This window comes from Scyliorhinus torazame, chromosome 5 (genome assembly GCF_047496885.1).
Source record: "Scyliorhinus torazame isolate Kashiwa2021f chromosome 5, sScyTor2.1, whole genome shotgun sequence".
Lineage (NCBI taxonomy): Eukaryota > Metazoa > Chordata > Chondrichthyes > Carcharhiniformes > Scyliorhinidae > Scyliorhinus > Scyliorhinus torazame.
This window is the reverse complement of record NC_092711.1, coordinates 9,595,541-9,882,136: the sequence shown is the minus strand read 5'-3', so window position 1 is coordinate 9,882,136 and position 286,596 is coordinate 9,595,541. Positions and strand designations below refer to the sequence as shown.

At 49.7% G+C, this 286,596-nt stretch overlaps 2 gene segments (V, D, J or C); one reads left to right on the top strand and one right to left on the bottom strand.

Moving 5' to 3' along the window:
* Positions 1 to 58,143: 58,143 nt before the first annotated feature.
* On the top strand, positions 58,144 to 212,637 carry LOC140418169 (T cell receptor alpha variable 38-2/delta variable 8-like). The segment is given in 5 exon segments: positions 58,144 to 58,160; positions 73,826 to 73,875; positions 116,139 to 116,188; positions 152,828 to 152,877; positions 211,840 to 212,637. Coding segments are annotated over 3 exon segments (417 nt in total).
* A 41,594-nt stretch (positions 212,638 to 254,231) lies between these two features.
* Positions 254,232 to 284,521, bottom strand: LOC140418168 (T cell receptor alpha variable 38-2/delta variable 8-like). The segment is given in 7 exon segments: positions 254,232 to 254,842; positions 254,998 to 255,065; positions 276,582 to 276,687; positions 282,416 to 282,521; positions 283,645 to 283,751; positions 284,091 to 284,224; positions 284,389 to 284,521. Coding segments are annotated over 2 exon segments (606 nt in total).
* Between the last annotated feature and the right edge of the window lie 2,075 nt (positions 284,522 to 286,596).

Sequence of the window (286,596 nt, the reverse complement as noted above, 5' to 3'; positions counted from 1 at the left end):
TCCGTCCCCCGCTCTCTCTCTGTCCGTCCCCCGCTCTCTCTCTGTCCGTCCCCCGCTCTCTCTCTGTCCGTCCCCCGCTCTCTCTCTGTCCGTCCCCCGCTCTCTCTCTGTCCGTCCCCCGCTCTCTCTCTGTCCGTCCCCCGCTCTCTCTCTGTCCGTCCCCCGCTCTCTCTCTGTCCGTCCCCCGCTCTCTCTCTGTCCGTCCCCCGCTCTCTCTCTGTCCGTCCCCCGCTCTCTCTCTGTCCGTCCCCCGCTCTCTCTCTGTCCGTCCCCCGCTCTCTCTCTGTCCGTCCCCCGCTCTCTCTCTGTCCGTCCCCCGCTCTCTCTCTGTCCGTCCCCCGCTCTCTCTCTGTCCGTCCCCCGCTCTCTCTCTGTCCGTCCCCCGCTCTCTCTCTGTCCGTCCCCCGCTCTCTCTCTGTCCGTCCCCCGCTCTCTCTCTGTCCGTCCCCCGCTCTCTCTCTGTCCGTCCCCCGCTCTCTCTCTGTCCGTCCCCCGCTCTCTCTCTGTCCGTCCCCCGCTCTCTCTCTGTCCGTCCCCCGCTCTCTCTCTGTCCGTCCCCCGCTCTCTCTCTGTCCGTCCCCCGCTCTCTCTCTGTCCGTCCCCCGCTCTCTCTCTGTCCGTCCCCCGCTCTCTCTCTGTCCGTCCCCCGCTCTCTCTCTGTCCGTCCCCCGCTCTCTCTCTGTCCGTCCCCCGCTCTCTCTCTGTCCGTCCCCCGCTCTCTCTCTGTCCGTCCCCCGCTCTCTCTCTGTCCGTCCCCCGCTCTCTCTCTGTCCGTCCCCCGCTCTCTCTCTGTCCGTCCCCCGCTCTCTCTCTGTCCGTCCCCCGCTCTCTCTCTGTCCGTCCCCCGCTCTCTCTCTGTCCGTCCCCCGCTCTCTCTCTGTCCGTCCCCCGCTCTCTCTCTGTCCGTCCCCCGCTCTCTCTCTGTCCGTCCCCCGCTCTCTCTCTGTCCGTCCCCCGCTCTCTCTCTGTCCGTCCCCCGCTCTCTCTCTGTCCGTCCCCCGCTCTCTCTCTGTCCGTCCCCCGCTCTCTCTCTGTCCGTCCCCCGCTCTCTCTCTGTCCGTCCCCCGCTCTCTCTCTGTCCGTCCCCCGCTCTCTCTCTGTCCGTCCCCCGCTCTCTCTCTGTCCGTCCCCCGCTCTCTCTCTGTCCGTCCCCCGCTCTCTCTCTGTCCGTCCCCCGCTCTCTCTCTGTCCGTCCCCCGCTCTCTCTCTGTCCGTCCCCCGCTCTCTCTCTGTCCGTCCCCCGCTCTCTCTCTGTCCGTCCCCCGCTCTCTCTCTGTCCGTCCCCCGCTCTCTCTCTGTCCGTCCCCCGCTCTCTCTCTGTCCGTCCCCCGCTCTCTCTCTGTCCGTCCCCCGCTCTCTCTCTGTCCGTCCCCCGCTCTCTCTCTGTCCGTCCCCCGCTCTCTCTCTGTCCGTCCCCCGCTCTCTCTCTGTCCGTCCCCCGCTCTCTCTCTGTCCGTCCCCCGCTCTCTCTCTGTCCGTCCCCCGCTCTCTCTCTGTCCGTCCCCCGCTCTCTCTCTGTCCGTCCCCCGCTCTCTCTCTGTCCGTCCCCCGCTCTCTCTCTGTCCGTCCCCCGCTCTCTCTCTGTCCGTCCCCCGCTCTCTCTCTGTCCGTCCCCCGCTCTCTCTCTGTCCGTCCCCCGCTCTCTCTCTGTCCGTCCCCCGCTCTCTCTCTGTCCGTCCCCCGCTCTCTCTCTGTCCGTCCCCCGCTCTCTCTCTGTCCGTCCCCCGCTCTCTCTCTGTCCGTCCCCCGCTCTCTCTCTGTCCGTCCCCCGCTCTCTCTCTGTCCGTCCCCCGCTCTCTCTCTGTCCGTCCCCCGCTCTCTCTCTGTCCGTCCCCCGCTCTCTCTCTGTCCGTCCCCCGCTCTCTCTCTGTCCGTCCCCCGCTCTCTCTCTGTCCGTCCCCCGCTCTCTCTCTGTCCGTCCCCCGCTCTCTCTCTGTCCGTCCCCCGCTCTCTCTCTGTCCGTCCCCCGCTCTCTCTCTGTCCGTCCCCCGCTCTCTCTCTGTCCGTCCCCCGCTCTCTCTCTGTCCGTCCCCCGCTCTCTCTCTGTCCGTCCCCCGCTCTCTCTCTGTCCGTCCCCCGCTCTCTCTCTGTCCGTCCCCCGCTCCCTGTGCGTCCCCCAGTGTCTGAGTGAGTGTGTATAACAGTGAATGAGTGTGTCATTGAGTGAGTGTGTGTAAGATTGAGAATTGGTGAGAACTACTGTGTGTGAGTGTGAGAGAGTGTGTACGAGTGAGTGTGTTTAAGTGTGTGTGAACAGTGTGTTTGTATCAGAGTGACTGAGTGTGTAAGAGTGAGTTTGTGAGTGAATGGGAATGAGCGTGTCGGTGAGTGTGAGTGATTGGTGTGTGAGTGAGTGATTAGTATGTGAGTGTGAGAGATTGGAAGTGTGGGTGAGTGTGTAAGAGTGAGCAAGTTAATGTGTGAAAGTCAGTGAGTATGTGTGTGTAAAAGTGTGTGCGTATGTAAGAATGAGTGAGTAATTGTGAGTGTGAGTGAGGGTGTGAGTGAGTGTGTCAGAGTGAGTGTGAGTATGTAAGATCATGTGTGTGTGAGTCAGTGAGTGTGTAAGAATGAGTGTTTGTGTAAGTGTGAGTGTAAGAGGAGTGTGTAAGTGTGAGTGAGTGACTGAGTAATTGTGTGTAAGTGAGTGTGAATGACTGCCCATGTCTGAGAGAGAGCGATTGAGTGTGTAAGAGTGAGTGAGTGTGTGTGAATGTGTCAGAGTGAGTGAGTGTGAATGTGTAAGAGTGAGTGAGCGTGTGAGTGTGAATGGGGATGTGAGTGTCTGAGTACGAGTGAGTGAGTGAGAGAGTGTGGAAGAGTGAGTGAGTGTGAGTGAGTAATTGTGTGTAAGTTAGTGTGAATGAGTGAGTCAGTCTGTGTGTGAGTGTGAGTGAGTGAATTCAAACTGAATTTAAATGACCTGTGAATTTAATTTCACCCTCATACTTATGTCTCGGCCTAAAACACAGGCTTCCTTCCAGAATTATACCCGCTTCAAGTTAAGGGACTTTAATTCCGGGCAATCGAGATTACTTTACAATTAATGGGTCCATTTTAAAAGTGACCCCACTATCGTTAATTTTGTGAATTCTGCCGGCAACCTGTGCACAGGGAGAGCCCAACAAATGATGACCACTTTCAAAATTGAGTTCAGAGTTTCTGATCTGAGATTTCTCTCTCTCTCTCTACCAGATTGCAGAGTGAGTATGTGTTAGCGTGTGGGAGTGAGTGTGTCAGAGTGACAGTGTGTCAGAGTGACAGTGTGTCAGAGTGACAGTGTGTCAGAGTGACAGTGTGTCAGAGTGACAGTGTGTCAGAGTGACAGTGTGTCAGAGTGACAGTGTGTCAGAGTGACAGTGTGTCAGAGTGACAGTGTGTCAGAGTGACAGTGTGTCAGAGTGACAGTGTGTCAGAGTGACAGTGTGTCAGAGTGACAGTGTGTCAGAGTGACAGTGTGTCAGAGTGACAGTGTGTCAGAGTGACAGTGTGTGTCAGAGTGACAGTGTGTGTCAGAGTGACAGTGTGTGTCAGAGTGACAGTGTGTGTCAGAGTGACAGTGTGTGTCAGAGTGACAGTGTGTGTCAGAGTGACAGTGTGTCAGAGTGACAGTGTGTCAGAGTGACAGTGTGTCAGAGTGACAGTGTGTCAGAGTGACAGTGTGTCAGAGTGACAGTGTGTCAGAGTGACAGTGTGTCAGAGTGACAGTGTGTCAGAGTGACAGTGTGTCAGAGTGACAGTGTGTCAGAGTGACAGTGTGTCAGAGTGACAGTGTGTGTCAGAGTGACAGTGTGTGTCAGAGTGACAGTGTGTGTCAGAGTGACAGTGTGTGTCAGAGTGACAGTGTGTGTCAGAGTGACAGTGTGTGTCAGAGTGACAGTGTGTGTCAGAGTGACAGTGTGTGTCAGAGTGACAGTGTGTGTCAGAGTGACAGTGTGTGTGAGAGTCAGTGAGTGTGAGAGTCAGTGAGTGTGAGAGTCAGTGAGTGTGAGAGTCAGTGAGTGTGAGAGTCAGTGAGTGTGAGTCAGTGAGTGTGAGAGTCAGTGAGTGTGAGAGTCAGTGAGTGTGAGAGTCAGTGAGTGTGAGAGTCAGTGAGTGTGAGAGTCAGTGAGTGTGAGAGTCAGTGAGTGTGAGAGTCAGTGAGTGTGAGAGTCAGTGAGTGTGAGAGTCAGTGAGTGTGAGAGTCAGTGAGTGTGAGAGTCAGTGAGTGTGAGAGTCAGTGAGTGTGAGAGTCAGTGAGTGTGAGAGTCAGTGAGTGTGAGAGTCAGTGAGTGTGAGAGTCAGTGAGTGTGAGAGTCAGTGAGTGTGAGAGTCAGTGAGTGTGAGAGTCAGTGAGTGTGAGAGTCAGTGAGTGTCAGTGAGTGTCAGTGAGTGTCAGTGAGTGTCAGTGAGTGTCAGTGAGTGTCAGTGAGTGTCAGTGAGTGTCAGTGAGTGTCAGTGAGTGTCAGTGAGTGTCAGTGAGTGTCAGTGAGTGTCAGTGAGTGTCAGTGAGAGTCAGTGTCAGTGAGTGTGAGTCTGACTGTGTGTAAATCAGTATGTAATAATGAGTCTGTGTGTAAGAGTGAGTTAGTGAGTGAGTAAGCGTGTGTTAGTGAGTGATTGTGTAAGGTTGTTAGTGAGTGTGCAAGAAAGAGTATGTGCATAAGAGTGCGTGTAAGTGAGTGTGTAAGAATGAGTTAAATCTAACCCCTCGATTAGATTGCACATTGTATCGCACTGCAGTGTATCTGTAAACGGTGAGTGTGTGCAAGGGTGAGTGTGTCTAAGAGTGAGCGAATCAGCGTGTGAGTATGTCAATGAGAGTGACTGTGTAAGTGAGTTTGAGTGTGTGAGCGAGTTAGTGTGTAAGAGTGAGTGAGTAGGTGAGTGAGTGTGCAAGTGTGTATAATGGTGGGTGTGAGTGAGGGTGAGTAAGTGTGTAAGAGTGATTGTTTAAGAGTGGGTGAGGGTGTGAGGGAGTGAGAGTGCGAGTGTAGGAGTGTGTGTGAGTGAATGTGTAAGAGTAAGTGTGCAAGTGAGTGAGCGTGTAAGAGGGCGAGTGTGTGTGTGATTGAATGAATGTGTAAGAGTGAGTGCCGGCGTGTGAGTGAGTGTTTAAGTGTGAGAGATTGAGTGTGTGTAAGACTGAGTGAGTGATGTGAGTGTGAGAGTGAGTGTGTAGGAATAAGTGAGTTTCCGTGTATAAATGAGTGTGTATGAGTGAGTAACTGTGTAATAGTGAGCGAGTGTGAGTCAGGGTGTGTAAGAGTCAGTTAGCTAGTAAGTGAGTGAGAGTGTGTTAGTGAGTGATTTAGTGTGTGGTTGAGTATGTGAGTGGGTAAGAGAGTGAGTGTGTAAGAGTGAGTCGATGTGCGTGAATGAGTGTGTGCGAGTGAGTGTGTGATTGAGTGAGCATGAGGTGGTGAGTGTTCGAGTTAGTGCATGCGTGTGAGTGAATGCGAGTTAGTGAGTGTGCGTAAGGATGTGTGTGACAGAGACAGTGTGTAATTCAGTCAGTGTAAGAGTGAGATTTAGTGAGTACGAGTGTGCTAGTGAGTATGCGTGTCCAAAAGTGAGTGTAGGTGAGTGTGAGAGTGAGTGTGTGAAAATGTGTGCATAAGAGGGAGTATAAGAGTGACTGAGTGTGACTGTGTGTAAGAGTGAGTGTGAATGATAGTTAGTATGTGTTAGTGAGAGAGTGTGAGTGTGTGAGTAAGAGTGAGTTTGAATCAGTGAGTGAGCCTGAGTGAGTGTGTAAGAGTGAGCGAGTTAGTGTGTGAGTGGGTATGTGAGTGTGAGTAACTGAATGTGTAAGTGAGTGAGTGAATATCTGAGTGTGTGTGTGTTAGCGTGTGAGAGTGAGTGTGTCAGAGTGAGTGAATGAGTGTGTGAGTGAGTGTGTGTGAGTGAGTGTGAAGGCGAGTAAGAGTATGTAAGAGTGAGTGAATGTGTAAGAATGAATGAGCGAGTATGTGAGTGTTTAAGTGTGAGTGAGTGTGGAAGAGTGTGTGAGTGAGTGTGGAAGACTGAGCGAGTGTGTAGGAATGAGTGAGTTTCCGTGTACAGGTGAGTGTGTAAGAGTGAGTGAGTGTGTAAGAGTGAATGAGGGTGTGTAAGAGTGAGTGTGTGTGAGTGATTGTGTAAGAGTGAGTGAGTGCGTAAGAGTATATTTGTAAGAGTGTGAGTGAGTGTGTATGAGTGAGTTAAATCTAACCCCTCGATTAGATTCCACTCTGTAACTCACTCCCGGGTATCTGTTATTCTATATATAAACTATCCTGAACCCCTCGATTAATTCCAGTCTGTAACTTGCTCCCGGGTATCTGTTATTCTATAAATAAACTATCCTGAACCCCTCGATTAGATTCCAGTCTGTAACTCACTCCTGGGTATCTGTTATTCTATATATAAACTATCCTGAACCCCTCGATTAATTCCAGTCTGTAACTTGCTCCCGGGTATCTGTTATTCTATAAATAAACTATCCTGAACCCCTCGATTAGATTCCAGTCTGTAACTCACTCCTGGGTATCTGTTATTCTATATATAAACCATCCTGATCCCCTCCATTAGGTTCCAGACAGTAACTCACTCCTGGGTATCTGTTATTCTATATATAAACTATCCTGAACTCCTCGATTAGATTCCAGTCTGTAACTCGCTCCTGGGTATCTGTTATTCTATATATAAACCATCCTGAACCCCTCGATTAGATTCCAGTCTGTAACTCACTCCCGGGTATCTGTTACTCTATATATAAACCATCCTGAATCCCTCGATTAGATTCCAGTCTGTCACTCACTCCCGGGTATCTGTTATTCTATATATAAACTATACTGAACCCCTCGATTAGATTCCAGTCTGTAACTCACTCCTGGGTATCTGTTACTCTATATATAAACTATCCTGAACCCCTCGATTAGATTCCAGTCTGTAACTCACTCCCGGGTATCTGTTATTCTATATATATATATATATATATATATATATAAACTGTCCTGAACGCCTCGATTAGATTCCAGTGTGTAACTCACTCCTGGGTATCTGTTATTCTATATATAAACCATCCTGATCCCCTCCATTAGGTTCCAGACTGTAACTCATTCCTGGGTATCTGTTATTCTATATGTAAACCATCCTGATCCCCTCCATTAGATTCCACTCTGTAACTCACTCCCGGGTATCTGTTATTCTATATATAAACTATCCTGAACCCCTCGATTAGATTCCAGTCTGTAACTCACTCCCGGGTATCTGTTATTCTATATATAAGCCATTCTGAACCCCTCGATTAGATTCCAGTCTGTAACTCACTCCCGGGTATCTGTTGTTCTGTATATAAACTATCCTGAACCCCTCGATTAGATTCCAGTCTGTAACTCACTCCTGGGTATCTGTTATTCTATATATAAGCCATTCTGAACCCCTCGATTAGATTCCAGTCTGTAACTCACTCCCGGGTATCTGTTATTCTATATATAAGCCATTCTGAACCCCTCGATTAGATTCCAGTCTGTAACTCACTCCCGGGTATCTGTTATTCTATATATAAACTATCCTGAACCCCTCGATTAGATTCCAGTCTGTAACACACTCCCGGGTATCTGTTATTCTATATATAAACCATCCTGTACCCCTCGATTAGATTCCAGTCTGTAACTCACTCCTGGGTATCTGTTATTCTATATATAAACCATCCTGATCCCCTCCATTAGGTTCCAGACAGTAACTCACTCCTGGGTATCTGTTATTCTATATATAAACTATCCTGAACTCCTCGATTAGATTCCAGTCTGTAACTCGCTCCTGGGTATCTGTTATTCTATATATAAACCATCCTGAACCCCTCGATTAGATTCCAGTCTGTAACTCACTCCCGGGTATCTGTTACTCTATATATAAACCATCCTGAATCCCTCGATTAGATTCCAGTCTGTCACTCACTCCCGGGTATCTGTTATTCTATATATAAACTATACTGAACCCCTCGATTAGATTCCAGTCTGTAACTCACTCCTGGGTATCTGTTACTCTATATATAAACTATCCTGAACCCCTCGATTAGATTCCAGTCTGTAACTCACTCCCGGGTATCTGTTATTCTATATATATATATATATATAAACTGTCCTGAACGCCTCGATTAGATTCCAGTCTGTAACTCACTCCTGGGTATCTGTTATTCTATATATAAACCATCCTGATCCCCTCCATTAGGTTCCAGACTGTAACTCATTCCTGGGTATCTGTTATTCTATATGTAAACCATCCTGATCCCCTCCATTAGATTCCACTCTGTAACTCACTCCCGGGTATCTGTTATTCTATATATAAACTATCCTGAACCCCTCGATTAGATTCCAGTCTGTAACTCACTCCCGGGTATCTGTTATTCTATATATAAACCACCCCGAACCCCTCGATTAGATTCCAGTCTGTAACTCATACCCGGGTATTTGTTATTCTGTATATAAACTATCCTGAACCCCTCGATTAGATTCCAGTCTGTAACTCACTCCCGGGTATCTGTTATTCTGTATATAAACTATCCTGAACCCCTCGATTAGATTCCAGTCTGTAACTCACTCCCGGGTATCTGTTATTCTATATATAAGCCATTCTGAACCCCTCGATTAGATTCCAGTCTGTAACTCACTCCCGGGTATCTGTTATTCTATATATAAACTGTCCTGAACCCCTCGATTAGATTCCAGTCTGTAACTCACTCCCGGGTATCTGTTATTCTATATATAAGCCATTCTGAACCCCTCGATTAGATTCCAGTCTGTAACTCACTCCCGGGTATCTGTTATTCTGTATATAAACTATCCTGAACCCCTCGATTAGATTCCAGTCTGTAACTCACTCCCGGGTATCTGTTATTCTATATATAAGCCATTCTGAACCCCTCGATTAGATTCCAGTCTGTAACTCACTCCCGGGTATCTGTTATTCTATATATAAACTGTCCTGAACCCCTCGATTAGATTCCAGTCTGTAACTCACTCCCGGGTATCTGTTATTCTATATATAAACCATCCTGTACCCCTCGATTAGATTCCAGTCTGTAACTCACTCCCGGGTATCTGTTATTCCATATATAAACTCTCCTAAACCCCTCGATTAGATTCCAGTCTGTAGCTCATTCCCGGGTATCTGTTATTCTATATATAAACTATCCTGAACCCCTCGATTAGATTCCAGTCTGTAACTCACTCCTGGGTATCTGTTATTCTATATATAATCTATCCCGAAGCCCTCCATTAGATTCCAGTCTGTAACTCACTCCAGGGTATCTGTTATTCTGTATGTAATCTATTCCGAAGCCCTCCATTAGATTCCAGTCTGTAACTCACTCCTGGGTATCTGTTGTTCTATATATAAACTATCCTGAACCCCTCGATTAGATTCCAGTCTGTAACTCACTCCTGGGTATCTGTTATTCTGTATATAATCTATCCCGAACACCTCGATTAGATTCCAGTCTGTAACTCACTCCTGGGTATCTGTTATTCTATATATAAACTATCCTGAACCCCTCGATTAGATTCCAGTCTGTAACTCACTCCTGGGTATCTGTTATTGTGTATTTAATCTATCCCGAAGCCCTCCATTGGATTCCAGTCTGTAACTCACTCCAGGGTATCTGTTATTCTGTATGTAATCTATTCCGAAGCCCTCCATTAGATTGCAGTCTGTAATTCATTCCCAGATATCATTTATTCTGTGTATTAACCAGCGATATGCCGGACTGAGATGAGGAGGAATTTCGTCACTCAGATGGTGGTGAATCATGGGAATTCTCCATCCCAGAGGGATGTGGAGACTCTGTCATTGAGCCGGTTCTAGACTGAGGTTGATGTATCAGCAAGAGGCACGGGGATAGGGCAGGAACATGGTGTTGAAATGGAAGAATCTCCATGATCATATTGACTGGTGGAGCGAGCTCGAAGGGTTGAATGGCCCAGTCCTGCTCCTATTCCTTGTGGTCTGTTATTGCCAATTATTTCTCTGTTTATCTATTTACGATTATCCAGAAAAGTGGGATGGGAATGAATTCTGCATCGTTTGTGATTTGGATATTGGAGTAATCATCACTTGGGGTAAGTTCTGTTATGTTGAGAATTCCCGATCTTCTTTCAAAATAAAACCCTTCCTTTGGAAACATTGCCTCATTCCCTCTACTTGCTGTAAATATCCTGGCAGCTTCTGTTGTGGAAATTGGAGAGGAACATTTATTACGTTTGTAACCCCATACTGACCCTGTCTTGGGGGTGTTTGATGGGGACAATGTAGAGGGAGCTTTTCTCTGTATCTAACCCCGTGCTGTACCTGTCCTGGGAGTGTTTGATGGGGACAGTGGAGAGGGAGCTTTACTCTGTATCTAAACCTGTGCTGTACCTGTCCTGGGAGTGTTTGATGGGGCAGTGCAGAGGCAGCTTTACTCTGTATCTAACCCCGTGCTGTACCTGTCCTGGGAGTGTTTGGTGGGGACAGTGTAGAGGGAGCTTTACTCTGTATCTAGCCCGTGCTGTACCTGTCCTGGGAGTGTTTGATGGGGAAAGTGTAGAGGGAGCTTTACTCTGTATCTAACCCCGTGCTGTTCCTGTCCTGGGAGTGTTTGATGGGGACAGTGTAGAGGGAGCTTTAATCTGTATCTAACCCCGTGCTGTACCTGTCCTGGGAGTGTTTGATGGGGACAGTGCAGAGGGAGCTTTACTCTGTATCTTACCCTGTGCTGTACCTGTCCTGGGAGTGTTTGATGGGGACAGTGCAGAGGCAGCTTCACTCTGTATCTAACCCTGTGCTGTACCTGTCCTGGGAGTGTTTGATGGGGACAGTGCAGAGGCAGCTTTACTCTGTATCTAGCCCTGTGCTGTACCTGTCCTGGGAGTGTTTGAGGGGGACAGTGCAGAGGCAGCTTCACTCTGTATCTAACCCTGTGCTGTACCTGTCCTGGGAGTGTTTGATGGGGACAGTGTAGAGGCAGCTTTACTCTGTATCTAGCCCTGTGCTGTACCTGTCCTGGGAGTGTTTGATGGGGACAGTGTAGAGGGAGCTTTACTCTGTATCTAGCCCTGTGCTGTACCTGTTCTGGGAGTGTTTGATGGGGAAAGTGTAGAGGGAGCTTTACTCTGTATCTAGCCCTGTGCTGTACCTGTCCTGGGAGTGTTTGATGGGGACAGTGCAGAGGGAGCTTTACTCTGTATCTAGCCCTGTGCTGTACCTGTCCTGGGAGTGTTTGAGGGGGACAGTGCAGAGGCAGCTTTACTCTGTATCTAGCCCTGTGCTGTACCTGTCCTGGGAGTGTTTGAAGGGAAGAGTGTAGAGGGAGCTTTACTCTGTATCTAACCCCGTGCTGTACCTGTCCTGGGAGTGTTTGATGGGGACAGTGTAGAGGGGGCTTTTCTCTGTATCTAACCCCGTGCTGTACCTGTTCTGGGAGTGTTTGATGGGGTCAGTGTAGAGGGAGCTTTACTCTGTATCTAACTCCTTATTCATGGGTCACTAAACACTAGCGTGCGGGTACATTAAGCAATCAGGAAGGCCAATGGTACGTTAACTTTCATCGCTCGGGGTTATTAGTATTGGGGTTAAGATGACTTGCTGCAATTGTACAGAGCCTTGGTCACAACACACCTGGACCATTGTGTGGAGTTTTGTTCTCCATATCTAAGGAAGGATATACTTGCTGTAGAAGGAGTGTAACGGAGATTCACCAGACGAATCCCTGGGATGGTGAAGTTGTCTGATGAGGAGAGATTGAGGAAAATGTACCTGTGTTCCCGAAAAATGAGAGGTGATCTTGAAACATACACAATTCATACGGGGCATCACAAGATAGATGTAGGTCAGATGGTCTCTCTGACTGGTGAGATTAGACCCAGGGGGAAGGGGCACAGTCTCAAACCATAAGACCATAAGACATTGAAGCAGAATTAGGCCACTCGGCCCATCGAGTCTGCTCCGCCATTCAATCATGGCTGGTATTTTTCTAATTCCCATTCTCCTGCCTTCTCTCCATAACCCCTGATCCCCTTATTGATCAAGAACCGATCTATCTCTGTCTTAGAGACACTCAGTGATTTGGCCTCCACAGCCTTCTGCGGCAAAGAGCTCCACATATTCACCGCCCTCTGGCTGAAGAAATTCCTCCTCATCTCTGTTTTAAAGGATCGTCCCTTTAGTCTGAGATGGTGTCCTCTGATTCTAGTTTTTCCTACAAGTGGAAACATCCTCTCCACGTCCACTCTATCCAGGCCTCGCAGTATCCTGTAAGTTTCAATAAGACCCCCCCTCATCCTTCTAAACTCCAACGAATACAGACCCAGTGTCCTCAACCATTCCTCATACGACAAGTTCTTCATTCCAGGGAACACTCTTGTGAACCTCCTCTGGACCCTTTCCAAGGCAGCACATCCTTCCTTAGATACTGGGCCTAAAACTGCTCACAATACTCCAAATGGGGTCTGACCAGAGCCTTGTACAGCCTCAGAAGTACATCCCTGGTCTTGTATTCTCGCCCTCTTGACATGAATGCTCAGAATCAGGGGTAGAACATTGCAGACTGAGATGAGGAGGAATTTCTTCATTGAGAGGGTGGAGAATCTTGGAATTCTCTGATCCAGAGGGTTGTGGAAGCTCAATCATTGAGCATGTTCCAGACACAAATCGACTGTGTATAATACAATAGGAATGTGTGTGTGAGAGTGCGTGCGTCTGTGCGTGCCAGGATCTGTTTGAATGGTGGAGCAGACTCGATGGGCCACATCGCCTACACATGCTCATATTTTCCTTTGATACTTAAATGCGTATACACACACAAGTTCACAGATACACACACACACATGCGCGTGCACACTGACTGATACATACACGGCAACAGATACATACACACGCACACACACATGCGTGCATAGACACATGCGTGTACACACACATTGGTGCACACACATACATATATATTAGACATTTAAGACCATTTGATAGAATGCTACACATCCCAGTTTGCCAATGACACCAAACATTAGACAGCGTTGTAAGCAACATAGCTGGAAACATCAAATTGCAGGGAGATATTATCGTTTTGGCGGTAGACTGAACTGGTGGACGTGTTTAAGTGTTGGGAAATGTTTCGATGATGTGCTTTAGACTTAAAAAGGATAGAACCGTGATCTTTATAAACGATGAGAAGACAGAAACAGTGCAAGTTTAAACTGTACAGATATTTCACAGCTAGATTCACACAATACAGACAGCAATGTATGGTAGATTTTGGAAGTGCCACAAATGTTGCCAAGTGCAGTGCGAGGCGTACCTCAATGTTCCAGTCTTACTGAGAAACTGTCAGCCCACCGGACAACATTTCTGTATAATAGGATTGAAGCACAAGTTCAAATAGTTTTGTTTCAGAGTTTAAAATACCCAGTCATTTTTCTGTGCAGCTTTCGGAATCTGTCAGTGGAATTTAGGTTATACAGGCAAGTGTTAACAAGAGTATTGGGAACTGATTAGAAGTTTGATGGAGATATTCCTGCATTATGGAAATGTGTGATATCTATTTAGGGTTGGGGAATGGATTGATCAAAGGATGTAGCTTTTTGTTATCTAGATCAGACTGACAGCCTTGAAGATTCACAACTTCCATGTGCTGAGAGAAAGGATTGATTAACCAAGGCCGATTATTCAAATACTTCAGACAAGTGACAAAACAACAATAACAGAGAATATACAAACAGAGACAAGCAGACACCTTTAATCGGAGCTTAAACTTCATGTTTAAATGTGAAGGGCTGAAATAAACAAGAGTCCACCCTGGGATTCGGTGCAATTTGAGTTCTGCTTTTCCAAAAAATAAAAATAACTGTCTGCAATGAAAAATTGCTAGGACAGGATAGAGGGATTTTGACTCTGTATTTAAGCCCAGACAGCATTTGGGTTGTGAGTGTTTGATGGACAGTGCAGATAAAGCTTTACTCTGAAACACTGGAATTTAGTTTAAGGGTGATTTAATCACATGCTTCAGAATAATAATTGATATTGTACATCTCGTGTGTGTCTCAGTGTCAGCTGTGAAACATGTACAGCACAATCTCATCCTGTTTCTGTGTGTCTCTCTGAAATTCGCTGGTCCTTTCCTGAATTACCACTGACTAGATTTCAAAAGGGCTCCATTGCCTGTGAAGCAGTTTGTGATACCCAAAGGTTATGAAAAGTGCTTTAGAAAAGTCTGTCCGCAAGCTGTTGTGAGGATGTTCAGAGACGGTGTGTAACTTGGGTCACACACAGGCCAGATACACCTCTCCAAGTTAAAGGTGGAGAATGGATCTCGCTCCATTTGAAAGATGTATTGACCCAGCCTGTCTGAGTTTGTGTCTGTGTGTGAGTTTGTGTTTGTCTGTACACGTGTGTGTGTGTCTTGGGTGGTGGGAGGTTGTGTGTGTGACTCATTACGCGGCACGGTAGCACAGTGGGTAGCACTGTGGCTTCACAGCTCCAGGGTCCCGGGTTCGATTCCCGGCATGTTCTCCCTGTGTCTGCGTGGTTTTCCTCCTGGAGCTCCGGTTTACTCCCACAAGTCTGAAAGACGTGCTGTTAGGTAATTTGGACATTCTGAATGCTCCCTCTGTGTACCCGAACAGGCGCCGGAATGTGGCGACTAGAGGCTTTTCACAGTAACTTCATTGCAGTGTTAATGTAAGCCTACTTGTGACAATAAAGATTATTATACATGGTAGTCCCACAGGCTCTTACCCTGGGTACATGGTAGTCAGCACTCCAAAAGGGTTAATTGTAGTGTCCACAGCAGTATGGTGTAATGTAGTATTAACTGGGACAAGAGCTTACAGTATAAACAGTGACGGGGTCAACTGCAGTGATCACTGGGAAAGGAGCTAATGTGTTCTCAATAGAGATATGGATGAGAACGGTTATATATCACAAGGTAATATTCACAATGACATTCCCTAATGCAGTAATATTTCTGACACAGTGTAGAGCAGCATTTACAGCGACTGATGCTGCTGGGAAATAAATTGATCCAGGACTTTGTATCGGATTATTAAAATAGGTTATTGATTGAGGTGGTCTAGTCGCTAAGGCAGGCTCGATCAGCTGAATGGCCCATTCCTGTTCCTATGTACCTCTCCTGGGAGTATTTGGTGAGGACAGATGTAGAGGGAGCTACATCTGGACAATTTTGGACGCTAAGAGCAATTTAGCTTGGCCAATCCACCTAACTTGCACATCTTTGGACTGTGGGAGGAAACCGGAGCACCCGGAGGAAACCCACGCGCACACGGGGAGGATGTGCAGACTCCGCACAGACAGTGGCCCAAGACGGAATCGAACCTGGGACCCTGGAGCTGTGAAGCAATTGTGCTATCCACAATGCTACCGTGCTGCCCCAGAGCGTTTCTCTGTATGTCACCCTGTGCTGTACCTGTCTTGGGAGTGTTTGATGGGGACAGCCTAGAGGGAGCTTTACTCTGTATCTAACCCCGTGCTGTACCTGTCCTGGGAGTGTTTGATGGGGACAGTGTAGAGGGAGCTTTACTCTGTATCTAACCCCGTGTTGTACCTGTCCTGGGGCTGTTTGATGGGGACGACGTGGAGGGAGCTTTACTCTGTATCTAAGCCCGTGCTGTACCTATCCTGGGAGTGTTTGATGGGGATAGTGTAGAGGGAGCTTTACTCTGTATCTAACCCCGTGCTGTACCTGTCCTAGGACTGTTAGATGGGGACAGTGTAGCGGGAGATTTACTCTGATTCTACCCCCGTGCTGTACCTGTCCTGGGAGTGTTTGTTGGGGACAGTGTAGAGGGAGCTTTACGCTGTATCTAACCCCGTGCTGTACCTGTCTTGGGAGTGTTTCATGGGGACAGTGCAGAGGGAGCTTTACTCTGTATCTAACCCGTGCTGTGCCTGTCCTGGGAATGTTTGATGGGGACAGTGTAGAGGGAGCTTTACTCTGTATCTGACCCCGTGCTGTACCTGCTCTGGAAGTGTTTGATGGGGACAGCGTGGAGGGAGCTTTACTCTGGATCTAACCCTGTGCTGTACCTGTCCTGGGAGTGTTTGATGGGGACAGTGTAGAGGGAGCTTTACTCTGTATCTAACCCCGTGCTGTACCTGTCCTGGGAGTGTTTGATGGGTCTTTATGAAAAATCCCTGGCCACAAAAACAAAGCTCTTTTTAAAGTTTCACTTCCTATTTTGCATGTTGTTCACAGACAGATTTCTTCAATGAGCTGCTCTATAAATTTGGATTCAATTTGATTTTTTCTCACTGTGAGATGTAAAGCTTATTCCTCAATCAATACAGGGTCATCGGCAACAACATCTTTTTATTAGACAAGGAGGTTCAATGGGATTTTTCACTGAAATCCACTGATGTCAGTTCATGAGATTAGAATTTATAATGAAACAATTTGGATTCAATGAAAACGGTCAGTTTGATAACCCCAACTGCTTTCTGTTCACTCGCCCCTCACTCTCCACTCTCACCTTGTTTTTAATTTGGGGAATTCTGCAGGCAGCTTGTGCACCGGAAGAGCCCAAAAACGGTGGCACTTTCAAAATTAAGTTCAGAGTCTCTGAAGATGGATTTCTTTCTATCTTTCTACTTGAACATGTACAAACTGACAGCAGGCATATTTATTGCACAGTAAGATTCCACAATCAGAAATGTGATCATAGTGAAAAATTCCCCCACGTCCCCTGTGGAAAGGATGATTTAGCTCCCTCATTCCCACGTTTAAGTTTAAGACTTTTAACTCATGACCTTCAAACATTATGCAGTCCGTGAGCTACTTTTTAATAAGTGTGGTCACTGTTGCTGTGTTTTTTGAAAATATTTTCATTCCGATGAGGACGGACATAACAACATACAAACAATCAGTCAGTCACAACACAAACAAAATACTATTCTCCTCATTTGACATTTATTCCTTGATTTCCATTAAACCTTTCCCCTCTTCCCTCCCCTTCCCCACTGGCAACAAACAGATATGTAAATAGAGACAAGAACAGCTTCCATCTCGTCCAGAAACCCCCATCTGAGCCACAAAGGGCTAACTTTAGTTTCTCAAGTTTAATGAATTCCGCAATATCCCTCAACCATGTTGATATTTTTGGCGGATCTTCTGACTTCCCTTCCAATAAAATTAGCCTCCGGGCGATCAATGTGGCAAAGGCCACCACATCAGCCCCGTCCCCATCCATTAGTCCCGGTACTTCCAACACCCCAGAAATTGCCTCATGTGGTCCCAGTAATATTTCCACCTCCACAACTTTTGTTTGTGTTTTAAATAGCGAGAGCCAGAAGCCCACGAATTGTGGACGTGACCAGAAGATGTGGACATGGTTAACTGGTCCTCCTTTACACTCTCACATTTATCTTCTCCCTCTGTGAAGAATCTGCTCATTCGGTCCTGTGTCATATGGCCCCTGTGTACATCCTTGAATTGTATCAAGCCCATCCGAGCACATGAAGATGTTGCATTGATCCTGGTATAATCTCACTCCATCGTTCCCATTCCAACGCCACATCCAACTCTTCCTTCCACTTTTGTTTCATCTCTTCAATCGCTGCTTTCTTTCTGTCCATCAGCCACCTGTAAATGTTAGTAATTCTCCCATTACCAACTCAGCTGGGAGGAGCAATTTATCCAGCACCTTGTTCTCTGGTAGGCAAACGAACGAGGACAAATCCCTTTTCACCAAGTTTCATCATTGAAGATAATTAAACTTCACCTCCCTCTGCATTTTATGTTTCTCCCTCAATTCTTCAAATCTACTTTCCAACAACAAGTCTGTAACCTGTCTCAGCCCAGCTTTATGCCACTGTTTAAATATTGTATCCAGTCTTGCCGCCGGGGTGAATCGGGGGTTTCCATAAATAGGGGCTTGCACCGTCAAGTTTACCAAACCAAAATGGTGTCTCCGCTTGCTCCAGATGTTGAAGGAAGATGCCAGCACCGGGCTTTGTGTAAACCTCCCCGGGGGAAATGGGAGCGGAGCCGCAGCGGAAGTCTGCAAACTAGCCCCTTTACACGATGCTTCCACCACCTGTACCCATTCCGCTTCTTCCTCTCCCCACCATTGCCCAATCTTCTCCAAATTCACCGTCCAATAACAATACAAAAGATTGGGAAGCACCAACCCTCCCACCCACCCATTCTTTTTAAATGTGAGCTGGTATTTTTGAAGAGAAATCCAATTAATCTCCTTCCATTTACTGATGGAGAAGTGATCTGCCGCATTTTCTATCTGTTTAGAGCAGGGTGTCTGTGTGAGGGTAAGTGTGTTACTGTGTGTGTGGACTTTTCTCTATCTGTCTATCTGCCAGTCGCCCTGGTCCAAGGTTCTATTTCTCTCTCCACAGATGCTGCCTGACCTGCTCAGTATTTTCCGCATTGGTACAAGAGCGAGGAGGTAAGGCTGAAGTTATACAAGACATTAGTTAGACCTCAGCTGGAATATTGTGGACAGTTCTGGGTGCCACATGATAGGAAGAGTGTGAACACACTGGAGTGAGTGCAGAGGAGGTTCACAAGAATGGTTCAGGAATGAGAAACTTCAGCGATGAGGTTAGATTGGAGAGGTTGGGTCTGTTCTCCACGCAGAGAAATGGCCAAGAGGAGATTTGATAGAGGTGTTCAAATTCTTGGGGGTGCCGGACAGAGTAGACAGGGAGAAATGGATCCCACTATTAAGAAGCTGAAGAACGAGATGGCACAGAATTAAAGGGAATTGGAAAAGAAGCAAATGTGGGGCGAAATTCTTCGGAAATGGCGCGATGTCTGCCGACTGGCGCCCAAAACGGCGCAAATCAGACGGGCATCGCACCGCCCCAAAGGGGCGGAATGCTCCGCATCTTTGGGGGCCGAGCCCCAACATTGAGGGTCTAGGTCGGAGCCGGAGGACTTTCCGCCCCGCCAGCTGGCAGAAAATGCCTTTGGTGCCCCGCCAGCTGGCGAGGAAATGACATCTCCGGGCGGCGCATGCGCGGGAGCGTCAGCGGCCGCTGACAGTTTCCCACGCTTGTGCAGTGGAGGGAGTCTCCTCCGCCTCCGCCATGGTGGAAACCGGGGCGGAGGCGGAAGGGAAAGAGTGCCCCCACGGCACAGGCCCGCCCGCGGATCAGTGGGCCCCGATCGCGGGCCAGGCCACCGTGGGGGCAACCCCCTGGGCCAGAACGCCCCGCGCCCCCCCCAGGACCCCGGAGCCCGCCCGCGCCGCCTTGTCCCACCGGTAAGGTAGGTGATTCAATTTAAGCTGGCGGGACAGGCATTTTAGCGGCGGGACTTCGGCCCAACCGGGCTGGAGAATCGAGCAGGGGGGCCCGCCAACCGGCGCGGCGCGATTCCCGCCCTGCCGAATCTCCGGTGCCGGAGACTTCGGCAACCAGCAGGGGCGGGATTCACGCCAGCCCCCGGCGATTCTCCGACCCCCCCGCCCCTGATGTGAGAAAATGGAAACAGTATAGTGTAGAGAGAGCCCTGCTCGATATCTGACCCCGTGCTGTACCTGTCCTGGGAGTGTTTGAGAGGGACAGTGTAGAGGGAGCTTTACTCTGTATCTGACCCCGTGCTGTACCTGTCCTGGGAGTGTTTGAGAGGGACAGTGTAGAGGGAGCTTTACTCTGTATCTAACCCCGTGCTGTACCTGTCCTGGGAGTGATTGAGAGGGACAGTGTAGAGGGAGCTTTACTCTGTATCTAACCCCGTGCTGTCCCCGTCCTGGGAGTGTTTGATGGGGACAGTGTAGAGGGATCTTTGCTCTGATTCTAACCCCGAGCTGTACTGCTCTGGGAGTGTTTGATGGGGGCAGTGTAGAGGGAGCTTTACTCTGTATCTAACCCCGTGCTGTACCTGTCCTGGGAGTGTTTGATGGGGGCAGTGTAGAGGGAGCTTTACTCTGTATCTAACCCCGTGCTGTACCTGTCCTGGGAGTGTTTGATGGGGACAGTGTAGAGGGAGCTTTACTCTGTATCTAACCCCGTGCTGTACCTGTCCTGGGAGTGTTTGATGGGGACAGTGTAGAGGGAGCTTTACTCTGTATCTTACCCCATGCTGTACCTGTCCTGGGAGTGTTTGATGGGGACAGTGTTGAGGGAGCTTTACTCTGTATCTGACCACGTGCTGTACCTGTCCTGGGAGTGTTTGATGGGGACAGTGTTGAGGGAGCTTTACTCTGTATCTAACCCCGTGCTGTACCTGTCCTGGGAGTGTTTGATGGGGACAGTGTTGAGGGAGCTTTACTCTGTATCTAACCCCGTGCTGTACCTGTCCTGGGAGTGTTTGATGGGGACAGTGTAGAGGGAGCTTTGCTCTGTATCTAACCCCGTGCTGTACCTGTCCTGGGAGTGTTTGATGGGGACAGTGTAGAGGGAGCTTTACTCTGTATCTAACCCCGTGCTGTACCTGTCCTGGGAGTGTTTGATGGGTACCACTGTGTATAATCCAATAGGAATGTGTGTGTGAGTGTGCGTGCGTCTGTGCGTGCCAGGATCTGTTTGAATGGTGGAGCAGACTCGATAGGCCAAATCGCCTACACATGCTCATATTTTCCTTTGAGACTTAAATGCGTATACACACACAATTACTCTCTATCTAACCCCGTGCTGTACCTGTCCTGGGAGTGTTTGATGGGTCTTTATGAAAAATCCCTGGCCACAAAAACAATGCTCTTTTTAAAGTTTCACTTCATATTTTGCATGTTGTTCACAGACATATTTCTTCAATGAGCTGCTCTATAAATTTGGATTCAGTTTGATTTTTTCTCACTGTGAGATGTAAAGCTTATTCCTCAATCAATACAGGGTCATCGGCAACAACATCTTTTTATTAGACAAGGAGGTTCAATGGGATTTTTCACTGAAATCCACTGATGTCAGTTCATGAGATTAGAATTTATAATGAAACAATTTGGATTCAATGAAAACGGTCAGTTTGATAACCCCAACTGCTTTCTGTTCACTCGCCCCTCACTCTCCACTCACCTTGTTTTTAATTTGGGGAATTCTGCAGGCAGCTTGTGCACCGGAAGAGCCCAAAAACGGTGGCACTTTCAAAATTAAGTTCAGAGTCTCTGAAGATGGATTTCTTTCTATCTTTCTACTTGAACATGTACAAACTGACAGCAGGCATATTGATTGCACAGTAAGATTCCACAATCAGAAATGTGGTCATGGTGGAAAATTCCCCCACGTCCCCTGTGGACAGGATGAATTAACTCCCTCATTCCCACGTTTAAGTTTAAGACTTTTAACTCATGACCTTCAAACATTATGCAGTCCGTGAGCTACTTTTTAATAAGTGTGGTCACTGTTGCTGTGTTTTTTGAAAATATTTTGATTCCGATGAGGACGGACATAACAACATACAAACAATCAGTCAGTCACAACACAAACAAAATACTATTCTCCTCATTTGACATTTATTCCTTGATTTCCATTAAACCTTTCCCCTCTTCCCTCCCCTTCCCCACTGGCAACAAACAGATCTGTAAATAGAGACAAGAACAGCTTCCATCTCGTCCAGAAACCCCCATCTGAGCCACAAAGGGCTAACTTTAGTTTCTCAAGTTTAAGGAATTCCGCAATATCCCTCAACCATGTTGATATTTTTGGCGGATCTTCTGACTTCCCTTCCAATAAAATTAGCCTCCGGGCGATCAATGTGGCAAAGGCCACCACATCAGCCCCGTCCCCATCCATTAGTCCCGGTACTTCCGACACCCCAGAAATTGCCTCATGTGGTCCCAGTAATATTTCCACCTCCACAACTTTTGTTTGTGTTTTAGATAGCGAGAGCCAGAAGCCCACGAATTGTGGACGTGACCAGAAGATGTGGACATGGTTAACTGGTCCTCCTTTACACTCTCACATTTATCTTCTTCCTCTGTGAAGAATCTGCTCATTCGTTCCTGTGTCATATGGCCCCTGTGTACATCCTTGAATTGTATCAAGCCCATCAGAGCACATGAAGATGTCGCATTGACCCTGGTATAATCTCACTTCATCGTCCCCATTCCAACGCCACATCCAACTCTTCCTTCCACTTTTGTTTCATCTCTTCAATCGCTGCTTTCTTTCTGTCCATCAGCCACCTGTAAATGTTAGTAATACTCCCATCATCAACTTAGCTGGGAGGAGCAATTTATCCAGCACCTTGTTCTCTGGTAGGCAAACGAACGAGGACAACTCCTTTTTCACCAAGTTTCATCATTGAAGATAATTAAACTTCACCTCCCTCTGCATTTTATGTTTCTCCCGCAATTCTTCAAATCTACTTTCCAACAACAAGTCTTTAACCTGTCTCAGCCCAGCTTTATGCCACTGTTTAAATATTGTATCCAGTCTTGCCGCCGGGGTGAATCGGGGGTTTCCATAAATAGGGGCTCGCACCGTCAAGTTTACCAAACCAAAATGGCGTCTCTGCTTGCTCCAGATGTTGAAGGAAGATGCCAGCACCGGGCTTTGTGTAAACCTCCCCGGGGGAAATGGGAGCGGAGCCGCAGCGGAAGTCTGCAAACTAGCCCCTTTACACGATGCTTCCACCACCTGTACCCATTCCGCTTCTTCCTCTCCCCACCATTGCCCAATCTTCTCCAAATTCACCGCCCAATAACAATACAAAAGATTGGGAAGCACCAACCCTCCCACCCACCCATTCTTTGTAAATGTGAGCTGGTATTTTTGAAGAGAAATCCAATTAATCTCCTTCCATTTACTGATGGAGAAGTGATCTGCCGCATTTTCTATCTGTTTAGAGCAGGGTGTCTGTGTGAGGGTAAGTGTGTTACTGTGTGTGTGGACTTTTCTCTATCTGTCTATCTGCCAGTCGCCCTGGTCCAAGATTCTATTTCTCTCTCCACAGATGCTGCCTGACCTGCTCAGTATTTTCCGCATTGGTACAAGAGCGAGGAGGTAAGGCTGAAGTTATACAAGACACTAGTTAGACCTCAGCTGGAATATTGTGGACAGTTCTGGGTGCCACATGATAGGAAGAGTGTGAACACACTGGAGTGAGTGCAGAGGAGGTTCACAAGAATGGTTCAGGAATGAGAAACTTCAGTGATGCGGTTAGATTGGAGAGGTTGTGTCTGTTCTCCACGGAGAAAAATGGCCAAGAGGAGATTTGATAGAGGTGTTCAAATTCTTGGGGGTGCCGGTCAGAGTAGACAGGGAGAAACGGATCCCACTATTAAGAAGCTCAAGAACGAGATGGCACAGAATTAAAGGGAATTGGAAAAGAAGCAATTGTGGGGCGAAATTCTCCGGAAACGGCGCGATGTCTGCCGACTGGCGCCCAAAACGGCGCAAATCAGACGGGCATCGCGCCGCCCAAAAGGTGCGGAATGCTCCGCATCTTTGGGGGCCGAGCCCCAACATTGAGGGGCTAGGTCGGCGCCAGAGGAATTTCCGCCCCGCCAGCTGGCAGAAAATGCCTTTGGTGCCCGGCCAGCTGGCGCGGAAATGACATCTCCGGGCGGCACATGCGCGGGAGCGTCAGCGGCCGCTGACAGTTTCCCACCCATGTGCAGTGGAGGGAGTCTCCTCCGCCTCCGCCATGGTGGAGACCGTGGCGGAGGCGGAAGGGAAAGAGTGCCCCCACGGCACAGGCCCGCCCGCGGATCGGTGGGCCCCGATCGCGGGCCAGGCCACAGTGGGGGCACCCCCCCGGGGCCAGAACGCCCCGCGCCCCCCCCCCTAGGACCCCGGAGCCCGCCCGCGCCGCCTTGTCCCGCCGGTAAGGTAGGTGGTTCAATTTACGCTGGCGGGACATGCATTTTAGCGGCGGGACTTCGGCCCATCCGGGCTGGAGAATCTAGCAGGGGGGCCCGCCAACCGGCGCGGCGCGATTCCCGTCCTGCCGAATCTCCGGTGCCGGAGACTTCGGCAACCAGCAGGGGCGGGATTCACGCCAGCCCCCGGCGATTCTCCGACCCCCCCGCCCCTGATGTGAGAAAATGGAAACAGTATAATGTAGAGAGAGCCCTGCTCGCTATCTGACCCCGTGCTGTACCTGTCCTGGGAGTGTTTGAGGGGGACAGTGTCGAGGGAGCTTTACTCTGTATCTAACCCCGTGCTGTACCTGTCCTGGGAATGTTTGATGGGGTCAGTGTAGAGGGAGCTTTACTCAGTATCTAACCCCGTGCTGTACCTGTCCTGGGAATGTTTGATGGGGTCAGTGTAGAGGGAGCTTTACTCAGTATCTAACCCCGTGCTGTACCTGTCCTGGGAATGTTTGATGGGGACAGTGTAGGGGGACCTTTACTCTGTATCTAACCCCGTGCTGTACCTGTCCTGGGAGTGTTTGATGGGGACAGTGTAGAGGGAGCATTACTCTTTATCTAACCCCATGCTGTACCTGTCCTGGGAGTGTTTGAGAGGGACAGTGTAGAGTGAGCTTTAAGCTATATCTAACCCCGTGCTGTACCTGTCCTGGGAGTGTTTGATGGGGACAGTGTAGAGGGAGCTTCACTCTGTATCTAACCCCGTGCTGTACCTGTCCTGGGACTGTTTGATGGGGACAGTGTAGAGGGAGCTTTACTCTGTATCTAACCCCGTGCTGTACCTGTCCTGGGAGTGTTTGATGGGCCAGTGTAGAGGGAGCTTTACTCTGTATCTAACCCCGTGCTGTACCTGTCCTGGGAGTGTTTGATGGGGTCAGCGTAGAGGGAGCTTTACTCTGTATCTAACCCTGTGCTGTACCTGTCCTGGGAGTGTTTGATGGGGACCGTGTAGAGGGAGCTTTACTCTGTATCTAACCCCGTGCTGTACCTGTCCTGGGAGTGTTTGATGGGGACAGTGTTGAGGGAGCTTTACTCTGTATCTAACCCCGTGCTGTACCTGTCCTGGGAGTGTTTGATGGGGACAGTGTAGAGGGAGCTTTACTCTGTATCTAACCCCGTGCTGTACCTGTCCTGGGAGTGTTTGATGGGGACAGTGTTGAGGGAGCTTTACTCTGTATCTAACCCCATGCTGTACCTGTCCTGGGAGTGTTTGATGGGGACAGTGTAGAGGGAGCTTTACTCTGTATCTAACCCCGTGCTGTACCTGTCCTGGGAGTGTTTGATGGGGACAGTGTAGAGGGAGCTTTACTCTGTATCTAACCCCGTGCTGTACCTGTCCTGGGAGTGTTTGATGGGGGTGTGTAGAGGGAGCTTTACTCTGTATCTAACCCTGTGCTGTACCTGTCCTGGGAGTGTTTGATGGGGAGAATGTGGAGGGAGCTTTGCTCTGTATCTAACCCCGTGCTGTACCTGTCCTGGGAGTGTTTGATGGGGATGTGTAGAGGGAGCTTTACTCTGTATCTAACCCTGTGCTGTATCTGTCCTGGGAGTGTTTGATGGGGACAGTGTAGAGGGAGCTTTACTCTGTATCTAACCCTGTGCTGTACCTGTCCTGGGTGTGTTTGATGGGGACAGTGTAGAGGCTGCTTTACTCTGAATCTAACCCTGTGCTGTACCTGCCCTGGGGGTGTTTGATGGGGTCAGTGTAGAGGGAGCTTTACTCTGTATCTCACCCTGTGCTGTACCTGTCCTGGGAGTGTTTGATGGGGACAGTGTAGAGGGAGCTTTACTCTGTATCTAACCCTGTGCTGTACCTGTCCTGGGAGTGTTTGATGGGGAGAATGTGGAGGGAGCTTTACTCTGTATCTAACCCCGTGCTGTACCTGTCCTGGGAGTGTTTGATCGGGACAGTGTAGAGGGAGCTTTATTCTGTATCTAACCCCGTGCTGTACCTGTCCTGGGAGTGTTTGATGGGGACAGTGTAGAGGGAGCTTTACTCTGTATCTAACCCCGTGCTGTACCTGTCCTAGGAGTGTTTGATGGGGACAGTGTTGAGGGAGCTTTACTCTGTATCTAACCCCGTGCTGTACCTGTCCTGGGAGTGTTTGATGGGGACAGTGTAGAGGGAGCTTTACTCTGTATCTAACCCTGTGCTGTATCTGTCCTGGGAGTGTTTGATGGGGACAGTGTAGAGGGAGCTTTACTCTGTATCTAACCCTGTGCTGTACCTGTCCTGGGTGTGTTTGATGGGGACAGTGTAGAGGGAGCTTTACTCTGTATCTAACCCTGTGCTGTACCTGTCCTGGGAGTGTTTGATGGGGTCAGTGTAGAGGGAGCTTTACTCTGTATCTAACCCTGTGCTGTCCCTGTCCTGGGAGTGTTTGATGGGCCAGTGTAGAGGGAGCTTTACTCTGTATCTAAACCCGTGCTGTACCTGTCCTGGGAGTGTTTGATGGGGAGAATGTGGAGGGAGCTTTACTCTGTATCTAACCCCGTGCTGTACCTGTCCTGGGAGTGTTTGATGGGGACAGTGTAGAGGGAGCTTTACTCTGTATCTAACCCCGTGCTGTAACTGTCCTGGGAGTGTTTAATGGGGACAGTGTAGAGGGAGCTTTACTCTGTATCTAACCCCGTGCTGTACCTGTCCTGGGAGTTTTTGATGGGGTCAGCGTAGAGGGAGCTTTACTCTGTATCTAACCCTGTGCTGTACCTGTCCTGGGAGTGTTTGAAGGGGACAGTGTAGAGGGAGCTTTACTCTGTATCTAACCCCGTGCTGTACCTGTCCTGGGAGTGTTTGATGGGGAGAATGTGGAGGGAGCTTTACTCTGTATCTAACCCCGTGCTGTACCTCTCCTGGGAGTGTTTGATGGGGACAGTGTAGAGGGAGCTTTACTCTGTATCTAACCCCGTGCTGTACCTGTCCTGGGAATGTTTGATGGGGACAGTGTAGAGGGAGCTTTACTCTATATCTAACCCCGTGCTGTACCTGTCCTGGGAGTGTTTGATGGGGACAGTGTTGAGGGAGCTTTACTCTGTATCTAACCCCGTGCTGTACCTGTCCTGGGAGTGTTTGATGGGGACAGTGTCGAGGGAGCTTTACTCTGTATCTAACCCCATGCTGTACCTGTCCTGGGAGTGTTTGATGGGGACAGTGTAGAGGGAGCTTTCCTCTGTATCTAACCCCGTGCTGTACCTGTCCTGGGAGTGTTTGATGGGGACAGTGTAGAGGGAGCATTACTCTGTATCTACCCCCGTGCTGTACCTGTCCTGGGAGTGTTTGATGGGGACAGTGTTGAGGGAGCTTTACTCTGTATCTAACCCCGTGCTGTACCTGTCCTGGGAGTGTTTGATGGGGACAGTGTAGAGGGAGCTTTACTCTGTATCTAACCCCGTGCTGACCTGTCCTGGGAGTGTTTGATGGGGACAGTGTTGAGGGATCTTTACTCTGTATCTAACCCCGTGCTGTACCTGTCCTGGGTGTGTTTGATGGGGACAGTGTTGAGGGAGCTTTACTCTGTATCTAACCCCGTGCTGTACCTGTCCTGGGAGTGTTTGATGGGGACAGTGTTGAGGGAGCTTTACTCTGTATCTAACCCAGTGCTGTACCTGTCCTGGGAGTGTTTGATGGGGACAGTGTAGAGGGAGCTTTACTCTGTATCTAACCCCGTGCTGTACCTGTCCTGGGAGTGTTTGATGGGTACAGTGTAGAGGGAGCATTACTCTGTATCTACCCCCGTGCTGTACCTGTCCTGGGAGTGTTTGATGGGGACAGTGTAGAGGGAGCATTACTCTGTATCTACCCCCGTGCTGTACTTGTCCTGGGAGTGTTTGATGGGGACAGTGTAGAGGGAGCTTTACTCTGTATCTAACCCCGTGCTGTACCTGTCCTGGGAGTGTTTGATGGGGACAGTGTAGAGGGAGCTTTACTCTGTAACTAACCCCGTGCTGTACCTGTCCTGGGAGTGTTTGATGGGGACAGTGTAGAGGGAGCTTTACTCTGTATCTAACCCCGTGCTGTACCTGTCCTGGGAGTGTTTGATGGGGACAGTGTAGAGGGAACTTTACTCTGTATCTAACCCCGTGCTGTACCTGTCCTGGGAGTGTTTGATGGGGACAGTGCAGAGGGAGCTTTACTCTGTATCTAACCCCGTGCTGTACCTGTACTGGGAGTGTTTGATGGGAACAGTGTAGTGGGAGCTGTTCTCTATATCTAACCCCGTACTGTACCTGTGCTGGGAGTGTTTGATGGGGACAGTGTAGAGGGAGCTTTACTCTGTATCTAACCCCGTTCTGTACCTGTCCTGGGATTGTTTGATGGGGGACAATATAGAGGGAGCTTTACTCTGTATCTAACCCCGTGATGTACCTGTCCTGGGAGTGTTTGCCAGGGACAGTGTAGAGGAATCTGTATCTAACCCCATGATGTACCTTTGCTGGTAGTGTTTGACAGGGTTTCAAAATCTCAAATAAATGTCATCTATTAGTTTCTCCATCTGTCTGTTTCTGCTTCTCTCTCTGTCTGTGTGGGAATATTGTCAACAGAAAATCCACGACCAGCAGTCAGCCATTTTAAGTTACTTAATGGTGGCCATTTTAGGTGAGCACAGCACAGTCATTTCTGACATTTGTACACGTTGGTGTAACAAAATCCTGATGGAAAGTGTCTGATTTAAACAATGATTTGTTGAAAAATGTGGATGTAGAAAGGGAGCTGGCTGTCCTTGTACACCAGTCACTGAAAGTGGAGAGGGGGGTGCAGCAAGCAGTTAAGAAGGCCAATGATATGTTGGCCTTCATTGAAAGAGGGATTTGAGTTCAGAAGTGGAGATGTCTTTCTGCAGTTACACAAGGCCTTGGTGAGACCACACCAGGAGTATTGCGTACAGTTTCGGTCTCCCTAACTAAGAAAGGATATAGTTGCCAGAGAGGGAGTGCAGCGGAGGGTCATTCGGCTGATAGGGAGGTTACCGGGCTGTCCTTCAAGGAGAGATTGGTTTGACTGTGGCACAGTGGTTAGCACTGCTGCCTCACAGTGCCAGTGACCCGGGTTAAATTCCGGCCTTGTGTGACTGATTATGTGGAGTTGGCAGTTTCTCCCCGTGTGTGCGTGGGTTTCCTCCGGGTGCTCCGGTTTCCTTCCACAGCCCAAAGATGTGCAGGCTAGGTGGAATGGTCCTGCTAAATTACCCCTTAGTGTCCAAGAAAGATTGTTTAGATTAGGTTAAGGAGTTGTTGGGATAGGGCGGGTGACTGAGCTCACATAGGGTGCTGTGTCAGAGGGTTGGTGTAGATTCGATGGGCAGAATGGCCTCCTTCTGCATTGTAGGGATTCTGTGATTGTGCCGGTATTCACTAGAGCCGAGAAGGATGAGAGGAGATGTTGGCCGTGCTAAATTGCCCCTTAGTGGCCCAAAGGGTAGGTGGTGTTACTGGGGTTATTTAGAGAGGGTGGAGGCGTGGGCTTGTGTAGGGTGCTCTCTCCGAGGGCCAGTGCAGACTCGATGGGCCAAATGGCCTACTCCTGCAATGTATATTCTATGATTCTCTGTATCACATTCCAACAGCGCTGTTCAGACTACACACAGGGATGGTGATTTCCACGTTGTACTGCCTCTGCCATGTCTTGGGAGTGATCATGGAGACAGTGTAGAGGAAACCTTACTCTGCATCTAACCCCGTGTTGTACCTGTTCTGGGAGTGTTTGATGGGGACAGTGTAGAGGGAGCTTTACTCTGTATCTAACCCCGTGCTGTACCTGCCCTGGCAGTGTTTGATGCGGACAGTGTAGAGGGAGCATTACTCTGTATCTAACCACGTGCTGTACCTGTCCTGGGACTGTTTGATGGGGACAGTGTAGAGGGAGCTTTACTCTATCTATCCCCGTGCTGTACCTGTCCTGGGAGTGTTTGATGGGGGACAGTGTAGAAGAAACCTTACTCTGTATCTAACCCCGTGCTGTACCTGTCCTGGGAGTGTTTGATGGGGACAGTGTAGAGGGAGCTTTACTCTGTATCTAACCCTGTGCTGTACCTGTCCTGGGAGTGTTTGATGGGTCAGTGTAGAGGGAGCTTTACTCTGTATCTAACTCCTTATTCATGGGTCACTAAACGCTAGCGTGCGGGTACATTAAGCAATCAGGAAGGCCAATGGTACGTTAACTTTCATCGCTCAGGGTTATTAGTATTGGGGTTAAGATGACTTGCTGCAATTGTACAGAGCCTTGGTCACAACACACCTGGACCATTGTGTGGAGTTTTGTTCTCCATATCTAAGGAAGGATATACTTGCTGTAGAAGGAGTGTAATGGAGATTCACCAGACGAATCCCTGGGATGGTGAAGTTGTCTGATGAGGAGAGATTGAGGAAAATGTACCTGTGTTCCCGAAAAATGAGAGGTGATCTCGAAACATACACAATTCATACGGGGCATCACAAGATAGATGTAGGTCAGATGTTCTCTCTGACTGGTGAGATTAGACCCAGGGGGAGGGGGCACAGTCTCAAACTATAAGACCATAAGACATTGAAGCAGAATTAGGCCACTCGGCCCATCGAGTCTGCTCCGCCATTCAATCATGGCTGATATTTTTCTAATCTCCATTCTCCTGCCTTCTCTCCATAACCCCTGATCCCCTTATTGATCAAGAACCGATCTATCTCTGTCTTAGAGATACTCAGTGATTTGGCCTCCACAGCCTTCTGCGGCAAAGAGCTCCACATATTCACCGCCCTCTGGCTGAAGAAATTCCTCCACATCTCTGTTTTAAAGGATCGTCCCTTTACTCTGAGATGGTGTCCTCTGCTTCTAGTTTTTCCTACAAGTGGAAACATCCTCTCCACGTCCACTCTATCCAGGCCTCGCAGTATCCTGTAAGTTTCAATAAGACCCCCCCCCATCCTTCTAAACTCCAACGAGTACAGACCCAGTGTCCTCAACCATTCCTCATACGACAAGTTCTTCATTCCAGGGAACATTCTTGTGAACTTCCACTGGACCCTTTCCAAGGCAGCACATCCTTCCTTAGATACTGGGCCTAAAACTGCTCACAATACTCCAAATGGCGTCTGACCAGAGCCTTATACAGCCTCAGAAGTACATCCCTGGTCTTGTATTCTCGCCCTCTTGACATGAATGTTCAGAATCAGGGGTAGACCATTGCAGACTGAGATGAGGAGGAATTTCTTCATTGAGAGGATGGAGAATCTTGGAATTCTCTGTTCTAGAGGGTTGTGGAAGCTCAATCATTGAGCATGTTCCAGACACAAATCGACTGTGTATAATACAATAGGAATGTGTGTGTGAGAGTGCGTGCGTCTGTGCGTGCCAGGATCTGTTTGAATGGTGGAGCAGACTCGATGGGCCAAATCGCCTACACATGCTCATATTTTCCTTTGAGACTTAAATGCGTATACACACACAAGTTCACAGATACACACACACACATGTGCGTGCACACACTGACTGATACATACATGGCAACAGATACATACACACACACGTGCAAAGACACATGCGTGTACACACACATTGGTGCACACCCATACATATATATTAGCCATTTAAGACCATTTGGTAGACTGCTACACATCCCAGTTTGCCAATGACACCAAACATTAGACAGCGTTGCAAGCAACATAGCTGGAAACATCAAATTGCAGGGAGATATTATCGTTTTGGCGGTAGACTGAACTGGTGGACGTGTTTCAGTGTTGGGAAATGTTTCGATGATGTGCTTTAGAATTAAAAAGGATAGAACCGTGATCTTTATAAACGATGAGAAGACAGAAACGGTGGAAGTTTAAACTGTACAGATATTTCACAGCTAGATTCACACAATACAGACAGCAATGTATGGTAGATTTTGGAAGTGCCACAAATGTTGCCAAGTGCAGTGCGAGGCGTACCTCAATGTTTCAGTCTTACTGAGAAACTGTCAGCCCACAGGACAACATTTCTGTATAATAGGATTGAAGCACAAGTTCAAATAGTTTTGTTTCAAACTTTAAAATACCCAGTCATTTTTCTGTGCAGCTTTCGGAATCTGTCAGTGGAATTTAGGTTATACAGGCAAGTGTTAACAAGAGTATTGGGAACTGATTAGAAGTTTTGATGGCGATATTCCTGCATTATGGAAATATGTGAGATCTATTTAGGGTTGGGGAATGGATTGATCAAAGGATGTAGCTTTTTGTTATCTATATCAGACTGACAGCCTTGAAGATTCACAACTTCCATGTGCTGAGAGAAAGGATTGATTAACCAAGGCCGATTATTCAAATACTTCAGACAAATGACAAAACAACAATAACAGAGAATATACAAACAGAGACAAGCAGACACCTGTAATCGGAGCTTAAACTTCATGTTTAAATGTGAAGGGCTGAAATAAACAAGAGTCCACCCTGGGATTCGGTGCAATTTGAGTTCTGCTTTTCCAAAAAATAAAAATAACTGTCTGGAATGAAAAATTCTTTGGAGAGGACAGAGGGATTTTGACTCTGTATTTAAGCCCAGACAGCATTTGGGTTGTGAGTGTTTGATGGACAGTGCAGATAAAGCTTTACTCTGAAACACTGGAATTTAGTTTAAGGGTGATTTAATCACATGCTTCAGAATAATAATTGATATTGTACATCTCGTGTGTGTCTCAGTGTCAGCTGTGAAACATGTACAGCACAATCTCATCCTGTTTCTGTGTGTCTCTCTGAAATTCGCTGGTCCTTTCCTAAATTACCACTGACTAGATTTCAAAAGGGCTCCATTGCCTGTGAAGCAGTTTGTGATACCCAAAGGTTATGAAAAGTGCTTTAGAAAAGTCTGTCCCAAGCTGTTGTGAGGATGTTCAGAGTCAGTGTGTGACTTGGGTCACACACAGGCCAGATACACCTCTCCAAGTTAAAGGTGGAGAATGGATCTCGCTCCATTTGAAAGATGTATTGACCCAGCCTGTCTGAGTTTGTGTCTGTGTGTGAGTTTGTGTTTGTCTGTACACGTGTGTGTGTGTGTGTCTGGGGTGGGGTGGGAGTTTGTGTGTGTGACTTTTTACGCGGCACGGTAGCACAGTGGGTAGCACTGTGGCTTTACAGCTCCAGGGTCCCGGGTTCGATTCCCGGCACGTTCTCTCTGTGTCTGCGTGGATTTCCTCCGGGAGCTCCGGTTTCCTCCCACAAGTCTGAAAGACGTGCTGTTAGGTAATTTGGACATTCTGAATGCTCCCTCTGTGTACCCAAACAGGTGCCGTAATGTGGTGACTAGGGGCTTTTCACAGTAACTTCATTGCAGTGTTAATGTAAGCCTACTTGTGACAATAAAGATTATTATACATGGTAGTCCCTCAGGCTCTTACCCTGGGTACATGGTAGTCAGCACTCCAAAAGGGTTAATTGTAGTGTCCACAGCAGTATGGTGTAATGTAGTATTAACTGGGACAAGAGCTTACAGTATAAACAGTGACGGGATCAACTGCAGTGATCACTGGGAAAGGAGCTAATGTGTTCTCAATAGAGATATGGATGAGAACGGTTATATATTACAAGGTAATATACACAATGACATTCTCCAATGCAGTAATATTTCTGACACAGTGTAGAGCAGCATTTACAGCGACTGATGCTGCTGGGAAATAAATTCATCCAGGGCTTTGTATCAGATTATTAAAATTGGTTATTGTTAAGGTGGTCTAGTCGCGAAGGCAGGCTCGATCAGCTGGATGGCCCACTCCTGTTCCTATGTACCTCTCCTGGGAGTATTTGATGGGGACAGATGTAGAGGGATCTTTACTGTGCATCTAACCCCGTGCTGTACCTGTCCTGGGAGTGTTTGATGGGGACAGTGTAGAGGGAGCTTTACTCTGTATCTAACCCCGTGCTGTACCTGTCCTGGGAGTTTTTGATGTGGACAGTGTAGAGGGAGCTTTACTCTTTATCTAACCCTATGCTGTACCTGTCCTGGGAATGTTTAATGGGGACAGTGTAGAGGGAGCTTCATTCATTATCTAACCTCGTGCTGTACCTGTCCTGTAGTGTTTGATGGGGACAGTGTAGAGGGAGCTTTACTCTGTATCTAACCCTGTGCTGTACCTCTCCTGGGAGTTTTTGATGTGGACAGTGTAGAAGGAGCTTGACTCTGTATCTCACCCTGTGCTGTACCTGTCTTGGGAGTGTTTGATGGGGACAGTCTAGAAGGAGCTTTACTCTGTATCACCCCGTGCTGTACCCATCTTAGGAGTGTTTGATGGGGACAGTGGAGAGGGAGCTTTACTCTTTATCTGACCCTATGTTGTACCTGACCTGGGACTGTTTGATGGGGACAATGTGGTGGGAGCTTTATTCTATATCTAACCACGTGCTGTACCTGTCCTGGGATTGTTTGATGGGGACAGTGTCGAGGGAGCTTTAATCTGTATCTAAAACCGTGCTGTCCCAGTCCTTGGGAGTGTTTGATGGGGACAGTGTAGAGGGTGCTTTACTCTGTATCTAACCTCGTGCTGTGCCTGTCCCTGTGATTGTTTGATGGGGACAGTGCAGAGGGAGCTTTACTCTTTATGTAACCTCATGCTGTACCTGTCCTGGTGTGTTTAATGGGGACAGTGGAGAGGGAGCTTTACTCTGTATCTAACCCCGTGTTGTACCTGTCCTGGGAGTGTTTGATGGGGACGGTGTAGAGGGAGCTTTACTCTGTATCTAACACAGTGCTGTACCTGTCCTAGGACTGTTTGATGGGGACAGTGTAGCAGGAGCATTACTCTGTATCTAACCCCATCCTGTACCTGTCCTGGGAGTGTTTGATGGTGACAGTGTCGAGGGAGAATTACTCTGATTCTAACCCCGTGCTGTACCTGACCTGGGAGTGTTTGATGGTGACTGTGTATAGGGAGCTTTACTCTGATTCTAACCCCGTGCTGTCCCTGACCTGGAAGTGTTTGATGGTGACTGTGTACAGGGAGCATAACTCTTTATCTGACCCCATGCTGTACCTGTCCTGGGAGTGTTTGATGATTCCGTCAGAGAAGATTCCTGGCCACAAAAACAAAGCTCATTTTAAAAGTTTCACTTCATATTTTACATGTTGTTCACAGACAGATTTCTTCAATGAGCTGCTCTATAAATTTGGATTCAGTTTGATTTTTTCTCACTGAGATGTTAAGCTTATTCCTCAATCAATACAGGGTCATCGGCAACAACATCTTTTTATTAGACAAGGAGGTTCAATGGGATTTTTCACTGAAATCCACTGATGTCAGTTCATGAGATTAGAATTTATAATGAAACAATTTGGATTCAATGAAAACGGTCAGTTTGATAACCCCAACTGCTTTCTGTTCACTCGCCCCTCACTCTCCACTCTCACCTTGTTTTTAATTTAGGGAATTCTGCAGGCAGCTTGTGCACAGGAAGAGCCCAAAAATGGTGGCACTTTCCAAATTAAGTTCAGAGTCTCTGAAGATGGATTTCTTTCTCTCTTTCTACTTGAACATGTACAAACTGACAGCAGGCATATTGATTTCACAGTAAGATTCCACAATCAGAAATGTGGTCATGGTGGAAAATTCCCCCACGTCCCCTGTGGAAAGGATGAATTAACTCCCTCATTCCCACGTTTAAGTTTAAGACTTTTAACTCATGACCTTCAAACATTTTGCAGTCCGTGAGCTACTTTTTAATAAGTGTGGTCACTGTTGCTGTGTTTTTTGAAAAATTTTTCATTCCGATGAGGACGGACATAACAACATACAAACAATCAGTCAGTCACAACACAAACAAAATACTATTCTCCTCATTTGACATTTATTCCTTTATTTCCATTAAACCTTTCCCCTCTTCCCTCCCCTTCCCCACTGGCAACAAACAGATCTGTAAATAGAGACAAGAACAGCTTCCATCTCGTCCAGAAACCCCCATCTGAGCCACAAAGGGCTAACTTTAGTTTCTCAAGTTTAAGGAATTCCGCAATATCCCTCAACCATGTTGATATTTTTGGCGGATCTTCTGACTTCCCTTCCAATAAAATTAGCCTCCGGGCGATCAATGTGACAAAGGCCACCACATCGGCCCCGTCCCCATCCATTAGTCCCGGTACTTCCGACACCCCAGAAATTGCCTCATGTGGTCCCAGTAATATTTCCACCTCCACAACTTTTGTTTGTGTTTTAAATAGCGAGAGCCAGAAGCCCACGAATTGTGGACGTGACCAGAAGATGTGGACATGGTTAACTGGTCCTCCTTTACACTCTCACATTTATCTTCTTCCTCTGTGAAGAATCTGCTCATTCGGTCCTGTGTCATATGGCCCCTGTGTACATCCTTGAATTGTATCAAGCCCATCCGAGCACATGAAGATGTCGCATTGACCCTGGTATAATCTCACTCCATCGTTCCCATTCCAACGCCACATCCAACTCTTCCTTCCACTTTTGTTTCATCTTTTCAATCGCTGCTTTCTTTCTGTCCATCAGCCACCTGTAAATGTTAGTAATTCTCCCATTACCAACTCAGCTGTGAGGAGCAATTTATCCAGCACCTTGTTCTCTGGTAGGCAAACGAACGAGGACAACTCCTTTTTCACCAAGTTTCATCATTGAAGATAATTAAACTTCACCTCCCTCTGCATTTTATGTTTCTCCCTCAATTCTTCAAATCTACTTTCCAACAACAAGTCTGTAACCTGTTTCAGCCCAGCTTTATGCCACTGTTTAAATATTGTATCCAGTCTTGCCGCCGGGGTGAATCGGGGGTTTCCATAAATAGGGGCTTGCACCGTCAAGTTTACCAAACCAAAATGGCGTCTCCGCTTGCTCCAGATGTTGAAGGAAGATTCCAGCACCGGGCTTTGAGTAAACCTCCCCGGGGGAAATGGGAGTGGAGCCGCAGCTGAAGTCTGCAAACTAGCCCCTTTACACGATGCTTCCACCACCTGTACCCATTCCGCTTCTTCCTCTCCCCACCATTGCCCAATCTTCTCCAAATTCACCGCCCAATAACAATACAAAAGATTGGGAAGCACCAACCCTCCCACCCACCCATTCTTTTTAAATGTGAGCTGGTATTTTTGAAGAGAAATCCAATTAATCTCCTTCCATTTACTGATGGAGAAGTGATCTGCCGCATTTTCTATCTGTTTAGAGCAGGGTGTCTGTGTGAGGGTAAGTGTGTTACTGTGTGTGTGGACTTTTCTCTATCTGTCTATCTGCCAGTCGCCCTGGTCCAAGATTCTATTTCTCTCTCCACAGATGCTGCCTGACCTGCTCAGTATTTTCCGCATTGGTACAAGAGCGAGGAGGTAAGGCTGAAGTTATACAAGACACTAGTTAGACCTCAGCTGGAATATTGTGGACAGTTCTGGGTGCCACATGATAGGAAGAGTGTGAACACACTGGAGCGAGTGCAGAGGAGGTTCACAAGAATGGTTCAGGAATGAGACACTTCAGTGATGAGGTTACATTGGAGAGGTTGGGTCTGTTCTCCACGCAGAGAAATGGCCAAGAGGAGATTTGATAGAGGTGTTCAAATTCTTGGGGGTGCCGGACAGAGTAGATCGGGGGAAACTGTTCCCACTATTAAGAATCTCAAGAACGAGATGGCACAGAATTAAAGGGAATTGGAAAACAAGGAATTGTGGGGCGAAATTCTCCGGAAACGGCGCGATGTCTGCCGACTGGCGCCCAAAACGGCGCAAATCAGACGGGCATCGCGCCGCCCCAAAGGTGCAGAAGGCTCCGCATCTTTGGGGGCCGAGCCCCAACATTGAGGGGCTAGGTCGGAGCCGGAGGAATTTCCGCCCCGCCAGCTGGCAGAAAATGCCTTTGGTGCCCCGCCAGCTGGCGCGGAAATGACATCTCCGGGCGGCGCATGCGCGGGAGCGTCAGCGGCCGCTGACAGTTTCCCACGCTTGTGCAGTGGAGGGAGTCTCTTCCGCCTCCGCCATGGTGGAGACCGGGGCGGAGGCGGAAGGGAAAGAGTGCCCCCACGGCACAGGCCCGCCCGCGGATCGGTGGGCCCCGATCGCGGGCCAGGCCACCGTGGGGGCACCCCCCGGGGCCCCGGAGCCCGCCCGCGTCGCCTTGTCCCGCCGGTAAGGTAGGTGGTTCAATTTACGCTGGCAGGACAGGCATTTTAGCGGCGGGACTTCGGCCCATCCGGGCTGGAGAATCGAGCAGGGGGGCCCGCCAACCGGCGCGGCGCGATTCCCGCCCTGCCGAATCTCCGGTGCCGGAGACTTCGGCAACCAGCAGGGGCGGGATCCACGCCAGCCCCCGGCGATTCTCCGACCCCCCGCCCCTGATGTGAGAAAATGGGAACAGTATAGTGTAGAGAGAGCCCTGCTCGCTATCTGACCCCGTGCTGTACCTGTCCTGGGAGTGTTTGATGGGGACAGTGTAGAGAGAGCTTTACTCTGTATCTAACCCCGTGCTGTACCTGTCCTGGGAGTGTTTGATGGGGTCAGTGTAGAGGGAGCTTTACTCTGTATCTAACCCCGTGCTGTACCTGTCCTGGGAGTGTTTGATGGGGACAGTGGAGAGGTAGCTTTGCTCTGTATCTAGTCCCGTGCTGTACCTGTCCTGGGAGTGTTTGATGGGGACAGTGTAGAGAGAGCTTTACTCTGTATCTAACCCTGTGCTGTACCTGTCCTGGGAGTGTTTGATGAGGACAGTGTAGAGGGAGCTTTACTCTGTATCTAACCCCGTGCTGTACCTGTCCTGGGAGTGTTTGATGGGGACAGTGTAGAGGGAGCTTTACTTTGTCAGACAAGAATTGAAGTGCATAAGTTGGGAACATAGGCTGGCAGGGAAGGACACAAGTGAAATGTGGAACTTGTTCAAGGAACAGTTGCTACGTGTCCTTGATATGTATGTCCCTGTCAGGCAGGGAAGAGATGGTCGAGTGAGGGAACCATGGTTGACAAGAGAGGTTGAAAGTCTTGTTAAGAGGAAAAAGGTGACTTATGTAAGGCTGAGGAAACGAGGTTCAGACAGGGCATTGGAGGGATACAAGATAGCCAGGAGGGAACTGAAGAAAGGGATTAGGAGAGCTAAGAGAGGGCATGAACAATCTTTGGCGGGTAGGATCAAGGAAAACCCCAAGGCCTTTTACACATATGTGAGAAATATGAGAATGACTAGAGCGAGGGTAGGTCCGATCAAGGACAGTAGCGGGAGATTGTGTATTGAGTCTGAAGAGATAGGAGAGGTCTTGAACGAGTACTTTTCTTCTGTATTTACAAATGAGAGGGGCGATATTGTTGGAGAGGACAGTGTGAAACAGATTGGTAAGCTCGAGGAAATACTTGTTAGGAAGGAAGATGTGTTGGGCATTTTGAAAAACTTGAGGATAGACAAGTCCCCCGGGCCTGACGGGATATATCCAAGGATTCTATGGGAAGCAAGAGATGAACTTGCAGAGCCGTTGGCAATGATCTTTTCGTCCTCACTGTCAACAGGGGTGGTACCAGGGGATTGGAGAGTTGCGAATGTCGTGCCCCTGTTCAAAAAAGGGACTAGGGATAACCCTGGGAATAACAGGCTAGTTAGTCTTACTTCGGTGGTAGGCAAAGTAATGGAAAGGGTGCTGAAGGATAGGATTTCTAAGCATCTGGAAAGACACTGCTTGATTAGGGATAGTCAGCACGGATTTGTGAGGGGTAGGTCTTGCCTTACAAATCTTATTGAATTCTTTGAGGAGGTGACCAAGCATGTGGATGAAGGTAAAGCAGTGGATGTAGTGTACATGGATTTTAGTAAGGCATTTGATAAAGTTCCCCATGGTAGGCTTATGCAGAAAGTAAGGAGGCATGGGATAGTGGGAAATTTGGCCAGTTGGATAACGAACTGGCTAACCGATAGAAGTCAGAGAGTGGTGGTGGATGGCAAATATTCAGCCTGGATCCCAGTTACCAGTGGCGTACCGCAGGGATCAGTTCTGGGTCCTCTGCTGTTTGTGATTTTCATTAATGACTTGGATGAGGGAGTTGAAGGGTGGGTCAGTAAATTTGCAGACGATACGAAGATTGGTGGAGTTGTGGATAGTAAGGAGGGCTGTTGTCGGCTGCAAAGAGACATAGATAGGATGCAGAGCTGGGCTGAGAAGTGGCAGATGGAGTTTAACCCTGAAATGTGTGAGGTTGTCCATTTTGGAAGGACAAATATGAATGCGGAATACAGGGTTAACGGTAGAGTTCTTGGCAATGTGGAGGAGCAGAGAGATCTTGGGGTCTATGTTCATACATCTTTGAAATTTGCCACTCAAGTGGATAGAGCTGTGAAGAAGGCCTATGGTGTGCTCGCGTTCATTAACAGAGGGATTGAATTTAAGAGCCGTGAGGTGATGATGCAGCTGTACAAAACTTTGGTAAGGCCACATTTGGAGTACTGTGTACAGTTCTGGTCGCCTCATTTTAGGAAGGATGTGGAAGCTTTGGAAAAGGTGCAAAGAAGATTTACCATCCAGGATGTTGCCTGGAATGGAGAGTAGGTCTTACGAGGAAAGGTTGAGGGTGCTAGGCCTTTTCTCATTAGAACGGAGAAGGATGAGGGGCGACTTGATAGAGGTTTATAAGATGATCAGGGGAATAGATAGAGTAGACAGTCAGAGACTTTTTCCCCGGGTGGAACAAACCATTACAAGGGGACATAAATTTACGGTGAAAGGTGGAAGATATAGGAGGGATATCAGAGGTAGGTTCTTTACCCAGAGAGTAGTGGGGGCATGGAATGCACTGCCTGTGGGAGTAGTTGAGTCGGAAACATTAGGGACCTTCAAGCAGCTATTGGATAGGTACATGGATTACGGTTAAATGATATAGTGTAGATTTATTTGTTCTCAAGGGCAGCACGGTAGCATTGTGGATAGCACAATTGCTTCACAGCTCCAGGGTCCCAGGTTCGATTCCGGCTTGGGTCACTGTCTGTGCGGAGTCTGCACGTCCTCCCCGTGTCTGCGTGGGTTTCCTCCGGGTGCTCCGGTTTCCTCCCACAATCCAAAGATGTGCGGGTTAGGTGAATTGGCCAATGATAAATTGCCCTTAATGTCCAAATTGCCCTTGGTGTTGGGTGGAGGTGTTGAATTTGGGTGGGGTGCTCTTTCCGGGGGCCGGTGCAGACTCGGGGGGAGGGGGGGGGGGGGGGGGGGGGGCGAATGGCCTCCTTCTGCACAGTAAATTCATTGATAATCTATGATTAATCTAGGACAAAGGTTCGGCACAACATCGTGGGCCAAAGGGCCTGTTCTGTGCTGTATTTTCTATGTTCTATGTTCTAACCCCCGTGCTGTACCTGTCCTGGGAGTGTTTGATGGGGACAGTGTAGAGGGAGCTTTACTCTGTACCTAACCTCCGTGCTGTACCTGTCCTGGGAGTGTTTGATGGGGACAGTGTAGAGGGAGCTTTATTCTGTATCTAACCCCGTGCTGCACCTGTCCTGGGTGTGTTTGATGGGAACAGTGTAGAGAGAGCCCTGCTCGATATGTAACCCCGTGCTGTACCTGTGCTGGGAGTGTTTGATGGGGACAGTGCAGAGGAGCTTTACTCCGTATGTAACCCCGTGATGTACCTGTCCTGGGAGTGTTTGCCAGGGACAGTGTAGAGGAATCTGTGTCTAACCCCATGATGTACCTTTACTGGTCATGTTTGATGGAGTTTCAAAATCTCCAATAAATGTCTTCTATTAGTTTCTCCATCTGTCTGTTTCTGCTTCTCTCTCTGTCTGTCTGGGAATATTGTCAAAACAAAATCCACGATCAGCAGTCAGCCATTTTAAATTACTTAATGGTGGCCATTCTAGGTGAGCACAGCACAGTCATTTCTGACATTTGTACACGTTGGTATAACAAAATCCTGATGGAAAGTGTCTGATTTAAACAGTGATTTGTTGGGGAATGTGGATGTAGAAAGGGAGCTGGCTGTCCTTGTACACCAGTCACTGAAAGTGGAGAGGGGGGTGCAGCAAGCAGTTAAGAAGGCCAATGATATGTTGGCCTTCATTGCAAGAGGGATTTGAGTTCAGACGTGGAGATGTCTTCCTGCAGTTACACAAGGCCTTGGTGAGACCACACCTGGAGTATTGTGTCCAGTTTCGTCTCACTAACTAAGAAAGGATATAGTTGCCAGAGAGGGAGTGCAGCGGAGGGTCAATTGGCTGATAGGGAGTTTCCCGGACTGTCCTACAAGGAGAGATTGGTTTGACTGTGGCACAGTGGTTAGCACTGCTGCCTCACAGTGCCAGTGACCGGGGTTAAATTCCAGCCTTGTGTGACTGATTATGTGGAGTTTGCAGTTTCTTCCCATGTGTGCGTGGGTTTCTTCCGGGTGCTCCGGTTTCCTTCCACAGTCCAAAGATGTGCAGGCGAGGTGGAATGGTCCTGCTAAATTACCCCTTAGTGTCCAAGAAAGATTGTTTAGATTAGGTTAAGGAGTTATCGGGATAGGACGGGTGACTGAGCTTACATAGAGTGCTGTGTCAGAGGGTTGGTGTAGATTCGATGGGCAGAATGGCCTCCTTCTGCATTGTAGGGATTCTGTGATTGTGCCCGTATTCACCAGAGCCGAGAAGGATGAGAGGGGATGTTGGCCGTGCTAAATTGCCCCTGAGTGGCCCAAAGGTTAGGTGGTGTTACTGGTGTTATTTGGATTTGGTGGAGGCGTGGGCTTGTGTAGGGTGCTCTCTCCGAGGGCCAGTGCAGACTCGATGGGCCAAATGGCCTACTCCTGCAATGTATATTCTCTGGTTCTGCGAGCTCTGATTGAAATGTATCACATTCCAACAGCGCTGTTCAGACGATTCACAGGGATGGTGATTTCCACGTTGTACTGCCTCTGCCATGTCTTGGGAGTGATCATGGAAACAGTGTAGAGGAAACCTTACTCTGTATCTAACCCCGTGCTGCACCTGTCCAGGCAGTGTTTGATGGGGACAGTGTAGAGGGAGCTTTACTCTGTACCTAACCCCGTGCTGTCCTGGGAGTGTTTGATGGGGAGAGTGTGGAGGGAGCTTTACTCTGTATCTAACCCTGTGCTGTACCCGTCCTGGGAGTGTTTGATGGGGACAGTGTGGAGGGAGCTTTACGCTGTATCTAACCCGGTGCTGTACCTGTCCTGGGAGTGTTTGATGGGGACAGTGTAGAGCGAGCTTTACTCTGTATCTAACCCCGTGCTGTACCTGTCCAGGCAGTGTTTGATGGGTACAGTGCAGAGGGAGCTTTAGTGCGAATATATCATCGTACTGTATCTGCCCTGGGAGTGTTTGATGTGGACAGCGTAGAGGCAGCTTTACTCTGTTTAGATCAGTGCCCTGTACCTGTCCTGGGAGGGTTTGATGGGGAGAATGTAGAGGGAGCCTTACTCTGTGTCTAACCACGTGCTGTACCTGTCCTGGGGAGTGTTTGATGGGGACAGTGTAGAGGAAGCTTTACTCTGTATATACCATGGTACTGTAGCTGCCCTGGGAGGGTTTGTTGGGGACAGTTTATAGGGATGTGTAATCTGTATCTAACCCCATGATGTACTTTGGCTAACAGTGTTTGATGGAGATTCTGAATCTTGAATTAATGTATTCTGTTAATGTCCCCATCTTCTCTGTCTCTGCAACTCTCTATCTTTCTCTCTGGGAATCTGTCTAAACAAATCCACGATCAGCAGTCAGCCATTTTAAGTTACTTAACGGTGGCCATTTTATGTTAGCACAACACTGAGACAATTCAGACAGTTGTCCAAGTTAGTGTCAAACAATAACTGAAGGAAAGAGTCGTATTTAAACAGTGATATGTTGGGCAATGTGGATGTACAAATGGAGCTTGTACACCAGTCGCTGAAAGTGGAGAGGGGGGTGCAGCAAGCAGTTAAGAAGACCAATGATATGTTGGCCTTCATTGCAAGAGGGATTTGAGTTCAGAAGTGGAGAAGTCTTACTGCAGTTACACTGGGCCTTGGTGAGACCACACCTGGAGTACTGTGTACAGTTTTTGGTCTCCCTACCATGGAAGGATATAGTTGCCAGAGAGGGAGTGCAGCGGAGGGTCAGTCGGCTGATAGGGAGGTGGCCGGACTGTCCTAGGAGGGGAGATTGGTTCAATAGGGCCTGAACGAGCCCTGTTTCTCCAACCTAACCCTGGAGATCAAATCCCACATTCCTGGTGATTTCTCCCCTCTCAAAGATGGAAAGATATTGACTAAGTTTAAAGCAGAAATTGACTGATTTCTAAATCCCATTGACATAAAGGGATATGGGGATAGTGTTGGGGAAAAGACATTGAAGTAAAAATATTTTACAGCTGGATTCACAGAATACAGACAACAAAGTATCTTCAATTTTGGAAGAGCCACAAATATTGTCAAACATTTGGGAAATGATTGGAAACAGTTTGGACTGAGATCTCCTCAGTGACCTGTGTGCAGACCCCACCCCCGACTTACTGTGAGGAATGTCCCCCTCGGTGTGTTTCCTGTGTCTGCTAAGGAAGACACTTGTCCTGTCTATGGTTATGTTAATTCAGCAGTCAACAACAGATTCTGTCCTGTCGTTATTTCTGTCTTTGTTTGACATTTGTTTCCCTCTGAATTTCTGGCATGTTTGGAATGACTATTCGTCTGTCACCCGAGGAAGGCTTTCCATAGAATGAGTAAAAACCAGCAAGAAATCACAGAATGTGAGTTAAACACAACTTCATTTCTGCCTCCATTTTGAGAGAAGATTGCTGGCCACAAAAACAAAGCTCATTGCAAAGTTTCACTTCATATTTTACATGTTGTTCACAGACAGATTTCTTCAATGAGCTGCTCTATAAATATGGATTCAATTTGATTTTTTCTCACTGTGAGATGTAAAGTTTATTCCTGAATCAATACAGGGTCATCGGCAACAACATCATTTTATAGACAAGGGGGTTCAATGGGATTTTTCACTGAAATCCTCTGATGTCAATTCCTGAGATTAGAATTTATAATGAAACAATTTGGATTAAATGAAAACGGTCATTTTGATAACCCCAATGTCCTGACTGCCTCACGTCCTGGCACCCTCACACCATCACACCCTCATGTCTCCTAACACTCACATCCTGACCCACTCGCGTCCCCGAAACCTCAGATCCTGACCCGCTGTGTACCTCTTTCTGTGTGTGTGTCCCTCACTCTGTCTGTGTGCCCACCGCTCTCTGTCCCTCTCTGTATCCCTCTCTCTCTCTGTGTCCCTGTCTCTCTCTGTGTCCTTCTATCTCACTCTATCCCTCTCTTTCATTGCGTACCTCTTTCTATCTGTGTCACTCTTTCTGTGTCCCTCTCCCTCTATGTGTCCCCCTCTCTCTGTCTCTCTCGCTGTGTCCCTCTCTTGCTGTGTCCCCCTCTCTCTAACTGTGTCCCTCTCTGTCCCCCTCGCTCTCTCTGTCCCCCTCACTCTTGGTGTGTCCCTCACTATCTAGCTGTGTCCCTCACACTCTCGCTGTGTCCCACTCTCTCTCATTGTGTCCCACTCTCTCTCATTGTGTCCCTCTCTCTCTCGCTGTGTCCAACTCTCTCTCGCTGTGACCCTCTCTCTCTCGCTGTGTCCTTCTCTCTCTCGCTGTGTCCTTCTCTCTCTCGCTGTGTCCTTCTCTCTCTCGCTGTGTCCTTCTCTCTCTCGCTGTGTCCTTCTCTCTCTCGCTGTGTCCCCCTCTCTCTCGCTGTGTCCCCCTCTCTCTCGCTGTGTCCCCCTCTCTCTCGCTGTGTCCCCCTCTCTCTCGCTGTGTCCCCCTCTCTCTCGCTGTGTCCCCCTCTCTCTCGCTGTGTCCCCCTCTCTCTCGCTGTGTCCCCCTCTCTCTCGCTGTGTCCCCCTCTCTCTCGCTGTGTCCCCCTCTCTCTCGCTGTGTCCCCCTCTCTCTCGCTGTGTCCCCCTCTCTCTCGCTGTGTCCCCCTCTCTCTCGCTGTGTCCCTCTCTCGCTCTCTGTGTCCCTCGCTCTCGCTGTGTCCCTCGCTCTCGCTGTGTCCCTCGCTCTCGCTGTGTCCCTCGCTCTCGCTGTGTCCCTCGCTCTCGCTGTGTCCCTCGCTCTCGCTGTGTCCCTCGCTCTCGGTGTGTCCCTCGCTCTCGGTGTGTCCCTCGCTCTCGGTGTGTCCCTCGCTCTCGGTGTGTCCCTCGCTCTCGCTGTGTCCCTCGCTCTCGCTGTGTCCCTCGCTCTCGGTGTGTCCCTCGCTCTCGGTGTGTCCCTCGCTCTCGGTCTGTCCCTCGCTCTCGGTGTGTCCCTCGCTCTCGGTGTGTCCCTCGCTCTCGGTGTGTCCCTCGGTGAGTGTGAGAGTCAGTGAGTGTGAGTCTGACTGTGTGTGAATCAGTATGTAATAATGAGTCTGTGTGTAAGAGTGAGTTAGTGAGTGAGTGAGCGTGTGTTAGTGAGTGATTGTTTAAGGTTGTTAGTGAGTGTGTAAGAGTATGTGCATAAGAGTGCGTGTAAGTGAGTGTGTAAGAATGAGTTAAATCTAACCCCTCGATTAGATTGCACATTGTATCGCACTGCAGTGTATCTGTAAACGGTGAGTGTGTGCAAGGGTGAGTGTGTCTAAGAGTGAGCGAGTCAGCGTGTGAGTATGTCAATGAGAGTGACTGTGTAAGTGAGTTTGTGTGTGAGCGAGTTAGTGTGTAAGAATGAGTGAGTAGGTGAGTGAGTGCGCAAGTGTGTATAATGGTGGGTGTGAGTGAGGGTGAGTAAGTGTGTAAGAGTGACTGTTTAAGAGTGGGTGAGTGTGAGGGAGTGTGAGTGCGTGTGTAGGAGTGTGTGTGAGTGAATGTGTAAGAGTAAGTGTGCAAGTGAGTGAGCGTGTAAGAGGGTGAGTGTGTGTGTGATTGAATGTGTAAGAGTGAGTGCCGGCGTGTGAGTGAGTGTGCGAGTGAGTGTTTAAGTGTGAGAGAGTGAGTGTGTAAGACTGAGTGAGTGATGTGAGTGTGAGAGTGAGTGTGACGGAATAAGTGAGTTTCCGTGTATAAATGAGTGTGTATGAGTGAGTAACTGTGTAATAGTGAGCGAGTGTGAGTCAGGGTGTGTAAGAGTTAGTTAGCTCATAAGTGAGTGAGAGTGTGTTAGTGAGTGATTTAGTGTGTGGTTGAGTATGTGAGTGGGTAAGAGAGTGAGTGTGTAAGAGTGAGTCGGTGTGCGTGAATGAGTGTGTGTGAGTGAGTGTGTGATTGAGTGAGCATGAGGTGGTGAGTGTTCGAGTTAGTGCATGAGTGTGAGTGAATGCGAGTTAGTGAGTGTGCGGAAGGATGTGTGTGACAGAGACAGTGTGTAATACAGTCAGTGTAAGAGTGAGATTTAGTGAGTACGAGTGTGCTAGTGAGTATGCGTGTCCAAAAGTGAGTGTAGGTGAGTGTAAGAGTGAGAGTGTGTGTGAAAATGTGTGCATAAGAGGGAGTATAAGAGTGACTGAGTGTGGAAGTGTGACTGTGTGTAAGAGTGAGTGTGAATGATAGTTAGTCTGTGTTAGTGAGAGAGTGTGAGTGTGTGAGTAAGAGTGAGTTTGAATCAGTGAGTGAGCCTGAGTGAGTGTGTAAGAGTGAGCGAGTTAGTGTGTGAGTGGGTATGTGAGTGTGAGTAACTGAATGTGTAAGTGAGTGAGTGAATATCTGAGAGTGTGTGTGTTAGCGTGTGAGAGTGAGTGTGTCAGAGTGAGTGAATGAGTGTGTGAGTGAGTGTGAAGGCGAGTAAGAGTATGTAAGAGTGAGTGTGTGAGTGAATGTGTAAGAATGAATGAGCGAGTATGTGAGTGGGTGAGTGTTTAAGTGTGAGTGAGTGTGGAAGAGTGTGTGAGTGAGTGTGGAAGACTGAGCGAGTGTGTAGGAATGAGTGAGTTTCCGTGTACAGGTGAGTGTGTGTGAGTGAGTGTGTAAGAGTGAATGAGGGTGTGTAAGAGTGAGTGTGTGTGAGTGATTGTGTAAGAGTGAGTGAGTGCGTAAGAGTATATTTGTAAGAGTGTGAGTGAGTGTGTATGAGTGAGTTAAATCTAACCCCTCGATTAGATTCCACTCTGTAACTCACTCCCGGGTATCTGTTATTCTATATATAAACTATCCTGAACCCCTCCATTAGATTCCAGTCTGTAACTCACTCCCGGGTATCTGTTATTCTATAAATAAACTATCCTGAACCCCTCGATTAGATTCCAGTCTGTAACTCACTCCCGGGTATCTGTTATTCTATATATAAACCATCCTGAACCCCTCGATTAGATTCCAGTCTGTAACTCACTCCCGGGTATCTGTTATTCTATATATAAACCATCCTGATCCCCTCCATTAGGTTCCAGACTGTAACTCATTCCTGGGTATCTGTTATTCTATATGTAAACCATCCTGATCCCCTCCATTAGATTCCACTCTGTAACTCACTCCCGGGTATCTGTTATTCTATATATAAACTATCCTGAACCCCTCGATTAGATTCCAGTCTGTAACTCACTCCCGGGTATCTGTTATTCTATATATAAGCCATTCTGAACCCCTCGATTAGATTCCAGTCTGTAACTCACTCCCGGGTATCTGTTATTCTATATATAAACTATCCTGAACCCCTCGATTAGATTCCAGTCTGTAACTCACTCCCGGGTATCTGTTATTCTATATATAAGCCATTCTGAACCCCTCGATTAGATTCCAGTCTGTAACTCACTCCCGGGTATCTGTTATTCTATATATAAGCCATTCTGAACCCCTCAATTAGATTCCAGTCTGTAACTCACTCCCGGGTATCTGTTATTCTATATATAAACTATCCTGAACCCCTCGATTAGATTCCAGTCTGTAACTCACTCCCGGGTATCTGTTATTCTATATATAAACCATCCTGTACCCCTCGATTAGATTCCAGTCTGTAACTCACTCCTGGGTATCTGTTATTCTATATATAAACCATCCTGATCCCCTCCATTAGGTTCCAGTCTGTAACTCACTCCTGGGTATCTGTTGTTCTATATATAAACTATCCTGAACCCCTCGATTAGATTCCAGTCTGTAACTCACTCCTGGGTATCTGTTGTTCTATATATAAACTATCCTGAACCCCTCGATTAGATTCCAGTCTGTAACTCACTCCTGGGTATCTGTTGTTCTATATATAAACTATCCTGAACCCCTCGATTAGATTCCAGTCTGTAACTCACTCCTGGGTATCTGTTATTCTGTATATAATCTATCCCGAACACCTCGATTAGATTCCAGTCTGTAACTCACTCCCGGGTATCTGTTATTCTGTATATAATCTATCCCGAACACCTCGATTAGATTCCAGTCTGTAACTCACTCCCGGGTATCTGTTGTTCTATATATAAACTATCCTGAACCCCTCGATTAGATTCCAGTCTGTAACTCACTCCTGGGTATCTGTTATTCTGTATATAATCTATCCCGAAGCCCTCCATTAGATTCCAGTCTGTAACTCACTCCAGGGTATCTGTTATTCTGTATGTAATCTATTCCGAAGCCCTCCATTAGATTGCAGTCTGTAATTCATTCCCAGATATCATTTATTCTGTGTATTAACCAGCGATATGCCGGACTGAGATGAGGAGGAATTTTGTCACTCAGATGGTGGTGAATCCTGGGAATTCTCTATCCCAGAGGGATGTGGAGACTCTGTCATTGAGCCGGTTCTAGACTGAGGTTGATGGATCAGCAAGAGGCACGGGGATAGGGCAGGAATATGGTGTTGAAATGGAAGAATCTCCATGATCATATTGACTGGTGGAGCGAGCTCGAAGGGCTGAATGGCCCAGTCCTGCTCCTATTCCTTGTGGTCTGTTATTGCCAATTATTTCTCTGTTTATCTATTTACGATTATCCAGAAAAGTGGGATGGGAATGAATTCTGCATTGTTTGTGATTTGGATATTGGAGTAATCATCACTTGGGGTAAGTTCTGTTATGTTGAGAATTCCCGATCTTCTTTCAAAATAAAACCCTTCCTTTGGAAACATTGCCTCATTCCCTCTACTTGCTGTAAATATCCTGGCAGCTTCTGTTGTGGAAATTGGAGAGGAACATTTATTATGTTTGTAACCCCATACTGAACCTGTCTTGGGGGTGTTTGATGGGGACAATGTAGAGGGAGCTTTACTCTGTATCTAACCCCGTGCTGTACCTGTCCTGGGAGTGTTTGATGGGGACAGTGGAGAGGGAGCTTTACTCTGTATCTAACCCGGTGCTGTACCTGTCCTGGGAGTGTTTGATGGGGACAGTGTAGAGGGAGCTTTACTCTGTATCTAACCCCGTGCTGTACCTGTCCTGGGAGTGTTTGGTGGGGACAGTGTAGAGGGAGCTTGACTCTGTATCGAACCCCGTGCTGCACCTGTCCTGGGAGTGTTTGATGGGGACAGTGCAGAGGGAGCTTTGCTCTGTATCTAACCCCGGGCTGTACCTGTCCTGGGAGTGTTTGATGGGGACAGTGTAGAGGGAGCTTTAATCTGTATCTAACCCCGTACTGTACCTGTCCTGGGAGTGTTTGATGGGGACAGTGCAGAGGCAGCTTCACTCTGTATCTAACCCTGTGCTGTACCTGTCCTGGGAGTGTTTGATGGGGACAGTGCAGAGGCAGCTTTACTCTGTATCTAGCCCTGTGCTGTACCTGTCCTGGGAGTGTTTGAAGGGAAGAGTGTAGAGGGAGCTTTACTCTGTATCTAACCCTGTGCTGTACCTGTCCTGGGAGTGTTTGATGGGGACAGTGTAGAGGGGGCTTTACTCTGTATCTAACCCCGTGCTGTACCTGTTCTGGGAGTGTTTGATGGGGACAGTGTAGAGGGTGCTTTACTCTGTATCTAACCCCGTGCTGTACCTGTTCTGGGAGTGTTTGATGGGAACAGTGTAGAGGGAGCTTTAATCTGTATCTAACCCCGTGCTGTACCTGTCCTGGGAGTGTTTGATGGGGACAGTGCAGAGGCAGCTTCACTCTGTATCTAACCCTGTGCTGTACCTGTCCTGGGAGTGTTTGATGGGGACAGTGTAGAGGCAGCTTCACTCTGTATCTAGCCCTGTGCTGTACCTGTCCTGGGAGTGTTTGAAGGGAAGAGTGTAGAGGGAGCTTTACTCTGTATCTAACCCTGTGCTGTACCTGTCCTGGGAGTGTTTGATGGGGACAGTGTAGAGGGGGCTTTACTCTGTATCTAACCCCGTGCTGTACCTGTCCTGGGATTGTTTGATGGGGTCAGTGTAGAGGGAGCTTTACTCTGTATCTAACTCCTTATTCATGGGTCACTAAACACTAGCGTGCGGGTACATTAAGCAATCAGGAAGGCCAATGGTACGTTAACTTTCATCGCTCGGGGTTATTAGTATTGGGGTTAAGATGACTTGCTGCAATTGTACAGAGCCTTGGTCACAACACACCTGGACCATTGTGTGGAGTTTTGTTCTCCATATCTAAGGAAGGATATACTTGCTGTAGAAGGAGTGTAACGGAGATTCACCAGACGAATCCCTGGGATGGTGAAGTTGTCTGATGAGGAGAGATTGAGGAAAATGTACCTGTGTTCCCGAAAAATGAGAGGTGATCTCGAAACATACACAATTCATACGGGGCATCACAAGATAGATGTAGGTCAGATGGTCTCTCTGACTGGTGAGATTAGACCCAGGGGGAAGGGGCACAGTCTCAAACCATAAGACCATAAGACATTGAAGCAGAATTAGGCCACTCGGCCCATCGAGTCTGCTCCGCCATTCAATCATGGCTGATATTTTTCTAATTCCCATTCTCCTGCCTTCTCTCCATAACCCCTGATCCCCTTATTGATCAAGAACCCATCTATCTCTGTCTTAGAGACACTCAGTGATTTGGCCTCCACAGCCTTCTGCGGCAAAGAGCTCCACATATTCACCGCCCTCTGGCTGAAGAAATTCCTCCTCATCTCTGTTTTAAAGGATCGTCCCTTTAGTCTGAGATGGTGTCCTCTGGTTCTAGTTTTTCCTACAAGTGGAAACATCCTCTCCACGTCCACTCTATCCAGGCCTCGCAGTATCCTGTAAGTTTCAATAAGACCCCCCCTCATCCTTCTAAACTCCAACGAATACAGACCCAGTGTCCTCAACCATTCCTCATACGACAAGTTCTTCATTCCAGGGAACACTCTTGTGAACCTCCTCTGGACCCTTTCCAAGGCAGCACATCCTTCCTTAGATACTGGGCCTAAAACTGCTCACAATACTCCAAATGGGGCCTGACCAGAGCCTTGTACAGCCTCAGAAGTACATCCCTGGTCTTGTATTCTCGCCCTCTTGACATGAATGCTCAGAATCAGGGGTAGAACATTGCAGACTGAGATGAGGAGGAATTTCTTCATTCAGAGGGTGGAGAATCTTGGAATTCTCTGATCAAGAGGGTTGTGGAAGCTCAATCATTGAGCATGTTCCAGACACAAATCGACTGTGTATAATACAATAGGAATGTGTGTGAGTGTGCGTGCGTCTGTGCGTGCCAGGATCTGTTTGAATGGTGGAGCAGACTCGATGGGCCACATCGCCTACACATGCTCATATTTTCCTTTGATACTTAAATGCGTATACACACACAAGTTCACAGATACACACACACACATGTGCGTGCACACTGACTGATACATACACGGCAACAGATACATACACACACACACACACACACATGCGTGCATAGACACATGCGTGTACACACACATTGGTGCACACACATACATATATATTAGCCATTTAAGACCATTTGATAGAATGCTACACATCCCAGTTTGCCAATGACACCAAACATTAGACAGCGTTGTAAGCAACATATCTGGAAACATCAAATTGCAGGGAGATATTATCGTTTTGGCGGTACACTGAACTGGTGGACGTGTTTCAGTGTTGGGAAATGTTTCGATGATGTGCTTTAGACTTAAAAAGGATAGAACCGTGATCTTTATAAACGATGAGAAGACTGAAACAGTGGAAGTTTAAACTGTACAGATATTTCACAGCTCGATTCACACAATACCAGACAGCAATGTATGGTAGATTTTGGAAGTGCCACAAATGTTGCCAAGTGCAGTGCGAGGCGTACCTCAATGTTCCAGTCTTACTGAGAAACTGTCAGCCCACAGGACAACATTTCTGTATAATAGGATTGAAGCACAAGTTCAAATAGTTTTGTTTCAAAGTTTAAAATAACCAGTCATTTTTCTGTGCAGCTTTCGGAATCTGTCAGTGGAATTTAGGTTAGACAGACAAGTGTTAACAAGAGTATTGGGAACTGATTGGAAGTTTTGATGGAGATATTCCTGCATTATGGAAATATGTGAGATCTATTTAGGGTTGGGGAATGGATTGATCAAAGGATGTAGCTTTTTGTTATCTAGATCAGACTGACAGCCTTGAAGATTCACAACTTCCATGTGCTGAGAGAAAGGATTGATTAACCAAGGCCTATTATTCAAATACTTCAGACAAATGACAAAACACCAGTAACAGAGAATATACAAACAGAGGCAAGCAGACATCTGTAATCGGAGCTTAAACTTCATGTTTAAATGTGGAGGGCTGAAATAAACAAGAGTCCACCCTAAGATTCGGTGCAATTTGAGTTCTGCTTTTCCAAAAAATAAAAATAACTGTCTGCAATGAAAAATTGCTAGGACAGGATAGAGGGATTTTGACTCTGTATTTGAGCCCAGACAGCATTTGGGTTGTGAGTGTTTGATGGACAGTGCAGATAAAGCTTTACTCTGAAACACTGGAATTTAGTTTAAGGGTGATTTAATCACATGCTTCAGAATAATAATTGATATTGTACATCTCGTGTGTGTCTCAGTGTCAGCTGCGAAACATGTACAGCACAATCTCATCCTGTTTCTGTGTCTCTCTGAAATTCGCTGGTCCTTTCCTAAATTACCACTGACTAGATTTCAAAAGGGCTCCATTGCCTGTGAAGCAGTTTGTGATACCCAAAGGTTATGAAAAGTGCTTTAGAAAAGTGTCCGCAAGCTGTTGTGAGGATGTTCAGAGTCAGTGTGTGACTTGGGTCACACACAGGCCAGATACACCTCTCCAAGTTAAAGGTGGAGAATGGATCTCGCTCCATTTGAAAGATGTATTGACGCAGCCTGTCTGAGTTTGTGTCTGTGTGTGAGTTTGTGTTTGTCTGTACACGTGTTTGTGTGTCTGGGGTGGGGTGGGAGGTTTTGTGTGTGTGACTCATTACGCGGCACGGTAGCACAGAGGGTAGCACTGTGGCTTCAAAGCTCCAGGGTCCCGGGTTCGATTCCCGGCACGTCCTCCCTGTGTCTGCGTGGTTTTCTTCCGGGAGCTCCGGTTTCCTCCCACAAGTCTGAAAGTCGCGCTGTTGGGTAATTTGGACATTCTGAATTCTCCCTCTGTGTACCCGAACAGGCGCTGGAATGTGGCGACTAGGGGCTTTTCACAGTAACTTCATTGCAGTATTAATGTAAGCCTACTTGTGACAATAAAGATTATTATACATGGTAGTCCCACAGGCTCTTAGCCTGGGTACATGGTAGTCAGCACTCCAAAAGGGTTCATTGTAGTGTCCACAGCAGTATGGTGTAATGTAGTATTAACTGGGACAAGAGCTTACAGTATAAACAGTGACTGGGTCAACTGCAGTGATCACTGGGAAAGGAGCTAATGTGTTCTCAATAGAGATATGGACGAGAACGGTTATATATCACAAGGTAATATACACAATGACATTCTCAAATGCAGTAATATTTCTGACAGTGTAGAGCAGGATTTACAGCTACTGGGATGCTGCTGGGAAATAAATTCATCCAGGGCTTTGTATCGGATTATTAAAATAGGTTATTGATTCAGGTGGTCTAGTCGCTAAGGCAGGCTCGATCAGCTGAATGGCCCATTCCTGTTCCTAGGTACCTCTCCTGGGAGTATTTGGTGAGGACAGATGTAGAGGGAGCTACATCTGGACAATTTTGGACGCCAAGAGCAATTTAGCTTGGCCAATCCACCTAACTTGCACATCTTTGGACTGTGGGAGGAAACCGGAGCACCCGGAGGAAACCCACGCGCACACGGGGAGGATGTGCAGACTCCGCACAGACAGTGGCCCAAGACGGAATCGAACCTGGGACCCTGGAGCTGTGAAGCAATTGTGCTATCCACAATGCTACCGTGCTGCCCCAGAGCTTTTCTCTGTATGTCACCCTGTGCTGTACCTGTCTTGGGAGTGTTTGATGGGGACAGTGTAGAGCGAGCTTTACTCTGTATCTAACCCCGTGCTGCACCTGTCCTGGGTGTGTTTGATGGGGACAGTGAAGAGGGAGCTTTACTCTGTATCTAACCCCGTGCTGTACCTGTCATGGGAGTGTTTGATGGGGACAGTGTGGAGGGAGCTTTACTCTGTATCTCACCCCGTGCTGTACCTGTCCTAGGAGTGTTGATGGGGGCAGTGCAGAGGGAGCTTTACTCTTTATCTAATCTTATGCTGTCCCTGTCCTGTTAATGTTTAATGGGGACAGTGTAGAGGGAGCTTCACTCTGTATCTAACCCCGTGTTGTACCTGTCCTGGGACTGTTTGATGGGGACGACGTGGAGGGAGCTTTACTCTGTATCTAAGCCCGTGCTGTACCTATCCTGGGAGTGTTTGATGGGGATAGTGTAGAGGGAGCTTTACTCTGTATCTAACCCCGTGCTGTACCTGTCCTAGGACTGTTAGATGGGGACAGTGTAGCGGGAGATTTACTCTGATTCTACCCCCGTGCTGTACCTGTCCTGGGAGTTTTTGTTGGGGACAGTGTAGAGGGAGCTTTACGCTGTATCTAACCCCGTGCTGTACCTGTCTTGGGAGTGTTTCATGGGGACAGTGCAGAGGGAGCTTTACTCTGTATCTAACCCGCGCTGTGCCTGTCCTGGGAATGTTTGATGGGGACAGTGTGGAGGGAGCTTTACTCTGTATCTGACCACGTGCTGTACCTGTTCTGGAAGTGTTTGATGGGGACAGCGTGGAGGGAGCTTTACTCTGGATCTAACCCTGTGCTGTACCTGTCCTGGGAGTGTTTGATGGGGACAGTGTAGAGGGAGCTTTACTCTGTATCTAACCCCGTGCTGTACCTGTCCTGGGAGTGTTTGATGGGGACAGTGCAGAGGGAGCATTACTCTCTATCTAACCCCATGCTGTACGTGTCCTGGGAGTGTTTGATGGGTCTTTATGAAAAATCCCTGGCCACAAAAACAAAGCTCTTTTTAAAGTTTCACTTCATATTTTGCATGTTGTTCGCAGACAGATTTCTTCAATGAGCTGCTCTATAAATTTGGATTCAATTTGATTTTTTCTCACTGTGAGATGTAAAGCTTATTCCTCAATCAATACAAGGTCATCGGCAACAACATCTTTTTATTAGACAAGGAGGTTCAATGGGATATTTCACTGAAATCCACTGATGTCAGTTCATGAGATTAGAATTTATAATGAAACAATTTGGATTCAATGAAAACGGTCAGTTTGATAACCCCACCTGCTTTCTGTTCACTCGCCCCTCACTCTCCACTCTCACCTTGTTTTTAATTTGGGGAATTCTGCAGGCAGCTTGTGCACAGGAAGAGCCCAAAAATGGTGGCACTTTCAAAATTAAGTTCAGAGTCTCTGAAGATGGATTGCTTTCTCTCTTTCTACTTGAACATGTACAAACTGACAGCAGGCATATTGATTGCACAGTAAGATTCCACAATCAGAAATGTGATCATGGTGGAAAATTCCCCCACGTCCCCTGTGGAAAGGATGATTTAGCTCCCTCATTCCCACGTTTAAGTTTAAGACTTTTAACTCATGACCTTCAAACATTATGCAGTCCGTGAGCTACTTTTTAATAAGTGTGGTCACTGTTGCTGTGTTTTTTGAAAATATTTTCATTCCGATGAGGACGGACATAACAACATACAAACAATCAGTCAGTCACAACACAAACAAAATACTATTCTCCTCATTTGACATTTATTCCTTGATTTCCATTAAACCTTTCCCCTCTTCCCTCCCCTTACCCACTGGCAACAAACAGATCTGTAAATAGAGACAAGAACAGCTTCCATCTCGTCCAGAAACCCCCATCTGAGCCACAAAGGGCTAACTTTAGTTTCTCAAGTTTAAGGAATTCCGCAATATCCCTCAACCATGTTGATATTTTTGGCGGATCTTCTGACTTCCCTTCCAATAAAATTAGCCTCCGGGCGATCAATGTGGCAAAGGCCACCACATCGGCCCCGTCCCCATCTATTAGTCCCGGTACTTCCGACACCCCAGAAATTGCCTCATGTGGTCCCAGTAATATTTCCACCTCCACAACTTTTGTTTGTGTTTTAAATAGCGAGAGCCAGAAGCCCACGAATTGTGGACGTGACCAGAAGATGTGGACATGGTTAACTGGTCCTCCTTGACATTCTCACATTTATCTTCTTCCTCTGTGAAGAATCTGCTCATTCGGTCCTGTGTCATATGGCCCCTGTGTACATCCTTGAATTGTATCAAGCCCATCCGAGCACATGAAGATGTCGCATTGACCCTGGTATAATCTCACTCCATCGTCCCCATTCCAACGCCACATCCAACTCTTACTTCCACTTTTGTTTCATCTCTTCAATCGCTGCTTTCTTTCTGTCCATCAGCCACCTGTAAATGTTAGTAATTCTCCCATTACCAACTCAGCTAGGAGGAGCAATTTATCCAGCACCTAGTTCTCTGGTAGGCAAACGAACGAGGACAACTCCTTTTTCACCAAGTTTCATCATTGAAGATAATTAAATTTCACCTCCCTCTGCATTTTATGTTTCTCCCTCAATTCTTCAAATCTACTTTCCAACAACAAGTCTTTAACCTGTCTCAGCCCAGCTTTATGCCACTGTTTAAATATTGTATCCAGTCTTGCCGCCGGGGTGAATCGGGGGTTTCCATAAATAGGGGCTCGCACCGTCAAGTTTACCAAACCAAAATGGCGTCTCCGCTTGCTCCAGATGTTGAAGGAAGATGCCAGCACCGGGCTTTGTGTAAACCTCCCCGGGGGAAATGGGATTGGAGCCGCAGCGGAAGTCTGCAAACTAGCCCCTTTACACGATGCTTCCACCACCTGTACCCATTCCGCTTCTTCCTCTCCCCACCATTGCCCAATCTTCTCCAAATTCACCGCCCAATAACAATACAAAAGATTGGGAAGCACCAACCCTCTCACCCACCCATTCTTTTTAAATGTGAGCTGGTCCAATTAATCTCCTTCCATTTACTGATGGAGAAGTGATCTGCCGCATTTTCTATCTGTTTAGAGCAGGGTGTCTGTGTGAGGGTAAGTGTGTTACTGTGTGTGTGGACTTTTCTCTATCTGTCTATCTGCCAGTCGCCCTGGTCCAAGATTCTATTTCTCTCTCCACAGATGCTGCCTGACCTGCTCAGTATTTTCCCGCATTGGTACAAGAGCGAGGAGGTAAGGCTGAAGTTATACAAGACACTAGTTAGACCTCAGCTGGAATATTGAGGACAGTTCTGGGCTCCACACTAGGAAGGATGTGAACACACTGGAGTGAGTGCAGAGGAGGTTCACAAGAATGGTTCAGGAATGAGAAATTTCAGTGATGAGGTTAGATTGGAGAGGTTGGGTCTGTTCTCCACGCAGAGAAATATCCAAGAGGCGATTAGATAGAGGTGTTCAAATTCATGGGGGTGCCGGACAGAGTTGACAGGGAGAAACGGTTCCCACTATTAAGAAGCTCAAGAACGAGATGGCACAGAATTAAAGTGAATTGGAAAAGAAGCAAATATGATGTGAGAAAATGGAAACAGTCTCGTGTAGAGAGAGCCCTGCTCGATATCTGACCCCGTGCTGTACCTGTCCTGGGAGTGTTTGATGGGGACAGTGTAGAGAGAGCCCTGCTCGATATCTGACCCCGTGCTGTACCTGTCCTGGGAGTGTTTGAGAGGGACAGTGTAGAGGGAGCTTTACTCAGTATCTAACCCCGTGCTGTACCTGCCCTGGGAGTGTTTGATGGGGACAGTGTATAGGGAGCTTTACTCTGTATCTAACCCCGTGCTGTACCTGTCCTGGGAGTGTTTGATGGGGACAGTGTAGAGGGAGATTTACTCTGTATCTAACCTCGTGCTGTATCTGCCTGTAGCGCACAATGACTTACGAGAGAGACGAGTACAGATGAAGTCGATGAGGCTTTATTAAGCGAGACTTGTCCCCAGCAGTGTTCAAAGCCTGGGAGTGTTTGATGGGGACAGTGTAGAGGGAGCTTTACTCTGTATCTAACCCCATGCTGTACCTGTCCTGGGAGTGCTTGATGGGGACAATGTGGAGGGAGCTTTACTCTGTATCTAACCCCCTGCTGTACCTGTCCTGGGAGTGTTTGATGGGGACAGTGCAGTGGGAGCTTTTCTCTATATCTAACCCCGTACTGTACCTGTCCTGGGATTGTTTGATGGGGGACAATATAGAGGGAGCTTTACTCTGTGTCTAACTCCGTGATGTACCTGTCCTGGGAGTGTTTGCCAGGGACAGTGTAGAGGAATCTGTATCTAACCCCATGATGTACCTTTGCTGGTAGTGTTTGACAGGGTTTCAAAATCTCAAATAAATGTCATCTATTAGTTTCTCCATCTGTCTGTTTCTGCTTCTCTCACTGTCTGTGTGGGAATATTGTCAACAGAAAATCCACGATCAGCAGTCAGCCATTTTAAGCTACTTAATGGTGGCCATTTTAGGTGAGCACAGCACAGTCATTTCTGACATTTGTACACGTTGGTATAACAAAATCCTGATGGAAAGTGTCTGATTTAAACAATGATTTGTTGGTGAATGTGGATGTAGAAAGGGAGCTGGCTGTCCTTGTACACCAGTCACTGAAAGTGGAGAGGGGGGTGCAGCAAGCAGTTAAGAAAACATAGAAAACATAGAAAATACAGCACAGAACAGGCCCTTCGGCCCACGATGTTGTGCCGAACCTTTGTCCTAGATTAATCATAGATTATCATTGAATTTACAGTGCAGAAGGAGGCCATTCGGCCCTTTGAGTCTGCACCGGCTCTTGGAAAGAGCACCCTACCCAAACTCAACACCTTCACCCAACACCAAGGGCAATTTGGACATTAAGGGCAATTTATCATTGGCCAATTCACCTAACCTGCACATCTTTGGATTGTGGGAGGAAACCGGAGCACCCGGAGGAAACCCACGCAGACACAACAATGATATGTTGGCCTTCATTGATAGAGGGATTTGAGTTCAGAAGTGGAGATGTCTTTCTGCAGTCACACAAGGCCTTGGTGAGACCACACCAGGAGTATTGCGTACAGTTTCGGTCTCCCTAACTAAGAAAGGATATAGTTGCCAGAGAGGGAGTGCAGCGGAGGGTAATTCGGCTGATAGGGAGGTTACCGGGCTGTCCTTCAAGGAGAGATTGGTTTGACTGTGGCACAGTGGTTAGCACTGCTGCCTCACAGTGCCAGTGACCCGGGTTAAATTCCGGCCTTGTGTGACTGATTATGTGGAGTTGGCAGTTTCTCCCCGTGTGTGCGTGGGTTTCCTCCAGGTGCTCCGGTTTCCTTCCACAGTCCAAAGATGTGCAGGCTAGGTGGAATGGTCCTGCTAAATTACCCCTTAGTGTCCAAGAAAGATTGTTTAGATTAGGTGAAGGAGTTATTGGGATAGGGCGGGTGACTGAGCTTACATAGAGTGCTGTGTCAGAGGGTTGGTGTAGATTCGATGGGCAGAATGGCCTCCTTCTGCATTGTAGGGATTCTGTGATTGTGCCGGTATTCACGAGAGCCGAGAAGGATGAGAGGAGATGTTGGCCGTGCTAAATTGCCCCTGAGTGGCCCAAAGGGTAGGTGGTGTTACTGGGTTTATTTGGAGAGGGTGGAGGCGTGGGCTTGTGTAGGGTGCTCTCTCCGAGGGCCAGTGCAGACTCGATGGGCCAAATGGCCTACTCCTGCAATGTATATTCTATGATTCTCTGTATCACATTCCAACAGCGCTGTTCAGACTACACACAGGGATGGTGATTTCCACGTTGTACTGCCTCTGCCATGTCTTGGGAGTGATCATGGAGACAGTGTAGAGGGAGCTTTACTCTGTATCTATCCCCGTGCTGTACCTGTCCTGGGAGTGTTTGATGGGGACAGTGTAGAGGGAGCTTTACTCTGTACCTAACCCCGTGCTGTACCTGTCCTGGGAGTGTTTGATGGGGACAGTGTAGAGGGAGCTTTACTCTGTATCTAACCCCGTGCTGTAGGGACGGATAGCACAGGACACATTTCTGTATAAATAGATTCCAGTCTGTAACTCACTCCCGGGTATCTGTTATTCTATTTCTAAACTATCCTGAACCCCTCTATTAGATTCCAGTCTGTAACTCACTCCTGGGTATCTGTTATTCTATATATAAACCATCCTGAGCCCCTTGATTAGATTCCAGTCTGTAACTCTCACCCGGGTATCTGTTATTATATATATATAAACTATCCTGAACCCCTCGATTAGATTCCAGTCTGTAACTCACTCCTGGGTATCTGTTATTCTGTATATAATCTATCACGAAGCCCTCCATTAGATTGCAGTCTGTAATTCATTCCCAGATGCCATTTATTCTGTGTATTAACCAACGGACTGAGATGAGGAGGAATTTTGTCACTCAGATGGTGGTGAATCCTGGGAATTCTCTATCCCAGAGGGGTGTGGAGACTCTGTCATTGAGCCGGTGTTAGACTGAGATTGATGGATCAGCAAGAGGCACGGGGATAGGGCAGGAACACGGTGTTGAAATGGAAGAATCTCCATGATCATATTGACTGGTGGAGCGAGCTCGAAGGGTTGAATGGCCCAGTCCTGCTCCTATTCCTTGTGGTCTGTTATTGCCAATTATTTCTCTGTTTATCTATTTACGATTATCCAGAAAAGTGGGATGGGAATGAATTCTGCATCGTTTGTGATTTGGATATTGGAGTAATCATCATTTGGGGTCAATTCTGTTATGTTGATAATTTGCTATCTTTTTTCAAAATAAAACCCTTCCTTTGGAAACATTGCCTCATTCCCTCTACTTGCTGTAAATATCCTGGCAGTTTCTGTTGTGGAAATTGGAGAGGAACATTTATTCCGTTTGTAACCCCATGCTGAACCTGACCTGGGAGTGTTTGATGGGGACAGTGTAGAGGGAGCTTTACTCTGTATCTAACACCATGCTGTACCTGTCCTGGGAGTGTTTGATGGGGACAGTGTAGAGGGAGCTTTACTCTGTATCTAACCCCGTGCTGTACCTGCCCTGGGAGTGTTTGATGGGGACAGTGTAGAGGGAGCTTTACTCTGTATCTAACCCCGTGCTGTACCTGTCCTGGGAGTGTTTGATGGGGACAGTGTAGAGGGAGCTTTACTCTGGATCTAACCCCGTGCTGGACAGGTCCTGGGAGTGTTTGATCGGGACAGTGTAGAGGGAGCTTTACTCTGTATCTAACCCCGTGCTGTTCCTGTCCTGGGAGTGTTTGATGGGGACAGTGTAGAGGGAGCTTTACTCTGTATCTTACCCCGTGCTGTACCTGTCCTGGGAGTGTTTGATGGGGACAGTGTAGCGGGAGCTTTACTCTGAATCTAACCCCGTGCTGTACCTGTCCTGGGAGTGTTTTGTGGGGACAGTGTAGATGGTGCTTTTCTCTGTATCTAACCTCGTGCTGTACCTGTCTTGGGCGTGTTTGATGGTGACAATGTAGAGGGAGCATTACTCTGTACCTAACCCCGTGCTGTACCTGTCCTGGGAGTGTTTGATGGGGACAGTGTAGAGGGAGCATGACTCTGTATCTAACCACGTGCTGTACCTGTTCTGGGAGTGTTTGATGGGGACAGTGTAGAGGGAGCTTTACTCTGTATCTAACACCATGCTGTACCTGTCCTGGGAGTGTTTGATGGGGACAGTGTAGAGGGAGCTTTACTCTGTATCTAACCCCGTGCTGTACCTGTCCTGGGAGTGTTTGATGGGGACAGTGTAGAGGGAGCATTACTCTGTATCTACCCCCGTGCTGTACCTGTCCTGGGAGTGATTGATGGGGACAGTGTAGAGGGAGCATTACTCTGTATCTACCCCCGTGCTGCACCTGTCCTGGGAGTGTTTGATGGGGAAAGTGTAGAGGGAGCTTTACTCTGTATCTAACCCCGTGCTGTACCTGTCCTGGGAGTGTTTGATGGGGACAGTGGAGAGGGAGCTTTACTCTGTAACTAACCCCGTGCTGTACCTGTCCTGGGAGTGTTTGATGGGGACAGTGTAGAGGGAGCTTTACTCTGTATCTAACCCCGTGCTGTACCTGTCCTGGGAGTGTTTGATGGGGACAGTGTAGAGGGAGCTTTACTCTGTAACTAACCCCGTGCTGTACCTGTCCTGGGAGTGTTTGATGGGGACAGTGTGGAGGGAGCTTTACTCTGTACCTAACCCCGTGCTGTACCTGTCCTGGGAGTGTTTGATGGGGACAGTGTAGAGGGAGCTTTACTCTTTATCTAACCCCGTGCTGTACCTGTCCTGGGAGTGTTTGATGGGGACAGTGTAGAGGGAGCTTTACTCTGTATCTAACCCCGTGCTGTACCTGTCCTGGGAGTGTTTGATGGGGACAGTGTAGAGGGAGCATTACTCTGTATCTACCCCCGTGCTGTACCTGTCCTGGGAGTGATTGATGGGGACAGTGTAGAGGGAGCATTACTCTGTATCTACCCCCGTGCTGCACCTGTCCTGGGAGTGTTTGATGGGGAAAGTGTAGAGGGAGCTTTACTCTGTATCTAACCCCGTACTGTACCTGTCCTGGGAGTGTTTGATGGGGACAGTGGAGAGGGAGCTTTACTCTGTAACTAACCCCGTGCTGTACCTGTCCTGGGAGTGTTTGATGGGGACAGTGTAGAGGGAGCTTTACTCTGTATCTAACCCCGTGCTGTACCTGTCCTGGGAGTGTTTGATGGGGACAGTGTAGAGGGAGCTTTACTCTGTAACTAACCCCGTGCTGTACCTGTCCTGGGAGTGTTTGATGGGGACAGTGTGGAGGGAGCTTGACTCTGTACCTAACCCCGTGCTGTACCTGTCCTGGGAGTGTTTGATGGGGACAGTGTAGAGGGAGCTTTACTCTTTATCTAACCCCGTGCTGTACCTGTCCTGGGAGTGTTTGATGGGGACAGTGTAGAGGGAGCTTTACTCTGTATCTAACCCCGTGCTGTACCTGTCCTGGGAGTGTTTGATGGGGACAGTGTAGAGGGAGCTTTACTCTGTATCTAACCCCGTGCTGTACCTGTCCTGGGAGTGTTTGATGGGGTCAGTGTAGGGGGAGCTTTACTCTGTATCTATCCCCGTGCTGTACCTGTCCTGGGAGTGTTTGATGGGGACAGTGCAGAGGGAGCTTTACTCTGCATCTAACCGGGTGCTGTACCTGTCCTGGGAGTGTTTGATGGGGAAAGTGTAGAGGGAGCTTTACTCTGTATCTAACCCCGTACTGTACCTGTCCTGGGAGTGTTTGATGGGGGACAGTGTAGAGAGAGCTTTACTCTGTATCTAACACCATGCTGTACCTGTCCTGGGAGTGTTTGATGGGGGACAATATAGAGGGAGCTTTACTCTGTATCTAACCCCGTGATGTACCTGTCCTGGGAGTGTTTGCCAGGGACACTGTAGAGGAATCTGTATCTAACCCCATGATGTACCTTTGCTGGTAGTGTTTGACAGGGTTTCAAAATCTCAAATAAATGTCATCTATTAGTTCCTCCATCTGTCTGTTTCTGCTTCTCTCTCTGTCTCTGTGGGAATATTGTCAACAGAAAATCCACGATCAGCAGTCAGCCATTTTAAGTTACTTAATGGTGGCCATTTTAGGTGAGCACAGCACAGTCATTTCTGACATTTGGACACGTTGGTGTAACAAAATCCTGATGGAAAGTGTCTGATTTAAACAATGATTTGTTGAAAAATGTGGATGTAGAAAGGGAGCTGGCTGTCCTTGTACACCAGTCACTGAAAGTGGAGAGGGGGGTGCAGCAAGCAGTTAAGAAGGCCAATGATATGTTGGCCTTCATTGATAGAGGGATTTGAGTTCAGAAGTGGAGATGTCTTTCTGCAGTCACACAAGGCCTTGGTGAGACCACACCAGGAGTATTGCGTACAGTTTCGGTCTCCCTAACTAAGAAAGGATATAGTTGCCAGAGAGGGAGTGCAGCGGAGGGTAATTCGGCTGATAGGGAGGTTACCGGGCTGTCCTTCAAGGAGAGATTGGTTTGAATGTGGCACAGTGGTTAGCACTGCTGCCTCACAGTGCCAGTGACCCGGGTTAAATTCCGGCCTTGTGTGACTGATTATGTGGAGTTGGCAGTTTCTCCCCGTGTGTGCGTGGGTTTCCTCTGGGTGCTCCGGTTTCCTTCCACAGTCCAAAGATGTTGCAGGCTAGGTGGAATGGTCCTGCTAAATTACCCCTTAGTGTCCAAGAAAGATTGTTTAGATTAGGTTAAGGTGTTATTGGGATAGGGCGGGTGACTGAGCTTACATAGGGTGCTGTGTCAGAAGGTTGGTGTAGATTCGATGGGCAGAATGGCCTCCTTCTGCATTGTAGGGATTCTGTGATTGTGGCGGTATTCGCTAGAGCCGGGAAGGATGAGAGGAGATGTTGGCCGTTCTAAATTTCCCCTTAGTGGCCCAAAGGGTAGGTGGTGTTACTGGGGTTATTTGGAGAGGGTGGAGGCGTGGGCTTGTGTAGGGTGCTCTCTCCGAGGGCCAGTGCAGACTCGATGGGCCAAATGGCCTACTCCTGCAATGTATATTCTATGATTCTCTGTATCACATTCCAACAGCGCTGTTCAGACTACACACAGGGATGGTGATTTCCACGTTGTCCTGCCTCTGCCATGTCTTGGGAGTGAACATGGAGACAGTGTAGAGGAAACCTTACTCTGCATCTAACCCCGTGTTGTACCTGTTCTGGGAGTGTTTGATGGGGACAGTGTAGAGGGAGCTTTACTCTGTATCTAACCCCGTGCTGTACCTGTCCTGGGAGTGTTTGATGCGGACAGTGTAGAGGGAGCATTACTCTGTATCTAACCCCGTGCTGTACCTGTCCTGGGACTGTTTGATGGGGACAGTGTAGAGGGAGCTTTACTCTGTATCTATCCCCTTGCTGTACCTGTCCTGGGAGTGTTTGATGGGGACAGTGTCGAGGGAGCTTTCCTCTGTATCTAACCCCGTGTTGTACCTGTCCTGGGAGTGTTTGATGGGGACAGTGCAGAGGGGGCTTTACTCTGTATCTAACCCAGTGCTGTATCTGTCCTGGGAGTGTTTGATGGGGACAGTGTAGAGGGAGCTTTACTCTGTATCTAACCCCGTGCTGTCCCTGTCCTGGGAGTGTTTGATGGGGACAGTGTAGAGGGAGCTTTACTCTGTATCTAACCCCGTGCTGTACCTGTCCTGGGAGTGTTTGATGGGTCAGTGTAGAGGGAGCTTTACTGTGTATCTAACTCCTTATTCATGGGTCACTAAACGCTAGATTGCGGGTACATTAAGCAATCAGGAAGGCCAATGGTACGTTAACTTTCATCGCTCGGGGTTATTAGTATTGGGGTTAAGATGACTTGCTGCAATTGTACAGAGCCTTGGTCACAACACACCTGGACCATTGTGTGGAGTTTTGTTCTCCATATCTAAGGAAGGATATACTTGCTGTAGAAGGAGTGTAATGGAGATTCACCAGACGAATCCCTGGGCTGGTGAAGTTGTCTGATGAGGAGAGATTGAGGAAAATGTACCTGTGTTCCCGAAAAATGAGAGGTGATCTTGAAACATACACAATTCATACGGGGCATCACAAGATAGATGTAGGTCAGATGTTCTCTCTGACTGGTGAGATTAGACCCAGGGGGAGGGGGCACAGTCTCAAACCATAAGACCATAAGACATTGAAGCAGAATGAGGCCACTCGGCCCATCGAGTCTGCTCCGCCATTCAATCATGGCTGATATTTTTCTAATCCCCATTCTCCTGCCTTCTCTCCATAACCCCTGATCCCCTTATTGATCAAGAACCGATCTATCTCTGTCTTAGAGATACTCAGTGATTTGGCCTCCACAGCCTTCTGCGGCAAAGAGTTCCACAGATTCACCGCCCTCTGGCTGAAGAAATTCCTCCTCATCTCTGTTTTAAAGGATCGTCCCTTTAGTCTGAGATGGTGTCCTCTGATTCTAGTTTTTCCTACAAGTGGAAACATCCTCTCCACCTCCACTCTATCCAGGCCTCGCAGTATCCTGTAAGTTTCAATAAGACCCCCCCTCATCCTTCTAAACTCCAACGAGTACAGACCCAGTGTCCTCAACCATTCCTCATACGACAAGTTCTTCATTCCAGGGAACATTCTTGTGAACCTCCACTGGACCCTTTCCAAGGCAGCAGATCCTTCCTTAGATACTGGGCCCAAAACTGCTCACAATACTCCAAATGGGGTCTGACCAGAGCCTTGTACAGCCTCAGAAGTACATCCCTGGTCTTGTATTCTCGCCCTCTTGACATGAATGCTCAGAATCAGGGGTAGACCATTGCAGACTGAGATGAGGAGGAATTTCTTCATTGAGAGGATGGAGAATCTTGGAATTCTCCGATCTAGAGGGTTGTGGAAGCTCAATCATTGAGCATGTTCCAGACACAAATCGACTGTGTATAATACAATAGGAATGTGTGTGTGAGTGTGCGTGCGTCTGTGCGTGCGTCTGTGCGTGCCAGGATCTGTTTGAATGGTGGCGCAGACTCGATGGGCCAAATCGCCTACACATGCTCATATTTTCCTTTGAGACTAAAATGCGTATACACACACAAGTTCACAGATACACACACACACATGTGCGTGCACACACTGACTGATACATACATGGCAACAGATACATACACACACACACACATGCGTGCATAGACACATGCGTGTACACACACATTGGCGCGCACACATACATATATATTAGCCATTTAAGACCATTTGATAGAATGCTACACATCCCAGTTTGCCAATGACGCCAAACATTAGACAGCGTTGTAAGCAACATTGCTGGAAACATCAAATTGCAGGGAGATATTATCGTTTTGGCGGTAGACTGAACTGGTGGACGTGTTTCAGTGTTGGGAAATGTTTCGATGATGTGCTGTAGACTTAAAAAGGATAGAACCGTGATTGTTATAAATGATGAGAAGACAGAAACAGTGGAAGTTTAAACTGTACAGATATTTCACAGCTAGATTCACACAATACAGGCATCAATGTATGGTAGATTTTGGAAGTGCCACAAATGTTGCCAAGTGCAGTGCAATGTTTCAGTCTTACTGAGAAACTGTCAGCCCACAGGACAACATTCCTGTATAATAGGATTGAAGCACAAATTCAAATAGTTTTGTTTCAGAGTTTAAAATAACCAGTCATTTTTCTGTGCAGCTTTCGGAATCTGTCAGTGGAATTTAGGTTATACAGGCAAGTGTTAACAAGAGTATTGGGAACTGATTAGAAGTTTTGATGGAGATATTCCTGCATTATGGAAATGTGTGAGATCTATTTAGGGTTGGGGAATGGATTGATCAAAGGATGTAGTTTTTTGTTATCTATATCAGACTGACAGCCTTGAAGATTCACAACTTCCATGTGCTGAGAGAAAGGATTGATTAACCAAGGCCGATTATTCAAATACTTCAGACAAGTGACAAAACAACAATAACAGAGAATATACAAACAGAGACAAGCAGACACCTGTAATCGGAGCTTAAACTTCATGTTCAAATGTGAAGGGCTGAAATAAATAAGAGTCCACCCTGGGATTCGGTGCAATTTGAGTTCTGCTTTTCCATAAAATTAAAATAACTATCTGCAATGAAAAATTCTTTGGACAGAACAGAGGGATTTTGACTCTATTTAAGCCAGACAGTATTTGGGTTGTGAGTGTTTGATGGACAGTGCAGATAAAGCTTTACTCTGAAACACTGGAATTTAGTTTAAGGGTGATTTAATCACATGCTTCAGAATAATAATTGATATTGTACATCTCGTGTGTCTCAGTGTCAGCTGCGAAACATGTACAGCACAATCTCATCCTGTTTCTGTGTCTCTCTCTGAAATTCGCTGGTCCATTTCCTAAATTACCACGGACTAGATTTCAAAAGGGTTCCATTGCCTGTGAAGCAGTTTGTGATACCCAAAGGTTATGAAAAGTACTTTAGAAAAGTCTGTCCCCAAGCTGTTGTGAGGATGTTCAGAGTCAGTGTGTGACTTGGGTCACACACAGGCCAGATACACCTCTCCAAGTTAAAGGTGGAGAATGGATCTCGCTCCATTTGAAAGCTGTATTGACGCAGCCTGTCTGAGTTTGTGTCTGTGTTTGAGTTTGTGTTTGTCTGTACACGTGTTTGTGTGTCTGGGGTGGGGTGGGAGGTTGTGTGTGTGACTTTTTACGAGGCACTGTAGCACAGAGGGTAGCACTGTGGTTTCACAGCTCCAGGGTCCCGGGTTCGATTCCCAGCATGTTCTCCCTGTGTCTGCGTGGGTTTCCTCCGGGAGCTCTGGTTTCCTCCCACAAGTCTGAAAGTCGTGCTGTTGGGTAATTTGGACATTCTGAATTCTCCCTCTGTGTAGCCGAACAGGCGCCGGAATGTGGCGACTAGGGGAATTTCACAGTAACTTCATTGCAGTGTTAATGTAAGCCTACTTGTGACAATAAAGATTATTATACATGGTAGTCCACATGCTCTTACCCTGGGTACATGGTAGTCAGCACTCCAAAAGGGTTAATTGTAGTGTCCACAGCAGTATGGTGCAATGTAGTATTAACTGGGACAAGAGCTTACAGTATAAACAGTGACTGGGTCAACTGCAGTGATCACTTGGAAAGGAGCTACTGTGTTCTCAATAGAGATATGGATGAGAACGGTTATATATTACAAGGTAATATTCACAATGACATTCTCAAATGCAGTAATATTTCTGACACAGTGTAGAGCAGGATTTACAGCTACTGATGCTGCTAGGAAATAAATTCATCCAGGGCTTTGTATCGGATTATTAAAATTGGTTATTGTTAAGGTGGTCTAGTCGCTAAGGCAGGCTCGATCAGCTGAATGGCCCATTCCTGTTCCTATGTACCTCTCCTGGGAGTATTTGGTGAGGACAGATGTAGAGGGAGCTACATCTGGACAATTTGGACACTAAGGGCAATTTAGCTTGGCCAATCCACCTAACTTGCACATCTTTGGACTGTGGGAGGAAACCGGAGCACCCGGAGGAAACCCACGCACACACGGGGAGGATGTGCAGACTCCGCAGAGACAGTGGCCCAAGACGGAATCGAACCTCGGACCCTGGAGCTGTGAAGCAATTGTGCTATCCACAATGCTACCGTGCTGCCCCAGAGCTTTACTCTGTATCACACCCTGTGCTGTACCTGTCATGGGAGTGTTTGATGGGGACAGTCTAGAGGGAGCTTTACTCTGTATCTCACCCCGTGCTGTACCTGTCCTAGGAGTGTTTGATGGGGACAGTGCAGAGGGAGCTTTACTCTTTATATAATCTTATGCTGTACCTGTCCTGTTAATGTTTAATGGGGACGACGTGGAGGGAGCTTCACTCTGTATCAAACCCCGTGTTGTACCTGTCCTGGGACTGTTTGATGGGGACGACGTGGAGGGAGCTTTACTCTGTATCTAAGCCCATGCTGTACCTATCCTGGGAGTGTTTGATGGGGATAGTGTAGAGGGAGCTTTACTCTGTATCTAACCCCGTGCTGTACCTGTCCTAGAACTGTTAGATGGGGACAGTGTAGCGGGAGCATTACTCTGTATCTAACCCCATGCTGTACCTGTCCTGGGAGTGTTTGATGGGGTCAGTGTAGAGGGACCTTTACTCTGCATCTAACCCCGTGCTGTACCTGTCCTGGGAGTGTTTCATGGGGACAGTGCAGAGGGAGCTTTACTCTGTATCTAACCCGTGCTGTGCCTGTCCTGGGAATGTTTGATGGGGACAGTGTAGAGGGAGCTTTACTCTGTATCTGACCCCGTGCTGTATCTGCTCTGGAAGTGTTTGATGGGGACAGCGTGGAGGGAGCTTTACTCTGTATCTAACCCCGTGCTGTACCTGTCCTGGGAGTGTTTGATGGGGTCAGTGTAGAGGGACCTTTACTCTGTATCTAACCCCGTGCTGTACCTGGCCTGGGAGTGTTTGTTGGGGACAGTGTAGAGGGAGCTTTACGCTGTATCTAACCCCGTGCTCTACCTGTCCTGGGAGTGTTTGATGGGGACAGTGCAGAGGGAGCTTTACTCTGTATCTAACCCGTGCTGTGCCTGTCCTGGGAATGTTTGATGGGGACAGTGTAGAGGGAGCTTTACTCTATATCTGACCCCGTGCTGTATCTGCTCCGGAAGTGTTTGATGGGGACAGCGTGGCGGGAGCTTTACTCTGGATCTAACCCTGTGCTGTACCTGTCCTGGGAGTGTTTGATGGGGACAGTGTGGAGGGAGCATTACTCTTTATCTAACCCCGTGCTGTACCTGTCCTGGGAGTGTTTGATTGGTCTTTAAGAGAAATCCCTGGCCACAAAAACAAAGCTCATTGCAAAGTTTCACTTCATATTTTACATGTTGTTCACAGACAGATTTCTTTAATGAGCTGCTCTATAAATTTGGATTCAATTTGATTTTTTCTCACTGAGATGTAAAGCTTATTCCTCAATCAATACAGGGTCATCGGCAACAACATCTTTTTATTAGAAAAGGAGGTTCAATGGGATTTTTCACTGAAATCCACTGATGTCAGTTCATGAGATTAGAATTTATAATGAAACAATTTGGATTCAATGAAAACAGTCAGTTTGGCTTTTCCCCAGGGTAGAGGGGTCAATTACTAGGGGGCATAGGTTTAAGGTGAGAGGGGCAAGGTTTAGAGTAGATGTACGAGGCAAGTTTTTTACGCAGAGGGTAGTGGGTACCTGGAACTCGCTACCGGAGGAGGTAGTGGAAGCAGGGACGATAGGGACATTTAAGGGGCATCTTGACAAATATATGAATAGGATGGGAATAGAAGGATACGGACCCAGGAAGTGTAGAAGATTGTAGTTTAGTCGGGCAGTATGGTCGGCACGGGCTTGGAGGGCCGAAGGGCCTGTTCCTGTGCTGTACATTTCTTTGTTCTTTGTTCTTTGATAACCCCATCTGCTTTCTGTTCACTCGCCCCTCACTCTCCACTCTCACCTTGTTTTTAACTTGGGGAATTCTGCAGGCAGCTTGTGTACAGGAAGAGCCCAAAAACGGTGGCACTTTCAAAATTAAGATCAGAGTCTCTGAAGATGGATTTCTTTCTCTCTTTCTACTTGAACATGTACAAACTGACAGCAGGCATATTGATTGCACAGTAAGATTCCACAATCAGAAATGTGGTCATAGTGGAAAATTCCCCCACGTCCCCTGTGGAAAGGATGAATTAACTCCCTCATTCCCACGTTTAAGTTTAAGACTTTTAACTCATGACCTTCAAACATTTTGCAGTCCGTGAGCTACTTTTTAATAAGTGTGGTCACTGTTGCTGTGTTTTTTGAAAATATTTTCATTCCGATGAGGACGGACATAACAACATACAAACAATCAGTCAGTCACAACACAAACAAAATACTATTCTCCTCATTTGACATTTATTCCTTTATTTCCATTAAACCTTTCCCCTCTTCCCTCCCCTTCCCCACTGGCAACAAACAGATATGTAAATAGAGACAAGAACAGCTTCCATCTCGTCCAGAAACCCCCATCTGAGCCACAAAGGGCTGACTTTAGTTTCTCAAGTTTAAGGAATTCTGCAATATCCCTCAACCATGTTGATATTTTTGGCGGATCTTCTGACTTCCCTTCCAATAAAATTAGCCTCCGGGCGATCAATGTGGCAAAGGCCACCACATCGGCCCCGTCCACATCTATTAGTCCCGGTACTTCCGACACCCCAGAAATTGCCTCATGTGGTCCCAGTAATATTTCCACCTCCACAACTTTTGTTTGTGTTTTAAATAGCGAGAGCCAGAAGCCCACGAATTGTGGACGTGACCAGAAGATGTGGACATGGTTAACTGGTCCTCCTTGACATTCTCACATTTATCTTCTTCCTCTGTGAAGAATCTGCTCATTCGGTCCTGTGTCATATGGCCCCTGTGTACATCCTTGAATTGTATCAAGCCCATCCGAGCACATGAAGATGTCGCATTGACCCAGGTATAATCTCACTCCATCGTCCCCATTCCAACGCCACATCCAACTCTTCCTTCCACTTTTGTTTCATCTCTTCAATCGCTGCTTTCTTTCTGTCCATCAGCCACCTGTAAATGTTAGTAATTCTCCCATCACCAACTCAGCTGGGAGGAGCAATTTATCCAGCACCTAGTTCTCTGGTAGGCAAACGAACGAGGACAACTCCTTTTTCACCAAGTTTCATCATTGAAGATAATTAAACTTCACCTCCCTCTGCATTTTATGTTTCTCCCTCAATTCTTCAAATCTACTTTCCAACAACAAGTCTTTAACCTGTCTCAGCCCAGCTTTATGCCACTGTTTAAATATTGTATCCAGTCTTGCCGCCGGGGTGAATCGGGGGTTTCCATAAATAGGGGCTGGCACCGTCAAGTTTACCAAACCAAAATGGCGTCTCCGCTTGCTCCAGATGTTGAAGGAAGGTGCCAGCACCGGGCTTTGTGTAAACCTCCCCGGGGGAAATGGGAGTGGAGCCGCAGCGGAAGTCTGCAAACTAGCCCCTTTACACGATGCTTCCACCACCTGTACCCATTCCGCTTCTTCCTCTCCCCACCATTGCCCAATCTTCTCCAAATTCACCGCCCAATAACAATACAAAAGATTGGGAAGCACCAACCCTCCCACCCACCCATTCTTTTTAAATGTGAGCTGGTATTTTTGAAGAGCAATCCAATTAATCTCCTTCCATTTACTGATGGACAAGTGATCTGCCGCATTTTCTATCTGTTTAGAGCAGGGTGTCTGTGTGAGGGTAAGTGTGTTACTGTGTGTGTGGACGTTTCTCTCTCTGTCTATCTGCCCGTCGCCCTGTTCCAAGATTCTATTTCTCTCTCCACAGATGCTGCCTGACCTGCTCAGTATTTTTCGCATTGGTACAAGAGCGAGGAGGTAAGGCTGAAGTTATACAAGACACTAGTTAGACCTCAGCTGGAATATTGTGGACAGTTCTGGGTGCCACATGATAGGAAGAGTGTGAACACACTGGAGTGAGTGCAGAGGAGGTTCACAAGAATGGTTCAGGAATGAGAAACTTCAGTGATGAGGTTAGATTGGAGAGGTTGTGTCTGTTCTCCACGGAGAAAAATGGCCAAGAGGAGATTTGATAGAGGTGTTCAAATTCTTGGGGGTGCCGGACAGAGTAGACAGGGAGAAACGGATCCCACTATTAAGAAGCTCAAGAACGAGATGGCACAGAATTAAAGGAAATTGGAAAAGAAGCAATTGTGGGGCGAAATTCTCCGGCAACGGCGCGATGTCTGCCGACTGGCGCCCAAAACGGCGCAAATCAGACTGGCATCGCGCCGCCCCAAAGGTGCGGAATGCTCCGCATCTTTGGGGGCCGAGCCCCAACATTGAGGGGCTAGGTCGGCGCCGGAGGAATTTCCGCCCCGCCAGCTGGCAGAAAATGCCTTTGGTGCCCCGCCAGCTGGCGTGGAAATGACATCTCCGGGCAGCGCATGCGCGGGAGCGTCAGCGGCCGCTGACAGTTTCCCACGCATGTGCAGTGGAGGGAGTCTCCTCCGCCTCCGCCATGGTGGAGACCGGGGCGGAGGCAGAAGGGAAAGAGTGCCCCCACGGCACAGGCCCGCCCGCGGATCGGTGGGCCCCGATCGCGGGCCAGGCCACCGTGGGGGCACCCCCCGGGGCCAGATCGCCCCGCGCCCCCCCCTGGGACCCCGGAGCCCGCCCGTGCCGCCTTGTCACGCCGGTAAGGTAGGTGGTTCAATTTACGCTGGCGGGACAGGCATTTTAGCGGCGGGACTTCGGCCCATCCGGGCTGGAGAATCGAGCAGGGGGGCCCGCCAACCGGCGCGATTCCCGCCCTGCCGAATCTCCGGTGCCGGAGACTTCGGCAACCAGCAGGGGCGGGATCCACGCCAGCCCCTGGCGATTCTCCGACCCCCCGCCCCTGATGTGAGGAAATGGAAACAGTATAGTGTAGAGAGAGCCCTGCTCGCTATCTGACCCCGTGCTGTACCTGTCCTGGGAGTGTTTGATGGGGACAGTGTAGAGAGAGCCCTGCTCGATATCTGACCCCGTGCTGTACCTGTCCTGGGAGTGTTTGATGGGAACAGTGTAGAGAGAGCCCTGCTCGATATCTGACCCTGTGCTGTACCTGTCCTGGGAGTGTTTGATGGGGACAGTGTAGAGGGAGCTTTACTCTGTATCTAACCTCGTGCTGTACCTGTCCTGGGAGTGTTTGATGGGAACAGTGTAGAGAGAGCCCTGCTCGATATCTGACCCCGTGCTGTACCTGTCCAGGGAGTGTTTGATGGGGTCAGTGTAGGGGGAGCTTTACTCTGTATCTAACCCCGTGCTGTACCTGTCCTGGGAGTGTTTGATGGGGACAGTGTAGAGGGAGCTTTACTCTGTATCTAACCCCGTGCTGTACCTGTCCTGGGAGTGTTTGATGGGGACAGTGTAGAGGGAGCTTTACTCTGTATCTAACCCCGTGCTGTACCTGTCCTGGGAGTGTTTGATGGGGACAGTGTAGAGGGAGCTTTACTCTGTATCTAACCCCGTGCTGTACCTGTCCTGGGAGTGTTTGATGGGGACAGTGTAGAGGGAGCTTTACTCTGTATCTAACCCCGTGCTGTACCTGTCCTGGGAGTGTTCGATGGGGACGGTGTAGAGGGAGCTTTACTCTGTATCTAACCCCGTGCTGTACCTGTCCTGGGAGTGTTTGATGGGGACAGTGTAGAGGGAGCTTTACTCTGTATCTAACCCCGTGCTGTACCTGTCCTGGGAGTGTTCGATGGGGACGGTGTAGAGGGAGCTTTACTCTGTATCTAACCCCGTGCTGTACCTGTCCTGGGAGTGTTTGATGGGGACAGTGTAGAGGGAGCTTTACTCTGTATCTAACCCCGTGCTGTACCTGTCCTGGGAGTGTTTGATGGGGTCAGTGTAGAGGGAGCTTTATTCTGTATCTAACCCCGTGCTGCACCTGTCCTGGGAGTGTTTGATGGGAACAGTGTAGAGAGAGCCCTGCTCGATATGTAACCCCGTTTTGTACCTGTGCTGGGAGTGTTTGATGGGGACAGTGCAGAGGAGCTTTACTCCGTATGTAACCCCGTGATGTACCTGTCCTGGGAGTGTTTGCCAGGGACAGTGTAGATGAATCTGTGTCTAACCCCATGATGTACCTTTACTGGTCATGTTTGATGGAGATTCAAAATCTACAATAAATGTCTTCTATTAGTTTCTCCATCTGTCTGTTTCTGCTTCTCTCTCTGTCTGTCTGGGAATATTGTCAAAACAAAATCCACGATCAGCAGTCAGCCATTTTAAATTACTTAATGGTGGCCATTCTAGGTGAGCACAGCACAGTCATTTCTGACATTTGTACACGTTGGTATAACAAAATCCTGATGGAAAGTGTCTGATTTAAACAGTGATTTGTTGGTGAATGTGGATGTAGAAAGGGAGCTGGCTGTCCTTGTACACCAGTCACTGAAAGTGGAGAGGGGGGTGCAGCAAGCAGTTAAGAAGGCCAATGATATGTTGGCCTTCATTGAAAGAGGGATTTGAATTCAGAAGTGGAGATGTCTTCCTGCAGTTACACAAGGCCTTGGTGAGACCACACCTGGAGTATTGTGTACAGTTTTGTCTCACTAACGAAGAAAGGATATAGTTGCCAGAGAGGGAGTGCAGCGGAGGGTCAATTGGCTGATAGGGAGTTTCCCGGACTGTCCTACAATGAGAGATTGGTTTCACTGTGGCACAGTGGTTAGCACTGCTGCCTCACAGTGCCAGTGACCCGGGTTAAATTCCGGCCTTGTGTGACTGATTATGTGGAGTTTGCAGTTTCTCCCCGTGTGTGCGTGGGTTTCTTCTGGGTGCTCCGGTTTCCTTCCACAGTCCAAAGATGTGCAGGCTAGGTGGAATGGTCCTGCTAAATTACCCCTTAGTGTCCAAGAAAGATTGTTTAGATTAGGTTAAGGAGTTATTGGGTTAGGGCGGGTGACTGAGCTTACATAGAGTGCTGTGTCAGAGGGTTGGTGTAGATTCGATGGGCAGAATGGCCTCCTTCTGCATTGTAGGGATTCTGTGATTGTGCCTGTATTCACTAGAGCCGAGAAGGATGAGAGGAGATGTTGGCCGTGCGAAATTGCCCCTTAGTGGCCCAAAGGTTAGGTGGTGTTACTGGGGTTATTTGGATTTGGTGGAGACGTGGGCTTGGGTAGGGTGCTCTCTCCGAGGGCTGGTGCACACTCGATGGGCCGAATGGCCTGCTCCTGCAATGTATATTCTCTGGTTCTGCGAGCTCTGATTGAAATGTATGACATTCCAACAGCGCTGTTCAGACGATTCACAGGGATGGTGATTTCCACGTTGTACTGCCTCTGCCATGTCTTGGGAGTGATCATGGAAACAGTCTAGAGGAAACCTTACTCTGTATCTAACCCCGTGCTGTACCTGTCCTGGGAGTGTTTGATGGGGACAGTGTAGAGGAAACCTTACTCTGTATCTAACCCCGTGCTGTACCTGTCCTGGGAGTGTTTGATGGGGACAGTGTCGAGGAAACCTTACTCTGTATCTAACCCCGTGCTGTACCTGTCCAGGCAGTGTTTGATGGGGACAGTGTAGGGGGAGCTTTACTCTGTATCTAACCCCGTGCTGCCCTGGGAGTGTTTGATGGGGACAGTGTGGAGGGAGCTTTACTCTGTATCGAACCCCGTGCTGTACCTGTCCTGGGAGTGTTTGATGGGGACAGTGTAGAGGAAACCTTACTCTGTATCTAACCCCGTGCTGTACCTGTCCAGGCAGTGTTTGATGGGGACAGTGTGGAGGGAGCTTTACTCTGTATCTAACCCCGTGCTGTACCTGTCCTGGGAGTGTTTGATGGGGACAGTGTAGAGCGAGCTTTACTCTGTATCTAACCCCGTGCTGTACCTGTCCAGGCAGTGTTTGATGGGGACAGTGTAGATGGAGTGTTACTCTGTATCTCACCCAGTGCGATATCTGACTTGGGAGTGTTTGATGGGTACAGTGCAGAGGGGGCTTTAGTCCGAATATATCATCGTACTGTATCTGCCCTGGGAGTGTTTGATGTGGACAGCGTAGAGGCAGCTTTACTCTGTTTAGATCAGTGCCCTGTACCTGTCCTGGGAGTGTTTGATGGGGAGAATGTAGAGGGAGCCTTACTCTGTATCTAACCCCGTGCTGTACCTGTCCTGGGGAGTGTTTGATGGGGACAGTGTAGAGGAAGCTTTACTCTGTATATACCATGGTACTGTAGCTGCCCTGGGAGGGTTTGTTGGGGACAGTTTAGAGGGATGTGTAATCTGTATCTAACCCCATGATGTACTTTGGCTAACAGTGTTTGATGGAGATTCTGAATCTTGAATTAATGTATTCTGTTAGTCTCCCCATCTTCTCTGTCTCTGCAACTCTCTATCTCTCTCTGGGAATCTGTCTAAACAAATCCACGATCAGCAGTCAGCCATTTTAAGTTGCTTAACGGTGGCCATTTTATGTGAGCACAACACTGAGACAATTCGGACAGTTGTCCAAGTTAGTGTCAAACAATAACTGAAGGAAAGAGTCGTATTTAAACAGTGATATGTTGGGCAATGTGGATGTACAAATGGAGCTTGTACACCAGTCGCTGAAAGTGGAGAGGGGGATGCAGCAAGCAGTTAAGAAGACCAATGATATGTTGGCCTTCATTGCAAGAGGGATTTGAGTTCAGAAGTGGAGAAGTCTTACTGCAGTTATACTGGGCCTTGGTGAGACCACACCTGGAGTACTGTGTACAGTTTTTGGTCTCCCTATCATGGAAGGATATAGTTGCCAGAGAGGGAGTGCAGCGGAGGGTCAGTTGGCTGATAGGGAGGTTGCCGGACTGTCCTAGGAGGAGAGATTGCTTCAATAGGGCCTGAACGAGCCCTGTTTCTCCAACCTAACCCTGAAGATCAAATCCCACATTCCTGGTGATTTCTCCCCTCTCAAAGATGGAAAGATATTGACTAAGTTTAAAGCAGAAATTGACTGATTTCTAAATCCCATTGACATAAAGGGATATGGGGATAGTGTTGGGGAAAAGACATTGAAGTAAAGATATTTTACAGCTGGATTCACAGAATACAGACAACAAAGTATCTTGAATTTTGGAAGAGCCACAAATATTGTCAAACATTTGGGAAATGATTGGAAACAGTTTGGACTGAGATCTCTTCAGTGACCTGTGTGCAGACCCCACCCCTGACTTACTGTGAGGAATGTCCCCCTCGGTGTGTTTCCTGTGTCTGCTAAGGAAGACACTTGTCCTGTCTATGGTTATGTTAATTCAGCAGTCAACAACAGATTCTGTCCTGTCGTTATTTCTGTCTTTGTTTGACATTTGTTTCCCTCTGAATTTCTGGCATGTTTGGAATGACTATTCGTCTGTCAGCCGAGGAAGGCTTTCCATAGAATGAGTACAAAGCAGCAAGAAATCACAGAATGTGAGTTAAACACAACTTCATTTCTGCCTCCATTTTGAGAGAAGATTCCTGGCCACAAAAACAAAGCTCATTGCAAAGTTTCACTTCATATTTTACATGTTGTTCATAGACTGATTTCTTCAATGAGCTGCTCTATAAATATGGATTCAATTTGATTTTTTCTCACTGTGAGATGTAAAGTTTATTCCTGAATCAATACAGGGTCATCGGCAACAACATCATTTTATTAGACAAGGAGGTTCAATGGGATTTTTCACTGGGATCCTCTGATGTCAATTTCTGAGATTAGAATTTATAATGAAACAATTTGGATTCAATGAAAACGGTCAGTTTGATAACCCCAATGTCCTGACTGCCTCACGTCCTGGCACCCTCACACCATCACACCCTCATGTCTCCTAACCCTCACATCCTGACCCACTCACGCCCCCGAAACCTCAGATCCTGACCCGCTGTGTACCTCTTTCTGTGTGTGTGTCCCTCACTCTGTCTGTGTGCCCACCGCTCTCTGTCCCTCTCTGTATCCCTCTCTCTCTCTGTGTCCCTGTCTCTCCCGTGTGTCCTTCTATCTCACTCTGTCCCTCTCTTTCACCGCGTACCTCTTTCTATCAGTGTCACTCTCTCTCTGTGTCCCTCTCCCTCTATGTGTCCCCGTCACTGTGTCTATCTCACTGTGTTCCTCTCTCTTTCTCTGTGCCCCTCTCTCTCTCTCTCGCTGTGTCCCTCACTCTCTCGCTGTGTCCCTCACTCTCTCGCTGTGTCCCTCACTCTCTCGCTGTGTCCCTCACTCTCTCGCTGTGTCCCTCACTCTCTCGCTGTGTCCCTCACTCTCTCGCTGTGTCCCTCACTCTCTCGCTGTGTCCCTCACTCTCTCGCTGTGTCCCTCACTCTCTCGCTGTGTCCCTCTCTCACTCGCTGTGTCCCTCTCTCACTCGCTGTGTCCCTCTCTCACTCGCTGTGTCCCTCTCTCACTCGCCGTGTCCCTCTCTCACTCGCCGTGTCACTCTCTCACTCGCCGTGTCCCTCTCTCTCTCGCCGTGTCCCTCTCTCTCTCGCCGTGTCCCTCTCTCTCTCGCTGTGTCCCTCTCTCTCTCGCTGTGTCCCTCTCTCTCTCTCGCTGTGTCCCTCGCACTCTCTGTGTCCCTCGCACTCTCTGTGTCCCTCGCTCTCTCTGTGTCCCTCGCTCTCTCTGTGTCCCTCGCTCGCTCTGTGTCCCTCGCTCGCTCTGTGTCCCTCGCTCGCTCTGTGTCCCTCGCTCGCTCTGTGTCCCTCGCTCGCTCTGTGTCCCTCGCTCGCTCTGTGTCCCTCGCTCGCTCTGTGTCCCTCGCTCGCTCTGTGTCCCTCGCTCGCTCTGTGTCCCTCGCTCGCTCTGTGTCCCTCGCTCGCTCTGTGTCCCTCCCTCGCTCTGTGTCCCTCCCTCGCTCTGTGTCCCTCCCTCGCTCTGTGTCCCTCCCTCGCTCTGTGTCCCTCCCTCGCTCTGTGTCCCTCCCTCTCGCTGTGTCCCTCCCTCTCGCTGTGTCCCTCGCTCTCGCTGTGTCCCTCCCTCTCTCTCTGTCCCTCCCTCTCTCTCTGTCCCTCGCTCTCCCTCTGTCCCTCGCTCTCCCTCTGTCCCTCGCTCTCCCTCTGTCCCTCGCTCTCTCTCTGTCCCTCGCTCTCTCTCTGTCCCTCGCTCTCTCTCTGTCCCTCGCTCTCTCTGTGTCCCTCGCTCTCTCTGTGTCCCCTGCTCTCTCTGTGTCCCCTGCTCTCTCTGTGTCCCCTGCTCTCTCTGTGTCCCTCGCTCTCTCTGTGTCCCTCGCTCTCTCTGTGTCCCTCGCTCTCTCTCGGTGTGTCCCTCGCTCGCTCTCGCTGTGTCCCTCGCTCTCGCTGTGTCCCTCGCTCTCGCTGTGTCCCTCGCTCTCGCTGTGTCCCTCGCTCTCGCTGTGTCCCTCGCTCTCGCTGTGTCCCTCGCTCTCGCTGTGTCCCTCGCTCTCGCTGTGTCCCTCGCTCTCGCTGTGTCCCTCCCTCGCTCTGTGTCCCTCCCTCGCTCTGTGTCCCTCCCTCGCTCTGTGTCCCTCCCTCGCTCTGTGTCCCTCCCTCGCTCTGTGTCCCTCGCTCTCTCTCTGTCCCTCGCTCTCCCTCTGTCCCTCGCTCTCCCTCTGTCCCTCGCTCTCCCTCTGTCCCTCGCTCTCCCTCTGTCCCTCGCTCTCCCTCTGTCCCTCGCTCTCCCTCTGTCCCTCGCTCTCCCTCTGTCCCTCGCTCTCCCTCTGTCCCTCGCTCTCGCTGTGTCCCTCGCTCTCGCTGTGTCCCTCGCTCTCGCTGTGTCCCTCGCTCTCGCTGTGTCCCTCGCTCTCGCTGTGTCCCTCGCTCTCGCTGTGTCCCCTGCTCTCTCTGTGTCCCCTGCTCTCTCTGTGTCCCCTGCTCTCTCTGTGACCCCTGCTCTCTCTGTGACCCCTGCTCTCTCTGTGTCCCCTGCTCTCTCTGTGTCCCCTGCTCTCTCTGTGTCCCCTGCTCTCTCTGTGTCCCCTGCTCTCTCTGTGTCCCCTGCTCTCTCTGTGTCCCCTGCTCTCTCTGTGTCCCCTGCTCTCTCTGTGTCCCCTGCTCTCTCTGTGTCCCCTGCTCTCTCTGTGTCCCCTGCTCTCTCTGTGTCCCCTGCTCTCTCTGTGTCCCCTGCTCTCTCTGTGTCCCCTGCTCTCTCTGTGTCCCCTGCTCTCTCTGTGTCCCCTGCTCTCTCTGTGTCCCCTGCTCTCTCTGTGTCCCTCGCTCTCGCTGTGTCCCTCGCTCTCGCTGTGTCCCTCGCTCACGCTGTGTCCCTCGATCACGCTGTGTCCCTCGCTCTCGCTGTGTCCCTCGCTCTCGCTGTGTCCCTCGCTCTCGCTGTGTCCCTCGCTCACGCGGTGTCCCTCGCTCTCGCTGTGTCCCTCGCTCTCGCTGTGTCCCTCGCTCTCGCTGTGTCCCTCGCTCTCGCTGTGTCCCTCGCTCTCGCTGTGTCCCTCGCTCTCGCTGTGTCCCTCGCTCTCGCTGTGTCCCTCGCTCTCGCTGTGTCCCTCGCGCTCTCTGTGTCCCTCGCGCTCTCTGTGTCCCTCGCGCTCTCTGTGTCCCTCGCTCGCTCTGACCCCCTCTCTCGCTGTGACCCCTCTCACTCGCTGTGTCCCTCTCTCTCTCTCTCTCTCTCTGTCCCTCGCTCTCTCTGTGTCCCTCGCTCTCTCTGTGTCCCCTGCTCTCTCTGTGTCCCCTGCTCTCTCTGTGTCCCCTGCTCTCTCTGTGTCCCTCGCTCTCTCTGTGTCCCTCGCTCTCTCTGTGTCCCTCGCTCTCTCTGTGTCCCTCGCTCGCTCTCGCTGTGTCCCTCGCTCTCGCTGTGTCCCTCGCTCTCGCTGTGTCCCTCGCTCTCGCTGTGTCCCTCGCTCTCGCTGTGTCCCTCGCTCTCGCTGTGTCCCTCGCTCTCGCTGTGTCCCTCCCTCGCTCTGTGTCCCTCCCTCGCTCTGTGTCCCTCCCTCGCTCTGTGTCCCTCCCTCGCTCTGTGTCCCTCCCTCGCTCTGTGTCCCTCCCTCGCTCTGTGTCCCTCCCTCGCTCTGTGTCCCTCCCTAGCTCTGTGTCCCTCCCTCGCTCTGTGTCCCTCCCTCGCTCTGTGTCCCTCCCTCGCTCTGTGTCCCTCCCTCGCTCTGTGTCCCTCCCTCGCTCTGTGTCCCTCCCTCGCTCTGTGTCCCTCCCTCGCTCTGTGTCCCTCCCTCGCTCTGTGTCCCTCGCTCTCTCTCTGTCCCTCGCTCTCCCTCTGTCCCTCGCTCTCCCTCTGTCCCTCGCTCTCCCTCTGTCCCTCGCTCTCCCTCTGTCCCTCGCTCTCCCTCTGTCCCTCGCTCTCCCTCTGTCCCTCGCTCTCCCTCTGTCCCTCGCTCTCCCTCTGTCCCTCGCTCTCGCTGTGTCCCTCGCTCTCGCTGTGTCCCTCGCTCTCGCTGTGTCCCTCGCTCTCGCTGTGTCCCTCGCTCTCGCTGTGTCCCTCGCTCTCGCTGTGTCCCTCGCTCTCGCTGTGTCCCTCGCTCTCGCTGTGTCCCTCGCTCTCGCTGTGTCCCTCGCTGTGTCCCTCGCTCACGCTGTGTATCTCGCTCACGCTGTGTCCCTCGCTCTCGCTGTGTCCCTCGCTCTCGCTGTGTCCCTCGCTCTCGCTGTGTCCCTCGCTCTCGCTGTGTCCCTCGCTCTCGCTGTGTCCCTCGCTCTCGCTGTGTCCCTCGCTCTCGCTGTGTCCCTCGCTCTCGCTGTGTCCCTCGCTCTCGCTGTGTCCCTCGCTCTCGCTGTGTCCCTCGCTCTCGCTGTGTCTCTCGCTGTGTCCCTCGCTCACGCTGTGTATCTCGCTCACGCTGTGTCCCTCGCTCTCGCTGTGTCCCTCGCTCTCGCTGTGTCCCTCGCTCTCGCTGTGTCCCTCGCTCTCGCTGTGTCCCTCGCTCTCGCTGTGTCCCTCGCTCTCGCTGTGTCCCTCGCTCTCGCTGTGTCCCTCGCTGTGTCCCTCGCTCTCGCTGTGTCCCTCGCTGTGTCCCTCGCTCTCGCTGTGTCTCTCGCTGTGTCCCTCGCTCTCGCTGTGTCCCTCGCTCTCGCTGTGTCTCTCGCGCTCGCTGTGTCTCTCGCGCTCGCTGTGTCCCTCGCGCACTCTGTGTCCCTCGCTCGCTCTGACCCCCTCTCTCGCTGTGACCCCTCTCACTCGCTGTGTCCCTCTCTCTCTCTCTCTCTCTGTCCCTCGCTCTCTCTGTGTCCCTCGCTCTCTCTGTGTCCCCTGCTCTCTCTGTGTCCCCTGCTCTCTCTGTGTCCCCTGCTCTCTCTGTGTCCCTCGCTCTCTCTGTGTCCCCTGCTCTCTCTGTGTCCCCTGCTCTCTCTGTGTCCCCTGCTCTCTCTGTGACCCCTGCTCTCTCTGTGTCCCCTGCTCTCTCTGTGTCCCCTGCTCTCTCTGTGTCCCCTGCTCTCTCTGTGTCCCCTGCTCTCTCTGTGTCCCCTGCTCTCTCTGTGTCCCCTGCTCTCTCTGTGTCCCCTGCTCTCTCTGTGTCCCCTGCTCTCTCTGTGTCCCCTGCTCTCTCTGTGTCCCCTGCTCTCTCTGTGTCCCCTGCTCTCTCTGTGTCCCCTGCTCTCTCTGTGTCCCCTGCTCTCTCTGTGTCCCCTGCTCTCTCTGTGTCCCCTGCTCTCTCTGTGTCCCCTGCTCTCTCTGTGTCCCCTGCTCTCTCTGTGTCCCCTGCTCTCTCTGTGTCCCCTGCTCTCTCTGTGTCCCCTGCTCTCTCTGTGTCCCCTGCTCTCTCTGTGTCCCCTGCTCTCTCTGTGTCCCCTGCTCTCTCTGTGTCCCCTGCTCTCTCTGTGTCCCCTGCTCTCTCTGTGTCCCCTGCTCTCTCTGTGTCCCCTGCTCTCTCTGTGTCCCCTGCTCTCTCTGTGTCCCCTGCTCTCTCTGTGTCCCCTGCTCTCTCTGTGTCCCCTGCTCTCTCTGTGTCCCCTGCTCTCTCTCTGTCCCCTGCTCTCTCTCTGTCCCTCGCTCTCGCTCTGTCCCTCGCTCTCGCTCTGTCCCTCGCTCTCGCTGTGTCCCTCGCTCTCGCTGTGTCCCTCGCTCTCGCTGTGTCCCTCGCTCTCGCTGTGTCCCTCGCTCTCGCTGTGTCCCTCGCTCTCGCTGTGTCCCTCGCTCTCGCTGTGTCCCTCGCTCTCGCTGTGTCCCTCGCTCTCGCTGTGTCCCTCGCTCTCGCTGTGTCCCTCGCTCTCGCTGTGTCCCTCGCTCTCGGCGTGTCCCTCGCTCTCGGCGTGTCCCTCGCTCTCGGCGTGTCCCTCGCTCTCGGCGTGTCCCTCGCTCTCGGCGTGTCCCTCGCTCTCGGCGTGTCCCTCGCTCTCGGCGTGTCCCTCGCTCTCGGCGTGTCCCTCGCTCTCGGCGTGTCCCTCGCTCTCGGCGTGTCCCTCGCTCTCGGCGTGTCCCTCGCTCTCGGCGTGTCCCTCGCTCTCGGCGTGTCCCTCGCTCTCGGCGTGTCCCTCGCTCTCGGCGTGTCCCTCGCTCTCGGCGTGTCCCTCGCTCTCGGCGTGTCCCTCGCTCTCGGCGTGTCCCTCGCTCTCGGCGTGTCCCTCGCTCTCGGCGTGTCCCTCGCTCTCGGCGTGTCCCTCGCTCTCGGCGTGTCCCTCGCTCTCGGCGTGTCCCTCGCTCTCGGCGTGTCCCTCGCTCTCGGCGTGTCCCTCGCTCTCGGCGTGTCCCTCGCTCTCGGCGTGTCCCTCGCTCTCTGTCCGTCCCCCAGTGTCTGAGTGAGTGTGTATAACAGTGAGTGAGTGTGTGTAAGAGTGAGAATTGGTGAGAACTACTGTGTGTGATTGTAAGAGTGAGTGTGTACGAGTGAGTGTGTGTAAGTGTGTGTGAACAGTGTGTTTGTATAAGAGTGACTGAGTGTGTAAGAGTGAGTTTGTGAGTGAATGGGAATGAGCGTGTGAGCGTGTCGGTGAGTGTGAGTGATTGGTGTGCGAGTGAGTGATTAGTATGTGAGTGTGAGTGATTGGAAGTGTGGGTGAGTGTGTAAGAGTGAGTGTGAGTATGTAAGATCATGTGTGTGTGATCTGTGGGTCTGTGGGTCCCTCGCAATCTGTGGGTCCCTCGCAATCTGTGGGTCCCTCGCTCTCTGTGGGTCCCTCGCTCTCTGTGGGTCCCTCGCTCTCTGTGGGTCCCTCGCTCTCTGTGGGTCCCTCGCTCTCTGTGGGTCCCTCGGTCTCTGTGGGTCCCTCGCTCTCTGTGGGTCCCTCGCTCTCTGTGGGTCCCTCGCTCTCTGTGGGTCCCTCGCTCTCTGTGGGTCCCTCGCTCTCTGTGGGTCCCTCGCTCTCTGTGGGTCCCTCGCTCTCTGTGGGTCCCTCGCTCTCTGTGGGTCCCTCGCTCTCTGTGGGTCCCTCGCTCTCTGTGGGTCCCTCGGTCTCTGTGGGTCCCTCGGTCTCTGTGGGTCCCTCGGTCTCTGTGGGTCCCTCGGTCTCTGTGGGTCCCTCGCTCTCTGTGGGTCCCTCGCTCTCTGTGGGTCCCTCGCTCTCTGTGGGTCCCTCGCTCTCTGTGGGTCCCTCGCTCTCTGTGGGTCCCTCGCTCTCTGTGGGTCCCTCGCTCTCTGTGGGTCCCTCGCTCTCTGTGGGTCCCTCGCTCTCTGTGGGTCCCTCGCTCTCTGTGGGTCCCTCGCTCTCTGTGGGTCCCTCGCTCTCTGTGGGTCCCTCGCCCTCTGTGGGTCCCTCGCCCTCTGTGGGTCCCTCGCCCTCTGTGGGTCCCTCGCCCTCTGTGGGTCCCTCGCCCTCTGTGGGTCCCTCGCCCTCTGTGGGTCCCTCGCCCTCTGTGCGTCCCTCGCCCTCTGTGCGTCCCTCGCCCTCTGTGCGTCCCTGGCCCTCTGTGCGTCCCTGGCCCTCTGTGCGTCCCTGGCTCTCTGTGCGTCCCTGGCTCCCAGTGCGTCCCTCGCTCCCAGTGTGTCCCTCGCTCTCTGTGTGTCCCGTAACAGCCTCCGTGAACAGGCGCAGTAATGTGGCGACTAGGGGCTTTTCACAGTAACTTCATTTGAAGCCTACTTGTGACAATAAGCGATTTCAATTTTCATTTTGCGTCCCTCGCAATCTGTGTGTCCCTCGCAATCTGTGTGTCTAATGTTTGATGGGACAGTGTAGAGGGAGCTTTACTCTGTATCTAACCCCGTGCTGTACCTGTCCTGGGAGTGTTTGATGGGGACAGTGCAGTGGGAGCTTTACTCTGTATCTAACCCCGTGCTGTATCTGTCCTGGGAGTGTTTGATGGGGACAGTGTAGTGGGAGCTTTTCTCTATATCTAACCCCGTACTGTACCTGTCCTGGGATTGTTTGATGGGGGACAATATAGAGGGAGCTTCACTCTGTATCTAACCCCGTGATGTACCTGTCCTGGGAGTGTTTGACAGGGTTTCAAAATCTCAAATAAATGTCATCTATTAGTTTCTCCATCTGTCTGTTTCTGCTTCTCTCTCTGTCTGTGTGGGAATATTGTCAACAGAAAATCCACGATCAGCAGTCAGCCATTTTAAGTCAGTCAGCCATTTTAAGTTACTTAATGGTGGCCATTTTAGGTGAGCACAGCACAGTCATTTCTGACATTTGTACACGTTGGTGTAACAAAATCCTGATGGAAAGTGTCTGATTTAAACAATGATTTGTTGAAAAATGTGGATGTAGAAAGGGAGCTGGCTGTCCTTGTACACCAGTCACTGAAAGTGGAGAGGGGGGTGCAGCAAGCAGTTAAGAAGGCCAATGATATGTTGGCCTTCATTGAAAGAGGGATTTGAGTTCAGAAGTGGAGATGTCTTTCTGCAGTTACACAAGGCCTTGGTGAGACCACACCAGGAGTATTGCGTACAGTTTCGGTCTCCCTAACTAAGAAAGGATATAGTTGCCAGAGAGGGAGTGCAGCGGAGGGTCATTCGGCTGATAGGGAGGTTACCGGGCTGTCCTTCAAGGAGAGATTGGTTTGACTGTGGCACAGTGGTTAGCACTGCTGCCTCACAGTGCCAGTGACCCGGATTAAATTCCGGCCTTGTGTGACTGATTATGTGGAGTTGGAATTTCCTCCCCGTGTGTGCGTGGGTTTCCTCCGGGTGCTCCGGTTTCCTTCCACAGCCCAAAGATGTGCAGGCTAGGTGGAATGGTCCTGCTAAATTACCCCTTAGTGTCCAAGAAAGATTGTTTAGATTAGGTTAAGGAGTTATTGGGATAGGGCGGGTGACTGAGCTTACATAGAGTGCTGTGTCAGAGGGTTGGTGTAGATTCGATGGGCAGAATGGCCTCCTTCTGCATTGTAGGGATTCTGTGATTGTGCCGGTATTCACTAGAGCCGGGAAGGATGAGAGGAGATGTTGGCCGTGCTAAATTGCCCCTTAGTGGCCCAAAGGGTAGGTGGTGTTACTGGGGTTATTTGGAGAGGGTGGAGGCGTGGGCTTGTGTAGGGGGCTCTCTCCGACGGCCAGTGCGGACTCGATGGGCCAAATGGCCTACTCCTGCAATGTATATTCTATGATTCTCTGTATCACATTCCAACAGCGCTGTTCAGACTACACACAGGGATGGTGATTTCCACGTTGTACTGCCTCTGCCATGTCTTGGGAGTGATCATGGAGACAGTGTAGAGGAAACCTTACTCTGCATCTAACACCGTGTTGTACCTGTTCTGGGAGTGTTTGATGGGGACAGTGTAGAGGAAACCTTACTCTGTATCTAACCCCGTGCTGTACCTGTCCTGGGAGTGTTTGATGGGGACAGTGTAAAGGGAGTGTTACTCTGTATCTAACCCCGTGCTGTACCTGTCCTGGGAGTGTTTGATGCGGACAGTGTAGAGGGAGCATTACTCTGTATCTAACCCCTGTGCTGTACCTGTCCTGGGAGTGTTTGATGCGGACAGTGTAGAGGGAGCTTTACTCTGTATCTAACCCCGTGCTGTACCTGTCCTGGGACTGTTTGATGGGGACAGTGTAGAGGGAGCTTTACTCTATCTATCCCCATGCTGTACCTGTCCTGGGAGTGTTTGATGGGGGACAGTGTAGAGGGATCTTTACTCTGTATCTAACCCCGTGTTGTACCTGTCCTGGGAGTGTTTGATGGGGACAGTGCAGAGGGGGCTTTACTCTGTATCTAACCCAGTGCTGTATCTGTCCTGGGAGTGTTTGATGGGGACAGTGTAGAGGGAGCTTTACTCTGTATCTAACCCCGTGCTGTACCTGTCCTGGGAGTGTTTGATGGGGACAGTGTAGAGGGAGCTTTACTCTGTATCTAACCCCGTGCTGTACCTGTTCTGGGAGTGTTTGATGGGGACAGTGTCGTGGGAGCTTTACTCTGTATCTAACTCCTTATTCATGGGTCACTAAACGCTAGATTGCGGGTACATTAAGCAATCAGGAAGGCCAATGGTACGTTAACTTTCATCGCTCGGGGTTATTAGTATTGGGGTTAAGATGACTTGCTGCAATTGTACAGAGCCTTGGTCACAACACACCTGGACCATTGTGTGGAGTTTTGTTCTCCATATCTAAGGAAGGATATACTTGCTGTAGAAGGAGTGTAATGGAGATTCACCAGACGAATCCCTGGGATGGTGAAGTTGTCTGATGAGGAGAGATTGAGGAAAATGTACCTGTGTTCCCGAAAAATGAGAGGTGATCTTGAAACATACACAATTCATACGGGGCATCACAAGATAGATGTAGGTCAGATGGTCTCTCTGACTGGTGAGATTAGACCCAGGGGGAGGGGGCACAGTCTCAAACCATAAGACCATAAGACATTGAAGCAGAATTAGGCCACTCGGCCCATCGAGTCTGCTCCGCCATTCAATCATGGCTGATATTTTTCTAATTCCCATTCTCCTGCCTTCTCTCCATAACCCCTGATCCCCTTATTGATCAAGAACCGATCTATCTCTGTCTTAGAGAAACTCGGTGATTTGGCCTCCACAGCCTTCTGCGGCAAAGAGCTCCACATATTCACCGCCCTCTGGCTGAAGAAATTCCTCCTCATCTCTGTTTTAAAGGAATCGTCCCTTTACTCTGAGATGGTGTCCTCTGCTTCTAGTTTTTCCTACAAGTGGAAACATCCTCTCCACCTCCACTCTATCCAGGCCTCGCAGTAGCCTGTAAGTTTCAATAAGACCCCCCCCCTCATCCTTCTAAACTCCAACGAGTACAGACCCAGTGTCCTCAACCATTCCTCATACGACAAGTTCTTCATTCCAGGGAACATTCTTGTGAACCTCCACTGGACCCTTTCCAAGGCAGCACATCCTTCCTTAGATACTGGGCCTAAAACTGCTCACAATACTCCAAATGGGGTCTGACCAGAGCCTTGTACAGCCTCAGAAGTACATCCCTGGTCTTGTATTCTCGCCCTCTTGACATGAATGCTCAGAATCAGGGGTAGACCATTGCAGACTGAGATGAGGAGGAATTTCTTCATTGAGAGGGTGGAGAATCTTGGAATTCCCTGATCCAGAGGGTTGTGGAAGCTCAATCATTGAGCATGTTCCAGACACAAATCGACTGTGTATAATACAATAGGAATGTGTGTGTGAGTGTGCGTGCGTCTGTGCGTGCCAGGATCTGTTTGAATGGTGGAGCAGACTCGATGGGCCAAATCGCCTACACATGCTCATATTTTCCTTTGAGACTTAAATGCGTATACACACACAAGTTCACAGATACACACACACACATGTGCGTGCACACACTGACTGGTACATACACGGCAACAGATTAATACACACACACACACACACACATGCGTGCATAGACACATGCGTGTACACACACATTGGCACACACCCATACATATATATTAGCCATTTAAGACCATTTGATAGAATGCTACACATCCCAGTTTGCCAATGACACCAAACATTAGACAGCGTTGTAAGCAACATAGCTGGAAACATCAAATTGCAGGGAGATATTATCGTTTTGGCGGTACACGGAACTGGTGGACGTGTTTCAGTGTTGGGAAATGTTTTGATGATGTGCTTTAGAATTAAAAAGGATAGAACCGTGATCTTTATAAACGATGAGAAGACAGAAACGGTGGAAGTTTAAACTGTACAGATATTTCACAGCTAGATTCACACAATACAGACAGCAATGTATGGTAGATTTTGGAAGTGCCACAAATGTTGCCAAGTGCAGTGCGAGGCGTACCTCAATGTTTCAGTCTTACTGAGAAACTGTCAGCCCACCGGACAACATTTCTGTACAATAGGATTGAAGCACAAGTTCAAATAGTTTTGTTTCAAAGTTTAAAATACCCAGTCATTTTTCTGTGCAGCTTTCGGAATCTGTCAGTGGAATTTAGGTTAGACAGACAAGTGTTAACAAGAGTATTGGGAACTGATTGGAAGTTTTGATGGAGATATTCCTGCATTATGGAAATATGTGAGATCTATTTAGGGTTGGGGAATGGATTGATCAAAGGATGTAGTTTTTTGTTATCTAGATCAGACTGACAGCCTTGAAGATTCACAACTTCCATGTGCTGAGAGAAAGGATTGATTAACCAAGGCCTATTATTCAAATACTTCAGACAAATGACAAAACAACAATAACAGAGAATATACAAACAGAGACAAGCAGACACCTGTAATCGGAGCTTAAACTTCATGTTTAAATGTGAAGGGCTGAAATAAACAAGAGTCCACCCTGGGATTCGGTGCAATTTGAGTTCTGCTTTTCCATAAAATTAAAATAACTATCTGCAATGAAAAATTCTTTGGACAGAACAGAGGGATTTTGACTCTGTATTTAAGCCCAGACAGTATTTGGGTTGTGAGTGTTTGATGGACAGTGCAGATAAAGCTTTACTCTGAAACACTGGAATTTAGTTTAAGGGTGATTTAATCACATGCTTCAGAATAATAATTGATATTGTACATCTCGTGTGTCTCAGTGTCAGCTGCGAAACATGTACAGCACCATCTCATCATGTTTCTGTGTGTCTCTCTGAAATTCGCTGGTCCATTTCCTAAATTACCACTGACTAGATTTCAAAAGGGTTCCATTGCCTGTGAAGCAGTTTGTGATACCCAAAGGTTATGAAAAGTACTTTAGAAAAGTCTGTCCGCAAGCTGTTGTGAGGATGTTCAGAGTCAGTGTGTGACTTGGGTCACACACAGGCCAGATACACCTCTCCAAGTTAAAGGTGGAGAATGGATCTCGCTCCATTTGAAAGCTGTATTGACGCAGCCTGTCTGAGTTTGTGTCTGTGTGTGAGTTTGTGTTTGTCTGTACACGTGTTTGTGTGTCTGGGGTGGGGTGGGAGGTTGTGTGTGTGACTTTTTACGAGGCACTGTAGCACAGAGGGTAGCACTGTGGCTTCACAGCTCCAGGGTCCCGGGTTCGATTCCCGGCACGTTCTCCCTGTGTCTGCGTGGGTTTCCTCCGGGAGCTCTGGTTTCCTCCCACAAGTCTGAAAGACGTGCTGTTGGGTAATTTGGACATTCTAAATTCTCCCTCTGTGTACCCGAACAGGCGCCGGAATGTGGCGACTAGGGGATTTTCACAGTAACTTCATTGCAGTGTTAATGTAAGCCTACTTGTGACAATAAAGATTATTATACATGGTAGTCCACATGCTCTTACCCTGGGTACATGGTAGTCAGCACTCCAAAAGGGTTAATTGTAGTGTCCACAGCAGTATGGTGTAATGTAGTATTAACTGGGACAAGAGCTTACAGTATAAACAGTGACGGGGTCAACTGCAGTGATCACTGGGAAAGGAGCTAATGTGTTCTCAATAGAGATATGGATGAGAACGGTTATATATTACAAGGTAATATTCACAATGATATTCTCAAATGCAGTAATATTTCTGACACAGTGTAGAGCAGGATTTACAGCTACTGATGCTGCTGGGAAATAAATTCATCCAGGGCTTTGTATCGGATTATTAAAATAGGTTATTGATTCAGGTGGTCTAGTCGCTAAGGCAGGCTCGATCAGCTGAATGGCCCATTCCTGTTCCTAGGTACCTCTCCTGGGAGTATTTGGTGAGGACAGATGGAGAGGGAGCTACATCTGGACAATTTGGACACTAAGGGCAATTTAGCTTGGCCAATCCACCTAACTTGCACATCTTTGGACTGTGGGAGGAAACCGGAGCACCCGGAGGAAACCCACGCACACACGGGGAGGATGTGCAGACTCCGCAGAGACAGTGGCCCAAGACGGAATTGAACCTCGGACCCTGGAGCTGTGAAGCAATTGTGCTATCCACAATGCTACCGTGCTGCCCCAGAGCTTTACTCTGTATCACACCCTGTGCTGTACCTGTCATGGGAGTGTTTGATGGGGACAGTCTAGAGGGAGCTTTACTCTGTATCTCACCCCGTGCTGTACCTGTCCTAGGAGTGTTTGATGGGGACAGTGCAGAGGGAGCTTTACTCTTTATCTAATCTTATGCTGTACCTGTCCTGTTAATGTTTAATGGGGACAGTGTAGAGGGAGCTTCACTCTGTATCAAACCCCGTGTTGTACCTGTCCTGGGACTTTTTGATGGGGACGACGTGGAGGGAGATTTACTCTGTATCTAAGCCCGTGCTGTACCTATCCTGGGAGTGTTTGATGGGGATAGTGTAGAGGGAGCTTTACTCTGTATCTAACCCCGTGCTGTACCTGTCCTAGAACTGTTAGATGGGGACAGTGTAGCGGGAGCATTACTCTGTATCTAACCCCATGCTGTACCTGTCCTGGGAGTGTTTGATGGGGTCAGTGTAGAGGGACCTTTACTCTGCATCTAACCCCGTGCTGTACCTGGCCTGGGAATGTTTGATGGTGACAGTGTCGAGGGAGATTTACTCTGATTCTACCCCCGTGCTGTGCCTGGCCTGGGAGTGTTTGTTGGGGACAGTGTAGAGGGAGCTTTACTCTGTATCTAACCCCGTGCTGTACCTGTCCTGGGAGTGTTTCATGGGGACAGTGCAGAGGGAGCTTTACTCTGTATCTAACCCGTGCTGTGCCTGTCCTGGGAATGTTTGATGGGGACAGTGTAGAGGGAGCTTTACTCTGTATCTGACCCCGTGCAGTATCTGCTCTGGAAGTGTTTGATGGGGACAGCGTGGAGGGAGCTTTACTCTGGATCTAACCCTGTGCTGTACATGTCCTGGGAGTGTTTGATGGGGACAGTGTAGAGGGAGCATTACTCTTTATCTAACCCCGTGCTGTACCTGTCCTGGGAGTGTTTGATTGATCTTTAAGAGAAATCCCTGGCCACAAAAACAAAGCTCATTGCAAAGTTTCACTTCATGTTTTACATGTTGTTCACAGACAGATTTCTTCAATGAACTGCTCTATAAATTTGGATTCAGTGTCACTCTCTCTGTGTCCCTCTCCCTCTATGTGTCCCCGTCACCGTGTCTATCTCGCTGTGTTCCTCTCTCTTTCTCTGTGTCCCTCTCTCTCTCTCGCTGTGTCCCTCTCTCTCTCTCTCGCTGTGTCCCTCTCTCTCTCTCTCTCTGTCCCTCTCCCTCTATGTGTCCCCGTCACTGTGTCTATCTCGCTGTGTTCCTCTCTCTTTCTCTGTGTCCCTCTCTCTCTCTCGCTGTGTCCCTCTCTCTCTCTCGCTGTGTCCCTCTCTCTCTCTCGCTGTGTCCCTCACTCTCTCGCTGTGTCCCTCACTCTCTCGCTGTGTCCCTCACTCTCTCGCTGTGTCCCTCACTCTCTCGCTGTGTCCCTCACTCTCTCGCTGTGTCCCTCACTCTCTCGCTGTGTCCCTCACTCTCTCGCTGTGTCCCTCAGTCTCTCGCTGTGTCCCTCACTCTCTCGCTGTGTCCCTCACTCTCTCGCTGTGTCCCTCACTCTCTCGCTGTGTCCCTCACTCTCTCGCTGTGTCCCTCACTCTCTCGCTGTGTCCCTCACTCTCTCGCTGTGTCCCTCACTCTCTCGCTGTGTCCCTCACTCACTCGCTGTGACCCTCTCTCACTCGCTGTGTCCCTCTCTCACTCGCTGTGTCCCTCTCTCTCTCGCTGTGTCCCTCTCTCTCTCGCTGTGTCCCTCTCTCTCTCGCTGCGTCCCTCTCTCTCTCGCTGCGTACCCTCTCCCTCGCTGTGTACCCTCTCCCTCGCTGTGTCCCTCTCTCTCGCTGCGTACCTCTCTCTCGCTGCGTACCTCTCTCTCGCTGCGTACCTCTCTCTCGCTGTGTCCCTCTCTCTCTCGCTGTGTCCCTCTCTCTCTCGCTGTGTCCCTCTCTCTCTCTCTCGCTGTGTCCCTCTCTCTCTCGCTGTGTCCTTCTCTCTCGCTGTGTACGCGTCCATCTCGCTGTGTCCCCCTCTCTCTCGATGTGTCCCTCGCTCTCTCGGTGTCCCTCGCTCTCTCGGTGCCCCTCGCTCTCTCGGTGTCCCTCGCTCTCTCGGTGTCCCTCGCTCTCTCTGCGTCCCTCGCTCTCTCTGCGTCCCTCGCTCTCTCTGCGTCCCTCGCTCTCTCTGCGTCCCTCGCTCTCTCTGCGTCCCTCGCTCTCTCTGCGTCCCTCGCTCTCTCTGCGTCCCTCGCTCTCGCTGTGTCCCTCTCTCTCTCTCTGTCCCACTCTCTCTTGCTGCGTCCCTCTTTCTCAGTCCTTCTCTCTCTGTCCTTCTCTCTCTGTGTCCCTCTGTCACTGTGTCCCTCTGTCACTGTGTCCCTCTGTCACTGTGTCCCTCTGTCACTGTGTCCCTCTGTCACTGTGTCCCTCTGTCACTGTGTCCCTCTGTCTGTGTCCCTCTCTGTCTGTGTCCCTCTCTCTCTGTGTCCCTCTCTCTCTGTGTCCCCCTCTCTCTGTGTCCCCCTCTCTCTGTGTCCCCCTCTCTCTGTGTCCCCCTCTCTCTGTGTCCCTCTCTCTCTGTGTCCCTCTCTCTCTGTGTCCCTCTCTCTCTGTGTCCCTCGCGAACTGTGTCCCTCGCGAACTGTGTCCCTCGCGAACTGTGTCCCTCGCGAACTGTGTCCCTCGCGAACTGTGTCCCTCGCGAACTGTGTCCCTCGCGAACTGTGTCCCTCGCGAACTGTGTCCCTCGCGAACTGTGTCCCTCGCGAACTGTGTCCCTCGCGAACTGTGTCCCTCGCGAACTGTGTCCCTCGCGAACTGTGTCCCTCGCGAACTGTGTCCCTCGCGAACTGTGTCCCTCGCGAACTGTGTCCCTCGCGAACTGTGTCCCTCGCGAACTGTGTCCCTCGCGAACTGTGTCCCTCGCGAACTGTGTCCCTCGCGAACTGTGTCCCTCGCGAACTGTGTCCCTCGCGAACTGTGTCCCTCGCTCTCTGTGTCCCTCGTTCTCTGTGTCCCTCGTTCTCTGTGTCCCTCGTTCTCTGTGTCCCTCGTTCTCTGTGTCCCTCGTTCTCTGTGTCCCTCGTTCTCTGTGTCCCTCGTTCTCTGTGTCCCTCGTTCTCTGTGTCCCTCGTTCTCTGTGTCCCTCGTTCTCTGTGTCCCTCGTTCTCTGTGTCCCTCGTTCTCTGTGTCCCTCGTTCTCTGTGTCCCTCGTTCTGTGTCCCTCGTTCTGTGTCCCTCGTTCTCTGTGTCCCTCGTTCTCTGTGTCCCTCGTTCTCTGTGTCCCTCGTTCTCTGTGTCCCTCGTTCTCTGTGTCCCTCGTTCTCTGTGTCCCTCGTTCTCTGTGTCCCTCGTTCTCTGTGTCCCTCGTTCTCTGTGTCCCTCGTGTTCTGTGTCCCTCGTGCTCTGTGTCCCTCGTTCTCTGTGTCCCTCGTTCTCTGTGTCCCTCGTTCTCTGTGTCCCTCGTTCTCTGTGTCCCTCGTTCTCTGTGTCCCTCGTTCTCTGTGTCCCTCGTTCTGTGTCCCTCGTTCTCTGTGTCCCTCGTTCTCTGTGTCCCTCGTTCTCTGTGTCCCTCGTTCTCTGTGTCCCTCGTTCTCTGTGTCCCTCGTTCTCTGTGTCCCTCGTTCTCTGTGTCCCTCGTTCTCTGTGTCCCTCGTTCTCTGTGTCCCTCGTTCTCTGTGTCCCTCGTTCTCTGTGTCCCTCGTTCTCTGTGTCCCTCGTTCTCTGTGTCCCTCGTTCTCTGTGTCCCTCGTTCTCTGTGTCCCTCGTTCTCTGTGTCCCTCGTTCTCTGTGTCCCTCGTTCTCTGTGTCCCTCGTTCTCTGTGTCCCTCGTTCTCCGTGTCCCTCGTTCCCCGTGTCCCTCGCTCTCTCCCCGTGTCCTCGCTCTCTCCCCCTGTCCCCCGCTCTCTCCCCCTGTCCCCCGCTCTCTCCCCCTGTCCCCCGCTCTCTCCCCCTGTCCCCCGCTCTCTCCCCCTGTCCCCCGCTCTCTCCCCCTGTCCCCCGCTCTCTCCCCCTGTCCCCCGCTCTCTCCCCCTGTCCCCCGCTCTCTCCCCCTGTCCCCCGCTCTCTCCCCCTGTCCCCCGCTCTCTCCCCCTGTCCCCCGCTCTCTCCCCCTGTCCCCCGCTCTCTCCCCCTGTCCCCCGCTCTCTCCCCCTGTCCCCCGCTCTCTCCCCCTGTCCCCCGCTCTCTCCCCCTGTCCCCCGCTCTCTCCCCCTGTCCCCCGCTCTCTCCCCCTGTCCCCCGCTCTCTCCCCCTGTCCCCCGCTCTCTCCCCCTGTCCCCCGCTCTCTCCCCCTGTCCCCCGCTCTCTCCCCCTGTCCCCCGCTCTCTCCCCCTGTCCCCCGCTCTCTCCCCCTGTCCCCCGCTCTCTCCCCCTGTCCCCCGCTCTCTCCCCCTGTCCCCCGCTCTCTCCCCCTGTCCCCCGCTCTCTCCCCCTGTCCCCCGCTCTCTCCCCCTGTCCCCCGCTCTCTCCCCCCTGTCCCCCGCTCTCTCCCCCTGTCCCCCGCTCTCTCCCCCTGTCCCCCGCTCTCTCCCCCTGTCCCCCGCTCTCTCCCCCTGTCCCCCGCTCTCTCCCCTGTCCCCCGCTCTCTCCCCCTGTCCCCCGCTCTCTCCCCCTGTCCCCCGCTCTCTCCCCCTGTCCCCCGCTCTCTCCCCCTGTCCCCCGCTCTCTCCCCCTGTCCCCCGCTCTCTCCCCCTGTCCCCCGCTCTCTCCCCCTGTCCCCCGCTCTCTCCCCCTGTCCCCCGCTCTCTCCCCCTGTCCCCCGCTCTCTCCCTCTGTCCCCCGCTCCCTCCCTCTGTCCCCCGCTCCCTCCCTCTGTCCCCCGCTCCCTCCCTCTGTCCCCCGCTCCCTCCCTCTGTCCCCCGCTCCCTCCCTCTGTCCCCCGCTCCCTCCCTCTGTCCCCCGCTCCCTCCCTCTGTCCCCCGCTCCCTCCCTCTGTCCCCCGCTCCCTCCCTCTGTCCCCCGCTCCCTCCCTCTGTCCCCCGCTCCCTCCCTCTGTCCCCCGCTCCCTCCCTCTGTCCCCCGCTCCCTCCCTCTGTCCCCCGCTCCCTCCCTCTGTCCCCCGCTCCCTCCCTCTGTCCCCCGCTCCCTCCCTCTGTCCCCCGCTCCCTCCCTCTGTCCCCCGCTCCCTCCCTCTGTCCCCCGCTCCCTCCCTCTGTCCCCCGCTCCCTCCCTCTGTCCCCCGCTCCCTCCCTCTGTCCCCCGCTCCCTCCCTCTGTCCCCCGCTCCCTCCCTCTGTCCCCCGCTCCCTCCCTCTGTCCCCCGCTCCCTCCCTCTGTCCCCCGCTCCCTCCCTCTGTCCCCCGCTCCCTCCCTCTGTCCCCCGCTCCCTCCCTCTGTCCCCCGCTCCCTCCCTCTGTCCCCCGCTCCCTCCCTCTGTCCCCCGCTCCCTCCCTCTGTCCCCCGCTCCCTCCCTCTGTCCCCCGCTCCCTCCCTCTGTCCCCCGCTCCCTCCCTCTGTCCCCCGCTCCCTCCCTCTGTCCCCCGCTCCCTCCCTCTGTCCCCCGCTCCCTCCCTCTGTCCCCCGCTCCCTCCCTCTGTCCCCCGCTCCCTCCCTCTGTCCCCCGCTCCCTCCCTCTGTCCCCCGCTCCCTCCCTCTGTCCCCCGCTCCCTCCCTCTGTCCCCCGCTCCCTCCCTCTGTCCCCCGCTCCCTCCCTCTGTCCCCCGCTCCCTCCCTCTGTCCCCCGCTCCCTCCCTCTGTCCCCCGCTCCCTCCCTCTGTCCCCCGCTCCCTCCCTCTGTCCCCCGCTCCCTCCCTCTGTCCCCCGCTCCCTCCCTCTGTCCCCCGCTCCCTCCCTCTGTCCCCCGCTCCCTCCCTCTGTCCCCCGCTCCCTCCCTCTGTCCCCCGCTCCCTCCCTCTGTCCCCCGCTCCCTCCCTCTGTCCCCCGCTCCCTCCCTCTGTCCCCCGCTCCCTCCCTCTGTCCCCCGCTCCCTCCCTCTGTCCCCCGCTCCCTCCCTCTGTCCCCCGCTCCCTCCCTCTGTCCCCCGCTCCCTCCCTCTGTCCCCCGCTCCCTCCCTCTGTCCCCCGCTCCCTCCCTCTGTCCCCCGCTCCCTCCCTCTGTCCCCCGCTCCCTCCCTCTGTCCCCCGCTCCCTCCCTCTGTCCCCCGCTCCCTCCCTCTGTCCCCCGCTCCCTCCCTCTGTCCCCCGCTCCCTCCCTCTGTCCCCCGCTCCCTCCCTCTGTCCCCCGCTCCCTCCCTCTGTCCCCCGCTCCCTCCCTCTGTCCCCCGCTCCCTCCCTCTGTCCCCCGCTCCCTCCCTCTGTCCCCCGCTCCCTCCCTCTGTCCCCCGCTCCCTCCCTCTGTCCCCCGCTCCCTCCCTCTGTCCCCCGCTCCCTCCCTCTGTCCCCCGCTCCCTCCCTCTGTCCCCCGCTCCCTCCCTCTGTCCCCCGCTCCCTCCCTCTGTCCCCCGCTCCCTCCCTCTGTCCCCCGCTCCCTCCCTCTGTCCCCCGCTCCCTCCCTCTGTCCCCCGCTCCCTCCCTCTGTCCCCCGCTCCCTCCCTCTGTCCCCCGCTCCCTCCCTCTGTCCCCCGCTCCCTCCCTCTGTCCCCCGCTCCCTCCCTCTGTCCCCCGCTCCCTCCCTCTGTCCCCCGCTCCCTCCCTCTGTCCCCCGCTCCCTCCCTCTGTCCCCCGCTCCCTCCCTCTGTCCCCCGCTCCCCCTCTTCCCCCTCCCCCTCTGTCCCCCGCTCCCTCCCTCTGTCCCCCGCTCCCTCCCTCTGTCCCCCGCTCCCTCCCTCTGTCCCCCGCTCCCTCCCTCTGTCCCCCGCTCCCTCCCTCTGTCCCCCGCTCCCTCCCTCTGTCCCCCGCTCCCTCCCTCTGTCCCCCGCTCCCTCCCTCTGTCCCCCGCTCCCTCCCTCTGTCCCCCGCTCCCTCCCTCTGTCCCCCGCTCCCTCCCTCTGTCCCCCGCTCCCTCCCTCTGTCCCCCGCTCCCTCCCTCTGTCCCCCGCTCCCTCCCTCTGTCCCCCGCTCCCTCCCTCTGTCCCCCGCTCCCTCCCTCTGTCCCCCGCTCCCTCCCTCTGTCCCCCGCTCCCTCCCTCTGTCCCCCGCTCCCTCCCTCTGTCCCCCGCTCCCTCCCTCTGTCCCCCGCTCCCTCCCTCTGTCCCCCGCTCCCTCCCTCTGTCCCCCGCTCCCTCCCTCTGTCCCCCGCTCCCTCCCTCTGTCCCCCGCTCCCTCCCTCTGTCCCCCGCTCCCTCCCTCTGTCCCCCGCTCCCTCCCTCTGTCCCCCGCTCCCTCCCTCTGTCCCCCGCTCCCTCCCTCTGTCCCCCGCTCCCTCCCTCTGTCCCCCGCTCCCTCCCTCTGTCCCCCGCTCCCTCCCTCTGTCCCCCGCTCCCTCCCTCTGTCCCCCGCTCCCTCCCTCTGTCCCCCGCTCCCTCCCTCTGTCCCCCGCTCCCTCCCTCTGTCCCCCGCTCCCTCCCTCTGTCCCCCGCTCCCCTCCCTCTGTCCCCCGCTCCCTCCCTCTGTCCCCCGCTCCCTCCCTCTGTCCCCCGCTCCCTCCCTCTGTCCCCCGCTCCCTCCCTCTGTCCCCCGCTCCCTCCCTCTGTCCCCCGCTCCCTCCCTCTGTCCCCCGCTCCCTCCCTCTGTCCCCCGCTCCCTCCCTCTGTCCCCCGCTCCCTCCCTCTGTCCCCCGCTCCCTCCCTCTGTCCCCCGCTCCCTCCCTCTGTCCCCCGCTCCCTCCCTCTGTCCCCCGCTCCCTCCCTCTGTCCCCCGCTCCCTCCCTCTGTCCCCCGCTCCCTCCCTCTGTCCCCCGCTCCCTCCCTCTGTCCCCCGCTCCCTCCCTCTGTCCCCCGCTCCCTCCCTCTGTCCCCCGCTCCCTCCCTCTGTCCCCCGCTCCCTCCCTCTGTCCCCCGCTCCCTCCCTCTGTCCCCCGCTCCCTCCCTCTGTCCCCCGCTCCCTCCCTCTGTCCCCCGCTCCCTCCCTCTGTCCCCCGCTCCCTCCCTCTGTCCCCCGCTCCCTCCCTCTGTCCCCCGCTCCCTCCCTCTGTCCCCCGCTCCCTCCCTCTGTCCCCCGCTCCCTCCCTCTGTCCCCCGCTCCCTCCCTCTGTCCCCCGCTCCCTCCCTCTGTCCCCCGCTCCCTCCCTCTGTCCCCCGCTCCCTCCCTCTGTCCCCCGCTCCCTCCCTCTGTCCCCCGCTCCCTCCCTCTGTCCCCCGCTCCCTGTGCATCCCCCAGTGTCTGAGTGAGTGTGTATAACAGTGAATGAGTGTGTCATTGAGTGAGTGTGTGTAAGATTGAGAATTGGTGAGAACTACTGTGTGTGAGTGTGAGAGAGTGTGTACGAGTGAGTGTGTGTAAGTGTGTGTGAACAGTGTGTTTGTATCAGAGTGACTGAGTGTGTAAGAGTGAGTTTGTGAGTGAATGGGAATGAGCGTGTGAGCGTGTCGGTGAGTGTGAGTGATTGGTGTGTGAGTGAGTGATTAGTATGTGAGTGTGAGAGATTGGAAGTGTGGGTGAGTGTGTAAGAGTGAGCAAGTTAATGTGTGAAAGTGAGTGAGTATGTGTGTGTAAAAGTGTGTGCGTATGTAAGAATGAGTGAGTAATTGTGAGAGTGAGTGAGGGTGTGAGTGAGTGTGTAAGAGTGAGTGTGAGTATGTAAGATCATGTGTGTGTGAGTCAGTGAGTGTGTAAGAATGAGTGTTTGTGTAAGTGTGAGTGTAAGAGGAGTGTGTAAGCGTGAGTGAGTGACTGAGTAATTGTGCGTAAGTGAGTGTGAATGACTGCCTGTGTCTGAGAGAGAGCGATTGAGTGTGTAAGAGTGAGTGAGTGTGTGTGAATGTGTAAGAGTGAGTGAGTGTGTTTGAATGTGTAAGAGTGAGCGTGTGAGTGAGGATGTGAGTGTCTGAGTACGAGTGAGTGAGTGAGAGAGTGTGGAAGAGTGAGTGAGTGAGAGTGAGTAATTGTGTGTAAGTTAGTGTGAATGAGTGAGTCAGTCTGTGTGTGAGTGTGAGTGAGTGAATTCAAACTGAATTCAAATGACCTGTGAATTTAATTTCACCCTCATACTTATGTCTCGGCCTAAAACACAGGCTTCCTTCCAGAATTATACCCGCTTCAAGTTAAGGGACTTTAATTCCGGGCAATCGAGATTACTTTACAATCAATGGGTCCATTTTAAAAGTGACCCCACTATCGTTAATTTTGTGAATTCTGCCGGCAACCTGTGCACAGGGAGAGCCCAACAAATGATGACCACTTTCAAAATTGAGTTCAGAGTTTCTTATCTGAGATTTCTCTCTCTCTCTCTCTACCAGATTGCAGAGTGAGTATGTGTTAGCGTGTGGGAGTGAGTGTGTCAGAGTGACAGTGTGTCAGAGTGACAGTGTGTCAGAGTGACAGTGTGTCAGAGTGACAGTGTGTCAGAGTGACAGTGTGTCAGAGTGACAGTGTGTCAGAGTGTCAGTGAGTGTGAGAGTCAGTGAGTGTGAGAGTCAGTGAGTGTGAGAGTCAGTGAGTGTGAGAGTCAGTGAGTGTGAGAGTCAGTGAGTGTGAGAGTCAGTGAGTGTGAGAGTCAGTGAGTGTGAGAGTCAGTGAGTGTGAGAGTCAGTGAGTGTGAGAGTCAGTGAGTGTGAGAGTCAGTGAGTGTGAGTCTGACTGTGTGTGAATCAGTATGTAATAATGAGTCTGTGTAAGAGTGAGTTAGTGAGTGAGTGAGCGTGTGTTAGTGAGTGATTGTGTAAGGTTGTTAGTGAGTGTGCAAGAGTATGTGCATACGAGTGCGTGTAAGTGAGTGTGTAAGAATGAGTTAAATCTAACCCCTCGATTAGATTGCACATTGTATCGCACTGCAGTGTATCTGTAAACGGTGAGTGTGTGCAAGGGTGAGTGTGTCTAAGAGTGAGCGAGTCAGCGTGTGAGTATGTCAATGAGAGTGACTGTGTAAGTGAGTTTGAGCGTGTGAGCGAGTTAGTGTGTAAGAATGAGTGAGTAGGTGAGTGAGTGTGCAAGTGAGTTTAATGGTGGGTGTGAGTGAGGGTGAGTAAGTGTGTAAGAGTGATTGTTTAAGAGTGGGTGAGGGAGTGAGAGTGCGAGTGTAGGAGTGTGTGTGAGTGAATGTGTAAGAGTAAGTTTGCAAGTGAGTGAGCGTGTAAGAGGGCGAGTGTGTGTGTGTGATTGAATGAATGTGTAAGAGTGAGTGCCGGCGTGTGAGTGAGTGTGCGAGTGAGTGTTTAAGTGTGAGAGAGTGAGTGTGTGTAAGACTGAGTGAGTGATGTGAGTGTGAGAGTGAGTGTGTAATAATGAGTGAGTGTGTAGGAATAAGTGAGTTTCCGTGTATAAATGAGTGTGTATGAGTGAGTAACTGTGTAATAGTGAGCGAGTGTGAGTCAGGGTGTGTAAGAGTCAGTTAGCTAGTAAGTGAGTGAGAGTGTGTTAGTGAGTGATTTAGTGTGTGGTTGAGTATGTGAGTGGGTAAGAGAGTGAGTGTGTAAGAGTGAGTCGATGTGCATGAATGAGTGTGTGCGAGTGTGTGTGTGATTGAGTGAGCATGAGGTGGTGAGTGTTCGAGTTAGTGCATGAGTGTGAGTGAATGCGAGTTAGTGAGCGTGCGTAAGGATGTGTGTGACAGAGACAGCGTGTAATTCAGTCAGTGTAAGAGTGAGATTTAGTGAGTACGAGTGTGCTAGTGAGTATGCGTGTCCAAAAGTGAGTGTAAGAGTGAGAGTGAGTGTGTGAAAATGTGTGCATAAGAGGGAGTATAAGAGTGACTGAGTGTGGAAGTGTGACTGTGTGTAAGAGTGAGTGTGAATGATAGTTAGTATGTGTTAGTGAGAGAGTGAGTGTGTGAGTAAGAGTGAGTTTGAATCAGTGAGTGAGCCTGAGTGAGTGTGTAAGAGTGAGCGAGTTAGTGTGTCAGTGGGTATGTGAGTGTGAGTAACTGAATGTGTAAGTGAGTGAGTGAATATCTGAGAGTGTGTGTGTTGGCGTGTGAGAGTGAGTGTGTCAGAGTGAGTGAATGAGTTTGTGAGTGACAGTGTGTGTGAGTGAGTGTGAAGGTGAGTAAGAGTATGTAAGAGTAAGTGTGTGTGAGTGAATGTGTAAGAATGAGCGAGTATGTGAGTGGGTGAGTGTTTAAGTGTGAGTGAGTGTGGAAGAGTGTGAGTGAGTGTGGAAGACTGAGCGCGTGTGTAGGAAAGAGTGAGTTTCCATGTACAGGTGAGTGTGTAAGAGTGAGTGAGCGTGTAAGAGTGAATGAGGGTGTGTAAGAGTGAGTGTGTGTGAGTGATTGTGTAAGAGTCAGTGAGTGCATAAGAGTATATTTGTAAGAGTAGGAGTGAGTTAACTCTAACCCCTCGATTAGATTCCAGTCTGTAACTCACTCTCGGGTATCTGTTATTCTATATATAAACTATCCTGAACCCCTCGATTAGATTCCAGTCTGTAACTCACTCCTGGGTATCTGTTATTCTATATATTAACTATCCTGAACCCGTCCATTAGATTCCAGTCTGTAACTCACTCCCGGGTATCTGTTATTCTATATATAAACTATCCTGAACCCCTCGATTAGGTTCCAGTCTGTAACTCACCCCTGGGTATCTGTTATTCTATATATAAACCACCCCGAACCCCGCGATTAGATTCCAGTCTGTAACTCACTCCCGGGTATCTGTTGTTCTATATATAAACCATCCTGAACCCCTCGATTAGATTCCAGTCTGTAACTCACTCCCGGGTATCTGTTATTCTATATATAAACTATTGTGAAACCCTCGATTAGATTCCAGTCTGTAACTCACTCCTGGGTATCGGTTATTCTGTATATAATCTATCCCGAAGCCCCCCATTAGATTCCAGTCTGTAACTCACTCCCGGGTATCGGTTATTCTGTATATAATCTATCCCGAAGCCCCCCATTAGATTGCAGTCTGTAATTCATTCCCAGATACCATTTATTCTGTGTATTAACCAGCGATATGCCGGACTGAGATGAGGAGGAATTTTGTCACTCAGATGGTGGTGAATCCTGGGAATTCTCTATCCCAGAGGGATGTGGAGTCTCTGTCATTGAGCCGGTTCTAGACTGAGTTTGATGGATCAGCAAGAGGCACGGGGATAGGGCAGGAACATGACGTTGAAATGGAAGAATCTCCATGATCATATTGACTGGTAGAGCGAGCTCGAAGGGCTGAATGGCCCAGTCCTGCTCCTATTCCTTGTGGTCTGTTATTGCCAATTATTTCTCTGTTTATCTATTTAAGATTATCCGGAAAAGTGGGATGGGAATGAATTCTGCATCGTTTGTGATTTGGATATTGGAGTAATCATCATTTGGGGTCAATTCTGTTATGTTGATAATTTGCTATCATTTTTCAAAATAAAACCCTTCCTTTGGAAACATTGCCTCATTCCCTCTACTTGCTGTAAATATCCTGGCAGCTTCTGTTGTGGAAATTGGAGAGGAACATTTATTCCGTTTGTAACCCCATGCTGAACCTGACCTGGTAGTGTTTGATGGGGACAGTGTAGAGGGAGCTTTACTCTGTATCTAACCCCGTGCTGTACCTGCCCTGGGAGTGTTTGATGGGGACAGTGTAGAGGGAGCTTTACTCTGTATCTAACCCCGTGCTGTATCTGTTTTGGGAGTGTTTGATGGGGACCAACTTAGCTGGGAGGAGCAATTTATCCAGCACCCTGTTCTCTGGTAGGCAAACTAACGAGGACAACTCCTTTTTCACCAAGTTCCATCATTGAAGATAATTAAACTTCACCTCCCTCTGCATTTTATGTTTCTCCCCCAATTCTTCAAATCTACTTTCCAACAACAAGTCTTTAACCTGTCTCAGCCCAGCTTTATGCCACTGTTTAAATATTGTATCCAGTCTTGCCGCCGGGGTGAATCGGGGGTTTCCATAAATAGGGGCTCGCACCGTCAAGTTTACCAAACCAAAATGGGGTCTCCGCTTGCTCCAGATGTTGAAGGAAGATGCCAGCACCGGGCTTTGTGTAAACCTCCCCGGGGGAAATGGGAGTGGAGCCGCAGCGGAAGTATGCAAACTAGCCCCTTTACACGATGCTTCCACCACCTGTACCCATTCCGCTTCTTCCTCTCCCCACACTGGAGCGAGTGCAGAGGAGGTTCACAAGAATGGTTCAGGAATGAGACACTTCAGTGATGAGGTTAGATTGGAGAGGTTGGGTCTGTTCTCCACACAGAGAAATGGCCAAGAGGAGATTTGATAGAGGTGTTCAAATTCTTGGGGGTACCGGACAGAGTAGACAGGGAGAAACGGATCCCACTATTAAGAAGCTCAAGAACGAGATGGCACAGAATTAAAGGGAATTGGAAAAGAAGCAATTGTGGGGCGAAATTCTCCGGAAACGGCGCGATGTCTGCCGACTGGCGCCCAAAACGGCGCAAATCAGACGGGCATCGCGCCGCCCCAAAGGTGCGGAATGCTCCGCATCTTTGGGGGCCGCGCCCCAACATTGAGGGGCTAGGTCGGCGCCAGAGGAATTTCCGCCCCGCCAGCTGGCAGAAAATGCCTTTGGTGCCCCGCCAGCTGGCGCGGAAATGACATCTCCGGGCGGCGCATGCGCGGGAGCGTCAGCGGCCGCTGACAGTTTCCCACGCATGTGCAGTGGAGGGAGTCTCCTCCGCCTCCGCCATGGTGGAGACCGGGGCGGAGGCGGAAGGGAAAGAGTGCCCCCACGGCACAGGCCCGCCCGCGGATCGGTGGGCCCCGATCGCGGGCCAGGCCACCGTGGGGGCAACCCCCGGGGCCAGAATGCCCCGCGCCCCCCCCAGGACCCCGGAGCCCGCCCGCGCCGCCTTGTCCCACCGGCAAGGTAGGTGATTCAATTTACGCTGGCGGGACAGGCATTTTAGCGGCGGGACTTCGGCCCATCCGGGCTGGAGAATCGAGCAGGGGGGCCCGCCAACCGGCGCGGCGCGATTCCCGCCCTGCCGAATCTCCGGTGCCGGAGACTTCGGCAACCAGCAGGGGCGGGATTCACGCCAGCCCCCGGCGATTCTCCGACCCCCCGCCCCTGATGTGAGGAAATGGAAACAGTATAGTGTAGAGAGAGCCCTGCTCGATATCTGACCCCGTGCTGTACCTGTCCTGGGAGTGTTTGAGAGGGACAGTGTAGAGGGAGCTTTACTCTGTATCTAACCCCGTGCTGTACCTGGCCTGGGAGTGTTTGATGGGGGACAATATAGAGGGAGCTTCACTCTGTATCTAACCCCGTGATGTACCTGTCCTGGGAGTGTTTGACAGGGTTTCAAAATCTCAAATAAATGTCATCTATTAGTTTCTCCATCTGTCTGTTTCTGCTTCTCTCTCTGTCTGTGTGGGAATATTGTCAACAGAAAATCCACGACCAGCAGTCAGCCATTTTAAATTACTTAATGGTGGCCATTTTAGGTGAGCACAGCACAGTCATTTCTGACATTTGTACACGTTGGTATAACAAAATCCTGATGGAATGTGTCTGATTTAAACAATGATTTGTTGAAAAATGTGGATGTAGAAAGGGAGCTGGCTGTCCTTGTACACCAGTCACTGAAAGTGGAGAGGGGGGTGCAGCAAACAGTTAAGAAGGCCAATGATATGTTGGCCTTCATTGAAAGAGGGATTTGAGTTCAGAAGTGGAGATGTCTTTCTGCAGTTACACAAGGCCTTGGTGAGACCACACCAGGAGTATAGCGTACAGTTTCGGTCTCCCTAACTAAGAAAGGATATAGTTGCCAGAGAGGGAGTGCAGCGGAGGGTCATTCGGCTGATAGGGAGGTTACCGGGCTGTCCTTCAAGGAGAGATTGGTTTGACTGTGGCACAGTGGTTAGCACTGCTGCCTCACAGTGCCAGTGACCCGGGTTAAATTCCGGCCTTGTGTGACTGATTATGTGGAGTTGGCAGTTTCTCCCCGTGTGTGCGTGGGTTTCCTCCGGGTGCTCCGGTTTCCTTCCACAGTCCAAAGATGTTGCAGGCTAGGTGGAATGGTCCTGCTAAATTACCCCTTAGTGTCCAAGAAAGATTGTTTAGATTAGGTTAAGGAGTTATTGGGATAGGGCGGGTGACTGCGCTTACATAGAGTGCTGTGTCAGAGGGTTGGTGTAGATTCGATGGGCAGAATGGCCTACTTCTGCATTGTAGGGATTCTGTGATTGTGCCGGTATTCACTCGAGCCGAGAAGGATGAGAGGAGATGTTGGCCGTGCTAAATTTCCCCTTAGTGGCCCAAAGGGTAGGTGGTGTTACTGGGGTTATTTGGAGAGGGTGGAGGCGTGGGCTTGTGTAGGGTGCTCTCTCCGAGGGCCAGTGCAGACTCGATGGGCCAAATGGCCTACTCCTGCAATGTATATTCTATGATTCTCTGTATCACATTCCAACAGCGCTGTTCAGACTACACACAGGGATGGTGATTTCCACGTTGTACTGCCTCTGCCATGTCTTGGGAGTGATCATGGAGACAGTGTAGAGGAAACCTTACTCTGTATCTAACCCCGTGTTGTACCTGTTCTGGGAGTGTTTGATGGGGACAGTGTAGAGGGAGCTTTACTCTGTATCTAACCCCGTGCTGTACCTGTCCTGGGAGTGTTTGATGGGGACAGTGTAGAAGAAACCTTACTCTGTATCTAACCCCGTGCTGTACCTGTCCTGGGAGTGTTTGATGGGGACAGTGTAGAGGGAGCTTTACTCTGTATCTAACCCCGTGCTGTACCTGTCCTGGGAGTGTTTGATGGGGACAGTGTAGAGGGAGCTTTACTCTGTATCTAACCCCGTGCTGTACCTGTCCTGGGAGTGTTTGATGGGGACAGTGTAGAGGGAGCTTTACTCTGTATCTAACCCCGTGCTGTACCTGTCCTGGGAGTGTTTGATGGGTCAGTGTAGAGGGAGCTTTACTCTGTATCTAACTCCTTATTCATGGGTCACTAAACGCTAGCGTGCGGGTACATTAAGCAATCAGGAAGGCCAATGGTACGTTAACTTTCATCGCTCAGGGTTATTAGTATTGGGGTTAAGATGACTTGCTGCAATTGTACAGAGCCTTAGTCACAACACACCTGGACCATTGTGTGGAGTTTTGTTCTCCATATCTAAGGAAGGATATACTTGCTGTAGAAGGAGTGTAATGGAGATTCACCAGACGAATCCCTGGGATGGTGAAGTTGTCTGATGAGGAGAGATTGAGGAAAATGTACCTGTGTTCCCGAAAAATGAGAGGTGATCTCGAAACATACACAATTCATACGGGGCATCACAAGATAGATGTAGGTCAGATGTTCTCTCTGACTGGTGAGATTAGACCCAGGGGGAGGGGGCACAGTCTCAAACCATAAGACCATAAGACATTGAAGCAGAATTAGGCCACTCGGCCCATCGAGTCTGCTCCGCCATTCAATCATGGCTGATATTTTTCTAATCCCCATTCTCCTGCCTTCTCTCCATAACCCCTGATCCCCTTATTGATCAAGAACCGATCTATCTCTGTCTTAGAGATACTCAGTGATTTGGCCTCCACAGCCTTCTGCGGCAAAGAGCTCCACATATTCACCGCCCTCTGGCTGAAGAAATTCCTCCTCATCTCTGTTTTAAAGGATCGTCCCTTTACTCTGAGATGGTGTCCTCTGCTTCTAGTTTTTCCTACAAGTGGAAACATCCTCTCCACGTCCACTCTATCCAGGCCTCGCAGTATCCTGTAAGTTTCAATAAGACCCCCCCTCATCCTTCTAAACTCCAACGAGTACAGACCCAGTGTCCTCAACCATTCCTCATACGACAAGTTCTTCATTCCAGGGAACATTCTTGTGAACCTCCACTGGACCCTTTCCAAGGCAGCACATCCTTCCTTCGATACTGGGCCTAAAACTGCTCACAATACTCCAAATGGCGTCTGACCAGAGCCTTATACAGCCTCAGAAGTACATCCCTGGTCTTGTATTCTCGCCCTCTTGACATGAATGCTCAGAATCAGGGGTAGACCATTGCAGACTGAGATGAGGAGGAATTTCTTCATTGAAAGGATGAAGAATCTTGGAATTCTCCGATCCAGAGGGTTGTGGAAGCTCAATCATTGAGCATGTTCCAGACACAAATCGACTGTGTATAATACAATAGGAATGTGTGTGAGAGTGTGCGTGCATCTGTGCGTGCCAGGATCTGTTTGAATGGTGGAGCAGACTCGATGGGCCAAATCGCCTACACATGCTCATATTTTCCTTTGAGACTTAAATGCGTATACACACACAAGTTCACAGATACACACACACACATGTGCGTGCACACACTGACTGATACATACATGGCAACAGATACATACACACACACGTGCAAAGACACATGCGTGTACACACACATTGGTGCACACCCATACATATATATTAGCCATTTAAGACCATTTGGTAGACTGCTACACATCCCAGTTTGCCAATGACACCAAACATTAGACAGCGTTGCAAGCAACATAGCTGGAAACATCAAATTGCAGGGAGATATTATCGTTTTGGCGGTAGACTGAACTGGTGGACGTGTTTCAGTGTTGGGAAATGTTTCGATGATGTGCTTTAGAATTAAAAAGGATAGAACCGTGATCTTTATAAACGATGAGAAGACAGAAACGGTGGAAGTTTAAACTGTACAGATATTTCACAGCTAGATTCACACAATACAGACAGCAATGTATGGTAGATTTTGGAAGTGCCACAAATGTTGCCAAGTGCAGTGCGAGGCGTACCTCAATGTTTCAGTCTTACTGAGAAACTGTCAGCCCACAGGACAACATTTCTGTATAATAGGATTGAAGCACAAGTTCAAATAGTTTTGTTTCAAACTTTAAAATACCCAGTCATTTTTCTGTGCAGCTTTCGGAATCTGTCAGTGGAATTTAGGTTATACAGGCAAGTGTTAACAAGAGTATTGGGAACTGATTAGAAGTTTTGATGGCGATATTCCTGCATTATGGAAATATGTGAGATCTATTTAGGGTTGGGGAATGGATTGATCAAAGGATGTAGCTTTTTGTTATCTATATCAGACTGACAGCCTTGAAGATTCACAACTTCCATGTGCTGAGAGAAAGGATTGATTAACCAAGGCCGATTATTCAAATACTTCAGACAAATGACAAAACAACAATAACAGAGAATATACAAACAGAGACAAGCAGACACCTGTAATCGGAGCTTAAACTTCATGTTTAAATGTGAAGGGCTGAAATAAACAAGAGTCCACCCTGGGATTCGGTGCAATTTGAGTTCTGCTTTTCCAAAAAATAAAAATAACTGTCTGGAATGAAAAATTCTTTGGAGAGGACAGAGGGATTTTGACTCTGTATTTAAGCCCAGACAGCATTTGGGTTGTGAGTGTTTGATGGACAGTGCAGATAAAGCTTTACTCTGAAACACTGGAATTTAGTTTAAGGGTGATTTAATCACATGCTTCAGAATAATAATTGATATTGTACATCTCGTGTGTGTCTCAGTGTCAGCTGTGAAACATGTACAGCACAATCTCATCCTGTTTCTGTGTGTCTCTCTGAAATTCGCTGGTCCTTTCCTAAATTACCACTGACTAGATTTCAAAAGGGCTCCATTGCCTGTGAAGCAGTTTGTGATACCCAAAGGTTATGAAAAGTGCTTTAGAAAAGTCTGTCCCAAGCTGTTGTGAGGATGTTCAGAGTCAGTGTGTGACTTGGGTCACACACAGGCCAGATACACCTCTCCAAGTTAAAGGTGGAGAATGGATCTCGCTCCATTTGAAAGATGTATTGACCCAGCCTGTCTGAGTTTGTGTCTGTGTGTGAGTTTGTGTTTGTCTGTACACGTGTGTGTGTGTGTGTCTGGGGTGGGGTGGGAGTTTGTGTGTGTGACTTTTTACGCGGCACGGTAGCACAGTGGGTAGCACTGTGGCTTTACAGCTCCAGGGTCCCGGGTTCGATTCCCGGCACGTTCTCTCTGTGTCTGCGTGGATTTCCTCCGGGAGCTCCGGTTTCCTCCCACAAGTCTGAAAGACGTGCTGTTAGGTAATTTGGACATTCTGAATGCTCCCTCTGTGTACCCAAACAGGTGCCGTAATGTGGTGACTAGGGGCTTTTCACAGTAACTTCATTGCAGTGTTAATGTAAGCCTACTTGTGACAATAAAGATTATTATACATGGTAGTCCCTCAGGCTCTTACCCTGGGTACATGGTAGTCAGCACTCCAAAAGGGTTAATTGTAGTGTCCACAGCAGTATGGTGTAATGTAGTATTAACTGGGACAAGAGCTTACAGTATAAACAGTGACGGGATCAACTGCAGTGATCACTGGGAAAGGAGCTAATGTGTTCTCAATAGAGATATGGATGAGAACGGTTATATATTACAAGGTAATATACACAATGACATTCTCCAATGCAGTAATATTTCTGACACAGTGTAGAGCAGCATTTACAGCGACTGATGCTGCTGGGAAATAAATTCATCCAGGGCTTTGTATCAGATTATTAAAATTGGTTATTGTTAAGGTGGTCTAGTCGCGAAGGCAGGCTCGATCAGCTGGATGGCCCACTCCTGTTCCTATGTACCTCTCCTGGGAGTATTTGATGGGGACAGATGTAGAGGGATCTTTACTGTGCATCTAACCCCGTGCTGTACCTGTCCTGGGAGTGTTTGATGGGGACAGTGTAGAGGGAGCTTTACTCTGTATCTAACCCCGTGCTGTACCTGTCCTGGGAGTTTTTGATGTGGACAGTGTAGAGGGAGCTTTACTCTTTATCTAACCCTATGCTGTACCTGTCCTGGGAATGTTTAATGGGGACAGTGTAGAGGGAGCTTCATTCATTATCTAACCTCGTGCTGTACCTGTCCTGTAGTGTTTGATGGGGACAGTGTAGAGGGAGCTTTACTCTGTATCTAACCCTGTGCTGTACCTCTCCTGGGAGTTTTTGATGTGGACAGTGTAGAAGGAGCTTGACTCTGTATCTCACCCTGTGCTGTACCTGTCTTGGGAGTGTTTGATGGGGACAGTCTAGAAGGAGCTTTACTCTGTATCACCCCGTGCTGTACCCATCTTAGGAGTGTTTGATGGGGACAGTGGAGAGGGAGCTTTACTCTTTATCTGACCCTATGTTGTACCTGACCTGGGACTGTTTGATGGGGACAATGTGGTGGGAGCTTTATTCTATATCTAACCACGTGCTGTACCTGTCCTGGGATTGTTTGATGGGGACAGTGTCGAGGGAGCTTTAATCTGTATCTAAAACCGTGCTGTCCCAGTCCTTGGGAGTGTTTGATGGGGACAGTGTAGAGGGTGCTTTACTCTGTATCTAACCTCGTGCTGTGCCTGCCCCTGTGATTGTTTGATGGGGACAGTGCAGAGGGAGCTTTACTCTTTATGTAACCTCATGCTGTACCTGTCCTGGTGTGTTTAATGGGGACAGTGGAGAGGGAGCTTTACTCTGTATCTAACCCCGTGTTGTACCTGTCCTGGGAGTGTTTGATGGGGACGGTGTAGAGGGAGCTTTACTCTGTATCTAACACAGTGCTGTACCTGTCCTAGGACTGTTTGATGGGGACAGTGTAGCAGGAGCATTACTCTGTATCTAACCCCATCCTGTACCTGTCCTGGGAGTGTTTGATGGTGACAGTGTCGAGGGAGAATTACTCTGATTCTAACCCCGTGCTGTACCTGACCTGGGAGTGTTTGATGGTGACTGTGTATAGGGAGCTTTACTCTGATTCTAACCCCGTGCTGTCCCTGACCTGGAAGTGTTTGATGGTGACTGTGTACAGGGAGCATAACTCTTTATCTGACCCCATGCTGTACCTGTCCTGGGAGTGTTTGATGATTCCGTCAGAGAAGATTCCTGGCCACAAAAACAAAGCTCATTTTAAAAGTTTCACTTCATATTTTACATGTTGTTCACAGACAGATTTCTTCAATGAGCTGCTCTATAAATTTGGATTCAGTTTGATTTTTTCTCACTGAGATGTTAAGCTTATTCCTCAATCAATACAGGGTCATCGGCAACAACATCTTTTTATTAGACAAGGAGGTTCAATGGGATTTTTCACTGAAATCCACTGATGTCAGTTCATGAGATTAGAATTTATAATGAAACAATTTGGATTCAATGAAAACGGTCAGTTTGATAACCCCAACTGCTTTCTGTTCACTCGCCCCTCACTCTCCACTCTCACCTTGTTTTTAATTTAGGGAATTCTGCAGGCAGCTTGTGCACAGGAAGAGCCCAAAAATGGTGGCACTTTCCAAATTAAGTTCAGAGTCTCTGAAGATGGATTTCTTTCTCTCTTTCTACTTGAACATGTACAAACTGACAGCAGGCATATTGATTTCACAGTAAGATTCCACAATCAGAAATGTGGTCATGGTGGAAAATTCCCCCACGTCCCCTGTGGAAAGGATGAATTAACTCCCTCATTCCCACGTTTAAGTTTAAGACTTTTAACTCATGACCTTCAAACATTTTGCAGTCCGTGAGCTACTTTTTAATAAGTGTGGTCACTGTTGCTGTGTTTTTTGAAAAATTTTTCATTCCGATGAGGACGGACATAACAACATACAAACAATCAGTCAGTCACAACACAAACAAAATACTATTCTCCTCATTTGACATTTATTCCTTTATTTCCATTAAACCTTTCCCCTCTTCCCTCCCCTTCCCCACTGGCAACAAACAGATCTGTAAATAGAGACAAGAACAGCTTCCATCTCGTCCAGAAACCCCCATCTGAGCCACAAAGGGCTAACTTTAGTTTCTCAAGTTTAAGGAATTCCGCAATATCCCTCAACCATGTTGATATTTTTGGCGGATCTTCTGACTTCCCTTCCAATAAAATTAGCCTCCGGGCGATCAATGTGACAAAGGCCACCACATCGGCCCCGTCCCCATCCATTAGTCCCGGTACTTCCGACACCCCAGAAATTGCCTCATGTGGTCCCAGTAATATTTCCACCTCCACAACTTTTGTTTGTGTTTTAAATAGCGAGAGCCAGAAGCCCACGAATTGTGGACGTGACCAGAAGATGTGGACATGGTTAACTGGTCCTCCTTTACACTCTCACATTTATCTTCTTCCTCTGTGAAGAATCTGCTCATTCGGTCCTGTGTCATATGGCCCCTGTGTACATCCTTGAATTGTATCAAGCCCATCCGAGCACATGAAGATGTCGCATTGACCCTGGTATAATCTCACTCCATCGTTCCCATTCCAACGCCACATCCAACTCTTCCTTCCACTTTTGTTTCATCTTTTCAATCGCTGCTTTCTTTCTGTCCATCAGCCACCTGTAAATGTTAGTAATTCTCCCATTACCAACTCAGCTGTGAGGAGCAATTTATCCAGCACCTTGTTCTCTGGTAGGCAAACGAACGAGGACAACTCCTTTTTCACCAAGTTTCATCATTGAAGATAATTAAACTTCACCTCCCTCTGCATTTTATGTTTCTCCCTCAATTCTTCAAATCTACTTTCCAACAACAAGTCTGTAACCTGTTTCAGCCCAGCTTTATGCCACTGTTTAAATATTGTATCCAGTCTTGCCGCCGGGGTGAATCGGGGGTTTCCATAAATAGGGGCTCGCACCGTCAAGTTTACCAAACCAAAATGGCGTCTCCGCTTGCTCCAGATGTTGAAGGAAGATTCCAGCACCGGGCTTTGAGTAAACCTCCCCGGGGGAAATGGGAGTGGAGCCGCAGCTGAAGTCTGCAAACTAGCCCCTTTACACGATGCTTCCACCACCTGTACCCATTCCGCTTCTTCCTCTCCCCACCATTGCCCAATCTTCTCCAAATTCACCGCCCAATAACAATACAAAAGATTGGGAAGCACCAACCCTCCCACCCACCCATTCTTTTTAAATGTGAGCTGGTATTTTTGAAGAGAAATCCAATTAATCTCCTTCCATTTACTGATGGAGAAGTGATCTGCCGCATTTTCTATCTGTTTAGAGCAGGGTGTCTGTGTGAGGGTAAGTGTGTTACTGTGTGTGTGGACTTTTCTCTATCTGTCTATCTGCCAGTCGCCCTGGTCCAAGATTCTATTTCTCTCTCCACAGATGCTGCCTGACCTGCTCAGTATTTTCCGCATTGGTACAAGAGCGAGGAGGTAAGGCTGAAGTTATACAAGACACTAGTTAGACCTCAGCTGGAATATTGTGGACAGTTCTGGGTGCCACATGATAGGAAGAGTGTGAACACACTGGAGCGAGTGCAGAGGAGGTTCACAAGAATGGTTCAGGAATGAGACACTTCAGTGATGAGGTTACATTGGAGAGGTTGGGTCTGTTCTCCACGCAGAGAAATGGCCAAGAGGAGATTTGATAGAGGTGTTCAAATTCTTGGGGGTGCCGGACAGAGTAGATCGGGGGAAACTGTTCCCACTATTAAGAATCTCAAGAACGAGATGGCACAGAATTAAAGGGAATTGGAAAACAAGGAATTGTGGGGCGAAATTCTCCGGAAACGGCGCGATGTCTGCCGACTGGCGCCCAAAACGGCGCAAATCAGACGGGCATCGCGCCGCCCCAAAGGTGCAGAAGGCTCCGCATCTTTGGGGGCCGAGCCCCAACATTGAGGGGCTAGGTCGGAGCCGGAGGAATTTCCGCCCCGCCAGCTGGCAGAAAATGCCTTTGGTGCCCCGCCAGCTGGCGCGGAAATGACATCTCCGGGCGGCGCATGCGCGGGAGCGTCAGCGGCCGCTGACAGTTTCCCACGCTTGTGCAGTGGAGGGAGTCTCTTCCGCCTCCGCCATGGTGGAGACCGGGGCGGAGGCGGAAGGGAAAGAGTGCCCCCACGGCACAGGCCCGCCCGCGGATCGGTGGGCCCCGATCGCGGGCCAGGCCACCGTGGGGGCACCCCCCGGGGCCCCGGAGCCCGCCCGCGTCGCCTTGTCCCGCCGGTAAGGTAGGTGGTTCAATTTACGCTGGCAGGACAGGCATTTTAGCGGCGGGACTTCGGCCCATCCGGGCTGGAGAATCGAGCAGGGGGGCCCGCCAACCGGCGCGGCGCGATTCCCGCCCTGCCGAATCTCCGGTGCCGGAGACTTCGGCAACCAGCAGGGGCGGGATCCACGCCAGCCCCCGGCGATTCTCCGACCCCCCGCCCCTGATGTGAGAAAATGGGAACAGTATAGTGTAGAGAGAGCCCTGCTCGCTATCTGACCCCGTGCTGTACCTGTCCTGGGAGTGTTTGATGGGGACAGTGTAGAGAGAGCTTTACTCTGTATCTAACCCCGTGCTGTACCTGTCCTGGGAGTGTTTGATGGGGTCAGTGTAGAGGGAGCTTTACTCTGTATCTAACCCCGTGCTGTACCTGTCCTGGGAGTGTTTGATGGGGACAGTGGAGAGGTAGCTTTGCTCTGTATCTAGTCCCGTGCTGTACCTGTCCTGGGAGTGTTTGATGGGGACAGTGTAGAGAGAGCTTTACTCTGTATCTAACCCTGTGCTGTACCTGTCCTGGGAGTGTTTGATGAGGACAGTGTAGAGGGAGCTTTACTCTGTATCTAACCCCGTGCTGTACCTGTCCTGGGAGTGTTTGATGGGGACAGTGTAGAGGGAGCTTTACTTTGTCAGACAAGAATTGAAGTGCATAAGTTGGGAACATAGGCTGGCAGGGAAGGACACAAGTGAAATGTGGAACTTGTTCAAGGAACAGTTGCTACGTGTCCTTGATATGTATGTCCCTGTCAGGCAGGGAAGAGATGGTCGAGTGAGGGAACCATGGTTGACAAGAGAGGTTGAAAGTCTTGTTAAGAGGAAAAAGGTGACTTATGTAAGGCTGAGGAAACGAGGTTCAGACAGGGCATTGGAGGGATACAAGATAGCCAGGAGGGAACTGAAGAAAGGGATTAGGAGAGCTAAGAGAGGGCATGAACAATCTTTGGCGGGTAGGATCAAGGAAAACCCCAAGGCCTTTTACACATATGTGAGAAATATGAGAATGACTAGAGCGAGGGTAGGTCCGATCAAGGACAGTAGCGGGAGATTGTGTATTGAGTCTGAAGAGATAGGAGAGGTCTTGAACGAGTACTTTTCTTCTGTATTTACAAATGAGAGGGGCGATATTGTTGGAGAGGACAGTGTGAAACAGATTGGTAAGCTCGAGGAAATACTTGTTAGGAAGGAAGATGTGTTGGGCATTTTGAAAAACTTGAGGATAGACAAGTCCCCCGGGCCTGACGGGATATATCCAAGGATTCTATGGGAAGCAAGAGATGAACTTGCAGAGCCGTTGGCAATGATCTTTTCGTCCTCACTGTCAACAGGGGTGGTACCAGGGGATTGGAGAGTTGCGAATGTCGTGCCCCTGTTCAAAAAAGGGACTAGGGATAACCCTGGGAATAACAGGCTAGTTAGTCTTACTTCGGTGGTAGGCAAAGTAATGGAAAGGGTGCTGAAGGATAGGATTTCTAAGCATCTGGAAAGACACTGCTTGATTAGGGATAGTCAGCACGGATTTGTGAGGGGTAGGTCTTGCCTTACAAATCTTATTGAATTCTTTGAGGAGGTGACCAAGCATGTGGATGAAGGTAAAGCAGTGGATGTAGTGTACATGGATTTTAGTAAGGCATTTGATAAAGTTCCCCATGGTAGGCTTATGCAGAAAGTAAGGAGGCATGGGATAGTGGGAAATTTGGCCAGTTGGATAACGAACTGGCTAACCGATAGAAGTCAGAGAGTGGTGGTGGATGGCAAATATTCAGCCTGGATCCCAGTTACCAGTGGCGTACCGCAGGGATCAGTTCTGGGTCCTCTGCTGTTTGTGATTTTCATTAATGACTTGGATGAGGGAGTTGAAGGGTGGGTCAGTAAATTTGCAGACGATACGAAGATTGGTGGAGTTGTGGATAGTAAGGAGGGCTGTTGTCGGCTGCAAAGAGACATAGATAGGATGCAGAGCTGGGCTGAGAAGTGGCAGATGGAGTTTAACCCTGAAATGTGTGAGGTTGTCCATTTTGGAAGGACAAATATGAATGCGGAATACAGGGTTAACGGTAGAGTTCTTGGCAATGTGGAGGAGCAGAGAGATCTTGGGGTCTATGTTCATACATCTTTGAAATTTGCCACTCAAGTGGATAGAGCTGTGAAGAAGGCCTATGGTGTGCTCGCGTTCATTAACAGAGGGATTGAATTTAAGAGCCGTGAGGTGATGATGCAGCTGTACAAAACTTTGGTAAGGCCACATTTGGAGTACTGTGTACAGTTCTGGTCGCCTCATTTTAGGAAGGATGTGGAAGCTTTGGAAAAGGTGCAAAGAAGATTTACCATCCAGGATGTTGCCTGGAATGGAGAGTAGGTCTTACGAGGAAAGGTTGAGGGTGCTAGGCCTTTTCTCATTAGAACGGAGAAGGATGAGGGGCGACTTGATAGAGGTTTATAAGATGATCAGGGGAATAGATAGAGTAGACAGTCAGAGACTTTTTCCCCGGGTGGAACAAACCATTACAAGGGGACATAAATTTACGGTGAAAGGTGGAAGATATAGGAGGGATATCAGAGGTAGGTTCTTTACCCAGAGAGTAGTGGGGGCATGGAATGCACTGCCTGTGGGAGTAGTTGAGTCGGAAACATTAGGGACCTTCAAGCAGCTATTGGATAGGTACATGGATTACGGTTAAATGATATAGTGTAGATTTATTTGTTCTCAAGGGCAGCACGGTAGCATTGTGGATAGCACAATTGCTTCACAGCTCCAGGGTCCCAGGTTCGATTCCGGCTTGGGTCACTGTCTGTGCGGAGTCTGCACGTCCTCCCCGTGTCTGCGTGGGTTTCCTCCGGGTGCTCCGGTTTCCTCCCACAATCCAAAGATGTGCGGGTTAGGTGAATTGGCCAATGATAAATTGCCCTTAATGTCCAAATTGCCCTTGGTGTTGGGTGGAGGTGTTGAATTTGGGTGGGGTGCTCTTTCCGGGGGCCGGTGCAGACTCGGGGGGGGGGGGGGGGGGGGGGGGGGGGCGAATGGCCTCCTTCTGCACTGTAAATTCAATGATAATCTATGATTAATCTAGGACAAAGGTTCGGCACAACATCGTGGGCCAAAGGGCCTGTTCTGTGCTGTATTTTCTATGTTCTATGTTCTAACCCCCGTGCTGTACCTGTCCTGGGAGTGTTTGATGGGGACAGTGTAGAGGGAGCTTTACTCTGTACCTAACCTCCGTGCTGTACCTGTCCTGGGAGTGTTTGATGGGGACAGTGTAGAGGGAGCTTTATTCTGTATCTAACCCCGTGCTGCACCTGTCCTGGGTGTGTTTGATGGGAACAGTGTAGAGAGAGCCCTGCTCGATATGTAACCCCGTGCTGTACCTGTGCTGGGAGTGTTTGATGGGGACAGTGCAGAGGAGCTTTACTCCGTATGTAACCCCGTGATGTACCTGTCCTGGGAGTGTTTGCCAGGGACAGTGTAGAGGAATCTGTGTCTAACCCCATGATGTACCTTTACTGGTCATGTTTGATGGAGTTTCAAAATCTCCAATAAATGTCTTCTATTAGTTTCTCCATCTGTCTGTTTCTGCTTCTCTCTCTGTCTGTCTGGGAATATTGTCAAAACAAAATCCACGATCAGCAGTCAGCCATTTTAAATTACTTAATGGTGGCCATTCTAGGTGAGCACAGCACAGTCATTTCTGACATTTGTACACGTTGGTATAACAAAATCCTGATGGAAAGTGTCTGATTTAAACAGTGATTTGTTGGGGAATGTGGATGTAGAAAGGGAGCTGGCTGTCCTTGTACACCAGTCACTGAAAGTGGAGAGGGGGGTGCAGCAAGCAGTTAAGAAGGCCAATGATATGTTGGCCTTCATTGCAAGAGGGATTTGAGTTCAGACGTGGAGATGTCTTCCTGCAGTTACACAAGGCCTTGGTGAGACCACACCTGGAGTATTGTGTCCAGTTTCGTCTCACTAACTAAGAAAGGATATAGTTGCCAGAGAGGGAGTGCAGCGGAGGGTCAATTGGCTGATAGGGAGTTTCCCGGACTGTCCTACAAGGAGAGATTGGTTTGACTGTGGCACAGTGGTTAGCACTGCTGCCTCACAGTGCCAGTGACCGGGGTTAAATTCCAGCCTTGTGTGACTGATTATGTGGAGTTTGCAGTTTCTTCCCATGTGTGCGTGGGTTTCTTCCGGGTGCTCCGGTTTCCTTCCACAGTCCAAAGATGTGCAGGCGAGGTGGAATGGTCCTGCTAAATTACCCCTTAGTGTCCAAGAAAGATTGTTTAGATTAGGTTAAGGAGTTATCGGGATAGGACGGGTGACTGAGCTTACATAGAGTGCTGTGTCAGAGGGTTGGTGTAGATTCGATGGGCAGAATGGCCTCCTTCTGCATTGTAGGGATTCTGTGATTGTGCCCGTATTCACCAGAGCCGAGAAGGATGAGAGGGGATGTTGGCCGTGCTAAATTGCCCCTGAGTGGCCCAAAGGTTAGGTGGTGTTACTGGTGTTATTTGGATTTGGTGGAGGCGTGGGCTTGTGTAGGGTGCTCTCTCCGAGGGCCAGTGCAGACTCGATGGGCCAAATGGCCTACTCCTGCAATGTATATTCTCTGGTTCTGCGAGCTCTGATTGAAATGTATCACATTCCAACAGCGCTGTTCAGACGATTCACAGGGATGGTGATTTCCACGTTGTACTGCCTCTGCCATGTCTTGGGAGTGATCATGGAAACAGTGTAGAGGAAACCTTACTCTGTATCTAACCCCGTGCTGCACCTGTCCAGGCAGTGTTTGATGGGGACAGTGTAGAGGGAGCTTTACTCTGTACCTAACCCCGTGCTGTCCTGGGAGTGTTTGATGGGGAGAGTGTGGAGGGAGCTTTACTCTGTATCTAACCCTGTGCTGTACCCGTCCTGGGAGTGTTTGATGGGGACAGTGTGGAGGGAGCTTTACGCTGTATCTAACCCGGTGCTGTACCTGTCCTGGGAGTGTTTGATGGGGACAGTGTAGAGCGAGCTTTACTCTGTATCTAACCCCGTGCTGTACCTGTCCAGGCAGTGTTTGATGGGTACAGTGCAGAGGGAGCTTTAGTGCGAATATATCATCGTACTGTATCTGCCCTGGGAGTGTTTGATGTGGACAGCGTAGAGGCAGCTTTACTCTGTTTAGATCAGTGCCCTGTACCTGTCCTGGGAGGGTTTGATGGGGAGAATGTAGAGGGAGCCTTACTCTGTGTCTAACCACGTGCTGTACCTGTCCTGGGGAGTGTTTGATGGGGACAGTGTAGAGGAAGCTTTACTCTGTATATACCATGGTACTGTAGCTGCCCTGGGAGGGTTTGTTGGGGACAGTTTATAGGGATGTGTAATCTGTATCTAACCCCATGATGTACTTTGGCTAACAGTGTTTGATGGAGATTCTGAATCTTGAATTAATGTATTCTGTTAATGTCCCCATCTTCTCTGTCTCTGCAACTCTCTATCTTTCTCTCTGGGAATCTGTCTAAACAAACCCACGATCAGCAGTCAGCCATTTTAAGTTACTTAACGGTGGCCATTTTATGTTAGCACAACACTGAGACAATTCAGACAGTTGTCCAAGTTAGTGTCAAACAATAACTGAAGGAAAGAGTCGTATTTAAACAGTGATATGTTGGGCAATGTGGATGTACAAATGGAGCTTGTACACCAGTCGCTGAAAGTGGAGAGGGGGGTGCAGCAAGCAGTTAAGAAGACCAATGATATGTTGGCCTTCATTGCAAGAGGGATTTGAGTTCAGAAGTGGAGAAGTCTTACTGCAGTTACACTGGGCCTTGGTGAGACCACACCTGGAGTACTGTGTACAGTTTTTGGTCTCCCTACCATGGAAGGATATAGTTGCCAGAGAGGGAGTGCAGCGGAGGGTCAGTCGGCTGATAGGGAGGTGGCCGGACTGTCCTAGGAGGAGATATTGGTTCAATAGGGCCTGAACGAGCCCTGTTTCTCCAACCTAACCCTGGAGATCAAATCCCACATTCCTGGTGATTTCTCCCCTCTCAAAGATGGAAAGATATTGACTAAGTTTAAAGCAGAAATTGACTGATTTCTAAATCCCATTGACATAAAGGGATATGGGGATAGTGTTGGGGAAAAGACATTGAAGTAAAAATATTTTACAGCTGGATTCACAGAATACAGACAACAAAGTATCTTCAATTTTGGAAGAGCCACAAATATTGTCAAACATTTGGGAAATGATTGGAAACAGTTTGGACTGAGATCTCCTCAGTGACCTGTGTGCAGACCCCACCCCCGACTTACTGTGAGGAATGTCCCCCTCGGTGTGTTTCCTGTGTCTGCTAAGGAAGACACTTGTCCTGTCTATGGTTATGTTAATTCAGCAGTCAACAACAGATTCTGTCCTGTCGTTATTTCTGTCTTTGTTTGACATTTGTTTCCCTCTGAATTTCTGGCATGTTTGGAATGACTATTCGTCTGTCACCCGAGGAAGGCTTTCCATAGAATGAGTAAAAACCAGCAAGAAATCACAGAATGTGAGTTAAACACAACTTCATTTCTGCCTCCATTTTGAGAGAAGATTGCTGGCCACAAAAACAAAGCTCATTGCAAAGTTTCACTTCATATTTTACATGTTGTTCACAGACAGATTTCTTCAATGAGCTGCTCTATAAATATGGATTCAATTTGATTTTTTCTCACTGTGAGATGTAAAGTTTATTCCTGAATCAATACAGGGTCATCGGCAACAACATCATTTTATAGACAAGGGGGTTCAATGGGATTTTTCACTGAAATCCTCTGATGTCAATTCCTGAGATTAGAATTTATAATGAAACAATTTGGATTAAATGAAAACGGTCATTTTGATAACCCCAATGTCCTGACTGCCTCACGTCCTGGCACCCTCACACCATCACACCCTCATGTCTCCTAACACTCACATCCTGACCCACTCGCGTCCCCGAAACCTCAGATCCTGACCCGCTGTGTACCTCTTTCTGTGTGTGTGTCCCTCACTCTGTCTGTGTGCCCACCGCTCTCTGTCCCTCTCTGTATCCCTCTCTCTCTCTGTGTCCCTGTCTCTCTCTGTGTCCTTCTATCTCACTCTATCCCTCTCTTTCATTGCGTACCTCTTTCTATCTGTGTCACTCTTTCTGTGTCCCTCTCCCTCTATGTGTCCCCCTCTCTCTGTCTCTCTCGCTGTGTCCCTCTCTTGCTGTGTCCCCCTCTCTCTAACTGTGTCCCTCTCTGTCCCCCTCGCTCTCTCTGTCCCCCTCACTCTTGGTGTGTCCCTCACTATCTAGCTGTGTCCCTCACACTCTCGCTGTGTCCCACTCTCTCTCATTGTGTCCCACTCTCTCTCATTGTGTCCCTCTCTCTCTCGCTGTGTCCAACTCTCTCTCGCTGTGACCCTCTCTCTCTCGCTGTGTCCTTCTCTCTCTCGCTGTGTCCTTCTCTCTCTCGCTGTGTCCTTCTCTCTCTCGCTGTGTCCTTCTCTCTCTCGCTGTGTCCTTCTCTCTCTCGCTGTGTCCCCCTCTCTCTCGCTGTGTCCCCCTCTCTCTCGCTGTGTCCCCCTCTCTCTCGCTGTGTCCCCCTCTCTCTCGCTGTGTCCCCCTCTCTCTCGCTGTGTCCCCCTCTCTCTCGCTGTGTCCCCCTCTCTCTCGCTGTGTCCCCCTCTCTCTCGCTGTGTCCCCCTCTCTCTCGCTGTGTCCCCCTCTCTCTCGCTGTGTCCCCCTCTCTCTCGCTGTGTCCCCCTCTCTCGCTCTCTGTGTCCCTCGCTCTCGCTGTGTCCCTCGCTCTCGCTGTGTCCCTCGCTCTCGCTGTGTCCCTCGCTCTCGCTGTGTCCCTCGCTCTCGCTGTGTCCCTCGCTCTCGCTGTGTCCCTCGCTCTCGGTGTGTCCCTCGCTCTCGGTGTGTCCCTCGCTCTCGGTGTGTCCCTCGCTCTCGCTGTGTCCCTCGCTCTCGCTGTGTCCCTCGCTCTCGGTGTGTCCCTCGCTCTCGGTGTGTCCCTCGCTCTCGGTCTGTCCCTCGCTCTCGGTGTGTCCCTCGCTCTCGGTGTGTCCCTCGCTCTCGGTGTGTCCCTCGGTGAGTGTGAGAGTCAGTGAGTGTGAGTCTGACTGTGTGTGAATCAGTATGTAATAATGAGTCTGTGTGTAAGAGTGAGTTAGTGAGTGAGTGAGCGTGTGTTAGTGAGTGATTGTTTAAGGTTGTTAGTGAGTGTGTAAGAGTATGTGCATAAGAGTGCGTGTAAGTGAGTGTGTAAGAATGAGTTAAATCTAACCCCTCGATTAGATTGCACATTGTATCGCACTGCAGTGTATCTGTAAACGGTGAGTGTGTGCAAGGGTGAGTGTGTCTAAGAGTGAGCGAGTCAGCGTGTGAGTATGTCAATGAGAGTGACTGTGTAAGTGAGTTTGTGTGTGAGCGAGTTAGTGTGTAAGAATGAGTGAGTAGGTGAGTGAGTGCGCAAGTGTGTATAATGGTGGGTGTGAGTGAGGGTGAGTAAGTGTGTAAGAGTGACTGTTTAAGAGTGGGTGAGTGTGAGGGAGTGTGAGTGCGTGTGTAGGAGTGTGTGTGAGTGAATGTGTAAGAGTAAGTGTGCAAGTGAGTGAGCGTGTAAGAGGGTGAGTGTGTGTGTGATTGAATGTGTAAGAGTGAGTGCCGGCGTGTGAGTGAGTGTGCGAGTGAGTGTTTAAGTGTGAGAGAGTGAGTGTGTAAGACTGAGTGAGTGATGTGAGTGTGAGAGTGAGTGTGACGGAATAAGTGAGTTTCCGTGTATAAATGAGTGTGTATGAGTGAGTAACTGTGTAATAGTGAGCGAGTGTGAGTCAGGGTGTGTAAGAGTTAGTTAGCTCATAAGTGAGTGAGAGTGTGTTAGTGAGTGATTTAGTGTGTGGTTGAGTATGTGAGTGGGTAAGAGAGTGAGTGTGTAAGAGTGAGTCGGTGTGCGTGAATGAGTGTGTGTGAGTGAGTGTGTGATTGAGTGAGCATGAGGTGGTGAGTGTTCGAGTTAGTGCATGAGTGTGAGTGAATGCGAGTTAGTGAGTGTGCGGAAGGATGTGTGTGACAGAGACAGTGTGTAATACAGTCAGTGTAAGAGTGAGATTTAGTGAGTACGAGTGTGCTAGTGAGTATGCGTGTCCAAAAGTGAGTGTAGGTGAGTGTAAGAGTGAGAGTGTGTGTGAAAATGTGTGCATAAGAGGGAGTATAAGAGTGACTGAGTGTGGAAGTGTGACTGTGTGTAAGAGTGAGTGTGAATGATAGTTAGTCTGTGTTAGTGAGAGAGTGTGAGTGTGTGAGTAAGAGTGAGTTTGAATCAGTGAGTGAGCCTGAGTGAGTGTGTAAGAGTGAGCGAGTTAGTGTGTGAGTGGGTATGTGAGTGTGAGTAACTGAATGTGTAAGTGAGTGAGTGAATATCTGAGAGTGTGTGTGTTAGCGTGTGAGAGTGAGTGTGTCAGAGTGAGTGAATGAGTGTGTGAGTGAGTGTGAAGGCGAGTAAGAGTATGTAAGAGTGAGTGTGTGAGTGAATGTGTAAGAATGAATGAGCGAGTATGTGAGTGGGTGAGTGTTTAAGTGTGAGTGAGTGTGGAAGAGTGTGTGAGTGAGTGTGGAAGACTGAGCGAGTGTGTAGGAATGAGTGAGTTTCCGTGTACAGGTGAGTGTGTGTGAGTGAGTGTGTAAGAGTGAATGAGGGTGTGTAAGAGTGAGTGTGTGTGAGTGATTGTGTAAGAGTGAGTGAGTGCGTAAGAGTATATTTGTAAGAGTGTGAGTGAGTGTGTATGAGTGAGTTAAATCTAACCCCTCGATTAGATTCCACTCTGTAACTCACTCCCGGGTATCTGTTATTCTATATATAAACTATCCTGAACCCCTCGATTAATTCCAGTCTGTAACTTGCTCCCGGGTATCTGTTATTCTATAAATAAACTATCCTGAACCCCTCGATTAGATTCCAGTCTGTAACTCACTCCCGGGTATCTGTTATTCTATATATAAACCATCCTGAACCCCTCGATTAGATTCCAGTCTGTAACTCACTCCCGGGTATCTGTTATTCTATATATAAACCATCCTGATCCCCTCCATTAGGTTCCAGACTGTAACTCATTCCTGGGTATCTGTTATTCTATATGTAAACCATCCTGATCCCCTCCATTAGATTCCACTCTGTAACTCACTCCCGGGTATCTGTTATTCTATATATAAACTATCCTGAACCCCTCGATTAGATTCCAGTCTGTAACTCACTCCCGGGTATCTGTTATTCTATATATAAGCCATTCTGAACCCCTCGATTAGATTCCAGTCTGTAACTCACTCCCGGGTATCTGTTATTCTATATATAAACTATCCTGAACCCCTCGATTAGATTCCAGTCTGTAACTCACTCCCGGGTATCTGTTATTCTATATATAAGCCATTCTGAACCCCTCGATTAGATTCCAGTCTGTAACTCACTCCCGGGTATCTGTTATTCTATATATAAGCCATTCTGAACCCCTCAATTAGATTCCAGTCTGTAACTCACTCCCGGGTATCTGTTATTCTATATATAAACTATCCTGAACCCCTCGATTAGATTCCAGTCTGTAACTCACTCCCGGGTATCTGTTATTCTATATATAAACCATCCTGTACCCCTCGATTAGATTCCAGTCTGTAACTCACTCCTGGGTATCTGTTATTCTATATATAAACCATCCTGATCCCCTCCATTAGGTTCCAGTCTGTAACTCACTCCTGGGTATCTGTTGTTCTATATATAAACTATCCTGAACCCCTCGATTAGATTCCAGTCTGTAACTCACTCCTGGGTATCTGTTGTTCTATATATAAACTATCCTGAACCCCTCGATTAGATTCCAGTCTGTAACTCACTCCTGGGTATCTGTTGTTCTATATATAAACTATCCTGAACCCCTCGATTAGATTCCAGTCTGTAACTCACTCCTGGGTATCTGTTATTCTGTATATAATCTATCCCGAACACCTCGATTAGATTCCAGTCTGTAACTCACTCCCGGGTATCTGTTATTCTGTATATAATCTATCCCGAACACCTCGATTAGATTCCAGTCTGTAACTCACTCCCGGGTATCTGTTGTTCTATATATAAACTATCCTGAACCCCTCGATTAGATTCCAGTCTGTAACTCACTCCTGGGTATCTGTTATTCTGTATATAATCTATCCCGAAGCCCTCCATTAGATTCCAGTCTGTAACTCACTCCAGGGTATCTGTTATTCTGTATGTAATCTATTCCGAAGCCCTCCATTAGATTGCAGTCTGTAATTCATTCCCAGATATCATTTATTCTGTGTATTAACCAGCGATATGCCGGACTGAGATGAGGAGGAATTTTGTCACTCAGATGGTGGTGAATCCTGGGAATTCTCTATCCCAGAGGGATGTGGAGACTCTGTCATTGAGCCGGTTCTAGACTGAGGTTGATGGATCAGCAAGAGGCACGGGGATAGGGCAGGAATATGGTGTTGAAATGGAAGAATCTCCATGATCATATTGACTGGTGGAGCGAGCTCGAAGGGCTGAATGGCCCAGTCCTGCTCCTATTCCTTGTGGTCTGTTATTGCCAATTATTTCTCTGTTTATCTATTTACGATTATCCAGAAAAGTGGGATGGGAATGAATTCTGCATTGTTTGTGATTTGGATATTGGAGTAATCATCACTTGGGGTAAGTTCTGTTATGTTGAGAATTCCCGATCTTCTTTCAAAATAAAACCCTTCCTTTGGAAACATTGCCTCATTCCCTCTACTTGCTGTAAATATCCTGGCAGCTTCTGTTGTGGAAATTGGAGAGGAACATTTATTATGTTTGTAACCCCATACTGAACCTGTCTTGGGGGTGTTTGATGGGGACAATGTAGAGGGAGCTTTACTCTGTATCTAACCCCGTGCTGTACCTGTCCTGGGAGTGTTTGATGGGGACAGTGGAGAGGGAGCTTTACTCTGTATCTAACCCGGTGCTGTACCTGTCCTGGGAGTGTTTGATGGGGACAGTGTAGAGGGAGCTTTACTCTGTATCTAACCCCGTGCTGTACCTGTCCTGGGAGTGTTTGGTGGGGACAGTGTAGAGGGAGCTTGACTCTGTATCGAACCCCGGGCTGCACCTGTCCTGGGAGTGTTTGATGGGGACAGTGTAGAGGGAGCTTTAATCTGTATCTAACCCCGTACTGTACCTGTCCTGGGAGTGTTTGATGGGGACAGTGCAGAGGCAGCTTCACTCTGTATCTAACCCTGTGCTGTACCTGTCCTGGGAGTGTTTGATGGGGACAGTGCAGAGGCAGCTTTACTCTGTATCTAGCCCTGTGCTGTACCTGTCCTGGGAGTGTTTGAAGGGAAGAGTGTAGAGGGAGCTTTACTCTGTATCTAACCCTGTGCTGTACCTGTCCTGGGAGTGTTTGATGGGGACAGTGTAGAGGGGGCTTTACTCTGTATCTAACCCCGTGCTGTACCTGTTCTGGGAGTGTTTGATGGGGACAGTGTAGAGGGTGCTTTACTCTGTATCTAACCCCGTGCTGTACCTGTTCTGGGAGTGTTTGATGGGGACAGTGTAGAGGGAGCTTTAATCTGTATCTAACCCCGTGCTGTACCTGTCCTGGGAGTGTTTGATGGGGACAGTGCAGAGGCAGCTTCACTCTGTATCTAACCCTGTGCTGTACCTGTCCTGGGAGTGTTTGATGGGGACAGTGTAGAGGCAGCTTCACTCTGTATCTAGCCCTGTGCTGTACCTGTCCTGGGAGTGTTTGAAGGGAAGAGTGTAGAGGGAGCTTTACTCTGTATCTAACCCTGTGCTGTACCTGTCCTGGGAGTGTTTGATGGGGACAGTGTAGAGGGGGCTTTACTCTGTATCTAACCCCGTGCTGTACCTGTCCTGGGATTGTTTGATGGGGTCAGTGTAGAGGGAGCTTTACTCTGTATCTAACTCCTTATTCATGGGTCACTAAACACTAGCGTGCGGGTACATTAAGCAATCAGGAAGGCCAATGGTACGTTAACTTTCATCGCTCGGGGTTATTAGTATTGGGGTTAAGATGACTTGCTGCAATTGTACAGAGCCTTGGTCACAACACACCTGGACCATTGTGTGGAGTTTTGTTCTCCATATCTAAGGAAGGATATACTTGCTGTAGAAGGAGTGTAACGGAGATTCACCAGACGAATCCCTGGGATGGTGAAGTTGTCTGATGAGGAGAGATTGAGGAAAATGTACCTGTGTTCCCGAAAAATGAGAGGTGATCTCGAAACATACACAATTCATACGGGGCATCACAAGATAGATGTAGGTCAGATGGTCTCTCTGACTGGTGAGATTAGACCCAGGGGGAAGGGGCACAGTCTCAAACCATAAGACCATAAGACATTGAAGCAGAATTAGGCCACTCGGCCCATCGAGTCTGCTCCGCCATTCAATCATGGCTGATATTTTTCTAATTCCCATTCTCCTGCCTTCTCTCCATAACCCCTGATCCCCTTATTGATCAAGAACCCATCTATCTCTGTCTTAGAGACACTCAGTGATTTGGCCTCCACAGCCTTCTGCGGCAAAGAGCTCCACATATTCACCGCCCTCTGGCTGAAGAAATTCCTCCTCATCTCTGTTTTAAAGGATCGTCCCTTTAGTCTGAGATGGTGTCCTCTGGTTCTAGTTTTTCCTACAAGTGGAAACATCCTCTCCACGTCCACTCTATCCAGGCCTCGCAGTATCCTGTAAGTTTCAATAAGACCCCCCCTCATCCTTCTAAACTCCAACGAATACAGACCCAGTGTCCTCAACCATTCCTCATACGACAAGTTCTTCATTCCAGGGAACACTCTTGTGAACCTCCTCTGGACCCTTTCCAAGGCAGCACATCCTTCCTTAGATACTGGGCCTAAAACTGCTCACAATACTCCAAATGGGGCCTGACCAGAGCCTTGTACAGCCTCAGAAGTACATCCCTGGTCTTGTATTCTCGCCCTCTTGACATGAATGCTCAGAATCAGGGGTAGAACATTGCAGACTGAGATGAGGAGGAATTTCTTCATTCAGAGGGTGGAGAATCTTGGAATTCTCTGATCAAGAGGGTTGTGGAAGCTCAATCATTGAGCATGTTCCAGACACAAATCGACTGTGTATAATACAATAGGAATGTGTGTGAGTGTGCGTGCGTCTGTGCGTGCCAGGATCTGTTTGAATGGTGGAGCAGACTCGATGGGCCACATCGCCTACACATGCTCATATTTTCCTTTGATACTTAAATGCGTATACACACACAAGTTCACAGATACACACACACACATGTGCGTGCACACTGACTGATACATACACGGCAACAGATACATACACACACACACACACACACATGCGTGCATAGACACATGCGTGTACACACACATTGGTGCACACACATACATATATATTAGCCATTTAAGACCATTTGATAGAATGCTACACATCCCAGTTTGCCAATGACACCAAACATTAGACAGCGTTGTAAGCAACATATCTGGAAACATCAAATTGCAGGGAGATATTATCGTTTTGGCGGTACACTGAACTGGTGGACGTGTTTCAGTGTTGGGAAATGTTTCGATGATGTGCTTTAGACTTAAAAAGGATAGAACCGTGATCTTTATAAACGATGAGAAGACTGAAACAGTGGAAGTTTAAACTGTACAGATATTTCACAGCTCGATTCACACAATACCAGACAGCAATGTATGGTAGATTTTGGAAGTGCCACAAATGTTGCCAAGTGCAGTGCGAGGCGTACCTCAATGTTCCAGTCTTACTGAGAAACTGTCAGCCCACAGGACAACATTTCTGTATAATAGGATTGAAGCACAAGTTCAAATAGTTTTGTTTCAAAGTTTAAAATAACCAGTCATTTTTCTGTGCAGCTTTCGGAATCTGTCAGTGGAATTTAGGTTAGACAGACAAGTGTTAACAAGAGTATTGGGAACTGATTGGAAGTTTTGATGGAGATATTCCTGCATTATGGAAATATGTGAGATCTATTTAGGGTTGGGGAATGGATTGATCAAAGGATGTAGCTTTTTGTTATCTAGATCAGACTGACAGCCTTGAAGATTCACAACTTCCATGTGCTGAGAGAAAGGATTGATTAACCAAGGCCTATTATTCAAATACTTCAGACAAATGACAAAACACCAGTAACAGAGAATATACAAACAGAGGCAAGCAGACATCTGTAATCGGAGCTTAAACTTCATGTTTAAATGTGGAGGGCTGAAATAAACAAGAGTCCACCCTAAGATTCGGTGCAATTTGAGTTCTGCTTTTCCAAAAAATAAAAATAACTGTCTGCAATGAAAAATTGCTAGGACAGGATAGAGGGATTTTGACTCTGTATTTGAGCCCAGACAGCATTTGGGTTGTGAGTGTTTGATGGACAGTGCAGATAAAGCTTTACTCTGAAACACTGGAATTTAGTTTAAGGGTGATTTAATCACATGCTTCAGAATAATAATTGATATTGTACATCTCGTGTGTGTCTCAGTGTCAGCTGCGAAACATGTACAGCACAATCTCATCCTGTTTCTGTGTCTCTCTGAAATTCGCTGGTCCTTTCCTAAATTACCACTGACTAGATTTCAAAAGGGCTCCATTGCCTGTGAAGCAGTTTGTGATACCCAAAGGTTATGAAAAGTGCTTTAGAAAAGTGTCCGCAAGCTGTTGTGAGGATGTTCAGAGTCAGTGTGTGACTTGGGTCACACACAGGCCAGATACACCTCTCCAAGTTAAAGGTGGAGAATGGATCTCGCTCCATTTGAAAGATGTATTGACGCAGCCTGTCTGAGTTTGTGTCTGTGTGTGAGTTTGTGTTTGTCTGTACACGTGTTTGTGTGTCTGGGGTGGGGTGGGAGGTTTTGTGTGTGTGACTCATTACGCGGCACGGTAGCACAGAGGGTAGCACTGTGGCTTCAAAGCTCCAGGGTCCCGGGTTCGATTCCCGGCACGTCCTCCCTGTGTCTGCGTGGTTTTCTTCCGGGAGCTCCGGTTTCCTCCCACAAGTCTGAAAGTCGCGCTGTTGGGTAATTTGGACATTCTGAATTCTCCCTCTGTGTACCCGAACAGGCGCTGGAATGTGGCGACTAGGGGCTTTTCACAGTAACTTCATTGCAGTATTAATGTAAGCCTACTTGTGACAATAAAGATTATTATACATGGTAGTCCCACAGGCTCTTAGCCTGGGTACATGGTAGTCAGCACTCCAAAAGGGTTCATTGTAGTGTCCACAGCAGTATGGTGTAATGTAGTATTAACTGGGACAAGAGCTTACAGTATAAACAGTGACTGGGTCAACTGCAGTGATCACTGGGAAAGGAGCTAATGTGTTCTCAATAGAGATATGGACGAGAACGGTTATATATCACAAGGTAATATACACAATGACATTCTCAAATGCAGTAATATTTCTGACAGTGTAGAGCAGGATTTACAGCTACTGGGATGCTGCTGGGAAATAAATTCATCCAGGGCTTTGTATCGGATTATTAAAATAGGTTATTGATTCAGGTGGTCTAGTCGCTAAGGCAGGCTCGATCAGCTGAATGGCCCATTCCTGTTCCTAGGTACCTCTCCTGGGAGTATTTGGTGAGGACAGATGTAGAGGGAGCTACATCTGGACAATTTTGGACGCCAAGAGCAATTTAGCTTGGCCAATCCACCTAACTTGCACATCTTTGGACTGTGGGAGGAAACCGGAGCACCCGGAGGAAACCCACGCGCACACGGGGAGGATGTGCAGACTCCGCACAGACAGTGGCCCAAGACGGAATCGAACCTGGGACCCTGGAGCTGTGAAGCAATTGTGCTATCCACAATGCTACCGTGCTGCCCCAGAGCTTTTCTCTGTATGTCACCCTGTGCTGTACCTGTCTTGGGAGTGTTTGATGGGGACAGTGTAGAGCGAGCTTTACTCTGTATCTAACCCCGTGCTGCACCTGTCCTGGGTGTGTTTGATGGGGACAGTGAAGAGGGAGCTTTACTCTGTATCTAACCCCGTGCTGTACCTGTCATGGGAGTGTTTGATGGGGACAGTGTGGAGGGAGCTTTACTCTGTATCTCACCCCGTGCTGTACCTGTCCTAGGAGTGTTGATGGGGGCAGTGCAGAGGGAGCTTTACTCTTTATCTAATCTTATGCTGTCCCTGTCCTGTTAATGTTTAATGGGGACAGTGTAGAGGGAGCTTCACTCTGTATCTAACCCCGTGTTGTACCTGTCCTGGGACTGTTTGATGGGGACGACGTGGAGGGAGCTTTACTCTGTATCTAAGCCCGTGCTGTACCTATCCTGGGAGTGTTTGATGGGGATAGTGTAGAGGGAGCTTTACTCTGTATCTAACCCCGTGCTGTACCTGTCCTAGGACTGTTAGATGGGGACAGTGTAGCGGGAGATTTACTCTGATTCTACCCCCGTGCTGTACCTGTCCTGGGAGTTTTTGTTGGGGACAGTGTAGAGGGAGCTTTACGCTGTATCTAACCCCGTGCTGTACCTGTCTTGGGAGTGTTTCATGGGGACAGTGCAGAGGGAGCTTTACTCTGTATCTAACCCGCGCTGTGCCTGTCCTGGGAATGTTTGATGGGGACAGTGTGGAGGGAGCTTTACTCTGTATCTGACCACGTGCTGTACCTGTTCTGGAAGTGTTTGATGGGGACAGCGTGGAGGGAGCTTTACTCTGGATCTAACCCTGTGCTGTACCTGTCCTGGGAGTGTTTGATGGGGACAGTGTAGAGGGAGCTTTACTCTGTATCTAACCCCGTGCTGTACCTGTCCTGGGAGTGTTTGATGGGGACAGTGCAGAGGGAGCATTACTCTCTATCTAACCCCATGCTGTACGTGTCCTGGGAGTGTTTGATGGGTCTTTATGAAAAATCCCTGGCCACAAAAACAAAGCTCTTTTTAAAGTTTCACTTCATATTTTGCATGTTGTTCGCAGACAGATTTCTTCAATGAGCTGCTCTATAAATTTGGATTCAATTTGATTTTTTCTCACTGTGAGATGTAAAGCTTATTCCTCAATCAATACAAGGTCATCGGCAACAACATCTTTTTATTAGACAAGGAGGTTCAATGGGATATTTCACTGAAATCCACTGATGTCAGTTCATGAGATTAGAATTTATAATGAAACAATTTGGATTCAATGAAAACGGTCAGTTTGATAACCCCACCTGCTTTCTGTTCACTCGCCCCTCACTCTCCACTCTCACCTTGTTTTTAATTTGGGGAATTCTGCAGGCAGCTTGTGCACAGGAAGAGCCCAAAAATGGTGGCACTTTCAAAATTAAGTTCAGAGTCTCTGAAGATGGATTGCTTTCTCTCTTTCTACTTGAACATGTACAAACTGACAGCAGGCATATTGATTGCACAGTAAGATTCCACAATCAGAAATGTGATCATGGTGGAAAATTCCCCCACGTCCCCTGTGGAAAGGATGATTTAGCTCCCTCATTCCCACGTTTAAGTTTAAGACTTTTAACTCATGACCTTCAAACATTATGCAGTCCGTGAGCTACTTTTTAATAAGTGTGGTCACTGTTGCTGTGTTTTTTGAAAATATTTTCATTCCGATGAGGACGGACATAACAACATACAAACAATCAGTCAGTCACAACACAAACAAAATACTATTCTCCTCATTTGACATTTATTCCTTGATTTCCATTAAACCTTTCCCCTCTTCCCTCCCCTTACCCACTGGCAACAAACAGATCTGTAAATAGAGACAAGAACAGCTTCCATCTCGTCCAGAAACCCCCATCTGAGCCACAAAGGGCTAACTTTAGTTTCTCAAGTTTAAGGAATTCCGCAATATCCCTCAACCATGTTGATATTTTTGGCGGATCTTCTGACTTCCCTTCCAATAAAATTAGCCTCCGGGCGATCAATGTGGCAAAGGCCACCACATCGGCCCCGTCCCCATCTATTAGTCCCGGTACTTCCGACACCCCAGAAATTGCCTCATGTGGTCCCAGTAATATTTCCACCTCCACAACTTTTGTTTGTGTTTTAAATAGCGAGAGCCAGAAGCCCACGAATTGTGGACGTGACCAGAAGATGTGGACATGGTTAACTGGTCCTCCTTGACATTCTCACATTTATCTTCTTCCTCTGTGAAGAATCTGCTCATTCGGTCCTGTGTCATATGGCCCCTGTGTACATCCTTGAATTGTATCAAGCCCATCCGAGCACATGAAGATGTCGCATTGACCCTGGTATAATCTCACTCCATCGTCCCCATTCCAACGCCACATCCAACTCTTACTTCCACTTTTGTTTCATCTCTTCAATCGCTGCTTTCTTTCTGTCCATCAGCCACCTGTAAATGTTAGTAATTCTCCCATTACCAACTCAGCTAGGAGGAGCAATTTATCCAGCACCTAGTTCTCTGGTAGGCAAACGAACGAGGACAACTCCTTTTTCACCAAGTTTCATCATTGAAGATAATTAAATTTCACCTCCCTCTGCATTTTATGTTTCTCCCTCAATTCTTCAAATCTACTTTCCAACAACAAGTCTTTAACCTGTCTCAGCCCAGCTTTATGCCACTGTTTAAATATTGTATCCAGTCTTGCCGCCGGGGTGAATCGGGGGTTTCCATAAATAGGGGCTCGCACCGTCAAGTTTACCAAACCAAAATGGCGTCTCCGCTTGCTCCAGATGTTGAAGGAAGATGCCAGCACCGGGCTTTGTGTAAACCTCCCCGGGGGAAATGGGATTGGAGCCGCAGCGGAAGTCTGCAAACTAGCCCCTTTACACGATGCTTCCACCACCTGTACCCATTCCGCTTCTTCCTCTCCCCACCATTGCCCAATCTTCTCCAAATTCACCGCCCAATAACAATACAAAAGATTGGGAAGCACCAACCCTCTCACCCACCCATTCTTTTTAAATGTGAGCTGGTCCAATTAATCTCCTTCCATTTACTGATGGAGAAGTGATCTGCCGCATTTTCTATCTGTTTAGAGCAGGGTGTCTGTGTGAGGGTAAGTGTGTTACTGTGTGTGTGGACTTTTCTCTATCTGTCTATCTGCCAGTCGCCCTGGTCCAAGATTCTATTTCTCTCTCCACAGATGCTGCCTGACCTGCTCAGTATTTTCCCGCATTGGTACAAGAGCGAGGAGGTAAGGCTGAAGTTATACAAGACACTAGTTAGACCTCAGCTGGAATATTGAGGACAGTTCTGGGCTCCACACTAGGAAGGATGTGAACACACTGGAGTGAGTGCAGAGGAGGTTCACAAGAATGGTTCAGGAATGAGAAATTTCAGTGATGAGGTTAGATTGGAGAGGTTGGGTCTGTTCTCCACGCAGAGAAATATCCAAGAGGCGATTAGATAGAGGTGTTCAAATTCATGGGGGTGCCGGACAGAGTTGACAGGGAGAAACGGTTCCCACTATTAAGAAGCTCAAGAACGAGATGGCACAGAATTAAAGTGAATTGGAAAAGAAGCAAATATGATGTGAGAAAATGGAAACAGTCTCGTGTAGAGAGAGCCCTGCTCGATATCTGACCCCGTGCTGTACCTGTCCTGGGAGTGTTTGATGGGGACAGTGTAGAGAGAGCCCTGCTCGATATCTGACCCCGTGCTGTACCTGTCCTGGGAGTGTTTGAGAGGGACAGTGTAGAGGGAGCTTTACTCAGTATCTAACCCCGTGCTGTACCTGCCCTGGGAGTGTTTGATGGGGACAGTGTATAGGGAGCTTTACTCTGTATCTAACCCCGTGCTGTACCTGTCCTGGGAGTGTTTGATGGGGACAGTGTAGAGGGAGATTTACTCTGTATCTAACCTCGTGCTGTATCTGCCTGTAGCGCACAATGACTTACGAGAGAGACGAGTACAGATGAAGTCGATGAGGCTTTATTAAGCGAGACTTGTCCCCAGCAGTGTTCAAAGCCTGGGAGTGTTTGATGGGGACAGTGTAGAGGGAGCTTTACTCTGTATCTAACCCCATGCTGTACCTGTCCTGGGAGTGCTTGATGGGGACAATGTGGAGGGAGCTTTACTCTGTATCTAACCCCCTGCTGTACCTGTCCTGGGAGTGTTTGATGGGGACAGTGCAGTGGGAGCTTTTCTCTATATCTAACCCCGTACTGTACCTGTCCTGGGATTGTTTGATGGGGGACAATATAGAGGGAGCTTTACTCTGTGTCTAACTCCGTGATGTACCTGTCCTGGGAGTGTTTGCCAGGGACAGTGTAGAGGAATCTGTATCTAACCCCATGATGTACCTTTGCTGGTAGTGTTTGACAGGGTTTCAAAATCTCAAATAAATGTCATCTATTAGTTTCTCCATCTGTCTGTTTCTGCTTCTCTCACTGTCTGTGTGGGAATATTGTCAACAGAAAATCCACGATCAGCAGTCAGCCATTTTAAGCTACTTAATGGTGGCCATTTTAGGTGAGCACAGCACAGTCATTTCTGACATTTGTACACGTTGGTATAACAAAATCCTGATGGAAAGTGTCTGATTTAAACAATGATTTGTTGGTGAATGTGGATGTAGAAAGGGAGCTGGCTGTCCTTGTACACCAGTCACTGAAAGTGGAGAGGGGGGTGCAGCAAGCAGTTAAGAAAACATAGAAAACATAGAAAATACAGCACAGAACAGGCCCTTCGGCCCACGATGTTGTGCCGAACCTTTGTCCTAGATTAATCATAGATTATCATTGAATTTACAGTGCAGAAGGAGGCCATTCGGCCCTTTGAGTCTGCACCGGCTCTTGGAAAGAGCACCCTACCCAAACTCAACACCTTCACCCAACACCAAGGGCAATTTGGACATTAAGGGCAATTTATCATTGGCCAATTCACCTAACCTGCACATCTTTGGATTGTGGGAGGAAACCGGAGCACCCGGAGGAAACCCACGCAGACACAACAATGATATGTTGGCCTTCATTGATAGAGGGATTTGAGTTCAGAAGTGGAGATGTCTTTCTGCAGTCACACAAGGCCTTGGTGAGACCACACCAGGAGTATTGCGTACAGTTTCGGTCTCCCTAACTAAGAAAGGATATAGTTGCCAGAGAGGGAGTGCAGCGGAGGGTAATTCGGCTGATAGGGAGGTTACCGGGCTGTCCTTCAAGGAGAGATTGGTTTGACTGTGGCACAGTGGTTAGCACTGCTGCCTCACAGTGCCAGTGACCCGGGTTAAATTCCGGCCTTGTGTGACTGATTATGTGGAGTTGGCAGTTTCTCCCCGTGTGTGCGTGGGTTTCCTCCAGGTGCTCCGGTTTCCTTCCACAGTCCAAAGATGTGCAGGCTAGGTGGAATGGTCCTGCTAAATTACCCCTTAGTGTCCAAGAAAGATTGTTTAGATTAGGTGAAGGAGTTATTGGGATAGGGCGGGTGACTGAGCTTACATAGAGTGCTGTGTCAGAGGGTTGGTGTAGATTCGATGGGCAGAATGGCCTCCTTCTGCATTGTAGGGATTCTGTGATTGTGCCGGTATTCACGAGAGCCGAGAAGGATGAGAGGAGATGTTGGCCGTGCTAAATTGCCCCTGAGTGGCCCAAAGGGTAGGTGGTGTTACTGGGTTTATTTGGAGAGGGTGGAGGCGTGGGCTTGTGTAGGGTGCTCTCTCCGAGGGCCAGTGCAGACTCGATGGGCCAAATGGCCTACTCCTGCAATGTATATTCTATGATTCTCTGTATCACATTCCAACAGCGCTGTTCAGACTACACACAGGGATGGTGATTTCCACGTTGTACTGCCTCTGCCATGTCTTGGGAGTGATCATGGAGACAGTGTAGAGGGAGCTTTACTCTGTATCTATCCCCGTGCTGTACCTGTCCTGGGAGTGTTTGATGGGGACAGTGTAGAGGGAGCTTTACTCTGTACCTAACCCCGTGCTGTACCTGTCCTGGGAGTGTTTGATGGGGACAGTGTAGAGGGAGCTTTACTCTGTATCTAACCCCGTGCTGTAGGGACGGATAGCACAGGACACATTTCTGTATAAATAGATTCCAGTCTGTAACTCACTCCCGGGTATCTGTTATTCTATTTCTAAACTATCCTGAACCCCTCTATTAGATTCCAGTCTGTAACTCACTCCTGGGTATCTGTTATTCTATATATAAACCATCCTGAGCCCCTTGATTAGATTCCAGTCTGTAACTCTCACCCGGGTATCTGTTATTATATATATATAAACTATCCTGAACCCCTCGATTAGATTCCAGTCTGTAACTCACTCCTGGGTATCTGTTATTCTGTATATAATCTATCACGAAGCCCTCTATTAGATTGCAGTCTGTAATTCATTCCCAGATGCCATTTATTCTGTGTATTAACCAACGGACTGAGATGAGGAGGAATTTTGTCACTCAGATGGTGGTGAATCCTGGGAATTCTCTATCCCAGAGGGGTGTGGAGACTCTGTCATTGAGCCGGTGTTAGACTGAGATTGATGGATCAGCAAGAGGCACGGGGATAGGGCAGGAACACGGTGTTGAAATGGAAGAATCTCCATGATCATATTGACTGGTGGAGCGAGCTCGAAGGGTTGAATGGCCCAGTCCTGCTCCTATTCCTTGTGGTCTGTTATTGCCAATTATTTCTCTGTTTATCTATTTACGATTATCCAGAAAAGTGGGATGGGAATGAATTCTGCATCGTTTGTGATTTGGATATTGGAGTAATCATCATTTGGGGTCAATTCTGTTATGTTGATAATTTGCTATCTTTTTTCAAAATAAAACCCTTCCTTTGGAAACATTGCCTCATTCCCTCTACTTGCTGTAAATATCCTGGCAGTTTCTGTTGTGGAAATTGGAGAGGAACATTTATTCCGTTTGTAACCCCATGCTGAACCTGACCTGGGAGTGTTTGATGGGGACAGTGTAGAGGGAGCTTTACTCTGTATCTAACACCATGCTGTACCTGTCCTGGGAGTGTTTGATGGGGACAGTGTAGAGGGAGCTTTACTCTGTATCTAACCCCGTGCTGTACCTGCCCTGGGAGTGTTTGATGGGGACAGTGTAGAGGGAGCTTTACTCTGTATCTAACCCCGTGCTGTACCTGTCCTGGGAGTGTTTGATGGGGACAGTGTAGAGGGAGCTTTACTCTGGATCTAACCCCGTGCTGGACAGGTCCTGGGAGTGTTTGATCGGGACAGTGTAGAGGGAGCTTTACTCTGTATCTAACCCCGTGCTGTTCCTGTCCTGGGAGTGTTTGATGGGGACAGTGTAGAGGGAGCTTTACTCTGTATCTTACCCCGTGCTGTACCTGTCCTGGGAGTGTTTGATGGGGACAGTGTAGCGGGAGCTTTACTCTGAATCTAACCCCGTGCTGTACCTGTCCTGGGAGTGTTTTGTGGGGACAGTGTAGATGGTGCTTTTCTCTGTATCTAACCTCGTGCTGTACCTGTCTTGGGCGTGTTTGATGGTGACAATGTAGAGGGAGCATTACTCTGTACCTAACCCCGTGCTGTACCTGTCCTGGGAGTGTTTGATGGGGACAGTGTAGAGGGAGCATGACTCTGTATCTAACCACGTGCTGTACCTGTTCTGGGAGTGTTTGATGGGGACAGTGTAGAGGGAGCTTTACTCTGTATCTAACACCATGCTGTACCTGTCCTGGGAGTGTTTGATGGGGACAGTGTAGAGGGAGCTTTACTCTGTATCTAACCCCGTGCTGTACCTGTCCTGGGAGTGTTTGATGGGGACAGTGTAGAGGGAGCATTACTCTGTATCTACCCCCGTGCTGTACCTGTCCTGGGAGTGATTGATGGGGACAGTGTAGAGGGAGCATTACTCTGTATCTACCCCCGTGCTGCACCTGTCCTGGGAGTGTTTGATGGGGAAAGTGTAGAGGGAGCTTTACTCTGTATCTAACCCCGTGCTGTACCTGTCCTGGGAGTGTTTGATGGGGACAGTGGAGAGGGAGCTTTACTCTGTAACTAACCCCGTGCTGTACCTGTCCTGGGAGTGTTTGATGGGGACAGTGTAGAGGGAGCTTTACTCTGTATCTAACCCCGTGCTGTACCTGTCCTGGGAGTGTTTGATGGGGACAGTGTAGAGGGAGCTTTACTCTGTAACTAACCCCGTGCTGTACCTGTCCTGGGAGTGTTTGATGGGGACAGTGTGGAGGGAGCTTTACTCTGTACCTAACCCCGTGCTGTACCTGTCCTGGGAGTGTTTGATGGGGACAGTGTAGAGGGAGCTTTACTCTTTATCTAACCCCGTGCTGTACCTGTCCTGGGAGTGTTTGATGGGGACAGTGTAGAGGGAGCTTTACTCTGTATCTAACCCCGTGCTGTACCTGTCCTGGGAGTGTTTGATGGGGACAGTGTAGAGGGAGCATTACTCTGTATCTACCCCCGTGCTGTACCTGTCCTGGGAGTGATTGATGGGGACAGTGTAGAGGGAGCATTACTCTGTATCTACCCCCGTGCTGCACCTGTCCTGGGAGTGTTTGATGGGGAAAGTGTAGAGGGAGCTTTACTCTGTATCTAACCCCGTACTGTACCTGTCCTGGGAGTGTTTGATGGGGACAGTGGAGAGGGAGCTTTACTCTGTAACTAACCCCGTGCTGTACCTGTCCTGGGAGTGTTTGATGGGGACAGTGTAGAGGGAGCTTTACTCTGTATCTAACCCCGTGCTGTACCTGTCCTGGGAGTGTTTGATGGGGACAGTGTAGAGGGAGCTTTACTCTGTAACTAACCCCGTGCTGTACCTGTCCTGGGAGTGTTTGATGGGGACAGTGTGGAGGGAGCTTGACTCTGTACCTAACCCCGTGCTGTACCTGTCCTGGGAGTGTTTGATGGGGACAGTGTAGAGGGAGCTTTACTCTTTATCTAACCCCGTGCTGTACCTGTCCTGGGAGTGTTTGATGGGGACAGTGTAGAGGGAGCTTTACTCTGTATCTAACCCCGTGCTGTACCTGTCCTGGGAGTGTTTGATGGGGACAGTGTAGAGGGAGCTTTACTCTGTATCTAACCCCGTGCTGTACCTGTCCTGGGAGTGTTTGATGGGGTCAGTGTAGGGGGAGCTTTACTCTGTATCTATCCCCGTGCTGTACCTGTCCTGGGAGTGTTTGATGGGGACAGTGCAGAGGGAGCTTTACTCTGCATCTAACCGGGTGCTGTACCTGTCCTGGGAGTGTTTGATGGGGAAAGTGTAGAGGGAGCTTTACTCTGTATCTAACCCCGTACTGTACCTGTCCTGGGAGTGTTTGATGGGGGACAGTGTAGAGAGAGCTTTACTCTGTATCTAACACCATGCTGTACCTGTCCTGGGAGTGTTTGATGGGGGACAATATAGAGGGAGCTTTACTCTGTATCTAACCCCGTGATGTACCTGTCCTGGGAGTGTTTGCCAGGGACACTGTAGAGGAATCTGTATCTAACCCCATGATGTACCTTTGCTGGTAGTGTTTGACAGGGTTTCAAAATCTCAAATAAATGTCATCTATTAGTTCCTCCATCTGTCTGTTTCTGCTTCTCTCTCTGTCTCTGTGGGAATATTGTCAACAGAAAATCCACGATCAGCAGTCAGCCATTTTAAGTTACTTAATGGTGGCCATTTTAGGTGAGCACAGCACAGTCATTTCTGACATTTGGACACGTTGGTGTAACAAAATCCTGATGGAAAGTGTCTGATTTAAACAATGATTTGTTGAAAAATGTGGATGTAGAAAGGGAGCTGGCTGTCCTTGTACACCAGTCACTGAAAGTGGAGAGGGGGGTGCAGCAAGCAGTTAAGAAGGCCAATGATATGTTGGCCTTCATTGATAGAGGGATTTGAGTTCAGAAGTGGAGATGTCTTTCTGCAGTCACACAAGGCCTTGGTGAGACCACACCAGGAGTATTGCGTACAGTTTCGGTCTCCCTAACTAAGAAAGGATATAGTTGCCAGAGAGGGAGTGCAGCGGAGGGTAATTCGGCTGATAGGGAGGTTACCGGGCTGTCCTTCAAGGAGAGATTGGTTTGAATGTGGCACAGTGGTTAGCACTGCTGCCTCACAGTGCCAGTGACCCGGGTTAAATTCCGGCCTTGTGTGACTGATTATGTGGAGTTGGCAGTTTCTCCCCGTGTGTGCGTGGGTTTCCTCTGGGTGCTCCGGTTTCCTTCCACAGTCCAAAGATGTTGCAGGCTAGGTGGAATGGTCCTGCTAAATTACCCCTTAGTGTCCAAGAAAGATTGTTTAGATTAGGTTAAGGTGTTATTGGGATAGGGCGGGTGACTGAGCTTACATAGGGTGCTGTGTCAGAAGGTTGGTGTAGATTCGATGGGCAGAATGGCCTCCTTCTGCATTGTAGGGATTCTGTGATTGTGGCGGTATTCGCTAGAGCCGGGAAGGATGAGAGGAGATGTTGGCCGTTCTAAATTTCCCCTTAGTGGCCCAAAGGGTAGGTGGTGTTACTGGGGTTATTTGGAGAGGGTGGAGGCGTGGGCTTGTGTAGGGTGCTCTCTCCGAGGGCCAGTGCAGACTCGATGGGCCAAATGGCCTACTCCTGCAATGTATATTCTATGATTCTCTGTATCACATTCCAACAGCGCTGTTCAGACTACACACAGGGATGGTGATTTCCACGTTGTCCTGCCTCTGCCATGTCTTGGGAGTGAACATGGAGACAGTGTAGAGGAAACCTTACTCTGCATCTAACCCCGTGTTGTACCTGTTCTGGGAGTGTTTGATGGGGACAGTGTAGAGGGAGCTTTACTCTGTATCTAACCCCGTGCTGTACCTGTCCTGGGAGTGTTTGATGCGGACAGTGTAGAGGGAGCATTACTCTGTATCTAACCCCGTGCTGTACCTGTCCTGGGACTGTTTGATGGGGACAGTGTAGAGGGAGCTTTACTCTGTATCTATCCCCTTGCTGTACCTGTCCTGGGAGTGTTTGATGGGGACAGTGTCGAGGGAGCTTTCCTCTGTATCTAACCCCGTGTTGTACCTGTCCTGGGAGTGTTTGATGGGGACAGTGCAGAGGGGGCTTTACTCTGTATCTAACCCAGTGCTGTATCTGTCCTGGGAGTGTTTGATGGGGACAGTGTAGAGGGAGCTTTACTCTGTATCTAACCCCGTGCTGTCCCTGTCCTGGGAGTGTTTGATGGGGACAGTGTAGAGGGAGCTTTACTCTGTATCTAACCCCGTGCTGTACCTGTCCTGGGAGTGTTTGATGGGTCAGTGTAGAGGGAGCTTTACTGTGTATCTAACTCCTTATTCATGGGTCACTAAACGCTAGATTGCGGGTACATTAAGCAATCAGGAAGGCCAATGGTACGTTAACTTTCATCGCTCGGGGTTATTAGTATTGGGGTTAAGATGACTTGCTGCAATTGTACAGAGCCTTGGTCACAACACACCTGGACCATTGTGTGGAGTTTTGTTCTCCATATCTAAGGAAGGATATACTTGCTGTAGAAGGAGTGTAATGGAGATTCACCAGACGAATCCCTGGGCTGGTGAAGTTGTCTGATGAGGAGAGATTGAGGAAAATGTACCTGTGTTCCCGAAAAATGAGAGGTGATCTTGAAACATACACAATTCATACGGGGCATCACAAGATAGATGTAGGTCAGATGTTCTCTCTGACTGGTGAGATTAGACCCAGGGGGAGGGGGCACAGTCTCAAACCATAAGACCATAAGACATTGAAGCAGAATGAGGCCACTCGGCCCATCGAGTCTGCTCCGCCATTCAATCATGGCTGATATTTTTCTAATCCCCATTCTCCTGCCTTCTCTCCATAACCCCTGATCCCCTTATTGATCAAGAACCGATCTATCTCTGTCTTAGAGATACTCAGTGATTTGGCCTCCACAGCCTTCTGCGGCAAAGAGTTCCACAGATTCACCGCCCTCTGGCTGAAGAAATTCCTCCTCATCTCTGTTTTAAAGGATCGTCCCTTTAGTCTGAGATGGTGTCCTCTGATTCTAGTTTTTCCTACAAGTGGAAACATCCTCTCCACCTCCACTCTATCCAGGCCTCGCAGTATCCTGTAAGTTTCAATAAGACCCCCCCTCATCCTTCTAAACTCCAACGAGTACAGACCCAGTGTCCTCAACCATTCCTCATACGACAAGTTCTTCATTCCAGGGAACATTCTTGTGAACCTCCACTGGACCCTTTCCAAGGCAGCAGATCCTTCCTTAGATACTGGGCCCAAAACTGCTCACAATACTCCAAATGGGGTCTGACCAGAGCCTTGTACAGCCTCAGAAGTACATCCCTGGTCTTGTATTCTCGCCCTCTTGACATGAATGCTCAGAATCAGGGGTAGACCATTGCAGACTGAGATGAGGAGGAATTTCTTCATTGAGAGGATGGAGAATCTTGGAATTCTCCGATCTAGAGGGTTGTGGAAGCTCAATCATTGAGCATGTTCCAGACACAAATCGACTGTGTATAATACAATAGGAATGTGTGTGTGAGTGTGCGTGCGTCTGTGCGTGCGTCTGTGCGTGCCAGGATCTGTTTGAATGGTGGCGCAGACTCGATGGGCCAAATCGCCTACACATGCTCATATTTTCCTTTGAGACTAAAATGCGTATACACACACAAGTTCACAGATACACACACACACATGTGCGTGCACACACTGACTGATACATACATGGCAACAGATACATACACACACACACACATGCGTGCATAGACACATGCGTGTACACACACATTGGCGCGCACACATACATATATATTAGCCATTTAAGACCATTTGATAGAATGCTACACATCCCAGTTTGCCAATGACGCCAAACATTAGACAGCGTTGTAAGCAACATTGCTGGAAACATCAAATTGCAGGGAGATATTATCGTTTTGGCGGTAGACTGAACTGGTGGACGTGTTTCAGTGTTGGGAAATGTTTCGATGATGTGCTGTAGACTTAAAAAGGATAGAACCGTGATTGTTATAAATGATGAGAAGACAGAAACAGTGGAAGTTTAAACTGTACAGATATTTCACAGCTAGATTCACACAATACAGGCATCAATGTATGGTAGATTTTGGAAGTGCCACAAATGTTGCCAAGTGCAGTGCAATGTTTCAGTCTTACTGAGAAACTGTCAGCCCACAGGACAACATTCCTGTATAATAGGATTGAAGCACAAATTCAAATAGTTTTGTTTCAGAGTTTAAAATAACCAGTCATTTTTCTGTGCAGCTTTCGGAATCTGTCAGTGGAATTTAGGTTATACAGGCAAGTGTTAACAAGAGTATTGGGAACTGATTAGAAGTTTTGATGGAGATATTCCTGCATTATGGAAATGTGTGAGATCTATTTAGGGTTGGGGAATGGATTGATCAAAGGATGTAGTTTTTTGTTATCTATATCAGACTGACAGCCTTGAAGATTCACAACTTCCATGTGCTGAGAGAAAGGATTGATTAACCAAGGCCGATTATTCAAATACTTCAGACAAGTGACAAAACAACAATAACAGAGAATATACAAACAGAGACAAGCAGACACCTGTAATCGGAGCTTAAACTTCATGTTCAAATGTGAAGGGCTGAAATAAATAAGAGTCCACCCTGGGATTCGGTGCAATTTGAGTTCTGCTTTTCCATAAAATTAAAATAACTATCTGCAATGAAAAATTCTTTGGACAGAACAGAGGGATTTTGACTCTATTTAAGCCAGACAGTATTTGGGTTGTGAGTGTTTGATGGACAGTGCAGATAAAGCTTTACTCTGAAACACTGGAATTTAGTTTAAGGGTGATTTAATCACATGCTTCAGAATAATAATTGATATTGTACATCTCGTGTGTCTCAGTGTCAGCTGCGAAACATGTACAGCACAATCTCATCCTGTTTCTGTGTCTCTCTCTGAAATTCGCTGGTCCATTTCCTAAATTACCACGGACTAGATTTCAAAAGGGTTCCATTGCCTGTGAAGCAGTTTGTGATACCCAAAGGTTATGAAAAGTACTTTAGAAAAGTCTGTCCCCAAGCTGTTGTGAGGATGTTCAGAGTCAGTGTGTGACTTGGGTCACACACAGGCCAGATACACCTCTCCAAGTTAAAGGTGGAGAATGGATCTCGCTCCATTTGAAAGCTGTATTGACGCAGCCTGTCTGAGTTTGTGTCTGTGTTTGAGTTTGTGTTTGTCTGTACACGTGTTTGTGTGTCTGGGGTGGGGTGGGAGGTTGTGTGTGTGACTTTTTACGAGGCACTGTAGCACAGAGGGTAGCACTGTGGTTTCACAGCTCCAGGGTCCCGGGTTCGATTCCCAGCATGTTCTCCCTGTGTCTGCGTGGGTTTCCTCCGGGAGCTCTGGTTTCCTCCCACAAGTCTGAAAGTCGTGCTGTTGGGTAATTTGGACATTCTGAATTCTCCCTCTGTGTAGCCGAACAGGCGCCGGAATGTGGCGACTAGGGGAATTTCACAGTAACTTCATTGCAGTGTTAATGTAAGCCTACTTGTGACAATAAAGATTATTATACATGGTAGTCCACATGCTCTTACCCTGGGTACATGGTAGTCAGCACTCCAAAAGGGTTAATTGTAGTGTCCACAGCAGTATGGTGCAATGTAGTATTAACTGGGACAAGAGCTTACAGTATAAACAGTGACTGGGTCAACTGCAGTGATCACTTGGAAAGGAGCTACTGTGTTCTCAATAGAGATATGGATGAGAACGGTTATATATTACAAGGTAATATTCACAATGACATTCTCAAATGCAGTAATATTTCTGACACAGTGTAGAGCAGGATTTACAGCTACTGATGCTGCTAGGAAATAAATTCATCCAGGGCTTTGTATCGGATTATTAAAATTGGTTATTGTTAAGGTGGTCTAGTCGCTAAGGCAGGCTCGATCAGCTGAATGGCCCATTCCTGTTCCTATGTACCTCTCCTGGGAGTATTTGGTGAGGACAGATGTAGAGGGAGCTACATCTGGACAATTTGGACACTAAGGGCAATTTAGCTTGGCCAATCCACCTAACTTGCACATCTTTGGACTGTGGGAGGAAACCGGAGCACCCGGAGGAAACCCACGCACACACGGGGAGGATGTGCAGACTCCGCAGAGACAGTGGCCCAAGACGGAATCGAACCTCGGACCCTGGAGCTGTGAAGCAATTGTGCTATCCACAATGCTACCGTGCTGCCCCAGAGCTTTACTCTGTATCACACCCTGTGCTGTACCTGTCATGGGAGTGTTTGATGGGGACAGTCTAGAGGGAGCTTTACTCTGTATCTCACCCCGTGCTGTACCTGTCCTAGGAGTGTTTGATGGGGACAGTGCAGAGGGAGCTTTACTCTTTATATAATCTTATGCTGTACCTGTCCTGTTAATGTTTAATGGGGACGACGTGGAGGGAGCTTCACTCTGTATCAAACCCCGTGTTGTACCTGTCCTGGGACTGTTTGATGGGGACGACGTGGAGGGAGCTTTACTCTGTATCTAAGCCCATGCTGTACCTATCCTGGGAGTGTTTGATGGGGATAGTGTAGAGGGAGCTTTACTCTGTATCTAACCCCGTGCTGTACCTGTCCTAGAACTGTTAGATGGGGACAGTGTAGCGGGAGCATTACTCTGTATCTAACCCCATGCTGTACCTGTCCTGGGAGTGTTTGATGGGGTCAGTGTAGAGGGACCTTTACTCTGCATCTAACCCCGTGCTGTACCTGTCCTGGGAGTGTTTCATGGGGACAGTGCAGAGGGAGCTTTACTCTGTATCTAACCCGTGCTGTGCCTGTCCTGGGAATGTTTGATGGGGACAGTGTAGAGGGAGCTTTACTCTGTATCTGACCCCGTGCTGTATCTGCTCTGGAAGTGTTTGATGGGGACAGCGTGGAGGGAGCTTTACTCTGTATCTAACCCCGTGCTGTACCTGTCCTGGGAGTGTTTGATGGGGTCAGTGTAGAGGGACCTTTACTCTGTATCTAACCCCGTGCTGTACCTGGCCTGGGAGTGTTTGTTGGGGACAGTGTAGAGGGAGCTTTACGCTGTATCTAACCCCGTGCTCTACCTGTCCTGGGAGTGTTTGATGGGGACAGTGCAGAGGGAGCTTTACTCTGTATCTAACCCGTGCTGTGCCTGTCCTGGGAATGTTTGATGGGGACAGTGTAGAGGGAGCTTTACTCTATATCTGACCCCGTGCTGTATCTGCTCCGGAAGTGTTTGATGGGGACAGCGTGGCGGGAGCTTTACTCTGGATCTAACCCTGTGCTGTACCTGTCCTGGGAGTGTTTGATGGGGACAGTGTGGAGGGAGCATTACTCTTTATCTAACCCCGTGCTGTACCTGTCCTGGGAGTGTTTGATTGGTCTTTAAGAGAAATCCCTGGCCACAAAAACAAAGCTCATTGCAAAGTTTCACTTCATATTTTACATGTTGTTCACAGACAGATTTCTTTAATGAGCTGCTCTATAAATTTGGATTCAATTTGATTTTTTCTCACTGAGATGTAAAGCTTATTCCTCAATCAATACAGGGTCATCGGCAACAACATCTTTTTATTAGAAAAGGAGGTTCAATGGGATTTTTCACTGAAATCCACTGATGTCAGTTCATGAGATTAGAATTTATAATGAAACAATTTGGATTCAATGAAAACAGTCAGTTTGGCTTTTCCCCAGGGTAGAGGGGTCAATTACTAGGGGGCATAGGTTTAAGGTGAGAGGGGCAAGGTTTAGAGTAGATGTACGAGGCAAGTTTTTTACGCAGAGGGTAGTGGGTACCTGGAACTCGCTACCGGAGGAGGTAGTGGAAGCAGGGACGATAGGGACATTTAAGGGGCATCTTGACAAATATATGAATAGGATGGGAATAGAAGGATACGGACCCAGGAAGTGTAGAAGATTGTAGTTTAGTCGGGCAGTATGGTCGGCACGGGCTTGGAGGGCCGAAGGGCCTGTTCCTGTGCTGTACATTTCTTTGTTCTTTGTTCTTTGATAACCCCATCTGCTTTCTGTTCACTCGCCCCTCACTCTCCACTCTCACCTTGTTTTTAACTTGGGGAATTCTGCAGGCAGCTTGTGTACAGGAAGAGCCCAAAAACGGTGGCACTTTCAAAATTAAGATCAGAGTCTCTGAAGATGGATTTCTTTCTCTCTTTCTACTTGAACATGTACAAACTGACAGCAGGCATATTGATTGCACAGTAAGATTCCACAATCAGAAATGTGGTCATAGTGGAAAATTCCCCCACGTCCCCTGTGGAAAGGATGAATTAACTCCCTCATTCCCACGTTTAAGTTTAAGACTTTTAACTCATGACCTTCAAACATTTTGCAGTCCGTGAGCTACTTTTTAATAAGTGTGGTCACTGTTGCTGTGTTTTTTGAAAATATTTTCATTCCGATGAGGACGGACATAACAACATACAAACAATCAGTCAGTCACAACACAAACAAAATACTATTCTCCTCATTTGACATTTATTCCTTTATTTCCATTAAACCTTTCCCCTCTTCCCTCCCCTTCCCCACTGGCAACAAACAGATATGTAAATAGAGACAAGAACAGCTTCCATCTCGTCCAGAAACCCCCATCTGAGCCACAAAGGGCTGACTTTAGTTTCTCAAGTTTAAGGAATTCTGCAATATCCCTCAACCATGTTGATATTTTTGGCGGATCTTCTGACTTCCCTTCCAATAAAATTAGCCTCCGGGCGATCAATGTGGCAAAGGCCACCACATCGGCCCCGTCCACATCTATTAGTCCCGGTACTTCCGACACCCCAGAAATTGCCTCATGTGGTCCCAGTAATATTTCCACCTCCACAACTTTTGTTTGTGTTTTAAATAGCGAGAGCCAGAAGCCCACGAATTGTGGACGTGACCAGAAGATGTGGACATGGTTAACTGGTCCTCCTTGACATTCTCACATTTATCTTCTTCCTCTGTGAAGAATCTGCTCATTCGGTCCTGTGTCATATGGCCCCTGTGTACATCCTTGAATTGTATCAAGCCCATCCGAGCACATGAAGATGTCGCATTGACCCAGGTATAATCTCACTCCATCGTCCCCATTCCAACGCCACATCCAACTCTTCCTTCCACTTTTGTTTCATCTCTTCAATCGCTGCTTTCTTTCTGTCCATCAGCCACCTGTAAATGTTAGTAATTCTCCCATCACCAACTCAGCTGGGAGGAGCAATTTATCCAGCACCTAGTTCTCTGGTAGGCAAACGAACGAGGACAACTCCTTTTTCACCAAGTTTCATCATTGAAGATAATTAAACTTCACCTCCCTCTGCATTTTATGTTTCTCCCTCAATTCTTCAAATCTACTTTCCAACAACAAGTCTTTAACCTGTCTCAGCCCAGCTTTATGCCACTGTTTAAATATTGTATCCAGTCTTGCCGCCGGGGTGAATCGGGGGTTTCCATAAATAGGGGCTGGCACCGTCAAGTTTACCAAACCAAAATGGCGTCTCCGCTTGCTCCAGATGTTGAAGGAAGGTGCCAGCACCGGGCTTTGTGTAAACCTCCCCGGGGGAAATGGGAGTGGAGCCGCAGCGGAAGTCTGCAAACTAGCCCCTTTACACGATGCTTCCACCACCTGTACCCATTCCGCTTCTTCCTCTCCCCACCATTGCCCAATCTTCTCCAAATTCACCGCCCAATAACAATACAAAAGATTGGGAAGCACCAACCCTCCCACCCACCCATTCTTTTTAAATGTGAGCTGGTATTTTTGAAGAGCAATCCAATTAATCTCCTTCCATTTACTGATGGACAAGTGATCTGCCGCATTTTCTATCTGTTTAGAGCAGGGTGTCTGTGTGAGGGTAAGTGTGTTACTGTGTGTGTGGACGTTTCTCTCTCTGTCTATCTGCCCGTCGCCCTGTTCCAAGATTCTATTTCTCTCTCCACAGATGCTGCCTGACCTGCTCAGTATTTTTCGCATTGGTACAAGAGCGAGGAGGTAAGGCTGAAGTTATACAAGACACTAGTTAGACCTCAGCTGGAATATTGTGGACAGTTCTGGGTGCCACATGATAGGAAGAGTGTGAACACACTGGAGTGAGTGCAGAGGAGGTTCACAAGAATGGTTCAGGAATGAGAAACTTCAGTGATGAGGTTAGATTGGAGAGGTTGTGTCTGTTCTCCACGGAGAAAAATGGCCAAGAGGAGATTTGATAGAGGTGTTCAAATTCTTGGGGGTGCCGGACAGAGTAGACAGGGAGAAACGGATCCCACTATTAAGAAGCTCAAGAACGAGATGGCACAGAATTAAAGGAAATTGGAAAAGAAGCAATTGTGGGGCGAAATTCTCCGGCAACGGCGCGATGTCTGCCGACTGGCGCCCAAAACGGCGCAAATCAGACTGGCATCGCGCCGCCCCAAAGGTGCGGAATGCTCCGCATCTTTGGGGGCCGAGCCCCAACATTGAGGGGCTAGGTCGGCGCCGGAGGAATTTCCGCCCCGCCAGCTGGCAGAAAATGCCTTTGGTGCCCCGCCAGCTGGCGTGGAAATGACATCTCCGGGCAGCGCATGCGCGGGAGCGTCAGCGGCCGCTGACAGTTTCCCACGCATGTGCAGTGGAGGGAGTCTCCTCCGCCTCCGCCATGGTGGAGACCGGGGCGGAGGCAGAAGGGAAAGAGTGCCCCCACGGCACAGGCCCGCCCGCGGATCGGTGGGCCCCGATCGCGGGCCAGGCCACCGTGGGGGCACCCCCCGGGGCCAGATCGCCCCGCGCCCCCCCCTGGGACCCCGGAGCCCGCCCGTGCCGCCTTGTCACGCCGGTAAGGTAGGTGGTTCAATTTACGCTGGCGGGACAGGCATTTTAGCGGCGGGACTTCGGCCCATCCGGGCTGGAGAATCGAGCAGGGGGGCCTGCCAACCGGCGCGATTCCCGCCCTGCCGAATCTCCGGTGCCGGAGACTTCGGCAACCAGCAGGGGCGGGATCCACGCCAGCCCCTGGCGATTCTCCGACCCCCCGCCCCTGATGTGAGGAAATGGAAACAGTATAGTGTAGAGAGAGCCCTGCTCGCTATCTGACCCCGTGCTGTACCTGTCCTGGGAGTGTTTGATGGGGACAGTGTAGAGAGAGCCCTGCTCGATATCTGACCCCGTGCTGTACCTGTCCTGGGAGTGTTTGATGGGAACAGTGTAGAGAGAGCCCTGCTCGATATCTGACCCTGTGCTGTACCTGTCCTGGGAGTGTTTGATGGGGACAGTGTAGAGGGAGCTTTACTCTGTATCTAACCTCGTGCTGTACCTGTCCTGGGAGTGTTTGATGGGAACAGTGTAGAGAGAGCCCTGCTCGATATCTGACCCCGTGCTGTACCTGTCCAGGGAGTGTTTGATGGGGTCAGTGTAGGGGGAGCTTTACTCTGTATCTAACCCCGTGCTGTACCTGTCCTGGGAGTGTTTGATGGGGACAGTGTAGAGGGAGCTTTACTCTGTATCTAACCCCGTGCTGTACCTGTCCTGGGAGTGTTTGATGGGGACAGTGTAGAGGGAGCTTTACTCTGTATCTAACCCCGTGCTGTACCTGTCCTGGGAGTGTTTGATGGGGACAGTGTAGAGGGAGCTTTACTCTGTATCTAACCCCGTGCTGTACCTGTCCTGGGAGTGTTTGATGGGGACAGTGTAGAGGGAGCTTTACTCTGTATCTAACCCCGTGCTGTACCTGTCCTGGGAGTGTTCGATGGGGACGGTGTAGAGGGAGCTTTACTCTGTATCTAACCCCGTGCTGTACCTGTCCTGGGAGTGTTTGATGGGGACAGTGTAGAGGGAGCTTTACTCTGTATCTAACCCCGTGCTGTACCTGTCCTGGGAGTGTTTGATGGGGACAGTGTAGAGGGAGCTTTACTCTGTATCTAACCCCGTGCTGTACCTGTCCTGGGAGTGTTTGATGGGGACAGTGTAGAGGGAGCTTTACTCTGTATCTAACCCCGTGCTGTACCTGTCCTGGGAGTGTTCGATGGGGACGGTGTAGAGGGAGCTTTACTCTGTATCTAACCCCGTGCTGTACCTGTCCTGGGAGTGTTTGATGGGGACAGTGTAGAGGGAGCTTTACTCTGTATCTAACCCCGTGCTGTACCTGTCCTGGGAGTGTTTGATGGGGTCAGTGTAGAGGGAGCTTTATTCTGTATCTAACCCCGTGCTGCACCTGTCCTGGGAGTGTTTGATGGGAACAGTGTAGAGAGAGCCCTGCTCGATATGTAACCCCGTTTTGTACCTGTGCTGGGAGTGTTTGATGGGGACAGTGCAGAGGAGCTTTACTCCGTATGTAACCCCGTGATGTACCTGTCCTGGGAGTGTTTGCCAGGGACAGTGTAGATGAATCTGTGTCTAACCCCATGATGTACCTTTACTGGTCATGTTTGATGGAGATTCAAAATCTACAATAAATGTCTTCTATTAGTTTCTCCATCTGTCTGTTTCTGCTTCTCTCTCTGTCTGTCTGGGAATATTGTCAAAACAAAATCCACGATCAGCAGTCAGCCATTTTAAATTACTTAATGGTGGCCATTCTAGGTGAGCACAGCACAGTCATTTCTGACATTTGTACACGTTGGTATAACAAAATCCTGATGGAAAGTGTCTGATTTAAACAGTGATTTGTTGGTGAATGTGGATGTAGAAAGGGAGCTGGCTGTCCTTGTACACCAGTCACTGAAAGTGGAGAGGGGGGTGCAGCAAGCAGTTAAGAAGGCCAATGATATGTTGGCCTTCATTGAAAGAGGGATTTGAATTCAGAAGTGGAGATGTCTTCCTGCAGTTACACAAGGCCTTGGTGAGACCACACCTGGAGTATTGTGTACAGTTTTGTCTCACTAACGAAGAAAGGATATAGTTGCCAGAGAGGGAGTGCAGCGGAGGGTCAATTGGCTGATAGGGAGTTTCCCGGACTGTCCTACAATGAGAGATTGGTTTCACTGTGGCACAGTGGTTAGCACTGCTGCCTCACAGTGCCAGTGACCCGGGTTAAATTCCGGCCTTGTGTGACTGATTATGTGGAGTTTGCAGTTTCTCCCCGTGTGTGCGTGGGTTTCTTCTGGGTGCTCCGGTTTCCTTCCACAGTCCAAAGATGTGCAGGCTAGGTGGAATGGTCCTGCTAAATTACCCCTTAGTGTCCAAGAAAGATTGTTTAGATTAGGTTAAGGAGTTATTGGGTTAGGGCGGGTGACTGAGCTTACATAGAGTGCTGTGTCAGAGGGTTGGTGTAGATTCGATGGGCAGAATGGCCTCCTTCTGCATTGTAGGGATTCTGTGATTGTGCCTGTATTCACTAGAGCCGAGAAGGATGAGAGGAGATGTTGGCCGTGCGAAATTGCCCCTTAGTGGCCCAAAGGTTAGGTGGTGTTACTGGGGTTATTTGGATTTGGTGGAGACGTGGGCTTGGGTAGGGTGCTCTCTCCGAGGGCTGGTGCACACTCGATGGGCCGAATGGCCTGCTCCTGCAATGTATATTCTCTGGTTCTGCGAGCTCTGATTGAAATGTATGACATTCCAACAGCGCTGTTCAGACGATTCACAGGGATGGTGATTTCCACGTTGTACTGCCTCTGCCATGTCTTGGGAGTGATCATGGAAACAGTCTAGAGGAAACCTTACTCTGTATCTAACCCCGTGCTGTACCTGTCCTGGGAGTGTTTGATGGGGACAGTGTAGAGGAAACCTTACTCTGTATCTAACCCCGTGCTGTACCTGTCCTGGGAGTGTTTGATGGGGACAGTGTCGAGGAAACCTTACTCTGTATCTAACCCCGTGCTGTACCTGTCCAGGCAGTGTTTGATGGGGACAGTGTAGGGGGAGCTTTACTCTGTATCTAACCCCGTGCTGCCCTGGGAGTGTTTGATGGGGACAGTGTGGAGGGAGCTTTACTCTGTATCGAACCCCGTGCTGTACCTGTCCTGGGAGTGTTTGATGGGGACAGTGTAGAGGAAACCTTACTCTGTATCTAACCCCGTGCTGTACCTGTCCAGGCAGTGTTTGATGGGGACAGTGTGGAGGGAGCTTTACTCTGTATCTAACCCCGTGCTGTACCTGTCCTGGGAGTGTTTGATGGGGACAGTGTAGAGCGAGCTTTACTCTGTATCTAACCCCGTGCTGTACCTGTCCAGGCAGTGTTTGATGGGGACAGTGTAGATGGAGTGTTACTCTGTATCTCACCCAGTGCGATATCTGACTTGGGAGTGTTTGATGGGTACAGTGCAGAGGGGGCTTTAGTCCGAATATATCATCGTACTGTATCTGCCCTGGGAGTGTTTGATGTGGACAGCGTAGAGGCAGCTTTACTCTGTTTAGATCAGTGCCCTGTACCTGTCCTGGGAGTGTTTGATGGGGAGAATGTAGAGGGAGCCTTACTCTGTATCTAACCCCGTGCTGTACCTGTCCTGGGGAGTGTTTGATGGGGACAGTGTAGAGGAAGCTTTACTCTGTATATACCATGGTACTGTAGCTGCCCTGGGAGGGTTTGTTGGGGACAGTTTAGAGGGATGTGTAATCTGTATCTAACCCCATGATGTACTTTGGCTAACAGTGTTTGATGGAGATTCTGAATCTTGAATTAATGTATTCTGTTAGTCTCCCCATCTTCTCTGTCTCTGCAACTCTCTATCTCTCTCTGGGAATCTGTCTAAACAAATCCACGATCAGCAGTCAGCCATTTTAAGTTGCTTAACGGTGGCCATTTTATGTGAGCACAACACTGAGACAATTCGGACAGTTGTCCAAGTTAGTGTCAAACAATAACTGAAGGAAAGAGTCGTATTTAAACAGTGATATGTTGGGCAATGTGGATGTACAAATGGAGCTTGTACACCAGTCGCTGAAAGTGGAGAGGGGGATGCAGCAAGCAGTTAAGAAGACCAATGATATGTTGGCCTTCATTGCAAGAGGGATTTGAGTTCAGAAGTGGAGAAGTCTTACTGCAGTTATACTGGGCCTTGGTGAGACCACACCTGGAGTACTGTGTACAGTTTTTGGTCTCCCTATCATGGAAGGATATAGTTGCCAGAGAGGGAGTGCAGCGGAGGGTCAGTTGGCTGATAGGGAGGTTGCCGGACTGTCCTAGGAGGAGAGATTGCTTCAATAGGGCCTGAACGAGCCCTGTTTCTCCAACCTAACCCTGAAGATCAAATCCCACATTCCTGGTGATTTCTCCCCTCTCAAAGATGGAAAGATATTGACTAAGTTTAAAGCAGAAATTGACTGATTTCTAAATCCCATTGACATAAAGGGATATGGGGATAGTGTTGGGGAAAAGACATTGAAGTAAAGATATTTTACAGCTGGATTCACAGAATACAGACAACAAAGTATCTTGAATTTTGGAAGAGCCACAAATATTGTCAAACATTTGGGAAATGATTGGAAACAGTTTGGACTGAGATCTCTTCAGTGACCTGTGTGCAGACCCCACCCCTGACTTACTGTGAGGAATGTCCCCCTCGGTGTGTTTCCTGTGTCTGCTAAGGAAGACACTTGTCCTGTCTATGGTTATGTTAATTCAGCAGTCAACAACAGATTCTGTCCTGTCGTTATTTCTGTCTTTGTTTGACATTTGTTTCCCTCTGAATTTCTGGCATGTTTGGAATGACTATTCGTCTGTCAGCCGAGGAAGGCTTTCCATAGAATGAGTACAAAGCAGCAAGAAATCACAGAATGTGAGTTAAACACAACTTCATTTCTGCCTCCATTTTGAGAGAAGATTCCTGGCCACAAAAACAAAGCTCATTGCAAAGTTTCACTTCATATTTTACATGTTGTTCATAGACTGATTTCTTCAATGAGCTGCTCTATAAATATGGATTCAATTTGATTTTTTCTCACTGTGAGATGTAAAGTTTATTCCTGAATCAATACAGGGTCATCGGCAACAACATCATTTTATTAGACAAGGAGGTTCAATGGGATTTTTCACTGGGATCCTCTGATGTCAATTTCTGAGATTAGAATTTATAATGAAACAATTTGGATTCAATGAAAACGGTCAGTTTGATAACCCCAATGTCCTGACTGCCTCACGTCCTGGCACCCTCACACCATCACACCCTCATGTCTCCTAACCCTCACATCCTGACCCACTCACGCCCCCGAAACCTCAGATCCTGACCCGCTGTGTACCTCTTTCTGTGTGTGTGTCCCTCACTCTGTCTGTGTGCCCACCGCTCTCTGTCCCTCTCTGTATCCCTCTCTCTCTCTGTGTCCCTGTCTCTCCCGTGTGTCCTTCTATCTCACTCTATCCCTCTCTTTCACCGCGTACCTCTTTCTATCAGTGTCACTCTCTCTCTGTGTCCCTCTCCCTCTATGTGTCCCCGTCACTGTGTCTATCTCACTGTGTTCCTCTCTCTTTCTCTGTGCCCCTCTCTCTCTCTCTCGCTGTGTCCCTCACTCTCTCGCTGTGTCCCTCACTCTCTCGCTGTGTCCCTCACTCTCTCGCTGTGTCCCTCACTCTCTCGCTGTGTCCCTCACTCTCTCGCTGTGTCCCTCACTCTCTCGCTGTGTCCCTCACTCTCTCGCTGTGTCCCTCACTCTCTCGCTGTGTCCCTCACTCTCTCGCTGTGTCCCTCACTCTCTCGCTGTGTCCCTCACTCTCTCGCTGTGTCCCTCTCTCACTCGCTGTGTCCCTCTCTCACTCGCTGTGTCCCTCTCTCACTCGCTGTGTCCCTCTCTCACTCGCCGTGTCCCTCTCTCACTCGCCGTGTCACTCTCTCACTCGCCGTGTCCCTCTCTCTCTCGCCGTGTCCCTCTCTCTCTCGCTGTGTCCCTCTCTCTCTCGCTGTGTCCCTCTCTCTCTCGCTGTGTCCCTCTCTCTCTCTCGCTGTGTCCCTCGCACTCTCTGTGTCCCTCGCACTCTCTGTGTCCCTCGCTCTCTCTGTGTCCCTCGCTCTCTCTGTGTCCCTCGCTCTCTCTGTGTCCCTCGCTCGCTCTGTGTCCCTCGCTCGCTCTGTGTCCCTCGCTCGCTCTGTGTCCCTCGCTCGCTCTGTGTCCCTCCCTCGCTCTGTGTCCCTCCCTCGCTCTGTGTCCCTCCCTCGCTCTGTGTCCCTCCCTCGCTCTGTGTCCCTCCCTCGCTCTGTGTCCCTCCCTCTCGCTGTGTCCCTCCCTCTCGCTGTGTCCCTCGCTCTCGCTGTGTCCCTCCCTCTCTCTCTGTCCCTCCCTCTCTCTCTGTCCCTCGCTCTCCCTCTGTCCCTCGCTCTCCCTCTGTCCCTCGCTCTCCCTCTGTCCCTCGCTCTCTCTCTGTCCCTCGCTCTCTCTCTGTCCCTCGCTCTCTCTCTGTCCCTCGCTCTCTCTGTGTCCCTCGCTCTCTCTGTGTCCCCTGCTCTCTCTGTGTCCCCTGCTCTCTCTGTGTCCCCTGCTCTCTCTGTGTCCCTCGCTCTCTCTGTGTCCCTCGCTCTCTCTGTGTCCCTCGCTCTCTCTCGGTGTGTCCCTCGCTCGCTCTCGCTGTGTCCCTCGCTCTCGCTGTGTCCCTCGCTCTCGCTGTGTCCCTCGCTCTCGCTGTGTCCCTCGCTCTCGCTGTGTCCCTCGCTCTCGCTGTGTCCCTCGCTCTCGCTGTGTCCCTCGCTCTCGCTGTGTCCCTCCCTCGCTCTGTGTCCCTCCCTCGCTCTGTGTCCCTCCCTCGCTCTGTGTCCCTCCCTCGCTCTGTGTCCCTCCCTCGCTCTGTGTCCCTCGCTCTCTCTCTGTCCCTCGCTCTCCCTCTGTCCCTCGCTCTCCCTCTGTCCCTCGCTCTCCCTCTGTCCCTCGCTCTCCCTCTGTCCCTCGCTCTCCCTCTGTCCCTCGCTCTCCCTCTGTCCCTCGCTCTCCCTCTGTCCCTCGCTCTCGCTGTGTCCCTCGCTCTCGCTGTGTCCCTCGCTCTCGCTGTGTCCCTCGCTCTCGCTGTGTCCCTCGCTCTCGCTGTGTCCCTCGCTCTCGCTGTGTCCCTCGCTCTCGCTGTGTCCCTCGCTCTCGCTGTGTCCCTCGCTCTCGCTGTGACTCTCGCTGTGTCCCTCGCTCACGCTGTGTATCTCGCTGTGTCCCTCGCTCACGCTGTGTCCCTCGCTCACGCTGTGTCCCTCGCTCACGCTGTGTCCCTCGCTCACGCTGTGTCCCTCGCTCACGCTGTGTCCCTCGCTCACGCTGTGTCCCTCGCTCTCGCTGTGTCCCTCGCTCTCGCTGTGTCCCTCGCTCTCGCTGTGTCCCTCGCTCTCGCTGTGTCCCTCGCTCTCGCTGTGTCCCTCGCTCTCGCTGTGTCCCTCGCTGTGTCCCTCGCTCTCGCTGTGTCTCTCGCTGTGTCCCTCGCTCTCGCTGTGTCTCTCGCTGTGTCCCTCGCTCTCGCTGTGTCCCTCGCTCTCGCTGTGTCTCTCGCGCTCGCTGTGTCCCTCGCGCTCTCTGTGTCCCTCGCTCGCTCTGACCCCCTCTCTCGCTGTGACCCCTCTCACTCGCTGTGTCCCTCTCTCTCTCTCTCTCTCTGTCCCTCGCTCTCTGTGTCCCTCGCTCTCTGTGTCCCTCGCTCTCTGTGTCCCTCGCTCTCTGTGTCCCTCGCTCTCTGTGTGCCTCGCTCTCTCTGTGTCCCCTGCTCTCTCTGTGTCCCCTGCTCTCTCTGTGTCCCCTGCTCTCTCTGTGTCCCCTGCTCTCTCTGTGTCCCCTGCTCTCTCTGTGTCCCCTGCTCTCTCTGTGTCCCCTGCTCTCTCTGTGTCCCCTGCTCTCTCTGTGTCCCCTGCTCTCTCTGTGTCCCCTGCTCTCTCTGTGTCCCCTGCTCTCTCTGTGTCCCCTGCTCTCTCTGTGTCCCCTGCTCTCTCTGTGTCCCCTGCTCTCTCTGTGTCCCCTGCTCTCTCTGTGTCCCCTGCTCTCTCTGTGTCCCCTGCTCTCTCTGTGTCCCTCGCTCTCGCTGTGTCCCTCGCTCTCGCTGTGTCCCTCGCTCACGCTGTGTCCCTCGATCACGCTGTGTCCCTCGCTCTCGCTGTGTCCCTCGCTCTCGCTGTGTCCCTCGCTCTCGCTGTGTCCCTCGCTCACGCGGTGTCCCTCGCTCTCGCTGTGTCCCTCGCTCTCGCTGTGTCCCTCGCTCTCGCTGTGTCCCTCGCTCTCGCTGTGTCCCTCGCTCTCGCTGTGTCCCTCGCTCTCGCTGTGTCCCTCGCTCTCGCTGTGTCCCTCGCGCTCTCTGTGTCCCTCGCGCTCTCTGTGTCCCTCGCTCGCTCTGACCCCCTCTCTCGCTGTGACCCCTCTCACTCGCTGTGTCCCTCTCTCTCTCTCTCTCTCTCTGTCCCTCGCTCTCTCTGTGTCCCTCGCTCTCTCTGTGTCCCCTGCTCTCTCTGTGTCCCCTGCTCTCTCTGTGTCCCCTGCTCTCTCTGTGTCCCTCGCTCTCTCTGTGTCCCTCGCTCTCTCTGTGTCCCTCGCTCTCTCTGTGTCCCTCGCTCGCTCTCGCTGTGTCCCTCGCTCTCGCTGTGTCCCTCGCTCTCGCTGTGTCCCTCGCTCTCGCTGTGTCCCTCGCTCTCGCTGTGTCCCTCGCTCTCGCTGTGTCCCTCGCTCTCGCTGTGTCCCTCCCTCGCTCTGTGTCCCTCCCTCGCTCTGTGTCCCTCCCTCGCTCTGTGTCCCTCCCTCGCTCTGTGTCCCTCCCTCGCTCTGTGTCCCTCCCTCGCTCTGTGTCCCTCCCTAGCTCTGTGTCCCTCCCTCGCTCTGTGTCCCTCCCTCGCTCTGTGTCCCTCCCTCGCTCTGTGTCCCTCCCTCGCTCTGTGTCCCTCCCTCGCTCTGTGTCCCTCCCTCGCTCTGTGTCCCTCGCTCTCCCTCTGTCCCTCGCTCTCTCTCTGTCCCTCGCTCTCCCTCTGTCCCTCGCTCTCCCTCTGTCCCTCGCTCTCCCTCTGTCCCTCGCTCTCCCTCTGTCCCTCGCTCTCCCTCTGTCCCTCGCTCTCCCTCTGTCCCTCGCTCTCCCTCTGTCCCTCGCTCTCCCTCTGTCCCTCGCTCTCGCTGTGTCCCTCGCTCTCGCTGTGTCCCTCGCTCTCGCTGTGTCCCTCGCTCTCGCTGTGTCCCTCGCTCTCGCTGTGTCCCTCGCTCTCGCTGTGTCCCTCGCTCTCGCTGTGTCCCTCGCTCTCGCTGTGTCCCTCGCTCTCGCTGTGTCCCTCGCTCTCGCTGTGTCCCTCGCTCTCGCTGTGTCCCTCGCTCTCGCTGTGTCTCTCGCTGTGTCCCTCGCTCACGCTGTGTATCTCGCTCACGCTGTGTCCCTCGCTCACGCTGTGTCCCTCGCTCTCGCTGTGTCCCTCGCTCTCGCTGTGTCCCTCGCTCTCGCTGTGTCCCTCGCTCTCGCTGTGTCCCTCGCTCTCGCTGTGTCCCTCGCTCTCGCTGTGTCCCTCGCTCTCGCTGTGTCCCTCGCTGTGTCCCTCGCTCTCGCTGTGTCTCTCGCTGTGTCCCTCGCTCTCGCTGTGTCTCTCGCTGTGTCCCTCGCTCTCGCTGTGTCCCTCGCTCTCGCTGTGTCTCTCGCGCTCGCTGTGTCTCTCGCGCTCGCTGTGTCCCTCGCGCACTCTGTGTCCCTCGCTCGCTCTGACCCCCTCTCTCGCTGTGACCCCTCTCACTCGCTGTGTCCCTCTCTCTCTCTCTCTCTCTGTCCCTCGCTCTCTCTCTGTCCCTCGCTCTCTGTGTCCCTCGCTCTGTGTCCCTCGCTCTCTGTGTGCCTCGCTCTCTCTGTGTCCCCTGCTCTCTCTGTGTCCCCTGCTCTCTCTGTGTCCCCTGCTCTCTCTGTGACCCCTGCTCTCTCTGTGTCCCCTGCTCTCTCTGTGTCCCCTGCTCTCTCTGTGTCCCCTGCTCTCTCTGTGTCCCCTGCTCTCTCTGTGTCCCCTGCTCTCTCTGTGTCCCCTGCTCTCTCTGTGTCCCCTGCTCTCTCTGTGTCCCCTGCTCTCTCTGTGTCCCCTGCTCTCTCTGTGTCCCCTGCTCTCTCTGTGTCCCCTGCTCTCTCTGTGTCCCCTGCTCTCTCTGTGTCCCCTGCTCTCTCTGTGTCCCCTGCTCTCTCTGTGTCCCCTGCTCTCTCTGTGTCCCCTGCTCTCTCTGTGTCCCCTGCTCTCTCTGTGTCCCCTGCTCTCTCTGTGTCCCCTGCTCTCTCTGTGTCCCCTGCTCTCTCTGTGTCCCCTGCTCTCTCTGTGTCCCCTGCTCTCTCTGTGTCCCCTGCTCTCTCTGTGTCCCCTGCTCTCTCTGTGTCCCCTGCTCTCTCTGTGTCCCCTGCTCTCTCTGTGTCCCCTGCTCTCTCTCTGTCCCCTGCTCTCTCTCTGTCCCCTGCTCTCTCTCTGTCCCTCGCTCTCGCTCTGTCCCTCGCTCTCGCTCTGTCCCTCGCTCTCGCTGTGTCCCTCGCTCTCGCTGTGTCCCTCGCTCTCGCTGTGTCCCTCGCTCTCGCTGTGTCCCTCGCTCTCGCTGTGTCCCTCGCTCTCGCTGTGTCCCTCGCTCTCGCTGTGTCCCTCGCTCTCGCTGTGTCCCTCGCTCTCGCTGTGTCCCTCGCTCTCGCTGTGTCCCTCGCTCTCGCTGTGTCCCTCGCTCTCGCTGTGTCCCTCGCTCTCGCTGTGTCCCTCGCTCTCGCTGTGTCCCTCGCTCTCGCTGTGTCCCTCGCTCTCGCTGTGTCCCTCGCTCTCGCTGTGTCCCTCGCTCTCGCTGTGTCCCTCGCTCTCGCTGTGTCCCTCGCTCTCGCTGTGTCCCTCGCTCTCGCTGTGTCCCTCGCTCTCGGCGTGTCCCTCGCTCTCGGCGTGTCCCTCGCTCTCTGCGTGTCCCTCGCTCTCTGCGTGTCCCTCGCTCTCTGCGTGTCCCTCGCTCTCTGCGTGTCCCTCGCTCTCTGCGTGTCCCTCGCTCTCTGCGTGTCCCTCGCTCTCTGCGTGTCCCTCGCTCTCTGCGTGTCCCTCGCTCTCTGCGTGTCCCTCGCTCTCTGCGTGTCCCTCGCTCTCTGCGTGTCCCTCGCTCTCTGCGTGTCCCTCGCTCTCTGCGTGTCCCTCGCTCTCTGCGTGTCCCTCGCTCTCTGCGTGTCCCTCAGTGTCTGAGTGAGTGTGTATAACAGTGAGTGAGTGTGTGTAAGAGTGAGAATTGGTGAGAACTACTGTGTGTGATTGTAAGAGTGAGTGTGTACAAGTGAGTGTGTGTAAGTGTGTGTGAACAGTGTGTTTGTATAAGAGTGACTGAGTGTGTAAGAGTGAGTTTGTGAGTGAATGGGAATGAGCGTGTGAGCGTGTCGGTGAGTGTGAGTGATTGGTGTGCGAGTGAGTGATTATTATGTGAGTGTGAGTGATTGGTGTGCGAGTGAGTGATTAGTATGTGAGTGTGAGTGATTGGTGTGCGAGTGAGTGATTAGTATGTGAGTGTGAGTGATTGGTGTGCGAGTGAGTGATTAGGATGTGAGTGTGAGTGATTGGAAGTGTGGGTGAGTGTGTAAGAGTGAGCAAGTTAATGTGTGAAAGTGAGTGAGCATGTGTGTGTAAAAGTGTGTGCGTATGTAAGAATGAGTGAGTAATAGTGAGTGTGAGTGAGGGTGTGAGTGAGTGTGTAAGAGTGAGTGTGAGTATGTAAGATCATGTGTGTGTGATCTGTGGGTCTGTGGGTCCCTCGCAATCTGTGGGTCCCTCGCAATCTGTGGGTCCCTCGCTCTCTGTGGGTCCCTCGCTCTCTGTGGGTCCCTCGCTCTCTGTGGGTCCCTCGCTCTCTGTGGGTCCCTCGCTCTCTGTGGGTCCCTCGCTCTCTGTGGGTCCCTCGCTCTCTGTGGGTCCCTCGCTCTCTGTGGGTCCCTCGCTCTCTGTGGGTCCCTCGCTCTCTGTGGGTCCCTCGCTCTCTGTGGGTCCCTCGCTCTCTGTGGGTCCCTCGCTCTCTGTGGGTCCCTCGCGCTCTGTGGGTCCCTCGCTCTCTGTGGGTCCCTCGCTCTCTGTGGGTCCCTCGCTCTCTGTGGGTCCCTCGCTCTCTGTGCGTCCCTCGCCCTCTGTGCGTCCCACGCCCTCTGTGCGTCCCTCGCCCTCTGTGCGTCCCTCGCCCTCTGTGCGTCCCTCGCCCTCTGTGCGTCCCTCTCTCCCAGTGCGTCCCTCGCTCCCAGTGCGTCCCTCGCTCCCAGTGCGTCCCTCGCTCTCTGTGTGTCCCGTAACAGCCTCCGCGAACAGGCGCAGTAATGTGGCGACTAGGGGCTTTTCACAGTAACTTCATTTGAAGCCTACTTGTGACAATAAGCGATTTCAATTTTCATTTTGCGTCCCTCGCAATCTGTGTGTCCCTCGCAATCTGTGTGTCTAATGTTTGATGGGGACAGTGTAGAGGGAGCTTTACTCTGTATCTAACCCCGTGCTGTACCTGTCCTGGGAGTGTTTGATGGGGACAGTGTAGAGGGAGCTTTACTCTGTATCTAACCCCGTGCTGTACCTGTCCTGGGAGTGTTTGATGGGGACAGTGTAGAGGGAGCATTACTCTGTATCTACCCCCGTGCTGTACCTGTCCTGGGAGTGTTTGATGGGGGACAGTGTAGAGGGAGCTTTACTGTGTATCTAACCCCGTGCTGTACCTGTCCTGGGAGTGTTTGATGGGGACAGTGTAGAGGGAGCTTTACTCTGTATCTAACCCCGTGCTGTACCTGTCCTGGGAGTGTTTGATGGGGACAGTGTAGAGGGAGCTTTACTCTGTAACTAATCCCGTGCTGTACCTGTCCTGGGAGTGTTTGATGGGGACAGTGTAGAGGGACCTTTACTCTGTATCTATCCCCGTGCTGTACCTGTCCTGGGAGTGTTTGATGGGGACAGTGTAGAGGGAGCTTTACTCTGTAACTAACCCCGTGCTGTACCTGTCCTGGGAGTGTTTGATGTGGACAGTGTAGAAGGAGCTTGACTCTGTATCTCACCCTGTGCTGTACCTGTCTTGGGAGTGTTTGATGGGGACAGTCTAGAAGGAGCTTTACTCTGTATCACCCCGTGCTGTACCCATCCTAGGAGTGTTTGATGGGGACAGTGCAGAGGGAGCTTTACTCTTTATCTGACCCTATGTTGTACCTGACCTGGGACTGTTTGATGGGGACAATGTGGTTGACCTTTATTCTATATCTAACCCCGTGCTGTACCTGTCCTGGGATTGTTTGATGGGGACAGTATCGAGGGTGCTTTACTCTGTACCTAACCTCATGCTGTGCCTGTCCCTGTGAGTGTTTGATGGGGACAGTGCAGAGGGAGCTTTACTCTTTATGTAACCTCATGCTGTACCTGTCCTGGTGTGTTTAATGGGGACAGTGTAGAGGGAGCTTTACTCTGTATCTAACCCCGTGTTGTACCTGTCCTGGGAGTGTTTCATGGGGACAGTGCAGAGGGAGCTTTACTCTGTATCTAACCCGTGCTGTGCCTGTCCTGGGAATGTTTAATGGGGACAGTGTAGAGGGAGCTTTACTCTGTATCTGACCCCGTGCTGTACCTGCTCTGGAAGTGTTTGATGGGGACAGCGTGGCGGGAGCTTTACTCTGGATCTAACCCCGTGCTGTACCTGTCCTGGGAGTGTTTGATGGGGACAGTGTTGAGGGAGCATTACTCTGTATCTAACCCCGTGCTGTACCTGTCCTGGGAGTGTTTGATGGGGACAGTGTTGAGGGAGCATTACTCTTTATCTAACCACGTGCTGTATCTGCCCTGGGAGTGTTTGATGGGGACAGTGTAGAGGGAGCATTACTCTTTATCTAACCCCGTGCTGTACCTGTCCTGGGAGTGTTTGATGGGTCTTTATGAGAAATCCCTGGCCACAAAAACAAAGCTCATTTTAAAGTTTCACTTCATATTTTGCATGTTGTTCACAGACAGATTTCTTCAATGAGCTGCTCTATAAATTTGGATTCAATTTGATTTTTTTCTCACTGTGAGATGTAAAGCTTATTCCTCAATGAAAACAGGGTCATCGGCAACAACATCATTTTATTAGACAAGGAGGTTAAATGGGATTTTTCACTGAAATCCACTGATGTCAGTTCATGAGATTAGAATTTATAATGAAACAATTTGGATTCAATGAAAACGGTCAGTTTGATAACCCCAATGTCCTGACTGCCTCACGTCCTGGCACCCTCACACCATCACACCCTCATGTCTCCTAACCCTCACATCCTGACCCACTCACGCCCCCGAAACCTCAGATCCTGACCCGCTGTGTACCTCTTTCTGTGTGTGTGTCCCTCACTCTGTCTGTGTGCCCACCGCTCTCTGTCCCTCTCTGTATCCCTCTCTCTCTCTGTGTCCCTGTCTCTCTCGTGTGTCCTTCTATCTCACTCTATCCCTCTCTTTCACCGCGTACCTCTTTCTATCAGTGTCACTCTCTCTCTCTGTCCCTCTCCCTCTATGTGTCCCCGTCACTGTGTCTATCTCGCTGTGTTCCTCTCTCTTTCTCTGTGTCCCTCTCTCTCTCTCTCGCTGTGTCCCTCACTCTCTCGCTGTGTCCCTCACTCTCTCGCTGTGTCCCTCACACTCTCGCTGTGTCCCTCACACTCTCGCTGTGTCCCTCACTCTCTCGCTGTGTCCCTCACTCTCTCGCTGTGTCCCTCACTCTCTCGCTGTGTCCCTCACTCTCTCGCTGTGTCCCTCACTCTCTCGCTGTGTCCCTCTCTCACTCGCTGTGTCCTTCTCTCACTCGCTGTGTCCCTCTCTCACTCGCTGTGTCCCCCTCTCACTCGCTGTGTCCCCCTCTCACTCGCTGTGTCCCCCTCTCACTCGCTGTGTCCCTCTCTCACTCGCTGTGTCCCTCTCTCACTCGCTGTGTCCCTCTCTCACTCTCTGTGTCCCTCTCTCACTCGCTGTGTCCCTCTCTCACTCGCTGTGTCCCTCTCTCACTTGCTGTGTCCCTCTCTCACTCGCTGTGTCCCTCTCTCACTCGCTGTGTCCCTCTCTCACTCGCTGTGTCCCTCTCTCACTCGCTGTGTCCCTCTCTCACTCGCTGTGTCCCTCTCTCACTCGCTGTGTCCGTCTCTCTCTCGCTGTGTCCGTCTCTCTCTCGCTGTGTCCGTCTCTCACTCGCTGTGTCCCTCTCTCTCTCGCTGTGTCCCTCTCTCGCTGTGTCCCTCTCTCTCTCGCTGTGTCCCTCTCTCTCTCGCTGTGTCCCTCTCTCTCTCGCTGTGTCCCTCTCTCTCTCGCTGTGTCCCTCTCTCTCTCGCTGTGTCCCTCTCTCTCTCGCTGTGTCCCTCTCTCTCTCGCTGTGTCCCTCTCTCTCTCGCTGTGTCCCTCTCTCTCTCGCTGTGTCCCTCTCTCTCTCGCTGTGTCCCTCTCTCTCTCTGTGTCCCTCGCTCTCTCTGTGTCCCTCGCCCTCTGTGTCCCTCGCCCTCTGTGTCCCTCGCTCTCTCTGTGTCCCTCGCTCTCTCTGTGTCCCTCGCTCTCTCTGTGTCCCTCGCTCTCTCTGTGTCCCTCGCTCTCTCTGTGTCCCTCGCTCTCTCTGTGTCCCTCGCTCTCTCTGTGTCCCTCGCTCTCTCTGTGTCCCTCGCTCTCTCTGTGTCCCTCGCTCTCTCTGTGTCCCTCGCTCTCTCTGTGTCCCTCGCTCTCTCTGTGTCCCTCGCTCTCTCTGTGTCCCTCGCTCTCTCTGTGTCCCTCGCTCTCTCTGTGTCCCTCGCTCTCTCTGTGTCCCTCGCTCTCTGTGTCCCTCGCTCTCTCTGTGTCCCTCGCTCTCTCTGTGTCCCTCGCTCTCTCTGTGTCCCTCGCTCTCTCTGTGTCCCTCGCTCTCTCTGTGTCCCTCGCTCTCTCTGTGTCCCTCGCTCTCTCTGTGTCCCTCGCTCTCTCTGTGTCCCTCGCTCTCTCTGTGTCCCTCGCTCTCTCTGTGTCCCTCGCTCTCTCTGTGTCCCTCGCTCTCTGCGTGTCCCTCGCTCTCTGCGTGTCCCTCGCTCTCTGCGTGTCCCTCGCTCTCTGCGTGTCCCTCGCTCTCTGCGTGTCCCTCGCTCTCTGCGTGTCCCTCGCTCTCTGCGTGTCCCTCGCTCTCTGCGTGTCCCTCGCTCTCTGCGTGTCCCTCGCTCTCTGCGTGTCCCTCGCTCTCTGCGTGTCCCTCGCTCTCTGCGTGTCCCTCGCTCTCTGCGTGTCCCTCGCTCTCTGCGTGTCCCTCGCTCTCTGCGTGTCCCTCGCTCTCTGCGTGTCCCTCGCTCTCTGCGTGTCCCTCGCTCTCTGCGTGTCCCTCGCTCTCTGCGTGTCCCTCGCTCTCTGCGTGTCCCTCGCTCTCTGCGTGTCCCTCGCTCTCTGCGTGTCCCTCGCTCTCTGCGTGTCCCTCGCTCTCTGCGTGTCCCTCGCTCTCTGCGTGTCCCTCGCTCTCTGCGTGTCCCTCAGTGTCTCAGTGAGTGTGTATAACAGTGAGTGAGTGTGTCATAGAGTGAGTGTGTGTAAGAGTGAGAATTGGTGAGAACTACTGTGTGTGATTGTAAGAGTGAGTGTGTGTAAGTGTGTGTGAACAGTGTGTTTGTATAAGAGTGACTGAGTGTGTAAGAGTGAGTTTGTGAGTGAATGGGAATGAGCGTGTGAGCGTGTCGGTGAGTGTGAGTGATTGGTGTGCGAGTGAGTGATTATTATGTGAGTGTGAGTGATTGGTGTGCGAGTGAGTGATTAGTATGTGAGTGTGAGTGATTGGTGTGCGAGTGAGTGATTAGTATGTGAGTGTGAGTGATTGGTGTGCGAGTGAGTGATTAGTATGTGAGTGTGAGTGATTGGAAGTGTGGGTGAGTGTGTAAGAGTGAGCAAGTTAATGTGTGAAAGTGAGTGAGCATGTGTGTGTAAAAGTGTGTGCGTATGTAAGAATGAGTGAGTAATAGTGAGTGTGAGTGAGGGTGTGAGTGAGTGTGTAAGAGTGAGTGTGAGTATGTAAGATCATGTGTGTGTGATCTGTGGGTCTGTGGGTCCCTCGCAATCTGTGGGTCCCTCGCTCTCTGTGGGTCCCTCGCTCTCTGTGGGTCCCTCGCTCTCTGTGGGTCCCTCGCTCTCTGTGGGTCCCTCGCTCTCTGTGGGTCCCTCGCTCTCTGTGGGTCCCTCGCTCTCTGTGGGTCCCTCGCTCTCTGTGGGTCCCTCGGTCTCTGTGGGTCCCTCGCTCTCTGTGGGTCCCTCGCTCTCTGTGGGTCCCTCGCTCTCTGTGGGTCCCTCGCTCTCTGTGGGTCCCTCGCTCTCTGTGGGTCCCTCGCTCTCTGTGGGTCCCTCGCTCTCTGTGGGTCCCTCGCTCTCTGTGCGTCCCTCGCCCTCTGTGCGTCCCTCGCCCTCTGTGCGTCCCTCGCCCTCTGTGCGTCCCTCGCCCTCTGTGCGTCCCTCGCCCTCTGTGCGTCCCTCGCCCTCTGTGCGTCCCTCGCCCTCTGTGCGTCCCTCGCCCTCTGTGCGTCCCTCGCCCTCTGTGCGTCCCTCGCCCTCTGTGCGTCCCTCGCCCTCTGTGCGTCCCTCGCCCTCTGTGCGTCCCTCGCCCTCTGTGCGTCCCTCGCCCTCTGTGCGTCCCTCGCCCTCTGTGCGTCCCTCGCCCTCTGTGCGTCCCTCGCCCTCTGTGCGTCCCTCGCCCTCTGTGCGTCCCTCGCCCTCTGTGCGTCCCTCGCCCTCTGTGCGTCCCTCGCCCTCTGTGCGTCCCTCGCTCCCAGTGCGTCCCTCGCTCCCAGTGCGTCCCTCGCTCCCAGTGCGTCCCTCGCTCTCTGTGTGTCCCGTAACAGCCTCCGCGAACAGGCGCAGTAATGTGGCGACTAGGGGCTTTTCACAGTAACTTCATTTGAAGCCTACTTGTGACAATAAGCAATTTCAATTTTCATTTTGCGTCACTCGCAATCTGTGTGTCCCTCGCAATCTGTGTGTCTAATGTTTGATGGGGACAGTGTAGAGGGAGCTTTACTCTGTATCTAACCCCGTGCTGTACCTGTCCTGGGAGTGTTTGATGGGGACAGTGTAGAGGGAGCTTTACTCTGTATCTAACCCCGTGCTGTACCTGTCCTGGGAGTGTTTGATGGGGACAGTGTAGAGGGAGCATTACTCTGTATCTACCCCCGTGCTGTACCTGTCCTGGGAGTGTTTGATGGGGGACAGTGTAGAGGGAGCTTTACTGTGTATCTAACCCCGTGCTGTACCTGTCCTGGGAGTGTTTGATGGGGACAGTGTAGAGGGATCATTACTCTGTATCTAACCCCGTGCTACAGTGTAGAGGGAGCTTTACTCTGTATCTAACCCCGTGCTGTACCTGTCTTGGGAGTGTTTGATGAGGACAGTGTAGAGGGAGCTTTACTCTGTATCTAACCCCGTGCTGTACCTGTCTTGGGAGTGTTTGATGAGGACAGTGTAGAGGGAGCTTTACTCTGTATCTAACCCCGTGCCGTACCTGTCCTGGGAGTGTTTGATGGGGACAGTGTGGAGGGAGCTTTACTCTGTATCTAACCCCGTGCTGTACCTGTCCTTGGAGTGTTTGATGGGGACAGTGTAGAGAGAGCTTTACTCTGTATCTAACCCCGTGCTGTACCTGTCCAGGCAATGTTTGATGGGTACAGTGTAGAGGGAGCTTTAGTCCGAATATATCATTGTACTGTATCTGCCCTGGGAGTGTTTGATGTGGACAGCGTAGAGGCAGCTTTACTCTGTTTACATCAGTGCCCTGTACCTGTCCTGGGAGTGTTTGCTGGGGACAGTGTAGAGGGAGCTTTACTCTATATCTAACCCCGTGCTGTACCTGTCCTGGGGAGTGTTTGATGGGGACAGTGTAGAGGAAGCTTTACTCTGTATATACCATGGTACTGTAGCTGCCCTGGGAGGGTTTGTTGGGGACAGTTTAGAGGGATGTGTAATCTGTATCTAACCCCATGATGTACTTTGAGTAACAGTGTTTGATGGAGATTCTGAATCTTGAATGAATGTATTCTGTTAGTCTCCCCATCTTCTCTGTCTCTGCAACTCTCTATCTCTCTCTGGGAATCTGTCTAAACAAATCCACGATCAGCAGTCAGCCATTTTAAGTTGCTTAACGGTGGCCATTTTATGTGAGCACAACACTGAGACAATTCGGACAGTTGTCTAAGTTAATGTCAAACAATAACTGAAGGAAAGAGTCGTATTTAAACAGTGATATGTTGGGCAATGTGGATGTACAAATGGAGCTTGTACACCAGTCGCTGAAAGTGGAGAGGGGGGTGCAGCAAGCAGTTAAGAAGACCAATGATATGTTGGCCTTCATTGCAAGAGGGATTTGAGTTCAGAAGTGGAGAAGTCTTACTGCAGTTATACTGGGCCTTGGTGAGACCACACCTGGAGTACTGTGTACAGTTTTTGGTCTCCCTAACATGGAAGGATATAGTTGCCAGAGAGGGAGTGCAGCGGAGGGTCAATCGGCTGATAGGGAGGTTGCCGGACTGTCCTAGGAGGAGAGATTGCTTCAATAGGGCCCGAACGAGCCCTGTTTCTCCAACCTAACCCTGGAGATCAAATCCCACATTCCTGGTGATTTCTCCCCTCTCAAAGATGGAAAGATATTGACTAAGTTTAAAGCAGAAATTGACTGATTTCTAAATCCCATTGACATAAAGGGATATGGGGATAGTGTTGGGGAAAAGACATTGAAGTAAAGATATTTTACAGCTGGATTCACAGAATACAGACAACAAAGTATCTTGAATTTTGGAAGAGCCACAAATATAGTCAAACATTTGGGAAATGATTGGAAACAGTTTGGACTGAGATCTCCTCAGTGACCTGTGTGCAGACCCCACCCCCGACTTACTGTGAGGAATGTCCCCCTCGGTGTGGTTCCTGTGTCTGCTAAGGAAGACACTTGTCCTGTCTATGGTTATGTTAATTCAGCAGTCAACAACAGATTCTGTCCTGTCGTTATTTCTGTCTTTGTTTGACATTTGTTTCCCTCTGAATTTCTGGCATGTTTGGAATGACTATTCGTCTGTCACCCGAGGAAGGCTTTCCATAGAATGAGTAAAAACCAGCAAGAAATCACAGAATGTGAGTTAAACACAACTTCATTTCTGCCTCCATTTTGAGAGAAGATTGCTGGCCACAAAAACAAAGCTCATTGCAAAGTTTCACTTCATATTTTACATGTTGTTCACAGACAGATTTCTTCAATGAGCTGCTCTATAAATATGGATTCAATTTGATTTTTTCTCACTGTGAGATGTAAAGTTTATTCCTGAATCAATACAGGGTCATCGGCAACAGCATCATTTTATTAGACAAGGGGGTTCAATGGGATTTTTCACTGGGATCCTCTGATGTCAATTCCTGAGATTAGAATTTATAATGAAACAATTTGGATTAAATGAAAACTGTCATTTTGATAACCCCAATGTCCTGACTGCCTCACGTCCTGGCACCCTCACACCATCACACCCTCATGTCTCCTAACCCTCACATCCTGACCCACTCACGTCCCCGAAACCTCAGATCCTGACCCGCTGTGTACCTCTTTCTGTGTGTGTGTCCTTCACTCTGTCTGTGTGCCCACCGCTCTCTGTCCCTCTCTGTATCCCTCTCTCTCTCTCTGTCCCTGTCTCTCTGTGTCCTTCTATCTCACTCTATCCCTCTCTTTCATTGCGTACCTCTTTCTATCTGTGTCACTCTTTCTGTGTCCCTCTCCCTCTATGTGTCCCCCTCTCTCTGTCTCTCTCGCTGTGTCCCTCTCTTGCTGTGTCCCCCTCTCTCTCACTGTGTCCCTCTCTGTCCCCCTCGCTCTCTCTGTCCCCCTCACTCTTGGTGTGTCCCTCACTATCTAGCTGTGTCCCTCACACTCTCTCATTGTGTCCCACTCTCTCTCATTGTGTCCCACTCTCTCTCATTGTGTCCCTCTCTCTCTCGCTGTGTCCAACTCTCTCTCGCTGTGACCCTCTCTCTCTCTCGCTGTGTCCCCCTCTCTCTCGCTGTGTCCCCCTCTCTCTCGCTGTGTCCCTCTCTCTCTCGCTGTGTCCCTCTCTCTCTCGCTGTGACCCTCTCTCTCTCTCGCTGTGTCCCTTTCTCTCTCGCTGTGTCCCTTTCTCTCTCACTGTGTCCCTCTCTGTCCCCCTCGCTCTCTCTGTCCCCCTCACTCTTGGTGTGTCCCTCACTATCTAGCTGTGTCCCTCACACTCTCTCATTGTGTCCCACTCTCTCTCATTGTGTCCCACTCTCTCTCATTGTGTCCCTCTCTCTCTCGCTGTGTCCAACTCTCTCTCGCTGTGACCCTCTCTCTCTCTCGCTGTGTCCCCCTCTCTCTCGCTGTGTCCCTCTCTCTCTCGCTGTGTCCCTCTCTCTCTCGCTGTGTCCCTCTCTCTCTCACTGTGTCCCTTTCTCTCTCGCTGTGTCCCTTTCTCTCTCGCTGTGTCCCTCTCTCTCTCTCGCTGTGTCCCTCTCTCTCTCGCTGTGTCCCTTTCTCTATCACTGTGTCCCTTTCTCTCTCATTGTGTCTCACTCTCTCTCATTGTGTCCCTCACTCTCTCATTGTGTCCCTCTCTCTCTCACTGTGTCCCTTTCTCTCTCGCTGTGTCCCTTTCTCTCTCGCTGTGTCCCTCTCTCTCTCTCGCTGTGTCCCTCTCTCTCTCTCGCTGTGTCCCTCTCTCTCTCGCTGTGTCCCTCTCTCTCTCGCTGTGTCCCTCTCTCTCTCTCGCTGTGTCCCTCTCTCTCTCGCTGTGTCCCTTTCTCTCTCACTGTGTCCCTCTCTGTCCCCCTCGCTCTCTCTGTCCCCCTCACTCTTGGTGTGTCCCTCACTATCTAGCTGTGTCCCTCACACTCTCGCTGTGTCCCTCGCTCTCGCTGTGTCCCTCGCGCTCTCGCTGTGTCCCTCTCTCGCTGTGTCCCTTTCTCTCTCATTGTGTCCCTCTCTCTCTCGCTGTGTCCAACTCTCTCTCGCTGTGACCCTCTCGCTCTCGCTGTGTCCCTCGCTCTCGCTGTGTCCATCTCGCTCTCTGTGTCCCTCTCGCTCTCTGTGTCCCTCGCGCTCTCGCTGTGTCCCTCGCGCTCTCGCTGTGTCCCTCGCGCGCTCTCTGTGTCCCTCGCGCGCTCTCTGTGTCCCTCGCGCGCTCTCTGTGTCCCTCGCGCGCTCTCTGTGTCCCTTGCGCGCTCTGTGTCCCTCGCGCGCGCTCTGTGTCCCTCGCGCGCTCTCTGTGTCCCTCGCGCGCTCTCTGTGTCCCTCGCGCGCTCTGTGTCCCTCGCGCGCTCTCTGTGTCCCTCGCGCGCTCTCTGTGTCCCTCGCGCGCTCTCTGTGTCCCTCGCGCGCTCTCTGTGTCCCTCGCGCGCTCTCTGTGTCCCTCGCGCGCTCTCTGTGTCCCTCGCGCGCTCTCTGTGTCCCTCGCGCGCTCTCTGTGTCCCTCGCGCGCTCTCTGTGTCCCTCGCGCGCTCTCTGTGTCCCTCGCGCGCTCTCTGTGTCCCTCGCGCGCTCTCTGCGTCCCTCGCGCGCTCTCTGCGTCCCTCGCGCTCTCTCTGCGTCCCTCGCGCTCTCTCTGCGTCCCTCGCGCTCTCTCTGCGTCCCTCGCGCTCTCTCTGCGTCCCTCGCGCTCTCTCTGCGTCCCTCGCGCTCTCTGTGCGTCCCTCGCGCTCTCTGTGCGTCCCTCGCGCTCTCTCTGCGTCCCTCGCGCTCTCTGTGCGTCCCTCGCGCTCTCTGTGCGTCCCTCGCGCTCTCTGTGCGTCCCTCGCGCTCTCTGTGCGTCCCTCGCGCTCTCTGTGCGTCCCTCGCGCTCTCTGTGCGTCCCTCGCGCTCTCTGTGCGTCCCTCGCGCTCTCTGTGCGTCCCTCGCGCTCTCTGTGCGTCCCTCGCGCTCTCTGTGCGTCCCTCGCGCTCTCTGTGCGTCCCTCGCGCTCTCTGTGCGTCCCTCGCGCTCTCTGTGCGTCCCTCGCGCTCTCTGTGCGTCCCTCGCGCTCTCTGTGCGTCCCTCGCGCTCTGTGCGTCCCTCGCGCTCTCTGTGTGTCCCTCGCTCTCTGCCCGTCCCCCAGTGTCTGAGTGAGTGTGTATAACAGTGAATGAGTGTGTCATAGAGTGAGTGTGTGTAAGAGTGAGAATTGGTGAGAACTACTGTGTGTGATTGTAAGAGTGAGTGTGTACGAGTGAGTGTGTGTAAGTGTGTGTGAACAGTGTGTTTGTATAAGAGTGACTGAGTGTGTAAGAGTGAGTTTGTGAGTGAATGGGAATGAGCGTGTGAGCGTGTCGGTGAGTGTGAGTGATTGGTGTGCGAGTGAGTGATTAGTATGTGAGTGTGAGTGATTGGAAGTGTGGGTGAGTGTGTAAGAGTGAGCAAGTTAATGTGTGAAAGTGAGTGAGCATGTGTGTGTAAAAGTGTGTGCGTATGTAAGAATGAGTGAGTAATAGTGAGTGTGAGTGAGGGTGTGAGTGAGTGTGTAAGAGTGAGTGTGAGTATGTAAGATCATGTGTGTGTGATCTGTGGGTCTGTGGCTCCCTCGCTCTCTGTGGGTCCCTCGCTCTCTGTGGGTCCCTCGCTCTCTGTGGGTCCCTCGCTCTCTGTGGGTCCCTCGCTCTCTGTGGGTCCCTCGCTCTCTGTGGGTCCCTCGCCCTCTGTGGGTCCCTCGCCCTCTGTGGGTCCCTCGCCCTCTGTGGGTCCCTCGCCCTCTGTGGGTCCCTCGCCCTCTGTGCGTCCCTCGCCCTCTGTGCGTCCCTCGCCCTCTGTGCGTCCCTCGCCCTCTGTGCGTCCCTCGCCCTCTGTGCGTCCCTCGCCCTCTGTGCGTCCCTCGCTCCCAGTGCGTCCCTCGCTCCCAGTGCGTCCCTCGCTCCCAGTGCGTCCCTCGCTCCCAGTGCGTCCCTCGCTCCCAGTGCGTCCCTCGCTCCCAGTGCGTCCCTCGCTCCCAGTGCGTCCCTCGCTCCCAGTGCGTCCCTCGCTCTCTGTGTGTCCCGTAACAGCCTCCACGAACAGGCGCAGTAATGTGGCGACTAGGGGCTTTTCACAGTAACTTCATTTGAAGCCTACTTGTGACAATAAGCGATTTCAATTTTCCTTTTGCGTCCCTCGCAATCTGTGTGTCCCTCGCAATCTGTGTGTCTAATGTTTGATGGGGACAGTGTAGAGGGAGCTTTACTCTGTATCTAACCCCGTGCTGTACCTGTCCTGGGAGTGTTTGATGGGGACAGTGCAGTGGGAGCTTTTCTCTATATCTAACCCCGTACTGTACCTGTCCTGGGATTGTTTGATGGGGGACAATATAGAGGGAGCTTTACTCTGTATCTAACCCCGTGATCTCCCTGTCCTGGGAGTGTTTGCCAGGGACAGTGTAGAGGAATCTGTATCTAACCCCATGATGTACCTTTGCTGGTAGTGTTTGACAGGGTTTCAAAATCTCAAATAAATGTCATCTATTAGTTTCTCCATCTGTCTGTTTCTGCTTCTCTCTCTGTCTGTGTGGGAATATTGTCAACAGAAAATCCACGATCAGCAGTCAGCCATTTTAAGTTACTTAATGGTGGCCATTTTAGGTGAGCACAGCACAGTCATTTCTGACATTTGTACACGTTGGTGTAACAAAATCCTGATGGAAAGTGTCTGATTTAAACAATGATTTGTTGAAAAATGTGGATGTAGAAAGGGAGCTGGCTGTCCTTGTACACCAGTCACTGAAAGTGGAGAGGGGGGTGCAGCAAGCAGTTAAGAAGGCCAATGATATGTTGGCCTTCATTGAAAGAGGGATTTGAGTTCAGAAGTGGAGATGTCTTTCTGCAGTTACACAAGGCCTTGGTGAGACCACACCAGGAGTATTGCGTACAGTTTCGGTCTCCCTAACTAAGAAAGGATATAGTTGCCAGAGAGGGAGTGCAGCGGAGGGTCATTCGGCTGATAGGGAGGTTACCGGGCTGTCCTTCAAGGAGAGATTGGTTTGACTGTGGCACAGTGGTTAGCACTGCTGCCTCACAGTGCCAGTGACCCGGGTTAAATTCCGGCCTTGTGTGACTGATTATGTGGAGATGGCAGTTTCTCCCCGTGTGTGCGTGGGTTTCCTCCGGGTGCTCCGGTTTCCTTCCACAGTCCAAAGATGTTGCAGGCTAGGTGGAATGGTCCTGCTAAATTACCCCTTAGTGTCCAAGAAAGATTGTTTAGATTAGGTTAAGGAGTTATTGGGATAGGGCGGGTGACTGAGCTTACATAGAGTGCTGTGTCAGAAGGTTGGTGTAGATTCGATGGGCAGAATGGCCTCCTTCTGCATTGTAGGGATTCTGTGATTGTGCCGGTATTCACTCGAGCCGAGAAGGATGAGAGGAGATGTTGGCCGTGCTAAATTGCCCCTTAGTGGCCCAAAGGGTAGGTGGTGTTACTGGGGTTATTTGGAGAGGGTGGAGGCGTGGGCTTGTGTAGGGTGCTCTCTCCGAGGGCCAGTGCAGACTCGATGGGCCAAATGGCCTACTCCTGCAATGTATATTCTATGATTCTCTGTATCACATTCCAACAGCGCTGTTCAGACTACACACAGGGATGGTGATTTCCACGTTGTACTGCCTCTGCCATGTCTTGGGAGTGATCATGGAGACAGTGTAGAGGAAACCTTACTCTGTATCTAACCCCGTGTTGTACCTGTTCTGGGAGTGTTTGATGGGGACAGTGTAGAGGGAGCTTTACTCTGTATCTAACCCCGTGTTGTACCTGTTCTGGGAGTGTTTGATGGGGACAGTGTAGAGGGAGCTTTACTCTGTATCTAACCCTGTGCTGTACCTGTCCTGGGAGTGTTTGATGGGGACAGTGTAGAGGGAGCTTTACTCTGTATCTAACCCCGTGCTGTACCTGTCCTGGGAGTGTTTGATGGGGACAGTGTAGAGGGAGCTTTACTCTGTATCTAACTCCTTATTCATGGGTCACTAAACGCTAGCGCGCGGGTACATTAAGCAATCAGGAAGGCCAATGGTACGTTAACTTTCATCGCTCGTGGTTATTAGTATTGGGGTTAAGATGACTTGCTGCAATTGTACAGAGCCTTGGTCACAACACACCTGGACCATTGTGTGGAGTTTTGTTCTCCATAACTAAGGAAGGATATACTTGCTGTAGAAGGAGTGTAACGGAGATTCACCAGACGAATCCCTGGGATGGTGAAATTGTCTGATGAGGAGAGATTGAGGAAAATGTACCTGTGTTCCCGAAAAATGAGAGGTGATCTTGAAAGATACACAATTCATACGGGGCATCACAAGATAGATGTAGGTCAGATGTTCTCTCTGACTGGTGAGATTAGACCCAGGGGGAGGGGGCACAGTCTCAAACCATAAGACCATAAGACATTGAAGCAGAATTAGGCCACTCGGCCCATCGAGTCTGCTCCGCCATTCAATCATGACTGATATTTTTCTAATCCCCATTCTCCTGCCTTCTCTCCATAACCCCTGATCCCCTTATTGATCAAGAACCGATCTATCTCTGTCTTAGAGATACTCAGTGATTTGGCCTCCACAGCCTTCTGCGGCAAAGAGCTCCACATATTCACCGCCCTCTGGCTGAAGAAATTCCTCCTCATCTCTGTTTTAAAGGATCGTCCCTTTAGTCTGAGATGGTGTCCTCTGCTTCTAGTTTTTCCTACAAGTGGAAACATCCTCTCCACCTCCACTCTATCCAGGCCTCGCAGCATCTTGTAAGTTTCAATAAGATCCCCCCTCATCCTTCTAAACTCCAACGAGTACAGACCCAGAGTCCTCAACCATTCCGCATACGACAAGTTCTTCATTCCAGGGAACATTCTTGTGAACCTCCACTGGACCCTTTCCAAGGCAGCACATCCTTCCTTAGATACTGGGCCTAAAACTGCTCACAATACTCCAAATGGCGTCTGACCAGAGCCTTATACAGCCTCAGAAGTACATCCCTGGTCTTGTATTCTCGCCCTCTTGACATGAATGCTCAGAATCAGGGGTAGACCATTGCAGACTGAGATGAGGAGGAATTTCTTCATTGAGAGGATGGAGAATCTTGGAATTCTCCGATCCAGAGGGTTGTGGAAGCTCAATCATTGAGCATGTTCTAGACACAAATCGACTGTGTATAATACAATAGGAATGTGTGTGTGAGTGTGCGTGCGTCTGTGCGTGCCAGGATCTGTTTGAATGGTGGAGCAGACTCGATGGGCCAAATCGCCTACACATGCTCATATTTTCCTTTGAGACTTAAATGCGTATACACACACAAGTTCACAGATACACACACACACATGCGTGTGCACACACTGACTGATAGATACACGGCAACAGATACATACACACACACACACATGCGTGCATAGACACATGCGTGTACACACACATTAGCGCACACACATACATATATATTAGCCATTTAAGACCATTTGATAGAATGCTACACATCCCAGTTTGCCAATGACACCAAACATTAGACAGCGTTGTAAGCAACATAGCTGGAAACATCAAATTGCAGGGAGATATTATCGTTTTGGCGGTAGACTGAACTGGTGGACGTGTTTCTGTGTTGGGAAATGTTTTGATGGTGTGCTTTAGACTTAAAAAGGATAGAACCGTGATCTTTATAAACGATGAGAAGACAGAAACGGTGGAAGTTTAAACTGTACAGATATTTCACAGCTAGATTCACACAATACAGACAGCAATGTATGGTAGATTTTGGAAGTGCCACAAATGTTGTCAAGTGCAGTGCGAGGCGTACCTCAATGTTCCAGTCTTACTGAGAAACTGTCAGCCCACAGGACAACATTTCTGTACAATAGGATTGAAACACAAGTTCAAATAGTTTTGTTTCAAAGTTTAAAATAACCAGTCATTTTTCTGTGCAGCTTTCGGAATCTGTCAGTGGAATTTAGGTTATACAGGCAAGTGTTAACAAGAGTATTGGGAACTGATTGGAAGTTTGGATGGAGATATTCCTGCATTATGGAAATATGTGAGATCTATTTAGGGTTGGGGAATGGATTGATCAAAGGATGTAGCTTTTTGTTATCTAGATCAGACTGACAGCCTTGAAGATTCACAACTTCCATGTGCTGAGAGAAAGGATTGATTAACCAAGGCCTATTATTCAAATACTTCAGACAAATGACAAAACAACAATAACAGAGAATATACAAACAGAGACAAGCAGACACCTGTAATCGGAGCTTAAACTTCATGTTTAAATGTGAAGGGCTGAAATAAACAAGAGTCCACCCTGGGATTCGGTGCAATTTGAGTTCTGCTTTTCCAAAAAATAAAAATAACTGTCTGGAATGAAAAATTCTTTGGAAGGACAGAGGGATTTTGACTCTGTATTTAAGCCCAGACAGTATTTGGGCTGTGAGTATTTGATGGACAGTGCAGATAAAGCTTTACTCTGAAACACTGGAATTTAGTTTCAGGGTGATTTAATCACATGCTTCAGAATAATAATTGATATTGTACATCTCGTGTGTGTCTCAGTGTCAGCTGCGAAACATGTACAGCACAATCTCATCCTGTTTCTGTGTGTGTCTCTGAAATTCGCTGGTCCTTTCCTAAATTACCACTGACTAGATTTTAAATGGGCTCCATTGCCTGTGAAGCAGTTTGTGATACCCAAAGGTTATGAAAGTGCTTTAGAAAAGTCTGTCCCCAAGCTGTTGTGAGGATGTTCAGAGTCAGTGTGTGACTTGGGTCACACACAGGCCAGATACACCTCTCCAAGTTAAAGGTGGAGAATGGATCTCGCTCCATTTGAAAGATGATTTGACCCAGCCTGTCTGAGTTTGTGTCTGTGTGTGAGTTTGTGTTTGTCTGTACACGTGTTTGTGTGTCTGGGGTGGGGTGGGAGGTTGTGTGTGTGACTCATTACGCGGCACGATAGCACAGTGGGTAGCACTGTGGCTTTACAGCTCCAGGGTCCCGGGTTCGATTCCCAGCACGTTCTCTCTGTGTCTGCGTGGGTTTCCTCCGGGAGCTCCGGTTTCCTCCCACAAGTCTGAAAGACGTGCTTTTAGGTAATTTGGACATTATGAATTCTCCCTCTGTGTACCCGAAAGGGCGCCGGAATGTGGCGACTAGGGGCTTTTCACAGTAACTTCATTGCAGTGTTAATGTAAGCCTACTTGTGACAATAAAGATTATTATACATGGTAGTCCCACAGGCTCTTACCCTGGGTACATGGTAGTCAGCACTCCAAAAGGGTTAATTGTAGTGTCCACAGCAGTATGGTGTAATGTAGTATTAACTGGGACAAGAGCTTACAGTATAAACAGTGACGGGGTCAACTGCAGTGATCACTGGGAAAGGAGCTAATGTGTTCTCAATAGAGATATGGATGAGAACGGTTATATATTACAAGGTAATATTAACAATGACGTTCTCAAATGCAGTAATATTTCTGACACAGTGTAGAGCAGGATTTACAGCTACTGATGCTGCTAGGAAATAAATTCATCCAGGGCTTTGTATCGGATTATTAAAATTGGTTATTGTTAAGGTGGTCTAGTCGCGAAGGCAGGCTCGATCAGCTGGATGGCCCACTCCAGTTCCTATGTACCTCTCCTGGGAGTATTTGATGGGGACAGATGTAGAGGGATCTTTACTGTGCATCTAACCCCGTGCTGTACCTGTCCTGGGAGTATTTGATGGGGACAGGTGTAGAGGGAGATTTACTCTGTATCTAACCCCGTGCTGTACCTGTCCTGGGAGTTTTTGATGTGGACAGTGTAGAGGGAGCTTTACTCTGTATCTCACCCTGTGCTTTACCTGTCTTGGGAGTGTTTGATGGGGACAGTCCAGAGGGAGCTTTACTCTGTATCACCCCGTGCTATACCCATCCTAGGAGTGTTTGATGGGGACAGTCCAGAGGGAGCTTTACTCTTTATCTAACCCTATGCTGTACCTGTCCTGGGAATGTTTAATGGGGACAGTGTAGAGGGAGCTTTATTCATTATCTAACCTCGTGCTGTACCTGTCCTGTAGTGTTTGATGGGGACAGTGTAGAGGGAGCTTTACTCTGTATCTAACCCTGTGCTGTACCTCTCCTGGGAGTTTTTGATGTGGACAGTGTAGAAGGAGCTTGACTCTGTATCTCACCCTGTGCTGTACCTGTCTTGGGAGTGTTTGATGGGGACAGTGTAGTGGGAGCTGTTCTCTATATCTAACCCCGTGCTGTACCTGTCCTGGGAGTGTTTGATGGGGACAATGTGGAGGGAGCTTTACTCTGTATCTAACCCCGTGCTGTACCTGTCCTGGGAGTGTTTGATGGGGACAGTGTAGAGGGAGCTTTACTCTGTATCTAGCCCCGTACTGTACCTGTCCTGGGATTGTTTGATGGGGGACAATATAGAGGGAGCTTTACTCTGTATCTAACCCCGTGATGTACCTGTCCTGGGAGTGTTTGCCAGGGACAGTGTAGAGGAATCTGTATCTAACCCCATGATGTACCTTTGCTGGTAGTGTTTGACAGGGTTTCAAAATCTCAAATAAATGTCATCTATTAGTTTCTCCATCTGTCTGTTTCTGCTTCTCTCTCTGTCTGTGTGGGAATATTGTCAACAGAAAATCCACGACCAGCAGTCAGCCATTTTAAGTTACTTAATGGTGGCCATTTTAGGTGAGCACAGCACAGTCATTTCTGACATTTGGACACGTTGGTATAACAAAATCCTGATGGAAAGTGTCTGATTTAAACAGTGATTTGTTGAAAAATGTGGATGTAGAAAGGGAGCTGGCTGTCCTTGTACACCAGTCACTGAAAGTGGAGAGGGGGGTGCAGCAAGCAGTTAAGAAGGCCAATGATATGTTGGCCTTCATTGAAAGAGGGATTTGAGTTCAGAAGTGGAGATGTCTTTCTGCAGTCACACAAGGCCTTGGTGAGACCACACCAGGAGTATTGCGTACAGTTTCGGTCTCCCTAACTAAGAAAGGATATAGTTGCCAGAGAGGGTGTGCAGCGGAGGGTCATTCGGCTGATAGGGAGGTTACCGGGCTGTCCTACAAGGAGAGATTGGTTTGACTGTGGCACAGTGGTTAGCACTGCTGCCTCACAGTGCCAGTGACCCGGGTTAAATTCCGGCCTTGTGTGACTGATTATGTGGAGTTGGCAGTTTCTCCCCGTGTGTGCGTGGGTTTCCTCCGGGTGCTCCGGTTTCCTTCCACAGTCCAAAGATGTTGCAGGCTAGGTGGAATGGTCCTGCTAAATTACCCCTTAGTGTCCAAGAAAGATTGTTTAGATTAGGTTAAGGAGTTATTGGGATAGGGCGGGTGACTGAGCTTACATAGGGTGCTGTGTCAGAGGGTTGGTGTAGATTCGATGGGCAGAATGGCCTCCTTCTGCATGGTCGGGATTCTGTGATTGTGCCGGTATTCACTCGAGCCGAGAAGGATGAGAGGAGATGTTGGCCGTGCTGAATTGCCCCTTAGTGGCCCAAAGGGTAGGTGGTGTTACTGGGGTTATTTGGAGAGGGTGGAGGCGTGGGCTTGTGTAGGGTGCTCTCTCCGAGGGCCAGTGCAGACTCGATGGGCCAAATGGCCTGCTCCTGCAATGTATATTCTATGATTCTCTGTATCACATTCCAACAGCGCTGTTCAGACTACACACAGGGATGGTGATTTCCACGTTGTACTGCCTCTGCCATGTCTTGGGAGTGATCATGGAGACAGTGTAGAGGAAACCTTACTCTGTATCTAACCCCGTGTTGTACCTGTCCTGGGAGTGTTTGATGGGGACAGTGTAGAGGGAGCTTTACTCTGTATCTAACCCCGTGTTGTACCTGTCCTGGGAGTGTTTGATGGGGACAGTGTAGAGGGAGCTTTACTCTGTATCTAACCCCGTGCTGTACCTGTCCTGGGAGTGTTTGATGGGGACAGTGTAGAGGAAACCTTACTCTGTATCTAACCCCGTGCTGTACCTGTCCTGGGAGTGTTTGATGGGGACAGTGTAGAGGGAGCTTTACTCTGTATCTAACCCCGTGTTGTACCTGTTCTGGGAGTGTTTGATGGGGACAGTGTAGAGGGAGCTTTACTCTGTATCTAACCCCGTGCTGTACCTGTCCTGGGAGTGTTTGATGGGGACAGTGTAGAGGAAACCTTACTCTGTATCTAACCCCGTGCTGTACCTGTCCTGGGAGTGTTTGATGGGGACAGTGTAGAGGGAGCTTTACTCTCTATCTAACCCCGTGCTGTACCTGTCCTGGGAGTGTTTGATGGGGACAGTGTAGAGGAAACCTTACTCTGTATCTAACCCCGTGCTGTACCTGTCCTGGGAGTGTTTGATGGGGACAGTTTAGAGGGAGCTTTACTCTGTATCTAACCCCGTGCTGTACCTGTCCTGGGAGTGTTTGATGGGGACAGTGTAGAGGGAGCTTTACTCTGTATCTAACCCCGTGCTGTACCTGTCCTGGGAGTGTTTGATGGGGACAGTGTTGAGGGAGCTTTACTCTGTATCTAACCCCGTGCTGTACCTGTCCTGGGAGTGTTTGATGGGGACAGTGTAGAGGGAGCTTTCCTCTGTATCTCACCCCGTGCTGTACCTGTCCTGGGAGTGTTTGATGGGGACAGTGTAGAGGGAGCATTACTCTGTATCTACCCCCGTGCTGTACCTGTCCTGGGAGTGTTTGATGGGGACAGTGTAGAGGGAGCTTTACTCTGTATCTAACCCCGTGCTGTACCTGTCCTGGGAGTGTTTGATGGGGACAGTGTAGAGGGAGCTTTACTCTGTAACTAATCCCGTGCTGTACCTGTCCTGGGAGTGTTTGATGGGGACAGTGTAGAGGGAGCTTTACTCTGTATCTAACCCCGTGCTGTACCTGTCCTGGGAGTGTTTGATGGGGACAGTGTAAAGGGAGCTTTACTCTGTAACTAACCCCGTGCTGTACCTGTCCTGGGAGTGTTTGATGGGGACAGTGTAGAGGGAGCTTTACTCTGTAACTAACCCCGTGCTGTACCTGTCCTGGGAGTGTTTGATGGGGACAGTGTCGAGGGAACTTTACTCTGTATCTAACCCCGTGCTGTACCTGTCTTGGGAGTGTTTGATGGGACAGTGTAGAGGGAGCTTTACTCTGTATCTGACCCCGTGCTGTACCTGTCCTGGGAATGTTTGATGGGGACAGTGTAGAGGGAGCTTTACTCTGTATCTAACCCCGTGCTGTACCTGTCCTGGGTGTGTTTGATGGGGACAGTGTAGAGGCAGCTTTACTCTGTATCTAACCCTGTGCTGTACCTGTCCTGGGAGTGTTTGATGGGGACAGTGTAGAGGGAGCTTTACTCTGTATCTAACCCCGTGCTGTACCTGTCCTGGGAGTGTTTGATGGGGAGAATGTGGAGGGAGCTTTCCTCTGTATCTCACCCCGTGCTGTACCTGTCCTGGGAGTGTTTGATGGGGACAGTGTAGAGGGAACATTACTCTGTATCTACCCCCGTGCTGTACCTGTCCTGGGAGTGTTTGATGGGGACAGTGTAGAGGGAGCTTTACTCTGTATCTAACCCCGTGCTGTACCTGTCCTGGGAGTGTTTGATGGGGACAGTGTAGAGGGAGCTTTACTCTGTAACTAATCCCGTGCTGTACCTGTCCTGGGAGTGTTTGATGGGGACAGTGTAGAGGGAGCTTTACTCTGTATCTAACCCCGTGCTGTACCTGTCCTGGGAGTGTTTGATGGGGACAGTGTAAAGGGAGCTTTACTCTGTAACTAACCCCGTGCTGTACCTGTCCTGGGAGTGTTTGATGGGGACAGTGTAGAGGGAGCTTTACTCTGTAACTAACCCCGTGCTGTACCTGTCCTGGGAGTGTTTGATGGGGACAGTGTCGAGGGAACTTTACTCTGTATCTAACCCCGTGCTGTACCTGTCTTGGGAGTGTTTGATGGGACAGTGTAGAGGGAGCTTTACTCTGTATCTGACCCCGTGCTGTACCTGTCCTGGGAATGTTTGATGGGGACAGTGTAGAGGGAGCTTTACTCTGTATCTAACCCCGTGCTGTACCTGTCCTGGGTGTGTTTGATGGGGACAGTGTAGAGGCAGCTTTACTCTGTATCTAACCCTGTGCTGTACCTGTCCTGGGAGTGTTTGATGGGGACAGTGTAGAGGGAGCTTTACTCTGTATCTAACCCCGTGCTGTACCTGTCCTGGGAGTGTTTGATGGGGAGAATGTGGAGGGAGCTTTACTCTGTATATAACCCCGTGCTGTACCTGTCCTGGGAGTGTTTGATGGGGACAGTGTAGAGGGAGCTTTACTCTGTATCTAACCCCGTGCTGTACCTGTCCTGGGAGTGTTTAATGGGGACAGTGTAGAGGGAGCTTTACTCTGTAACTAACCCCGTGCTGTACCTGTCCTGGGAGTGTTTGATGGGGACGGTGTCGTGGGAGCTGTTCTCTATGTCTAACCCCGTGCTGTACCTGTCCTGGGAGTGTTTGATGGGGACAATGTGGAGGGAGCTTTACTCTGTATCTAACCCCGTGCTGTACCTGTCCTGGGAGTGTTTGATGGGGACAGTGTAGAGGGAGCTTTACTCTGTATCTAACCCCGTACTGTACCTGTCTTGGGATTGTTTGATGGGGGACAATATTGAGGGAGCTTTACTCTGTATCTAACCCCGTGATGTACCTGTCCTGGGAGTGTTTGCCAGGGACATTGTAGAGGAATCTGTATCTAACCCCATGATGTACCTTTGCTGGTAGTGTTTGACAGGGTTTCAAAATCTCAAATAAATGTCATCTATTAGTTTCTCCATCTGTCTGTTTCTGCTTCTCTCTGTCTGTGTGGGAATATTGTCAATAGAAAATCCACGATCAGCAGTCAGCCATTTTAAGTTACTCAATGGTGGCCATTTTAGGTGAGCACAGCACAGTCATTTCTGACATTTGGACACGTTGGTATAACAAAATCCTGATGGAAAGTGTCTGATTTAAACAATGATTTGTTGAAAAATGTGGATGTAGAAAGGGAGCTGGCTGTCCTTGTACACCAGTCACTGAAAGTGGAGAGGGGGGTGCAGCAAGCAGTTAAGAAGGCCAATGATATGTTGGCCTTCATTGAAAGAGGGATTTGAGTTCAGAAGTGGAGATGTCTTTCTGCAGTTACACAAGGCCTTGGTGAGACCACACCAGGAGTATTGCGTACAGTTTCGGTCTCCCTAACTAAGAAAGGATATAGTTGCCAGAGAGGGAGTGCAGCGGAGGGTCATTCGGCTGATAGGGAGGTTACCGGGCTGTCCTACAAGGAGAGATTGGTTTGACTGTGGCACAGTGGTTAGCACTGCTGCCTCACAGTGCCAGTGACCCGGGTTAAATTCCGGCCTTGTGTGACTGATTATGTGGAGTTGGCAGTTTCTCCCCGTGTGTGCGTGGGTTTCCTCCGGGTGCTCCGGTTTCCTTCCACAGTCCAAAGATGTTGCAGGCTAGGTGGAATGGTCCTGCTAAATTACCCCTTAGTGTCCAAGAAAGATTGTTTAGATTAGGTTAAGGAGTTATTGGGATAGGGCGGGTGACTGAGCTTACATAGGGTGCTGTGTCAGAGGGTTGGTGTAGATTCGATGGGCAGAATGGCCTCCTTCTGCATGGTCGGGATTCTGTGATTGTGCCGGTATTCACTCGAGCCGAGAAGGATGAGAGGAGATGTTGGCCGTGCTAAATTGCCCCTTAGTGGCCCAAAGGGTAGGTGGTGTTACTGGGGTTATTTGGAGAGGGTGGAGGCGTGGGCTTGTGTAGGGTGCTCTCTCCGAGGGCCAGTGCAGACTCGATGGGCCAAATGGCCTGCTCCTGCAATGTATATTCTATGATTCTCTGTATCACATTCCAACAGCGCTGTTCAGACTACACACAGGGATGGTGATTTCCACGTTGTACTGCCTCTGCCATGTCTTGGGAGTGATCATGGAGACAGTGTAGAGGAAACCTTACTCTGTATCTAACCCCGTGTTGTACCTGTTCTGGGAGTGTTTGATGGGGACAGTGTAGAGGGAGCTTTACTCTGTATCTAACCCCGTGCTGTACCTGTTCTGGGAGTGTTTGATGGGGACAGTGTAGAGGGAGCTTTACTCTGTATCTAACCCCGTGCTGTACCTGTCCTGGGAGTTTTTGATGGGGACAGTGTAGAGGGAGCTTTACTCTGTATCTACCCCCGTGCTGTACCTGTCCTGGAAGTGTTTGATGGGGACAGTGTAGAGGGAGCTTTACTCTGTATCTACCCCCGTGCTGTACCTGTCCTGGGAGTGTTTGATGGAGACAGTGTAGAGAGAGCTTTACTCTGTATCTAACCCCGTGCTGTACCTGTCCTGGGAGTGTTTGATGGGGACAGTGTAGAGGAAACCTTACTCTGTATCTAACCCCGTGCTGTACCTGTTCTGGGAGTGTTTGATGGGACAGTGTAGAGGGAGCTTTACTCTGTATCTAACCCCGTGCTGTACCTGTTCTGGGAGTGTTTGATGGGGACAGTGTAGAGGGAGCATTACTCTGTATCTAACCCCGTGCTGTACCTGTTCTGGGAGTGTTTGATGGGACAGTGTAGAGGGAGCTTTACTCTGTATCTAACCCCGTGCTGTACCTGTCCTGGGAGTGTTTGATGGGGACAGTGTAGAGGAAACCTTACTCTGTATCTAACCCCGTGCTGTACCTGTCCTGGGAGTGTTTGATGGGGACAGTGTAGAGGGAGCTTTACTCTGTATCTAACCCCGTGTTGTACCTGTTCTGGGAGTGTTTGATGGGGACAGTGTAGAGGGAGCTTTACTCTCTATCTAACCCCGTGCTGTACCTGTCCTGGGAGTGTTTGATGGGGACAGTGTAGAGGAAACCTTACTCTGTATCTAACCCCGTGCTGTACCTGTCCTGGGAGTGTTTGATGGGGACAGTGTAGAGGGAGCTTTACTCTCTATCTAACCCCGTGCTGTACCTGTCCTGGGAGTGTTTGATGGGGACAGTGTAGAGGAAACCTTACTCTGTATCTAACCCCGTGCTGTACCTGTCCTGGGAGTGTTTGATGGGGACAGTGTAGAGGGAGCTTTACTCTCTATCTAACCCCGTGCTGTACCTGTCTTGGGAGTGTTTGATGGGACAGTGTAGAGGGAGCGTTACTCTGTATCTGACCCCGTGCTGTACCTGTCCTGGGAATGTTTGATGGGGACAGTGTAGAGCGAGCTTTACTCTGTATCTAACCCCGTGCTGTACCTGTCCTGGTTGTGTTTGATGGGGACAGTGTAGAGGCAGCTTTACTCTGTATCTAACCCCGTGCTGTACCTGTCCTGGGAGTGTTTGATGGGGACAGTGTTGAGGGAGCTTTACTCTGTATCTAACCCTTTGCTGTATCTGTCCTGGGAGTGTTTGATGGGGACAGTGTAGAGGGAGCTTTACTCTGTATCTAACCCTGTGCTGTACCTGTCCTGGGTGTGTTTGATGGGGACAGTTTAGAGGGAGCTTTACTCTGTATCTAACCCTGTGCTGTACCTGTCCTGGGAGTGTTCGATGGGGTCAGTGTAGAGGGAGCTTTACTCTGTATCTAACCCTGTGCTGTACCTGTCCTGGGAGTGTTTGATGGGCCAGTGTTGAGGGAGCTTTACTCTGTATCTAACCCCGTGCTGTACCTGTCCTGGGAGTGTTTGATGGGGAGAATGTGGAGGGAGTTTTACTCTGTATCTAACACCGTGCTGTACCTGTCCTGGGAGTGTTTGATGGGGTCAGTGTAGAGGGAGCTTTACTCTGTATCTAACCCCGTGCTGTACCTGTCCTGGGAGTGTTTGATGGGGAGAATGTGGAGGGAGCTTTACTCTGTATCTAACCCCGTGCTGTACCTGTCCTGGGAGTGTTTGATGGGGACAGTGTAGAGGGAGCTTTACTCTTTATCTAACCCGTGCTGTACCTGTCCTGGGAGTGTTGATGGGGACAGTGTAGAGGGAGCTTTACTCTGTATCTAACCCCGTGCTGTACCTGTCCTGGGAGTGTTTGATGGGGACAGTGTTGAGGGAGCTTTACTCTGTATCTAACCCCGTGCTGTACCTGTCCTGGGAGTGTTTGATGGGGACAGTGTAGAGGGAGCTTTACTCTGTAACTAATCCCGTGCTGTACCTGTCCTGGGAGTGTTTGATGGGGACAGTGTAGAGGGAGCTTTACTCTGTATCTAACCCCGTGCTGTACCTGTCCTGGGAGTGTTTGATGGGGACAGTGTAGAGGGAGCTTTACTCTGTAACTAACCCCGTGCTGTACCTGTCCTGGGAGTGTTTGATGGGGACAGTGTAGAGGGAGCTTTACTCTGTAACTAACCCCGTGCTGTACCTGTCCTGGGAGTGTTTGATGGGGACAGTGTCGAGGGAACTTTACTCTGTATCTAACCCCGTGCTGTACCTGTCTTGGGAGTGTTTGATGGGACAGTGTAGAGGGAGCTTTACTCTGTATCTGACCCCGTGCTGTACCTGTCCTGGGAATGTTTGATGGGGACAGTGTAGAGGGAGCTTTACTCTGTATCTAACCCCGTGCTGTACCTGTCCTGGGTGTGTTTGATGGGGACAGTGTAGAGGCAGCTTTACTCTGTATCTAACCCTGTGCTGTACCTGTCCTGGGAGTGTTTGATGGGGACAGTGTAGAGGGAGCTTTACTCTGTATCTAACCCCGTGCTGTACCTGTCCTGGGAGTGTTTGATGGGGAGAATGTGGAGGGAGCTTTACTCTGTATCTAACCCCGTGCTGTACCTGTCCTGGGAGTGTTTGATGGGGACAGTGTAGAGGGAGCTTTACTCTGTATCTAACCCCGTGCTGTACCTGTCCTGGGAGTGTTTAATGGGGACAGTGTAGAGGGAGCTTTACTCTGTAACTAACCCCGTGCTGTACCTGTCCTGGGAGTGTTTGATGGGGACAGTGTGGAGGGAGCTTTACTCTGTACCTAACCCCGTGCTGTACCTGTCCTGGGAGTGTTTGATAGGGACAGTGTAGAGGAAGCTTTACTCTGTAACTAACCCCGTGCTGTACCTGTCCTGGGAGTGTTTGATGGGGACAGTGTAGAGGGAGCTTTACTCTTTATCTAACCCCGTGCTGTACCTGTCCTGGGAGTGTTTGATGGGGACAGTGTAGAGGGAGCTTTACTCTGTACCTAACCCCGTGCTGTACCTGTCCTGGGAGTGTTTGATGGGGACAGTGTAGAGGGAGCTTTACTCTGTATCTAACCCCGTGCTGTACCTGTCTTGGGAGTGTTTGATGGGACAGTGTAGAGGGAGCGTTACTCTGTATCTGACCCCGTGCTGTACCTGTCCTGGGAATGTTTGATGGGGACAGTGTAGAGCGAGCTTTACTCTGTATCTAACCCCGTGCTGTACCTGTCCTGGTTGTGTTTGATGGGGACAGTGTAGAGGCAGCTTTACTCTGTATCTAACCCCGTGCTGTACCTGTCCTGGGAGTGTTTGATGGGGACAGTGTTGAGGGAGCTTTACTCTGTATCTAACCCTGTGCTGTATCTGTCCTGGGAGTGTTTGATGGGGACAGTGTAGAGGGAGCTTTACTCTGTATCTAACCCTGTGCTGTACCTGTCCTGGGTGTGTTTGATGGGGACAGTTTAGAGGGAGCTTTACTCTGTATCTAACCCTGTGCTGTACCTGTCCTGGGAGTGTTCGATGGGGTCAGTGTAGAGGGAGCTTTACTCTGTATCTAACCCTGTGCTGTACCTGTCCTGGGAGTTTTTGATGGGCCAGTGTTGAGGGAGCTTTACTCTGTATCTAACCCCGTGCTGTACCTGTCCTGGGAGTGTTTGATGGGGAGAATGTGGAGGGAGTTTTACTCTGTATCTAACACCGTGCTGTACCTGTCCTGGGAGTGTTTGATGGGGAGAATGTGGAGGGAGCTTTACTCTGTATCTAACCCCGTGCTGTACCTCTCCTGGGAGTGTTTGATGGGGACAGTGTAGAGGGAGCTTTACTCTTTATCTAACCCGTGCTGTACCTGTCCTGGGAGTGTTTGATGGGGAGAATGTGGAGGGAGTTTTACTCTGTATCTAACACCGTGCTGTACCTGTCCTGGGAGTGTTTGATGGGGAGAATGTGGAGGGAGTTTTACTCTGTATCTAACACCGTGCTGTACCTGTCCTGGGAGTGTTTGATGGGGAGAATGTAGAGGGAGCTTTACTCTGTATCTAACCCCGTGCTGTACCTGTCCTGGGAGTGTTTGATGGGGACAGTGTAGAGGGAGCTTTACTCTTTATCTAACCCGTGCTGTACCTGTCCTGGGAGTGTTTGATGGGGTCAGTGTAGAGGGAGCTTTACTCTGTATCTAACCCCGTGCTGTACCTGTCCTGGGAGTGTTTGATGGGGAGAATGTGGAGGGAGCTTTACTCTGTATCTAACCCCGTGCTGTACCTGTCCTGGGAGTGTTTGATGGGGACAGTGTAGAGGGAGCTTTACTCTTTATCTAACCCGTGCTGTACCTGTCCTGGGAGTGTTGATGGGGACAGTGTAGAGGGAGCTTTACTCTGTATCTAACCCCGTGCTGTACCTGTCCTGGGAGTGTTTGATGGGGACAGTGTTGAGGGAGCTTAACTCTGTATCTAACCCCGTGCTGTACCTGTCCTGGGAGTGTTTGATGGGGACAGTGTAGAGGGAGCTTTACTCTGTACCTAACCCCGTGCTGTACCTGTCCTGGGAGTGTTTGATGGGGACAGTGTAGAGGGAGCTTTACTCTGTGTCTAACCCCGTGCTGTACCTGTCCTGGGAGTGTTTGATGGGGACAGTGTTGAGGGAGCTTTACTCTGTATCTAACCCCGTGCTGTACCTGTCCTGGCAGTGTTTGATGGGGACAGTGTAGAGGGAGCTTTCCTCTGTATCTCACCCCGTGCTGTACCTGTCCTGGGAGTGTTTGATGGGGACAGTGTAGAGGGAGCATTACTCTGTATCTACCCCCGTGCTGTACCTGTCCTGGGAGTGTTTGATGGGGACAGTGTAGAGGGAGCTTTACTCTGTATCTAACCCCGTGCTGTACCTGTCCTGGGAGTGTTTGATGGGGACAGTGTAGAGGGAGCTTTACTCTGTAACTAATCCCGTGCTGTACCTGTCCTGGGAGTGTTTGATGGGGACAGTGTAGAGGGAGCTTTACTCTGTATCTAACCCCGTGCTGTACCTGTCCTGGGAGTGTTTGATGGGGACAGTGTAGAGGGAGCTTTACTCTGTAACTAACCCCGTGCTGTACCTGTCCTGGGAGTGTTTGATGGGGACAGTGTAGAGGGAGCTTTACTCTGTAACTAACCCCGTGCTGTACCTGTCCTGGGAGTGTTTGATGGGGACAGTGTCGAGGGAACTTTACTCTGTATCTAACCCCGTGCTGTACCTGTCTTGGGAGTGTTTGATGGGACAGTGTAGAGGGAGCTTTACTCTGTATCTGACCCCGTGCTGTACCTGTCCTGGGAATGTTTGATGGGGACAGTGTAGAGGGAGCTTTACTCTGTATCTAACCCCGTGCTGTACCTGTCCTGGGTGTGTTTGATGGGGACAGTGTAGAGGCAGCTTTACTCTGTATCTAACCCTGTGCTGTACCTGTCCTGGGAGTGTTTGATGGGGACAGTGTAGAGGGAGCTTTACTCTGTATCTAACCCCGTGCTGTACCTGTCCTGGGAGTGTTTGATGGGGAGAATGTGGAGGGAGCTTTACTCTGTATCTAACCCCGTGCTGTACCTGTCCTGGGAGTGTTTGATGGGGACAGTGTAGAGGGAGCTTTACTCTGTATCTAACCCCGTGCTGTACCTGTCCTGGGAGTGTTTAATGGGGACAGTGTAGAGGGAGCTTTACTCTGTAACTAACCCCGTGCTGTACCTGTCCTGGGAGTGTTTGATGGGGACAGTGTGGAGGGAGCTTTACTCTGTACCTAACCCCGTGCTGTACCTGTCCTGGGAGTGTTTGATAGGGACAGTGTAGAGGAAGCTTTACTCTGTAACTAACCCCGTGCTGTACCTGTCCTGGGAGTGTTTGATGGGGACAGTGTAGAGGGAGCTTTACTCTTTATCTAACCCCGTGCTGTACCTGTCCTGGGAGTGTTTGATGGGGACAGTGTAGAGGGAGCTTTACTCTGTACCTAACCCCGTGCTGTACCTGTCCTGGGAGTGTTTGATGGGGACAGTGTAGAGGGAGCTTTACTCTGTATCTAACCCCGTGCTGTACCTGTCCTGGGAGTGTTTGATGGGGACAGTGTTGAGGGAGCTTTACTCTGTATCTAACCCCGTGCTGTACCTGTCCTGGCAGTGTTTGATGGGGACAGTGTAGAGGGAGCTTTCCTCTGTATCTCACCCCGTGCTGTACCTGTCCTGGGAGTGTTTGATGGGGACAGTGTAGAGGGAGCATTACTCTGTATCTACCCCCGTGCTGTACCTGTCCTGGGAGTGTTTGATGGGGACAGTGTAGAGGGAGCTTTACTCTGTATCTAACCCCGTGCTGTACCTGTCCTGGGAGTGTTTGATGGGGACAGTGTAGAGGGAGCTTTACTCTGTAACTAATCCCGTGCTGTACCTGTCCTGGGAGTGTTTGATGGGGACAGTGTAGAGGGAGCTTTACTCTGTATCTAACCCCGTGCTGTACCTGTCCTGGGAGTGTTTGATGGGGACAGTGTAGAGGGAGCTTTACTCTGTAACTAACCCCGTGCTGTACCTGTCCTGGGAGTGTTTGATGGGGACAGTGTAGAGGGAGCTTTACTCTGTAACTAACCCCGTGCTGTACCTGTCCTGGGAGTGTTTGATGGGGACAGTGTCGAGGGAACTTTACTCTGTATCTAACCCCGTGCTGTACCTGTCTTGGGAGTGTTTGATGGGACAGTGTAGAGGGAGCTTTACTCTGTATCTGACCCCGTGCTGTACCTGTCCTGGGAATGTTTGATGGGGACAGTGTAGAGGGAGCTTTACTCTGTATCTAACCCCGTGCTGTACCTGTCCTGGGTGTGTTTGATGGGGACAGTGTAGAGGCAGCTTTACTCTGTATCTAACCCTGTGCTGTACCTGTCCTGGGAGTGTTTGATGGGGACAGTGTAGAGGGAGCTTTACTCTGTATCTAACCCCGTGCTGTACCTGTCCTGGGAGTGTTTGATGGGGAGAATGTGGAGGGAGCTTTACTCTGTATCTAACCCCGTGCTGTACCTGTCCTGGGAGTGTTTGATGGGGACAGTGTAGAGGGAGCTTTACTCTGTATCTAACCCCGTGCTGTACCTGTCCTGGGAGTGTTTAATGGGGACAGTGTAGAGGGAGCTTTACTCTGTAACTAACCCCGTGCTGTACCTGTCCTGGGAGTGTTTGATGGGGACAGTGTGGAGGGAGCTTTACTCTGTACCTAACCCCGTGCTGTACCTGTCCTGGGAGTGTTTGATAGGGACAGTGTAGAGGAAGCTTTACTCTGTAACTAACCCCGTGCTGTACCTGTCCTGGGAGTGTTTGATGGGGACAGTGTAGAGGGAGCTTTACTCTTTATCTAACCCCGTGCTGTACCTGTCCTGGGAGTGTTTGATGGGGACAGTGTAGAGGGAGCTTTACTCTGTATCTAACCCCGTGCTGTATCTGTCCTGGGAGTGTTTGATGGGGACAGTGTAGAGGGAACTTTACTCTGTATCTAACCCCGTGCTGTACCTGTCCTGGGAGTGTTTGATGGGGACAATGTGGAGGGAGCTTTACTCTGTATCTAATCCCGTGCTGTACCTGTCCTGGGTGTGTTTGATGTGGACAGTGTAGAGGGGGCTTTACTCTGTATCTAACCCCGTACTGTACCTGTCCTGGGATTGTTTGATGGGGGACAATATAGAGGGAGCTTTACTCTGTATCTAACCCTGTGATGTACCTGTCCTGGGAGTGTTTGCCAGGGACAGTGTAGAGGAATCTGTATCTAACCCCATGATGTACCTTTGCTGGTAGTGTTTGACAGGGTTTCAAAATCTCAAATAAATGTCATCTATTAGTTTCTCCATCTGTCTGTTTCTGCTTCTCTCTCTGTCTGTGTGGGAATTTTGTCAACAGAAAATCCACGATCAGCAGTCAGCCATTTTAAGTTACTTAATGGTGGCCATTCTAGGTGAGCACAGCACAGTCATTTCTGACATTTGTACACGTTGGTATAACAAAATCCTGATGGAAAGTGTCTGATTTAAACAATGATTTGTTGAAAAATGTGGATGTAGAAAGGGAGCTGGCTGTCCTTGTACACCAGTCACTGAAAGTGGAGAGGGGGGTGCAGCAAGCAGTTAAGAAGGCCAATGATATGTTGGCCTTCATTGAAAGAGGGATTTGAGTTCAGAAGTGGAGATGTCTTTCTGCAGTTACACAAGGCCTTGGTGAGACCACACCAGGAGTATTGCGTACAGTTTTGGTCTCCCTAACTAAGAAAGGATATAGTTGCCAGAGAGGGAGTGCAGCGGAGGGTCATTCGGCTGATAGGGAGGTTACCGGGCTGTCCTTCAAGGAGAGATTGGTTTGACTGTGGCACAGTGGTTAGCACTGCTGCCTCACAGTGCCAGTGACCCGGGTTAAATTCCGGCCTTGTGTGACTGATTATGTGGAGTTGGCAGTTTCTCCCCGTGTGTGCGTGGGTTTCCTCCGGGTGCTCCGGTTTCCTTCCACAGTCCAAAGATGTTGCAGGCTAGGTGGAATGGTCCTGCTAAATTACCCCTTAGTGTCCAGGAAAGATTGTTTAGATTAGGTTAAGGAGTTGTTGGGATAGGGCGGGTGACTGAGCTTACATAGAGTGCTGTGTCAGAGGGTTGGTGTAGATTCGATGGGCAGAATGGCCTCCTTCTGCATGGTCGGGATTCTGTGATTGTGCCGGTATTCACTCGAGCCGAGAAGGATGAGAGGAGATGTTGGCCGTGCGAAATTGCCCCTGAGTGGCCCAAAGGGTAGGTGGTGTTACTGGGGTTATTTGGAGAGGGTGGAGGCGTGGGCTTGTGTAGGGTGCTCTCTCCGAGGGCCAGTGCAGACTCGATGGGCCAAATGGCCTGCTCCTGCAATGTATATTCTATGATTCTCTGTATCACATTCCAACAGCGCTGTTCAGACTACACACAGGGATGGTGATTTCCACGTTGTACTGCCTCTGCCATGTCTTGGGAGTGATCATGGAGACAGTGTAGAGGAAACCTTACTCTGTATCTAACCCCGTGTTGTACCTGTCCTGGGAGTGTTTGATGGGGACAGTGTAGAGGGAGCTTTACTCTGTATCTAACCCCGTGTTGTACCTGTCCTGGGAGTGTTTGATGGGGACAGCGTAGAGGGAGCTTTACTCTGTATCTAACCCCGTGCTGTGCCTGTCCTGGGAGTGTTTGATGGGGGCAGTGTAGAGGGAGCTTTACTCTGTATCTAACCCCGTGCTGTACCTGTCCTGGGAGTGTTTGATGGGGACAGTGTAGAGGAAACCTTACTCTGTATCTAACCCCGTGCTGTACCTGTCCTGGGAGTGTTTGATGGGGACAGTGTTGAGGGAGCTTTACTCTGTATCTAACCCCGTGTTGTACCTGTTCTGGGAGTGTTTGATGGGGACAGTGTAGAGGGAGCTTTACTCTGTATCTAACCCCGTGCTGTACCTGTCCTGGGAGTGTTTGATGGGGACAGTGTAGAGGAAACCTTACTCTGTATCTAACCCCGTGCTGTACCTGTCCTGGGAGTGTTTGATGGGGACAGTGTAGAGGGAGCTTTACTCTCTATCTAACCCCATGCTGTACCTGTCCTGGGAGTGTTTGATGGGGACAGTGTAGAGGAAACCTTACTCTGTATCTAACCCCGTGCTGTACCTGTCCTGGGAGTGTTTGATGGGGACAGTGTAGAGGGAGGTTTACTCTCTATCTAACCCCGTGCTGTACCTGTCCTGGGAGTGTTTGATGGGGACAGTGTAGAGGGAGCTTTACTCTGTATCTAACCCCGTGCTGTACCTGTCCTGGGAGTGTTTGATGGGTCAGTGTAGAGGGAGCTTTACTCTGTATCTAACTCCTTATTCATGGGTCACTAAACGCTAGCGTGCGGGTACATTAAGCAATAAGGAAGGCCAATGGTACGTTAACTTTCATCGCTCAGGGTTATTAGTATTGGGGTTAAGATGACTTGCTGCAATTGGACAGAGCCTTGGTCACAACACACCTGGACCATTGTGTGGAGTTTTGTTCTCCATATCTAAGGAAGTATATACTTGCTGTAGAAGGAGTGTAATGGAGATTCACCAGTCGAATCCCTGGGATGGTGAAGTTGTCTGATGAGGAGATATTGAGGAAAATGTACCTGTGTTCCCGAAAAATGAGGTGATCTTGAAACATACACAATTCATACGGGGCATCACAAGATAGATGTAGGTCAGATGTTCTCTGACTGGTGAGATTAGACCCAGGGGGAGGGGGCACAGTCTCAAACCATAAGACCATAAGACATTGAAGCAGAATTAGGCCACTCGGCCCATCGAGTCTGCTCCGCCATTCAATCATGGCTGATATTTTTCTAATTCCCATTCTCCTGCCTTCTCTCCATAACCCCTGATCCCCTTATTGATCAAGAACCGATCTATCTCTGTCTTAGAGATACTCAGTGATTTGGCCTCCACAGCCTTCTGGGGCAAAGAGCTCCACATATTCACCGCCCTCTGGCTGAAGAAATTCCTCCTCATCTCTGTTTTAAAGGATCGTCCCTTTAGTCTGAGATGGTGTCCTCTGATTCTAGTTTTTCCTACAAGTGGAAACATCCTCTCCACCTCCACTCTATCCAGGCCTCGCAGTATCCTGTAAGTTTCAATAAGACCCCCCCTCATCCTTCTAAACTCCAACGAGTACAGACCCAGTGTCCTCAACCATTCCTCATACGACAAGTTCTTCATTCCAGGGAACATTCTTGTGAACCTCCACTGGACCCTTTCCAAGGCAGCACATCCTTCCTTAGATACAGGGCCTAAAACTGCTCACAATACTCCAAATGGGGTCTGCCCAGAGCCTTGTACAGCCTCAGAAGTACATCCCTGGTCTTGTATTCTCGCCCTCTTGACATGAATGCTCAGAATCAGGGGTAGACCATTGCAGACTGAGATGAGGAGGAATTTCTTCATTGAAAGGATGAAGAATCTTGGAATTCTCCGATCCAGAGGGTTGTGGAAGCACCATCATTGAGTATGTGTCTGTGTAGTGTGTGTGTCTGTGAGTGTGTGTGTTCCTGTGTGTGTTTGTGACTGTCTGTGTGTGTGTGTCTGTGTGTGTGTGCCTGGGTGTGTGACTGTGTGTGTTACTGTGTGTGTGTTTGTGTCTGTCTGTGTGTGTGTGTCTGTGTCTGGGTGTGTGTGTGTGTGTGTGACGGTGTGTCTGCGAGTGTGTGTGTCTGCGTGTGTGTGTGTCTGTGCGTGCGTGGCTGTGTGTGTGTGGCTGTGTGTGTCTGTGTCTCGTGTGTGTGCGAGTGTGTGGCTGCCTGTGTGTGGCTGTGTGTGTGGCTGTGTGTGTGTGGCTGTGTGTGTGTGTCTGTCTGTCTGTGTGTGTGTGGCTGTGTGTCTGTCTGTGTGTGTGTGGGGGTGTGTGTGGCTGTGTAGGAGTGTGTGTGGCTGTGCGTGTGTGTGTGTGGCTTTGTGTGTGTGTCTGTGTGTGGCTGTGTGGGCTGTGTGTGTGTGTGTGCGTGTGTGGCTGTGTGCGTGTGTGGCTGTGTGCGAGTGTGGCTGTGTGCGTGTGTGGCTGTGTGCGTGTGTGGCTGTGTGCGTGTGTGGCTGTGTGCGTGTGTGTGTCTGGGTGCGTGTCTGTGTCTGGGTGCGTGTCTGTGTCTGGGTGCGTATCTGTGTCTGGGTGCGTATCTTTGTCTGGGTGCGTATCTGTGTCTGGGTGCGTGTCTGTGTCTGGGTGCGTGTCTGTGTCTGGGTGCGTGTCTGTGTCTGGGTGCGTGTCTGTGTCTGGGTGCGTGTCTGTGTCTGGGTGCGTGTCTGTGTCTGGGTGCGTGTCTGTGTCTGGGTGCGTGTCTGTGTCTCTGTAGTGTGTGTCTGGGTGCGCGTGTGTGGCTGTGCGTGTGTGGCTGTGCGTGTGTGTCTGTGTGTGTGTCTGTGTGTGTTACTGTGTGTGTCTGTGTCTGGGTGTGTGTCTGTGTCTCTGTACTGTGTGTCCGTGTGTGTGTGTCCGTGTGTGTGTGTCCGTGTGTGTGTGTCCGTGTGTGTGCTTCCGTGTGTGTGCGTCCGTGTGTGTGCGCCTGTGTTTGTGTGCGTCTGTGTTTGTGTGTGTCTGTGTTTGTGTGTGTCTTTGTTTGTGTGTGTCTGTGTTTGTGTGTGTCTGTATTTTTGGCTGTGGCTGTGTGTGTGTGTGGCTGTGTGTGTGTGGCTGTGTGTGTGTGGCTGTGTGTCTTGCTGTGTGTGTGTGGATGTGCGTGTGTATGTGTGGCTGTGTGTGTGTGTGGTTGTGTGCGGCTGTGTGTGCAGCTCTGTGTGTGTGGCTGTGTGTGTGTGTTCCTGTGTGTGTGTTCCTGTGTGTGTGTTCCTGTGTGTGTGTTCTTGTGTGTGTGTTCCTGTGTGTGTGTTCCTGTGTGTGTGTTCCTGTGTGTGTGTTCCTGTGTGTGTGTTCCTGTGTGTGTGTTCCTGTGTGTGTGTTCCTGTGTGTGTGTTCCTGTGTGTGTGTTCCTGTGTGTGTGTGCCTGGGTGTGTTACTGTGTGTGTGTTTGTGTCTGTCTGTGTGTGTGGCTGTGTCCGTGTGTGTGTGTCCATGTGTGTGTCCGTGTGTGTGTCCGTGTGTGTGTCCGTGTGTGTGTGTGTGTCCGTGTGTGTGTGTGTGTCCGTGTGTGTGTGTGTGTCCGTGTGTGTGTGTGTGGCTGTGTGTGTGTGTGTGGCTGTGTGTGTGTGTGTGGCTGTGTGTGTGTGTGTGGCTGTGTGTGTGTGTGGCTGTGTGTGTGTGTGGCTGTGGAAAGTCCAGGGGAAAGTCCAGAAGAGGGACAAGGTTGGAAGTGAGAGAGTGTCATGCTTGTGTGTGTGAGAGAGAGAGAGACAGAGTTCAGCAGAGGGAGATTGCTGACAATGAGATTGTGTGTGTGTGTATGTTTGTGTCTGTCTGTGATGCAGAGAGAATCCAGCAGATGGAGATTGATGAAAGTGAGACTGTGTGTGTGTGTGTAATGCATGAAGGGTCCAGCAGATGGAGATTGCTAAAAGTGAGACTGGTTGTGTGTGTGTGCGTGTGATGCAGAGAAAGTCCAGCAGAGGGAGATTGGTGAAAGTGAGACTGTGTGTGTAATACATAAAGGGTCCAGCAGATGGAGATTGCTGAAAGTGAGACTATGTCTGTGTCTGTGTGTCTGTGTCTGTGTGTGTGTGTGTGTGTGTGTGTCTGTGTGTGTGTCTGTGTATGTGTGGCTGTGTGCATGTGGCTGTGTGCGTGTGGCTGTGTGTGTGTGTGTCCGTGTGTGTGTGTCCATGTGTGTGTGTCCGTGTGTGTGTGTGTGGCTGTGTGTGTGTGTGTGGCTGTGTGTGTGTGTGTGTGGCTGTGTGTGTGTGTGTGTGGCTGTGTGTGTGTGTGGCTGTGTGTGTGTGTGGCTGTGTGTGTGTGTGGCTGTGGGTGTGTGTGTGGGGGTGTGTGTGGCTGTGCGTGTGTGGCTGTGCAGGAGTGTGTGTGGCTGTGCGTGTGTGTGTGTGGCTTTGTGTGTGTGTCTGTGTGTGGCTGTGTGGGCTGTGTGTGTGTGTGTGCGTGTGTGGCTGTCTGTGTGTGGCTGTCTGTGTGTGGCTGTGTGCGTGTGTGGCTGTGTGCGTGTGTGGCTGTGTGCGTGTGTGGCTGTGTGCATGTGTGGCTGTGTGCGTGTGTGGCTGTGTGTGTGTGTGTGTCTGTGTGTGTGTGGGGGTGTGTGTGGCTGTGCGTGTGTGGCTGTGTAGGAGTGTGTGTGGCTGTGCGTGTGTGTGTGTGGCTTTGTGTGTGTGTCTGTGTGTGGCTGTGTGGGCTGTGTGTGTGTGTGTGCGTGTGTGGCTGTCTGTGTGTGGCTGTCTGTGTGTGGCTGTCTGTGTGTGGCTGTGTGCGTGTGTGGCTGTGTGCGTGTGTGGCTGTGTGCGTGTGTGGCTGTGTGCGTGTGTGGCTGTGTGCGTGTGTGGTTGTGTGCGTGTGTGCCTGTGTCTGGGTGTGTGCCTGTGTCTGGGTGTGTGCCTGTGTCTGGGTGTGTGCCTGTGTCTGGGTGTGTGCCTGTGTCTGGGTGTGTGTCTGTGACTGGGTGTGTGCCTGTGTCTGGGTGTGTGTCTGTGTCTCTGTAGTGTGTGTCTGGGTGCGCGTGTCTGGGTGCGCGTGTCTGGGTGCGGGTGTGTGGCTGCGCGTGTGTGGCTGCGCGTGTGTCTGTGTGTGTGTTACTGTGTGTGTCTGTGTCTGGATGTGTGTCTGTGTCTCTGTAGTGTGTGTGTCCGTGTGTGTGTGTCCGTGTGTGTGTGTCCCCGTGTGTGTGTGTGTGTCCGTGTGTGTGCTTCCGTGTGTGTGTGTCCGTGTGTGTGTGTGTCCATGTGTGTCTGGCTTTGTGTATGTTTCTACGTGTGTGTCCGTGTTTCTGTGTGTGTGTGTGCCTGTGTTTGTGTGTGCCTGTGTTTGTGTGTGTCTTTGTTTGTGTGTGTCTTTGTTTGTGTGTGTCTTTGTTTGTGTGTGTCTGTGTTTGTGTGTGTCTGTGTTTGTGTGTGTCTGTATTTTTGGCTGTGTGTGTGTGGCTGTGTGTCTTGCTGTGTGTGTGGGGGTGTGTGTGTGTGTGGATGTGCGTGTGTATGTGTGGCTGTGTGTGTGTGTGGTTGTGTGGCTGTGTGCGGCTGTGAGTGCTGCTCTGTGTGTGTGGCTGTGTGTGTGTGTGGCTGTGTGTGTGTGTGGCTGTGTGTGTGTGTGGCTGTGTGTGTGTGTGGCTGTGTGTGTGTGTGGCTGTGTGTGTGTGTGGCTGTGTGTGTGTGTGGCTGTGTGTGTGTGTGGCTGTGTGTGTGTGTGTGTCTGTGTGTGTGTTCCTGTGTGTGTGTGTCCGTGTCTGAGTGCGTGTGTCTGTGAGTGTGTGTGTTCCTGTGTGTGTGTTCGTGACTGTCTGTGTGTGTGTGTCTGTGTGTGTGTGCCTGGGTGTGTGACTGTGTGTGTTACTGTGTGTGTTTGTGTCTGTCTGTGTGTGTGTGTCTGTGTCTGGGTGTGTCTGCGAGTGTGTGAGTGTCTGCGTGTGTGTGTGTCTGCGTGTGTGTGTGTCTGCGTGTGTGTGTGTCTGCGTGTGTGTGGCTGTGTGTGTGGCTGTGGCTGTGTGTGTGTGGCTGTGTGTGTGTGGCTGTGTGGCTGTGGCTGTGTGGCTGTGTGTGTGTGTGTGTGTGTGGCTGTGTGTGGGTGTGTGGGTGTGTGTGTGTGTGGGTGTGTGTGTGTGTGGCTCTGTGCGTGTGTGGCTCTGTGCGTGTGTGGCTCTGTGCGTGTGTGGCTGTGTGCATGTGTGGCTGTGTGCATGTGTGGCTGTGTGCATGTGTGGCTGTGTGCGTGTGGCTGTGTGTGTGTGGCTGTGTCCGTGTGTGTGTGTCCATGTGTGTGTGTCCGTCAGTGTGTGTGTGTGTGGCTGTGTGTGTGTGTGGCTGTGTGTGTGTGTGGCTGTGTGTGTGTGTGTGGCTGTGTGTGTGTGTGTGGCTGTGTGTGTGTGTGGCTGTGTGTGTGTGTGGCTGTGTGTGTGTGTGTGGCTGTGTGTGTGTGTGTGGCTGTGTGTGTGTGTGTGGCTGTGTGTGTGTGTGGCTGTGTGTGTGTGTGGCTGTGTGTGTGTGTGGCTGTGGAAAGTCCAGGGGAAAGTCCAGAAGAGGGACAAGGTTGGAAGTGAGAGAGTGTCATGCTTGTGTGTGTGAGAGAGAGAGAGACAGAGTTCAGCAGAGGGAGATTGCTGACAATGAGATTGTGTGTGTGTATGTTTGTGTCTGTCTGTGATGCAGAGAGAATCCAGCAGATGGAGATTGATGAAAGTGAGACTGTGTGTGTGTGTGTAATGCATGAAGGGTCCAGCAGATGGAGATTGCTAAAAGTGAGACTGGTTGTGTGTGTGCGTGTGATGCAGAGAAAGTCCAGCAGAGGGAGATTGGTGAAAGTGAGACTGTGTGTGTAATACATAAAGGGTCCAGCAGATGGAGATTGCTGAAAGTGAGACTATGTCTGTGTGTCTGTGTCTGTGTGTCTGTGTCTGTGTGTGTGTGTGTGTCTGTGTGTGTGTCTGTGTCTGTGTGTGTGTCTGTGTATGTGTGGCTGTGTGCATGTGGCTGTGTGTGTGTGGCTGTGTGTGTGTGTGTCCGTGTGTGTGTGTCCGTGTGTGTGTGTCCGTGTGTGTGTGTCCGTGTGTGTGTGTGTGTGTGTGGCTGTGTGTGTGTGTGGCTGTGTGTGTGTGTGGCTGTGTGTGTGTGTGGCTGTGTCGGTGTGTGGCTGTGTGGGTGTGTGGCTGTGTGTGTGTCTGTGTGTGTGTGTGGGGGTGTGTGTGGCTGTGCGTGTGTGGCTGTGTAGGAGTGTGTGTGGCTGTGCGTGTGTGTGTGTGGCTTTGTGTGTGTGTCTGTGTGTGTGTGTGTGCGTGTGTGGCTGTCTGTGTGTGGCTGTGTGCGGCTGTGTGCGTGTGTGGCTGTGTGCGTGTGTGGCTGTGTCTGGGTGTGTGCCTGTGTCTGGGTGTGTGCCTGTGTCTGGGTGTGTGCCTGTGTCTGGGTGTGTGTCTGTGTCTGGGGGGGTGTGTGTGTGTGGGGGTGTGTGTGTGTGGGGGTGTGTGTGTGTGGGGGTGTGTGTGGGGGGGTGTGTGTGGGGGGGGGTGTGTTGGGGTGTGTGTGTGTGTGTGGGGGGGGGTGTGTGTGGGGTGTGTGTGTGTGTGGGGGGGGTGTGTGTGTGTGGGGGGGGGGTGTGTGTGTGGGGGTGTGTGTGTGTGTGTGTGGGGGGGGGGTGTGGGTGTGTGTGTGTGTGGGGGGGGGGTGGGGGTGTGTGTGTGTGTGGGGGTGTGTGTGTGTGTGTGTGGGGGGTTTGTGTGTGTGTGGGGGGGGTGTGTGTGGGGGGGGTGTGTGTGTGGGGCGGGGTGTGTGTGGGTGTGTGTGTGTGGGTGTGTGTGTGTGTGGGGGGGGTGTGTGTGGGGGTGTGTGTGTGTGTGGGGGGTGTGTGTGTGTGGGGGGGTGTGTGTGTGTGGGGGGGTGTGTGTTTGGGGGGGGGGGTGTGGGGGTGTGTGTGTGGGGGTGGGGGTGTGGGGGGGGTGTGTGGGGTGGGGGGGGGGTGTGGGGGGTGTGTGTGTGTGGGGGGGGGGGTGTGTGGGGGGTGTGTGTGTGTGGGGGGGTGTGTGTGGGGGTGTGTGTGTGTGGGGGGGTGGTGTGTGGGGGGGGTGTGTGGGGGGGGGGGTGTGGGGGGGGGGGGTGTGTGGGGGGGGGTGTGGGGGGTGTGTGTGTGGGGGGGGTGTGTGTGGGGGTGTGTGTGTGGGGGGGGTGTGTGTGGGGGTGTGTGTGTGTGGGGTGTGTGTGTGTGGGGGGGGGGTGTGTGTGTGTGGGGTGTGTGTGTGTGTGGGGGGGTGTGTGTGTGGGGGGGGTGTGTGTGTGGGGTGTGTGTGTGTGTGGGGGGGTGTGTGTGTGGGGGGGGTGTGTGGGGGGGGGGGGTGTGTGGGGGGGGGTGTTTGTGTGGGGGTGTGGTGTGTGTGTGGCTGTGGAAAGTCCAGAAGAGGGACAAGGTTGGAAGTGAGAGAGTGTCATGCTTGTGTGTGTGAGAGAGAGAGAGACAGAGTTCAGGAGAGGGAGATTGCTGACAATGAGATTGTGTGTGTGTATGTTTGTGTCTGTCTGTGATGCAGAGAGAATCCAGCAGATGGAGATTGATGAAAGTGAGACTGTGTGTGTGTGTGTAATGCATGAAGGGTCCAGCAGATGGAGATTGCTAAAAGTGAGACTGGTTGTGTGTGTGTGCGTGTGATGCAGAGAAAGTCCAGCAGAGGGAGATTGCTGAAAGTGAGACTGTGTGTGTAATACATAAAGGGTCCAGCAGATGGAGATTGCTGAAAGTGAGACTGTGTGTCTGTGTGTGTGTGTGTATGAACTAGCTGGCTGAGAATGTATCTCGTGATGTGCGCTGCAGTTTTATTCATTGGGGAGTGGCTGCACATTTCGAGTCTGGGGTAACAATGATAACCGGCTTCGCTATTTCTCCCCAAGCATCTGGACATTGTTCATTTTGAGAACACACATCCCACAATTCAGGAGATATGCTGAAGGACGATGTGCTTTGGGAAACGCCGCTTATTCTTAAGATCGCCTTTGTGAAGTTGGCAATTTGGTGATTTTTAAATAAACTCTGGAACCCAGCAACACAATCCGATAAAATCAACCTTGTTAATAAGCCTTTGCTGAAGACTCCTGCAATTGGCAGAGGAGATGGGGAAATGGCTGATAATGTGTGGAAGCAGAGGATCAGGTGGAGCCAGAGAACCTGATATTATGTCTATGCTTGTATTGCATTAGCTTCAGTCTGAGATATGACTGCAACAGATCGTGCCTCTGTGTATGTTGCAGTGGACCGTGTCTCTGGTGCTATTATATTGGACCTCTTGTCTGTTTATATTGCACTGGACCGTGTCTTTCTAAATACAGCATTAAGAAGACAGCAAAAGCACTAAATGCACCCTGAAACTTCGGAATGCACCCCGGAGAACCGAACGTACAGAGTTTTAAAAATTGTTTCATTCGATTTGGGCGTCCCCGGTTATTATTTTGCGATTTCAGACACAACCGCATTGCTGGGTCGGGGTGTCAAGTGTAAGCCAGACCGGGTCAAGGTGCCAGATTTCCGTCCCCTAATTACAACAGTGAAGCTGACGGGTTTCCACGACAACCAATGATCATCATTATTGAGGCGAGTCTGGCTTGTCAATTCCATAATATTTTTATTAATGCATTGAATTCAGTAAATTCCCCCCCCCCCCCCGCTGCCAGGGTGAGAATTGAACCTCCTGCCCTGATATCAGCAACACGGATCTTTGAATACCTGAGCGAGGAGTTTTACCGCTGCAACACCGTTTTGGATAAGAGCGAAATGTGAATGTAAATGATTAAGTTGCATCGCCGTGAACCTGACCAGTCTCCAGAGTCCAGCAGTGGTAGTGGGGAAATTGAAAACTTTTGAACAAAGCAGAAAATCAAGTTGCTAATCCCAAGACCTCTGGTCGCTTAAATCAGGCGCATTGACCTGTCGTTGTCGGGCAGTTTAGGAGGTTGACTGTTTTGTATTACATTGTCATTGGTTTATGATGTAATGCAATATTCCCAGGATTGCTGTCCTCCCTCTTTTACTCCCTTCCCGTCACTTTGCAACATTTCCTCTCCAACTCCCACACACCCTGCACAAAATAGTTCTGAAATAGAATTGCGGCTGGACATCCGTCATTTTCCCATTTCTTCATCAGCCTGTGGTGGAAATAATTGCTCAGGTTTACAAAGCGTCAGGAAAACTCGGCTGAACTCATATCTTTCCTCCTTGATTAGTTTTTCTCTGAATGGAAAAACCGACACCTTCCGGTTTCCGGTTCCCATTTTCCGGTTCCGGTTTCCATTTCCCGGTTTCCGGTTCCCATTTCCCGGTTTCCGGTTCCGGTTTCCCATTTCCCGGTTTCCTTCGCTCACAAAATGGGCTGGGTTACGCTCCGGTTCCCGGAGAATCGCTCGGGAGTCTCTCGCGCGCGGACTAGGCGGCGCGGGCCGGGGGCCATGGACGGAGGCCCCCGCGGCGAATCTCCGAGGAAAACTGGCCGAGTTCCCGACCGCGTGCTTCTCACCGCCTAGCGGTCGGTGGATGGTCCAGGGGGGGTGAGTCCACCATGACGCACGAGCCGCTGGAGGCCGCCGCCGTCCGCAGGTGCGGACTCCCGACCGGAGGTGCCGGGCCGGTATCCGCAGCCAGAGCTGCGAGGAGCTCTCCGGGGCCCTGCTCGCCCCCTGCAGCGAATTTTGTTTTATTGATAGAATTTACAGTGCAGAAGGAGGCCATTCGGCCCATCGAGTCTGCACCGGCTCTTGGAGGAGGTGTTGTTGCCTGTCCTTACTGATTGTGGCCTGTGGGTTAGAAAGTTCAGGATCCAGTCGCGGAGGGAGGAGCCAAGGCCACGGAGTTTGGAGATGAGTTTCGGAGGAATGATGGTGTTGAAGGCTGAGCTGTAGTCGATAAATAGGAGTCGGACATAGGTCTGACATATTGTCCAGACGGTACAGTTGCAAGGAATATGAGCTGCACGTGCTTGAACAGCTGTAATTAAAGGTGATGGGACCTCCTTCAAAATGCTTCTCTGTAGCCGACTCCTGCGAGAGCGAGTCTGCAGTTCTAACATCGTGTTGTCTCCACACCCACATGCCGCTCACCCTGGTCTATGTGCTCGGTGAAATCGTTAAATATGAATTCTTCACCTGTGCCACAAGACTTCAGTCAATACGTCTCTCTTCTCTCTGTTCATGTGTTTCCTTGTACCTAACCTTCTCACTGTCCACATGGCTATACAGAAATATGTCAATCCCAATCCCACCGCACGGCATGGGGTTACCGGCTACTCTGATGGGGAAATAGTCCTATTGCTTGATTGTTGTTACACTTGAACAAACTCCTGCTATTTATCTCTGTATCAGGGCACCCAGACACTAATTTAACGACGGTGATTTGTCGACACTATTGGATCATCCGTCTTGCCACAAACCCCAGAACTATTGAAGCATTTCAAACTCACATACAGAAAGGCCTGGACACATTCGGCATCAGGATGATAAGTGGCCGGTAAAATCTGTGCCACAAAAGCAGCATGCAATGTTCATCTCAAACGAGAGCACATTTCCCCATGGACTCTTGGTACTGAGTCCTCGATCATAAATACTGTGGAGGTTGCCACTGAGCAGAAAAATCTACTGGACCTATCATGTAAATACGCCGTTAGAAATGTGAAGCGAGGAACTAGTCTCCAAACTCCCCAAAGCCTGCCCCAAATCTACAAGGAATGCACCAGGCGTGTGATTGAATTCTTCCCACTTGCCTGGATTAGCGCCATTTCAATAATACTCAAGTAGCCTCACACCATCCAAGATAAAATCGACTCCTTGATTCGCGCGTCACCCATCACCTTAAACATTCCCCCACTTCACCGCCAGAGCGCATTGGCAGCACGGTGAGCCATCTACAAGATTCACGGCAGCAAATCACAAAGGCACCTTTGTGAATACCTTCAAAAGTTGCGAACTCTACCAGCTCGAAGGACATGGGCAACAGATCCCTGTGAAGATTGTTCAACTGGAGTTCGCCTTTAAATCACGCAGCATCCTGATTTGCAAATATGCCCCCGTTCTTTAACCAGGGAGGCAGTGGCGGATCGAATCCCCCCACGGTACTTGGTGAAATTTAAATTCAATAAAAATCTAGGATTTAAAAGTATGACAACCAGTAAGAATTATCACGAATGGCCTTTAAGGAAGGAACTCTGCCATCTTTCTGGGCATCCACAGCAATGTGTTTGACTCTTCAATGATAAAGGCAAGAAATGATGGCTCACCATAGCCAAATAAAAACGTTCCTGCGGCAATATCCGGCTATTCCATAGGTCACACCACAGGCGCCCTACACCAGATCGATGGGTCGGGTCAAAAAGGCCCACATTACCTCCTTGAGTGAATTTCTCTGTCAGAGGGTCGGTGCAGATGTCATGCACCGAATGACCTCCTTCTACACTGTAGGGATTCTCTGATTCGATGTTTCTAGTATAATTGAGCTTGGATCCTGACAGCGACGTTGAGGGGAACAAATTGGAAACTGAACCGTGAGGGTGATCTTACTGGAGTCGCTGGTACGACTATCCCAATAATAAGGTCGATAGAATTCTGAAAACAAACTGATTGGCAGGCAAAAAAAAACATTCAGTAGTCTGTCCTTCGAGTCACATTCAGTAGCCCCATGTCTGATCCGTACATCTGGACCATTAGTCTGGATGCATTCCCTGTGAGGGCAGTGAGTACCGATCAGCTCGGGCTCAGACACTAACCACCTTCCCGGTGCATTGGCGACAGAAGGAAGTGAGGTGAGGACATCCGGAGACAAGGCAGCAGATTGTTGAGGGCGGGGATCAGGTCGGCTGCCTTCAAGTGTCCAACCCCCTCTTCACAGAGCGCACAATGCGGCCACTCGGCATCTGGCTGCTGTGGGGAGCTCTTCTACCAGGTCATTTTGGAACTAACATCTTTCATTCCTTCCATCGTGTCCTGAGCATGATGTGAAATAAAGAGCCTATTTTGATATATTATCTGTGTTGATTCTTTTTCAGATCTGAGTCACGGCGATTCTGTCTCTCAGCCGATTTCCTCGCAGGTTGAGACGGAAGGAGGTGGGGTGACTTTAAACTGTGCCTATGATACTGCATCGAGCAGCTATAGCTTGCTCTGGTACCGGCAACACCCAGACACACAGCCCGAGTATGTATTGAGGAAGAATTCTGGTGGTTATGAAAACAAAGCAGATTTTGCTGGAGATCGTTTCTCTGTGGATCTCCAGACCTCGAAGAAATTCATCAGTTTAAGTATATCGAGGCTGAGGCTGACTGACGCTGCCGTGTATTACTGCGCCTTCTGGGACACACAGTGATAAAAAGCAGCATCATCCCTGTACACAAACTGTAGGTGGAAACTGCAGCCTGTTGAATCATGTGGAGGATCGCGGGCAGCTGCAGCCACAAGGAGCAGCGGTGCTGTCAGCCACTCAGTCACACGCGGGAGAGGAAACCACATCAACCTCCCATCAAACTGTCATCTAACTGGACCCAGCATGGGCTGAGAAAACAAACTGATGAATCCAATCCGACCGGCAGTCAAAGCAGACAAACATAATTGAATGGGCCTTTTCTAACCCCCGCACTCTGTAACCTGCTGCGGTGTGAGATTGGCCGTGGTGAGCTGCGCATCCCCCTGGTCCAGCAGCAAACTCTCAGTCAAAGATGTTTCTGCCCAGTTTAGAGAAGCATATCCACTAGTGCTCGCTCTGTGTCCCTCACAGCCCATTGTCGAGGGGTAGAAAAGACACAGGGGTACAGTCAGTGTCCCAGATGGTGACGGTGGCGTGTGTGTGTTTGTGGGGGGGCCGGGGGGGGGGGGGGGGGGGGGCCGGGGGGGGGGGGGCGGACACGAGACTCTGCCATGTGGCAACATCCTGAATGATTCCTCTGTGCTCCCGTGTGAGGCTTCTGCCGCTGCCGCTTGATTCTAAGGGCTGCTCCCTGAGCGTTGAATGCAGCCAGTCGCTGAGCTGGGGCACTGAGGAAATCAGGACTCCCCTGCACAGTGACATTGATGTAACATCCCATTCATTTAATCATGAGTATCATCGATTTTCATTCTTTTTTAATGATTAAACTGTAGTTTGATTCTTTCTTTTGCCTCTCTATTTTGTCCAGTTTCTTTTCCAATTTATGTTGCTCAATTATTCAGCTTCTTTCCCCATCTTCCCATTTATGTTCAACCACTCCCATTTCCCCATCCGACTCAGGACAATCTGCAATCTGTATCCATGCCACAGGCATTTTCCCTTCTCTGTCACTCGGCATCCACATAATCTCCTTAAACTGTGTTCAACCAACCTTCCCACTGTCCATGTGTCAACACAGAACTGTGTCCAATTCTCTACCATCCAGCACGGACGGGTGGTCAATCTGAGCTATTGCAATTCACTTTTTGTCACTTAATAACAAACTCCTTGTCTTGATCTCTCTTTTCCGTTCACAGTTCTCAGGCGCGCCTGTACCAACGCCGCCTGTTGGAGTTTATTTGTATGGATCACTGTAGTAAATGTGATCTCAGACTCCAAATGCTCTGAAGCAGTCCAGACAGAGCAAGTCTTGGATGCAAAATTGGTTGAGAGAGTGGAGGCAGACGGCTATGGTGTTTTTGTTACTGTACTCCCGGTCCAGTGGTGTACTTTAGGGATCGCTGCTGGGTCTCTTGTTACTTGTAGTCTCCATTAATGATCTAGCCGGCAATGTCGGGGTTATAATCAGTAAGTTCACAGATGCTGAAAGATAGACTGTGTATGTGTGTGTCTGTGTGTGTGTCTGTGTCTGTCTGTCTGTGTCTGTGTGTGTGTGTGTGTGTCTGTGTGTGTGTGTCTGTCTGTCTGTGTGTGTCTGTCTGTCTGTGTGTGTCTGTCTGTGAGTGTGTGTGTGTCTATGTGTCTACTTCGGATTTCGGCGGCAGCGGTGCGCAGGGGCCTTCTGGGAGGTGAGTAGTGAGTTTAAAACCACTTACCTTTACAGGAGCAGCCCTTCGGATTTCGGCGGGAACCGGAAGTTCGACCTCTGGCAAGTTTCCCCCCCCCCCCCCCCAACCAATAAATTCTGGTGGAGAGGTGTGTGGGGCGCCGTGTGTGGGGCGCCGTGTGTGGGGCACCGTGTGTGGGGCGCCGTGTGTGGGGCGCCGTGTGTGGGGCGCCATGTGTGGGGCGCCGTGTGTGGGGCGCCATGTGTGTGTGGCCGTGGAAAGTCCAGGGGAAAGTCCAGAAGAGGGACAAGGTTGGAAGTGAGAGAGTGTCATGCTTGTGTGTGTGAGAGAGAGAGAGAGACAGAGTTCAGCAGAGGGAGATTGCTGACAATGAGATTGTGTGTGTGTGTATGTTTGTGTCTGTCTGTGATGCAGAGAGAATCCAGCAGATGGAGATTGATGAAAGTGAGACTGTGTGTGTGTGCGTGTGATGCAGAGAAAGTCCAGCAGAGGGAGATTGCTGAAGTGAGACTGTGTGTGTGTGTGTAATGCATGAAGGGTCCAGCAGATGGAGATTGCTAAAAGTGAGACTGGTTGTGTGTGTGTGTGTGTGATGCAGAGAAAGTCCAGCAGAGGGAGATTGCTGAAAGTGAGACTGTGTGTGTGTATGTAATGCATGAAGGGTCCAGTAGATGGAGATTGCTGAAAGTGAGACTGTGTGTGTGTCTGTGTGTGTGTGTCTGTCTGTGTGTGTGTGTCTGTGTGTCTGTGTGTCTGTCTGTGTCTGTGTGTGTGTCTGTGTGTGTGTCTGTGTGTGTGTGTGTCTGTGTGTGTGTGTGTCTGTGTGTGTGTGTGTCTGTGTGTGTGTCTGTGTGTGTGTCTGTGTGTGTGTCTGTGTGTGTGTCTGTGTGTGTGTCTGTGTGTGTGTCTGTGTGTGTCTGTGTGTGTCTGTGTGTGTCTGTGTGTGTCTGTGTGTGTCTGTGTGTGTCTGTGTGTGTCTGTGTGTGTCTGTGTGTGTCTGTGTGTGTCTGTGTGTGTCTGTGTGTGTCTGTGTGTGTCTGTGTGTGTCTGTGTGTGTCTGTGTGTGTCTGTGTGTGTCTGTGTGTGTCTGTGTGTGTCTGTGTGTGTCTGTGTGTGTCTGTGGAGAATGTATCTCGTGATGTGCGCTGCAGTTTTATTCATTGGGGAGTGGCTGCACATTTCGAGTCTGGGGTAACAATGATAACCGGCTTCGCTATTTCTCCCCAAGCATCTGGACATTGTTCATTTTGAGAACACACATCCCACAATTCAGGAGATATGCTGAAGGACGATGTGCTTTGGGAAACGCCGCTTATTCTTAAGATCGCCTTTGTGAAGTTGGCAATTTGGTGATTTTTAAATAAACTCTGGAACCCAGCAACACAATCCGATAAAATCAACCTTGTTAATAAGCCTTTGCTGAAGACTCCTGCAATTGGCAGAGGAGATGGGGAAATGGCTGATAATGTGTGGAACCAGAGGATCAGGTGGAGCCAGAGAACCTGATATTATGTCTATGCTTGTATTGCATTAGCTTCAGTCTGAGATATGACTGCAACAGATCATGCCTCTGTGTATGTTGCAGTGGACCGTGTCTCTGGTGCTATTATATTGGACCTCTTGTCTGTTTATATTGCACTGGACCGTGTCTTTCTAAATACAGCATTAAGAAGACAGCAAAAGCACTAAATGCACCCTGAATCTAATGACTGCACCCCGGAGAACCGAACGTACAGAGTTTTAAAAATTGTTTCATTCGATTTGGGCGTCCCCGGTTATTATTTTGCGATTTCAGACACAACCGCATTGCTGGGTCGGGGTGTCAAGTGTAAGCCAGACCGGGTCAAGGTGCCAGATTTCCGTCCCCTAATTACAACAGTGAAGCTGACGGGTTTCCACGACAACCAATGATCATCATTATTGAGGCGAGTCTGGCTTGTCAATTCCATAATATTTTTATTAATGCATTGAATTCAGTAAATTCCCCCCCCCCCCGCTGCCATGGTGAGAATTGAACCTCCTGCCCTGATATCACCAACACGGATCTTTGAATACCTGAGCGAGGAGTTTTACCGCTGCAACACCATTTTGGATAACAGCGAAATGTGAATGTAAATGATTAAGTTGCATCGCCGTGAACCTGACCAGTCTCCAGAGTCCAGCAGTGGTAGTGGGGAAATTGAAAACTTTTGAACAAAGCAGAAAATCAAGTTGCTAATCCCAAGACCTCTGGTCGCTTAAATCAGGCGCATTGACCTGTCGTTGTCGGGCAGTTTAGGAGGTTGACTGTTTTGTATTACATTGTCATTGGTTTATGATGTAATGCAATATTCCCAGGATTGCTGTCCTCCCTCTTTCACTCCCTTCCCGTCACTTTGCAACATTTCCTCTCCAAGTCCCACACACCCTGCACAAAATAGTTCTGAAATAGAATTGCGGCTGGAAATCCGTCATTTTCCCATTTCTTCATCAGCCTGTGGTGGAAATAATTGCTCAGGTTTACAAAGCGTCAGGAAAACTCGGCTGAACTCACATCTTTCCTCCTTGATTAGTTTTTCTCTGAATGGAAAAACCGACACCTTCCGGTTCCGGTTTCCGGTTCCCATTTCCCGGTTTCCGGTTCCCATTTCCCGGTTTCCTTCGCTCACAAAATGGGCTGGGTTCCGCTCCGGTTCCCGGAGAATCGCTCGGGAGTCTCTCGCGCGCGGACTAGGCGGCGCGGGCCGGGGGCCATGGACGGAGGCCCCCGCGGCGATTCTCCGAGGAAAACTGGCCGAGTTCCCGACCGCGTGCTTCTCACCGCCTAGCGGTCGGTGGATGGTCCGGGGGGGGTGAGTCCACCATGACGCACGAGCCGCTGGAGGCCGCCGCTGTGCGCAGGCGCGGACTCCCGAGCGGAGGTGCCGGGCTGGTATCCGCAGCCAGAGCTGCGAGGAGCTCTCCGGGGCCCTGCTCGCCCCCTGCAGCGAATTTTGTTCTTTTCATAGAATTTACAGTGCAGAAGGAGGCCATTCGGCGCATCGAGTCTGCACTGGCTCTTGGAGGAGGTGTTGTTGCCTGTCCTTACTGATTGTGGCCTGTGGGTTAGAACGTTCAGGACCCAGTCGCAGAGGGAGGAGCCAAGGCCAAGGCCACGGAGTTTGGAGATGAGTTTCGGAGGAATGATGGTGTTGAAGGCTGAGCTGCAGTCGATAAATAGGAGTCGGACATAGGTCTGACATATTGTCCAGACGGTACAGTTGCAAAGAATATGAGCTGCACGTGCTTGAACAGCTGTAATTAATGGTGATGGGACCTCCTTCAAAATGCTTCTCTGTAGCCGACTCCTGCGAGAGCGAGTCTGCAGTTCTAACATCGTGTTTTCTCCACACCCACATGCCGCTCATCCTGGTCTATGTGCTCGGTGAAATCGTTAAATATGAATTCTTCACCTGTGCCACAAGACTTCAGTCAATATGTCTCTCTTCTCTCTGTTCATGTGTTTCCTTGTACCTAACCTTCTCACTGTCCACATGGCTATACAGAAATATGTCAATCCCAATCCCACCGCACGGCATGGGGTTACCGGCTACTCTGATGGGGAAATAGTCCTATTGCTTGACTGTTGTTACATTTGAACAAACTCCTGCTATTTATCTCTGTATCAGGGCACCCAGACACTAATTTAACGACGGTGATTTGTCGACACTATTGGATTATCCGTCTTGCCACAAACCCCAGAACTATTGAAGCATTTCAAACTCACATACAGAAAGGCCTGGACACATTCGGCATCAGGATGATAAGTGGCCGGTAAAATCTGTGCCACAAAAGCAGCATGCAATGTTCATCTCAAACGAGAGCACATTTCCCCATGGACTCTTGGTACTGAGTCCTCGATCATAAATACTGTGGAGGTTACCACTGAGCAGAAAAATCTACTGGACCTATCATGTAAATACGCCGTTAGAAATGTGAAGCGAGGAACTAGTCTCCAAACTCCCCAAAGCCTGCCCCAAATCTACAAGGAATGCACCAGGCGTGTGATTGAATTCTTCCCACTTGCCTGGATTAGCGCCATTTCAATAATACTCAAGTAGCCTCACACCATCCAAGATAAAATAGACTCCTTGATTCGCGCGTCACCCATCACCTTAAACATTCCCCCACTTCACCGCCAGAGCGCATTGGCAGCACGGTGAGCCATCGACAAGATTCACGGCAGCAAATCACAAAGGCACCTTTGTGAATACCTTCAAAAGTTGCGAGCTCTACCAGCTCGAAGGACATGGGCAACAGATCCCTGTGAAGATTGTTCAACTGGAGTTCGCCTTTAAATCACGCAGCATCCTGATTTGCAAATATGCCCCCGTTCTTTAACCAGGGAGGCAGTGGCGGGTCGAATCCCCCCACGGTACTTGGTGAAATTTAAATTCAATAAAAATCTAGGATTTAAAAGTATGACAACCAGTAAGAATTATCACGAATGGCCTTTAAGGAAGGAACTCTGCCATCCTTACCTGGGCACCCACAGCAATGTGTTTGACTCTTCAATGATAAAGGCAAGAAATGATGGCTCACCATAGCCAAATAAAAACGTTCCTGCGGCAATATCCGGCTATTCCATAGGTCACACCACAGGCGCCCTACACCAGATCGATGGGTCGGGTCAAAAAGGCCCACATTACCTCCTTGAGTGAATTTCTCTGTCAGAGGGTCGGTGCAGATGTCATGCACCGAATGACCTCCTTCTACACTGTAGGGATTCTCTGATTCGATGTTTCTAGTATAATTAAGCTTGGATCCTGACAGCGGCGTTGAGGGGAACAAATTGGAAACTGAACCGTGAGGGTGATCTTACTGGAGTCGCTGGTACGACTATCCCAATAATAAGGTCGATAGAATTCTGAAAACAAACTGATTGGCAGGCAAAAAAAAAACATTCAGTAGTCTGTCCTTCGAGTCACATTCAGTAGCCCCATGTCTGATCCGTACACCTGGACCATTAGTCTGGATGCATTCCCTGTGAGGGCAGTGAGTACAGATCAGCTCGGGCTCAGACACTAACCACCTTCCCGGTGCATTGGCGACAGAAGGAAGTGAGGTGAGGACATCCGGAGACAAGGCAGCAGATTGTTGAGGGCGGGGATCAGGTCGGCTGCCTTCAAGTGTCCAACCCCCTCTTCACAGAGCGCACGATGCGGCCACTCGGCATCTGGCTCCTGTGGGGAGCTCTTCTACCAGGTCATTTTGGAACTAACATCTTTCATTCCTTCCATCGTGTCCTGAGCATGATGTGAAATAAAGAGCCTATTTTGATATATTATCTGTGTTGATTCTTTTTCAGATCTGAGTCACGGAGATTCTGTCTCTCAGCCGATTTCCTCGCAGGTTGAGACGGAAGGAGGTGGGGTGACTTTAAACTGTGCCTATGATACTGCATTGAGCAGCTATAGTTTATTCTGGTACCGGCAACACCCAGACACACAGCCCGAGTATGTATTCAGGAAGGATTCTGGTGGTTATGAAAACAAAGCAGATTTTGCTGGAGATCGTTTCTCTGTGGATCTCCAGACCTCGAAGAAATTCATCAGTTTAAGTATATCGAGGCTGAGGCTGACTGACGCTGCCGTGTATTACTGCGCCTTCTGGGACACAGTGATAAAAAGCAGCATCATCCCTGTACACAAACTGTAGGTGGAAAGAGCAGCCTGTTGAATCATGTGGAGGATCGCGGGCAGCTGCAGCCACAAGGAGCAGCGGTGCTGTCAGCCACTCAGTCACACACGGGAGAGGAAACCACATCAACCTCCCATCAAACTGTCATCTAACTGGACCCAGCATGGGCTGAGAAAACAAACTGATGAATCCAATCCGACCGGCAGTCAAAGCAGACAAACATAATTGAATGGGCCTTTTCTAACCCCCGCACTCTGTAACCTGCTGCGGTGTGAGAGCGGCCGTGGTGAGCTCCACATCCCCCTGGTCCAGCAGCAAACTCTCAGTCAAAGATGTTTCTGCCCAGTTTAGAGAAGCATATCCACTCGTGCTCGCTCTGTGTCCCTCACAGCCCATTGTCGAGGGGGAGAAAAGACACAGGGGTACAGTCAGTGTCCCAGATGGTGACGGTGGTGTGTGTGTGTGTGGGGGTGGGGGGGTGGGGGGACCGGACACGAGACCCTGCCATGTGGCAACATCCTGAATGATTCCTCTCTGCTCCCGTGTGAGGCTCCTGCCGCTGCCGCTTGATTCTAAGGGCTGCTCCCTGAGCGTTGAATGCAGCCAGTGGCTGAGCTGGTGCACTGAGGAAATCAGTACTCCCCTGCACAGTGACATTGATGTAACATCCCATTCATTTAATCATGAGTATCATCGATTTTCATTCTTTTTTAAAGATTAAACTGGAGTTTGATTCTCTCTTTTGCCTCTCTATTTTGTCCAGTTTCTTTTCCAATTTATGTTGCTGAATTATTCAGCTTCTTTCCCCATCTTCCCATTTATGTTCAACCACTCCCATTTCCCCATCCGACTCAGGACAATCTGCAATCTGTATCCATGCCACAGGCATTTTCCCTTCTCTGTCACTCGGCATCCACATAATCTCCTTAAACTGTGTTCAACCAACCTTCCCACTGTCCATGTGTCAACACAGAACTGTGTCCAATTCTCTACCACCCAGCACGGACGGGTGGTCAACCTGAGTTATTGCAATTCACTTTTTGTCACTTAATAACAAACTCCTTGTCTTGATCTCTCTTTTCCGTTCACAGTTCTCAGGCGCGCCTGTACCAACGCCGCCTGTTGGAGTTTATTTGTATGGATCACTGTAGTAAATGTGATCTCAGACTCCAAACGCTCTGAAGCAGTCCAGACAGAGCAAGTCTTGGATGCAAAATTGGTTGAGAGAGTGGAGGCAGACGGCTATGGTGTTTTTGTTACTGTACTCCCGGTCCAGTGGTGTACTTTAGGGATCGCTGCTGGGTCTCTTGTTACTTGTAGTCTCCATTAATGATCTAGCCGGCAATGTCGGGGTTATAATCAGTAAGTTCACAGATGCTGAAAGATAGACTGTGTATGTGTGTGTCTGTGTGTGTGTCTGTGTCTGTCTGTCTGTGTCTGTGTGTGTGTGTGTGTCTGTGTGTGTGTGTGTGTGTCTGTCTGTGTGTGTCTGTCTGTCTGTGTGTGTCTGTCTGTGAGTGTGTGTGTGTCTATGTGTCTACTTCGGATTTCGGCGGCAGCGGTGCGCAGGGGCCTTCTGGGAGGTGAGTAGTGAGTTTAAAACCACTTACCTTTACAGGAGCAGCCCTTTGGATTTCGGCGGGAACCGGAAGTTCGACCTCTGGCAAGTTTCCCCCCCCCCCCCCCCAACCAATAAATTCTGGTGGAGAGGTGTGTGGGGCGCCGTGTGTGGGGCGCCGTGTGTGGGGCGCCGTGTGTGGGGCGCCGTGTGTGGGGCGCCGTGTGTGGGGCGCCGTGTGTGGGGCGCCGTGTGTGGGGCGCCGTGTGTGGGGCGCCGTGTGTGGGGCGCCGTGTGTGGGGCGCCGTGTGTGGGGCGCCGTGTGTGGGGCGCCGTGTGTGGGGCGCCGTGTGTGGGGCGCCGTGTGTGGGGCGCCGTGTGTGTGTGGCCGTGGAAAGTCCAGGGGAAAGTCCAGAAGAGGGACAAGGTTGGAAGTGAGAGAGTGTCATGCTTGTGTGTGTGAGAGAGAGAGAGAGACAGAGAGTTCAGCAGAGGGAGATTGCTGACAATGCGATTGTGTGTGTGTGTATGTTTGTGTCTGTCTGTGATGCAGAGAGAATCCAGCAGATGGAGATTGATGAAAGTGAGACTGTGTGTGTGTGCGTGTGATGCAGAGAAAGTCCAGCAGAGGGAGATTGCTGAAGTGAGACTGTGTGTGTGTGTGTAATGCATGAAGGGTCCAGCAGATGGAGATTGCTAAAAGTGAGACTGGTTGTGTGTGTGCGTGTGATGCAGAGAAAGTCCAGCAGAGGGAGATTGCTGAAAGTGAGACTGTGTGTGTGTATGTAATGCATGAAGGGTCCAGTAGATGGAGATTGCTGAAAGTGAGACTGTGTGTGTGTCTGTGTGTGTGTGTCTGTCTGTGTGTGTGTGTCTGTGTGTCTGTGTGTGTGTCTGTGTCTGTGTGTGTGTCTGTGTGTGTGTCTGTGTGTGTGTCTGTGTGTGTGTGTGTCTGTGTGTGTGTCTGTGTGTGTGTCTGTGTGTGTGTGTGTCTGTGTGTGTGTCTGTGTGTGTGTGTCTGTCGGCTGAGAATGTATCTCGTGATGTGCGCTGCAGTTTTATTCATTGGGGAGTGGCTGCACATTTCGAGTCTGGGGTAACAATGATAACCGGCTTCGCTATTTCTCCCCAAGCATCTGGACATTGTTCATTTTGAGAACACACATCCCACAATTCAGGAGATATGCTGAAGGACGATGTGCTTTGGGAAACGCCGCTGATTCTTAAGATCGCCTTTGTGAAGTTGGCAATTTGGTGATTTTTAAATAAACTCTGGAACCCAGCAACACAATCCGATAAAATCAACCTTGTTAATAAGCCTTTGCTGAAGACTCCTGGCAATTGGCAGAGGAGATGGGGAAATGGCTGATAATGTGTGGAACCAGAGGATCAGGTGGAGCCAGAGAACCTGATATTATGTCTATGCTTGTATTGCATTAGCTTCAGTCTGAGATATGACTGCAACAGATCATGCCTCTGTGTATGTTGCAGTGGACCGTGTCTCTGGTGCTATTATATTGGACCTCTTGTCTGTTTATATTGCACTGGACCGTGTCTTTCTAAATACAGCATTAAGAAGACAGCAAAAGCACTAAATGCACCCTGAATCTTCGGAATGCACCCCGGAGAACCGAACGTACAGAGTTTTAAAAATTGTTTCATTCGATTTGGGCGTCCCGGGTTATTATTTTGCGATTTCAGACACAACCGCATTGCTGGGTCGGGGTGTCAAGTGTAAGCCAGACCGGGTCAAGGTGCCAGATTTCCGTCCCCTAATTACAACAGTGAAGCTGACGGGTTTCCACGACAACCAATGATCATCATTATTGAGGCGAGTCTGGCTTGTCAATTCCATAATATTTTTATTAATGCATTGAATTCAGTAAATTCCCCCCCCCCCCGCTGCCAGGGTGAGAATTGAACCTCCTGCCCTGATATCACCAACACGGATCTTTGAATACCTGAGCGAGGAGTTTTACCGCTGCAACACCATTTTGGATAAGAGCGAAATGTGAATGTAAATGATTAAGTTGCATCGCCGTGAACCTGACCAGTCTCCAGAGTCCAGCAGTGGTAGTGGGGAAATTGAAAACTTTTGAACAAAGCAGAAAATCAAGTTGCTAATCCCAAGACCTCTGGTCGCTTCAATCAGGCGCATTGACCTGTTGTTGTCGGGCAGTTTAGGAGGTTGACTGTTTTGTATTACATTGTCATTGGTTTATGATGTAATGCAATATTCCCAGGATTGCTGTCCTCCCTCTTTTACTCCCTTCCCGTCACTTTGCAACATTTCCTCTCCAACTCCCACACACCCTGCACAAAATAGTTCTGAAATAGAATTGCGGCTGGAAATCCGTCATTTTCCCATTTCTTCATCAGCCTGTGGTGGAAATAATTGCTCAGGTTTACAAAGCGTCAGAAAAACTCGGCTGAACTCATATCTTTCCTCCTTGATTAGTTTTTCTCTGAATGGAAAAACCGACACCTTCCGGTTTCCGGTTCCCATTTCCCGGTTTCCGTTTCCGGTTTCCGGTTCCCATTTCCCGGTTTCCGTTTCCCTGTTTCCGGTTCCGGTTTCCGGTTCCCATTTCCTGGTTTCCTTTGCTCACAAAATGGGCTGGGTTCCGCTCCGGTTCCCGGAGAATCGCTCGGGAGTCTCGCGCGCGCGGACTAGGCGGCGCGGGCCGGGGGCCATGGACGGAGGCCCCCGCGGCGATTCTCCGAGGAAAACTGGCCGAGTTCCCGACCGCGTGCTTCTCACCGCCTAGCGGTCGGTGGATGGTCCAGGGGGGGTAAGTCCACCATGACGCACGAGCCGCTGGAGGCCGCCGCCGTGCGCAGGCGCGGACTCCCGACCGGAGGTGCCGGGCCGGTATCCGCAGCCAGAGCTGCGAGGAGCTCTCCGGGGCCCTGCTCGCCCCCTGCAGCGAATTTTTATTCGTAGAATTTTTTTTAATTCATAGAATTTACAGTGCAGAAGGAGGCCTTTCGGCCCATCGAGTCTGCACCAGCTCTTGGAAAGAGCACCCAACCCAAGGTCAACACCCTATCCCCATAACCCAGCAACCCCACCCAACACTAAGGGCAATTTTGGGCACTAAGGGCAATTTATCACGGCCAATCCACCGAACCTGCACATCTTTGCATTGTGGGAGGAAACCGGAGCACCCGGAGGAAACCCACGCACAGACGGGGAGGATGTGCAGACTCCGCACAGACAGTGACCCAAGACGGAATCGAACCTGGGACCCTGGAGCTGTGAAGCAATTGTGCTATCCACAATGCTACCGTGCTGCAGGTAGGAGAATTCATCAGGACTTTCAGCAGGAAAGTCCAGAGTGAAACGTCTGCGTTTTGACGCTGGCGTGGGGACATAGCCCCATTTTTGGAGAATGTGGGTAACGAGAAGATGGGGGAATGAGCTTGAGCAGATTATTGAGACCTTAAAAGTGAAGGAGTCCAGTCCAACGTTATCCGCTAGGAACTAGGGAACGTTTCAAGGGACTGAGCTCAAGTACTGATCTTGGATTGGTGCAGAGACGCCAATTTGGTTCTGTGGGAAACTCAGCGCCGCGAGGTTCAGACCTGAGGCCCAGTCGGGCAATGGACATTATTGGGGCGAGTGTTGCGGTGGTGACTAAGGTCCTCCAGAAAGGGTAGTTGAAGCCTCTAATGCTCGGTTATCCGAATACTTCACTGCGGAGACGCCGGGACTCCCTTTGACTGGCAGTATAAGTGTCAGCTGGATCACGTACTCAGATATCTGCAGGGAGTCTTGAACCCACAACTTCCTGGCTCAGAGGCCCGAGAGTTGAGAAATGGAACAGTTACAGCCGAGACACGGATAGCGCTTTGAGCTGGAGTCACAGCCTGTGACAGTTCTACTTCAGTGAGGTTTTTGTTCAGCGAGAGAGGAGTATTAAACCGCTGTGTCTCTCAACCCGCAGAAATATACGGCGCTGTCTTGGGTTTCCGCTCGAGTGACTGTTAAAGGAAACTTATTCTCTGCATTAGCCTGGCCGGCTTTGAATCTTCCCTTGGCAAACTCTGCGTCTGTTTTCCTGCTTCGGTCTCGATACAGGATAAATCGCGGGGCCTGGTCCTTGCGCTGTCTGTACCAGTACAGATCGGGGTTACCGCGGTTTGTTGTGTAGCTGCAGTCTATTTTCGTTCTACCTCCTTCAGCGATGTTCAGTGCAGTCTGAGGCTGGGACACAGAATCTGCCTGGATGACCGCTGCAATACAAGGTAACAAAATGTTCACTGCCACACTGCGTGCAAACATCTATCAACATCACATTACTGCAAACAAACAACACATGATGTCTGTACATACCGAAAACCAGCCACCATATAACCAGGTGGCTATAGGGCATGAGCCTCATTATATCTTCAGGAACAATCTTTCCAATAGTATATATATTCACTCTTACGATCCGTTCAGTTAAGGAATGTTGTACAGAGAGCTAAAACTAAGGTTTAGGAAGTGCTTTTGAGATGTATTTCCAATAAGAAGCATCAATGCGCTGACTGGGTAGTAACATTTTAACCCGACAGCTGACTGGTCAGAGATAGTTCCGCTAGCTCCTCCTACACCCTCTACCTGCTCTGGGCGGGGTTTGAATTGGCAAGCAGTCCCACCCCTTCACTCCTCACACCACTGATTCACAAAATATAACATCCGGCCATGTAATCTGACAGCTGACCTTTTTTAAAAATGCAACCTTCAGTCGCTGGGTTTGACAGTCTGCCGTTTGTCAAGGTCAGTCCCAGCCACCAGAGGAGCAGCAATCTCAGCCCAACTCTTCCGCTCCCCTTCCCTCGGGGAAATGTGCCGACTTCCAGAGAACAGTGTTCCGTGTTCAGAGCAGCGAGATCCAGGTGACTTTTCGAAGTTGGGGTCAATTGTCCAACCTCCCACCCCCACCCCCACCCACACCCCCCACCCCCACCTCCCACCCCCACCCTACCCCCACACCCACCCCCACACCCCCCGCACCCCCACACCCACCCGCACCCATCCCCACCCCCACACCCACACCCCCACCCCACCCCACCCCCTGTATTGAGCCACCTGCCTGACAGAATGTCATGTATGGAAATGCTGTGACATAAAGAGTTGAGCAACTTGTGAACCAGCCGCACAGTCTGACTAGTTTAGAGTCTGCGGTGCCCCGGGGAGCAGCTTCCGTTTGCTGTCCTCATTTTCGTTCTGAAACGATTGTGCTGTTGGGGACATTGCTGCACATGACCCATTCGTGGCATCGGATGGGTCAGCACTGCCGTGGTCGGGGAGTGTGTATTTCTGCTCCAGCTGATCACTTCCTCCACTGAAGAGGGACTAATTCATGACCCTCCTGGTTCCACTCCTCAACATGATCTGACTTCTCAGAAACTCCCTCACTTTAAAACTCCATTATCCCCTGACTGATCTTTCCACCCAAATATCACTGATTCTACTTGTTTGTCCAATAATCCCATTTTCCTCAAACCCGTGGGGCACTCCGTATTTCATTTCTATTTTTGTAATTTACCACAATTTCCTCTTCAGTGACCTCACGGGGCCACTGCCTGCCTACTACCCCTCCTATTCAGACCGTAGACAGTTAGTATGGCCAGTGAGAAACTCTTCTCCTCAGAAACTCCGGAATTAGCAACACAACAACATTGGCTTTTTTCATCACTCCTTCCCCGCGATAGACTAAAGGGGAATGTAAATGCCTTTGTCTTAAAAACACGATGACATTGATATTCCGCCTAAGAAACCTGAGATACTTGTTTTTTAAGCATATCTTGGTCCTCTCTACATTATATGAAACTAACCATATAAGAAATATCATCGGGCGCAGATCAGTTGACCCTTCGAACCTTCAGTAAGATCACAGTTGATCAGATTGCGGCCGGAGGTCTAATTTCCTGCCTGCCCTTCAGAACCGGGAACTCGCTTGAAAATCTAAAGCTTCCGTGGAGATCAAAAACAACCTCGTTTTCTTTCAGTGAGCTGTTCGGCTTCTCTGCCGGTATCTCTTTCTCTCTCTCTCTCTCTCTCAGACACTTTCACTGTCTCGTTTTCGTTCCTTCACCTGGCATTCAAGTTCAGAGAGCAGAAAATCAAATTCATCTCAAATTCCCGTTTCAACGAATTCACCAACCAAGGTACAGTGAGGGGACCCGGTGAAGTGATGTGGAGACGATAAGGCCGGAGAAACGAAGAGAGACAAACGAACAGATAACAACAGAAACAGAGAAACAAAGGAACATAGTGAGAAAAAAGAAAAAAGTAGATGCAGGAATTCAAAATGGGAAGAAAAATAAGACATAAAAAATACTATATTAAAATATTAAATTATTGAGAAAATGATATAATCAATTGAATGAAACACAACACGTGTCAAAATAAGTTACTTCACTGCCATTTAAACATAATTTAACATTAGTTCCTGTCAATATTCACCTGCATTAAAGTACATTATAATAGTAATATGAAGGAACCCGTAACCGCTCCCGCCGCAGTAAACAGACATATACGATGCTGGAGCTCTTTGGTGGGAAGAACTTTAAAAAACACAAGATGATAAATACAGTTCAGACGCCAGGCTAAAATGGAAGGCAGCTAAAAAAGATTTACTAGGATGTTGCCGGTTCTTGATGGTTTGAGTTATAAGGAGAGGCTGGATAGACTGGGACTTTTTTCCTTGGAGCGTAGGAGGCTTAGGGGTGATCTTATAGAGGTCTATAAAATAATGAGGGGCATAGATAAGGTAGATAGTCAGCATCTTTTCCCAAATGTAGGGGAGTCTAAAACTAGAGGGCATAGGTTTAAGGTGAGAGGGGAGAGATTCAGAAGGGCCCAGAGGGGCAATTTCTTCACTCAGAGCGTAGTGAGTGTCTGGAATGGGCTGCCAGAGGTAGTAGTAGAGGCGGGTACAATTGTGTCTTTTAAAAAACATTTAGATAGTTACATGGGTAAGATGGGTATAGAGGGTTATGGGCCAAGTGCGGGCAACTGGGACTAGCTTAATGGTAAAAACTGGGCGGCATGGACTGGTTGGGCCGAAGGGCCTGTTTCCATGCTGTATACTTCTATGATTCTATAACTCCAAGGAGTACAGTCCTGTTTAATCTTTCCTCATATGATAGTTCCTCCATATCCAAGATCATGCAAGCAAACCACCTCTGTGCTGCCTCCATTGATAATATATATTTTCTTCAATAACGACTTGACCTGACTGTATTCCTGTCTGTCTCCCAGTCCCGGGCTCTGTCTTCGTCTCGATGGCTCTCTCTCGTTCTTTCTTTCTCTTTCACTCCTTTCGTCTTACTGAATCTGAAAATGAAATGAAAATCGCTTATTGTCACAAGTAGGCTTCAAATAAAATTACTGTGAAAAGCCCCTAGTCGCCACATTCCGGCGCCTGTTCGGGGAGGCTGGTACGGGAATTGAATCGTGCTGCTGGCCTGCCTTGGTCTGCTTTAAAAGACAGCGATTTCCGAACACACACACACACACACAGACACATACACAGACACAGACACACACAGACACATGTACACACATACACACACACAGACAGGCACACACACACACACACAGACACATACACAGACACAGACACACACAGACACATGTACACACACACACAGACAGGCACTCACACAGACACAGACACACAGACAGACGTACACATACACACACAAACACAGACAGGCACACACACAAAGAGACACACAAATACACACACAGACGCACGCACACAGACGCACACACATTGCAGACACACACATAAACACGACAGAAACACAAACACACACACACAGACACACACAGACACACACACAGACATACACACAGATACACACACAGACACAGGCACACATACCCGCACACAGACAGACACAAACACACACACATATACAGATACAAAGACAGACACGCACACACAGACACACAAAGACACACACGCAGACACAGACACGGACACACAGATACACGCACACACACACAAACAGACACACACAGAGACAAACACACACACACAGTTTCGTTCCACAGCCCAAAGATGTGCAGGTCAGGTGGATTGCCATGATAAATTGCCCCTTAGTGTCCAAAGGTTAGGTGGGGTTATGGGGATAAGGTGGGGGAGTGAGCCTAGGTAGAGCGCTCTTTCAGAGGGTCAGTGCCGACTCGATGGACCGAATGGTGTCTTTCTGCACTTTAGGACTTTTGAATATTGACTCACAGAACAGCACGATGATTATTATCTTAAAGCACCATGGAGGACATGCTGTCTCGTTGAGACTGCTACAAAAAATAATTGAATTTAAATGCACTTTGGCCCTTCTCTTCTGATATTAAAGAATAAACCCAAATAAGGAACAGATCTCTCTGATTGGGCGACTGATGGTGATATCCAAGGGAGGAAGTTGTTAAAAGACCAGCTCTCTGATAACTGCACTTTCGGAATCACCCGGCAGATGTTTGTACGGAGCTGAATGGTCTTCAGTTCACCGTGCCTCCACTGCACAGAGATGGGTGGCGGTGTCTGTCTCCCGAGAGTCACTCACATTCAGAACACACGTTTCTCTGCTGAAATGAACAGAGCTATGACCCTGTCCTGATTGCTGGTACCGCTCGCCAGGTACTTCATGGTTCGATCCGGGTATTGTCTTTACCACTATCGGATCTTCCCTGCTACTGTGGTAGAATAGGCCAAGGATGCAATGTCTCCCTCGGCAACCACCATTGTCTCAGGAGACTGTGATACCTTGTCACTGCCAGCAGCATCTGAGAAGAACGCAAATATACAATAACATAATACATTTATTATCACATAGAACATTAGAATATACTATAGCACAATCAAATACAACATGGCACATAAGATATGCCTTCATGGCATAACCCCACCTAACCTGGGGGAAGCACGGTAACATAGTGGTTAGCACTATGGTTTCACAGCGCCAGGGTCCCAGGTTCGATTCTTGCTTGGGCCACTGCCTGTGCGGAGTCTGCCCGTTCTCCCTGTGTCCGCGTGGGCTTCCTCCGCGTGCTCCGGTTTCCTCCCACAGTCCAAAGATGTGCAGGTTAGGTGGATTGGCCATGCCAAATTTCCCTTTGGTTGGATGGGGTTGCAGGGTTACATGGATATGGTGGCGATGTGCGGTTAAGTAGGGTGCTCTTTCAAATGCGATGAAATGTGTTTGTTCCACAATTACTTTCCGAAATGCCCGCTCGCACCAGCCCCATACAATCCAGACACTGGGTGGCCGCATTGTCTCCGTCTTATCTGTAAAACTTGAAATCCGAAGCAACACCTTCTATTCTGCACCATCAAGAATCGGCTGTCTTTCTCAGGTTGTCTTACTTCACTTTCTTGCGTCTCCAATGGTGGTTTACCACCTCTAGTTGGGAAACTGTCTGTCAGTGAATGGGAACAATCGGAGCTGGGATACAGTCAGTGTCTTAGAAGAAGAATCGCTGCATATTCCCAGGCGGGGTAGGAATGGGTTTGCTGGTCCGGTTATTGTAGGACGGGAACAGGTTTGTGAATTGTGTCAGAAAACATTAAACAGACACTCGAAAGGAGAATGACCATTAAGGGGGACTCTTTCCTTGGGTTTGTTATAAACTGTGCAACCACTGCCTTGTGAACTGTGCTCATTTTCTACAAACTGTCTGTCAACCAATAAAATAATCCCCTCATATAGACCCTGTGTCCCGGCTTTGATCAAAGGGACCTAGAAGAGGAGAACGGAGACGGAGAAACGTTCACACAATAATTCAGACAGAAATGGAAAGATCATAAAAAGACTAAATGTGAGTTAACAAACCGTAAATTAATTTGTGAAATTCATTTTAGTAGAAATGCAAGTTATAAACTAACGAATATAATTATTCAGTTTCTGCTCGCTTGTTCTTAGTGGGTGCTGTGTTTGTTTTTGATGTTTTATTAATGACCCTGTGACCCTCACAGGCTAAGTAATTGTGTCTGTCTATCAGTGTGAGAGCGCCCTCTGCCGATAAATGATTGGAACTCCCAGTGTGAGTTCTTGTACGGGACCCGCTGTATCTCTGCAGCAGTGTGGGCTTTATGGCGCAGAAATACACGGCACTGTCGGGGAGATCAGCCGTGGCAATATTTAAAGGTACATTTTGGTTTTCTTTGTGCAAAGCAGCCGAGAACCTGGCTGGGAAATCTGGAGACTTATCTGAAGTGCCCATGCTATATACTTTCATTAAATTCCTCGGAGGATCCCCGGGATACTGAATGTACCAGAACAGAGTATCAAATACAGCTGTCGAGTATCTACAGTCCAGGTTAATGCTCTGTCCTTCCAGAACCGTTATCTCAGGTCGATCCTGGGACACTGAATCTTCGCCATTTGTTCCTGGAACAACACAAAACGTATTCAACACCTGGGAGTTAAGATAGCACATGGAACACACGGTGAACATTAAAACATCGACTCACCGGACAACGTGACCATTATTATCAGTAACCAACATGGGGAACACATGGTGTCTGGATTAGAGTTCGACAGAAATAAATTAGATTTTGAATATGTTCTGGTATTAAAGCAGAAATTCAGATGAATGAATGCTTCACTGACTAGGAAAAGGAGAGGCGTTTCCTACAGATATCATAGAATTTACAGTGCAGAAGGAGGCCATTCGGCCCATCGAGTCTGCACCGGCTCCTGGAAAGAGCACCCTACCCAAGGTAGCATGATTGGCTAAACTGCCAAAACTGATGACAGTTGGGCACCAATCAGTGTTCGTTCTGGATTAATGATATCTTCTACCTTCCTCTTTCTCCCAGACATTCTCTGTCCCTCCAGCTCTGTCTTTGTCTCAAGGTCTGCTCGCTCTGTCGCTCGGTCTTTATATCTCTGTTTCCCCTTTCTCTGTCTCTGCCCCTCTCTCTCACACGTCCTCCGCTTGTTTCTCTTTCTCTCGTTTTCCTGAAGTTCAGACTATAGAACATCCAATTCGACCAACTTTGCACAGAGATCACCAACGTGTTCCATTAATAGGAGCAGCTATAACAGGTAAAATATAATATCTGCAGCTGATGGGTAGGATTAAAATGGAAACACTTACGTGGAGATCAGAAAATAACACAGGATATTTGTGTGAGTCAGGCTTCATAGTGACATCTTTTTCGTGCTGGGATCTCATCGTGACCTCCGTGGTTTCATATTGTTTAAAATTAGTTTATTTAACCAATGTAACTGAGATATTACACTAAACAACGGGAATCGCCAGGATTTAAAATAAAGTTGGAATTGTCTCCGTGTATAAATTTATCTTCATAGAAATAAATCGGAATAATAGCTATATAAACGAAAAGTAATGCCACATCACCACGCAACGGGCAGTACGGTAGCACAAGTGAATAGCACTGTGGCTTCACAGCGCCAGGGTCGCAGGTTCGATTCCCCGCTGGGTCACTGTCTGTGCGGAGTCTGCACATTCTCCCCGTGTGTGCGTGGGTTTCCTCCGGGTGCTCCGGTTTCCTCCCACATTCCAAGGACGTGCAGGTTAGGGGGATTGGCCATGATAAGTTGCCCTTCGTGTCCAAAAAAGGTTAGGAGGCGTTATTGGGTTCCGGGGCTAGGGTGGAAGTGAGGGGTTAAGTTGGTTAAGTGGGTCGAGCAGACTCAATAGGCCGAATGGCCTCCTTCTGCACTGTATGTTCTATGCAACAACATCTTTCAGTAATTTAAGACTTCGATGATTTTCCAGGAAAGGTCCACATACCTCGGATGGCCACCAGATGGAGCTCGCCTACAGTGTTTTTCTGTTTACAGCACTGGGTACATGACTGGCATCATGGTGGTTGTGATACTGCTCTAGTATTCCAGGGCGTGAAATGGCCCTTTCCTTATTGCACTTCACAACGATTTACCTGAATAATTGCCATTCTATCTCCCTCTGACTGAGGGTCAATAATACACTCCCAGTGTATGACAGCTCCTGTGTTGGCCCTAAACTCAATCGCTTTGCCGTCAATTGGTCATCTTCCAACATATCATTCCTTTTCCTACACAAACGTGTGTATTTGATGATCAAACCAATCTAGTTACCCACCCTTTTAATCCCCCTGTCTATCTCTGTCCGCAAACCCTGTCAGGAGAAATGTTGAGTCGCCATTCCTGTCCCCCTTTAATCTTTTCTATATTAACTATTATTTCAGATTGCTAGGTTCCTATTGCGGCTCTCAGTTGGACTGTTTTGTTTGCTGTGCTCATGATAGTGAATTATATCCCATGACCACTGCCGAAACCTCCGTTTACAGGGCGACACGGTCTGCAGTGATTAGCATTGTTGCTTCACAGCGCCAGGGTCCCGGGTTCGATTCCCACATCGGGTACTCTCTGTGCGGAGTCTGCACGTTCTCCCAGTGACTGCGTGCGTTTCCTCCGGGTGCTCTGGTTTCCTCCCGAAAGACGTGCTTGTTAGGCGAATTGAGGCGAATTGGACATTCTGAATACAGCCTCTGTGTACCCGAACAGGCGCCGTAGTGTGGCGTCCAGGGGCTTTTCACAGTAGCTTCATTTGAGTGTTCATATACACCTACTTGTGACAGTAACAAAGATTATTATTATTTCATTTTCTATCGTTGGATTCTTTTGATGACTAGACTGAGCCAATGATTATTTTCCTTCCATGACCATTTTTGATTGTTCCGCATCTGAATGTACCCTCCAGTTCCCACCCTGCTGCCAAATCAGTTGATCCCTTCCCAGCAGCACTCGCCAAACTCCCGACTGGAACCCACTTTCCCGCCACCTCTGAGTCAGTTCTGCCAGTCGGCCAGCACATTGTCAGGAATGTTGATGGAGGAGTCTGCAAAATGAGTGTGTGATTCAGTGAAAGTTGTTAGTTTGGGACCTCGTGGTATTATCACTGGGAAAGGAAATCAGAAATCCCGGGTAGAATCTCACCATGGTGGGTGGTGGAATTTAAATTCATCAAGACTGTCATTGCCATCGAGAGTCGATCTAACATCTGCTGAGAAAGCGGAAAATTCTGCAACAACTCAGGGAGTCAGGCGGCATTTGTCGACAGGACAACAAAGCTCGTCTTTCACCATCACCTTTCATTAAAACCGGGACCGGTTAGAAATGTCGGACGTTTTAACCAAGTGAAATCCCGGAGGGAGCAAACAGAACTACAGGAAAGGGCTGTGACAGGGTGCAAGTCAGGAGAGATTAAATGAGAAAAGGCCTTGGGTTCCTGGCCACAGGCTGAGGTTAGCATCGAATCAGAGAATAATTACACCACAGAATGAGGCCATTCGGGCTGCCGTGTCTGTGCCAGCTCTCTGTCAGAGCAATGGAAGAAACAAAGAAACAAAAGATGTGTCTGGAGGAGCTGTCAATGGCAGATTGATCAACAACTGTCGCCCGGACACAAAGAACAAGTGGAAACAAGATTCAAACCCAAATCTGCGATGGAAGAACACACAGAATAGGGGCAGCATTTACAGTGTGAGACTGTTGCACACACTCTGAGTGTGAAAGCTGTATGGAGCCCAGTGGAAAGAGGCGCTGCTGTTCCTCGAGTGTTTGTTGAGCTTCTTTGGAACATTTCAGGAGGCCGAGGTCCGGGAGGTCAGCGTTAAGATGCAGCTCTCCAAGTCAGGTCAATTCTCCACTTTGGCTCTGTGGATTAGATGGGTCACGTCCCTGTGAAGTTAACGCAGATCTGGAGCATCAATTCTATCCAAACGCGCTCCAGCTCAGACACTGACTCCCTCGAGCATCATCTGTGGGGAGAGAAACGACGTAAACATCCCGAGTCCTGAGGGATCTTTTTCAGAGTGGGCCAATGCAAATCAACCGTCAGCATCGCAAACAATTCATAATGTCTGACCTGGAGTAAAGGGCTTGTCCTGGATTTAAACCCACGACCGCTCGCAGGGGCATTGATTGAAAATCCGTAAACGAGAACCATACCTCGAGACCAAAGAGCAGAAATGTCTCCCTTACTCACTGATGCTGACAAAGGGGTGCGGTTCGCCTCTCTTCACTACACAGGGAGAAGAACATCCTGGTCTTTAGACAACTGATACGTTCACATCTGAAACGCCCGCTGAAAGTGCAGCGGATAGAAAAAAAATCACCTCCTCCATCGGGTCAATATCCGGTTCAAATCAGCGCAAGCGCAGCGAAACCACGCGACTGAGACAGTAAGTGGGCGGCACTGACATAAAGCAGCCGGCATTGCAATACTTTCCCCACTCCATGCATTTTCTTAAAATGCTCTGTGTCCCGTTCTCACTGAGATTTGATATTTTAATTGTAGTGATGTACAGCATTGCACAATTAAATATATTCTCCTTTATCCTCACAATGCTAACGTGTAAGATACAGTGTTGCACCACCTTACGCAAATCGTTTGTTTGTTTTATTGTTGTTCCAGTGAATTATTCTTATTTTCTTCGCAGGTGGGTGTCTGTCGGACCGGGTGCTTCAATCCCCCGCTTGGAAAAGTGTCCAGAGAGGGAATTCCGTGCGGCTAGACTGTCGCTATGAGGTGGAGAGCTTTTACGCCATGCATTGGTACAAACAGAAACCGGGCCAGGGACTGGAATGGATTATAAGGAAAACATCGAGCAGCGACGGCCGAAGCGGTCGTTTTAAACTGAATCTTTACAGTGATGACAAACGCGGCGAATTGATCATTAAAAACACGGAGAATGCTGATGCCGCTGTTTATTATTGTGAGACTGAGCCGCACAATGAGACAAATCCCGGCATTCACTGTACAAAAACCTCGCTGCGAGTCGCAGTTCCGGAACAGCTGCAGCAACCTCTGAAATAACACAGGACAGGCCGGGAGGTTCAATAGAGAACAGCTAACGGAACCTGCGGGCAGGGTTACCGCGGAGAATGTTACTGCAGTGGTTCTCTTTGTAACTGCCATTAGATAGGCGCTTTGATCAGAGATACTGACGATCATAAAATACAGTATCAGAGTGAGGAACTGGGGAGTGCAGTGACTGCTTGCAAAAAGCTTAACTGTGATAATTATCCAAGTAACCGAGACGGTCCCTTTACTGAGAGTTGATTTTATGCCAATGTGTGATGTTGCATATAATATCCCACAGAAGCATACATAGATAAGAGAAGCAGCAAGAGACCATTCGGCCCTACGAGCCTGTTCCGCCATTCATAATGATCATGGCTGATCATCAGGTTCAATACCCTGATCCCGCCTTCCCCCAATAGCCTTGATCCCATTAGCCACAAGAGCTCTATCTAATTCCTTCTTGGAATTACACAATATTTTGTCCTCAACTACTTTCTGTGGTACCGAATTCCACAGATTCACCAAGATTAGCCCTAAAAGGTTTGCCTCATATTCCAAAACTATGACGACTAGTTCTGGATTCCACCACTATCGGGAACGTTCTTTCTGAACGTACCCTGTCTAATCCTGTTAGAAATGTGTAACTTTCTATGAGATCTACTCACTCTTCTAAACACAATGAATATAATCTTGACCGATTTCGTCTCTCTACAGATGACAGACCCGCCATCTCAGGAATCAGTCTGGGAAACCGTCGCGCCACTCCATACAAAGCAAGAGCATCCTTCCTCATATAAGGAGACCTAAACTGTTCACAATACTCCAGATGTGGCCTTACAAATAGTTCCTCTTTAGAAGGTCATGCTGAACTGTCTTCTTGAACGACTGCAGTCCCTGGACTGTGTGTACACCCCAAATGCTGATAGGGGGCGTGGCATGTCCAGTAATTTGATCCAACGACAGTGAAGGAACATCCGATATATTTCCAAATCAGTGTGGTGGGTGACTTGGTGGGGGTTGGGGTGAGCATCCAGATAGTGGTATTCACAGGTATCTGCTGTTCTTGTACTTCTATGATGTGGAGATGCCGGCGTTGTACTGGGGTGAGCACAGTACGAAGTCTTACAACACCAGGTTAAAGTCCAACAGGTTTGTTTCGATGTCACTAGCTTTCGGAGCGCTGCTCCTTCCTCAGGTGAATGAAGAGGTCTGTTCCAGAAACACATATATAGACAAATTTAAAGATGCCAGACAATGCTTGGAATGCGACCATTAGCAGGTGATTAAATCTTTACAGATCCAGAGATGGGGTAACCCCAGGTTAAAGAGGTGTTACAGTTGGTAGGATTTCGCAGGCCAGATGGTGGGGGATGAATGTAATGCGACATGAATCCCAGGTCCCAGGTCCCTGTTGAGGCCGCACTCATGTGTGCGGAACTTGGCTATAAGTTTCTGCTCGGCGATTCTGCGTTGTCGCGCGTCCTGAAGGCCACTTGGAGAACGCTTACCTGGAGATCAGAGGCTGAATGCCCTTGACTGCTGAAGTGTTCCCCGACTGGAAGGGAACATTCCTGCCTGGTGAACCCTTCCAGAGATGTTCAGGAGTGCCAACGAAGGAACCTTGGTGAGTTACTGTAGATATAATGCAATGGAATTCACCAGGTATCTGTATTCCTCCTCGTGAAGAAGATTCGTGAAACTGCAAAGCAACCGACTGACGGAGAAGGAAGCCGAATCACAGTTCACCTCTTTAAATCATTAACTCCTTCTGTCGTCTTTTGCCAAGGCTCTGATGTATCCCTGCAGCATCGAGGGGCTCCATCACACAGAGGTAGGCACTGGCCTCTGAAATCGATATTTTGTTCATCATTTACTCGGTAGTTTAGAACATAGAACATCACAGCGCAGTACAGGTAGTTTACTCGCATTACCGAACATGGGAAATAATCGCAATGTAAAGTCGGGGTTCCCGACTTTGCTCTACCTCAATAGAGATAAAACACATGCTGTGGACAATGTCCATACCCTGACTGTAGATGAACACGTAAGGACTGGAATCTGTTGTTTTCTTGGTGCAGCTGATGGTCACATTACTTTACTCCTGAACCATCAATTGCGCTACAGACTGCTTCACTGAATCTTAATGTATCCATCTGACATGCACACCCCTAATATTTACCGATACATCAACATGACAAGTATTTTGCTATCAATAATGTATGTTATACTAAGGAGTCTTACAACACCAGGTTAACGTCCAACAGGTTTATTTGGAATCACTAGCTTTCAGAACCTGATGACGGAGCTACGCTCTTGAGAGGGTGCAAAGGATGTTTACCAAGATGGTGCCTGGTCTGACGTGTGTTAGCCATGCTGAGAGGCTGAATAGACTCGGACTGTTTACATTAGAAAGTCGGAGGTCGAGTGGTGACCTGATAGAGGTCTACAAGATTATGAGGGGCGTGGATAGAGTGGATGGGCAGGCACTCTTTCCCAGTGTGGAGGGGCCAGTCACCAGGGGGCATAGGTTTAAGGTCCCTGGGGCAAGGTTTAGAGGAGATGTGCGAGGCAGGATTTTGATGCAGTGGGTGGTGAGTGCCTGGAACGCGTTGCCAGGGGAGGTTGTGGAATCAGATAGATTAACGCCGTTCAAAAGTCATCTTGACAAATATGGGTAGGATGGGTATAGAGGGATACGGCACAAGGACGTCTTGAGGGTTTTGTCCAATGTTGGTATCATGAGCGGCACAGGCTTGGAGGGCCGAGGTGCCTGTTCCTGTGCTGTATTTTTCTTTGTTTTTTCTTCTTTGTTGTGATTGCACTGTGGCGGGTGGAGAGGCGTTTCACGAGGATGTTTCCTGGGATGGAACATTTAAGTTATGAAGAGAGGTTGAATAGGCTTGGGTTGTTTTCGCTGGAGCAGAGAAGGCTGATGGGTGGGCTTATCGAGCTGTACTAGATTATGATATGCACGGAGCGGGTGGAGAGGGAAAAGCTGTTCCCCTTAGTTGAAGGGTCGGTTCGAGGGGACACATGTTCAAGGTGAGGGGTGAGATGTTCAGGATGCATTGAGGGAAAACCTTTTTACCAGAGGGTGGTGACGGCCTGGAACTCACTACCTGGGGAAGGGGGGGGGGGGGTAGAGGCGAGTTGGCTCACATTCTTTAAAAGCTACCTGGATGAGCACTTGGCACGTTTTAGCATTCAGGGCTATAGGCCAAGTGCTGGCAAATGGGATTAGGATTGGCAGATCGGATGCCTTTCATGCGGCGGTGCAGACTGGATGGGCCGAAGCGTCTTTTCTGCACTGTATTTTTCTGCGATTCTCTGAACTCTGCCATCCAGGGAAATGCTCTCTCAGGTGAGAAATATAGATAGTCTCCCATTGAACTGCTGATCCAACCAATGCCATGCAGCGAAAACGGCAACAATCTCTCCAATAAAACAGGACAGGCGAGGCGGGTCAGAGCGAGAACAGCCTCGTTTAGGGATTCTGTTGTTTGAACTTGTCCAACTCTGCAGTCATTCGCTGAATAATTTGTTTTTATTTCCATGCATTTTTGAAGGGCAAGGATGTTTACTAGAAAGACAGATCAACTTACCGAAGGTGCAGAAATCTGGACCGATACAAGGAGATCCAGTCAAAGGTCCCGGAGAGTGGAATCTGCACACTGAAAGTCCCAGTCAGCCTATCCCGCGCTCAAAACGAAGGAAAAACTCTGCCTGTCAATAAAAGTCACAGCGATGTTTTCAACAAAATGCATCACTCAACAAGAAAAGGCCACGAACACTCCTGTAGCCTTTGGCCGCGGCCTGTTCACAGCTTTGATTGAAACGGAGAGTTATGCTGGGTCAGAGACAAGGTGCACAAAATAAGCAGAAGTAACAAGATAGTGACTGTGATCTTTGAAACAAACTCAAAGTAGTGTGTACCCAGTGACCATTGTGCTTCAGAATGCTTCCTTAGCGCTGGGGTGATTTCTGCTGTCATTAACAATCCAGTTTCCTGGTGATCATTGACAGACCAGGATTATCAGGATACTGACTGGAGCGGCGCTCCGGCAGTTTTCTTTTCAATCATGGCCCAGATCGCTACCAACTGGCCTCACTGAGCCAGGGAGACACGGAGAGGAGAGGCGGGAGAATCCGGATGCGCGGCAGCACATGATTAAGGACAGGGTGAATTCCAATGTGATTGATGATCTGTCTGTCATCTTGAATTCTGCAGTTTCAGTTTTCAACCACTGCTGGGAACAGTTTCATTGGCGGTTAGTTTGATTTCCTCTCGCTTAACCTTGTGGTTGTATCAGCCTAACAACCGCGACAGAAAGGGGCTGCAATCTGCAGTTAAAGATAGTTTTTGTACAGGGCAGAGCCTGTTTCCTATCACTGTGAGTCTGAGAGCGCAGTAATAAACGGCAGCGTCAGCCAGCTGCAGAGCCGAGATGGTTAAACTGGTGGATTTAGTCGAGATCTGGAGCTCGGCAGAGAAACGGCTTTCAGCAAAATCTGCTTTATATTCATTACCCCCCGAAGCTTTCCACAATATAAACTCAGGTTCGGAGTCTGCATGCTGCCGGTACCAGTATAAGTCGTAATAGCTCTCTGTGGTATCATATCTGCAGGTAAGAGTCAACTCTTGTCCTTCTGTCTTAACATCTGAGGACAGCGGCTGCGTGACAGAATCTCCAGAACTCAGATCTGAAAAATAAAACTGGTTCAAATAGAAGAAAAGATCGGTCCAAGGACTGTTGAAAATCCATTTTAAGCCACATGTGAAAAATGAGATAAAATGTGAAATGTGTTTGGTCCACAATTACCTGTTAGAAGCGCTCCGCACACAACCCAGATGCTGAGTAGCCGCATTGTCGCTGTCGGCTCTGTAAAAAAGGAATTTGGATGTTTAAAGCCTTATATCCAAAACCCCGCCCCCAACTATCTGCTGTCCTATCTCCGGCTGCCCTCACGTCACTTCCTGCTGTCCCCAATGGCAGAGTGAATCGGCAGGGTGGTGCTCTGCCTGCCAGTGATGACAGAAATCCAGTGCATTTCAGTGGGTATAAGTCCGCTTTACATCCACCGTCCGCTGGATGGTGAAAATTACACCAGTGTTTATTTTGATTCGTTCGTGGGATGTGGGCGTCGCGGGCTGCACCGGCATTTATTCCCCATCCCTGAGGGCATTTAAGAGTCAACCACATTTCTGTGGGTCTGGAGTCACATTTAGGCCAGATCAGGTAAGGACGGCAGATTTCTTCCCTAAAGGACATTTGAAACTCAGGTGGGTTTGACAATTGACAATGGTTTCATGGTCACCTTAATCTGCCATGCCGGGATTCGAACTCGAGTCATCAAAGTATGACTCTGGATCCCTGGATTACTAGTCCGGCGACACGGGCCGGCATGGTGGCATAACGGTTAGCACTGCTGCCTCACCGCGTCAGGGTTCCAGATTCGATTCCCAGCTCGGGTCACTGTCTGTGTGCAGTTTGCACATTCTCCCCGTGTCTGCGTGGGTTTCCTCCGGGTGCTCCGGTTTCCTCCCAAAGTGCAAAGATGTGCAGGTTAGGTGGATTCGTTATGCTAAATTGCCCCTTAAGTCTCCAAAAGGTTAGGTGGAGTTATTGGGTTACAGGAGGGTGGGAGGTGTGGGCTTCAATAGCATGATCTATGCAGTGAATGGTAGAACCCTCAAGAGTAGAACCTTTGCAGACGACACAAAGATTGGTGGAATTGCGGATAGTGATGAGGACTGTCAGAGGATGCAGCTGGGTTTAGATCATTTGGTGACTTGGGCGGAGGGATGGCAGATGGAGTTTAATCCGGAAAAATGTGACGTAATGAATTTTGGAAGGTCTATTACAGGGAGCGAATATACAGTGAATGGTAGAACCCTCAAGAGTATTGACAGTCAGAGAGATCTAGGTGCACAGGTCCACAGGTCACTGAAAGGGCCAACACAGGTGGAGAAAGTAGTCAAGAAGGCATACGGCATGCTTGCCTTCATTGGCCGGGGCATTGAGTATAAGAATTGGCAAGTCATGTTGCAGCTGTATAGAACCTTAGTTAGGCCACACTTGGAGTATAGTGTTCAATTCTGGTCGCCACACTACCAGAGGATATGGAGGCTTTAGAGAGGGTGGAGAAGAGATTTACCAGAATGTTGCCTGGTATGGAGGGCATTAGCTATGAGAGGTTGAATAAACCCGGTTTGTTCTCACTGGAATGACGGAGGTTGAGGGGCGACCTGATAGAGGTCTACAGAATTATGAGGGGCATAGACAGAGTGGATAGTGAGAGGCTTTTCCCCAGGGTAGAGGGGTCAATTACTAGGGGGCATAGGCTTAAGGTGCGAGGGGCAAGGTTTAGAGGAGATGTACGAGGCAAGTTTTTTACACAGCGGGTAGTGGGTGCCTGGAACCCGCTGCCGGAGGAGGTGGTGGAAGCAGGGACGATAGTGACATTTAAGGGGCATCTTGACAAATACATGAATAGGATTGGAATAGAGGGATACGGACCCAGGAAGTGTAGAAGATTGTAGTTTAGCCGGCCAGCATGGTCGGAGGGCCGAAGGGCATGTTCCTGTGCTGTACTTTTATTTGTTCTTTGTTGTTTGTTCTTTCCGAGGGCCGGTGCAGACTCGATGGGCCAAATGGCCTCTTTCTGCACTGTAAATTCTATGACTCTGTGACAATACCACTGCGCCATTTCCACCCCTTTTCTGTTTACTGCACAGTCAAACACGGGGTTGTTCCTGAATTTGGTTAATTCGGAAACTCAGTTTCTGACAGTTAGTTTAGTGTTGCCATCAGGGGATTGGCAGCCGTGACCCCTGTGATGCTTCTCTCACGAATCACTGGGCCAATTGTCTCACCATGATTACATATTTTGTTGGCTTGGCTTGGACAACCAGTCTTGTGACACAACGGCAGCGTCCCCAGAAACGACTTATTCATGTCCACCGCGAGGACCTGTTTGCTCCGGAAGGAAAGCTTACGATGCGGTTCAACGGCTTCATATTTACTCTGGAATCCTTTGCTAATATTCCCGAAAGAAAAAATTGTGTGTGAGCATATGGCTAAAAAGAATAGATCTTTCACTTTAGAGCAACGGCGCGAACTGTCACTGCACAAGCAACTGAACATTCTTAAAGAATAAACGTTTCCAACTAACGTAAGCAGGATTTCGTTCAGTGGCTCCTTCTGTTTAAAATGGTGTGGAGGTGCCAGCGTTGGACTGGGGTGAGCTCAGTAAGAAGTCTTACACCAGGTTAAAATCCAGCAGGTTTGTTTGCAACCATGAGCTTCCGGGGCGCAGCTCCTTCATCAGGCGAGGGAGCGACGTTCCTGATGAAGGAGCTGCGCCCCGAAAACTCGTGTTTCCAAATAAACCTGTTGGATTTTAGCCTAGTGTTGTAAGGCTTCTTACTGTTTACATCGATACATAGATACATAGAAGATAGGAGAAGGAGGAGGCCTTTTGTCCCTTCGAGCCTGCTCCGCCATTGATCACGACCATGGCTGATCATCCTACTCAGTAGCCTAATCCTGCTTTCTCCCCATAGCCTTTACTCCCATTCTCCCCAATTGCTATATCCAGCCGCCTCTTGAATATATTCAAAGCTTTAGCATCAACTGCTTCTGTGGTAATGAATTCCGCAGGTTCGCTACTCTTTGTGTAAAGAAATGTCTCCTTATCTCTGTCCGAAATAGTTTACCCTGAATCCTCAGACTGTGACCCCTGGTTCTGGACACACCCATCAAACGATGAACTTCAATCTGGTTCGTTGTCGTTTATTCACTGAGCCACGGCTCTCGGATTTTGGATATCTTTATGAGAGAAGGTCGTCAGCGCTTTTCAGAAATTCTGCATTATTCTGTTCAAAACCCAGGAGCAAAGGTCAAAGAGCAGGTTCACAGCGTCTGGGGGACATGTAAAGCGAGTTCTCATTCATTAGAGTTTATATCAGCCGCCCAGTTAAACTTTTCATGCCACATCCACTCGGAGTAGAAATACACATGGTACCCAAATGGTTAGAGTGAAGTAATTCAGAAAACAGGTCAAAGGGAGTCTTTCAGTCTCATTCTCACATCCTTTCCCACATCAGACACGCCTTCCCTCCCTCTCTCTGTGCTCTGACCAATATCAGGCGCAAACCCTGCGATATGAGAATGTCTTCGTGATGATTATTGCCTGCATTAGCTTCTCCAAACCATTGAGGTCAGTTGAGTTCAACCATTAAACCTATGTTTATTTCAAAATGGATGAGGTCTTACTCAACTCGCTACAGGTGCTGCGAACCCCACCAGCGATATTGTGAGCTGCCGGCCTCTCGCCCTCTCGTGGATATCAGATAGATGTTCTGATGCCGACGGCCTGAAGAGGAAAGATTATGTGGTTATTCATTGGCCTGGGCTGACTATTTTGATATTTCGAAAGTTGGACTCTTGCCGGACTGAAATAATATGCCGAGCAGAAAATTGAGTTTTAAATCATTAATCTAAATATCAGAAGAAAGAAAGTAAAACGATTATGGGTGAAACGTGGGAACTGGCGACTCGATGGGGCAGTGTGGGAAAATAAATGTTAAGTCTCAAGGACAATTAAGGCTGCACATTTGCATTTGTGAAGACCATGTTTAATATATTGCGAATTGAAATCATCAAGTATGATAATTTTGCGAGTGGACCTCACCAGTGATTGTTGCGTTGTGTGTTTATTGCATTTTGAGATAGATTCCTCTGGCTCTCACCCCACAGGTTGCATTATTGCTCCTGTTTGCGAGCGCCCTCTGCTGCGTAGTAACTGGAATTGTCACTGTGTTTGACCTGCTTTCTCTCGATAGCAGCGTGGGGACTCATGGCACGGAAATACACGGCGGTGTCGGTGATCAGGGCTTTGATGACCGTCAGCTCGGTGATTTTGATAGTTTTGCTAAACGTGAAATAGAATCGATCAGTAATATCGGTGTTCCAGGTTTTTCTCCCTCTGCAGAGATTATGCATGTACCCTGGAGGACGATAGCGCTGTTAACACGAACAGAACACTGAACATTCAGAAAAACTTGATTTAAGGTGTAGTTTGGGGTGATATTACTTTCCTTTCCAAGCCTCATTTCAGCAACCCACCGTCCCAATGTGTCTTATTGGCTCGGTTCTGATGCAGAAACAGAGAAAATAGGAACAGGAGGAGGCCATTCGGAACATCGAGCCTGCTCAGCCATTCATTATGAGTCATCGAACTCAAGCGCCTAATCCCACATTCCCCCAAATACTGTCATCCCCTTCGCCCGAAGTGCTGGATCTAACTGTTCTTGAAAACAGACAATATTTTGGCCTCAACTACTCCCTGTGGTAACGAATTCCACAGGCTGATCACTCACTGGGTGAAGAAATCTCTCCTCAGGTCTGTCCAAAATGGTCGGTCACGTATCCTCAGACTGTGACCCCTGGTTCTGGACACGCCCACCATCGGGAACATCCCTCCTGCAAATACCCCGTTCAGTCCTGTTGTAAGTTTATAAGTTTATCTGAGGTCTCCCCTTATTTTTCTGAACTCCAGCGAATACAATTATTTTCTGAATCCTCCTATACTAACATAAATGGTAGTAATGATCATTATTTCATCAGCATCATCAGTATATCCATAACAACTAGATGGCAGGAGAAATGGGCTGACTGGATTTTATCTGGGAAGAAAATATTGATTTAAAAGTGAAATAATGATCAGTGAGATCGCCCCACGTGACGGTTACATGGGCAGCTCTGCGGTCCAATCAATCACGATAGCCTCTGACAGAGCAAAACGATCGAGCCCCGTTCCAGTGAACTGCTGATACAACAATGCCAAGCATAGAACAGCCGGAGCACCCTCTCCAGTAAGTGCAGGCAAGACAGCAACATCTGCTGTAGCAAGGGCAACAGCAGATAAAATCTCATACAGAGAATCAACGGGTAACGATCTTAAATCAATAATAACCTTCCCACCGAACATTATATACCCCCCCCCCCCACTCTCTGTAACAGAGGCAATACTTACACACCCGTTCCATTTGGAGGAATGCAAAGTCAACAGACGCCTGTCAGGATTAGTGAATTGTTCAATATTGAATAAAATCCGTATTACCGACCTCCGAGAAAACTGAGGATGAATCTATGGGCATCTGGGATGGAATAGTTCTGAATTAATGTCCAAAAAACTATTAATGATCTGAAAAGTTTAATTTAAAGATGGAAGAAGAAATGTTTTCACTTCTGGGCAACGGATGGAGACAGTTGGCTCGAAAAATCACAGAGGAAGGCATTAAAGGGGGGGGGGGGTGAATGAAAGCACCATAGAGCGATTGGTAATGTTCACTTTTGCTCGTGTAAATGGCACAGTAATATTACTGCATTTACATAGGAATAAAATGCTGGAAAATTCGGGAGGTCTGACAGCATCTGTGGAGAGAGAATGGAGCTAACGTTTCTGGATGACTCTGTCAACGCTGGAGCGAACTGGAAATTACGTCAGATTTATACTGTTGTGGGGGAGGGGCGTGGAGCGGATGGGGGAATTAGATAGTGGATCAGTGATAGGTGGAGATTAACAAATATATGGACAGGCGCACAAATGCAATGTATATGCTGGTGATAATGGCTAAGAAGGAGTACTGTTATTGGCACATTAAGAGGTCAGAATGTGTCAATGGCAGTACAGCGGTAAGCAATGTGTCAAAGGACTACCAAGGTACAGATGACCCCAGTGGCGGGGAGTGGGGGAGGGGAGACAATGGTCAAGAAAAAACGGATCGATGGAAGATATGAAAATAAATTGATCGAAAAAAATGGAGTGAAGGTGGAGGAGAGAGTTCACAGTCCGAAATTGCTGAACTCAATGGTAAATCCGGAAGGCTGTGAATGATATGACTGGAAGTGGTTATTCTCTGTTCTTATAGGGGGTTGCGTTTGTTGCTGTTTTACGATGGTCCCTGACTATGACACTCACTGTGCAGGCTGGATTATAACGTCTGATAATCGGTGTGTGAGCACCCTCTGCTGAGCACTAACTGGAATTCTCACTGTGGGGTTTTTGTAAGGGGTCCATGAGATCGGTATCACTGTGGGCTGCAGGGCGCATAAATATACCGCACTGTCAGAGATCAGGGTGTTGGCAATCATTAGCTTGGTAATCTTCGCAGTTTTATCTAAAGTAGCTGAAAAGCGGTCACTGATGTCTCTGTGTCTGAATAGTTTCCCTCCCAGAATATGAAGCAGATAATATGGAGGGTGCCCGGCGCTTTGACTGTACCAGTACACATACGGATCAGAATCGCTTGTTTTCAAAGTGCAGGTTAATGTGATATTACTTCCTTCTTCAGTCGTCATTTTTGCAGCCGGTTGCTCCACTGGGTCTTGGTGGCTCCATTCTGATATCAAAATAGAGGAAAAACAACAACAGTATCAGTCCCATATTCATCTATTGACGCATCATAACCAGCATCACTATTATTTGATCAATAATAACATCTGGGTTAGAACAATGAGGAGGAGACTGAGTGTTACTGGGACTTACTGAAAAATGATATAACGATGAAGATCGGAGTGACACGGTTCCTCATGGTCCTTCTGTAACTGTGCAGAGAGAGAAAACCTCTGTGAGAGACATAAATACAGTTCCCCGCCCCCCTGCACGGCTGGTTCAACCAATGAACGGAGCAGCCAATAACCCAATCAGGGCAGAGCAGCAAACGGAAGCTGTGGGCGGGATGACGCAGACTCAATGTTGAGTGCAGTGTGCGCAGCTGCACTCAGAACTGACGGAGCGGAATTAGCAACGCTTGAGTCTCCAAACGTCTGAGACCATCTTGCAACTGCTCACTGTTCAAATGGCTGCAAATAAATAGACGGTAGAAGAATGAAGGAAGGCAAATATCAGGAAGTCCGAAAATGGCATGAGCCCTTTCGGCCTATCTGACCTGTATCTTATGAGATAATTATCCAATTCGTCTTTCAGCCTAACCCCACCCGCATTTTTTCACATAGCCCGCCAATTCCCCTTTCCTAGATAATTCCCTTTTGAAAGTTACATTTAAATTTTTTCCTGCCAGCCTTTTTAGGCAGTCAATTCTAGATTTGAACACATCTCATTTTAGTCAAGGAATCTACCATCTCTCTGTCTTTTTCCTCTTAATTAGGGATGCTTGGGCTATCATTTTAGTGGAAACAGTTGCGCCCATAGCGATTCCTAAGTAAGCCTTTCCTTTTACTGGTTTGATATAACAAGAACAATCTCAGTTTCTCTGCACCGTTCTCCTTTGTGAAGTCTCCAATTCCTGGTACAATTCTAACGTATATCCTCCACACCTTCGCCTACGTCTTCAGATTTTCTTTTCCGAAAAACTAGTTTTACCCATGTGAACACTTATTGAATAACATCTTTTGAAGCATAAACATCACGAGAAATAAAGAGTGTGTCTCATCAGCTCCGATTTATATTTCCAGGAGGCAATATTTGACACTTTAAAAAAAATCTAAATCAATTAACACTAAATCCACCCAATGACCTCATTCAAGTCCCGATGGAACAGAATCCGCCAGCAGGGGCAGTCACACTGAAGCATGCTAATCCTAAAGTCCCGTGTGGCCTCGTCAACGCCAATAGGGACGGTAACTTCATATAATTTCCAGTGAAGAAGGAGGCCATTCGGCCCATCGAGTCTGCACCGGCCCTTGGAAAGAGCACCCCACTTAAGTCCCACACGTCCACCCTCTCTCCCGATAAGCTCACCTAACCTTTTTGAACACGAAGGGAAATTTAGAATGTTCAATCCGCCTAACCTGCACATCTTTGGACAGTGGGAGGAAACCGCAGCATCCGGGGGAAATCCACGCAGCCGGAGGAAACCCACGCAGACATGGGGAGAACGTGCAGACTCCGCACAGACAGTGACCCAAGCCGGGAATCGAACCTGGGATCTTGGAGCTATGAAGCAACTGTGCTAAGCACTGTGCTACCGTGCTGCCCTGAGTTTGGTCACAATGGGTCTGGCCTCCTGCAGTGTGTGGGTGGAACAATGAGCTATAAAGAGGCCGGGTTCCCTTCCTCCTTCTCAATCCTTGACTTATTATATTCCCGTTCACTGAAAGAGATTGAGTCAGACATGTTTCTGATAATACTGACAGCGCTGTTGCATCGTAAGTCCAGGGTTAAGAGTCCAGGGTTAAGATCACCAGGATAATTTATCAGATTGACGCAAGAGTTTTTGCTTGTATTTTATAGTTGACCAGAAGATCGATCTTGGCGGCCGGTTTAGTTGAGTTGGCTGGAAAGCTCATTAGTGATGCAAGCGCGGGTTCAATTTCCATCGCGGCTGAGGTTATTAATGAAGAACCTGCCTTCTCAACTGTCCCTTGACGGACGGGTGGGGATGCTCAGGTTAAATCGCCACCATTCAGCTCTCCCCCTCAAAGGGGAAAGTAACCTTTGACAATCTGGGACTATGGCGACTTTCTCTAAATATATTATCATAGAATTTACAGTGCAGAAGGAGGCCATTCGGCCCATCGAGTCTGCACCGTCTCTTGGAAAGAGCACCCTAACCAAGGTCAACACCTCCACCCTATCCCCATAACCCAGTAACCCCACCCAACACTAAGGGCAATTTTGGACACAAAGGGCAATTTATCATGGCCAATCCACCTAACCTGCACATCTTTGGACTGTGGGAGGAAACCAGAACACCCGGAGGAAAGCCACGCACACACAGGGAGGATGTGCAGACTCCGCACAGACAGTGACCCAAGCCGGAATCGAACCTGGGGCCCTGGAGCTGTGAAGCAATTGTGCTAACCACTGTGTTACCGTGCTGCCTGGTAAATGGGAATTTACACACACATACAGATAGGCACAACTCTCGATCGATCCTCTTTAACACGATGCTCTTATGCTCATTCACATTCACAGGCGGATTGCGTGTAGTTCCCGTAACTCAATCTCCGGTGTCCTTAACTGTGTTAGAAGAAGGATCGGCGCAGTTAGACTGTGAATATACAGACCAGCTGATATTCACCATGCAATTGTATCTACAAAAACAGACACAAGCTCCAAAATGAATAATTAGCAATGCGGTAACACTGAAAAAAGACGAAATCTCTCGACGATATCTGGCATAGGCCACGTGTCGACAAAGTCTGGTTACCTCAATATAAGCAGCCTCAGTGTGGAGGACGGAGCGGTCTATTACTGCGCAGCGAGGCAGCGCGTCAAATAAAAGACAAGAGCTGGTACAAAAACCTCAGCGAGTACTTACCTCTCGGACAATTAATTGCGATGCCTCGTTGCCCTTGTCCAATTCAAGAGAAATCCGGTCGCCGAATTCCTGGGACCTAGCTCTTTGTCCGCAGTTACACATTTCAGCAAATATCACGGCGCTTACCCCGAATACCTATGTACCAACGGAGGTCGAAATCAACCAACAGATATGGACTGAGTATAACTGTGCAGTGCGGGCTGTTCTTCCAAACAGGGAGATAAACAGTAGGAAAGACAATGGCAGATAATGAAAGAGAGACATAAAGGCAAACAGAGCGAAACAGAGAGAGAACGGAGAATTTAGATGAATATACTGTGAGAGGGAAAAATGCAGCAATACTGAGAAATGGGAACTAATAAATGAAGAAAAACAAATGACAGATTTACAGGGAGAGACTGTGATAGAAAAAGTGAGCTAAATAGATCGAAAACGTTCGAGATGTTGGGAGGTGGACACGATGAAAGGGAATGGTAGAAATGAGGGAGATAACGAGTGATAATTAGTGGGACAGAATCAAAAAAATGAGGGAGAGATGAAGGCAGAAAGGGAAAGAGATGAAGATATGGTGAAGAAACAGTTAAGGGAACAGATGCAGGAATACTGAGACAATATACTTTCTCAGGTGGTCTATGCGCAAATCCAGTAACTTAGTTACTGAGTTACTGGATCTGCGCATCCAGTAACTCAGTTGCCGGTGACAATAACAGTGTCAGAATAGGATTTGGTGAAGTTAGATTGCCAATATAAAGGTCCCAACATGTTCCAAATGCAATGGTTTCAGGAGAATCCGGTACAGCCATCGAGATGGATCATCACCAACACCTTAGTAACGATGAAAGATAAAGTTTCAGGACGATATCTGGCGGCTGCTGACGAATCGAAACACAACGGTTAGCTCAGTATAAGCGCTCTCGGCGTGGAGGTCAGGGAGGTCAATTACTGCGAAGTGTGGCACAGAGGTAGAGAAGATCCAAAGTGCCAAAGAGAAGCGACGGTGAGTATTTACAGCTTCACTGAGGTTCCTTTTCGCGAATGAGGTGTTCCTGTGCTCACGGAAACAGTAGTCTATTTACCGAACATTTTTCTGTCATGTAGATCAACCGAGGAAGAGTTTGGGCAATGTTGAGAGCTATCATGCCGCGAATTTTATTGTAACTTTAAAAACCGGAACATCTACTTAGCAACAGAGGGAATCACTCAAATGATTGCCGAAAATCATGGCCTGCTCTTCAAGCTTAGTCCAAGGGCAAAGACTCCTCATTACCTGTTCCTGTAACGAAATGCAGAATGGATCAATATCTGCTGCGGTACTTAATGTACAGGGCACGTAATAGGCGGCACGGTGGCACAGTGGTTGCACTGCTTCCTCACAGCTCCAGAACCTGTGTTCGATTCCCGGCTTGAGCTTGTCTGTGCGGAGTCTGCACGTTCTCCCAGTGCCTGCGTGGGTTTCCTCCGGGTGCTCCGGTTTCCTCCCACAATTCCAGAAAAGACGTGCGGTTAGGTAATTTGGACATTCTGAATTCTCCCTCAGTGTACCCGAACAGGCGCTGGAAAGTAGCGACGTGGGGCTTTTCACAGTAATTTCATTGCAGTGTTAATGTAAGCCTACTTGTGACACTGATAAAGATTATTATTACAATGTACGCTTAATATACAATAACCGCCGAGCAACACGAGAATTACTATCAGTTGGGACATGGGAAGCACAAGATGCCGGGTTTGACTTTAATAGAAATCAATTTGTCAATCGAAAATGCTTGAAGTTTCCATTGACACGACATGTCTGATGTTGGATTCCCACGCTGATCAGAGACATACTTCACCCGATTGAGACAACGGGGCGCTAAGGGCCAATTAACATGGCCAATCCAGATTTCCTAGACATCTTTGAACTGTGGGAGGAAATCGCTTCTCGGCCTTTTGGCTAAGGTGAGCGTGAGGTCAGGTGTAATGCCTGCATCTGGTATGTTTCTTTTGTGGGGACTGTGAATTGGATTGAATTTGAATTGGTTTTTGGAGCAGGCAAGGAGCTGCATTAGGGGTTTGCCCCTGTTCACACTCTGAGCTCTGGCTTTGTAACTTGTAAAGTAATGACAATGAAAAAGAAACTTAAACAGCCAGAGGAAACCCTCGCAGACACGGGGAGAAAGTGCAAACTGCACACAGAAAGTCACTCACGGCCGGAAGTGAACCCGGGTTCCTGGCGCTACGAGGCAGCAGTGCTAACTACTGTGCCGCCCCTGTGTCACCGTGCAACCCCTGCTTGGAGGGACAATAGAGGCATAGATAATAAAAGCAAGGAGGTCATGTTGGAACTGTACAGAACTGTCGTAAGACCATAGGTGAAGTGTTGTGTGCAGTTCTGTTCGCCACATTATAGGAAGGATGTGATAGCACTGGAGGGGGTGAGGAGGAGATTCAACAGGATGTTGCCTGGGATGGAACATTTAAATTATGAAGAGAGGTTGGATAAGCTTGGGTTCTTTTCGCTGGAGCAGAGAAGACTGAGGGGCGACCTGATCGAGGTGGACAAGATCATGAGGGGCAGTGTGGATAGGGAGCAGCTGTTCCCCTGAATTGAAGGGTCAGCTACGAGGGGACACAAGTTCAAGGTGAGGAGCAGGAGGTAATGGGGGATTTGAGGAACATCTTATTTACCTAGAGGGTGGTGACGGTCTGGAATAATCTACCTGGAAGGGTGGTAGAGGCAGTCTGCTTCACATCCTTTAAATAGTACCAGGATGAGCACATGGCACATCATAACATTCAAGGCTATGGGGCAAGTGCTGGCAAATAGGGTTAGGTAGGTCGGTCCGGTGTTTTTTGCGTGTTGGTGCAGACACGAGGGGCCGAAGGGCCTCGTCTGAACTGTGTGGTTCTGTGTATCTGCGATTCCGAGTGCTGTAACATTCCTGTCATAAGGTTAATTCCAGGTTACAAACTTCCGGGTGTGCCACGTACACATTAATATCCAGATATTGGCTGCCCAATAGTACTGGCCTTGCCTTTCACTGGAGTGTCGCTAGCAATCGGAGGAATGCATTTCTCTGCTGCAATGAAGCAAGATGTGATAATTTTCTGATAACAAGTACCGCGAACCGGCTGCGGCATAGGGACCGCCACACCATTGAAGGATAACAAACACACACTCAGGAAAATGCAGGGCCTTTCCATTGCCATATGAACATCCGACGTAGGAGCAGGGAGTCGGTCAATCGGCCGCTTGAGTTACTCCACAATTCAATGAGATCATGACTAAGGTGACCATGGCCTCAGCTCCACATTCCGGGTAACCCAAGGACGCTGGCAAGAGGTATGATCAGTAAGTTCGCAGACTCCGAGAAAATTGTTAATGTGGTTAATAGCGAGGAGGAAAACCTTAGAATAGTGGCAAATGGACTCTGAAAAGTGCGAGGTGATACATTTTGGCAGGACTAAAAAGGCAAGGGAATATATAATGAATGGTAGGACGCTAGGAATTACAGTAACCGGAGGGACCCCGGGTGCGTATCCATAGACCCCTAAAGGTAGAGGACAAGTGGTTAAGAAGGCTTATGAAATATTTGAGTTTATTTTCCATTGAATATAAGAGCAGGGAGGCTATGGTGGAGCTGTTAGGACACAGCTGGAGTATTATGTGCAGTTCTGGTCACTACACTGCAGCAAGGATTTGATTGCAGTAGAGAGGGTGTAGTGGAGAGTCACCAGCATGATGCCGGGGATGGAGTGTTTCAGCTATGAAGAGAGGCTGGTTAGGTTGGGGTTGTTTTCCTTGGAGCAGAGAAGGCTGATGGGGGACCTGATTGAGGTGTATTAAATCCACCTAATCCACCTAATCTGCATATTTTTATCCACAGCACATTTTTGGATTGAGGGAGGAAACCAAATCAGACACGGGCACCTCATGCAAATACCACAAACTCGCCCAAGGCCAGGTTTGAATCTGGGTCCCTGGCGCTGTGAAGTAGCAGTGCTAGCCACTGTGCCACCCCAAATAACTAAACTCTTTGACCACGTTTTTGACCATACGACCTAAATATTCCTCTGAAACTCCTTGGGACATGTAATGATTTGAAAAGTTCGACATGTACATAAATTGCTGCACTTGTTGTCGTTTAGTGAGACCTGATAGTTTACTGAGTGAGCGAGTCTGTACACCAGGATATGAACATTAAGCAGGAGTTAAGGAATCACAGATCGATTCGTCAATATTATATCTGTTATGAATGCAAGTGGCAATCGTCAACTGGAATAACTGCAGGTGGACCTCACCTCTTGCTGTTTTTGAGTGTTCTTTCCTTACAGATTTTGTCACTCTGAGTATGGAAACTAAACTACCGATGAGGATGCGCCCCCTGCTGAGCAGCAGCTGGAACTGCAAGTGTGGGGTTTTTGTACGGGATCCAGCATATCTCTGTAGCAGTGTGGGCTCCAGGGCACAGAAATACACGGCGCTGTCGGAGATCATTGTGTTACTGATTGTTAGCTCCGTAGTCTTGTTCTGTTTATCAAACGTAGAAGAAAACCGATCATTGAGGTCGGTGTTCCTTTGCACATTCTGTCCAGTAAGACGAAACATGTACATTGGAGCTTTCCCGGGCTGCTGACTGTACCAGTACACATAAAGGCTAGGAGCACTTGTTTTCAATGTGCAGGTTAATGTAACTTCACTTTTCTCTTTAACCGTTGTTTCAGGTTCCTTTTGTTCCACGTTATCTTGCTCGCTCCATTCTAACAGAAGTAACAGCAATAATGACAATCAGAGTCAGCCTCATATTTAGCAATAAAAGAATCTGCAAAATAATCACTGTAATTTTACCAACAATAATATCTGGCTTACAGCAATCAGGAAGTGACTGGAGTGCTACTGGGAAGGAAATACTTACTGAGAAGTGAGATAACAATGAGGAGCGAAGCGAGACGGTGCCTCATGATCCTTCTTGAGTTTGTAACTCTGCAATGAGAGAAATCCTCTGTCAGAGACAGAAATACCGTCACACTGTATTGCCGATCGGGCCAATGAGAGGAATGAACCACCAGCAGCAATCTCTCCAGTAACACAATTGGGTCAGAGTGAGAGCAGCAACCGGAAGCTGTGGGCGGGGATACCGCAGTCTGAATATTGAGTGAAGTGTGCGGTGACTCTCAGCTGCACTCGGAACTGATGGAGCGGAAATAGCGACGGTTCAATCTTCATTACACCGTGACAATCCTGCACCTACTCATCGTGCAAGTCACTGGGAAGAAATAGACTTTGAAGGACAAGACTGGACTAGAATCTAGAATCTTCTAGTCAGCGATGAGGTCACACGATATATATTGCCCGAGACACTTTGAAAGAGTTATCTTATTCTTCTTTGAAAAACTGCATTGTTTACATATCCCGCTTATCCCCGTTACATTTGTGTACACGTTACTTCTTAAAGTTATTGTTGAATCTTCTTCTGCCTTTATATAGACCGCCCTCTATAGTTTAACAAATCGCTGTGTAGATAATAGATGGAATTTTCCTGGTCTTTATTTCTCATCAATCGTTGTATTATCCAAGGATCTGCTCGAGGAACAGCTCCGTGTGATCTTCATTAACAACCCACTTACATTTCAGCAACTCAGTTCAGTCTCTCCTTCACTTTCTTTGACCTAAGGAGAGGCGGCCGTGTGGCGCCATCGCAGTTTCCCTGCCTCAGGCCCCTTAGTCGTCGCATTTTACAGCAAAGACGGGCCCTTTGGCCCATCGTGTTTGCCCCGGCCATCAAGTATCCATCTAGTCTAAAGCAATTTCCTAGCACTTGGTCCGTAGCTTTGTATGAAATGGCGTTTCAAGTCCTCATCTAAACGTTTCATCAGTGTTGCGAGTGTTTCCGCCTCGGGAACACAGGCAGTGTGTTCCACGTTCTCACTACGCTCCAATTCCCTCCAAATTCCTACTCCTTATCTTAAATCTATGCCCCCCGGTTGTTGACGCCTCTACTAAGGGGCAAAGTTTCTTCCTATCTATGTTCCTCAGAATTTAGAACACCTCGATCAGACCCTCCGCAGCATTCTCTGCTTTAAGGGCAATAATCCCAACCTATCCAGCCTCTCTTCACAATTGAAACACTCCTGCCCAGAAAACTTCCTGATTAATCTCCTCTGCACCCGCTCTGGTGCAATTACATTCTTCCCATAATGTGGTGACCAGATGTGCAGAACATACTCCAGCTGCGGTCTAACCATCATTCTATACAGCTTCATAATAACCTCCCTACTCTTCTATTCCATGCCTCGGGGCTGGGAGGGGAGTTCGATAGCAGATGGTATGTGTGGACACCTCACCTGGACATCAAGGGGTTGTGGTGCTAGGTGCCAGTGAGCTCTGAGGAGCAAGCACAAAGACCAGTACGTGCAAGGTGGCAGCCAGCCGTGTGTTGGGGACGGGGCGTTGGATTTGAGTGGGGCAGGCGGACCTGATGCCAAGAGAGAGGTAGTAACTTACCCTTCCAGGTCACTAGGGGTCATTGGTCTTTTTCCTACATGGGACGGCGGTCCCCCTTGCCATGCTCTCACACTGACAGTCGTTGTCACTGCCTCCCAGATGGTATTAGTGCCTCTGCTGCCGGCCCTCTGACCCCCCCCCCCTCCCCCCCGGGAGAACAGGGTGTCCTTTCTCATGCATCCACAGCATCGAGAAACTTAGCCAGGTCGGCATTGCCAAAGCCAGGGGCAGCTCTAGATATTGCCATGCTTGTGTATTGACTGCAGTGAATGGTGAGGGAGCATTTAAGAGCAGCCCCCCCCCCCTCCTTAGATGAGGTGCGGATTCAGCGAATCTGACGGCGTGGCAGCCAATAATGGTGAGAAGCTCATGGGGGCTACTTCCCAACACTGAGTGCCCTTAATTACGGGCTGCGATTTCGCCAATGCGGCCTTTGAGAAACATCCTGCCAATTGCGCGCAAAACGGCACTTTTTTCCCATTAAATCACGCTATAGGTTGATTTTTGTTATCATGACACTGCTAAAATAACACTAATAAGAACATAAGAACTAGGAGCAGGAGTAGGCCATCTGGCCCGTCAAGCCTGCTCCACCATTCAATGAGATCATGGCTGATCTTTTGTGGACTCAGCTCCACTTTCCGGCCCGAACACCATCACCCTTAATCCCTTTATTCTTCAAAAAACTATCTATCTTTCAAAAAACTATCTATCTTAAATAGAAAGGGAAAAACCTATATTCATATATCATGACCTTTTCGCATCTCTCAGAATCACCTCCAAGCACTTAGTATATATCCAATGATTTTCTTAAATATACGTAGTCTCATTAATCTCCTCTGCACCCTCTCTGGTGCAATCGCATCTTTCGCATAATGTGGCGACCAGATGTGCACAAAATACTCCAACTGCGGGCTAACCAGCGTTCTATACAGCTCCATAATAACCTCCCTACTCTTATATTCCATGCCTGGGCTAAGAAAGGCAAGTACCCCCTGTGTCTCCTGAACCACCTTATCTACTTTTCCTGTTGACTTCGGGGATCTACGGACATGAACCCCAAGGTTCATGTTGCCTCTATACTTCTTGGCGTCCTGCCGTTCATTATGTATTTTCTCGCGTTGTTAGTCCTCCCAAAATGCATCATCTCACCCTTTTCAGGGTTAAATTCCATTTGCCGCTGTTCTGCCCGTCTGGCCCGTCCGTCTATATCATGCTGCAATCTAAACCTTTCCTCCTCGCTATTTAGCACACCGCCCATTTTCATGTTGTCTGCGAACGACGATTGGGGATGATTCAGGAGACTGGAAAACCAGAACGCACTGCATTCCTGTTCCAGCTCTGGGATATTCCAGTGCAATATATTGGACCTGGACCAGGGAAAGAAATAATGAGTAGAATCCAGATTTAAATAGTCAATTCTCATTCCTGACATTGGTGTTTTGACATACAAATCAATAATTACAGTGTTAATATACGCCTACTTGTGACAATAAAGATTACTATATTATAAACCTTAAGTCCATTCAGTAACCCTCATTCTGAACGGGACTGAACAGAATCCACCATCAGAGGGAGAAAAGCCCAAACATGATAATTGGAAAGTCACATGAGACCAGCAGCAGAAGTATCCTGAGTGATGTCACAATAGGCCTGCCCCCCTGCTGTGTCTGGGTGGAACAATGAGCTGGACAGAGCCCGGGTCCCTCTCGCCTTCTATAACTCTGACTCATTTCATTCCCATTCCCATAGATAAGTCCCCTGGGCCGGGTGGCATTTATCGTAGGATTCTCTGGGAAGCTAGGGAGGAGTTTGCTGAGCTTTTGGCTTTGAGCTTTATGTCATCATTGTCTACAGGAATAGTGCCAGAAGACTGGAGGATAGCAAATGTCGTCCCCTTGTTCAAGAAGGGGAGTAGAGACAACCTCGGTAACTATAGACCAGTGAACCTTACTTCTGTTATGGGAAAAGTCTTGGAAAGGTTTACAAGAGATAGGATGTATAATCATCTGGAAAGGAATAATTTGATTAGAGATAGTCAACACGGTTTTGTGAAGGGTAGGTTGTGCCTCACAAACCTTATTGAGTTCTTTGAGAAGGTGACCAAACAGGTGGACGAGGGTAAAGCAGTTGATGTGGTGTATATGGATTTTAGTAAAGCGTTTGATAAGGTTCCCCACGGTAGGCTATTGCAGAACATACGGAGGCATGGGATTCAGGGTGATTTAGCATTTTGGATCAGAAATTGGCTAGCTGGAAGAAGACAAAGGGTGGTGGCTGATGGGAAATGTTCAGCCTGGAGTCCAGTTACTAGTGGTGTGCCACAAGGATCTGTTTTGGGGCCACTGCTGATGGTCAGTTTTATAAATGACCTGGAGGAGGGAGTAGAAGGATGGGTGAGTAAATTTGCAGATGACATTGAGGTCGGTGGAGATGTGGACCGTGCGGAAGGATATTACAAGTTACAGAGGGACATAGATAAGCTGCAGAGCTGGACTGAGAGGTGGCAAATGGAGTTTAATGCAGAAAAGTGTGAGGTGATCCATTTTGGAAGGAATAACAGGAAGACACAGTACGGGCTAATGGTAAGATTCTTGGTAGTGTGGATGAGCAGAGAGATCTCTGTGTCCATGTACATAGATCCCTGAAAGTTGCCACCCAGGTTGAGAGGGTTGTTAAAAAGGCGCATGGTGTGTTAGCTTTTATTGATAGAGGGATTGAGTTTCGGAGCCATGAAGTCATGTTGCAGCTGTACAGAACTCTGGTGCGGCCGCGTTTGGAGTATTGCGTGCAATTCTGGTCGCCGCATTATAGGAAGGACGTGGAAACATTAGAAAGGGTGCAGAGGAGATTTACCAGGATGTTGTCTGGTATGGAGGGAAGACCGTATGAGGGAAGGCTGAGGGACGTGAGACTATTTTTGGTAGAGAGAAGAAGGTTAAGAGGTGACCTAACTGAGGCATACAAGGTGATCAGAGGATTAGATAGGGTGGACAGTGAGAGCCTTTTTTCTCGGATGGTGACGTCTAGCACGAAGGGACATAGCTTTAAATTGAGGGGAGATAGATTTGGACAGATGTCAGAGGTAGGTTCTTTACTCAGAAAGTAGTAAGGGCGTGGAATGCCCTGCCTGCAACAGTAGTGGACTCGCCAACACTAAGGGCATTCAAATGGTCATTGGATCGACATATGGATGATAAGGGAATAGTGTAGATGGGCTTTAGAGAGGTGTCACAGGTCGGCGCAACATCGAGGGCCGAAGGGCCTGTACTGCGCTCTTATGTTCTATGTTCATTCACTGAGCCATTCAATCAGACACGTTTCTCGGCGGTGCTCTTGCACATTAAGTACTAGATTATACTCATCAGTACAGTTTAACAGATTGATGGGAATTTACACAGACCCATACAGTTAATAGGGGTTTACCTCCATCAGCCGGGTTAATTTCATCCAGGCCAATGGAGAACAAACATTGGCAAATTAGTTTATCCTTCTGCTCTTTTGATGCTCTACATTGACAGGCAGACTATTTGCAGATCCAGTGACGCAGTGTCTAGTGTCAGAAGCCGTGTTTAAAGGGGCCTCGGTTGCTTTATGTCCCTCCCGCTCGATTTGTTCTCAGTGGCTGGAGCAGTGAACAGGTGCGGGATGGTCACAGTCTTCTGCAGATTCATCCCTTCCTATTTCCGCTCCGAGCGCAGCTGAGGGTTACCACGCACTCAATATTGAGACTGCGGTATCCCCGCCCACAGCTTTCGGTTGCTGCTCTCGCTCTGACCCAATTGTGTCATTGGAAAAACTGCTGCCTCTGCCATTGGTCGATCAGCAGTGCTGTGGGCCGGGGATCTGTATTTCTTTCTCTGACAGTGGATTCCTCTCACTGCAGAGTTCCAGACTCAGGAAGGATCATGGGGAACCAGCTCGCTCAGATGCTCATCATTATCTCACTCCTCAGTATGTATTTCCTTCCCAGTAAAACTCCATTTTCCTCCTGGCTGCTGTAACCCAGATGTTATTGTTGGTGAACATAATGGTGATGGTGAAGATTAAGTTGATCAATTTGGGGTTGATACTGATTGTTGTTCTTAATCTATTTTTTATGTCAGATTGGAGCCACCAGGATACAGTGGAGCAGCCGGATGCAGAAATAAAGATTGAAGAGGAAAGTAATGTCACACTAACCTGCAACTTGAAGACGAGCGCTCCTAACCCGTATGTGTACTGGTACAGTCAGAGTCCCGGGAAGTCTCCACAATACATTCTTCATGTTCTAGGAAAGAACCTTTACAGACACCCTGACATCACCGATCGCGTTTCAGCAACCTTAAACAAAACTGCGAAACTTAGCGAGCTAATGATAGGCAACACGCTGATGTCTGATAGCGCACTGTATCTCTGTGCCTTGCAGCCCACACTGCAACAGATATAGCGGGACCTGTACAAAAACTCAACAGTCAGAGTTCCAGTTAGTGCTCAGCAAAGAAACAATAATCCAGCCTCCACAGTGATAGTTACAGTCGGGGACCATTATAAACTTGCAACAAATCGCACCCTACTGCACAATATTCCAGATGTGATCCCACGCATACCCTCTATAATTGAAGCATAACCTCCATGTTTTGGTGATGAATTCACCTCACAATAAATAACAATATTCTCATTATTTGCTGCACCTGGAAACTGACGTTTGTGATTCAGGCACTCGGACACCCAGATCCCTCTGAATCTCAGTCCACTGCAATTTCTCAGATAATGAGCTTCTCTCTGTGTCTACTTCCCAAAATTAGTCATTTCATATTTTCCACATTATAGTCTGTTTGCCAGACATTTCTCCATTCACTTACCCTGTCCATGCCCTTTTATAGGCCCCTAAGGTCCTCTTCAACATTTACTTTCCTACATCTCTCTGTATCATCCAAGTCATTTATCTAAATTGTAAACATTCTGAGCCTCAGCAATAACCACATCCTGACTAACTGAAAGAAAACAGTTTGATGTTCATTGTGGATTTCAGGAAAAGGTTCGGGAAATACAGATCCCAGGACCCTTGCTGAGGCAGCAATAACAAACTGGGAAAGACCTCCACTATCACAGGGCAGACAATGTGTATCAGAGTTTGAACAAGCTGTTGTCGGGACGGCAGCTCGCAGAGTTGCCGCGAGTCCTTTGTCGATAATTTAAAGTTGATAACAGGAAATACCTTGGGACCACCTCGCCCTCTGGCGGGGTTCCCAGTGGGAGTAATTTATATGGACAGAACTGTGGAAAGGGTGTAGATTTACGTAACGAGCAATATCCAATAGCAGTTCTTCAAACGCCGTTTTTCAAGCCATAACATGTCGAATTATCAAGGAAGATTGAATGATGTTAAAACAAAGGCCGTTTTACATTATGTCTGAGTCGCTTCATTTATGATTTGACCTGATCCTTCACTCTATGCATCACACTCGTTATTTTTCACTTTTGTACTTTTCTCTTTTCATTGTTTCAGAACGTGCGTTTTTTTACGTATCTTTACGCATTCTTCTTTCAGTCGGAAATTCCGGTTTGCATGTTAACGCTTCCCCTTCGACCGTATTTCCAACTCTCTTCATGTTTCACCCTTTTTAAATCTTCCCCTTCTCGCTACGTTTTGTTCTCGTTCCCCCTTTCCATGGAATTCCACATCCGGCCTCATGAAACGCCGATATTTCAGACACAGCAAAGCGGCTTGGTAAGACGGTGCAGGTTTTTGTATGGGGTCTCCCTCTGTTAGTTACACTGTGGCTCACAGCGCAGAGATAGGTGGCAGAGTCTGTAACTCGCGCGTCTCTCACAGTCAGGATACTGAGCTTGTCTCCACTGATTGAAGCTGTAATCCTCCCGTGTTGGTCGGTTCCTCTTGTGGCCATCACCAGATGCTGGGGTGACTGGATGTGGGTCTCACGGACTGGGTGAACATTTATTCATCATCCGCAACTGCCTTTGAGCTCAGTTGCTGGCTTGGCCATTTGCAGTCACATTGAGGTCCGACCTGGTAAGGACGACAGATCACCTTGCCTAAGGGACATCAGTGAACCTGATAGGTTTTTACGACAATTGATTGGGATCATGCCCATAAACAGAGCTTGAATGACAGTATCAAAAACATCTGGTGTCGAACCCTGACCCGCAGAGACCCTGGAGAAAGAGTCACCCGGACCCGAAACGTTAGCTCGGTTCTCTCGCCACCCAGGCTGTTGGGCAGCCCGCTAGCATAGTGGTTAGCACAGTTGCTTCACAGCTCCAGGGTCCCAGGTTCGATTCCCCGCTGGGTCACTGTCTGTGCGGAGTCTGCACGTTCTCCCCCTGTGTCTGCGTGGGTTTCCTCCGGGCGCTCCCGTTTCCTCCCGCAGTCCAAGCATGTGCGGGTTAGGTGGATTGGCAGTGCTAAATTGCCCTTAGTGTCGATAAAAAGGTGAATTGGGGTTACTGGGCGAAGGGGATAGGGTGGAGGAGGTGTGTGCATGAGTGGGGTGCTCTTTCCAAGGGCTGGCGCAGAACCGATGGCCGAATGTAAGTTCTATGATGACCTGTTGAGTGTTTCCAGCAATTTCTGTGTTGTTTCAGATTACAGCATCGGCAGTAATTTGCTTCTCCCCCTGTTTGTGGTTTTACTAGTCCACTAACAATCCCACCGCCGCACCTTATGTGGGGCATTTAAAAATTGGCCGGCTCTCAGACTCGGAGTGCTTTCAGGATCTTTGATGGGACCATTTACAATCTATACCAATGACTTGCACGAAAAGTCAACACAATAATGTATCTAGTTTTGCTGATGTCACAACGCCAAACTGGAATACAAACTGGAAGACGAGGAGAGGACGCTAAGAGGCTGCAAAGAGACACATCCAGCTTTATAATGTTCTACACCAGAGAACGGTGTCTGCTTAGTCTTCGGGTGTATTAAAACCGCAGGTCAGTGTGCTTCAGGAGGATTCAGATAGGGGAGAGTTCACGATGCCCTATTCTCCTCTTGTATTTGCTTCGTTTGGCCCCTTGTTCCGCACTAACCAATCACTTTGTCGATGTACCATTAGTCAATGTACTCTGTCAATTATTCACTTTGTCTACGATGTACGTACTGTGTACGTTCCCTCGGCCGCAGAAAAATACTTTCCACTGTCCTTCGGTACATGTGACAATAAATCAAATCACTCAATCAATCAATGGAATGAAACTAGGCGCTGATTTCAATACCATTCTCCAACGCGTGCTCCGGAGCCTGACTGGTAACAATGCAGATCCAGGTTGTTTGCTGAGCACATTTCTCTTGACTTTGCCCATTGCGATTTTTTTTTGTTTTGTTCTCACACTATCCTATATTTATGGGCTCCCCAGAATTGGACACAGCCTCGACACAGCTGGTCACTATTTGAGTGGGGAGGCAAGCGTTGTAAAGAGTCAGAAGATTCAACTCCAGCAACGAAATTTGCTTCCACAAATTATCTCAGCGGTGGAGTGATTGCTGTTTGATGATCAGGGCAATGGCCTCATTCTGGGTTTTTTGCACAGTTTATCCCCCCCCAAGTTTATCCCCCCCCAAGTTTATCCCCCCCCCCAAGTTTATCCCCCCCCAAGTTTATCCCCCCCCAAGTTTATCCCCCCCCAAGTTTATCCCCCCCCAAGTTTATCCCCCCCCAAGTTTATCCCCCCCCAAGTTTATCCCCCCCAAGTTTATCCCCCCCAAGTTTATCCCCCCCAAGTTTATCCCCCCCCATGTTTATTCCCCCCTCAAATTTGCCCCCCCTCAAATTTGCCCCCCCTCAAATTTGCCCCCCCTCAAATTTGCCCCCCCCCTCAAATTTGCCCCCCTCAAATTTGCCCCCCTCAAATTTGCCCCCCTCAAATTTGCCCCCCTCAAATTTGCCCCCCTCAAATTTGCCCCCCTCAAATTTGCCCCCCCTCAAATTTGCCCCCCCTCAAATTTGCCCCCCCTCAAATTTGCCCCCCCTCAAATTTGCCCCCCCTCAAATTTGCCCCCCCTCAAATTTGCCCCCCCTCAAATTTGCCCCCCCTCAAATTTGCCCCCCCTCAAATTTGCCCCCCTCAAATTTGCCCCCCTCAAATTTGCCCCCCTCAAATTTGCCCCCCTCAAATTTGCCCCCCCTCAAATTTCCCCTCAAATTTGCCCCCCCTCAAATTTGCCCCCCCTCAAATTTGCCCCCCCTCAAATTTGCCCCCCTCAAATTTGCCCCCCTCAAATTTGCCCCCCCTCAAATTTGCCCCCCCTCAAATTTGCCCCCCCTCAAATTTGCCCCCCCTCAAATTTGCCCCCCCCTCAAATTTGCCCCCCCTCAAATTTGCCCCCCCCTCAAATTTGCCCCCCCTCAAATTTGCCCCCCCCTCAAATTTGCCCCCCCTCAAATTTGCCCCCCTCAAATTTGCCCCCCTCAAATTTGCCCCCCCTCAAATTTGCCCCCCTCAAATTTGCCCCCCCTCAAATTTCCCCTCAAATTTGCCCCCCCTCAAATTTGCCCCCCCTCAAATTTGCCCCCCCTCAAATTTGCCCCCCCCTCAAATTTGCCCCCCCCCCTCAAATTTGCCCCCCTCAAATTTGCCCCCCCCCCCCTCAAATTTGACTCCCCAATTAGCTCCCTCAAATTGACCTCCCCCCAATTAGCTCCCTCAAATTGACCTCCACCCAATTAGCTCCCTCAAATTGACCTCCCCCCAATTAGCTCCCTCAAATTGACCTCCCCCAATTAGCTCCCTCAAATTGACCCCCAACCAAATTTGCCCCCTCATTTCCCCAAAAAATATCTCCCCTGGGGAAAAAAAACATAATCCTCAGGTCAGGTTGGTTGTTTACACATTTTATTGCCAATGTGGATACAGAGCTGGGGGGTGGGGGTTCTCCCCCCCCCCCCCCCCTTACAAAACCCTGACCCACATGGGGAGAGTTCAAATGAAATGAAGGTGCAAATCCACTATTTAATTTACTAAACACACCAGACCCCTCCTGCGTTCCCCCCTGCTCCCACACGACATCTTATTCACTGGAACAACTCGCCCAACCCTCGCCTCCCCCGCTTCCCAAAAACAAAAGAGCCCAACGCTTGAGTACCCATCAGAATCATGAAACGCCAATAATGACGGACAAAGACACATTGACATTTATTCTGTTTCTCTCAGGTTAGAACTCCTGTCTGAGGATTCCTCGCCGAGGAAAGATTCTCTTTGCGTCGTCCCAAGCTTCAAAATCAACTCTCCTCGGGGAGAGAAAGAGAAAGCTGGAAATTGATTAAAGCAAAGCGTTATTGAAATAATAAAGGCATAGCAACATTCTGGGACTGCCCCCAATCTGTTTTATAAAACCCATTTTATAAACACGACCGGACGCTGCAACAATTTAGTTGTTTCAAAACAATAACAAAAGTAATAATAACATAGCCATCAACATGGTAAACTAGACATTTCCCACCCAACCCCTTCTGTACATCCCTTAACCATATTGCACCTACCCCCCCCCCCCTTCAGAGTGCTGCTTCTGCCGACACTTTAATTTGCCCCCAGAAAGTCGACGAACGGCTGCGTCCTCCGAGAGAACCCCAGCATTGACCCCCTCAAGGCAAACTTTATTTTCTCCAGCTTGAGAAACCCAGCCATGTCAGTGACCCAAGTCTCCACACACGGGGGGGCTCCGAGTGCCTCCACATTAAAAGGATCCATCAACGCCAGAACGTTGATCTATCGTCTACCCTGAAAAACTTGCTCATCCTCGCCACCTTCATGTGTGCCCAGTGTACCAACTCAAACTGTACTAGGCTGAGCCTGGCACATGATGAGGAGGAATTAACCCTGATAGATATCCGACACTTTCCCCTCCCCCACTCTCCCTGCTCACTCCAGGACTGGTGTTTAGTCTCTCCCCCTCTGTCTCTCCCCCCCCCCCCCCCCCACACCCTCCCCCCTCTGTCTCCCCCCCCACCCTCTCTGTCTCCCCCCCCCCACACACTCTCCCCCTCAGACTCCACCCCCCCTCTCCCCCTCAGACTCCCCCCCCCCCCCCACCCTCTCCCCCTCAGACTCCCCCTACCCTGCAAGTTTCCCCAATCTCCCTGCATATTTCAGCTTCTAATTCCTGTTGACTATTTGGGTAGTCCCAATGAGGTCACCATCCCATCCTTGGTTCCACCCACAAAACATCGCTGGATGATTCCTCGGTTATTTCATCTCTTGACTACTGCCGTGACGCTCCCCTTAATGAAAAAGGCAACTCCCCTTTCCTGCACCTCTGTCCCTCCTGTACCTATCGTGTCTATCCAGCTCCCTGCCGTTGCTGAGGACTGCGACCCTTTCAGCCGCTCCGCTCTGCTTTACAATTACAACACTGAGGGAGCACCCGATACCCAATTACAACACTGACAGAGCACCCGATACCCAATTACAACACTGAGGGAGCACCCGATACCCAATTACAACACTGACAGAGCACCCGATACCCAATTACAACACTGAGGGAGCACCCGATACCCAATTACAACACTGACAGAGCACCCGATACCCAATTACAACACTGAGGGAGCACCCGATACCCAATTACAACACTGAGGGAGCACCCGATACCCAATTACAACACTGACGGAGCACTCAATACCCAATTACAACACTGACTGAGCACCCGATACCCAATTACAACACTGAGGGAGCACCCGATACCCAATTACAACACTGACAGAGCACCCGATACCCAATTACAACACTGAGGGAGCACCCGATACCCAATTACAACACTGACAGAGCACCCGATACCCAATTACAACACTGAGGGAGCACCCGATACCCAATTACAACACTGACAGAGCACCCGATACCCAATTACAACACTGAGGGAGCACCCGATACCCAATTACAACACTGAGGGAGCACCCGATACCCAATTACAACACTGACGGAGCACCCGATACCCAATTACAACACTGAGGGAGCACCCGATACCCAATTACAACACTGACGGAGCACCCGATACCCAATTACAACACTGACGGAGCACCCGATACCCAATTACAACACTGAGGGAGCACCCGATACCCAATTACAACACTGACGGAGCACCCGATACCCAATTACAACACTGAGGGAGCACCCGATACCCAATTACAACACTGAGGGAGCACCCGATACCCAATTACAACACTGAGGGAGCACCCGATACCCAATTACAACACTGAGGGAGCACCCGATACCCCAATTACAACACTGAGGGAGCACCCGATACCCAATTACAACACTGAGGAGCACCGATACCCAATTACAACTGAGGGAGCACCGATACCAATTACAACACTGACGGAGCACCCGATACCCAATGACAACACTGACGGAGCACCCGATACCCAATTACAACACTGAGGGAGCACCCGATACCCAATTACAACACTGACGGAGCACCCGATACCCAATTACAACACTGAGGGAGCACCCGATACCCAATTACAACACTGACGGAGCACCCGATACCCAATTACAACACTGAGGGAGCACCCGATACCCAATTACAACACTGAGGAAGCACCCGATACCCAATTACAACACTGACGGAGCACTCAATACCCAATTACAACACTGACGGAGCACCCAATACCCAATTACAACACTGAGGGAGCACAAGTATTAATTACAACACCGATTTAGCACCTGCTACTCCATTACGGCACAGATGGAGCATCTTTACTTCATTACAACAATGTGGGACGAGAGAATTTTACTGTCAAAAACTCATTAAAGTCAAAGATAATGTCTCCCGAGCCACTGGCTCCAGGATTGCTGCTGTTTCCTCCTTCAGTATTAATCCTGACGCTTCCCCTTCCATCAGTCACCTCTCCCTCTGTCACAAACACTCGGAAGTCAGTATGTTCCATGGTACAGTGGCAGCACACAGTCCGATCCCACAAACACCCTAGAACATTTACCTCTCTCCAAACAAACTACCCCCTCTTACTCCACTTCAATATGTCCCTCATCCTCGCACAGCAGGATCCCACACACACACTGCAATGTGGTATCGGCCGGATTTGAAAAAAAAAGTGTTTGAGGTGAGAATTGCCGCAGTTGTTGTGCGAAGAATGTGTGGCGGGGTCTAGGGAGGCTGGAACCCTCCCATCTGTGGGCAGGGTGGGTACAGAGGGATATGGGCCAAATGCGGGCAAGTGGGACTAGCTTAGTGATAGAAACTGGGCGGCATGGACAAGCTGGGCCGAAGGGACCGTTTCCATGCTGTTAACATCTTTCACTCTGTGACTGGCCTCCAGTCACACAAACAGCCTTCTCCCACCACCCTCTGTCTCCTATCACTAACTCAGTTCTGCTTCCAAGTTACCCGGTCTCCCATGTGCATTTGACTTCTTTGTCAGTCTCCCATGTGGGGCCTTGTCAGAGGCTTGGCTGCAATCCAGATAAACTACATCAACTGCACCACCCTCATCTGGTCACCTCCTCAAATAATTCAGTCCCATTTGTTCAGCACGACCTCCCTCTGCCACGCTGACTATTCCTGATCAAAGCTCGCCTCTCCCAAGTGGAGATTGATTCTCCAGCCCCACCGCCCTACGTCAATATTGCCCTCAGCCTCACACAGCAAGATCCCACACTGGAGACCGTCAGATCCGGTGTCTTTATCCCCCCTCCCTTGACCCACCAACCAATGTCCACCTCTGCTTTGCTGTCTCTGGATACCCCCTCCCACCCCATCGCCTCACTGGCTCTCTTTCACCCACACAGCCCCCAATATTCCCCACCCCCCCAGTGTGGACAGTGTCGCCTTGCGAGGAACATGGGGCGGCTTGTGTGTGGGTGCAAGGGGAGGGGGTGGGGGGAGTGCGCTGGACCCTTACTCTACACCAGGAAACCCCCATCCACGATTCTTGTCTCTCTCTCCGCTCCCTCTGGCTTTGCACTCTCCCCTATCTCTGTCCTAATTGCACAATCAGATCCAATCACCCCTCCAGCCAGTGTACATGAGGCAGTACCACGATGGTGCAGGACACCCCTCCCACACTCTGTCTCTCTCCCCCACCCCTTCAGATCCCCTTCACATCCCCAGCCTTCAACTTCCATCACTTACCTCTGCCTCCATCTCTCTCTTTCTCTCTCATTTCATTTCTCTCTCTCATTTAATTTCTCTCCCTCCCTCCCTCTCATTTCATTTCTCTCTCCCTCCCTCTCATTTAATTTCTCTCCTTCCCCCTCTCTCATTTCATTTCTCTCCCTCCCTCCCTCTCATTTCATTTCTCTCTCCCTCCCTCTCATTTCATTTCTCTCCCTCCCTCTCTCTCATTTCATTTCTCTCCCTCCCTCTCTCACTTTTCATTTCTCTCCCTCTCTCACTTTTCATTTCTCTCTCTCCCTCTCTCTCATTTCATTTCTCTCTCTCCCTCTCTCACTTTTCATTTCTCTCTCTCCCTCTCTCTCATTTCATTTCTCTCTCTTCCTCTCTCATTTCATTTCTCTCTCCCCGCTCTCTCATTTCATTTCTCTCTCTCCCTCTCTCACTTTTCATTTCTCTCCCTCTCACTTTTCATTTCTCTCCCTCTCTCATTTCATTTCTCTCTCCCTCTCTCTCATTTCATTTCTCTCTCTCCCCCTCATTTCATTTCTCTCCCTCTCTCATTTCATTTCTCTCTCTCCCTCCCTCTCATTTCATTTCTCTCTCCCTCTCTCTCATTTCATTTCTCTCTCTCCCCCTCATTTCATTTCTCTCCCTCTCTCATTTCTCTCTCTCCCTCTCTCTCATTTCATTTCTCTCTCTCTCTCTCTATCCCTCTCTGAGCCTGATCTGCACAGAATCAGACCGCACAGACCCGGCCCTTCCACCCACCAAGCCTGGAGAGACAAGTGTAAATACTCGAATCTGCTCCCATCCCTCTGCCCAGCACTAGGCCCAGAGCCTTGAATGTTACCACACGTTGGGTGTCGCAACCGCCCAATTCTCTCCAACAGAGAGAAATCTGGAAGAGACAGAGAGACAAGAACATTCTGCACTCAGAAACTTAGCAAAGTGAATTAAAATGGTCCCTGGCCTTTTCCATGTAAATGTGACATGGCGAACGTTCTGATTGGCAATTTAAGCCCGCTTCCAGTCACCGCCTTTTACATTCCAGGCCCTCGTCACCGCTCGATCGAAATGTCCTTCGAAATGTTCTTGTCTTCTCATTCTGAATAAAGTGCCGCCACACTGGGCATGTTTCAATGTTTAACATTCCACAACCACATCCCAAACCCCCTCCAGTCAATGAATCGATTACAGTCGCAATGAAGGCACTTCCGCACAGCAAGATCCCAGTAACAGTCGCACGGCAGAGGTGGACCCCCCCCTTACACTCTGTCTCTTTCCACTACCCTTCCTGAGCCCCTCACCACCCCCCCCTCCCTGTTCAGCTGCCCTTCCCTCCCTCCATTTCCCCATCTCTCTCTCTCTCTCTGCCTGCCTCTCCCTCTCCCAGCCTCCCTCTTTCCCTCAATCTTTTACATTTACAGTGAGCTCGCGGGTGTTTGTAAGTAATAGGGAGCCAGACCAGGCGAGTACACAGCTCGATTCCACACACACACACACACACACACACACAACCTTCTCACGGACAGGGGAACAATTTAAACACTGAAACCAGGAGCAGGAGACGGTCATTCGGCCCTTCCAAGCTGCTCTGCCATTCATCATCACGGCTGACCATCTGACTCACTAACCTGTTCCCCCCCCCCCCCCCCCCCCACATCCTCTGATCCTCCCCAGAGCTGTATCCTTCTTTAAAACAAGCTGCACAGCAACATTATCCAGGGTGGGTCTTTATAAACATAAAATTCACAGATGGTCCAAAATGTGGACAGGCAGACAGAGAGAGAGAGAGAGAAATCCAGTCAACACCTCAATAAACTCAAAATGCTTCCTGCACATCGCACTGAATCCCTCAATTCATCCCCGTCTGGGGACAACTGCCAGCAGAATTATCCAGGAATAAACTTCACCTTAAACAACTTTCAATTCCCCTCCCTCTCCCACCAGCTTCACAAGTGGAGGATGGATTTAAAACCCAGCGGCTGCTTCTTTCGGGAGGCACTTTGTGGGTCATCTCTGCCCAGCAAGACTCCAAGGCACCGTTACCAATCTCCGTCCCCTTCTCTCTCTCCCCCTTTATGGTATTCTCTCTCCTTTCCCTTTCTCTCTCTCTCCTTTCCCATTCTCTCTCTCCTTTGCCATTCTTTCTCTCCTTTCCCATTCTCTCTCTCTCTCCTTTCCCATTCTCTCTCTCCTTTCCCATTAATTCCAGTAAAACACGGGCACTGTGCGATTGGTAAATTGAACCAGGCCCCAATCGCAGCCTTTCCCGTTCCAGGCCCTTTGTGAGAGCTGGATTGAAATGTCCTCGGAATATCTCCTGTCTTCCCATTTAGAATAAGTGTCCACCACACTGGACATGTTTAATTTTCATGATTACAGAACGAAAACCCAAAACCTTACACCCCCCCCCCCCCCCCGCCACCCCACCCAGTCAATGTACTAATGACTAAAGTTACAATGAAGACCATTCTGCACAGCAGGATCCCACGGGCAGCCCCACAACGGAGGAGGTCTCAACCCGCTCCAAGATCCAGTATCGATTACCACAACTGAGTCCCCAACGTTCCCCACCCCCTCTCAGTTTGGTTCTCCCTCACCCTGTTTTCTCCCCCCGCCCTTTCTCTCTGTCTATTTAGGTTTAAGGTGTGTGGACACCATGGAGGGGTGAGGAATATGGGGTGGGGAGGTGGGGGTCTGTGCCCTGGCTGTGCAGCAGAGACCACCATCCAACAATCTTCCTCTTCCCTCTCCCTGCCCCTCTGGCTTCTCTCTCTCTCTGTCTGACTCTGTCTATCTCTCTCTGATACTTCACAAGCTGAAGACAAAGATGGGAGGGAGAGAGAGAGAGAAACAGGCAGAGGGACAGCAACAGGCAGAGGGACAGAAACAGGCAGAGGGACAGAAACAGGCAGAGGGACAGAAACAGGCAGAGGGACAGAAACAGGCAGAGGGACAGAAACAGGCAGAGGGACAGAAACAGGCAGAGGGACAGAAACAGGCAGAGGGACAGAAACAGGCAGAGGGACAGAAACAGGCAGAGGGACAGAAACAGGCAGAGGGACAGAAACAGGCAGAGGGACAGAAACAGGCAGAGGGACAGAAACAGGCAGAGGGACAGAAACAGGCAGAGGGACAGAAACAGGCAGAGGGACAGAAACAGGCAGAGGGACAGAAACAGGCAGAGGGACAGAAACAGGCAGAGGGACAGAAACAGGCAGAGGGACAGAAACAGGCAGAGGGACAGAAACAGGCAGAGGGACAGAAACAGGCAGAGGGACGGAGGGACAGACCGACAGGGGGAGAGAGAGAGAGAGACAGACAGAAGATAGAGGCAGTCAGAGAAAGAGACAGAATGACAAACTGGCGCAGAGACAGGGAGAGAGAGAGGCAAAGAGAGAGACAGAGTTAGGCAGTCAGAGAGGTGTTGACAGAACGAGAAAATGACGCAGACACAGAGCGACAGAGAGAGAGAAACAGACACAGGGAGAAATGCAAAGTCATCACGTCACTGCCCTCTTTACACTGGGGAAATCAGCCGCCCATTCCTTTAGGAGACTTTTTATAATCGCCCCCCAGAATTTATTTCTAGTCCCAAATCAGGGAATCCCCACAGGGTGTGACAGAGCCCCCACCCCCGCCTGCCTGGGACTGGGAGCTGGGCACCTTCACACTGGAGACCCCCAGATACTGTCTCTCTAACCCACCCCCCCCACAGCTCCCTCGGCCCACCCACCAAACTCCACCTCTATTCTCCCATCTAGTCCTGTTTCCCTTTCTCTCTCTCTCTCTTCACCAATTTCTCTCATTCTGGGAGAACGATGGGGGCTGAGAGGGAGAGGGGCTGAGAGGGAGAGGGCTGAGAGGGAGAGGGGCTGAGAGGGAGAGGGGCTGAGAGGGAGAGGGGCTGAGAGGGAGAGGGGCTGAGAGGGAGAGGGGCACTGAGAGGGAGAGGGGCACTGAGAGGGAGAGGGGCACTGAGAGGGAGAGGGGCACTGAGAGGGAGAGGGGCACTGAGAGGGAGAGGGGCACTGAGAGGGAGAGGGGCACTGAGAGGGAGAGGGGCACTGAGAGGGAGAGGGGCACTGAGAGGGAGAGGGGCACTGAGAGGGAGAGGGGCACTGAGAGGGAGAGGGGCACTGAGAGGGAGAGGGGCACTGAGAGGGAGAGGGGCACTGAGAGGGAGAGGGGCACTGAGAGGGAGAGGGGCACTGAGAGGGAGAGGGGCACTGAGAGGGAGAGGGGCACTGAGAGGGAGAGGGGCACTGAGAGGGAGAGGGGCACTGAGAGGGAGAGGGGCACTGAGAGGGAGAGGGGCACTGAGAGGGAGAGGGGCACTGAGAGGGAGAGGGGCACTGAGAGGGAGAGGGGCACTGAGAGGGAGAGGGGCACTGAGAGGGAGAGGGGCACTGAGAGGGAGAGGGGCACTGAGAGGGAGAGGGGCACTGAGAGGGAGAGGGGCACTGAGAGGGAGAGGGGCACTGAGAGGGAGAGGGAGACTGAGAGGGAGAGGGGGACTGAGAGGGGCGGGAGAGAGAGAGACTGAGAGGGGCGGGAGAGAGAGAGACTGAGAGGGGCGGGAGAGAGAGAGACTGAGAGGGGTGGGAGAGAGAGAGACTGAGAGGGGCGGGAGAGAGCGACTGAGAGAACAAAGAACAAAGAAATGTACAGCACAGGAGCAGTCCCTTCGGCCCTCCAAGCCCGTGCCGACCATACTGCCCGACTAAACTACAATCTTCTACACTTCCTGGGTCCGTATCCTTCTATTCCCATCCTATTCATATATTTGTCAAGATGCCCCTTAAATGTCCCTATCGTCCCTGCTTCCACTACCTCCTCCGGTAGCGAGTTCCAGGTACCCACTACCCTCTGCGTAAAAAACTTGCCTCGTACATCTACTCTAAATCTTGCCCCTCTCACCTTAAACCTATGCCCCCTAGTAATTGACCCCTCTACCCTGGGGAAAAGCCTCTGACTATCCACTCTGTCTATGCCCCTCATAATTTTGTATACCTCTATCAGGTCGCCCCTCAACCTCCTTCGTTCCAGTGAGAACAAACCGAGTTTATTCAACCGCTCCTCATAGCTTATGCCCTCCATACCAGGCAACATTCTGGTAAATCTCTTCTGCACCCTCTCTAAAGCCTCCACATCCTTCTGGTACTGTGGCGACCAGAATTGAACACTATACTCCAAGTGTGGCCTAACTAAGGTTCTATACAGCTGCAACATGACTTGCCAATTCTTATACTCAATGCCCCGGCCAATGAAGGCAAGCATGCCGTATGCCTTCTTGACTACCATCTCCACCTGTGTTGCCCCTTTCAATGACCTGTGGACCTGTACTCCTAGATCTCTTTGACTTTCAATACTCTTGAGGGTTCTACCATTCACTGTATATTCCCTACCTGCATTAGACCTTCCAAAATGCATTACCTCACATTTGTCCAGATTAAACTCCATCTGCCATCTCTCCGCCCAAGTCTCCAGACAATCTAAATCCTGCTGTATCCTCAGACAGTCCTCATCGCTATCCGCAATTCCACCAACCTTTGTGTCGTCTGCAAACTTACTAATCAGACCAGTTACATTTTCCTCCAAATCATTTATATATACTACAAAGAGCAAAGGTCCAGCACTGATCCCTGTGGAACACCACTGGTCACAGCCCTCCAATTAGAAAAGCATCCCTCCATTGCTACCCTCTGCCTTCTATGGCCTAGCCAGTTCTGTATCCACCTTGCCAGTTCACCCCTGATCCCGTGTGACTTCACCTGTTGTACTAGTCTACCATGAGGGACCTTGTCAAAGGCCTTACTGAAGTCCATATAGACAACATCTACTGCCCTACCTGCATCAATCATCTTAGTGACCTCCTCGAAAAACTCTATCAAGTTAGTGAGACACGACCTCCCCTTCACAAAACCGTGCTGCCTCTCACTAATACGTCCATTTGCTTCCAAATGGGAGTAGATCCTGTCTCTAAGAATTCTCTCCAGTAATTTCCCTACCACTGACGTAAGGCTCACCGGCCTGTAGTTCCCGGGATTATCCTTGCTACCCTTCTTAAACAGAGGAACAACATTGGCTATTCTCCAGTCCTCCGGGACATCCCCTGAAGACTGAGAGGGTGGGAGAGAGAGACTGAGAGGGTGGGAGAGAGAGACTGAGAGGGGCGTGAGAGAGAGACTGAGAGGGGCGTGAGAGAGAGACTGAGAGGGGCGTGAGAGAGAGACTGAGAGGGGCGTGAGAGAGAGACTGAGAGGGGCGTGAGAGAGAGACAGACTGAGAGGGTGGGAGAGAGAGAGACTGAGAGGGTGGGAGAGAGAGAGAGAGACTGAGAGGGTGGGAGAGAGAGACTGAGAGTTGTGGTCACTGTTGCTGCGCGGGCAAAGGCCACAGGCCTGCGAGTGAACAGCAAGATCCCACAGCAGCAGCAATCTGGACCTAACCAGATGGGACACTGTGCTTCCTCCCCCCCCCCAACCCCCCTCACTCCTGCTGGGAGCCCCATTCCCCACTGCACCTAACTCCCCCAACCCCGTGTCATGTGTGGATTGGAACATCCCTGGAGAAGTCCCTTCAGTTTCTGAAAGAGTTAAACTGCCTCTTAAAACGAGGAAAAACCTTTTTAAAACGAAATCCATTGGCACACAGAAAGATCCCAGAATGTGCAGTCGGCAGTGTTGAGTGTCGTTGACATTTGCTACCAGGTTGCAGAGAGTGGCTGAGACAGTGAAATCCCTCCCCACCCCCACCATACATACCCGGGATGCTCAGAATTAATATAACCCCTGTTATTTTGGAACAAAATTAGACAGCTTCATATTCCAGATTTGTATTTTACTCTTTGTCACCCACCAAAGGGTTAATGTGTTTGTGTCGAAGTGCAAGGCCGGGGCTGCAATAAAGAGACAACTCACGTGAGTGCGGCCTGTGGAATCGGCCTCGGTCCATCCACTTGTCCTCTGGAGAACAGCCTTTGTCCAAAGATTCCTGGTCACATTGCAGTCTTCAAATTTCAAATTCCTGGGGAAAAGAGGGAGAAAATTAACTAAAACGCAGGAAAATGTTTAAACTTGTAGCACAGCAAGAGGCCAAGATCCCCCCTCTCTGTTACACCCAAACTCTCAGCAACATCCACCTACAATAATCTGTTAGAAACCACAGAATAAAAAAGATTGAGAGACAGTTCCCGCTTCCCTTGTGTTTCTCTTTCTCTCTCTCTCGCTATCTCATTCAGTCTCTCTATTCCCAAATCAGGGTATCCCCAGAAAGATGTGATGAGACTCCTCATTGCAGTTTGTGGTGTGGTTCTTAGATTAAAGGTTTAAAGAAACACTAAAAAGCTGGAGAGAAATGGACAGATAGTGGCAGAAAGCTGGGGAGACAGAGAGAGAGAGAGAGGGGCAAGACTGGAAAGAAGACAGAAAGGGAGAGAAAGCCTCTCTTTTTCACGACCTCCCTCTCCCTCCACCCTATCTCTTTCTCCTCTACCTCTCTCTAATCTCCATTACCCCCCAGCCCCACACTCTTTCTGTACTTCTCTCTCTCTCTCTCGATCATTCTAATAGTTGGGAAGGAGAAAGAGAGAGAGAGAGACAGGGTCACACACAGGAATCCAACATTCACAACCACAGCAAACTGAATTCAAATGACCTCCTGCGAATGTAATTTCACCCTCATACTTGTGTCTCGGCCTAAAATACAGACTTCATTCCAGAATTATACCCGCTTCAAGTCAAGCGACTTTAATTCCGGGCAATCGAGATTACTTTACAGTCAATGGGTCCATTTTAAAAGTGACCCCACTATCGTTAATTTTGTGAATTCTGCCGGCAACCTGTGCACAGGGAGAGCCCAACAAATGATGACCACTTTCAAAATTGAGTTCAGAGTTTCTGATCTGAGATTTCTCTCTCTCTCTCTACCAGATTGCAGAGAGTGGCTGAAACAGTGAAATGCACCCCCCCCCCCCCCCCCCCCCCCCCGTACTGCACGCCCCACCCCCACCCCTGGGACGCTCAGATTTAATATAACCCCTGTTATTTTGGAACTAAATTAGACAGCTTCATATTCAGGATTTGTATTTTACTCTTTGCCGCCCACCAAAGGTTTAATGTGTTTGTGTCTAAGTGCAAGGCCGGGGCTGCAATAAAGAGACAACTCACGTGAGTGCGGCCTGTGGAGTAGGCCTCAGTCCATCCAGCCATGCTCTGGAGAAATACCCTTGCCCAAAGATTCCTGCTCACATTGCAGTCTTTCAAAATTCAAATTCTGTTTGTCTCTCTCTCTCTCTCTCTCTGTCCATCCACCCTCTCTTTGTCTGTCTCTCTGTCTCCAGTATACAGATTTAGGTACTTTTAATTCAAAAATTCAACAGTATATTGCTGACCATGAACCATTTCTTTGGTCACTGTTGCAATTCCAGTTTGTTGCATGCCTAGCAAGATGCCAGGAGGCTCTCTCTCCCCGTTTCTCTCATTCTCCCTCTTTTCCTACAGCTCTCCCTGTTTCCCCCTATAACAGCCCAGCTCCTCCAGCCTCCCACTTCCACAATCTCTCAGCAACATCCACACACACAAATATCACCGTTACCAACCAGACTAGAACAGATTGGGAGACCGACCCCTTCCCTTGTGTTTCTCTCTATCTCTCTATCCCTCATTCTGTCTCTCTATCCCTACCTCATTCACACCTCCAAACCCATCCCTCCTTCACTCATGCTTTCTTTGTCCGTCAGATATTAAAATCAAACCTTGATCGGGGGTCAGAACCAGACAAAATGGGCCCTGGTTGAAGCCACTTTCCTTCCCCTGTCTGCTGTCATCTTCCATCCCTCACCCACGTACCAACACTCTCTCTCCGAGCCCCCCCAACCTGAACACCATCTGGATTCCGAGTCAGGAGACACATCCCCTCTGTCCCCAGAAAGAGTTACCCTCCCCTCTTTACACTGGGCAAATCAGCTGCCCAGTCCGTTAGGAGACTTTTTACAATCGCCCTCCCTGCATTTATTCCTATTCCCAAATCCGGGAATCTACACAGACCCCCGCCCCCCCCACTCCCCTGAGACCCCCAGGTGTCTAACCCCCCCACCCCCTCTTTGACCCTTCCACCAAACTCCACCTCTATTCTGCTCTCTATTCCTGTTTCCCTCGCTCTCTCCCCTCGCCTCTCTCTTCACCCATTTCTCCGGTTCAGGGAGAAAGATGGGGAAAGAAACAGACACTGAGAATTTGACAAGTAGAAACTTAGTACAATACGATTCAAACGCTGCCCTGGGTGGGCCTTTCCACACACAACAGTGACATTCCAGTAAAACACGGGCACTGTGCAATTGGCAAATTGTCTCAACGAAAAGTCCCTCTTTAAAGCTGACAGTGGGGTGAGGGGAGTGGGGCAAAGTTTGGAGACTTTGGAGAACTCAGTGAGCTGAATTAACCCCCCCCCCCAATCACCAACACTTCACTAATCAGTCCGTCTTCAGCACAGGAGATATTCCGGGATTAGAAACAAGCCCTTACACAGCCTCACATTTACAAATTCAATCCCAGCACCTCGGCAACATTATGAAAGTCGATACGTTCATGTTCACACGTTGCAGTGTGCACCACAAAAAATAAACATGATGGAGACAGGAGCCCAGTCCATATCCTGCGTCTCTCTTAACCTCCCACTCAACCGCCCCCCTCCACACACCCCCACCCACACACACACACATTCCACACCCCCACCAGCCTCCCCATTCAAATAACGACAAATCACATTGGTGTTTTTATCATTTTATTGGAAGAGGAAATAAAGAGAGAGAAATAGCTGGAGAGAGGGGCTCGGTGAGGGGAGGGGTATGCGGTGGGGAAGAGTGAGACAGGCAATTTCTCCCACGCCCCCTCTCTTTCTCTCTCAGGGCTTCTTTCCCTCTGGAGGCATTTTCAAATCCACTCGGCTCAGGACAGGACAGGGCTGTCTCAGGACATTTTCAAATAGACTGTCTCAGGACAGGACAGGGCTGTCTCAGGACATTTTCAAATAGACTGTCTCAGGACAGGACAGGGCTGTCTCAGGGCATTTTCAAATCGACTGTCTCAGGATTGTGTAAAATCGCACTTTCTAAAAGATAATGTAACTGGGCCGTGACTGTGCACAACAGAACCCCCACCCCCAGACCCTGTGCCTGATCACCCCCTCACTCCACCCCACATCTCTCCCTCCGTTTCCCCTGACCCTCCCTTTTCTCTCACCCCCTCTCTTTTTCACTCCTCGCTCCCACCGCCCTCTCTCTCTCTCTTTCTCTCTCCCCCTTTTTCACTCTCTCCCTCCACCCTGTCTTTCTCTGTCCCCCCCTCTCTTTTTCATTCTCTCTCCCTCAACCCTGTCTTTCTCTGTCCCCCTCCCCTTGTCACTATATCTTTCTCCCTCCACTCTCTCTCTCTTTCTCTCTCTACCTCTTTTTCACTCTCTCTCCCACCGCCCTCTCTGTCTTTCTCGCTCCCCCTCTTTTTCACTCACTCTCCCTCCACCCTCTGTCTTTCTCTGTCCCCCTCCCCTTTGCACTATATCTCTTTACCTCCGCTCTCTCTCTCTCTCTTTCTCTCCCCGCCCTCTCTTTTTCACTCTCTTTCTCCCTCCACTCTCTCGACAAATCACATTGGGGTTCTCTATTACATTTAGTCCAAGATGAAATGTAGAAAGAAATGGCTGGAAAGTAGGAGAGAGACAGATAGAAAGCTGGGGTGACTGAGGCAGGGACATTTATCCCCAAACCCCCCTCAGAAATCCTTCCTATCCCACCGCCCTGTCTAAAACACAAACACCACCATTGAGGACAAACCTGTACCCAGGCTGCGGCCTATTCATTTCAGACCCATTCCCGACTGCTTCACATTCAGTGAGCAAGTTTAATTTTAAATAGTGCGTGGTCACTAAGTTGACAGTTCAGGAAAGGCTGCAGGCCACTGACCAGCAATGTGATCCCACAACCAGCAATGTGATCCTGACAGGGTGGGACAGGCAGGTGAGCGGGGGGATGGGGGAGAGACATATTCCTTCCCTTGCCTGCTATATCCTTTCTTCCATCTTTCCCCCCCCCCCCCCCCCCCTCCCCAAAATACCCCCACCCCTGAATGCCACGGGTATTCTGAGTCTGGAGTCCACTGTCCCCAGAAAGTTACACTTCCCTCTTTAAACTGGGAAACCAGCTGCCTGGTCCGTCCGGAGACTTTTTACAATCACCCTCCCAGCATTTATTTCTATTTATTTCCCAAATCAGGGTATCCCCAGAAAGATGTGATGAGACTCCCCATTGCAGTTTGTGGGAAGGTTTCGTTGATTAAAGGTTTAAAGAGACACTAAAAAGCTGGAGAGAGATGGACAGATAGCGGCAGAATGCTGGAGAGACAGAGAGAGAGAGAGGCAAGAATGGATAGAAGGCAGAAAGGGAGAGAAAGTCTCTCCTTTTCACTACCTCCCTCTCCCTCCAACCTCTCTCTCTTACATCTCCATTTTACCCCCCCCCCCCCCTCCCCCCGACCCCACTCTTCTGTCCTTCTCTCTCTCTCTCATATCCCAGTAGTTGGGAAGGAGAGAGAGAGAGAGAGGATCACACACACGAATCCAACAATCACTACTCACAGCAAACTGAATTCAAATGGCCCCCTGCCCCCTCACATTTAAGTCTCGGCCTAAAACACAGTCTTTATTCCAGAATTATACCCCCTTCAAGTTTAAGGGACTATAATTCCAGATTACGTTACAGTCGATGGATTCATTATTAAAGTGACCCCACTGTTGGTTCATTTCAGGAATTCTGCAGGCAACTTGTGCACGGGGAGACCCCAAAAATGGTGACACTTTCCAAATTGAGTTCCGAGTTTCTCAGCAGCGATGAGATCATGGCTGAATATCCCGTCAGTGCATGCAGAAAGGGTTCATTCACTCTCTCGTTCCCAAGCACTCAAGTTTAAGACTTTAAAATTCGAGACCTTCGAACCCACTTTGCAGTCCGTGAGCTATTTCATTTTTTAAAAAAAAAGTAGGTACTCTATATTTATTTATTTATTTTTATAAATTTAGAGTACCTAATTCATTTTTTCCAATTAAGGGACAATTTTGCGTGGCTAATCCACCTAGCCTGCACATCTTTGGGTTGTGGGGGCAAAACCCACGCAAACACTGGGAGAGAGCTTTTTTATTTTAATAGTTGTGGTCACTGTTGCTGCGCGGGCAAAGGCCACAGGCCTGCGAGTGAACAGCAAGATCCCACAGCAGCAGCAATCTGGACCTAACCAGATGGGACACTGTGCTTCCTCTCCCCCAACCCCCCTCACTCCTGCTGGGAGCCCCATTCCCCACTGCACCTAACTCCCCCACTGCCGTGTCATGTGTGGATTGGAACATCCCTGGAGAAGTCCCTTCAGTTCTGAAAGAGTTAAACTGCCTCTTAAAACGAGGAAAAACCTTTTTAAAACGAAATCCATTGGCACCCAGAAAGATCCCGGAAGGTGCAGTCGGCAGTGTTGAGTGTCGTTGACATTTGCTACCAGGTTGCAGAGAGTGGCTGAGACAGTGAAATCCCCCCCCACACCCCCACCCCACATACCCGGGATGCTCAGAATTAACATAACCCCTGTTATTTTGGAACAAAATTAGACAGCTTCATATTCCAGATTTGTATTTTACTCTTTGTCACCCACCAAAGGGTTAATGTGTTTGTGTCGAAGTGCAAGGCCGGGGCGGCAATAAAGAGACAACTCACGTGAGTGCGGCCTGTGGAATCGGCCTCAGTCCATCCACTTGTCCTCTGGAGAACAGCCTTTGTCCAAAGATTCCTGGTCGCATTGCAGTCTTCAAATTTCAAATTCCTGGGGAAAAGAGGGAGAAAATTAACTAAAACGCAGGAAAATGTTTAAACTTGTCGCACAACAAGAGGCCAAGATCCCCCCTCTCAGTTACACCCAAACTCTCAGCAACATCCACCTACAATAATCTGTTATAAACCACAGAATAAAAAAGATTGAGAGACAGTTCCCGCTTCCCTTGTGTTTCTCTTTCTCTCTCTCTCGCTATCTCATTCAGTCTCTCTATTCCCAAATCAGGGTATCCCCAGAAAGATGTGATGAGACTCCTCATTGCAGTTTGTGGGATGGTTCTTAGATTAAAGGTTTAAAGAGACACTAAAAAGCTGGAGAGAAATGGACAGATAGTGGCAGAAAGCTGGGGAGACAGAGAGAGAGAGAGAGAGGGGCAAGAATGGAAAGAAGACAGAAAGGGAGAGAAAGCCTCTCTTTTTCACGACCTCCCTCTCCCTCCACCATCTGTCTTTCTCCTCCCCCTCTCTCTAATCTCCATTACCCTCCAGCCCCACACTCTCTCTCTCTATCATTCTAATAGTTGGGAAGGAGAAAGAGAGAGAGAGACAGGGTCACACACAGGAATCCAACATTCACACCCATAGCAAACTGAATTCAAATGACCTCCTGCGAATGTAATTTCACCCTCATACTTGTGTTCTGGCCTAAAATACAGGCTTCATTCCAGAATTATACCCGCTTCAAGTCAAGCGACTTTAATTCCGGGCAATCGAGATTACTTTACAGTCAATGGGTCCATTTTAAAAGTGACCCCACTATCGTTAATTTTGTGAATTCTGCCGGCAACCTGTGCACAGGGAGAGCCCAACAAATGATGACCACTTTCAAAATTGAGTTCAGAGTTTCTGATCTGAGATTTCTCTCTCTCTCTCTACCAGATTGCAGAGAGTGGCTGAAACAGTGAAATGCCTCCCGCCCCCCCCCCCCCCCCCCCGTACCGCACGCCCCACCCCCACCCCTGGGACGCTCAGAATTAATATAACCCCTGTTATTTTGGAACAAAATTAGACAGCTTCATATTCAGGATTTGTATTTTACTCTTTGCCTCCCACCAAAGGTTTAATGTGTTTGTGTCTAAGTGCAAGGCCGGGGCTGCAATAAAGAGACAACTCACGTGAGTGCGGCCTGTGGAGTAGGCCTCAGTCCATCCATCCATGCTCTGGAGAAATACCCTTGCCCAAAGATTCCTGCTCACATTGCAGTCTTTCAAAATTCAAATTCCTGGGAAAAAGAGAGAGAAAATTAACTAAACCACAGGAAAAGAATGAAGCTATTTAATACAGCGAGAGCCCAGGGTCCCCTTTTCAGTTTTACAACCCCTCAGCAACATCCGAATACAAATAAGTCGCAGCTTTCAACCAGAGGTTAAAAAAGATTGAGAGACAATTAATACTCAAAATCTTTTTATTGTCACAATTAGGCTGACATTAATACTGCAATGAAGTTACTGTGACAATCCCCTTCTCTTGTGTTTCTCGCTGTCTCTCTGTCCCTCTTATACATATTTCTGTCTCCCTCCCTCCCTCACTCTCTTCGATCCCTCCAATATTAAAATTAAACCTCAGTCAGGGTAATAACCCGGGTGAGGCCTGCGGAACAGGCCTCAGCCAGCGCTCCCTCGGGAAAAATTCACACTCCCTCGTCCTCCTCACTGGATTCCCGACCTCCTTCCAGTTTTCCAAATAAAAATGCCTCTGGAGAAAAAAAGGAAATAAAATTGATTATAAAGGCAATAACAGGGACATTTTAATAAAATATACAAAACAGCACAACAGGAGTCCAACATTTCCAATCTCGAGTCAATCAGCAACATGTCAACACCCAAAATGCACAGCTCAAAACAGGCAGATTGACACACCCAGCGACACACACACACACAAGCAGAGGGGTAATGTTTTCAGTGTAGGGAGTTTTTAGATTGTGAACTGAAGTCCCTCAGACACAGATATATCCTCAGTGAGCTGTGAGCAGACTCCACCCCTAGTCTCTGCCATGTGTGGAATGTCTGTCTCAGAGGACAGCTCTCTATTGACATGTAAATGCCGTACAAGAGATACTGATCTCCTTGCTGCTCAGCCCCACACACACAGAATGTGACTTCAGCTAACCCTTGGCCTTTCCCACACCAGTGTTGTTCACTGAGCAGGCCGGAAAAAATTGGATTAAATGTAATTATTAGACAGGGACGTTCTTATTTTTTCTACCCAAGTGGATAACCTCACATTTATCCACGTTGTACTGCATCTGACATATCTCTCACTCACTCACTCACTCCCCTCCAATAGGATTGAATCCTAATTTAAAATAGTATTGGGAAATGATTGGAAACAGTTTGGACTGAGATCTCCTCAGTGACCTGTGTGCAGACCCCACCCCCGACATTCTGTCAGGAATGTCCCCCTCGGTGTGTTTCCTGTGTCTGCTAAGGAAGACACTTGTCCTGTCTATGGTTATGTTAATTCAGTAGTCAACAACAGATTCAGCAATGTCCTGTCATTATTTCCCTCTGAATTTCTGACGTATTTGGAATGACCATTCGTCTGTCACCCGAGGAAGGCTTTCCATAGAATGAGTAAAAACCAGCAAGAAATCACAGAATGTGAGTTAAACACAACTTCATTTCTGCCTCCATTTTGAGAGAAGATTCCTGGCCACAAAAACAAAGCTCATTGCAAAGTTTCACTTGATATTTTACATGTTGTTCACAGACAGATTTCTCCAATGAGCTGCTCTATAAATATGGATTCAATTTGATTTTTTCTCACTGTGAGATGTAAAGTTTATTCCTGAATCAATACAGGGTCATCGGCAACAACATCATTTTATTAGACAAGGGGGTTCAATGGGATTTTTCACTGAAATCCTCTGATGTCAATTTCTGAGATTAGAATTTATAATGAAACAATTTTGATTCAATGAAAATGGTCAGTTTGATAACCCCAATGTCCTGACTGCCTCACGTCCTGGCACCCTCACACCCTCATGTCTCCTAACCCCCACATCCTGACCCACTCACGTCCCCAAAACCTCAGATAGTGACCCGCTGTGTCCCTCTTTCTGTGTGTGTCCCTCACTCTGTCTGTGTGCCCACCTCTCTCTGTCCCTCTCTGTATCCCTCTCTCTCTCTGTGTCCCTCTCTCTCGCTGTCTGTGTCCTTCTATCTCACTCTATCCCTCACTTTCACTGCGTACCTCTTTCTATCTGTGTCACTCTCTCTGTGTCCCGCTCATTCTATGTGTCCCCCTCTCTCTGTCTCTCTCGCTGTGTCCCTCTCTCGCTGTGTCCCCCTCTCTCTCGCTGTGTCCCCCTCTCTCTCGCTGTGTCCCCCTCTCTCTCGCTGTGTCCCTCTCTGTCCCCCTCGCTCTCTCTGTCCCATCACTCTCGGTGTGTGCCTCACACTCTCGCTGTGTCCATCTCTCTCGCTGTGTCCATCTCTCTCGCTGTGTCCATCTCTCTCGCTGTGTCCATCTCTCTCGCTGTGTCCATCTCTCTCGCTGTGTCCATCTCTCTCGCTGTGTCCATCTCTCTCGCTGTGTCCATCTCTCTCGCTGTGTCCATCTCTCTCGCTGTGTCCATCTCTCTCGCTGTGTCCATCTCTCTCGCTGTGTCCATCTCTCTCGCTGTGTCCCACTCTCTCTCGCTGTGTCCCACTCTCTCTCGCTGTGTCCCACTCTCTCTCGCTGTGTCCCACTCTCTCTCGCTGTGTCCCACTCTCTCTCGCTGTGTCCCTCTCTCTCTCGCTATGTCCCTCTCTCTCTCGCTGTGTCCCCTTCTCTCTCACTGTGTCCCCCTCTCTCTCTCTCGCTGTGTCCCCCTCTCTCTCTCTCTCGCTGTGTCCCTCAAACTCTCTCTCTGTCCCTCGCTCTCTCTGTGTCCCTCGCTCTCTCTGTGTCCCTCGCTCTCTCTGTGTCCCTCGCTCTCTCTGTGTCCCTCGCTCTCTCTGTGTCCCTCGCTCTCTCTGTGTCCCTCGCTCTCTCTGTGTCCCTCGCTCTCTCTGTGTCCCTCGCTCTCTCTGTGTCCCTCGCTCTCTCTGTGTCCCTCGCTCTCTCTGTGTCCCTCGCTCTCT